The following is a 288,358-nucleotide window of genomic DNA, read 5'->3' on the forward strand; positions in this document are numbered from 1 at the left end:
GGTAATGATCACCACACACATCTGGCATATAATGGTGGAACGAGGAGAAGAAAACTGGAGAAAAGTTGTTTAGTTGAAAAGCAACGTATCTGCCATCTTGATCATATGACAGATGTATGATAACAATACAATAGATAACTACATGACATAACTGTCCTTTCAGGTGTTGTGCATGTGGGTGAGAAGGACTTTGCTGTGCGCTGTCTGTCACTGAATCGCTGTGCGGTGGTGTACGCTGGCGGTCTGCATGTGGTGGTGTGGCGGGTTGTAGGCCACAATCAACTGGCAGCCATGGTGGAGGTTCCTCAGACCTTCTACAACCGCACCGTGGGTCTGATGGGTCTCTGGAGCTCCAACCGCTCCGAAGATTTCCTCATGTCGGATGGCAGGGTCCTCCCCTCAGCAGACCTCAACCCCCCCTCAGAGGAGAGACTGCATTACTTTGGCTTGTCCTGTGAGTGGCCTCTTCTCCAACACCCCTGAGCGTTCTTCTAAGGGCCTGTTCAGTATTTGCTATTTGAATACCGGGCCATCCACAGGCCACCATCTCCCCTGGAACTTCTTTACATGTATTGTTACATTGTGTAATGGTCGACTCCCTGTACTGAACATTTTGTGCCATCGTCTAGCCAATCTAAGTAGGGATAGTCCCTGTCCCAACATCTATCCCTAACTCTGTCCCAATGTGTGTGTGTGTTTGTTTGTGTGTGTGTGTGTGTGTGTGTTTCTAGGGGCAGTTCCAGTCCCAGAAAGCCTGTTGTTCTCTCCACCTCCTCTGGTTCCACTGGCAACTGTCTCCTCTAAAACCCTGCTGGAAAGCGTCAGTCCTGCTCAGGTGGAGGACCTGAGGAGGACCTGCGAAGGCAGCATGCAGTGCGTCCACGACACCCTCGCATCCAACAGCACTGACCTGGGCCTGCAGACACTGGACGCCAAGAAGCAATATCAAAATCTGGCTCGGGTCTATGGTGAGGTGGCCAAACTATTTTGGAACGGTTTTTGTGTTTCATCATTGACCCCGTGCTAATTTGATGAGGTCTGACTGTGTTCTGCCAGGTAACATGCCTCCGATAGTGACAGAGCCCTCTGTGATCCGCTGTAAGGTCAACTCGACTATCAACATTCAGATCGTGGCTGAGGACCCAAATGGAGACTCCATCACCTACTCACTGCTCTTTCCCAGGCCTCCAGGGGCCTCTATAGGCAGCGGTGAGAGACGCAAACACACTCACACATTTCCCCTCAAAACTTCATACCAAAGGGAGCTCACCTCCTCCATCGATGTTACAGATGACATTGCGGTTGACATTTGTCAGAGGGATGGTGAGCTGTAGGCAGTGGTTAAGTCTTTGGGCAGATGGGACATTGTAGAGCTGAGTCAGTAGATGGGTCACACAGAGAGAGACATGCACAGGCACAATGAATGCAAAAAAGACTGGCAGAATAGTATGAAAGGATTTTTACAAATACTATTACACAAAATATTATATAAATGCATATTAGTCATGTGTTCTTTTTATCAAACCACAGCATGGCCTCTCACATTTCCCATGATGTTCCCATGACATTATTATTCATATAAATGTGATTGTGTATGAATAAGTTTGCATTGTGCAGGCTCTTCAATACTGTTATACGATGTTCTGCTCCAGGTGACGGGCTCCTGACATGGACCCTCCTCAGCACACAGCCTGTCACACTGACCATCAAGCTCAGTGACAGGCTCACCAGCTCTCTGTTCACCCCCATCCTGCACGTCTGCAACTGCCTCAACGGAGGAACCTGCCAGTACGACAGCATCTCTGAAAACCACCGACAGGGAAAGTTCCAGGTACTGTTGAAGTTTAGACGCTCTCATCCAATGCACAGTTCCCTCACTCTACTCTGCTGGTAATCGCCTGACACACAGAAGTCAGTGATTGCCTGAAGAGGGATAAGCAGGTGGCGTGCAAACAGAAGCTCTGTTGCGTTGGTGAAGCTTTTTAAGCAGCAGACATGATGAGTACTCTATGAATGCTAACAGAGGGTGCTTCAGAGCCTCTAAAGGTGCAGTATGTAAGAAATGGTCATGCACCGTACGTACAAATTCATACACCAAGCATAGGAGGCAGAGTATTACCATTGTAACTGCTAACTGTAGCTGCTGTTAGCTAGTAAGTACAGTTAACTGCACAGCTGGCAGTCATATTAGCTGACTCTGCCTGGACTTGGTGCTCAGAGCACCGGGCGAGTGTTGGTGTTATTTGTTATCTGACTTTCACCTTTAAGGAACAAGGTGGCAAGAAGCTAGCTAGTTAGCATGCTAACTACAATAGATAACATCAAGACTTTACATTCTGTTGATAATTTCAATTAATTTTTTAATGGTTTAAAATAAAATTCTTACGTATTGCACCTTTATGCATCCTTTGCTTTTCCACAACTCCTTGCTCCACCAATACACAAAACCTCAGTCCAACCCATTTACTTCAAGTTATACAATATAACAGGACAAAAGTAAAGCAAACTTGCCATGCTCAGCACTCATAAAAAAAAGTTTCATTTCATGAATGATTCAACCAAGATAAGTTGGAATCCGAGCCGGAGAGAGGCATTAAAATAACTATAACTATGACTATAATTTTACAGAAATCGTCAATCTGATGGGACCATCAACGGGAAGTGTATTTATCAGTATTAAATTGAGACTGTTTCAGAACCAGTTAAAAGTTTCTTGTAGTATATTTGCATCTCTTCATTAGATCTCTCACTGATCATATATATTTTTGTATGATAAGGTGTTTTTACAAGCTCTTTTACAAGCCTCCACGGACATTTTGGGCTCTGCCTTCCTTTGTGTGTGTGCATATACTATTTTTTTATAACTTGTATATGATTTAATTTAGTCTTACTTACTGTTTTGTTTCACTGGAGTAAAACCTATCTATGCCTGTTCTTTTATTTAACATGTATTTTTAAAGAAGTGTTTCCGACCAAATTCAGTTCATTGAAATCTCACTTAGATGATCTCAGCACTGGACTTGTCCTCACTCAACTCCTTATGGATATCCCTGTCCATATTCCCCTGACTTAATGATGTTTCCTTCTAAAGTTAAGGGAATGTGATCTGGGAAGGACAGGGAAGTGTATTTTTGGATTATTCAGATCCACTCAAAGAGTGTGGGACAGACAACTGGTATCTTTTCTGAGTGTATAACAGTTTTGTAATCTGTCCGTCCCTTTCTGTTCATTATTCTTCCTCCCAGGTGGTGGCCTGCCTGTGTCCAATAGGGTTCAGTGGAAAGTTCTGCGGGAACACTGAAGACGTGTGTCGAGGCAAACCCTGTTTCCGAGGGGTTGAGTGCCAATCACAGTCCGAGCCCGGCCAGTTCACCTGTGGAGAGTGTCCTGATAATACTGTGTCTGCGGGAAAACAGGGATACAAGTGCTTTGAGCATGGTCTGTAGCACATACATGCTTTTTGCATGCAGGATTATCACTGCGCTGTTTGAAGAAAAGAAAAAGACCCCATAAGCTATAATTATCTCATTCCTATTTCTCTGTATACCCTCTCAGACATGTGCAGCCCTCCGTTCCCATTTCCCTGCCACAAAGATGCCGACTGCCACAGCATCAAACAAAACTACACCTGCACATGCAAGCCTGGCTTTACAGGAAACGGACAAAACTGTACAGGTACTGACCACCCAACACCTCAGTGTGAACGATAGCACATTACTTTACAATGTTTTCACCACACAGCTGTCTTTGTCTGTGTTGTAGATATAGATGAGTGTGCAGAGCTCTCAACCTGTCCCAATGCTAAGTTTGAGTGTAAGAACAAGCCCGGCTCCGTCGAATGCTCCTGTAGATACCAGAACACCAAGGACACTGATGGATGTGGTATGTACACAATTTTCATCACTATTTTATCACTTACACTGACAAGTTACAGAAGTCCAAATGACACAGAATCCATTATTACATGTACCTGGTCTGAAAGGGACTCTACAAGATAGAAACATCACCATCTAGAGGCTCTGAGGGGCTAAACTGTACTGCAAAAAAAAGTTAAAAGCTACTTGATGCCTCCCTTGTTTTTCTCATGACTCACATCCAGGGATTCCTTTGTATTTACCAACAACCGACCACAGATAATAAGGCATATTCAAGAGAGTAGTTTGTAATCATGGCTTTAAGTTGACCTTCAGGTACAACTGTGTTATATATTTCCTGCTTCATACAGGTCAAGTGGGATGAAGGGTCGCAATAGGAAAGATTCACGTGTTACCACTTCAAGATTTTACGTCACTGGGAAAATGAAGATGTCTGTGCTTGTAGAATTAGTCATTTGAGGGTTAAAAACACTGTATATGCATTATATTTGCATTTCATTATCTTAGAGGAATTATAGAGTGCAGCTTTTGCACACCTTAAAGTCGACACGCATAAAATGTAACCGTCATGACTCAGAGAGCACCTTCAACTGTAATCTGTTTCCACTTTAAGTGAGCATCTTATTTGAAGAATGGCAGATGATATTGAAATGTCAGCATAAATATTAATAACTTACATTCAATCACAAAATCTGAATTTAGCTCCTGACCTGAAAAGAGGTCTAATCATCCGTCCAATCGTGTGCATTAATCTCTCAAAACGGCCAAACCTGTGGCTCTAGTTTGTCCTCTGCAGCAGAGTGAACATGTCCAGTGAGTATTTAATTGAGCTTTGATTGATGTGTTTCTCTGCAGGTGACTCTGCCAATCCTCCAGGTAAGACTTCCCTTATGCTTCCTTTCTAAGGCTTCTATTAACTTTATCACAGCTTCGCTCTTCCTCCGGTGTTACCATGGTAAACGAGCCCATGTATGGTAATAAGAGGTCATCACACAGATGTTGCTGCTGTTCTGTGTCTGCAGGGTATAACGTATTCAACGTCTCAGCGGGCTGGATGAAGGACAGACCTGATGGACTCAAGCAGGTGTGTGTATGCCAGTGATGGTTAATTACATATTAATTAGTGACATGTAGCAGTAGTAATATCATTGCAACAAATGCTTATACTGCGTAATGCTATTCCTACTTCTTCCTCAGCTGGTGAGCATTCTGTCGATGGGTTTCCAGAACAAATTCTACAACGCCAGTAGGAAGGACCTGGGTCAGAGCTCCAGTCCAGGTGTGGCTGAATATCGCATCAACATGTCCAGTGACACACCTCACTGGTACATCAGAGACTACCTGGCCCGAGTCAGCAGCCACTATGACATCAGATCTGTAGAAGTTGATGGTAATCTACCAGTACCTTAAAACTTCAAGCGATTTTCACTTTTTTCAACATAATAACTATAATTAATATCATACATTGCACTGTTTCACTTACAGATCTGGATGAGTGTAAGTCCAAGGAGGCGTCGTGTGTCCATCCTGCCCTCTGCATTAACACTTACGGAGGCTACAGGTGTGTTTGCAATGGCACGACTGATGTGGACGAAAGCCAGTCCTGTGTATTAGGTGAGCAAACTTTACCTCCATCCTGCTGGTACAGCAATGACTCTCAGCTAATAAACCGTCAAAATCTATTTTATAACTGAGAGTGTGACCCATAAAATGCCTCTCAGAAATGGCTTTCATAGCTTTAACAGCATTGGTGACAATATAGGTGATTTAATAGGAAATCATTGCGCAGTTTTTGTGATTCACTAACCTGCAAATGACATTTTAACATTTATGGTGTCCTTTCTCACTCTGCAGAGAACATTTCGTGACTGTGATAAGAGCCTTTATTAAAAATGTTTGTCATGACTTTGTTTGACTCCACCCTCTGCAGAAAGAGAGCAGGTGAATGAAATGGATCTAGGCCTCATCCTGCGCCTGGTCCTGGGCATCGGCATCCCTCTGCTTCTGTTGCTGCTCATGGCTGCGCTGGCCTGCTTCTGCTGCTGCAAGAATACTGTTACTGGAGAGTGAGTAACACCAAGAGCACATTAAGTTTGACTTTATACACAACATGCATGACTTTTTAACTACTGTTTGTTTTTGAAAGTTTATAACAATACTATTTTGCTTGCTTGGTAATGTGAGGGGTTTACAGATCAAATGTTAAACCTCCTGACCTACTCACAGACTCATCATGGCCACCCAATAATATGAAACATATTTAATATTTACAATTTAAAAATCTGGATGATTACAGCATTGAATTTCACCATATTTGACACTGCACTGAAGTAGATCTGAGAGAGAGATTTCTTGCATTTTAGTGAGATTATACAGGTTGTTTTAATCTAAGCACCTGGTGATGATCTTCATCTGCTGTTTTGTGCAGATAATTAATATATTTAATAGAATATCTTTTTATTTTGAGTGTCAAATCATCGATGTAGGCTTGAAAGGTGTTTCTGAAACGTCTGTAACTCTGGTCAACTAAAAGATACAATGATTCTGGAGGTGACCCTATTTTGACACAAAACAAAGGGGGAAAAAAATCAATACATCCATAGATAATCCTCAGCCAGAAGATGAATCCATTATTCCTCTTTGAAACCATAATCTATGTTCCAACAAATCAAATTTGTGCCAAATTGTAGAAAGCCATAAATACAAATCTTCTGTTTATTGTTGATTAATCGTGGCAGTTCAAATTTGTTGCACAAAGCTACATTTTATTGCGTTGCTTGCCTGTGTCGGTCATTCTTCAATCATCCCCACAAGGTTTCTCAATTACTGGCCACATAAGCATAGATAACCTTAGAAAAAAATTATGGCTAACGAGTCCTTGGAGGCGACCACTTGGAGACTCCAAGAAGGCCATTGACTAGCTTTTGATTAATGTATCAACATGACTTTTTCTTTTGAGACATTTTTTCGCCTCACTAGTGGTAAGGGTTTAAGAATAGCAATGTCGTCTCTTCATTTTTCATCCATACAACAATTAAGCATCTCACATCAGACCTGTTTTCTGGCACGTAATGAGTAATACGGCATAAGATTATGTTTGTAGCTTTGCAGGCCTTCAAAACAATGACGAGACCATTATGGTCCACTAAAACGCTAATGAATAGAAAAATGTGTTTAGGTGGGTCAGCAGCTCATTTGGGCAGGGATCATTGCAGGTCGCCACAAAATGTACTGCTGCAGAGGACTGCCAGGCCACACACACACACACACACACACACACACTGGGAGAGAGAGAGAGAGAGAGAGAGAGAGAGAGAGAGAGAGAGAGGGAGAGTTATACACTCAGTATTTCAAGGTACAGTAGTCAAGTAGGTCTGCCCAGAGACAATCGTTTACAGGAACTTGAAGGCTTTAAATCCTGTCCTCTGTAGTGCTGCTGCAGCACTGTCTTCTTGTATTTAACTTCTCAGTTGGAGGACGGACTGCCCACTCTCTTACTATATTAAACAAAAACACTTCCTACTAACAGCTTTGGTCCGAGTTATGAAACTGCACTTGGGTAACACTGTAGAATATTTACAGATGGACTATACAGTAAACCAGTCTAATGATGAGGGTAACACATTCAGAAATCATACAGTGTAAGTTCATCAGGGAGTAGTTTGACTGTCAGGAAACATGCTATAGGACCAGGACAGGCAGGTTCTGCAGAGGTTGAATAAAACTGGCCAGAACATTATTGATAACAATCTCAGCTACAGTCTGTCCGACCTGCTGCTGTCTGACCAGTGATACAGAAGTATCCGCTGCCGTACCTACAGAGCAGCTCCTTTCCTCAGACTGTGAGACTCCTGAAGTCATCGTCAGCACTCCACCATAAAAAATATTTATATTTTTATGACTTCCTGTTTATTCATCCATTTATGTAAGTTCTGCTTTGTAACTAGCATAAAGGGACTACAGCTGTCATCTGGTTATACAACCATGTCTCGGAACATAATAAATAGATATACTTTGTACCTGGTACTTTGCTTTCTCGCTACAAGTCAGATGACAGGATTGATACCACTCTCTCATTATGATACATATGACGCAACAGCCAGCAGCCAGTTAGCTTAGCTTAGCATAAAGACTGGAGACAGATTGAAACATCAGTCATGATAAAGAGATTGGAATTACTTGACCTCACTAGTCTCAGTGGCACATACAGTAATGCCATCATAAAAAAAATCAGATCACAGTCGGGTTTTAATACAAAGCTGAATACACCATGTTGACTGGAAATCTGCTGTAACTGCTTAAATACATCCCATATTCAGATGTGTATGTGTGTGTAAATGTGCATAGCAGTGTATCTGCGCATCATAATAATAATAATAATGTGTCCTTGGCTCTAGCATGTGTGTGCAGATGTATGGCATCTGGGCCAGGTGTTAGTGGGCAATAGAGACACATAATCCCCCTGATGACTGGCCTGCTTTCTCTGCTATTCGTCAACTAGACCCTATGGATATAATGGCCCGGGTCAGCGCCAGCATTGTGGGATTATGTTGTTAGATTAGAGTGAATGAGAGAAAAGCCTGGGTAGAGATTTTTCTGTTGTCTTTCAACTAGACAGACAGATAAAGACACTTGGATTATATGGTATGATATAATAGTACTGAAAGTCCCGGGCCAGATGTATGGGATATGATGTTTCATTTAATGTTTCCAGCGCTCCTTTATAACTTCACGTTATGTTTTCACATTGTTTTGCAGCCCTCCATCTATAAAATACTATAAAATCTGAATTATATATAAAATCTGAGGACTTTGGTTGCAATTTGGCCTAAACAACAATTCACAACATTAATTGTAATCAGTGACCAAACAAAGGGTCTGAAGAGGTTTGAACAGTCAGTGGGCAAGTGAGATGATACATGGCACACCAGGTTGCACCATCTGTATCTCATTATCAGAGAGGAAATACATATTTGCACAACCATAATGATATACAATCCAAATCATCTGAGCTGCAAATCAGACAACAGTGAGTCTAGAGGAGCGTCGGGGATGTTTGCGTTGTGCTTTTAATCAGCTTTAGCCCCAGATTTCAGCATCTTTCAACACTCAGGATATCTAGGCTAGAGCCACATGAATATTCATGAGTCACTGAGCACTCCACAACAACCGCTGCCCATACAAACATTTCCATAAAGTGCCGAAAATAATTGTTTACTGTATAGAGAATTATAGACAGACAGACAAACTAATCAGAGCCAGGAATTCAGTGCAAAAGGTACAAAATGTGCAGAAACATAACTCCTGACATTGAGAGATGCAGCATATCAGCACTTGGTAACACTGTTACTGCACATAACAATCCACATGGTGCAAGCTACACTTACAAAAAGTTTTTTCAAGTATGTTGTTAGTATACATCTCTTAAACTAAAAATAACAGTTTGCTTTTCAGTTTACTTTTTATGTACTTATCAGAAATAGACTTGACAAAATTATACTTTGGTATACCTGGGTTGTACTGACACGTATACAGAAAAAGTATATTTGTTTTTATTGAGTGCACAAGAAGTATGTACTACTTAACTGACAGTATACCTATAAGTTCACTTGAATCATATTTCAGAGTTGCTTTACAAAATAAAACTTAGATGTAGGGTTGTCCTGGTAACTCACTTCTTAATGAGTGCGCCCCGCATACAAAGCCACCCCAAAAATCATTTTTAAAAAAACGGCGTACTCAAAGTTTACTGCTCTTTCACCTAAACCATACTAAGAGTATACTTTCACAAACTAGAAAGACAACTGGGATTACATAACTAGTAAACTAAACGTATATATACTGTTTGCTCCTTGTGTGCTCCTACATTCTGATTGGCTTATGTGTTTTCTTCCAGCCTCCCCCACTTTTTGCCAGACCACATCCAGGAGCAGCACAACCCTCCACCCTTCAACTACAACGACCCTGCCCTGCACTACATCACCCACTGCAGCCCACGGATCATAGACAACATCACACCCAGGCAACGCCACAGATAGCACATACTAAAACCACACACGCATACTAGCATAGGTGTGAATTACTAACACAGGTGCTAATGAGCGCACACACTTGCACACAGAAATGCACAGGCTTACAAACAAGCAAGCACTTCTGAAGCTGCTGTATTTGTTTTATAACGACAAGATGAATGACTCTTATTTATATCGTAACAACTAACTTTTAAAGTCAATTATTTGCAGTCCTCTCTGCTGAGCGATGGACCTGCCGAGTTTGAGCTTGAAGATTTTTCGCCTGGACAACAGTTTACAGCCAGTCTGAGCCAGCAGAACTCGAGCAGCTCTTGGCTGGAGACGGTGATGAAAAGTAAACCACTGCAGTGGTCTTTGGCTTCCAGCTGATACCAGGCCAACAGCCTCTTTGATAGCAACATTAGCATTTGCCAGAATACCTGGCGTCAGGCTGCTGCCCTCTGTACACTGTCTTATTTGACATCAAGGTTGATATGGGTCTAGTCATATACTGTATATCATCCATCTCCAAAAGATCAGTATCACTCATAATCACCAACACATCACTGATTCAATTTAGGTGTCATTATTTTGCGAACACTTTGAGTAGGCATCACTGTTCCCTAAAAGCATTTGTCTCACTTTAGAGTTACGCTCTAAATTATTGTTGATTGCTGGATTGTGTCCCAGTTCATTTAGCACAGCAGAGTAATTCAGTGTTTCAACCGGCAGCTTTCTTTTGTAAAGCTGGACTATCACTGCAACTCAAAAAAAAAAAAAAAAAGATGTGTAAATATAATGTAAATCATTAAAAGTGCCACTTTGGCAACACTGTGCTGTGGTGATGTTATTTCAAGAACACAGCCACTCTGATGTTGGTGATACGTCACTTTACCAGTGGGCGATTGAGATTGTGGTTTATGGTTTAGCTTTATATTGGTCAACAGTATCAACTGTCCTTGAGCAAAGTCTTTATCAACTCTGGGGATTTTCTCTACGCCTCACCCTGACCTCACAACTCCCATTGGAGGGAAAAAATGAATGTCACATTTACCTCCTGCAAGCTCATACATGTCAAGCTGATGCTGCTGATAGTTCATAGTCCTTTGCAAAGACTCTATCTTTAACAGTGATCGTGCCCAAAGAACCATTTTCAGCTGTTATTCTGCGGGCAGAAGGGAAAGGCCTTGCACACTCTGAAATCAAGGACACCACTACATCTACTACAGTATTGTAATGTTTTTTTTCCATTGACATTGAGTGAGTGAGTTATTAAACAAAGATTATTCTAATCGTGGTGGAGGAAGTACACCACCCTCTTACTCAAGTAAAGGTAACAATCACACAGTGTAAAAATACTCTACATTATGAGTAAAAGTCATACATTCTGAATTTGACCTACACATAAGCAAATGTATATTAGTATTATTAGCTAAAGGTTCTTTAGTTACATTTATATCAACTCAGAACAAGCGACTAAAATATGATTTGACAATTTTATTACTGAATTCTTCAGTGGAAACATTATTTTATCATGTTCCAGACGTTTAAATGGAAAACAATCTGTACTTTTTAATAAAAAGAAAGCACTGTTTAGAAAGGCGTTGCGGATGGATGGAAGCGGTGACACAGACGTGCCATGGGAATTTCAAAATAAAGGCAATCTTAGCGATACAAATCGATGTTTTCACTTTGCATCGATGCCATTGGATCATTGATCACTGAATCGATCCGGATCGATGTATCATTACATCCCTATTAGTTTCTGGGTCTTGGGCATACAATGAAGGAGGTCAAACCACATTGTTTTGTCCTGGGACCACCTAAAATAAGTTCACCCAACAAGCTGTTGGGTATACCATATGTTTTGCTCATCTTTTTTGCACCTGCAATAGATAAATGTGATGGAGTAGAAGTATAAAGTAGCATAAAACAGACATACACAGGTAAAGCACAAGTGTTTTAAAACTGTACTTAAGTACTTGACTAAATGTACTCAGAGTAATTAGCATTCCTTTTACCACGTCATTACAGTTGTAGTGTTTTACTGCTCCCTGCAGTTTCTCCTCCAGCCACCAGGTGTCATAGCTGAGTCTTCCATGCAAGTCGGATCAATCCCATTTGTTTATGAGGAAGGTTTAAGCAGAAACGCAGCACTCTCACAGCCCCAAATGCACACACACACACACACACACACACACACACACACACTATGACAGATGACTAGACACCTGCTCTGCAGCCTTCATCTGGACGTGGCCACAGCATGCGGTGGAGCTTGATGCCCCCTGCAGAATGAGATCATCTGAAGGGGGGCGCAGAGTGAGGCAGCCCTGCAGGTCCCTGCCACTGCAGAGACAGACCTGGCCTACGCTACAGCCAGGGTCAAGGACGGGGCGCTGCTAAAACACTCTGCCCCGTCACTTCCTTATTGTGGTTGCGCACTTAAGTACTCGTGCACACACAACTACCTCTGCATAACCTCTGCAGTGCCTCTCCATTCCACTGGTTTCACTTTCTACAGGATTGATTGAAAGAATAGACTGAGATTGAGCCACAGCACTACATACAGGATTTGTAGAGGAAATTTCTGGAAAGAATAAAAAAAAATCCACAACGAGAAGAGTTCCCTGACACCTGTTATAGACAAAGACACAGCTAACAGTGAACAGCAGCCGCCGAGGATGAAATCACCTTGGCGAGCGAGCTTTGTAGTGCCACACTTCGGGAAGGTTCCAAGTAGCACTGTTTCATGTGCTGCTGAAGTCTGCAGTGTTTGAACTCCAGCTCCACACTGACTGCAGCAGACAACCTGGAGGCAAGCCAGTGAGCGAAAGCGGGAGGCAGGGAGAGTGACAGAGTTAGATAGAGTCAGAGAACGGGAGAGAGAAAGAGAGAGAGAGAGAGGACAGGAGGGAAATGAGAAGTGAGAGAGTGAAGATCAACAGCAGGGATTCTATTTGACAGCCAGTAAGTGGTTTTGTCCCTCAGATCCCCTCAAATAAAACAACTGACATGTGCAGGTTTGGAGACGCTTGATGATCTAGGGCCAGGCCCAACAAACAGAAGCACGTTAGGGGGATAGAGACCTAAGTGCATGCTTAACACTATATCCATTTCATCACAACATGATTGAAATAGGCAGGGAATAGCAGGCCCGACCAAATCCTCTTATCCGATTTGAGGCCATTAATCATTTCTGCCTCATGATGTAATTTTGGGAAACATGTCATTTCTCAGTAACAGGTAGGCCAGAATGTCGATGGGATTGGCTCATGTGCAGCTAGCCTGTTGTTGGACCTTATACGGCTAATGCCCTTATTGCACGGCTGTAAAACCATTCATGCTTACTAGGAGTGGTTTGCCGTAGGCCGTCAACTTTGCCGATTGTCTGGGCCACAACCTTTGGCCAGCGTATGCTGGGAAACATTTCAGCTCATCAGAAATTCTTCTCAGATGTGGCCGAAATTGCCTGGAGGTCATAAAAAATACATGCGCACTACCCTGTGTATTTACTATCAGCGCATGTGTACAGAAGCATCTCCACGGAGGCATATAGGATTATCTCACTCACACACACACACACACACACACACACACACATATGGATGCTCACGCAAAAGCAAACAGATGCAGACGGACATGCATGCTCAAACAATGTAAAGGTCTTTTCACCAATAGTTGCTTGACATCCATGACGCACAAACAACTGCCATTCTCTCCCATGAAAGGTGATCCGCTCCCTTGGCATGGAACCAGCAGGTGCATTACAAAGCCTCATTCATTAATAATGGCGTCCGCGTCTTTCTGTTACACAGGTAAACATCTTCTCTTATTTGTCACCATCCCTCAAAGTCCTCACATGACACAAAGCCACAGATTATTAGCATTTGACATGAAAGCTGCTTTTTTTTCAGAGCGTGATTGTGCAAGAACACCCCGCCGCACCGTGCTTCCACATTCTGTATCTCACGTGCCGAGTGCCAACCCGACCCCATTGCCAAAAATTGAACTGACCCACATGGTAGGTTCTTCTGCAAAGGGAACAATGCTAACTGCTATCAGCAGGAGTGATGTTACAGGCCATAGGGAGGTGACATTAATGAAGACGGAGGGGCGCCTTCAGCCCTGCCTCTGCTGAACTAAAGTGACCTTTGACCCCCTGTGGTATAGAAATGAAAGCTGCCGTTTTATAAAAATGTTCCGGGTTGGGCTGTGTCCGATAAGGAGTCATTATGTGAGGTGGTTACATATTCACAGAGCTGATAAGAGCAGGTGAAACGTAATAGGACTGGCAGTGGTTTGAGCATGGTGCGTATGTGCTTGGGTCAATCTTAGTCTATAATAATACAACAGAGTTAACATAACACCCAACATCCATAATGCAAAATCAACACTGTAACACATACTGTATTGTTCTCCATGAGTTAGGCCCTCTTTGGCTTCCATCATGGAGATTGGTTTCAGGTTTTATAGACCATTAAGTCATGTCTCCTGGGTTCCAATATTCCCCATCCATATTAACTTCCAACCTAAAATCACCTTTGACCTGGAGCAGGTCCTCAGAGACGTGAGGATCATTGAAGGGCATGTCATCAACCACCCAAACAGCTGAATCTGCAGTTCGGATAAAGTGCGGCTATATAAATTGGGCAGGAGGGCAAAGTGGAGAGCTATTCTGATTTTGAAATATTTATGACCCAACCGTAAACCATTGTCTCATTGTCTAAATAGCAGCTTTATTGGAGCTACTCACCATGGATGTTCCATAATACTGCCTGAACGGTATGAAAACCGGTCGGTTAAGTTTGTGGCGCACATATTTGTATTCTCAAAGAGGTAAAAGGCAAATCCATACACCTCCGCATACAGTCATTCACACATGCTCCAGCTTATCTAGTTCTTGTGACAGGCCTTTGTGCCGTCACCTTTGGAATTACATAATCTGCACAGTGACAAAAACCCTGTCGCAGAAAAACAGATTTAAATGAAAAGAATCCAATGTGTTCCAGATTAGGTAGGTTGGGAAAAAGCCTGGCTGACTCTAAAGCTGCTCAGCAGATCACATGGCAGAGGCAGCATCACCTCTGCAAACAGTGCAGATGGAAGTGGGAACCACTTTGGATCCTCATTTCTTACATCTACATGTGAGATATTGGGCTTTGCACAATCCCTGCTCTCTACTTATGGTGTGACATCCGTGTCTAATAATAAGAGAGGCAGCAGAATTGGGAGGAAGGGGGGGCTGTTATGGGACATGGAGATTCTAGTACATTCTCTGACTGATTCTTCAAATCCTGCTCCTTGCACGTCCCCTGTCCACCCTCCTCCACAGCATCTCCCATGGGATCAGGCCAGAGACAGGTGGCCACTGGGAGACAGGAGAGCAGTCAGGCATAAGCAATCAGGCTATCAGATACTCCCATCCACACCAGCAGCACAATTAGACCTGAGAATCCACAGTCATCTGACAGCGACGCCTGCCACGGACCCAGTCACACATCTAAGCGCGCACACAAAACACAGTCACACACATGCACAAACTAATACCTATTACAAAACTATTACACCCAAACACTTCAGCCCCGACACTGCATCTCATTATGCATAAAATTGCTGTTATGAAGACTTGCACGGCAGACAGGAGCAACTTTACTCAAGAGCCACGCTGAACTCTATGGCAGCCTGTGGTAACCTTGTGACAGCAATTTTAGAGAAGCATGAGCATTAATATGCTAATGACAACCCAAGTAATGGAATCAGAAATGAAGGAAAAGCTGCAGCAACAGGAAATACAGAAACACGTGTAAGCAAAAACTGGGTCAGTGATACTCCAGTTACAAGTCAGAAACTGTGCTCCTGGTAGCTAATTACTTATCAAAACTATCTTATTGGGTCTCCCTAAAGATGATGCCCATATGTATATACACTATGCAACAAGCTTGTCTGCTCTGCCTGTGGCACTGACTGGGATGTCTATAGACAAGATGCAGCGGCAGCGCAGACCATGGGAGTGACGCATTGCAGGTACAAACACACCAATCAGAGAGCGCGATTTCTTTCAGCTACGTCTTGTGCCCCGTCACAGAGTAGCAGAAAGTATTCATACGCCGTTATATAGACCGTCAGATATGCGCAATATAATTTATAATATCGATATTAAAATCTCCACGACAGACACACACGGGTAAAACAGACGTTTCTTGATTTTTATGCGTAGTTAATCAGTCACACAAAGGCGTTTTAGTTTAATTCAGTAAGTGAGGAAAAGGGAAGTTGGCGGATTGATATTAAAAAGAGGAGGAGTTTGGGATAGCCGTTAAAGGCGAGTCCAGTTGCCTCTTTCTCAGTGTGTTCATAGAGATTGTCAGTCCGCCGAGGCTTCGTGTTGGCATTGGTTTGTTACGGATTTTCTCTTGAACCAGCCGCTACATCTACATCCAAATGGTAAGGAAAACAGGATTTTAACATCGCTCTCTTTCAGAATCAGTCGGCAGTGGCTCCGCAGTTCACATTTCTTTCAAAATGTGCGAAATTAATATCGATAAAACGTAACGTCACTCGTGTGGCTAAGCTGCAGCCAACGTTGACGGTGTGCTCTTACAGCCGCAGTGCTCGCCGAATAAGTGACAGCTCGCTAGTTGCTAGGTAATGCTAGTTGTTAGACAAAGCTAGCGGTAGCTAAACCTCCCGTTAGTCTGAATAAAATGCAGTATCACTCGTGTGACTAGCAGCGCAACGTTAGTTAACGTTACACCTGAGAAAGTTTACCGTCGCCGGCTTCCTGGATAATGTTGCTCTTATTGCAAGCCCAGCTGCATTCAGCTAGCTAATGTCGGGGTTCGCTAAACTGTGATGATGGCCGAACATGTTGTGAAATTATTTTACCCCGTAGTGCTGGGCGCCGGTTGAGAGGTAACGTTAATGATGAAGGTAAAAGTAACGACTGCTGTATCATACAGATAAGTGTGCCACGCTAGAGTTGGTCTAATGTCAGTAATGTGAAGTGTGAGCCGGCACTTCACGGAAGCTAGCTAACTTCAGAGCCGTCCTAGCTAACATTTACCGCCAAATTGTAAGTCATTCATTGTCTGTAGCAAAGTTGGCGTCATCGAAAATTCAAATGGAGGTAGATCTGACGTTTGATGGGCACGTTCAGTCTGATTATTTCCGCATTGTGCTTTCTCCCAAGTTCAGTAAAAAGATTATCACAGCAGCACGAAAACGTCTGTTTAGTGTAACAGCACAGCGGCTGTCATCGTTATCATAACCTCCACAGTAATTGGCAGCTGTAGGAAAATGTGTTTGCAGCATTTTATATAAATGGGCGGCCCTGGCTTGAGTTCCCCCATTTCAGTATTCAGGTGTCTGTTAACGTTGATCCAATATGAAAACGCTAATTTCAGACAGTTTGGTCTTTGGCGTGCTAGTAATTGCTTCATCTTTCTATTTTTCAGGCTGATCAACTTACAGAAGAGCAGATTGCTGGTAAGACATCGCTGCATTGATCTACTTCTTTCCTCCTATCCTTCAAAGTGACCTGCGTTATGGATCCTGGCATCTCTTGCAGTGGATTTATACTTTTGCCTTTTAAGGCATTCCTCAGGGCAGCCTACAGGTCATAAAACAGGAATGAATGAAACTGCTGTTGCCGGCTGGCCCTGGAGTGCAGAAGGACTCCCTCATGGAAAACTTTGCATTTTCATGGTTGCCATGTAATAAATGATGTAATCTGGAAGGGCTGTGTGTTCTGCTGAGGTGTTGGCAATCACCTTTTACATGACGTGTCCTTTGACCTGGGTGTGTTCTCATCAGATGAAATGCTTAAAGAACAATTGCAGTACTAACTTGGGCTTAGTATACTGGTATTTCAAGATGAGACTTGGATGTTAATCTAAATCATGAAGGAGTGTCTCAAGGCGTTATTGCCAATGTGTTCCCAGGGACACTTGCTGTAACGTATGCAGTCCATGGCTAAAATGTGTACTTCTGTGGTGGTTTCCCTGAGAATAGCTTCAGCTTTTGTTCACTTGATTAGGTCTCAGGTTTTACAGTATACTGATTGGACCCTTGCTGCTTTTAATGTTTTTCAGTTGATGCAAACAGAAAGACGTGACCATGCACTAGTGTGTTCTGCTGCTTGGGGAAATCAACAGTAATTTGAAGTGCTGTAAGCGCCTGCAGTGATGTGTGGTTTCAATAGCCTGTACTGGAGGAGTTGGATATCCACAAACATTTCCTGCAGTGGATGCAGACGGCAGGCCTTTCCTCATAACAAAAAGGGTGTTGCCCTGTGTGTCTGACCCTGCAAATGGTAGGGCAGGTTGTAGTTTTTGTGACTCTAACAAGCTGCTCTATGCCACTACACATTGCCCATTGGCCTCATCACACTTGATGAGTGTGTCATCGTTCCACATCCCTCACAGCTCCACCGAACCACGCAGGCTGTCATTTGCTGTTGATGTAGGCTGACTGCCCTGCTGCTTGGTCTCGTGGTAGTTGTCCTTGTTTAGCCAAAAACGACTGCAGTTGGAACTCAAAACAGAAGGGCTCACCAGTGTGCTGTAGCTAGTTTATAACTGAAACATGAGTGATGTAATGCCCTTTTAAGTCTTGAGCTAATTCAGGGTTTAGGTCAATGTGATTGGCAGACTGAAGGATAGGATGAGTTTGCAATGCAAGGTGGGCTGAAAGCATTTACATGGACTTAGATTTTTCTTATTTAGCCCTCTGGTGTTTTTTTTAAAACCACAGGCATATGGTCTTGCTAGTTTTGTTGTGAATATCTAGTTATAGGCGTGACATCTCTGCCTTACTAAAGAAGCTCGCCCACTTTTTTTCCTGCAACCAGAATTCAAGGAGGCATTTTCGCTCTTTGACAAGGATGGAGATGGCACCATCACCACCAAAGAGCTGGGCACAGTCATGCGCTCTCTGGGCCAGAACCCCACAGAGGCGGAGCTGCAGGACATGATCAATGAAGTGGATGCTGATGGTGAGAACTCAATCTGGCTTTTAAACCTGCTAACCACACACATTTTGTTAATGTGCTGGCTTGAAATCCCTCATCCATGTCTGTTTTGTCTTCAGGAAATGGAACGATAGACTTCCCAGAGTTTCTGACCATGATGGCCAGGAAGATGAAGGACACAGACAGCGAGGAGGAGATCAGAGAAGCATTCCGTGTCTTTGACAAGGTAAATGCTGTCTGCACTCCCACAAGCACACGCATGCATGTCCAGCAATCAGTTTACTGACTGATTGTAATTTTTTCAGGATGGCAATGGATACATCAGTGCTGCTGAGCTGCGCCATGTGATGACAAACCTTGGGGAGAAGCTGACTGATGAGGAAGTGGACGAAATGATCAGAGAAGCAGACATTGATGGAGATGGACAGGTCAACTATGAAGGTTGGTAGACATTATATTTAACTTTTTTTGAAAATTTAAGTTTCAAGTTGCTTGGGTCATTCATCGTACACTGAGTCACAAGATCTTTTTTTTTCCCTCCCCCCTCTCTTCACTGCAGAGTTCGTACAAATGATGACGGCGAAGTGAAGGCCTTGTACAGATTTCGTATATAAATAATTTGCCTTTTTTTCTTTGTGTAATTTATCTGTAAAATCTTAATAGCCCCCCTTCGTCCCTGCCCCTTCTGCTGTCCAAAGGAACTGCATGTAAACTGCATAGGCTCTTGTCCCCATGTCCCTTTCTTTTGCTGTCATGGTGTTTTGGAGTGACGGAATGGTCATACAACCAGATGCCTGTGGAGGCCCCTGGGAGCCGAAGAACTTCGAGTCTTCCCGTCTTGTGTGCTCGGGGCCCCTCCGCGCATGGCGACATTGGAAACCTGTCAGCTGGTTGTCACTTGGCAACACTGTTGGCATGGAAACAATGTAGAGGAGTTTAAACTCTGCATGGACTACGGACAAAGTATATATGGAAATCTCTCAGCATTGCACTACTGCAAAAAAATGACACGGGTGTATCTCCTAGGTACTCGTACAAACTCTTTTTGTATCTGCTGTTCTATATACCAGAAAACGACTAATCTTACCATGCTTTTTAATGTTTTACTCACTACTTTTACTTTTCTTTCTTTTCTTTTTTTTTTAATGACCTCTGGTCATGCCTCAAATAATCCATTCCAAGTTGTATATTTTTGTTTTCCAATAAAATTTACAATCTACCCGGATTTGAAAATTGTCTTGTTTTCTCAGTTATAATGGATTTAATGGATCCTTGAGTTTGTATACCCTGTAATAATTCCCATTTTGTATTGAGGACAGGATGCTCCGTTTTTGATAGGATCTTTTTTTTCTTGTTAGAATACATATGAAATGTTTACCATTTTAAATTTAAAGTGTCCCCTGTTAATTCCCAAAAGCACTGAGGAGCATCAGCCAATGCCTCTTAATGTTCAGATAAGCTCAAATCAAATCTGTATTGTCATTAAAATAAAAGCACTGAGTGGGATCAAAGGCTTCTATTTTGAAGTGCACACAATGGTACTCAACATTGGATTAGCCTTGTACTGTCCAGCTCCCCTACTGACTACATAGGCCATGTGTTGTCTGCTACTGTTGGCACAGCACCATGTAGAAGCTGCCTCATGTCTTATTTGGCATTTGCCCCCAATGACGAGGTGCAGGTGATTGAGCGTACATCAGAAACCATGGTGTAAATAGAGGTGTACCTGTTTGTTTGGTTTTTTGTTAATTTCTGATTATTGAGTTTGTTACAGTAGCTTGCAGAGATACTAAGTTTGTTATTTTGATGAATGACAAAATAAAGCTCTATTGTGGACCTCTGCTCTGCCTCCTGTGTGAATTTTATGCTGGTTGCTTTTAGTTTGCCATTGATCCTATACAGTGGTTTAACCAGCACTTCTTAATGCTAAAGTAGAAAATATTTTGTTTCATAAAGGTATGTGAGGATATTGAAGGTCTTTGGGGAACAGTAAGGGCTGCAGTTGTTTGTAGCTTGGCCAGTCATGCATGTGATCCAGTGGTCCCTGTAGACACACATTGAAACATTTAGAGCATTACAAAATGCACTGAGGTGACAACTCTCACACCAAAACAGACTTATCTAAAGAGGTAATTTACTTACAGTACCCTGATTTGATTTTCCTTAATCTTGTGTGTGTGTGTGTGTGTGTGTGTGTAGCTAAAAATGAACAGACTATCCCTTTCAGAATCCGCATAGGAACAATTTCAGTTCCAAGACATTGAACCGAAAGGAACACCACGACCCACATCGACTTCAGCTGTGAATTGATGACACAAGTGGCTCTCATCTTGTCAAAACCAATTATCACAAGACTTAAAAAAACTCACAGTCGAAGTGTCATCACAGTCTACTTATAAAAAGCTGTTAATTACACAACATGTAACACTAGTCTCAGCCCTCCTCTGCATCCATGCATTGCCCAAAACAAAGTAACATGTATCATCAGGTACCATGATGAAAAGTACAGAACGACCTAAGACAGCATCTCCTGTGTGTTTTCTGTGTCTCTGTGTGTCTCCTCAAGTACTTTCAGGTCACACGAGACTTCCTTGAAGAGCAGTGTAAACATGAATTCTTGGCTCCTTCGAACCATGTGTTTCATGTAGCCTAGCAACGAGGCCGAATGTTGTGCTTTTGCTCCCAGAGCGAGATTTTCACTTCAGGTGATGGGTGTTTAGTTCTGCCCTACTGAGAGAGGGAGTGTGCCTGACATCACACTCCAGCCTAGTTCTGCTACAAGAGGTAAGATACTTCAAACTTCATGCATAAAGAACAGAGTTAGTGAGAACAGGATTTGTCAGGATGAGCTGCCTCTTTTCAAGGATCCCCTTCTTCCTAAACACACACAACTACTGTACACTCATGTCTACATTTTTGAGGTACTTTTACTTTACCTGAGTATTTCCATTTTCTTCTACTCTATACTTTCACTCCACTACATTTAGAGGCAAATATATGTATATTTTAACTCCACTACATTTATTTGATAACTTTAGTTACTAGTTACTTTGCAGATTGCATGCTGCATCAAACCCAAAACCATTAGCCTGGCTGTTAATCAGTCTACTAATAGCTTTACTTTTACTTAGGTACTCTTCATATGGGTGACTTTCACTTTTGCTAAGGTTATATTTTTACACGATATCTTTACTTTTACTCAAGTATGAGTACTTTTTACAACACTGGACAAGAATGTTAAATACAATCAAAATTGTATTTTATGTTCTATTATTTTACTAACATCAGAGGAGAGGATAAGTTACATAATAGAAGTAATCCTCATTTAACTGGACCCCAGGTGGTACTCAGACCCTATTTTGGAAACCAGGGCTTAAAAACAGCCCTGCCCCTTCCAGACGTTCAGAAGAATGAGACATGAAATCTTGTTTTTTCTTGTACTGGAGTGCAATTTGCACTGTAATGGCATTTTTTGATCTGTATATTCTGATCAATCTCACAGTATCCCTCCAAATATCACATGATGGTGGATGATGATGTTGAGGACTAAGCGACTGACTGCAGCACACACAGTATGTACCTTGGTCCTGGCTCGCCATTGTGTCTTAGTCTCAGGCAAACTGGTCGGTGAGTCTAAATTTAGCCCTCCACCAGGCCAGCTTGTTGAAAAATTGATCGATAGTGGAGTCGCTGCTATAGTAACAGTCGCAGTTTTAATGGTGGTCAGGTGTCACTGGATCCCCAGTCAAGCAGACAGTGGACGACAATGAGTACAGCGCAGTATACTGCACCATGGAAAAACAAAGTCGTCTCTACAGTCGGTGACATGTCCAGGGGTGGTAATAGAACAGATAAGGTAAGGCTCTTTACAGCCCTCATAACTCAGTGTGGTTAATGAGGACACACTGATCTGGTAAAGCACGGGATGATACATGTGGAGATGCATCAACACATTGTTGGCATAGCAAAGTCATCACGGCAGAAATAATCTAGTGCGTCTTGGCTTCTATCCTGTTCTTATCTTCAGGGTGATGACAAGGTGGACCTGTGTGGCCGGGGGAGCTGGTGGCTGGGAACACTGAAAGTAGGTGTCATACTGCAGTATGCTTTCAAAGCCTGTCCGAAGAGCAGAGGCTGTAAGATCGGCTTCTGTGCCGGCCCGAACACTTGCCACTGGGTTATCAATTAAACGTGGCTCATGTGTAGATAAAGGAGATTTTCAGTTAATGGCTTTTATTTCAAAGCACTATCCCATTGTCTGTGTCCATAGTGTGCTGTCTGCCAGAAATACATTCATACACTTACACCACAGTGAGTCCAGTCCCTAAGTGCCTTACAGTGCATTCATGGAAATAATGCATCAAACTAATTAATTATCAGTTTATCTTAATGTGATCCCAGCTCTCAGGCTCAATTGTTAATTAGCTGCCTTCATCTTTCTATGAAGGTATCCTATATGAACAATGGAGGCGGCTTTACATTAACCACTGTAAATGAATGTAAATGAGCAGCACATAACTTGAACTGTAATATTTTGAGCTCTGTCCAGTCCAGTAATGGCTACAGCATGCTAACAATACCTATCTTCTTCCAGGACACACCCGTCCCTGGTCTCTATCATGTCCGAGACTTCATCGAAGAGGCTGAACTGAACCCAGTGAGGAAGACCTATGGGTTCAAAGGTGTGGGCAGAAAACCCAACACTCTGGGTGTACGTAAGGGGGATTTGCTTCTACCCGGGGCTTACAACTACACTGACTCCATCCAGGAAGTCCTGATGCACCCGGCGTCCTACTCTTTCAAAAATTGTCCACGGCCCGACATCGTCACCCTGGGTATCAGGGACAAGGTGGGATTCGGACATCACCTTTACAGATCTTGTGTCCTATTTTTTCTTTCTGAGAGTTAGTTAAGATACAGTTCTACCAGTGGTTCCTTTTTCTGTTCCTCTCGCACATGAATGAGGAAGTACATTGACGTGATACATGCCAGTGATTTGGTGCTATTTCACTGAGAGACGGTGGTGGTAACTATGAGCTAACTAAGAAATGTAACTATGAGCCTACAGGTAAAGAAGAAGAGGATGAATAGCTAGCAAGAATGGATAAAAACAATGCTGGTTTTCAAATATTTAAAGAATAAGATTTTTTACATTTTTTAAATCTGTTCTCAAGGATACAAGCGATCTAAGAAACACTGAGTCTAACCTTTTTTTGTTAATGAGAGAAGAATGGAGCTGAAGCTGTGGTAATTAGCTTAGCTTAGGATAACGACCAGAAATAGGCTAAAGCAGGTAGCTTGGCTCTCTCCCAGGAAGAAAATATACCAGGAGACGGGTGGTGGTGGTGGTGGTGGGGGGGGGGTTGACATGCAGCAAAGGGCCCAGGCTGGACTCAAACCTCGGGCCGCTGCAGCGAGGGCAAAGCCTCTGCACATGGGATACCTGCTATACCAATGGGCACCCCATCTTCTTGGATTCTTGTCGGAGTGTGGCATTTTTTTGTCTCAAACCGACCGACTCTGAGGTACCCATGAACTACTTGTCATCACCGTGATGTGCATAGAGACGCTTTGCAAAAGTACTGGGTGTTTCATGCTGAGGCTTTTTCTTGGCGACACAAGTTTGTCCATCTGCCCAGTACTTCTGTGCAGTGTCTCTTTGGCTACAAGCAAGACGGTACCAAAACTGGCAACCCAACTGTGACGACAAGATTTAGGAAAGCTGCCCAGCTGTTATTCGCCAAGAAATAGTTACACCACGGAAGTCCTCCATAAACCACTAATCTCTGTTTTGACATGGGTGAAGCCAGGGGTTGTTGAAGTCTGGCACTGTGCTGTTTCCACCTGCTTTCAGTCTGTATGCTAAGCTAGGCTAATCACCTCCTGGATCTTGCTCCATGCGTCATGTACAGTATATGTATATATATATTTTAACGTATACAGAATGGAGAAATCCTACAATGTAATAAAACTAAAGGTGATAACTTCCATGATGTAATGCTGCAATTTAAAGGGTCAAAAATGGAGTCATAGCTCTCTATACCAACTAGACTCAGGTGTGTATTTCTTAAGAAGTATCTATAAATGTTTCTGATTTGAGTGAATTTGGCACATCATCACAGTACTTTGCTTCAAAATACAGTAGGTGCTCCTCAAAATGTGCCTGCAGCAGACTAACTGAAGCAAGGCAGAGGACGTGTTAGAAACAGAAGCCAGCTGTTGGCGATGTGACACAGTAGACAAAAAAGCAACCTCATGGTGATACTGTCATATATATTTAAACACTTTTTTTTATCTTTATTCCCCTTGCCAGCATATAAACACTTCACCGTGCGACTACAATGTGACAGCAAAACCAGTGGAGAAGATTCCCTGCAAGTAAGCACTCGACAAACAGCCTCTCTTTAGCTCTCAGATCACAGAAGAGCAGACAACCCATGAATCATCCCTTGATCGCTGAATCCTTCCTCCTCACATAACTTCTCCTTCCCTCTCTCATCTCCTAGCGGCATAAAAGATGGAGGAGCAATCACCAGCCTGCTCTCTCATTTTCTTTGCCTGTGATCATGCACGTCCTTATCCCTTTCTTCCCTCACTGTTCTCCTCTCTTTTCTTTTTTTATCTTCGGACAGCCAACCACCCCCCCTCTCTTCTCTCCTCTTCCTCCAGGCATGTGATGTTTCGGTCAACCGTGCAGCGGATCACCTTTCCACCTGTAAGTATCCAGTCACCAAGACGAGTTATTAGGACCATTCAGTCTTTCCATTGCCCACAAAAAGGCTTCATTACAATACACTTTCAATAGGTTTTGGTTACAAGCTATGACCTGATGTGTATCTGGTATGTGCTGTACGGGAGCTAGTTATGACAACCACAAGGGTCAAAGAAAACCGATCCCACAGGGTGTCTGATTGTATCATTTGCCCCATTTTAGGGCCCGTTATGGCACTGCACTAGCTGACCAGTCAGCTTTGGTTCATATTGCAGCCTTAGCCGCGTGTCCATGCTGGTAGCTGATGGATATTTGAGCCGTGCTGGCAGCTGCTGAGTGTTGACAGAGAAGGAAAGGCGCTAAGAAATCCCGAGGGTGTTATTACTGCAGAGTTGGGAGCAGTTTTCTGGCGTTAGTGGTGTCACAGCGACTCTAAGACAAGTTTATTGTCAAAGGTTAAGCACATATACAAATCCCGCAGTGAAGTCAACTGAAAGCGCAGATCATTGAGACGACTGACCTGACAGAAGTGGACAGACATTAGGGGATCAAAATTGGAGCGTCTTAATGGTTTACACTGGGAACTCTTGGTCCATCCTGAGACAGGAAGCAATAACTTCAGTTATCTCTGAGCCTCGCCTCCGAGCCCAGAATATAATGAAAAAGATTTCCACACATCCAAAGAAAAACCTCCAGTGAGCTGAGGATGTTTGGGAACACAACAAAAAAGATACATTCTCTTTTTTCTGATTTGACTTAATTTCCCCATCCTCGGGCCACTGTGTGTCCTAGATTTACATGTTGTGCTTTTTCGCAATATCGACTGCACGTGCTGCTCGGAAGGAACAAATCCTCCCTTGAGATTCAAACCTGTTTGAATTAAAATCATAATCCAAGACATTTTCATTGGAATAAATGTCCTTCTCTCTATTGCTGGAGCACAGATGTGATTCAACCTTCCACTACTGCATGAAAACTTGCCGATATAAACAACTGCTGTCTGGTACTTTCTACTTGCCACAATGTCAGACTTCGTTCCCTGACTTTTCACTTAGTGAACTTGTAAGTCAATGTTTTCACTTCACATGAACTGGCCCAACATTTTGCAGAGATGTTCATGGTACCCAGAGGATGAACCCCAAAGGTTTTGGTGTTCTCATGACTTTTACACTACCAACACCATGAGGTTGTCATTTGTGTTTTTCAGTAAAATATCTGAACAATTATTTGATCAGTTGCCATTAAATATATTAGAGATATTCATAGTCCCCACAGGATGAATCAGCATACCTTGAATGATCCCCCAACTGGGATTAAATGTTTACAGCTCAAAACTAAATATGTCTGATACTGGTTTAGTACTAATTAGCAAATGTTAGCATGCTAAAAAGCTGGTAATAATTAGGAAGAAAAACGAACAAACAAGTTTTCCAATGCATTTAAAGGTCTTGGATTCACCAATCAAAAACAGGTCAAAGTTTTGAAGTTTCACAGACATCCACAGCATGTGCCAGTTACCTTGCCACACAGGAGAACGCACTGTGCCACAGTAGGAAAGTAGGCCAGGTGCTCTGGCTCAAGCACTCTCACACACACACGTGTGAGAGAGTTTCACTACTGTCCATCGGCTCCCGTGAAATACACCTGCATTAGCACCTCTGGGAGCATCAGGCAAGCACGCAGGGCCCAGCAGGCTAGTTGCTGAGGATCAAGTTAACTGGCAACTGAGATCAAATGGCATGTAATGGTAGCAGCCACCCCGCCAAGGAGCAGAGGAGAGGAAAAGACACCTTCCTGTCTCCTTCTGTCAGAATCAGAGAGCAGCTGAAAATGAAAGGCTGGTCCTGTGTTCAGGGACAGGGAGGCAGTTTTATGTCTGAGGAGGAGGGTGGTGGTGGGGGGGTGATGCTATTTCTGCATGGCACGCCGCTGGTGATGACCAGTATGTGTGTTAGTGGGTAAGAGGGAAGGAGAAGTGAAAGGCAAGGAGAGAGAGAGAGAGGGGAGAGAGAGACACTTACTTTTGACAGAGACAAACCCTAAACACAGATCACATAGGTGAAGAAACTACAACACAACCAGAGGCCAGCACAGGTCATAAAGACAAGAGTCAAATGATGTCATAGGTCTTAAAATTATAAGTATGGGACCCTAAAATACATCTGGTGTATATGGTCGGTGCATGCTTCAGATGACTTGAACACAGTATGGTATAACAATAGGTTTCCATTGTGTTATAGGTCCCAAGGGAGAAAATTCATCTCACGCATGGCTGTAAAATGTTAGAGGTCATGATAACCAGTAGATCATGCTTACACCATCAAGCTCGACTGGACACATGTTGTCTGTACTCTGTCAGCTAGTTTTATTTTGATGCTTAAGAACGTTTGAACTCAGGTGACACCACAAAAATGAAGGTCAGTGTTCTCTTCTGAAAGTCTAGTCTTCATCCGTTGATAATAAACCCTATGTGCTCACGTGCTAATGATTACATGCACGCCGTGGTCTACAGCTTGATCACAAACCACCCGATCAATCCACCAAATCTATGATAGCTTTTATCTCTGACCACCTCAGAAGGAGGGACCTGCTCCGTGCCACTATAATCCACAGACCAGACCAGTGAGAGGCATCACTTCCTGCTTCAAATCCACATTGCCGCGGCTCCACTGTGAGCACTCAGTGAGTCCACTTCCTCCCATCGAACTACATTTCCTCTTTAGGCTGCACACAGGCCATCTGGGAACATACCCAGCACTGTATTATTACCACTAGTGGTTTCCTTTTTACAGTTGTATATCCTCTCGGCTGCAATGTGACATTGGGATTCTCGATGATTGAGTTAAAACACAGCGTAGTAATGTTTTGATTTAATTTCAGTAATGATCTTATCGTTGTTTTGATGGAAATTCATGCAAGTCGAAGAGATAAGTCATGATTTGGATAACTGGAACATACCATTCCATGGAACATTACACCATTACATAACAGGATGCGGTAAAGAAAACATACGTCATTTAGATAAAAAACAACATGTTTTTCTGTGTCTGCTCTGTCTGAACCTGCTGTGTGTGTGTGTGTGTTTGTACTGTCTGTCTTCCACAGAAAACCCCAGGACCCGGTGCCTACGAACCTTGCTGGAAGTTGGGTGACCGTCTCGACACAGAGGCCATAGACCCATCATTTAGCCTCTTCTTCCGCAACACTGTCTAGTGTGAAATTTATTCCCCGCAATGGCGCGATGCCACGACCTCATCCATTTCTCCTCATCCTGTCAGTTTAGAGATCTCGCATGACTCGACCTTATTTAAGAAATAAAAGTCAAGTAATGAATCTTCAAGAGAAATAAAAACCCCTGTCTCTTATTACTTGGACCAGTGTTTATCTGCATGTCAGTGAAGCATTTTGCGGTCTGCCAACGACATAATAAGCTACATCGTTGTGCTCAAATCGCTTTAGTGACGCCGGCCATGGAAGCAGAATGATCTTATCTGCAACAAAGGGTACTTCATTCCACTTAACTACATGTTCCCGGTATTGCTCTCTCCCTCCATCTCTCCTCTCTCCTGCCCTCGCTCCTCTTTCCCTCTCTGTCAGCAGTCAGGCTGCTTTGCCTTCCTACTATCTCTGCCCTGCGATGCACTCGGGAGGAGGAATGCTGCTCAGCCATGCGTCACATGCACATAGCTTAGTGTGGCATGCTGCACCCTCAGATAACACATTCAGTATTAGGGGCCAAGGCAGTGGCACACAATAAAACAGCTATTCTTATCGCTACCTACTCTGCATACTCTTTTCTTCCGACGAACCGAACAAACACGGTCAATAATGTTGGGACACAGAAAACAGCAGTGATAAGAATCGTCTCTGTGTTCAACATAATGGCGGTGTACATAACAGCGCAACAGGGGACAGAAATACAAACAAACATATTATTAATGTGATCCTGGAATGTGTTTTTAATCCTTATTTACTCAGAGGAGGGTTTTGCTGAGCATGCATGCACTTAGTCAGAAGTGCTTCATATTCATGGTCAGATACACTCGTGCCGAGCGGCAGAATTTAGTGTAACGGCCAGTCAACAGTTGTTGAGGCAGCGCAGAGTTATATTCATCTGTTCTGCCCACCCAGATTCTGTTATTAGATCCAAGGATGAGAATCTGAACCGTGATAATCAAAGCCCACTTTCTTAAGCTTTATTTTAGTCTTGTATCAGTTTTACAGGATGAATAATCACGCATAGGAACAAATATCAGGAAAGGAGTTGTCATAATGCCATTAACAAACAATAATATAGCTGTGTCACTGACTCATCTGTGACATGTTTACCATTAACAAACATGGCTTCACTTTCCTATTCTTCTTTGGTGGATGTGCATTAAAGATGTACTAATCAACGGATCACATTAGTGTGTGTGAATTGAGAGATGTGAGTTTCTCCAGTACATTTGTTTTTTTTGTATTACTGCCTGCAACTTTAAAGTCTCTGTTAGATCTCACTCCTTTCATCAGCCTTGTTTCAAGCTGGGTTTTGTTTTTTTTTCTCTAGCTCTAATTAAACCCACTTCATGCTACCTGCCCTGCACCAAACAGCAGACAGACAAAGTAAGTGGCTAGCTTGCAACGCAGTGAAAGGGCCAGGCATTTTCTTTCACATATGGAGCTTTACTCTGTCACATGTTAGGTCACTCACACCTTATGAGAGCCACTAACTGTTGCTGTTACTTGTTCCAGTCTAAAATTAGTAAATTAGTTGATTAAGTTTGAAGAAATTGGTTTATGGACTGATTTATTTTCGAATGTCCTCTGACAGAAGTGCTGCCAAGTGTCACGGAAAACCACTTTTCAACAACAACAGGCAGATTGTGCTCCTTTGTAAACGTCAATGCTGAGTTAGTTTATAAATGTAGTAATAGGGTTGATCTGGAAACTGTACAGTCTTTGTTGAGCTAACAGTTACTGCTCCATGCTCTCTGTCACCAGTCTCGGTAGCCTAAGTATCATATTTGTTCTGCTGCAAATGTGTTTTGACACTGCTGTGTTCTGGATAGGCTAATGTGCCATTTTAGGACTACTCAGGGAAATGTGTAGTGTTTCCAGGAATGTGCTCGGTGTTAAGTTTTCCTCGGCCCACTCTGGTCATATATTAGTCTCATCGCCTGCTGTATCAGCTGTATTGTCTCCCAGATCCACCTGTTGTGTTCTGTTAACTACTGTGTGTGTCTCCCTCCCCTCTGTGCATATTACAATACATGGGGTTTGTAGCAGACGGGTGTGTCCAACTACATGAATGAATTGAAAGATAAGATTCTGAAGTATTGTCTGAACTCAGCAGCAGCAGCTGTCCACGTTTTTTGTTCTCAGTGTTTATTTTTTGCATGTTAAAAAAGGAGCCAGTGCCACATCTGATGTTAACCGATAGTAGCTTAATGTGTTGTATTTTTAGCTTCTATCCTATTGTTAATCTATCTATGAACTTTATAGATAACACAAATGTTCCTGTCACACTGTGGTAGTAAAATATCACAGGGTTGTCATGTAGTCCTCATAAAACCAATAATAGTTTTATGTAGTTATAAATCTAGTAAAACTATATATATAGTTTATGGTTTCATTTCATAGTGCTTGGCTCCAGGCAAAGAAAGGAGGGCCCTTAAATAGAAAATCCTCTATTAGGCCTCCCTGTCATCTAGAGACGACCTGGCAACATGCTCATCATGTCAAACTGGCCAGTTCTGCAGCTCTGTATTCCTCTTCTGTCTGAAACGCTTTTTTAGCTCCTGTCTCTTTAAGACATGTTCAAGAACCTATTTGAAACCCTGAAGGAAAGATAAACAACGAAAAAATGTATAACAGGTTTCCTTTAACTTTCTTATATGAAAAAAGTTAAGTGTAAAGCTTTTTCTACACTCTCGCAACAACAGTGGATGTAGCGTTCAACACACAGTGAAGAGGAGACATGTGGAGCCATATTCGTAGTGATGTCACTGAAAAACCCAGCATGTTTTTTGGAAAAGCTTAATTTAGACTGCTTTCACCCTAGAAAACACATCTGAGAGATCACTAAAATAACTGTGACGATGCAACCTGCTGCTTGACAACAGGTACCATTTTTACCATAAAATGTGAGTTGTGGAAGCCATGTGACAGAATCGTTAAGTTACCTATAACTGTTTATGTGGGCTTCGTGTATTCTAGCTTCTGCAAAGAGTTTTTTGTATCCACAAAACATCTCAAACCCCCTCCACTATCGGTTCATGCATCTGGTAGGGACTGTTCTTGTCTCTTGCTTCACTCAAAGCACTTCAGGAAGGAGAACACTGACGTAAAACATGGGCGAGATTAGCAGATAATTTCAAAAATAATTTGAAACTTGTGAGGGACTGTACATAATGAGGCGTCGGACTGGCTCCTTAACACGTATTGACATCAGTCAAGCGTTCTGTTTGGGACAACAGTCAGGCGGGCCGTGCTGAACGTTATCACGGCACATCTACTTTGCCGACTTTAATCTCGACCACTCTGTTTTCCTTCGGTTGCGGACACTTGAGAGCTTGAAGTGGCTCAAGAGCTGGGCCCTTATTCCCCCTGTCATTATTCTGGAGACAAAGGAGCGCACACTTCCACCCGGAGAGGAAGACAATCTTATTAACATGGGGCTTTGCATGCAGCCTCTGGAGGGTCGGGCATGTGTATCCTCTGCTTGTGAGGAGGACACAGTGAATGAGAGAGATGTGAACGTGTGTGATGAGCAGCCATTCTGCCTGTGGTCAAGGCATCGAGCCCCCGGTAATCTCTGTCTCTCTCAACCCCCAGCGCCCTTCCTCCCTTCTCATCTCAGTGATCTCCACAGTCCAGCACTGATCTCTGACATATGCCTCATACTGACGACTTAACACCCTCCATCTCCCACAGCCTGCCTCGACCACAGGCACGGCTCGGCACCCGCTCTTTCGCTGTCAATCAAAACACTCCTCGTAGACACATTGCTTCAAAGAATACGCACGCAGCTCCACAATGCGACGAATGCGACGCGCAGGCATGCTCTTTTGATCCTCTGCTTTTTAAAAACGCACTTGCAAACTGATGCGCAAACCTGCAAACACATGCACACATACACTCAATTCTTAAAGGCTCTATAGGCTGGGAAAGAGATCCAAACTACTACTTCTCTTTTCTGTATTTGGGAAAGTGGAGTTTGAAACAATACTGCAGAGAAACCGGATGGAAAGCACTGCACAAAGTCTACCACACCCATATTTTCTCTTTATCTGTAGTAGTATTTGTCGAGGGGACAGTTTAAGATGCTGGCACAGTGGACTTATATCATTTAAAGGTCATGAGAACATCTGGTGTCAGGACAGGTCGCGCTGGCAGCCCAAACATCAACTTCAGCTTTCGGGAGCAGCTTAATGAGATCCGGTCAACATTCAGGAAGCAGTGTGGCACATGAGCGTGGTCTGGAATAAATCTGTGTTCCTGGCAGCTTTCAACAAGAGGTGACCCTGCAACCCAGTGGTACAGCTGGGCCCGAGTCAAGGACGTCAAATTAACAGCTAACTCAGTGCAACACGCTGAGAAAATGTGACCCTGCTTCAGAATGATGACGAAGGCAGACCACGGGAATTTCCTAAGAATGTTACACAAATATACCCATAATCCAATCCCAGTGTGGGACAGATGTCATTATCAGTCGCCAAGTCCCTGCTAAAGGTCGCCAAACAAACAAACCCTCAAACAGAGAGGCCATTGTTCATTCACTGACATTGTTCCGCACTAAAATGGCCTCCCAGTATCACCGGACCGGCCGGACTCTGTCTCCCTTTGTCTCTCGCTGTATCACATGAGGACCTTGAGAAACTCCAACCTGCAGTAAGAGGGTCAAAACAAAGAGGTGGCAGGTTCAGAGGTGCTGCTCCCTCATGTCCTCTTAAAGTCTAGGTCACATTCACTCTCATCACCACATCCCACACTGAGGGTGATGACTGCCCAGCTGAGGAATTTAGTGAGCCGTGTGACACACCGGGAGGGTGACCAGGTATCCTTTTACCCCCCTCAAGGTGCTGACAGACGCATCGGAGCAACATTACGCTTCTATTAAATGACATTTAAAAGTTTAATCAGCTCCAATGGCCGACTGTTAGCGAACAAGAGGGGGTCATTGTTTAAGTGGGTAATGGTGCTGGCACCATCACGGCGTGTGTGGAAGTGGACCAAGAGCGCCGGAGGCCGATCAGGTGAGCTGGAGTGATTGATGGGAGGGAACGCACTGCCTGCCAAGCTGCCGTTTACTGTGTTATTACGCCCGGTGCTCGACAATGTCAACCCCATAAAAGAGCATCAGAGCACGTCCCAAAAACGGTGGGGTGAGAACAATGTGAGAATAATGTGACGCTCATTTCATATCATTAAGGGCTGCTTGTGGATAGCACAGCAACAGACTGTATTGTGTGTTTGAAAAAGTGGCCTTTTACCCTTGTTTTGTGTTATTCACAGCTGTATAAAAGTTTTAGTAATATTATAAATCTGTCTGTTTGATCTGTAGAAAAGCTAAAGTGCTAAATGTTTTATAACCTATTTGCCACAGTATTTCTTGGCCCGGCCAAGGGACCTCCACGTTTTTACATTTTGTTTTTATGTGCAGATTAAATAAATGATATACACATGTTAATTAGTGAGTTTTAGAGGTGCTTTGAGGCAGATTTTGCTATCTTTGGATAGAGCCAGGCTAGCTATTTCCCTGTGTCCAGGCTTTACGCTAAGATAACACAAGCTAAGCTGACTGGCATCAGGTTGTAGCTTCATATTAAGCAGACGTGAGACTGCTTTTGATCTTCTCACCTAACTCATGTCACAAAAGAAAACAAGTGATTTCTCAAAATGTGGAACTAGTTTTTAAAGCAACAGTATGTGGAAATTGGCATTTTTCACTCCATTCACTCTATTACAAGACACTGAACCATCAGAGTGATTTCAAAGCTACTTGAAAGGTGAAAAAGTCACATAATGTTGCTTCGAACCATTCCCACCTGTAAAAATGACATTTGCTCATTCATTTTCTGGTGACGCATTTGTATTGCAGCATATATTGATTAAGGCAAATGCAATGTCATAACCGTAAACATCGGCTGTAAACCGCAGCTATAAAGCAAGTCTGTGAAATGACAGCAAAAAAACATTTATTGAGGGTTTTTACTGTGAAATCTTTGGACAGTGCTCAAGTGAAGTCAGAATACAAAGCTTGCCTGTTTGCCAGAGTATTTCTGAGAATACACTGTGTGAACTCCTTACCTCGAGGCTATTCTTCCAGCATGGGCAAACATTTGCATTGAACTCAGCTGGAACACATTTGCCCCTTGGGTACGGAAAATGCATACGTCTGCTGCACCAGTCATTTTTATTTATAAATGAGATTATGGAACCACACCTGATCCTTGTAACCTCCATCACAACCCCTCACCCATCCATGACTCGCTGGCCTTGTTTGGACATCACAATGGCGGTTTATGGTTTCCTTCTTGGCGCCCTGCACCAACACCACCCTGCCCATGCCCTCCATATGCCCCTGCAGGATTGGCATCGACATGCACACATTACCGTGACCTGAATACCAGGCCCCAACACACACACACACACACACACACACACACACACACACACACACACACTCAATATGGTCAGCACACTTGATTGTCAGTTATTTGTTATTGATCACCATTCAATCCGATATGGCCGCTACTTATTACATGATGCTGCGTGTGATGGTTGTGTGTGTCTAAAGCAAGCATAAATGGACAGCTGATACCCATTGTTCCTCATGACTCCACCCTCATATCACCCACACAGACTGTTTTGTGATGCTCAGGTGTAGAAGTGAGAGCGTAACCAGAGCGACACGCCCGGGTGCTCTGACATCACGATGACGCAGGCGCTCATACACAATGAGATATTATGCATTCTGCTCATTGATCCCAGGTGTATATACTGTATGTGTGTGTGTGTGTGTGTTGACACTCGGTCAGCTTCATCTGCCCGTTGTCATTCTGAGAGGCTTTGCAGCAGGCCGCTTCCTCCATTAATCCGTCTCCTTTTACCAGAGCTGTCAAGACCATGGCATGTGTGTGTGTGCCCGAGTGTGTATTTAAGCATGCGTACTGTACCGCACAATGTGTTCCTGTGCCCCTCATTGTCAGCGTGTGTGTGTGCGTTGTGCATGTGTGAGCGCACCATGTAATATTTCACTCCCTTACCCACAGGGATTAGACCATTCATCTCCCGAAGCCCCTGTGTAGGTGTCACACACAGTGCTAATGAGGAGAGGATGGAACAAGGGAGAGCCGGCGAGCGAGGAGGGAAAAAGTAAAAATAGATTTTTCGGATGGCAGAAAAGAGGCGACAGTGATCGATAATTCCTGCGCGGAAATCGAAGTATTGATGAATGAGGGATTTTCGTGCCGGGAGCGATGGGAGTGTGGGCGATTGTGGAGCTTTATAAAAAGACAGGAGAAGGCAGGGATTAGAGCTTGTAGCCCTGCAGGGAGGGAGAGGGTTAAGAAATGGGGGTTTTGCTGAGAGCAAAGGCAGGGACTCTTCCCATAACACAAATCAATTTACACCAGCCTGAGACATTGATTATAGCTGGCTCATACCTCACATGGTAACAGCAGACATCAAACAGACACTGTCAAGCCTGTAAAACCACACAACGGGGGCATTATCTGCCTCTCGCTGTGTGTGTGTGTGTGTGTGTGTCTTGCCTGTGTATGTGTGTATTGTTCAGCAGACCAGATATCTCTCCGCTTCCCCAGTTACTCAAACAAGGGGATGGCTGCTAGGCAACCAAGCCACATCACATCACATCAGGCAAGCCGGGAGAGAGCGAGAGACATAGAGAGCGTAGAAGGAGAGAGAGATAGGAGGAGGAGGAGGGAGTTTGGAGGCAGAAAACTGTGCTGGCAGTATTACATAAGCCGGCAGCCCAGTCCCACTGCTCACATTAATGTGGTTAGGCACTCGGAAGTGATGTCCATTAGTCACAAGTGACAAGGCAGGTGAAGACACAGCATCCAGCAGTGATTTTTTAAAAGCCATTGTTGTTTATAATGGAGAGCATTACGAACAGATGAGTCAAAAAAAAAAAACAACAACAACAACAAAAAAACAACACACACACACATTATGAGCGGATGAGTCGCCTACTGTACCGTACAAACAGAACAAACAGGGACTGATAACACCCCAGAGGGAGGGTTTAAAACAAACACACACACACGCATGAGGATACATAATATGAAGACACACACGCACACACATACATGATAATGACATATGGAATGATACACAAACGCCCCTGCCGGGAGACGTGTGAGCTCTCATTTGAAGACGAGAGGATGGGTGTGTGTTCGTGTGTGTGCGTGTGCGCACATAAAAGCTGCGTCAATCAACATGATCATCAAAAAAACATCAAAGGCTAAAGTAAGCAGCAGTGGAGCTGCTGCAGTGACTGACAGCTTATACATAATCAATGTATCTGCATCTCCACATATAACACGACAACACACATTCAGTCTCAAGATGTAACCAGCACATCTCTGCAATTTAGGAACCATTAGAATGAAACCCAGTGATTCTGATTATTAAACATTTCTTTTGTCACTAATTGCAAAAGAGCTATTACTTCTGTACTCATAACTCCATAGGAGATGTACATTGTTACAGTACTTACATTATAACATTGTTTTCGCTACACATCGCTCTGTTCTCTGCAAAAATCTGAATCCCTTTGTTGATTTGCACCAGCTAACCTATTAATAACAGACGCTAGGAATGCTCATATAGTATTTTGGGAACGATTAGACCAAAACTGAACGACTGACAATGAAAGTCACTGAAATTGAAAGGGTAATGTGTGCATGCCTTGTTATTGACAATATACTTGTTAAGGAAATGCTGATTTGCATTCTTACTGAAAGCTAGATAAGAAGAGTGATACCACATTTATATCCGTTTGTTAAATATGAAGATACAGCCAGGAGTGGGTTAGTCAAGCTTAGCATAAGGACTGAAAACAGGGAGAAAAAAGGGATTTGCTTGATTATTTCTTAAGCTAAGCTAACCTAACCATCTAGTAGCTTAAACTCGATATAACAGATATAAGAGTGGTATCAATCTCCACATCACACTCCTGCCAAGAAAGCAAACAGGCCTTTTTCCAAAATGTCAAATTATGCATTTAAGGGACATTTTTCCAGCAAGCACTGCTTTTCAATGTATCTACATCAGTGTATAATTATCCAGCAACAGGCCGCCTCCTTAAACCAAAACCTCCACCCCAGCCCAGACCCCTCAAAGCTCCCTGGGGATGATGGTGAAGGGCCGGACGGGGCAGGAAGCCTCCAGATCCAGGGCTGTCAAGAAGCAGTCTGGGGCCTGGCTGGAGTCCCGAGACTGCAGGGCCTCGCCCAGACCACTCCACGCCTCGTGTGAGGTGCTGTGGACTTGAACAGCATCACGCAGGACCTTTTCCCCGAGGTGGACACGCCCAGTTTTTACCAGTAGATGGCCCTGGATGGACAGATGGATAAAAGACAAGGGAGAAATAAGAAATGTTGTTCTGCAGTGATGTATATAGTGATTGTAACCTAAAGGTTGACCTGTGGCATGCCTTTTAACAATAAAGAGTGGTGACATTACATTTTACTTCAGTACCTTGTACTATATTGTTTCTCTCCCAAATGTCGACCATTAAAACGTTTGTCATGGCAGGATAAGACCAGCAGATGTGAGGTAGAAGTAAGCAGATGGTGGCTTTTTCCAAAAAAATCCAAATCTTGGATTATAATGCCTGCTGTCCTGTGGACTAGTTTAGTACGACAAAAAAAAGAAAAACGGCAACAACAACCAACAGTACTACACTTAAGTAGAGTCATATTCAACTGGGACTGTACAACTGGAGGGAAAAAATCCACAAATCATGGGATTAGAAGCAGCCGTGTGCTGAGAGATGATGTGGTGTGTTGGGAGTCAGGCACACTGATACACACACAGTCAGGACAGTGGATCTGTGCTTAACCTGCTCGCCTCGTCATGGGGACCATTTTTTTGTTCAATCATGTTATGTATACTTTGTCTTTTTCCAACTTTCAGGTAAAAGGAAAGGTCTGTTATTTACTGGTCTCAGTTAATGTAGTTTAATGCAGATACTGCCTAGACAGCTAATCCATTACAATGCTGTCTTTAGTCATGGTTGAACTGTAATCTGAGATTCAGGAATCCAGAAAATCATACCCAGCAGACAAATCAGCAACCTGAATGTGCTGGAACTGCCATGTGAACTGCCTGCAGTTTAGGTTGTAAGTTTACTTGAATTATTATTAATTGTCTATTATGAATTTTTGATCCATAGAGGTTTTATATTTGTACAACTTTCCAAGAGCCGAGTACAGCGATTTAAAAATATGTGACGTCATTACAATGTAAAGTATATGGGTCGAGCTGGAACTTGTGGATGGGGTCTACTGCGCATTTTCAGCGAGCTGCGTAACCAGGACGTAAACCTGGAGGCTAGACTTCACTGGACTGAATGGGCTCCATCTTTGTATTCAGTATCTATTTCTATTTAAATTCTCTGAACCCTGCCCTAGTCGATAATGCTACAAAACTAAACCTATCCTTTTCCTCTGTGGAGATTTAGCCACTTTAATGCCAGGGCTTGTCTTGTCCATCAAATATAATATTACACAGTCCAAGATGATTGTAATTGGTTTAAAGAAATCCAAACAAGTGTTTATTATATATATATAACCAGAATGATGGTGGGTGTGAGCCAGATTTTTCTCCAGCGTTGGCACTGCACCATGGAGATTTAACAGGTGTAGAAAGAGAAAATGACATTGTGGTTGACGAGCAGCCTAACCCAAGATGGCTTAACATTAGCCCCAGCGATTGTACATAGCTCTCTAGAAGTCCCATCCTTAAAGTGAAGGAACTGGCTTCACACACCCTCGATTCCTAAATACAAGGCATACCCCTGGCTCATGTTGGCATGTCAACTATGAACACATGACAACTTTGAAATTACAAGAATTTGTATTTCTCCTGTAGAGTAGGGGCTAGTTACCTCCCCAGCTGCTAACTAATGTGGAACTGCGCGACAGTTTTCGTAAAAAACAAACACATTTAATTTAAGTCACCTCCGCTCTATTGGAAAGCAGAGAAGGCGTTTAACATTTTTTCAAAAAATCAGTACTAATACGTTTACACAGTTTGTGCTGAATTGTTCAAAACACTCAAAGTCGTTGGTACGTTCCTTTACAGAACATGTAATTCCATAGAGTTCACTTGCAGTTGCGTGCTGGGAAACTACAGCCCAGGGCTGTGCCAGGAAGAGTGGTGGATATGCATGCAATCTCCACACTAACTGGTTTGATACTGTATGAATGTATGTACTGTATATGTGCGTGTGTGTGTGTGTGTGAGGCATAAAAAGCTGATAAAGCGCAGAATGAAAAGTATGTAACTGGCATCTCATGTTAACTGTACACGAAATGTCATCATATGGATATATAAGTTGAATACATGGTTGTTAAAGCCGATGTGTAAGAAAAATGCTGTCAGTGTGTGTGTGTGCGTAAAAAGGAAAACATGTGGGAAAGTGAAGGATATCATGGATGATATCTGTTGTCACCATGTTAAAGGTCATGCAGAACTTTGTGTGAGTGTGTAAGTGTGCTCTGTCTCTTCAGAGACTCAGCTCAGTTGGGGCGCTGTGTGTTTGAGAGGTCGGCAGAAAAGGGCGTCACGCAACTGACCAACAGCATGGAGTCAAAAACAGTCTCACACACACACACACACACACACACACATAGACACACACATATACAAGCTACAGTGTCACATGCACACTCAAGGTGACAACAGGCAGCTTGCACAATATCATCCCCTCCCTTACTTTGACTATCTGTTACACACACACACACACACACACACACACACACACACACACACTGAGCTGGCCTGAGGTCAGACAGACGAGTCTTGTTATGTAGTCTCTGCTCACAAGCTCCAGATTAATTGGGCTGAAATTCACATAGCTGTCTAGGGGCTCTGATGCAACTTTCAATAAAAGCACACACATACACACACACACACACACACACACACACACATATGCACGCACACACATGTTCTCTCTTCCTCTGTTCCTCCTTTTCTTCACTGCTGCTGTGAGGAAAACACAGAGGAAGATCCAAACTCTTGGGTACGGAGAAAACCTGTCACAGGATGCACATACAGGGTTACAAGCTTGTTTCTATGCATGTGTGTGTCTATGAGAGTGTGTATGCATGAACAAGTGTGTGTGGGTTGCATGATGTATTCTTGCTGACGGTTTGGCCACTAGCTTTCACATCACACCGTCTGTGCTCTTGTCTCCAGACTCACAGGGGTTACATTGTTCCAGCGTTCCTAGCATAAACACAGTCAGTTATTGGGCTTACACACACACACACACACACACACACACACACACACACCAACACTCACACCCTTCCATCTGTGCCACATGTCAGTTATGCTGGTAACCATGGAAAAGTTGATCCTTCTAGGTCAGCGGCTCAATCAAATAAACACTACTGTATATACAGTGGTCTGATATAAACACAGTTGAGGCCGAACAAGACAAGCTGACAGGAGAGCACACACACCACAACACACACACACACACACACACACACACACACACACACACACACACTGGCCAAATGTTTTCTGTACTTAAAAGAAGAGTTCAGCATTTTGGGATAAAGCATTTGTTGTTATTTTGAGAGTGAGATGAGAATATCAGTCTCAGATCTGCGCTTTAAGTACAGAGCTGGCTACAAAACATGGTTAGACTAGCTTAGCAGCGGGAAACAGCTATCCTGGCTCTGTTCAAAGTGTATGTGTCAGCCTACCAAACCACTACGTTTGAATTAATTACTGTAGTGAGTAATCTTGTTTGTTTAATTGTTTAATTATTTCTTGACAAACAACAGTTTATCCATCTGCCTAAAAGGCTTCTCTTGTACTGTGTGTTGCCAGACAGCATGTACCGTGAGGATGAAGTAATGGTCTCTGTAGGTATGACGGTACCAAACCCGACAACCCTCAGGCCGGTCACACCAGCATTTGAAACGGTTACATTTTGCGGCAACATAATATCCATGAATCACTGCTGTGAATGGATTTATTCATGGCGGTGAAGTAAAATTCTGCTAATGGCACTGTTTGACTGTGTTAACCTGTGAGGGAATGGAGCCCCATAATGTGCAAAATGAAGTATCTATCGTAGCCTATTACAGTTATGATGGTACAAGTATGTATTTAGAATAAACTGTGCTAACCAGTGTTAAACTAGTCTTTCAGGGGAGACCTATGTTTTGGGGGTGGAGGGGTGAGAGGTTACAGTACACATACATGCACATGCATGAATGCCCCGCCTTAGTACAAATATGAACTATCTGTACAATGAATTCATGCGGAGAATATGTAACATGAGAACACAAAAAAGGTTGTATCCTTTGATGACATTTTGCACAAATAAACATGCATGTTGACAAGAGCTTTACTATTAGCCTAGTATTTACTTTAGGAACCTAAATATACAGAGAAATATTCATTCATACCAAAAAACCAAATCAGTGGCGCCAAAAATTATGATATTTTAGAGCCAAGGGAAAGTGAGACATTAGGGTGGACCAGATGAATTAAATGAAATAAAATACACCTGGTTGTGGCTTCAGATCCTATAGGTCCTGTTTGTATCTGCATGCACATATTCACATATTTTCATTTAGGACTGTGGGTCACCAATGAACGTGTGCGTTTTGACCAAGAGCACAATGATAACCTGGTCAGTTCGCTGCAGCACTGTTCAGTGACACATCAAATACTGGCTCAGTTAATTAAGAAAAGTGACAGAGTGAAACTCAGGTCATCTTCCAGACTGTTACACTGACAAACACCTGACCGGACGTGTTAATGAACAACAGCAGAAACACACACACACACACACACACACACACACACACACACATTATGCATGTATCACTGATGCTGCATTTTAAACAGGCTGTGTGGTGCACTTGTGTTCAACTCTGAGTGGTGTGTGAAGGATAAAGAATGACTGAAATCGGCAGTTGTGTTTAGTGTTGCTGGTTCAATGGAAATCTCTGCAAATTTCCATTTTTCATACATCCACAGCAATTAGGTTATGCACTTTTTATTTCCTTTTTGTAGTTCCTCCTTACATTGAACCCTTGTGTTAACTTATTATCCCCTTGGTGGTGAAGTTGATAAGCAAGCAGTTGCTAGGCTCCTTAGCTTGTTTCAATGAAACTAATGAAACATGAAATCATGTTTTATCTTGCGAACAAAAGAGGGAGTAAACTACACGAAACGGAGAAAATCAGTACTTGGAGAGCTACAGTATTGTGACTTACTAGCGCTAGCATTTCTCCGCTGGCCACCATCGCGGTTAGCTTGCTAGCTACAGCACAGGCAGTTACTATGCCACCAAACTTCAATAACCACATATTTCACAAAAATGTTGAGTAATTTTAATGTGCCAGATAAGCTGTTTCCACCGGCCTCCAGTATTTATGCTAACCCAAACATGAGATTGAGATCTACCTCCCTATGTCACTCTGGGAAAGAAAAAAATATGTCCAAAATGTTGAACTCTTTAAGTTTGAGACAAAAAAGGTACCTGAGAAAGATAAACATGACATAGAGGCAATATGGGAAAGATTTTCCATTGGCATGAGAACGGGAAGTGAATAATAAGGAACAAAATGTCTGAGGGAGTAAGCGAGGGGCAAACAGGAGAGGAAGTGAGTGAACAAATGTGTTCAAGAACATTTAGACTGCTACCAAGTGTTTCTGGCATTACACTGATAAAACTGGTAGGCTATCTATTGGTTTCGCTTTAATTACTCCCAGCCATCTGTCTCCAGTTTTACCTCAGCTGATCCCATCGAGCTTGGCAGCGCAGGTTCGTTTCTTGTCGTGCCATTAAAGCACAACTGAACTGAGCTGAGCCAAACTGAGCGAGTGGGCAGTGGTGCTTCCATCCATCTTTCAAGCTAAATTTAAGCAGACTTTTTCGAAACGCTGCAAACAATACATAACATTTAATCAAGTGTATTTCCATCAGCTAGATTGAAGAGAAAGAAAAAAAGCTTCCTGAATGTCACAAACAAACACACCCAACAGAGATTTGATTATGGGATTGATTAGCATTGGGGAAATTAGTTTTTGCTCTTGAGTGTCAGCTGATATTATTCATATTTCATACTCTGCAAAGACCAAAGGAGTACTTTGTAATATTCTAACGTACCAACTACGGCTAAGCAGCCACCACAGAGATTTATGTATGGGAATAATATTTATAAGATAACTTCTTTATTGCCAAAAACTTTTTCTGCCTCGAGCAAGCATTAAAAACGTTTGATTACATCATAGTTTGTATAGAAACTATAGGATGTAACTTCAGCTAATGTATAAACCACACATTGATTAAAAGTCACAGTGTAGGCTTTGTGTGATTAGATCTGGATCCAACTAAACTAACCAGATACTGATCAGACTGCTGGTTAGTCAGAGACACACTAACATTAAAAGAAAAAACAAAATCAATCGGTGACATAATGGTGATATGGACTAGTTCCCAGAAAAATACATCACAGAAATTAACGTCTTAGACAGTGTGGAGACAGCTGAACTCTAATTTTAGACTTGCAGTCTGCTGTTGTCAACCAGGCTGCCTGTAGAGCTGAAGAGCTGAGACTGACTAGACCAACAGGAAAATATGAATATGTTATGTAAGTTATGGTTAAGTTTAGGTACAAAGTTAGAAATTGTTATGTCGTTTTAGTCTAGACAATGTTAAGTGTGAGCAGCCCAGGTCCATAAGGTCCATAATAATGCAATATGGCAGCCAGAGGGCGTGTGATGTCACCCACCTTGTAACCCAAGTCTGTTGAAAGCCTGTAGGCTCACATCTACTACACACATATACAGTGTAACCCAGTGGCCTAATGCCCTGCTATTGAACCAGGAGGACAGCCTTTACCTGAACCTTTAATCCCATCAGTGGTTAAGTCTGGGCAGGCAGGGAGACGTGAGGTGAGCCGAGGCAGCTGTATTTACCTCGGTCATGTTGGCTTGAACTTCCCTTATTTCATAACCACCTAATATACAGTTTCACTTTTTTTTCTTCCCTCAAAGTAATACTAGACAGATTCTTGGAAAGTCAAAGTTAAGTCGCCTGGGTCAGATCATGTAGACAGCGTCTGACTGAGCACTATGACTGTGTAAAGACTGACCAACTTATTGCAAATAGTGAGATTTCAAGGAGGCTTGTTACGCTTTTCCTTATTTTCTGTAATGTTACACTGTTGGGCTGTCACATTAAACTTGGCCAATGAGGTAAATGTAATGCCTGTAGCAGGAACTTAAGATTCAGGCTGCTCTGAAGACTACTTTTTCAATGTTTTTTCCTACTTTGACAAGGAACTGAGCGACATTTCCTTCATTTATTTTGGAGAAACATTTCCTGCTTTTCCGTCTGATGTCCTTTAGCTGCTTTGCCTGAGCATGTCGATAGCTTTACATGTTGGTGCAACTAGCTCCTAACTGCTGCTAACTGTAATGTTAGCTAGTTAGCTCAGTTCGCCATGCAGTTAGCGGTCCTATTAGCTGACTCTCCATGCTGGGTTCTTAACCGGGGTAGTCCAAAACTCCTGTGTTACAGATGTAAACAACCTCCCAGTCCGTGCACAGTTAGCTAGCTAAAATGACAGCTAGCTGTACCTGCTAAATGAGCTCAATAGCTGCATGGCTAACTGAGCTAATAAGCTAAGAGACAAGTAAAGTTGTCCGTCCACCGTCAAAGTATTTTCTTCATAAAATATTATTCAGTTAACAGAATCAGGGAATAAATTAGGGCCTCAACAAGTAGACTGGAAAGAGGATGAGGCAATACTAGCCAATCCGTGGGTACTGCTCCTTTGCAGGCTTTCGGATGTTTGTCCAATCAGACGAAAGTGGGCTTTTAGGGAGGGGGGCCTTAAAGGGACAGGAGCTAAGGATGTGTTACAGTCAGAGGATGAACTAAGGAGATTAATATAGAGCCAAAGGATTTTTCTTCACTGTGAATCATGAAAAGCTCCTCTAGTGGAGTCCCAGACTAAAAATAGGTATTGAGCTGGAAAAGTGCACAATAGGTCCCCTGTCAGCATGATATGATATTGACCAGGCTGAGCATCTCCACCTGTTTGCATGGCAAATAGCATGTGCATGTACGGTATGTGTACCTAATGTGGTGTGTGTAAAATACCATATACTGTGCATCTACAATCGAATCCTGTATTTCAAAGCACATTCTCACCGCTCTACAGATTAGAGCAGATAGATAAATATATAACGGTATAAAAGTCAAGATGGCACACGCATTCTTGCATGTACACAGTCACATGGGAAGATAGCAACAGGAAAGGAAAAGAATAAGGAGAAGGATGAAGGAATGATTTAAAGGGGTGGTACAGGAGCCACAGAGGGGAGGAAGAGGAAGAAAGTAAGGAAGGAAGAAAGTGTGAGCAAGCGAGAAAGAGCTAAACTGGGAACAATGAATAGAGAGAGAGAGATGGAGAGAAAAAAGAGAGAGGTGTCAAAGAAAAAGGAAAAAATAAGTGAGCCCAGATGAGCCATACATAGCAACGGAGGCACCAGCCAACTCCCAATCGGCTCTCTGACGTGAGGCCCCCCCGAATTTTTCTTCCTCTCTCTCTCTCTCTCTCTCTCTCTCTCTCTCTTTCTCCGTGGTTATCAGAGGTCTTGCTCAATAGAATATATTTCCCTGGTTGCTAGGCAATCCCATAAAGCGGCAAGAACGTGCAAAGTGTTATAAATAATGTATTTGCATTATCTAATCAGCTGACAACCACCCCCATCCACAGAGAGAGAGAGAGGGAGAGGGCGAGAGAGAGAGACAGAGAGAGAGAGAGACAGAGAGAGAGAGAGAGAGAGAGAGAGAGAGAGAGATGAGGGCATTTGATAATTGGAACGCGATTAATTCAATGAGCAAGTCCTCGTCCTTGAGAGTATGCATGCATATGTGAAGCAGTGTATGAATATGCTTCTGTTGGAGAGAAGGAAAAGTAAAGTGTGTGTGTGTGTGTGTGTGTGTGTGTGTGTGTGTGTGTGCAGCTGACTCAGAGCAGGCTGGGCTTCAGAACAGGAGGGATGAGATGTGGAGGATGTTGGGAGTGGGTCAGATTCATTTCATACCATCGCCGGAAGCAAGGCTGGGCTGTGTTTCAGTATCAGCTACCCATCAGAACATACACACACACACACACACACACACACACATGTGCCGCATACCACGCATACACACACATCAACCAAACACTTACCATAATGAGGTTAACAGCACAGACGGACTGATGTGTAAAAGCTGACATGGCTAATACCGAAGGGAATAACACAAAATAGATGCTTTGGTTTAGCCTCTGGACTGTGACACCCAACAAGACATTAAACTAGAAATCTGTAGCTAACCATTAGCTCATACACACACACACTTACGCACACACAGCATACCATAGTCCTATACTGGTTTCCCTCACTACCACACCCTCATCCATCCAAAAATACTCTGAAACCAGCAGCTGACCAGAGCTGTGAGTCACTGTCTGATCATTGCATTTCTCCCTCCCTCGCTGTTATACACAAACATGCACACACACACACACACACACACACACTGAAAAACCATGTGGACACGGTTGATGCTGTTATGTAGAGGTGGAGTGAGTAAAGTGGTGTGTGGCGAATAAGGGAAGATGGTCGTGGTGTGTTGCTATGAACCACACCACAGGGGCGGCTGAGCTGCTGTATGGTACCAGTTACGGGTTTCCCTTACTCACATTTCCCTTTCCTCGTCTACTGTGGCTACTGTGGAGAAAATTACAACTTCACTCCACTCCAGTTGGCTTGGGGGAAGCTGTGCAATGTTGACTTAAATGTAAAAAAAACACATCCTTTTGCTTCATTGCTTGTTCTGCTCTAATAAGAGTACATTTAACTGCTGATGTCAGTCAAAATGCTTGAAATTTGGTTTGCAAGGGCCAGAAAAGTGTCTACACTGGTGAAAAAGTGAAGCTAAAGGCCAGCAGGAGAAGAGAGGGCTAGCCCGGCCCTTTCCAAAGTTCAGAAATCCACCTACTGACAGCTCAAAGCTCACCTATTATCATGTCGTATCTAGTTACAAATGTAACAATCAATTTGTGATTTTAGAGTGGGTTTCCTTGTCTGTTTAGAGAATAACACTTTCATCGCCAAGTATTTCTCTGTGGCCGTTATTTGCCAAGATTTTGTTATGGTACGTGACTCCCAGTTAAATCAAATCACGGTTGATCCATTTCTGTTTGTGTTTTAGAGAGCCAGGGGAAAACGCTCCCCCACACTGAGTCGTTAACGTAATGCTAAGCTCAGCTAATTGCCTCCTGGTTCTAGCTTGACACATAGACGTGTGGTACTGATTTGTGAATATTCAATGTTTAATAGAATCCATGTGTACTTGTAGACATAATGCTTTATAGGCTCGGAATCTATGTACGCTTAAATAAATAGGAATAATTAGCTTTTTATGGTGTCTGACAGTGTTGACAAAGCGTTTTTAACCAAAAAAGTACAAACTCAGGAGGTTGCACTGAAATATTGCACAATTGCTGAGACCCAGCTCTATCAACATATAACTTTAGATGTACCCGCTTTATCCAAATTCTGTAGTTAAGCAGTGAAATATAAAAGTTGCACACACTGTATGCTATTGTAGTTTCATGGACAGGCAGCTACCGATACTTTCTGTGTAGCTACATGAAATGCATTTTCAGCAGCCACAGAAAAAAAGTAAAAGTAAACTGAATGTGCAAAAATAAACATTAGATATCCGAGTTATTATGAAACCATGAAAAAATGGGGAAACATGACACTGTTATTGTTGGATACCCTCCTTGCTCTGTCTCCATATACTTCCTGTTTATTTCTTCACTGTATGTTGGCCAAAGGCAAAACACCCAAATAATAAAGTGCATAAAATGTATTTTTTAAAGCTCTAGAGGCTTCACACTGATGATACTGTCTCATAATGATACTCTGTCTATAAATAAATAATCCACAAAGAAAATCAGGGGAAGTTTCATTGTGGAGCCATGTCGTCTTTTATCTGTTGCCCTAATAACACAATGAAAGCTGGAGAAGATCTTAAGGACATTCAAGGAAAGTACAGTATGTACTTTTGCAGAATAATAGCTCAAGTGTAAGAATATCAACCAAGAATGTCATCAGAATTCCCCTTAAGGCAGAGCAGAATAAATGGGCCACCGGCACACAAAGTGTCCACAGCAGATACAGTATAAAAATAAATGCATGAAGCCAGAGCCACAGAGAAGCAGCAACTGTAGGTTGTATTCTGGCAGGCTGAAATATGGGCAGCGCTCCAAATAAAATGTCCCACACACTGTCCCACTTAGGCTCCAACACAATGTAAGGATGCGACTATTTACCACACTGCTCCATTAGCATGTCTAATACATAATCCACAACATCTAGTATTCTGTGTAGTAGCGTTTAAAAAAAAATTATATTAATCTATTAGTGCCCACGACAACATGCGTCTTAATCCAAGTATGTACGTACAGTTGACTTTTTTTAAAAATGCACTCATAGTCCACTTGCACGCCAAATCCATGGAGGAAAGGCAAAATTATGCTTTAACACACACACACACACTTGCAGACACACACACTTGCAGACTGAGGACACATCTGCCCTGTAAGAGACCCAGAGTAGGACACTGCCAGCTGGCTTCGATTCAACTTTTCACCCCTTGGGATTGGTTCTCCCACAGGCCAAATATGGAAGAGACTCGTACCTCCGTCTACCCCAATGGGACTGTGCTGCACTACGCACACATGCAGAGAAACGCACCCACACCAAAGTGCACAGTAGGAGCAAAAGCATTAGCCTTATGTGGTCACAAGGTGGCCAGTGCCTAAGTCATAGAGATATCAACCAGCACATCTATGGTCACTATGGAGACCACAGACATTGTGCATGAGTGCGTGTCAGGCAGTCTGAGTCTTGGATTTGAGGAATATCCCTCTCCGGTCCCTTCACCATGACAACAGAGAGGGTTCAAAGGTCAGAGCAGCTATGGTTAATCCAGTGGATCATCTGGAAGACAGACTAAGCGAGGGAGTGGGAGGAAGTGGGCGAGAGAGGATCTTTATAGTGCGGATGTGTGAGAGAGAGAGAGGATCTGCTCAGATGAAAGAAGTGTGGGGGAGTGATGATCAGCAGAGAGAAAGCAAGTCTTTGAGCAGTGTTTGTCATGTGTTGTTTGTGGACCAAAGTTTGTTTGTTTCTATTTTCTGTCATTTTAAAGTTTGCCCACAAGAAATTAACAGGATATGACTGAGCCATAATGTGATAATTAAGACCGTAATGACCACCATCCTGACACTGACACAGTACAGCACTGCACTGCTAATGATTATGAGCAGCTGACATGGCTGCGCCCAGCTCACGAGCTAATATTAACAGCTAATAGCAAGCTCGAGGAATAAATTCTGTTGAATTAAACACTCAAAATGCAAATGTGATCAGCTAACATTTGTGTTTTTCTCAGAAAGGGACCATACTTACGACTTCATATAGTCAGGTTATGTACACAAGGCTAATCTAGTGCACAGCTTTTGAAAAAAAGGAGGGATCTGTTCAGCTCTACCAGCACACCTGATTCAACCTAATGAGGTATTGACCAGGTATTGATTAAACATGCCAGGATACATGTTTGCTGTGATGAGGAATCACAAATATTCCACCTCATATTGATTGTTGAATCCTTTCAAAGCAAAGAGATTGTTACCTTTATGATTTATTTATAAACTGGTTTACTTTGTACGGTATTATTCAGTTTCAAAGGGGCGAGTTAGTGTGGCATTTTCATTAGTTGTTTGGAGATTCTGATGGAGAATATTTTTCATTGATGTCAGTAAATAAACTCAAAACATTATATGAATGTTAAGTTAGTAATGCACATATATATATATAATTATAATTTCTCTCAATAGGTACCATTATGTAGATGCCATGACTTTACCAGCACATTATACTGTAATGTACGTATATACGCAGCTGAAGGCCTGCATGGTATCAGTATGCAGGTGTGTTTAGGTGTGTGTGCATGCCTTTGTGTTTCTACCTTTTTTTATTACCCTTTTCACACTGGAAAAAAAAACACTAACACCCATTAACATCTGGCTGTTGTCTTCAGTGTGAATGTGTATTATCTGCACATGATTCTGCAGAAGTCTTGGGTATTTATCGGCTCCAGCTCCGATCGGCTGCAGTGAAAGCTCAACACCCAGGTGAACGTGTTAATTTTCATCCCTTGTCAGGCGCAATGCTATGACGCACGTTTAAGTTAAGGCAGCTGGCTTGTTAATACTTTTACCCGTTTCTGTTAAAGCAGCGCTTGGACATTGTTGTTGCTGGATGATGTACATGAGAAACTACATGCTCTCAGCCACCTAGCTGTGTGTGTGTGTGTGTGTGTGTGTGTGTGTCATTTGTGTGCACATTACAGAGAGCTGACAGAAATAAATTTTGCCTAATCTAATTTAGAGGATTTAAGAAAAAACATTTGTGAACATTCCTGTGTGTGTTAGTACAAGACTGCGAGTGTGAGACTTCATTCTCAAGTTCTTGCGTAACAATCAGTGTAATGTAGTGAACTCAAGTAAAGCACTGAAAATGTGTGTATAGATGTGTGTGTTTAGCTGTACATGAGTGTATGCACGTGTTCAGTCTGCTTCTTATGTCAGTGGTAATTTGATGGACGCAAATAAAGCAAATGCGTTAGTGTATCCACGCATGTTGTGTGTGTATGTGTACGTGCATACTGACCACTGAGCGGAACGTTAATTATAATTTAATTTTACAGCCTCCAAAGCTTTCACTGTCTCTCACCATGTGCACAAGGATGCGCTCTCCTGTGGGATGGATGGCCAAGGCCTTGTCATACAGGCCTTTGGCTTCGTCCAGTTGACCCCGGAGCTCGGCCAGGTAGCCCCGCTGCAGCAGCACCGAGTGCGAGTTGGGGAAGAGCGCGCTGGCCTCGGCGATGCAGAACTGGGCCTCCTTCAGCCGACCGTCCGCCATGAACAACTCGCCTGAAGGTGAGATGGAGCGGGAGGAGGAGGTCGAAGGGTGAGAAAAGTGAGAGGGGAGGTAGGGAGGAAAAAAGGGTAAAAGAGAGGAAGAAAAGAAAGGGGAGGGACAGGAGGGAAAGAGAGAGATGCAACAAGAGTAGAGCAAAGGGAACAAGGATGGTGAGGGGTGAAAGAGGTCAAAGAGAAGGAATGAGATACAGGGAGAAAAAGGAAGGAAAAAATGAGAAAGTTGGAGAAAGGATAATCATGGGGAGAGAGAAAGGAGATCCCATCAGTAATATGTGACAGATGACTTAACTGTGAGAGTTCAGCAGCATCATGTTAAAATGTAAACTGTGCAGTGCTCGGATACACATAACACTACACTTGGATGGACCAACAGAAACACACGCACACACAAACACACACAGCGTGAAAGAGAGAGTGGGAGCGATGTAGTGCCTGGGAAGTCATGAAAGTCTTGCCTAAATATGGCCATTGCATACTAAAGCCGCCTGCCTCCTTTCTTTGCTGCAGCTGGGAAGATGAGGACAAACCCCAGACTCACACACACACACACACACACACACACGGACTCACGCCTACAAGCATGTCATTGTCCAATAAGACTTGGACACAGAGCTGACCGGAGGGACCCGCCCCTGAGGCTGGAAACTGACCAATATCTGGAGGGGATACCAGCGCAGGGAGCTGTCAATCATTCTCATGAGTGGATGCTGGGTCACACCCAGAGAAACCCTGAGAAAGAAACTGCAGCTTTCAACGCTGTCGTCGGTGTGTATGTGTGTGTCTGTGTGTCTGTGTGTTACAGAGAGAGATAGTGAACCATGCTGTACAAATATAATGTACACGCCGTCTGCTCCTGAGCGCTGTGTGAGCCCATGTGTGTGTTTGGTAGCGGACGTTGTGTTTGTTTACCTGTGTCTCATGGATGCACAGATGGGAAATACTTAGTGCATGCATGCTACCTCTGTGAGATGTAAAAAAAGCCGTTTCCCAGCCTCGGGGTTCCTTTTCATAGCTTCACTTCGGGGAAAAAAGGATTCAGTGAATGCTCTCTGGTTATGTAAGACCCTTTCCTGCTCCTCACCTGAGCTCTCAGAAAAAAAAAAGATCTAAGAGATCAGATCAGCGCTTGCATGAATGTATGCAGTCCATTTATACGTTTGCAGGTACACGTGCGCGTGCTTGTAAAGTTACATAGCGTAGTGCATCCATTTTAAAGAGCCCTCTGTGTGTGTTTTTTCCTATGTGGCTGATGAGGATGTGAGATTGAGAGAGGAAGTGACCGATGAGAAGAGGAATGCTGGGAAGGAGAGCGGGGGGATCAAGGGTACAACTGGTTCAGCCTTGAGTTCGTGGGGACACACCCCTGCTCTCACACACACACACGCAAATCAGCAGCGAGCATGTTCTATTTTCTCCGCAGAGGAACACCAGAGTTCAAAGGTCGGACATAGAAAATGCCCTTCAAATTACAGTAGGCCACGGGGGATGTGACCCCAAGGCCCCTCCACCCATCCACTCATCCTGTACTGCATCACACTGGTATGTTGGCTGCATCACTGCCTTCACTCGGCTGCTGTGTAGATTCCCGCTCTCAAGCCTCGTCCACTCCAGCTGAGTGGATGGATGGAGTGTTGTTTGTGTGGAGCATCTCTGCACTCCCTTCACATCAACGCTCTGCTCTCCTGTGAACTTCCACAGGCAGACTGAAGCTGAAGGGCTGGAAGTAATAGCGGTATGCATCACTGCCATTCTGCCCTTAGTAGAGCAGTGGCCACATGTATGCAGGTACAGTGTGCACTAAGCTATGTGGTCTTTAATGGGACTGAAATGGTCCTACTCACAAAATTGTTAAAAACTTCCTTGTTTACAGTTGTTCGTGAAGGCAGAGATAACAGAAAATGGCTTCAGTAATCACATTAAATTATGTATTTTTAGACAATATCAAGGTTATAAATATACCATCACAGGCAGAGTTTTGTTGCCACACAGGGCTTTCCGTCCTTTAGGTGACCCGGAGTGAATTTCTGTGACTGCAGTGCTCAAAAACGTGACTAAAATGTTAGCTCACATCGTACCGAGTGAATAAACGATATCTCACTCCCCAGAGAGATTGAAATTCAACTGAGCTTGTAAGCAGGTCAGTAAGTTGTGTAAGACCGTCAGGCTGCACAGCTTTCACAGCAGCATCTGCACAGCACAGCGTGTGTGTGTGTGGAGAAGATTTTCATTCAAAGGTTGCCATCAGATATTCCTGTTTTTATTCTAGTTTGATCCGGATTTGTCCGCTGAGGTCATTTCATCTAACATGAAGGGGCGAGGTCTCCAGCCCTGCTGAGGTTAATGTCGGGAGATATTTATGCTTAGCCATAAGCTTGCATGGTCTAAGTATTGGTCCGTGAGGTACACCGCATGTTCCCTAAAAGTCAGAGCTTTCTCTGTTTGCCAAATAGGAGGAAAAACAATCAAGAGCGGTATGAATGAACTAAAATGTCGAATCCGACAATGACCCAAAAAGTGTATGCAACCAAGTCTTGTTTTTGGCATCTATGGATGCTGATGTCGGCATCTCCGTTGGTCAATCAGTTCACCACTTTAGTCTAGACTGAAATGTCTCAACAGCTGATTGGAGGGTTTCCATGAAACCTTGTACACAATTTAATGGTCCTCAGAGGATGATATTATGTAATCTGCTTGTATCAGATATTTTGCCATTGCAGTCTAAGAGGATTTTTTGAGGGAGTTTTTCCTCACTTTAATGGAGAGTCTCAGGACAGAGGTTGATACTGTACACTGTGTTGATTGCAAAGCCCACTGAGGCAATATGGTTTGTGATTTATAAATATAAATAAAACTGACTTGACTTGAAGACTACTTAATTTGGAGATCCATGACTTCTCTCTAGCACCACCATGAGGTTGGCATTTATGTATTTGATAGTTGCCATGAATTTTATTTTAGGCATAAAGACACCCCCCATGTTAGTGTGCTGATGTTAGCATTAAGCATTATTATACAGCTGCTAGCATGGCTGTAAACTCTTAGTTTGGTTAGATTTGTATTGCAGTAGTCTTTCAAATACAAACTAGAGAACTGGAAAGCTTTAATTGTCTGAAATCAATACCTTGTCCATTTTGCACTAACCAATCGGATTATTATTGATAAAGCGTAATGATACTAGGGAACAGAAACCCATGTAAGCTGATTACTGTCGATGGCCAGCTTTCATAGCCAACTTTCTTTAAATTAGAGTTTATAAATACCATATGGCCTACAAGGTTCCCTGTTCACCCAGGTCAACAGCTAATGAACTCCCAGGTAGTACACACCATGACTGCGTGGTAATTGACTGACCTGCACCCGAAAAAACAGTGAAAAAGAAAGAAAATATGAAATCCAGTTTTGCGAGAGGTTTTTTTTTTTTTTTTTAACCTAAGGTTTAAAAATTGTGTGTTGTTGTCATACCAGCCTGCAGCCAAATGCGTTCCAGGGTGGTCCAGATATAGGTTGGTCCTTGACGACGGATGGAGCTCATGTCCGACACCTCAGAGAGGGCCGCTTCAAGACGAGACGCTGCAACAGAAGGGCTCAGCGAACCTGGGACGAGTGATGAAGGGATAGGAAACACCAACCATCAGAGTTGAATCTTATCATACCTTTTTACGCAACAGTGGGAGACTAAATCCTGGTTGGCAATGTGATTACACTTTAACACAATTAATATTTTGTATTTATAATACAATGACAGGGGAGAGCCATGCTGAATGGAAAACAAACTAGTCATTCTCTTTTAATTTCAGAGCATCAACACATTTCCTGTGACACGATGGCAAGTGGACAGAGCCCTGATCCTGGTGTCGAGGTCAGTAAGATCATTGATATTTAAACAGAACATCTGTTCCCCTGAACTGGGTCGCAGACAGGCAAACATCGTTTTAATCCACAATAGGTCAAATGCTGCGGGATTTGGTCTGACCTACACATTCACCTTTCTCACTGGTATTTACTCAACACCAGAGATAAAGGAGGATGTGTTTACCTAAGATAATCCATTTAGCATGTTACAGTCCAAATATGTACAGTGGCAGTCCCTCATTAAAAAGAGAGGGCAGACCTGTGGAGGCGTCCTGGAAGTCAGGCAGGGTGAGGTGGATGGAGGATTTCCTGGCTCCAGGGCTGACCTCTGCCCTCTCAGCCATTGGTATACTGCTGCTGTCATCTGTCTCACTGCAACACACATACATGAAGACTTGTGCAGTTGAGCAGAAACATAATGACCTCACACACTCACAAATGCAGTGAGTCACAGTTCAAAACGCCCCTCGATATATTCTCTGTCTGAAAAAAGCTGTACCCTCCCTAAAAGCCCACTTTCTTCTGATTGGACAAGCTTCGGTAAACCTGCCAAGGGTCAGCACACACGGATCAGACTGAATAAATACCACCTCATCCTCATAGACATATAATAACAAAAGAGTTTGAGTGTTATTGTATTGTGTTGCTGATCACAGCTCCATTTACACCCAGTCCAGCCCCCCAACCTCTTTGTCTTTGTGTAATGTCTTGTAGCCATAGTTAGTTTATGTGTTGTAGTTGTTGTCACGTCTTGTGGTAAATAAATGTTTGACCATAAAGACGCTGTTTGTGGTTTATGTACATTTTTCGGTTCAGTCCCTGAACACATTCTGATTTTGATAATGCTTTACTTAAATCACAATTAATTATTTTCCCTTGATTAATATGTGTTAATAGACCCACTCTTACCTGATCAGCAAGAGGTTTCACTGTGTTATTGTACTGACTACGGGGTCATCTTGCTGGTCGAGAGACTAACAATAGTCTGCAGTATAACCTTTATTAGCACCATATTAATACTAATATCTTCAGCTATAATTATAATCTTACAAGGAGAAGCATAATAGATCCCCTTCTAGATTTTTTTCAGCTGGTTCCTGAATATTTTAATGATGTGATGCTAACACTACCATGCTGTTAACTGGCTTTGCGTGCAGTACAGTGCAATACAGGCTACAAGAAAATTTGGGAGCAGATAAAATACCAGAAGAGCACCGAAAAGAACACTAGACACAGGAACAGCAGCAATCAAAAATACTGAATATAGAGAGAAAGCTGTAAAAAAAACTGTATGAATGGTTTTCTCAGCGGAAATCTGTTTGACAGCATGTTTTTAAGTCTAAATTCAAACACTATAATTGCATATTTAGAGTACCTTTAAGGTTCCTGTTATGATAATGGACAACAGAGCGCTTTACTGCACATCAGTTTTGCTATTTAAGATGTGACAGGCACAGTATCTCCACTCGCACGTCGAACCTTATAATTCCATGGTCACAATATATGAGAAATGCATGAGTGCATGAACACACACACACACACACACACACACACACACACACACACACACACACACACACACACTAACACAATATAGGTAATCAATACCCCATTGATTATACCAATACCAATTCCCCTCCCAGCTCCATAATGCATAGCAGTAAAATCAGTTGAGCGGTGAGCTGTTGCACATTCATAAAAAGCAAAGAATCACATCTCGCACGTGCACGCTCACCTGGATCGGCTGACATCATAGCGGCTCTGCCAGTGTTGCAGCATCTCTTCACAGGTCTGCAGGGCTGCAGCCGGGCCGAAGAGGGACTCCTCAAGCTTCACCTTTGTGAACAAGAGACTGGGACAGAAAAACATAAACACATTACTCATATTTTTTCAAACCTATGTTGTTTGTTCATGTATTAGCACATCGTCTTCATTTGTACCCTTATGAATACATTGAAGTGCTGTTTTTGTACCTGTATGGACATTAAAGTGTTAAGTGAATTCACCCGAAGGAATGTTTAGTTGGACCCAAAGCCAGTCAAACCTGTTCTTATTGTCACTGATCACACAAACTACAGTATGAACACACATAATATTCGGTGAAAAGAAGAGGAAGTGGAGATTTGCAGATGATCTAACTTTCAGACTGCTCTGTGGGAACTATCCCATGCAGCTGATAGTTGTGTATATGGTAACACAAATAAAGAAACAAACATAATACGAACATGTTGATGGTAATTCTAAGTGCTATATCGTGGGCAACTGGACTTGTTTCAGTTTCCTGAAGACGTTTCACCTCTCATCCGAGAAGCTTCTTCCGTTCTGAACATACAAATAATACAAACATGCATATATGTACACAGTCATATCCATGTAGAAGCGTCTGAGCTCCTATAGTGGCTGAGTAAGCGCTGAGGACCCATCAACATCTCACTCATGCATGTGGACTGAGGCACACAGGGATCAATAGAAACAGAGAGGGGGTAGAGATAGTCATCAACAACAAGCTCTAAGAGTGTGTGTACATGTATATGTGTGTCTGTGTCTGTGTCTGTGTGTGTGTTACGGTGTGATGAGAGGTTGATGAGTAGAGGCCATAGAGTGTTTCCGCTCAGCCCTTTTAGTTGAAGACAACTGGTTAAGTGATGTGGGAGTCTCTGATGAGAACGTGCGAGCGCATGTGTGTGTTTGCACGCGTGTGTGTGTGTGTGTGTGTAGTAATTGCCAGAAGGGGCTCTCAGAGGATGCAGTCTGTCATAGGCATCACTCATCCATGAGTGTGAGGAGAGAGAGAGAGAGAGAGAGAGAGGGTGAGAGAGACAGAGAGACTGTGGTGTTGGCCACATCTGACGCCCGCCTGCCTCCCTGTTGTTGAAGGCTCCTCCACTTATTCTGTACTCTCCTGTCAGAGGGTGGATGGGGTGGGTGTTGGGCGGGGGGGGAAAAAGAGGGAAGGAGGAAGGGAAGGATGAGAAAAATGGATGAAGGGAAGGAGGGAGGGTGAGGATCAATACCAGAGCGAGACGAGCTTGTCTCAGGGGAGAAAACTCTTGGTGAAATGCGCCTCGTTACCGACTCACCGGTCAGTGACTGGGGGAGGGGTGTGTGTGCGTGTGTGCATGTGTGTGTGTGTGATGAGAAGATGGAGGGATGTTGGAAAAGAAAAAAAAATGAAAGTGTATGTGTGTGGGAGGAAGGGGGTTGGGTTTTCTGACGTGCGGATGACAAGTGCTGCCGAGGGACGTTGTGTTAAGGATACGCCTGCCAGTAGGGGTCCACCAGAGTGTGTGTGTGTGTGTGTGTGTGTGTGTGTGTGTGATTGTGTGTGTCTCTAGGCTCCCCATTACTAGTGTGGCAAAGCATTTAGAAGCATTGTGATGGTGTAAAGCCATCCTAGTGTTGAAATGTGTCGAGAAAGTGAAAAGTGTGTGTGTAGGAGTGTCATTCGTACAAAGGACTGACTTCTCCTACTGGGTATCCAACATAAATAACCACCTCATCTGAGTTTATTGCAAATTCTTAAATAATGGTAGAGTCTCCAAAAACACTCAAAATCAACTGCTTGTCAAAGCTGTAAATAATGTCTTTCTTAAGTCAATTGGGGATCACTGGGTTTCCAGAGACTATGAGTACGACCCCATCTACTTCAGTTGTTTAGGAGAATGTTGCCACACTGTTTTGCTGTGAAGCTCCAGAAATGTTATGTGGACTTCACCTGACTTTCCATTCGCATGAGGGCGAGGCGATAATGACAAAATTTTCATGTTTAGGTAAGCGTGTCATCTAACTTCCTATCCATTTTGCAGTTAGCAAACTGAATTTTCATTGTTGGGCTGGAGCTTGAAGCTCTTTCTGCTGATGTTTCACAGTAAAAGTCAACAAGGGAAACGAAGAGGCTGTCAGCAGGCTGACATTTGCAAGCTCACAAAATGTTCATATTAAGGGTGTCATGACTGTTGACATGTTGCATTAATTATAGGTGATAAAAAACTGTTCTTCAGATAATTACCAGCTCTCAATTAAAGGCACTAAAGTGCACTACGTAATTTTTGATGCCCAAACAAACTAAATAAACAAACTCTCTTCGTTTTCATGACAACTGAATACACAAACTAACCTTAAAGGACAACACAATTTCATGCTGTTTTGCTTCATTTATATGTGGCGGACCCTGCCACCGTTCTAGCTTCAACCAGTGTTCTGGGGACCTTGTTTTCCTCTGACAGCTTGTTTATTCAGTTTTGGAAAAAATAAATATTTATTTTTAAATATTAAAATTTTGATTTCGAATTTCTTCTCCGAGACAACATAAGGCCCCTTTAATGTCAATACGTGTCCTGTTTAACACAAACACTGTTCTCATTCACATATCTATAGCAGTTGCTTCTATTTTGCTGTCTTTTTATTTCATTGATGCATCAATGACATTCAGCACTTCAGCACATTAAAGACCTACCAGGAAAGAGAGGAATAATGTCCTTTCAGCAGCTGGAAGACTTCCAGGGGGAAATATCTGCAGAAAGTGTTTCGTTTCATAGAGCTGCAAAGTAGGAGGAGCTATATTTGGCACCCCAGTAAACTGCATTACAGACAAATGTAATGTGATTACATTAACATGTTATCCTCAACACTGCATGACTTACAGTTGGAGCTCATCTAAGGCTTAGATTGTCCTGAATCTCCCACAATTAAATCATCAGAAATCATTGGAAATATCTGGTTCTTCGATTGAATGTATAAGTGACAAGCTTGTCTACATAAAAATAAGTTAACTACAACTCCCAAGGTGCACTTCAGTGGGAGACATCACCAGTCACCAAGCTTAAAATTCTGTTCATGATGGCTGGAAGCTAAAAATCATGCTGCTGAGAAAGCTGATCTTTAATCTGCAGTTAAAATCAGTTCACTTTTACTTAAATATGGTGCTGCATTTTGTCAGTATCTGCGAAGCATTTTGAATTCACTACTGTTGAGATTCACTGGACTATTCTCCATGGCAACGGTGGCTGAGGCTAATGGGTATTCAGAGTCATCTGTCACGCTAAAATGAAAGATAAAACATGATTTCTCAGAAACACAATAGAAATAATTGAAACTGGTGGTCCTAACATAAACCTTTATGATTGTTACATTATCTGGGAGAGTTGTATGTCTCTGTGTTAAACAACACAGAGTGCAGAAAAACTCTTCCAACACAAATGGGCATTTCCACTTTGCAACTCTATTGAGAGAAGCACAACATCATGAACGTCAAATGAAAAGAACAACTATAATAAAAATTAAGAAAGACTGCATTAGTGGCAAACATTATAGACAGGTAGCTAATCAGAAAAAGGGGAAACTGCTAAAATATAATAAAATTGTTATTATATTTTATTATAAAATACATGTGCACAAATATGTACAAGTATACAAACTGGAAAAAATATGAAAAAATCCGTCTCCAATATAAGCCTGTATCAAGTAAAGGCCCTATACTAATATACACTGGCCACTATTTGAGAAGCTACACCAACTTCTTTACAATGATGTCAAATTAACACCACCTTGTGTATTTCACAGAAAGAAATATCCAACTGATCTGAGTCAACCAAGGATAGAGTGTCTTCCACCTATTAATATTCACCGCTCCATCACAGTGTTTCCCTCGCAGCTCCAGAAAAGGTAGATTTCGTCAAGATTACAGCACTCAGAACCACACATCAGATTACAAAGGCTGTCATTAACAGCCTCCCGGGAATGAGGCCGGTGTTGTGTTTAAGGACGAGTGGCAGCGAGCGGTGTAGCTCAGTGTAAACGCGGTGGCCAGTTGAGCGGTGAGTGCCAGCGTAAACTCCATATAAAAATAGCTAATAATGTTCCCTTGAAAAAGTGGTACAGCTACAGTATTACTCATTCTGCACTCCCACAGATCAGAGTGTGTATTCTCTACAGGCACACGGGCGCATGCAGATACACGAGTAGGGCGCACACATCACATTACACTATATATATATTTATTTATATATATATATATATATACACACACACTACATGCATAGAGATTAACACACACAAGCCTGTGCAGACAAGCTTGCTTCGTGTAGTAGAGCATAAGCCAGGCATGCATGTGCACGCGAATACACACACTTGTACAGATGCACACACACAAACACACTTGCTCATGCTGCAACATCCCGTTAGATGAATGCAGAATCAAAGGCTGGGATTAATCATTCTCTTTAGTACAAACTGCGAGACCACGAACACTCTCTCTCTCCCCCCTCTCTCTCTCTCTCTCTCTCACACGCACACACAAACACACACACATGCACACACAACCCTCCCCCTCTCTCCCTCTCTCGCCTCAGCTCTCTCAATCTGTAGCAGAATCCCATTTCACATTGAAATGCATGCCTGTTTACTGGGTGATTAAAATTTCAAAGAAAAGGGAGCAACGGAGACGGAGAGATCAAAAAGATGAGAGGCAAGGGGAGAAAAAGATGGTGAGAAAGAAAGGGGAAAGAGATGGAGAAGGAGAGAGAGGAAGACAGTAGCTGGGGATGGAGGATGTGGGAGAGAAGGAGGAAGGAGGAATTCGGTGTGCTACAGCGAGCTGACAGTTTGCTGTGGTGCAGAGAGGCAGTGGCTAACAAGAATCACACACATGCATGCACACACACACACACACACACACACACAAACATGCCAGATTACTATCTTGTACACACGTACACCCACATCCCCTCACCCCCACAACACACAAGTACACACACACACAACTGTCGCGGCATGCCAAGCACCATGCACGATACGAGCTTTGATCTCTGATGCTCGCTCACACATTCAAAGCAAATGATATTCAATGAGCTTGTTACTGAGAAAACACCTCCTTTCACTCTCTCTCTCCTCTCTGACTCTGAGGTGTGCAACTCGGCCTCAGCCTGGCGGGTTTGGATTCGTTTCCATGTGCACAGCACAGTTTGGGTTTAAGGATAAAATACTGTCGATAACTGTAACTGTTTGCAGTGCATTCTGATCACTGTGTCACTTTACTCACTTTGAACATTCCTCTCCATCTGCATGTTGACAATTATTTGAACTACAGTCATCTTTCAGATTGTCGTGTTTTAGTTTTGGTTCATAAAAGCTGCATTATTGCTAATAGCCTATGTGTAATATGGCAACTATTTACCTAAATACAGCAGAGTCACACTGATTTATAGTTTTGTTTCTGTTAACATTATGAATGTAAGTCAAATATTTCCTCTTCTTTTAGCTCTGTTTTGGTCTCCGCCAACTCCTGTGGCATGTATCTGTCTCTTTAGCTGCTAAATTCTCCACTTTGTTCACCATATACTCGCTGACTTTGTCTGTTTGGCTTTTGGTGCTGGGTAGGTAACTTACTAGTCCTAATTTAATAATGATGCCTCTACGTGACCTCCATAAGAAAACGTGTCTGTGACTCTTAACGGCCGTCACTGGGTCGGATTCCCCATGAAATCATAACATTACTACTGCTGTTAACTTTAGCCTTCTCAACAAAGTGACTATTACAGAGCAATCAAATCTGTTAGCTGTAGGCTACATGTAGGCTAACCTAGGTGTTATTAACCCTACATAGCCTAAAAATGAAAATAAGTGCGCTAACCAGGTCAAGAACGTGTTTTACAGGAGTTCGTAGTATTCATACCACTTTGTCCACCATACTGTTGTGATTGACTTAGCTAGCAATTCATCAGTGGGAAGTATTATTAGATGTGATTAAGTTTCTATATTATACACTGTATAATGTTTCCAGTAATATTCACAGGTAGTTAGTCAATCAGCAGCAGACTAGACTTGTTTGTTACATTGATGCTGATGATACAGTGCTCTAACTCCGAGACAGAGGTTGAAGAACGAAAAAACGTCATTAGCTGCTGCTCCCAGGCCAGTTGGGCCCAAATGAATTGGGCCAGGTCAGGCTGGGACTAACATCTCAGGTCTGTGCAGAACTCTAATGTCTCTCTTCCGCTTCAAAGATGCTTTACCAGCACAACATCAAACCTGTAAATAATCATTAGAAACACAGATCGACAATCACACAGTTGATGGACACTAAGAATTAATTTTAATTCAGCTCTTCCATTCAGTAAACTACCAGTGTATAGATCCCTCTCTCTCTCTCTCTCTCTCTCTCTCTCTCTGATTCAATGTCTCTCTCTCGCTCCATAACAACAGTTTGGGAACAACAACTGATGCTGCCTGCTCTACCCATATGACCTCATGGTTACCGGGGCGATGGGGATTCCTGGCGCAGAGAACGATGTGATTGGCTGGGCCTGGAAAAGAGCTCTTAAATGGGTCAAAACAGTCAAGTATCTACAGTGAGGATGTGTGTGTGTGTGTGTGTGTGTGTGTGCATCTAGAAAGAGCGAGCGCAGATTGCGCCTTCCAATTGTACATACAGTACTGATCAGTAAAGCTTGTGTAATTATAAAACCATCATCTTCCCTGCATCCACCCACTCTGTCTCTGTGTTTTCTTCCTCCTGTCAGGCTCTCTCTCTCACTTACATTCTTCCTTCCCTTGGTTGTTTCATCAATTTTCTTGTTTTTTCTGCATTTCCTCTCTCTTCCTCTCCCTCCTGATGCATGGATGTACCCCATCTGTCTGTGCTGGGACCATGGAGGCCAACACTGACCCCAAATGGCTGTATTATGAAATGCTTTGCTGGGCTTTGAAATAGAGAAAACACATCAGAAAGATGATGCAACATGCTTCCATATTATGGTGAGTGCGAAATAACTGGCCTGGATTGTTACTGTTATCCAACTCGGATACAATGGAGCTTCATCCGCGACTAATGAATGTGTTTTTAATGAGTTTGTTCAGGATGAATGAATCCTCCTGTGAGATCATGGGTGCATCTTTAATCTTTAAAGTTTCAGGGCTATACTGCTGCTAACTTGCCTTAAACCATTTCATTTCAAGCAGTATTCTTATTGCAATTTTAATTAGTAAAATAACAAGTATCTGCATAGTAAGCCTCGGTGAGGTATGACACAAAGATAGAAATGTGAAATAGTGGACGCATGGTTAGAGATGCCAGCCCATAACCAAAAGGTCACAGGTTCAATCCCTGCAGCGTGTCCTTTCAAAGAGTCCCAGAGCAAATCAGTGAATACCTCCCTGTCCCAAAACGATTAGAGCATAAACGTCCAAGTCAGTTTTTTGTTTTAACCTATTTAGTGTAGTAGACAGGTGGGTGTGTGTAACGGACGACTGAGCTCTGATGGTGACGCAGCACCGGGGCTCGGGTCAGAGCTGCAGTGTTAAAAGGGTAAGGGTGTATGAGGGGCATAGGTACCGCAATGCAGGCCTCTACTCTGACACGTCTAAATAAGGCGTCAAGTGTGTGTGTGTGTGTGTGTGTGTGTGTGTGTGTGTGTGTGTGTGTGTGTGTGTGTGCTTGGCCTCCAACAAAGTGGAGCTGAGACACCCTATCCCTACGGAGGGGACTAGTGTAAGGACAGGGCCACACTGCACCACACTGAAGCTACTCTTAGACACACACACGCACTGTGCAAAGTCTAAAAACACAGCTTTCGATTGGTGCCTTATCCTCAATTCACCAACACTTCCAACAACATTTTCTATAGCCTGTGTGAGTGGGATGGTATTGTGGGCTTTACTTGAAGTTGCTGGGGTGCTGGCTGAGGGCCAGGCCCAGGGTGTCCAGAGCATGACGGTGGTGTTTCTGGGCGCTGAGCAGCAGGGTCAGCAGGTGGAGGGAGTGTAAGTCGTCCCCACGGAGAGACAAAGCCGCCTGCAGAGGCTCTATGGCTGCTGATACCTGTCAGACACACAAGCGTTCTCCGGTATAACTTGCAATCTGCAATATTTTCCGATTATTAATGACAAAATATGTAATATTGTTCCCATTTGTTTGCTCATACCTGGCGTACAAGTGCCAGCTGCAGAGCCAGATACATAGCAATCTGTGCGTCCTGGGGGTCTAATGAGTGAGCCCTGTGGGGGAGAGAGAGAGGGCCCTCATGGTTCACGTTGTGTTGGCAAAGGTGTTTATGGCAGGAGAGTAAAGTTTTCATATGTGCCATAAACTCCAAAAACCTGGGTCTCTGTGGGATACTTCTGTGAGGCTGAACTTGGGCACAGATGTCGTGCTTTGAGCTAAATGCTAACATCTGTATACTAACAAGCAACAAAATGCTTATGCCTTGTTAACATGTTAGATAAGATGTTACCATCTTAGTTTAGCTTGTTAGCATGGCAACAATTGGCAATAAACACAAACACATCTTAGCTTCGCAGGCAAACTGGTAAACAGAAAGGACGTGTGAGGGAGAATGGGGGAACCAGAACTCACTTGCTCAAGGCTCGTAGTGCTTTTTTGTTGAATTCGTTACGATCAGCTTTCAAAGTGGCTGCAGAGAAGAAGAAAGAACCAAAGTTTACTTGGTACAGTTTTAGCTTTGCTGTATTTTAGCAGTAAAAGTATACAACTAGTTCTCGGACCTACACGACAAAAAGAGCCTTTGTCATTAACCTCCGAAATGACCCACAACCATGCAAAGGAATATTTTTATTATTTATTATTTTTGGGAATAACATTTTCTCGCCAATAGTTAGATAACTACTGTCATGTGTCACTCTCTGTTTGTTATATATGTAGCTACAGTATAAAGCCAGGAGACAGTTAGCTTAGCACAAAGGAGGTGGAAGCAGGAGGAGACAGCTAGCCTAGCTCTGTCTGGATGTTTCCGGTAGGATCTTTTTCTTTAACCTTCATCTAATTCCCAAAATGTAAAACTATCAGCTTTGGTAACCCTTTTCGTTTTAAGCATCTGAACAAATGAAAGATGCTGCAGTTCTCCAGGAGAGGATATTCTCAGTGTATTTGTCTGCTGGTTAGTTCGTGTGTCCTTACCCTCTGAGGCCTGTAGACTGCAGCAGAGTCCCAGAGCCAGGTAGGCCCTGGGTAGAAATTCTCCGGCTTCTTCCCCCATCGACACCACACTCTGCGACAGAGCCTCTGCCTCCTCGAACTGGACACGCACACAAACACACACTCAGTTATCCTCTGAAGGATGTTAGTTTATACTTCAATGGGCAAGTGAGCTACTAAATTACGCTCACGGTAATCCAGTTCGATCACGAAAACAATAACAACAAATCTTGAAGGAGGATTGTAAGCAGGACCTGTAACATCCTCTTCTACATAAGAGGAAAACCTTCGGAGCGTTGAGACCTAAATGTGGCCGAGGCTCAGCAGGGGATGGACTATTGATGGCTGGGCCTGGCGTGAGTTTAGTGCGAGGACAGTCCGAGTAGATTCAGTTGAAGGACAACGCAGAGTTTGCTGAAGGACACACACACACACATACACACACGCTCGCCCACACGCGCAGCAGTAGACTGCAGGCGGTGTGCGGCTGAGCTGAGCCGAGGTGCTCTGAGCAGAGGAAAAAGTGTGTCACTATGTGTGAGGTATGGCTGCCGGCGGGCGGGCAGGTGGGTAGGTGGGCGTAGGGGGGGTTAATGCCTTTGATAGCACGCCACCGCAACAGCGAGCTCTGACACGCTCCCGCTCGCCCTCCTCCTCCACTCCTTCCTCCCTTCATCCTCCTCCTGTGCTCTCTCTCTCTCTGTGTCTCTGAATCCAGTCCTTGCAAGTTCAAAACCTGCACACAATAGCCAGTCATTTAAACACACAGCTCGTCCCTGCACATCTTAGGAGGATTAGGTTTTTTTCTCTCTCTGCCTTGAATGGTGTGAAAGAAGAACATGTCGCTGCTGCCGGGTGAAAACCTCGCATCTGCAAAACTGCTCTTCAGGAATTTATAAAAGCGGCTTTGCTTTCAGATCGCCAATCGTGCGGTTAGTAGTGACGTCAGGGGGTTCGGAGAGGGTTTCATGCGGCCCAGGATCCATTTATAGGAGCGTAATGCAAACCTGAAAAAATCTGAAGACATTATCGTGAAGTTTTGTGTGGTCTGTGTGCTAGTGGGCCGATGCAATTAGCAAGAAAAAAAAGCTGCCGACTAGATAATAGTCCAGACTGTCCAGTGGGGCTGATGGTGGATAATGGTGGCCCATTTATGTAATGCCCCACTGCACTATGGCCATAGTGTCCCATTGTGATTACGGCTGTAAGCTCCTTAGTGTCTCCGGCCTGCCATGATCTCCAGCCACTGACAGATGTGCTCTCTCCATTCGCCCCTGTTAGCTCCTCTTTTCTAATCTCTGACCCCTTTCTCTCTCTCTCTCTCTCTCTCTATCCAACCCACCCTCGCTCGTTCTCTCTCTCTCTCTCCTTCCCTCCACTCTAAACACCACTGTTGATGTGACTTTCTCCCTCCTGGCCAGATCACGGTGATTCTTATCTCCCAGAGTGACCCCGGTGTCAATCCCAAAACATTAGCGGTGAGTGAGTCGTAGTGATGACTTTCTATGTACACACACTAAATGTTCCATAAAGCTGACACAACTTCACCTTTCAGCTTATCATCCTACGAGTGTTCGCTGAAGCTCAGAGGGCAGGTCTGAGTAAATGTAAATGCACATGCATGGATTACAAAACTGACTGCAGATTTGAGATATCTCATTAGATACAGCTGGAGAACAGATCCTTGCTCCTATGTCTGTAATCCTGTGAAATTTGAACCTAAGTCTGCTCCCTTTTTTGCTTGTGACCTCTTAATACAAGACAAAGGCTGCTTTTGACCCATATCACAGGGTGTGTGTTCCACTGATGAATGATTTTCGTCTCATAGAGTCTCAGTGGAGCATGCCCAAAGAGGTAAACCTATACAGCCTTTAGCTTGTAGCTGTAACGTTGCTGCTTTCATTCACAACACAGCCATACAGGCAGTTGCCTGAAATGTCTTGAGGTGGTAGATTGGTGGTGCAGATTTTTCCCTGAATATAGATCCCTACTCCCATTCACACACGCCCCCATGCAGGAACTTTTCCTGGACACTTCAGTGATTGCCTGCATGTGTGAAAGGAGTTTCAGAATTAGAGATACAGCTGTGCAAGCGGCTTCACATGGTGTGATCTGAATGCTAACGTCAACAAGCTAACATGCTCACAATGACATGATAACATGCTGATGTTTTGCAGGTTTTATGTGTACTATGGTTGCCATCGCTTAAAGTTGAGCATGTTAGCGTGCTGACATTTGTAAATTAGCTCTAAATACAGTTGAATGTGTTAAATTCAGTGGAATTTTTTCCAAAATCTGTCGTGAGATTTCAGTCTGGAACAAGGCTGTGGACTGAGTGACAGATGAACCGACAGATACAGACATTGCCATCCATTACAGAGCTGCCAGCAAGGCTAAAAATGAGCAAATGTTAGGTAACAGTTGGAAAAATGAACTGTCATATAATTTGATTTTGTCTTGTTATGTCTGTTTTGGCTTGTCTATTTTTTGTCCTGTTTTTGTCTTGACTGTATCGCAGTAATCATCCCAGCAACAGAGCCCCGGGTTCTCTTGTGTTTCTAGTGTAATTCTTAAACTGGACAGGATCATTTCTTAAACTGATTTATTCTTTTGCTCTTTTGTCTCCTTTCTTCTGGGATGTCTCCTTGTGGAGAACCTGATTACCGGGTTTGGAACGACTGCTTTAAGGCCAAAGGCACACGACAGAGGGATTTTTACTTGTCTCCTTTAAAGGATTTTACTTTTTAGAGGTGCTGATGTCAGATTCATTTAGGGACCCCCTTTCATCTTGGTGTAAACATCTGCCTCTCCCTATCTACTCTCTAAATAAAGGAGTTAGCAAGAGCAGCAAAAGCCACCACATGGCTGAACAGACATGGAAAACAGCTCCACCTACAGAAACTCATCCATAGAAAATTCAAAGGTATCACAGCAACAAGTATCTCTGGGACATGTGGAGCAAAAACATCACAGCAAGAGCAAAAATAGCATAAAAAATGAGGTCTTAGGTCATAATTTTAATCTCAATGTCTGTCAACTGCATGTGCGTATGTGTATTGTGTAAACAAGTGCATGTGAATGTTTTGTGTGTATTCACCCAGTGCAGTTGGCCGATGCAGACTTTAGCAGCCAATAGGGGCAATGAGGGATCCTGTGGTCTCATCCTGGCACACTCTTTAAATACAGACACAGCACCAACTCCCTGTAACACAGACACACACACATCACTGACAAATTGTGATTCATGTGCACGCAGCAGCCACTTATCATGCAGCCACAGATGACATGGATCGCTTTCAAGCGAGTGTATCAAACACACATCAACTGTCCTTACACAGCCCTAACAGACCCATTTAGACACACAGTCACTTAATACATGTAGGCCAATCATTAATGGACCACACGCACGCGCACATGCACCCACACATGCGCCCACACACACATGCACACACCCGACCGGCCCTAAATAGAAGCGGATCTGACGACACTGAGGCGGCCCCTTCTCCTTCTAGGGAGCAGCCTATTTCGAGAGCTCTCCATTGATCTGCAGTGTCACTTTATCCTGCAACCCAGATCAATTTTTCTGTCACACACATGGGTGCACACACACACTGAGGGACAGAGAGGTAGAAGGAGAGAATGAGAGATTTGTAAGCTATTCCTGCTCCCTTTGAGGATTTCAAAAATGTCCATTTTTTTTACATTACAACGATATGAAACTTTTATTTATCTGCCAGCAAATTCAATGGCTTTTCGATAATTTAAAGTAGCAGTTAGGTGTGAGGGTTGCCACAAAGGACCTATAAACATATTAATAAAGTTCTGTCTCCTCTTTTAGTGTACTTTTTAAATTGTCCATATGGAGTAAAACACCACCAAGCTGCTTCTCACTTGTCTGTGAATGCTATTTGTTGCACGTCTGGACGTGAGGGTGAGTCAGAAGCAACGCAGTGTATAAGACAGAGGTATGGCAGAAGATGGATGTCTCCTTTGGGTGTGGCGTGGTGTGTGACGGGCCGTTGCTGTTATATAAGGAGAAATGAGCTCACCTTCCCGGCCGCCATGAGTGACAGGCCCAGCTGGTGCCAGAGGTGGAACTCGTTGAATGCAAACTTCATGGCTCGTTCCAGACACTGCGAGGAAATGCAAACATTCAAATATGTATTAGTGATACAGTTTATACAAGTTGGATGCGTAGGTACAGGTCGATGGTAGACAGTCTGACCAGGTGACCCTAGATTGAGCCAAAACAAGAGAGAAAAAGATGTGAAATGCATAAAAAAATGAGTGCTCAAACTGTTCCAACGCTGAGCCATCAGAAGACAAAGTCAGGAACATTACAATTAGTCACCACACTGAATGGCCACTCTTCTTGACTACATTTTTCTAGCTTGAAATGACTGTCAGTCACCACTCACCACCCACTCAGTGCTCTTTCACTACATAATAATGTGATTGATGTGTGTGTGGATGAGCAGAGGATGGCGTGCGGCGCCGCTCAGTAAGATGTTGTCAGTCATGCAGAAGTGAGCTAAACCAAGAAAAAGGTCTGCCTAATATTCTGATTAAATAATGTGCACTTATGAGAACGACTGCTGACCGTTTAACATGCGCACAAAGATGTCCTGCTGCAAAGAGCTCAACATATCCACCAGTGTGTGATCTGATTAACTAAGAGTGTGGGCCATGCAGCTAATTGTATCAGTGACTAGACTGTGGGTATTTCTTTAATGATGTAATGACTGAACTAAGCTGATTAACAATTAAAATACAGCTAAACTTGTAAAGTCTACTACTATGGAACTGCAACTGCTGCTGCAACATACGTAATGGTGCTGACCCTTGTTAACCCTGCTAAATCAGGCCCCCACACATACCAAATCCCAGTTTAACCTCTGGTTAGGGGGTTAATGTGCAGAGTTAGGACTGGGGTTCAGACACATCGGGATGTAGGAAACAGAAAACTGCCAACAGCCAGGGGTAACTCAGCACCCTTTCTCACCTTCTGTACTTAGTGGAAAATGCTTCTGCTCCATTACATTTTAGATGGAAAGACCTTTTTGTTCCACATTCACTTGATAGCTCTACTGCTAATATACACTTTGCAGGTTCGGGTTTTGAAATATAATGCACTGAACCCTTTCAGCCAGGAAGGAGGATCCCCTCTGATCCCTCTCCCAGGACGAACGGACATGTGATAGATGCTGCACGTGCAGAACAGACCAACAAGAACAGAACAAACGTTTCACAATGACAACATTTATAAAACATGTAGATTACAAAATATATGTGAAGAACTACTACATAAAGTAGTTGAAAAGTCTACAGCTAGCAGCTCTGTAAGGAAACCAGGGTCTGAGTCCTGTGGGAGGCAATGTTTCTTTATTAACTGTATACTCAGTTGACTTAATATTTTCTGTTTTAGGATGTATAAAGCTGCTGAATGCAAACTGTGTACATAAAGTTTAGCGAAAATCCATGGAAATATATTTCGATGTTGCTAAGACGTCCAGTTGACGGCTAGGTGGCGTCCATACATCGTCACAACCTTTGTTCCTGAACTATTCCTGAACCATAACGGGATGGCTTGATTGTATGTTCAAACAATGGTCACACAACATCTCAGTGTTTGCTTGTTGCAGCTGATGCTGGTGGGAATGTCTTTTTATAAACAAGAATTCAATGAATAGACAGTTTGACTTGATGATGGTACTGGATCACCAATGATTGTCAAGACATTTCACTTAGCAGCAGTAATTGCAATGTCAGGGTGGCGCTAGATTAAAAGTCAAGAGCTCACCAAAGTAATTTGTGAGTCATTGATTAGGGACCTTGAATATCTTTACCAGATTTCATGGAGAATTCATCCAGAAGTCTGGACCAAAATGGTGGACCGACTGACTCACACTGTCATGCTGTGAGCAGAGCTAAAACTGTCTCTACCTCCACCAGCTACTCACACATTAATGACCCAGTAATATTAATCCAATAATCTAACATATAGAATCATACATGCCTCTGAAAGTAGAAGTCCAATGTACTTTTATCGGATACAAGTTTTATTCTTAGGATTTAGGATTTGACAGGCCAGATGTCAGAATAAAATGTTGGGATTTTACATTTCTGCAGACCACTGCTATGGTAAAATGTGTACATCAAATGTACCATATTGACATTTCAGCAATACGTGTCATATCGCATTTACGTTACATTTAAAGGAGCCGACTTTCATGTTGGGAGGGGACCGTGGGTGGCGTTGCTGAGCCAGAGACTACTGTTCAAGATGGTGTTTCAATATTTGTGATGATTCCTAACCCTAACCAAGTAGTTTTTGTGAAATGAATTAGCTAATTTTATTTGTTTTCCATAACAGCCATACATAGTCTAATACATACCTGAGTATCATCCAACTGAAGTTTGATATTGGAATCAGAACTAGCTGCAGACAGGATTGATTAATGTTTCACTACGTCTGTAATCAATCAATGTGAATTGTATTCATCACATCAGGGATGGATGGCACTGACTCACTGACATCTAATTTTTAATAAATGGCCCGTACTGGCCTCATATTTCAGCAAACTGATCCTCTGGTCGAGGTGGAATTACCTCAGTGTGTTTGAGTGTGTGTGTGGTCCTCCTCATAAGATGACTGATGCTATCTATGAATCAGTCAGACAGGTGGACAAACCTAATTTGAGACGACCCTGCTAACCTCCGCCTCCCCAGCTTCCCACATCTGGGTAGAGGTCACATCAGGGGGGTAACAGAGCTTTTAAAAAAAGTGAGAAACTGTAGGAGGATTTGGAGCGAGATGAAGAGTGAATGAGAAAAGGGAGGGAGAAGTATAAAAAGACAGACCGTGAGGGGGATGATGTGAGATGGGGGAAGACTGCGAGACAGTGAGAGAAAAAGACACATAATCCCCTTCCTCAAAGTGATAAGGACATTCATTAAAAAGTTTGGCAAAGGCAAAGCTCTCACTAACACATCTCATCTCTCACTATTCTGCTCCCCCCCTCAAACCTCCAGCATAGAGTGTGTGTCTCTGTTTGTGTGTGTGTGTGACTGTGTGTGTCACCGCACCTCAGACAGCATGGCATACTGCCCCCTCCTGGCCATGCCGATGGTGAGCAGGTCGTAGACAGAGGTTGCATCCTGCAGGCTGGCCTGGCGAGCTTCGGCCTGGTCTGGCAGACGACTGATCACCGCCTCGCCGCTGGCCTGGACGAACAGAGATGCTGAGTGAGGAAGGGAAAGAGGAAGGAGGAAGAAGAGGACAACTAAGGAAGGGAAAGAAGGTGAGACTGATGGTCTCAGCAGGAGGGTCCTCTGTTAAAAGAAGTGTCTAATCCTTGTGTGTGTGTGTGTCTGTGTGTGTGTGTGTGTGTGTGTGTGTGTGTGTGTGTGTGTGTGTGTGTGTGTGTGTGTGTGTGTATGTGTGCGTGTGTCTCACCATGGACTCTGTGATGAGCAGCAGCAACACAGCCTCCTCCACAACGTCCTGGGGACAGAAGCAACTGCCAGGACACAGGAAACAGGAAATAGTACCATATAACAGGAAGTCTATCCCTCTCTCACACACACACATACACACACACGCACACACGCACGCACACACACACACACACACACACACACACACACACACACACACACTCACAGTTTGTCCAGAAGTAGATAGGCAGATTGCTGGGAGTGTCCAGTTTCTGTCTCAATTGTGGTGCTGTAACACAACACGGACCACCGTGGGCGTATCACCACACAGCACTATCTCAGATGTCCCACACACACATACACACACAGAAAATAACACGTTGACTCCTTCATCTCTTCCCTCTCTACCTCTCCCACCCCTCTCATTCATCACTTTCTTTGCCTCTCCTCCCTCTCCGGTCGGCTCCGTGTCCCATTAGAGGACACATTTACCAGACACCATCGTGGCCTTTCCCAAAGAGGTAACTGATGACAAAAGCCAAGAACAATACTGAAGTGCAGCTATTCCTCAGGGTGCAGTCTCCTGTTCTTACTCTCCTTCTAATCTCAGACATGGATTTAGATCTTCACTTATGATAGTGTGGGCAGGATTAGTCATGTGGCGGTGACTAAGTATGGCTCGCAGGGCCTGAGCAACGAGCGCAGGATCCCTGCAAAGAGGGAAACGCAGGAACGAGGCAACGAAATGTTGATACGGTTCAGTGTGTTGATGCAGATAACCGGTTTGTCATGTCAGGACTGTGCACTGCACTTTGAACCCGTGTGAATATGAAGTCACCTTATGTTGTGTTTAGTCACGCAATGTCATGTTATGCTATTATGTGTATCATGTTATGCTCTGTCAAACTGTTGTGCTGTAATGCTATAGCATGTTATGTCACGTTATATCATATCCTACTTGTAATGTCTTGTTCTTTAATGTTATATTATGTTATTTCATGTCACATTACTCGTTCCAGTTTCAACATGTGAGAAGACACAGTGTAAAGGGGGTTCAGCAAGTCCAGAACTAAGAGGGCTTTAAACTGCAGCTGTGTTCAAAGTTGCTCAGGACCACACAGGTGATTAAAGGGTCATTAAGGTAATTGGTTTTAGCTTTGCGATTTGAGTCTTCCCAGTTCGGCTGACCATATCACCACCTGTAGAGGCAGAAAAGTAAAAAGCCGGTGGAATATTCAGAGTTTGTTTAATCATTTATAGCAGACCTTTTCAACCGGCAGACCGTGGGCCAAACGCAGCACTTTAACAACCTCATTCCGGCCCTTTTGATTATTTATATCAAAGGGCTAATAGGCTAATTAGCCCTGTTGCTAAGCACAAATTACTCCTATTTCATTAAGATTTTAACCCAGGCTGTTTCAGCAGAGGGCATTTACAAGAATTAAACTGACAACCTACTTCTAAGGTTAAAAAGGTGCATTGTTTTAGTCCTGCAATGTGTTGTCCATCACAAGCGTAGTAACAAGCATAGCATACTTGCTCCGGCTTGGGCATACATTGGCTGTAATAACCAGGGATGGGTGAGTTCAACATTATCTGTATGTGCATCCCTACTCAGAATGGAAGAAGGGAGGACTAACCAGAAGTTTTTAACTTAAGCCTCATAACTGATACAGGTTTAACATTTGCTATAATATTTATTTTACTCAGATAACACTCATTTCAGTCAAGTACTCACTCAACCTTAGCAATAACCTAAATATGAAATGTTAAGACAGTTAATTAATTAGGAGGCAACATAATCGTGTGTGTCGGACTTTGATTGAAAAATCCTGTTCATCACATTATGACAGGTATTACAGGAGTGCAGTATTAGTTTCTTTTTCTTCATACGAGCAGAGCTCTAGACTGCACTTATAACAGGAGCAGAGGTGTGTGAAACACTTTGGGCGTGCTGTGGGATTCCTCACCCTCAATGACCCAGCAGAAACTGGCTGCCTATGAGCTCTCTCTAGGAAGGCCTGTTACCTGACTTCCCACGTGGGCGGCCTTTTAGTTTGTTACCTCACAATGACTCATGGTCTTCAGTACAAAAGACATGTGGACAAAGGGAGTTGAATAACTGCCAACTGCTACAGTTGTTGGTACGACAGTATCTTGGACAAAACATGGGCTGAAAGTGAGACTCTGACAAAGGAAGTGGAGACCTTCAGATAACTGCTTCGGGCACAATAGTGTTGCAAAAAAGAATCACAAGAGGCAACAACCTTCTTAAATGTTGAACTTGAGGAAATAAACTGCTCGCTGACAGTCGGGTAGAATAGATAGGAGTGTTCAGAGTATCGAGACAGGTCGAGTGACATAGAAATGGAGCAAACAATACAAACCAGTCGGTGCTGTAGCGTTGCGGTGGTTTAACGGTGGGGTAGATGGCGTCTTTGGAGGCGGCGGCTCCCTCTCTGTGGAGCCAGGCGGTGGGTGGGGGGCCCAGTGGGGGCCAGTAGCTGTCCTCACTCACCGAGCTCAGCAGCACCTCTGCTAGTTTCCTCGCTGCAGACTAGGAAGAAAAAAATACTGGGTAGATGAGAGTACGTATTAAGTGATAATAATGTCAGCAGGAACGTGATGAGGAGCAAAACTGTACTTTGAAGAATAGTCTTCAGTGTCAAAAGCAGTGTCTCATTTATTTGTCATATTTCATGTAGATGTTTCTAACATGTAACATGCTTTATTAAAGTGCCTGTTGGGTTGACTCATTTAAAGCGTTAGCATATAGCTTGAGTGCCCTGATACACTGTAGAAACATGAAATGCTTGGAAGCTAGCAGCAATGCAAACGAAAAACTATTTGTGTGTGTGACACCTCACCTTTCTGAAGCTCTGAGACCCTCGTGACTCCACCACCCTGAGCACCCTACGCAGCTGGTGAGCACCCTGCGCAAGATGACTAACACAAACACACACACACACACACACACACACACACACAAACAGTAGGCGTATATCAATGAGATGTATAGGTTGTGAAGGTGTAACACTGAAAAAATAAATAAACAAGCAGAAAAAAAGCTGACAGTGATACGAGAACTTTGTGAACAATCCACTGATATCCTGACTGCAAACAGCTTCACATAACCAGGTTCTCAGCTTGCCATATAAACAAAATGGGAATGTTCAGTAATGAGTAGAGCCGTACACCCAGTTGCTAGTGTTTCTTATATTGAATTAACGCCCCTCTGAAACAGTTCGAACACAAACTGAACATTATAACCTTCATGCAGGCAGCATTTACTGCAGGGCTGTTGTATTGGACTGCATTACTTCTAGGTAGGTGTACCTAATAAACTGGAAACTGAGTGTTTGTGACATTTAGAGCAACACTGACACCTGCTGGTCTAAAATAAAAATGCATCACTGCCGCACTGAGGCCGAGAGGCGCTCAAAAGCTCGTCTGTGATTTCTTCTCCTCCTCACTTTCCACAACAGAACGAGATAAGAGAGCCCAACGTTCCCTCCGTTACAGATGAGGCTGACTGAGCAAAGACTGCAGACATTAAACACACTGAATAACCAGCGATGAACAAAACACAGGTAGATTATTTCCAGTTGGTAATAATGTGTGTGTGTCTGTGATGGTGTGTATGTAGGGTTGGCAGACTCACCCCCTCTGCAGCAAACAAAGGTAAGCACTCTGTAATGCAGCCTGCACAAAGTAGCCCAGCTCGATGTCCACAGGTGGAAGCAGACTGGCTTTGGCTATCTTGGTGTGGGGTGTTGATACTGTCTGAAAATACATGACAAGTTTATTTTTACTCTGCTTAAACCTTTAGGTAGCTTTAAATCTTTGTCAATGCATCATATTTCAGAAACTGACCACATTGTATGTAGAATCTTAATCTGAAAAGTAACCAGCAGCTATAGCTGGTGTAAATGAAGTAGAAATATGAAGCTGCATATAATGTTGAAAATGGAAATATAAGTAAAATACCTTCGAAATAGTTTTTATGTACTTTAACCCACTGACAGATACAGAAAGATTAAAAATGATTAAATACAGAATATTTGTGTCAGAAAATGTTACAGAACTGAAATGAAAAATAAACTGAAACAAACGGGGCTGCAGACCAGCCGACAGCAATCATAACAAAAAATAAAAGGGTAAATTGGAGGAAGGAAAGAAACTGAAAATTTCCTCTGAAGGTAAAATGTCCTTAAGTCATGCAGACACACCGATACAACAATACATTTCTACCTTCAGTGTTAGTGACACAAACACTCACTCATGACAACCTGCACACGTATCATGCATACTCTACACGTATACACAAACACACCTTGTCAAGCTCCTGCAGGTAGGACAGAGCAGCGTCACAGGCCCTGAGGAAACAGGACAGACTCTCCTCCTCTCTCTCTGACAGACGCACACGAGACACTGAAGAAACTGTCTGGTGGTCCAGAGACAGACCTGAAACACAACCAGAGACACCATATGTAGAGACTTGACCGTTATATGCTACCATCCAAACTAGTTGGTGAATTATGGTTTACCAATACAGAGCTGGCAGGTAATGCAATGAACACATTACATACTGAAAATCATATGTACAGTATAATTTACAATATATCAAAAAAGGGGGAAAAGATTCAACTAACTGTAGTCGATTAAAGCATCTAAAATGAATAACATGTATTCATGGCGCTATAAAAACAGAACCTAATTTGTTTTAAATGTCTTTGATCCCCATTTCCTCATATAGTCTTGTTCAGATGGAAGCGCTGAACACAGAGGAAGAAGTGAGCAGATGCCAGGTCTGACGTCCGTTAGCTGACTTATTGGTACAAATAAGCAGTGAGCAGGAACATTTCTAGACTGCAGGAGGCCTGTGACGGACAGCAGCCTCAAAACCAGACGCCAGCCCTAATCAAATAAGCAGACAGCTGCCGATGGACAAGACATCATCATCCAAATATTCACATCTGACTTCATTCTCATAATAATATGCAATGTGTACACAGGAAGCCATGGGAAGGAGCTATTCTACCCCCCCAAGGGACTCTGTCTGTTCTCTCATGAAAAATGTGAGAGTCAATCATAATAATCCACTGTGAATATCGTGTATTGTGCTTCAAAATAATCAAAGGAAATCAAAATCTAATTCTCCTCAGTTTCACGAGCATGAGGTCATGTATGAGCATCAGGAAACAGGGAGGCTAATGATGATGGTTATGAGTGTAACAAGATTACAGTGCAATGTTCTGTGGATGTGACCTTTAATAACGCTGATATTTAATGTGTCAAAACAGACAAAATACTTCAAGGCTGTATCTGACTGGAAAAAACACATATTTTTAAAGTGACCACAAATGAATGTGCTATTAAAAAAATGGCATCTTTGGACTTCTGACAGCTTGTACGTGTGTGTGACTGTGAGTAACAGTAAATGCTTCCTTGACATATGACTCACAATCATCGGGTTTTTAAAACAGCATCTGTGTAGGAATCTGCCAGTGGCAATAAAGCTGTTCCCTGGAGGGGTTTGAGTCGTTGCTTTACTCTGAATCTACTCCTTTCTGTTCAGGTTGGACCTCAGATGATGATGATGTTATGACTGAACAAAAATCATAGCATGAAGAATATGTTTTATAAAAGATTCAAACTAATATGGTGGGACTTCTGTCTGTGGTCAACATTAAAACCATACTCAGCATGCAGCTAAATGAAAAAAAAACCCCACATTTTGTACATTTATAATACATTTTCATAAAGAAACTGTTTGTTCTGAGTGACGGAGTGGATATATTAATCTTGACAGACAAGGTTTTAAACGAAAAACGTACCAAAAAATTGTAAAAAATGAAATTAAAACACTCTTTACACCCTCAGCTAATACATGTCCTCCCAGCGATGTTACCTAACCTAGAATATTTTCATGCAGAAATACATTGGTGTGACAGGGTGGAACATTAAACTTATTAATCCTCATAAATCATGCTATTTTGAACAAAATATGTGTTTTAATTCTTATTTTATTAACTCATTTCCCATGAACAGGGAGATCTATTCAATATTTGAGTGTTACCTGACCTGAAATGCACAAAATGGCCAGAAAGTACAGAAGAAAATGACTTGAATTGTAATTTCATTTTTTAATTTTATTCTACTTAATGCTAATAAGTACACTTTAGGTACACTGCCTAATTTTTCACTCGAGGACCCAAACCGAACGCTTTGGACTGACTCACATGTTATTACTTTGGTGAACTTCAGTAGAGGAAGCTCAAGAGAAAACCTTTCTCATCACCAGTGTCCTCCACAAGCTGAGGTTAAGACTCGAAAAAAAAAAAAAAAACTTCCCAAAAGCTTACTGACATAATTATCTGTCCGATCAAGCTGATGTTCTCCAGCCGTGTCACATTCATCTCCACAGATTGGATTTCGTCAGCCTGCCCACCTCCCTTCCACTTCCACTTCAAAACCCCGTACAAGGTCATTGTGATTTTAGGGGCTGTAATAACTTCTCACAAAGGGATTAGGAATGTGATCATCAAAGGAAATGTGTACAGAGAGCTGCTCACTGGTGTTTTTATGCTTCTCGGGGCTGCCTAAGCTCACTTAAGGCCCAGGCTGATAGGTAGGAGATCTGCTGTACATGTGCAGCAATACAGTGGATGCCCAAAAACTCTGAAAAGTGATTAATTCGATATTTAGCTCTGTTTTTGATTTCCACCAACTCCTGAGGGAAATGTCTGTCTCTTTAGCTGCTAAATGCTCCACTATATTTATTCACCAGGTAGTCTCTACCTGTGTCCTTCTGCTGTTGGCTGCTGAGCAGGTAGTGTGCAGTCCATTTATCAAAGGTCCTAAGTGAAAACAGCTGCCTGAGTCACCTCTGTGACGACACTAATGAGAGCGGTCAAACTGCACAAGTAAGGCTGCAGGCAGTTAAACTAAAAACAATGAGCCGACAGATACTACGAAGCTCCACAGCTGAGGGGAACTGCAAAGCTGGATGGTAAATATCATAGGGTACTCATGTGATCCATCTTTAGCATAAAAATACTGATTATAGCAGCTTTACAGGAAAATTAGAAAATGTAATCATAGTTTTAATAGCTGATCGGTTAATCGATTCATCATGAAAAAAATCAGCAGATTAAAAGATAATGAAAATGTGAATTAGTTGCAGCCCCACTGTGAGTCAGACGGCACCGGGAGGTCGATCTGTAAACAGTTAGTCGGAGTAATCAGTTCCCATTCCTTCCCTCTTCCAAAGAAGTCTGGCTCATCTGGTGGTTTGTTTACAATCTAAGAGATCATCTCAGTGCCCGTGTTTTGTGCCCTGTCTGACTTGTTATGATGGAAAAAGACTATGAAAATACAACCATAGCCCTATTCACGTGGGACTAGTATTACCAAGGGATCTCATGTAATAGAAATCACTACCCCATGTTTATGCGGTGCATTTGCATGGCATAAGCAAAGACTCTATTTTACCCATATTTAGTGAGAGTATCTCCTGGATATGATGTCAAGGCTCCATGTAACGTCAACATTTCAGAGGTGAACTGTCTCTGTATTTCCCTTTTAGTATTTCCAGAGGTGTCAGCTACCTTTAATGACAAAAGCCTCAGCCAGCAGGCGGAGGTGGTAGGTCGGCTGGTCATCCCTGGTCAGCTCCTCGAGTCCCACCCTGGCACACATTCCCTGGGCGTCCCGGTAGCGACCCTGCACATAGTGCACCTTGCCCATCATCAGCAGAGCCTCGTTCAAATACCTGGGCTGTAGGACAAGAGGAAACGACAATAACTGAAGCAGCAAAATGAAGAGATTTGTATCAAAAGCTTCCTGTGATCTGTGCCATACAGGATTCTACAGCTATAGCTTGACCTGAAGGAACCCAGATGATACTGACTGTGAGATAGCCCCGGCTGAGGATGGTGTTGAGGTGGCTTTTGGCCCGGCTCAGTTTAGGCTGAGTCTTGTCGATCAAAGGTGTGGAGCTCCGTAACAGGTCCATGTTTTCCTGCAGGCACTCCTCTAACAGCGCCTCGGCCATCATCAGTGTCCCGTAGTCGTCTAAAAGGGGCGGGAGTGAAAAGTCAAAAACACAAGAGTGAAGTGAGTTTGTTGGAGCAGGTCTGGGCTCAGGGTCGCAGGTCATTTGTTTCTGTAGCCAAAGCAAACCTCAGTCATTCCATTAAAAACAGCATTTCCCACCAGCTCAGGGAGAGGAGTTCAACTATGCAACAGTCCTGAAGTCTATTTAGAAGCTACAGTTTCCATTTCCCTCATACTTCCTTTAAATAGATTTAACAGTGTTCTCATATGATAAGCACTGCACGTCTACCTCCACTGAATCAAGATACTTAAGTTTATTTAAACAGTAAACCATCGCTGGTCTGACCTGGCCCTCGGTGTCCAGTAGTCGAGGTTTTCTGTACACACACACTCGATTAAAGTCTTCCTGTTTAGCTTTGGCATTCGGCGTGTGTGTGTTCTGACGCCAACTGTGTGAGCCGTGTTTATGTCCCAATACACTCGACGTATTTGCCAGTTAGCTTTATCAGCACAGCCAAGGCTAAAGCTATCAGGGAGGGGAAGGTGAGGCATAAACAGCAGGACGTGTCTCAGGCCAGAACTACAGCGAGAGCCATTTAATGATTTCACACAAGTTACTAAGTACTGCAAAAGTAACATATTCTTGTTCCAGTGCAAGAGGATTACTGAACTGATTTTAACTTGAGCTTAATTTTTCTAAAACATTGTTTCATCTGTGATTCTCTCCGTCTCTCATCTGTTTTCCAGGAGTCAAGTTTTGAAGCATCGTTATTTGTCCACATCCTTTTCAGTTAGTAACTTCCCAGTTTACACAAACCACAGCTGAACCACGGTTAAAGTACCCTGGAGGTACTCATACTTCCATTTTCTGCTACTTTATATGCATTCACTACATTTCAAATGCAAATATTTTCCTTTTTTTACTCTAATACATCTACTTGATAACTTTGATAAGTAACTACTAATTCAGATCAATAATGCAAATATATAATGAACATAAAAAGGATGATGTAACATTACTTTTACCAGCTGTAGCAATAAAATATGCACATATGAATACATAATTATTATTATTCAGTAATATAATATACATAAATCTGCAATGGATCATTCAGCTTCATGTGTAATTTCACTTTTTGTACAGTATGTATATTTTGACTCTAATACTTTAGTACCTTTACTTGAAGGTGCAAAATGAAATGTAAGGATTGGCCACCTTTGAATTCATACTCAAAACAAATGGGGGGGCAGCATATTGCAAATGATTTATGAGAAAGAAGATGCACTCAACACATTTGTTGGACCTCCAGGACACACAGAATAGCCTAAGTTTTATTTACTGAGGTTGGAAATAGTGGAAACAGTCGATAAAATAACCACAAAGTATTTTAACTGCAGAATGTAATCCCCCTTCCTGATTGTTAAAACCCTCCAAATTCCCAGAGAAACACAATACTTCAGCGTCTGACCCCAGTACACTAAATTGTATTTTCTGCTGTGATTTGGTGTATTTGCCACCACTGTATTTGGGTTTCCCCCTGTGGGAATAGTGAACAGTGGTGCACAGTATCAGCTTTTGACTGACAAAGAATTAGACTACCCAGTCTTTGTCAAAGTAAAAACACCTTGAACTACAAGAGACCTCCGAATGCAGAGTACACAACCGGTGGCAGCTCTTTGCACTTTAACAGCAGTGTGGATTTTACAGCAAAGTTTAATTCCTCATTACCTGCACTGAAGTTCCTCTGTCTCTAATCTAAAACTCCTGGTGCACCATGCCTCCCATGCGCACCTAATTTCAGATCAGCTAATGTGACCCATGCATGCGCACAGTGATACCACATTGATTTAACACTTCAGTGCATGTGCAGGCGGGGAGAAACTGCTGCTCCGCACTATCAGCTACTTATGCAGCGGACACGCAGACGAGTCACCTGAACCCATATTTACTCTGCTGAGGTGAGAGGTGGAGGCAGGTGCATTAGTGACCTACCAGAGAAATGCTTTATGAGGCACAGAACGATAAGTGTGTTTGCATTTCTTTGGGCACATGGTGTGGAATGATCGGTGGAAAATCTGGCTTTGCATGAGATATGGCAGCTCTATCCTGCGTGAGAGGGCTTAACAATATAGAGGGTCACACAATTCCTTTGATCATGTACACACGCTTTCATTGTGTATACTCTAAACTTCCAGGGAGTGACCTTTTATTGTTGGAGGCATCCGGCAACTCCTCTCTGACCCCTGGTCTGACCCGCTGGGACACATTAAAGCTGCTCATCATTTTTTATTATTTGTGGAATAACTTTGCTGAGGGAACCTTTAAGTGTAGTAACTCACTCTTTCTTGCTGAGAGAGCAAAGTCCAACTTGTGTATGGTTCAACCTATACACTGCAAAAAAGATCCCTCCTTGACAAAAAGCTTCAGATTCAGAGACTTAAAGGTGCACTATGGAGTTTTGGAGAAAAAAAACAAGTTTTTTAATATTTACAATAAAAATGAGGTAATAAAACAAACTCGTAAACAAGCTGTTCTCGGAGGAAAATAAGGTCCCCAGAGCACTGTTTTGAGGTGGCAGGGTCCGCCAAATATAAACAAATTAAAACAGCATGAAACTGTGTTGCCCTTTAAGGTCATGAAAACAAATACAGTTTGTTTATTTGAGTTTATTTGAGAAGAATATTTCTCTTCTGATTAACATTTCTTCCCCAAAACTACATAGTGCACCTTAAAAATAATATCATATATATATTTATTTTACTAATCAGTTGACCATGCAAAGGAATGGATATGAAGGATTTCCCCATAAACTAATCTGGAAACAACTTCCTGAAACGTCCCTTTAAAACAAGTGGAATTGAAACATCCAGATTCAACCTGTTTGCAGAAGCCTGCGACTTTTTTTTCCTCCACCGGTCATTTTTTACAGCGTGCAGCAAAAACAGGCAGGAAACAACAGGAGATACCTCAACTCCCAAACCCTCCAGGTGTTCACCGCCACTCACCGTCCTCGTGGAACCGCGCAGCGTTCATCTGGTCGATGATCGCCGGCATCTTGTCCCACTGACACTCGGCCCGGTAGCGCTCCATCTCCGCTTCCAGCCGGACTTGGGTGAAGGAAACCCGGGATGCCATCGTCACTCTGTCCCGGTGGTGACTGTACTCCCCGGACACGATGGGAGTAACTGCGGACTGGAAGGAGAAATAAATGTGTAATCTTTGAGTGCGGAGGGGTGGGGTGTGTGGCTGATACAGTAACACGGGCACTAAAGGTGATCCAAGACGGAATCCAGAGCGCAGACATAAATACATGGGATTTAATTTATATTTTCCAAGCAGGAACTCACTGTTAGGGTGTTCTTGTCGTTACATCAATTTGTAATGTGATCTATGTGGTAGGCCTGACCCTTCATCTTACAAGAAAAACTACAAAATCAGGCAGCAAACTTTTCCAACCTCTTTTTTTTTCTCTTTCTTTTCATCTTGCAGCCCTTTACAATGCATAGACTATATCACAGTGCCTACTATGCATACATTGTCTTGTCTACCACTTAAAAAAGCATTAGTGACACCTGACAGTAAAAGTGTTTTTCTTGAAATGAGTGTGGCATTGTGAGGGCTTGATCTGTAGCTGCTAGAAGTAAAAGAAAAGCTGTCCTGCTCCAAACAGCCACGTCCTTAATCTTTCTCGTTAACACTCTAACTGGATCAGGTAGGGCTTAACAGACAGCAATGCAAAGGAAGCTGCAGCAAAGAGTGCAGCCCATTAGAGTCAGGGTGCATGCATATAAGGTGCTGTTTTCTTATGTTAATACTGGTCATTTCATTAATGACTTTCCTGGAAAAAAATCAATCCGTAATTGCTTGGCTTGCTCCCTGATCTGTGTTCAGCAGCACTGGCAGCCTGACGCTGGCTCAGTTACAAAATAATACATCTGTCAGCTATTGCACTGTGACATGGGATCGACCTGTATGCAGCACAAGGTTGCACAAACCAATGAAGGCACTTGACAGAGAAAATTAAAAAAAAATGTTCTCGAGGGAAGAGGGAAAAATTCACATGAATCAGATGAACAACAGGGACAACAACAAAGCGTGTAAACACAGGGGGAGACAAGGGTCACTCACTGACTACTGGAGGGTTTTGACTATATCAGCTACTTTATGACATTTAAAAAACCTCAAGCCTCCTGAACAGAGCTTTAGCAGCGTCATTTTCTCTCTGGAAACTTGACATTTGCTTGACACAAATCGACGCTTCTCCTCCGACTCAGTCAACTCCACCACACAGACAGGCAGCGTGTGTCTGTGGATCTGACAGCTGAGCGGCTGCTCCAACCACGCCCCCTGATGACGTCAGGAAAGAGTAGCCTCAGCGGCTTTTTTCTTTCTTTGTCAAGATAGGTAACGCCTTGAGGTACTTTGTCCCTGAAAGTGCCTGTAGTGCTCACAAATTAGTCTACAGCGTGTACATTTAATTTAAAATAACTTGAGCATTAGCTTGCGTCAGTAATAGCTTATTTTGTCACAAGACTTGGCAACTTAATGCTCTTTTGCCCGGCGGACAGCAACGCTACGAACCAGGAAGTATGCGTTTGTGACCTACTGAAAGCTATTTCTATGTTTTTTTTAGCTATCTAATTTTTTCGACATTATTTTAGAACATAAGCGAAATATAATAAAATTGTAAGTCAGTCGTGGACAACTAAAAGTACGAGTCTGGTCTGTCTAGCAAAGTTTTGGTGAATACGTGAGTTAGCGCAGTGAGTTCTCTCGCTTTGGTTGTATACTCTCCGATGGCTTTAACCAATCACAATGAGCTGTCGTGTCCAAGCGGGGCTACGGCGAGTCACTTGGTCCGAAATAGCCGTGACTGAGCATTTGTTTCCGGCGAACTAAGAAAACAAGATAACTGTTCACGGAGTCAAGTGACGATACAAATTATATTCAAGTAAGTATGAAAACATCTCTTTAAGTAATGTATCATTTAACGCCATGAATGGCTCGTGCATTAAACAGTTCATAGCATTTCAACGCTGTAACGTTAGTGAAATGAAGCTTCATGCTAGCCAATCTTATTACACAGCCTGTTAGCTAACGTTAATGTTTCCGTTATAAGTGGTCTTTTACTGTAAGGTTACTGTAGATATGTGACCTCACAGTACCTGCAATATGTTGCTCCGTTGTGACATTTTCAGCTCATTGTTTTTCTATGTTCGTTAATGTATTCACGCCTTAACAACGTTTACACACTTGCATGGCTTTGTGTATCCAACGTTAACATACAGCTATTTGATTTACAAGAGTGACTTTACTGATTTGTGTCTCCTCTGTTGGCAGCTGTAGTAGAAAGCCAGCTCTCTACTACAGCTGCTTTAGCTTTATTAAGACCTTAAAGGGGCGTTATGTCGTTTTGGAGAAGAACTTCAAACTCTGAATTGTAATATTTACAATATCAATGAGGGGATATTACAAACTCAGAAATATCTGTTTATTCCATAAGTGAATAAACAAGCTGTTCTCAGAGGAAAATAAGGTTAACAGAACACTGTTTGAAGCTAGAAAGGTGGCAGGGTATAAATATAAACATATAAACAAAGTGAAACAGTATGACATATGTTGGTTTGTTTATTCAGTCATGAAAACAAAGACAGTTTGTTTATTTATTTTTTAGGCATTGAAAACAGTCAATGAAGATCTTTATCTTCTGATTACAATTTCTTCCCCAAAACTGCATAATGCACTTTTAAAAATGAAAAATGAGAGGGAAAACTGAATTACAGAATATTGAAAAGTAGAAGCAAATATGCCATTTAGATTTATAGAAATTGGGTACCTAATATGTGATATCCGCCATAGATTAAAAGTATAAAGAACACAAGTTTTTAATTTAACTTTAATTTGTCTTCCTTTCTGTCATTTTTCCTGTCTGTGTGTATGTGTCCAGCAGAATGAGGAGAGGCAGGTGTAGTGTACAGTGGGGGGGTCTGCTCCTCCTCCTGTCCTCCTCTCTGCTCTGCGTTGACTCTCAGGTGGATCCACTGGGGCAGCAGCCACCGCCTGTCATAGAAAGTGGAGCTCACGTAACCGGCCACGGTCACGGTCGCCTAGACAAAAACATGGTCCAGGACAAAGAGTGAGTGATATCTCCTTCTCTGCCACAACAGTATGCATGATTCACCGGTTATTTGCACAGAACTGTGGTGAACTTTGGACACAGTCAGCAGCAGCCTTCACACACTCTGTGTAAATGACTGTGTGTGACATGTTTTATTTTTTTGTTCCAGCCACATCATGGAGCATTTAGAGGGAGTGATAGACAAACCAGAGAATGACATGTCACCGCAGGAGCTTCAGCTGCACTATTTCAAGATGCATGATTACGATGGCAACAACCTGCTGGATGGGCTGGAGCTTGCCACAGCTATCACACATGTACACAGAGAGGTAGGTATATACAGTATGTGAGTGTGTATATCTGGTTTTGTCCTCTTCGATGTGAACATATTGCCTGATAACTTGAATGCAAGTAATTATTTGTCACTGACTGCTAAAGGATGTAGTATAGAAGGCATGTGTATTACTAGCCTTTCATACTATTTAGTAAAGGAAAACACTTTCAAATACTTTTCTGTTACAAATTAATTGCTTTAAATACCTGGAATACACGTTTTAGTGAATACATTTATTCTTTAAAACCCCCAGTTACCCTCCTATCAATACTTTTGCTTTTAGAGGCAATCAATCCCCATAACCCTGTTTGCACCATGGTCGGTCATAGTAAAAGTTTAATGTTTTGCTAAAAGCATTTCAAAGTTGATTTCTTTCATTTTCTCTTTTTATTAGACATTGCTTCTCTTATTTACCATGTGTGGTACGGCCCAAGTTAACATCACGAGTCAGTAACTTCATGACAGCAGTGACTCATTACATGAACAGTGGCCCTTTTAAGCTAAAGTCAACTGAAGAGGACTCTAAAGCATTTCATTCGTTCACATACTTGTTCTGAATTCGTACATGTTTGATTCAGGCACACTGTCTGTCTCTGTTTTTGTCAGATCAATACACAAAGCCACAAAGCCTCACTACCTAATAGGGTGTCACAACTCTCCAAATCCCAGATTCGATTTGACTTTGAATTTTAAGGTTCAATTCAACTATTGATTTTAGCATTTTATTTACCAGCACTGACAGTTATGCCATTGTTACACTATGGAGTCTTGCTTTGTGGAGGTCAGCAGATCCTTGGTTTTATCAAGAGTTATACAGTATAACCACCATATCTTTATGGAATGTACCACACTAAGGCCATATGGTCAAATTAAATGATTTATTTAAGTGTAATAACATTATTTCACCACACAACTGGGGAAAAAACTGTTAGACATTAAAGCAAAAAGAAGAGTCACTAGATGGCAGAAGGGTGCTACAACAGGGCTCGTGTTTCCTCACCTGCAAAACTTGCAGTTGTTGCCGTTTGGGTGTGTGGAGAAGCAAATCAATCTCAATGGTTTAGAACTGAAATTGTGACACCCCGACTACCTTGTTGCAAAATAAGTGGGAGGAAAAGAGGAGAGGTGACAGAGGAGATTTCAAAATTTGAAAAAAAAAAACAGAAGAGAGAGGAAAACTGAACAGAAACTAGCTCTACTCTGTATGTCATTGTGGATACCTACTACTTAAAAAAATACACATTAATTCACACATAAATATCAAATGTTTAATCTGACGGTACTGTGTGCTGAGGCAGATGTGTCACTTGGGGACAGCAGGTCATAGACCAGCTGTGTGTTCTGGCTAGCGGGAGTGTGAGAAACTTCAATACTCAGAAGTCAAACATTACATATCATGTTTTTCAGCCCGTGATGTTCAGCACTCTGTGATGTGACACGGTTTTTACATCGTGTGTTAGTTCCTAATGAATGGTATCTGTTGTTGTCTCACATGCATAATACATCTACATGAATGTTTTATGATCTTGTGTATTTCTCAGGAGAGAGGAGAGAACGGCCAGCCAATGAGAGAGGAGGACCTTATTAGTCTCATCGACGATGTTCTGAGGGACGATGACAAAAACAATGACGGTTATATCGATTACGCAGAGTTCGCCAAATCACTGGAGTAAGATGTCACCTGAACACTGACATCATTCATGTCCACAACAACAACAACAAGGAATCTGCAGAGAGGAGAAGTCAAACTGAGACGCTGCCACCACGCTGTCCAACACGCACCGTTTAACCTTTCCTTTCTCTCTCGCAGCTTATGATACTAATTTTCTTTTTTCACGTAATGTAATTTGCTGCAGAAAATCTGGTTTTGACAGTGATTTAATAAGCAACAAAAGAAGAGGAAAATCCCTTTTTTTTTTCATTTGACTCTTGCAGTCATTTCTGCATCTTCTACTTCGATAGGTTCCTTGAAATAATTTCATTCGTAAAGGGTCAGTTCACCCAAAATCTCTATCAAACAAATATTTTTTCACTTAACCCCTCATGGTATCCAAGCATAGATATATTTTTTTTAATTCTGTTTGGAGAAGTTGAGAGATATCTGTGGAGTACATCTACCAACGAAAACTGTCCACATGGAGATCTGTGGACCACCTGAAGCGACCTGGACATAATGTCATGTCATTCTTTTGATGCCTTAAGCATCACAAAAAAAAATCCTTCTATTGGTAGGGCAGCAGAAATCTCAGTGGCATTAATCTCAAAACCTTGGCAATTTAGATTATCTGCCAGTTTTGGGGAATGGACAATATGTGTTTTGCGATTTTGGTAGTTTTGGGTGAGTTGGCCCTTTAAACATGAAGTACAGTCAACAGTGTGGGTTCTTCTTTTAGTGGTGCTGCCTTTAATTCTTTGTGGTAGCCCAAAAGCAGTTCAGCAGAATGTCATCACATAACATGGACTACCATTTCAAAGGTGTTTCACTGTGTGCAGTGTGCGCGCTGCTGTGTGATACTCAGCTTTTTGGACCAAATGATTCCTTCTGTGAATCCATCTCATTTGCTGTTTGTGACGAGACAAATGGGTCGTTCTCATCACATTGGAAGGTTGCTTTGACTTGCTCAAATGTTCTGTGTATAGCCTGATGTCATGTGTGTAGAGAGGTTTATTTTGGAGGGAAACCGGCGGTTACAGACCGGACGACCCAACATTGAATGTCACCAGCAGAGACTCCGTGCAGCATCGTGGCACGTCAGCGCCACGCGTTTCTTCCTGATGTTGTATTTGCTGTTGTTTTCATGAAGATTTATATGAGCCAATCACCATCCTCTTCACTGTAGTGTCGGCCAGCAGATACTCGACATCAATCTGACGTCATGGAGTGAATGTAAAGCAGCACCAGGCTGCTGATTCTTTATCACTGGATAGACTCAAAGCACACTGGTTGATGCTGCTGCAGCTGCAGGTGTTGATAAGCTGACTTCTCTTTGTGTGTCTCCAGTGGAGCTGTTGTTATAAACCATTGAACACAACATGTTCGCTTCAAATCATTAGCTGCCTTTAAAACAGATATGGATCAAACATCTGTGTGTGTGTTTTTTGAATCCATCTGTGATTCTTTCTGAAGTATGATTTCATATTGATGAATTCTATATTTTTGCCATCAGTATTGATTCTTCAATCAATTCAGGTTGTTGAACGAAAATATTTAAAAAATCTGAAAGCATAACAGATGCAACTGTGTTGTCTCTGGAATGTAAAATATTAAAGATGTTAATCTACACATGTTGACTTGTGATGTGTGTGTTTTTTAAACTGAACTGAGGCATGGAGTCCGACCACATTGTAGGACATTGAAACAAAAATCTTTACTTGATTGATGTACTGAAAAGAAGCAAGAAAATATCTAGTTATACATTTAAAAAATGTTTTTCTTTCTTATCTACTCACCCCTATGCTGGTCAAAAGTTGGTTTTGTGGTCCACAGAACATTTCTAGACCTTCTGAGCAAAACAACTTCCTAAACAACTGAAGTAGATGGGGTAGAAACAACTTAAGAAAAAAACAAACATAAAATGGCTCCACACAGCTTGATCTTAGTCTCCGGAAGCCCCGAGATGTCATACACATTTGAAAAAACGTTATTTACACCCTTTTAAGACAAAATCTTGCAGCTGCTCAGCTAAAAGTGATACTGTGCACTCGCCTGAAGTGTGTGCACAAGCTAGACCGTACGTTTAGCATGTAAATAACATCTTTTCAAATCAATTTGATATCTCTCGGCTTCTGGAGACTTGGAATACGCCAGACAAACTGTATGGAGCCATTTTACTCCTTTCTGTTGGAACGGGGGTGAGTAGATAACGACTGAATTTTTGGGTGAACTTTGTCTGAACCATACAAAAAAGAAAAATGTGTGTGTGTTTCAACTAATTAGTAGCTCCACTGACCTCTAAGACCCATCCACAGTGCTCTTAGTATGAATATTAGCAGTGGATGAGAAGGAGAATGATACTAAAGACAATCAAGTATATTTTAATGCATGTATATTATGTGTAATTGATGCAGTAATAATTGAAACGCCTGTGGTTGTAGATCTCCCTTTGTAAACCCACAAAAAACGGTACATGAGAGTGTCGAAAAGTGCTGTTGAAAATGTCAAAATCTGCATAAATCCTATCAGTGGTGAGGTTACACAAAGACTGAGAGAAAAGAGGCGCTTTTATGAACACTGAAGTGCAGATTCAAAACAGAAAACTGTGTGGGACACTCAGCACTCGATGTTCCCACACCGTGTATGACACCGAAGTTACTTTTACAGCCAACATTAAGGGCCAGAACGTGTACTTGTAATGTAAATGTGTGTCTGCATGTTTAGTAACAGCGTGGTAGATACAAAAAGAGCACGATCACCCACTTTTCAAAATCATTTTAATGTAGTATCTGTTCCTTTTAAACAGGCCTGTGTTACTTCTTAGCTCCAGTGAGAGGCCGGGTCCAGAGGCTGCATGGAGGCCAGAGAGAACATGGGGGAGGTGAGGTTGCTCCTCAGGGGGCTGTACCAGTCTTCATGCTGCCGCTGGGTGGCCGGTGGAGGTGGGACGCTGGGGCAGGGGCACTGGCTGACCGGGCCCGGGTGGCGGGAGTACGCCCCGGAGGGCAGCATGGGGGAGAGGCGGGGGATGTGAGCCAGGGGCTGGGTGTAGTATTGTCGAGCCATGCTGGACGGCTGGATGTGCACGCCTCCCAGCAGCGCCCTGTGGCCTGGCATCACACCTACTGGGTGAAATTTCTGTGAGGCGCGCTCCTGCTTCCGCTGTTTGGCTCTTCTGTTCTGAAACCAAACCTGCTGAGACAAGGACGGGTGAGGGACAAGTAGACAAGACACAAGTCATAACAAGAACACCTGATGACATGATGTTATATAGTGTGGCCTCACAGAAAGGGTGACATTTAAGCAGCATTTTCTTTTGAACTGGACAGCAACAATGATGTTTTTTATCCCTTTTTATCTTGCCACAACACACACATTAAACAGTTGTTGTTATTTGTGACATCATCATTGTGCGCATGGTTGAAATCCAACTAGACAGGAAATTGATCTGGCTGAATGAGTTGAACCCTTAATATGTTTTTTTTTTATTTAAGTAATTATAAATTGTCCAAATACTGCAGACATTGTATTTTCAATAAAACCAGTGATGGAATGTAACAAAGTACATTTACTCAAGTACTTTACTCAACTACAGTTTCACAGTAGTTGTGCTTTACTTTAGTATTTCCATTTTCAGCTACTGTATACCTCCAGTTCACTACATTTTGGAGGCAAATATTGTACTTTTTTACTCTATTCAATAACTTAAGTCACTTTTTACTTTGCAGATGCATCTGTATCAGAGCCAAAGCAGCACATTTTTTAGATTAATTTATTTTATTGGCAATCGATTACAAATTACACACTGATTCCGACATTCAGAATCCTGAATATCGGATTAGTGGTTACGGGCATCTATTATAATGCAATCAATGCAAAACACACATCTTTCTAGTCCAAAAATATGACATTAAGTTATCCACAAACTCACTGAGTCTGATCGATCATAAAGTCAAAGCTGCACACCATGACTGTCAGACAGTAGGATTGTACTTCGAAGGCTGTCCCACCTGTATGCGAGCCTCATTGAGCTTGGTGATACGGGCCAGCTCCTCTCTGTAGTAGATATCAGGGTATTGGTTTTGCCCAAAGGCCACTTCCAGCTGTTCCAGCTGCTTGTGGCTGAAGGTGGTGCGGTGGCGTCTCCTGGCTGGGGAGGGGTAACCTCTGCTCCGCCTGCCAAAGCTGACAGGCATGGAGGTCTCACACAATGAACCTTTCCTCGCCGACTCTCCTATATCTGTTTTCAGGAGGAAGAAAACGAGTGTGAGGCTGAAAAGACTTTGACTTTTTCGGAGACAATTCTCCAGCTCCTGTTTCTTGGCTTCCTCGGCATGATACAGAAAAGTGGCCTGAACTTGTAAAGGAGCATTTCACCGATGAGTGTGTGAAAAAGGAGGGATTACACTGACTTTATGGTTCCCAGTGCCGTGAGGCAACCTGAGAGCCACAGAGCTTTAGCTGCCAAAGACAAGCTCGTGAGAAAAAGATACCAGAAACTGGGGGATTTGACCAAGATTATTAGCACAATCACCAACACAGTGACTAATCTGACAAATTGGTGGAGTGAGCTGACCTTGTTTGTTCACATCATGGCGGTTAGAGAGCAGACAGAGGAGGCTGATTTGGTGATGGTAATAAAACTGTAATCTATTTTTTCCTAACCCTGGTTAAATAATTCATACTATTTCATAAAAATCATTACACATATCGTCCACTATTTACTAGCTTAGCGTGCATCTTAGTAGCATATTGCCTCTTTAATATACATTACAAAGCACTCATTGACGCCTCATTCTGCATGACCAGATTCTACAACTGCTAGGCCATTAACTAAAAGTCTTACCTTGATTACCTCCTAATTACTGCTCGCTGATGGTTGTTAAGAAAGTTGTTGTGTTATTAACCCACACAGGTTAGAATGGGGAACATATTCTGTGTTAGAAAGACTTCATTTAGAGTGAATTGTACACTTTAAACACAACTCAGTGGCCCGGCAGTTGTAGAATATTCTCATGCAGAATAAGGCATCAACAAGTGATTTATAATGAATAATAAAGAGCAACTACTTAATGGTTAATATGTACTCTAATCTAAAGTGTTGCCAATCATTTTTGAAATGACTTATATTGATTTATTTTAAACTTAATTGGATTGCAGAGTACAAAACTATACGAAGCTGTGAATACTGTTATCAAAGGAAACATCTTGTACGCAGACCAATATATGATTCCATCAGGAAGCACTTTGTATAGGGCATAAAATGAAGTTCAAAGCAGCTAAGAGACAACATTTTGTGCTTGTCCAGTGTAAAAACTGACATCACTGAATTTAACAATTTTGAGTTTAAAGAAATTCCACATGTTTTTAAGTCTGACATTGTATTCATCTAAAATCGTCGCTAACAACTTTTAGACCATCATGCAACACTGTAACGGGTAACTATACTGGTACAATGATAGGAGACCAACACAGCATTAAGGTGACTGAAATCATCAATTAATGCAAAATATGACGGAAAACGTGCACAAGTCATAAACATTGTATTGCATGTGTCTCTGTTTCTGTGGTTGTAAATGAAACTTCATCACAGGTACATTAAATGTCTGACTGATGGAGAGATAATAACAAGCAGACTAATATGAAGCTCATATGTTCTGGACTCACCTGCAGTGGAGCTCACAGTAGCCATATCAGAGTAAACCTCTGTACAGTCCTGGTGGCTCCTCGCTGCGCCTCCTGCTACCTTCAGCTGGGCCATCACTGCAGCTCTGCTCTCTGACGGGACGATCTGAACCCTCTGATCCCCCCCACACACAACTGACCTTATAGCCTCATGTCGTGCCCATGTCCCACCCACCTGGTCTACCTTTACCTGTGTGAGCGTCCTGGAAGCACAGCGCAGTGGTTACTGGGACAGCACAGTTCTGAAGGTCTTACACACTGTTGTCTTTATGTTATGTTGATATTAGGTTACTGTCTCGTACACGGCAACACCATACTATCATGTCTGTTATGTTAAATATATGCAAGAATAAAAACTGCCTTAATGGCATCATATTTTGGCTTACCCGTCTTTTCTGAATGAGGGATTTTATTTGGATGTTTCAGATATTTGCATTTGCCGAATATCTTTTCGTTTTATCCACTTTCAATATAAAAATGGAAAGTATACCCAGACTTGATCAATAGATAATTTAAAAACCCTATTCACTGTGCTCAGGTCGGCACAGTAGACCAAATGTAATACTAATAAATGTGATACTAAAGTACAAATCTGCTGCACTTTAACTTTATTTTAAGTTTTTCCATTTTCTGCTACTTTATACTTGGATGAGAAATATTATAGTCTTTACTCCACTACATTTATCAATAATTAAAATGCAACACCAATGCTTTAGGCATTATTAAACAATAACGCTCTATATAACAACATAACAATATTTTACTGCGTATGCTTTTTGCTGCTTGAGAATTTGTGTCAAGACTTCAGTTTCTTTGAGACTTTTAGTTGTAATGGAGTATTTCACATAGCTGTATTATCACTCTACCTAACTTAATGACCTTAATAGTCTTCTTCTTGCACTGCTGTTTATATATGTCTGCTTTTGCAGTGACACACAGGCATAGAAGTGCGTATGTTATGTGTGCATACATGTACATGTTCACAACCTGGACAGTCTTTGAGTACCTTTTACAGAAAGTGATAATGACAATGAGTGAAAATTGTTTTTGCATTGAAAGTTGCTGCTTTGCTGTTATAATTTCAGATGCTGTTATAATTTGTGTCTGGTGAGATGCAATTGCCTGTGTGGCCACCAGGTGGCTCTGTTACATCAGGCTGTGTCTCAGAGACAAACACACAACAGAGCAACAAAACCTGACATTTAAAGTAGAATCCTCATCTATTCTGACCAGGGGGTGGCTGTGGAGACCACCCAGCTGAGTATACTCTCCAGTCCTCCCAAACACAACCTCCTCTCAGGTCAAATCCTGCATTCGGTTCCCTGAATCTTGACTGACAGGACACCCCGCCGGCTGCTTTAACTCAGCTGAACTCCTGTGTAACCTCCCAGGACCTCAGCTGCTATCTGCAGTTCCCATGATGCTAAACTCAGTCCAGGCCGAAGCAGAGAGGAATGACCCTCTGCTCGGAAGAGACCCATCAATGTCCCACTCAGTGGCGAGTCATGACAGGGCAATATGGAAAGCAGCTGACATAGCTGGAGAGCATGAGCTGGCTTTTTATCCGAGCTCGATGCATCATGGGCTATATTTGTTGAACAATGCCATTTGCTTGTGTGTGTGTATCCATTCAGTGTCAGTAATGTGTATTTGGAAAACTGCACGTCTCGGGCACATGCAGGTTATGCAAGAAGGCGAGTTATAAGATCAGATGAGGCTTTCTTATTGTGGCATGTGGCGGTTCAGTGGCAGCGCTGAATTCTGAGTACCCCCTCTTGTGTAACACATTTGTCATATCATGAGCCATCTGACCCGAGTGATACCTGTGACTCCCGAGAAGCACTAAATCAGAAGTTCAAACGCAGGCTGGAGATGTGTCACACTGATACAGTAGATCGTGAACCCCACCTCCCCCCTTTCTGTCCAGGATCCCTGCCAGGAAAGTGTAATAGACAAAATGCAGTGATTTAATGGCCCCAGTCCTGCAGGAGCGTCTTTTATGTATCAATTCTCTGGTTGAATTTACAAATGACTCTTAAGATTGAACCAACTTTCCTTGAGAAAAGTCCCTGGCCTTGTTCTGGCCGCTCTACGCAGCAACATCTAATTTGATTCCTTGTGACACGTCGTCTGCGAGGGCCAAGTCCTGTGTGTCCTGGAAGAGCTTCCATCTTTCCTGCATTGTGTGTGTGTGTGTGTGAGTGTGTGTGTGTGTGTGTATTTGCGTGCGACTGCCAAGTCCTCTACAGATCCCATATTCAGCTCACATGTTTCCTGTCCCAGACAACAGCTCAGCCACAAACCCCCCAGCAAAGCAAGCTGAGCCTGTCTGAGTTTCTCGTCTGTCCCACAACCTCCGTTAGCCCCGCTAATAAAAACGATACACAGCGAAAGTCAAATGTTTATGATAATCACGATGTTTCATCTTCTTATTCATTTTAAGTAAAAGGTTTGGAGGAGGCTGGCTTTTATACAATTGAAGTTCTTCAGTCGTTTGCGGAAAAATGAGCAACAAGTACTTAGTTGGCCCAAATCCACACAATTTTTATATCTCAAAATCAAGACCATATATCCCTGAAACTGCAGACTTCCTGCCTTCCTGTCTCAAAGAAGATAATACCATATGTCCCCTTCTTTGCTCCAGATGTCAGCCCATAGGAACAATACGCATAGAATGAATATTTGCCATTAGAGTAGTGAAAGGTAAAATTTGAACTGGTGGCTCAGTTAGTAGGTTTCTGTTTAGTGGGAAAAAGCTGCTCTTCTTTCTGCCGTAAAGCAGTTTTTCCTGCAAACCCCACAGACACGAGAGAATGCAGTGATGAGGCGGTCGTTGTTTTTGAAGCTCGGCTTGAATGTACAGCCACCCCTCTATCTGAAAATGTACCTTGTATTGATATGTTACTTTAAAGCTGCATTGCAGAACTGTTATAATTTCACAAACACTGTTGACATGCTCGTGATGCCATAGGTTCCTATTTGCTGTACCCTACTCTGTCGCTCTGGGTTGCTCATCCCAAACCAGTCTTTGCTGGTTGATGTAAACCGCATCACTACCTTTGCATCAATGCAGGACAGTCACAGACTCCACATTTAAAAACTTCACCTGGTTGCTGTTTAGTTGTTCTGAATCTGCTGGATATGAAAATAAGCAACTGCCTGCTAACAGGTTTGACATATCATCTTAAGAAGTAAAAGTCTTCAGGCATGCTAGCAGCTCTATGAGGCTAGCCTGCTTAGACACAGAAGTGCTTTGAGATAAATGCTATTGTCAGCATGCTAACATGCATCCATGACAATGCTAACATGCTTACGTTTTGAAAGTATGATAATCATCATCATAGCTTGCTAACATTTGCTTATCAGCACTACCCACAAGGTACACTGGGGCCATTTGGTCACAAAGTAATCAGACAAAATCACTTTTTGACCTGATGATGGCACTGGATGAAGAGATACAGGATATTATGATATTACAGTTATGACAAGTCATCCTGAGGGGACAGTGATGTCTAATTTTCACGACGATCCAATCGGGAGTAGTTGAGACATTTCAAGAACACAAAAGTCAACTACATGGTGGTTGTAGAAGAGAAGTCAGGTGATCACTAAAGTCAATATACACAGGGGCATCACTTGGAAAAGGAAACATAGTAATACTAGAGCAAACACGGTAACGCTGAACTGTCCTGCAGGTGCAAACCAGGTGCAGTAACCATGCTCTGCAGGCATGGTTACTCAATTAATTGCCTGTTTCAGTGAGACAGTAGTGCACACTTTGATAGCTTACACACCTTGTTGCAAATGTCCTTTTTTGTCCTATTTGCTCATGGCAATGGTGGTGCAAGCAGATGCAACAGCCGGTATGTCCTCCAACTGTTGCTACATTTTTGCTTTAATAGCTGTTATTTTTTACTGCTTTTGTCGTTAAAACCTGTATAGCCTATGGCAGAAATTCATCAGCACGGGAGAAGAAAGTGCAGGATAACAGCCATGCTAATCCATCTTGGATTTAAGGCTGCTGCTGGCTAATGTCCAGTCGCAGGACAAGAAATGGACAAATGGGACTTAGGCTGGCCAATAACAGGAAATCAACCAGACTGTTGTGTCCACATCTCTACAGAGACCTGTCTGCACCGCAACATCCTGGATCGAGCTGTTGCACTCAACGGGCGAAACTGTGTTCTGGGCCGGCAGAGCGCAGGACTACAGTAGGATGAGGAGAGGTGGACTCTGTGTTTACGTCATTGATGCTTGGTGCTCAAAAGCAGTCAAAGTTGATGTATGGTGTTTACCTGATGTCGAACTCTACCAATGCACACACTGAGCTATCTTCGTTGACCTGTAACAACTGTTATAACTGTTCCTGCGAGTTTCTCTTTCCACATTTCTATCGTCAGGCTGCACTGAGGACCTGGAATCTTCTGGAAGCATCTTTCATCAGTGTGTTGCTGTGCACGGTGTGTTAGTGGTGAACTGGACAGGAGATGCAGTGATGTCTGGAGGGAGGCTAAAGTATTGTGCCTCCCCCAGTGCCTTGATCTGATTTATTCTCAGAGGAAAGGGCAATAAATATATTATAAATAGAAAATAACTGCTAGTTTGTCTTGGCTCGCCTCTTGACATTAGAGATCTTGGGAGGTCACAGGTTCGATCAGTGCAGCCAGAATGTTCCATTGATTTGTCATTGATCTGTCAACTAATACCAGCTTGCTCATTGTGAGTCATTGTAATCCAAGTTCAAGAACTTTGGAGAAAAAAATGTATCATCTCAGTTTCACTTTCTGTCTCATGTACACACACACAAACATACAGTGTATACACTTACACACCACATACAACCACACCTCTCCTACAATGTACCCGTAAGAAAATAACATGGAAGTCATATTACACTGGGCTCTCAGTTTCAAACATCACACACACACACACACACACATGCACGCACACACACACACACACATGTGCCCTGGGTGCACACAGGCCTCTGTGTGGTTGTGGCCGTGTCCAGTATGGACACATAGAGGAAATTCTTCCCTCCCAATTTCCCGGGACTGAACTGGGAGTGACCTGGTTGGCAGACGCACAGCCTCGATGGAAGGAATGTAACTCAACTCCCCCCGCCTCACCCTCAGCACCCTCCTCATCCATCCAGCAGTCTGCTGGCCCAGCTGTGTGAGGACAGAGAGAGAAACATAGAGTACTGTAGGATGAGAAGAGTATCTTTTATCTCTGCCCAATTCATGAAATTCCTCACTATACTTTGGTGAATGTTCATCATTGAGGAGTCTGGTGTTTGTTCATTGTGTAAAAGATTCATCTTTGTTTGACATCGTATCTGGGCGTCACTGAAATACACACAGTTTTTTTTTCTTGTTCACTCAGAAAGTACTTTCAGTCCCAGCAAAATGTGAAAAACCACCAGTAGCGACGACTGAAACAGGAACGAGAGAGCAGAATAAATAAATAAATGACAAAAAGCAGAAAAGAAACTGCACAATAAGAACGGTAAACAAAAGCAGAAACAATTACAGAAACAGCATGTTGAGCACAGAGCTCATATTAATACTGTCACATTCACATCAAACTTCAGTTATCACATAAAACATCTGACTGACTGAACTGACTGAATTCATCATCACATTCCAGCTTCATCACAGCTGCCAGAGATGATCCGCTGCCATCCGACCGTATGTGTCTACTGGTTGTTCCCACAATGATTCCAGTGCAGCTCAGGTCTCTGAACGGATATAAATGACAATATTTCTTGGCAATTGACTTTAAATTAGTGTTTAAAGCTGCATTAATCAATGTTTTTACATATATACAATGCATCAAATGACTATTTATAATGTGAAGATAATGTCAGCACTTCCCTTTAAGCAGCACTTCCACCGTACACTACAGTGCCTGTCCAGCACCACCAGCCGGCAGACAGACAATGTTAGTAACTAGCTAGTAAACCTAGGGGAGCATTTACAGCTGAGGAGAAAGACATGTTGCCACTGGAGTTGGTGTAGACCAAAGCAGAGCTATAACAAGAGTGAATATTGGAGTCGTCAGGTGGCAGCCTCCAGGCCTTAGCAACCATTACAGCAGCAAAGGAGGAGGTCAGATGACTAAGCAAGAGTACTGAGCAACCAAGTCTGCAAAGGAATGATGGGTGGGTAAAACAAAATAATGAAAATCCAGTCAGCGATAAATCAAAATGTTTAGTTTTCCTGCCTAAACCTAACCTAACTGCAAGCTTATGAGAAAGACCCAGCACAACTGTCACAGGTACACTGCAGCAGTCACGTATTTTGGCAATCAACCTATTCAGTTCAGGTATGAGGGTGTTGATTTAGCAACATTTCAATCGGAATCCGATCTGTCATTGCCAGTCAAACTACACCCACACAGTCCTCATGAAGCAGATGAGCTGAGCTTTTAGGTTTCATCTCAAACTGTGTTTCTTCTTTGTTTGTGTTACTTGTAGTCACGATTATTTAACGTTGTAGAGAACTTTTTATGGGCTTCAACATGACTCTGTGTCTGCTGGGTGTGTAAATACAAATAGTCGTGTGTTTGCTAACAGGCTTGTCATATCAACTTTATAAGATGCTATCAACTTGTTGTGCTGCCCCCAAGTGGTCAAAAATTAAATGAGTTGTAACATGAATGTAGCCTTAGTACCATGAGGCTGACAAAATATTATTTTGCAGGTATTGAGGTAGTAACATGACCGTTCTGCTCAGAACAATCCACAGGACAAGTCTGTTTGCCTCCCAAGTGGAATCTAAGTATAGCAATGTTGTATCAGATCATTAAAACCTCATTAGTGTGGGATTTTTAGTACCTTCAGCTCTGGTCTTTGATAGCTTTTTGGCTTAAATTGTCTTTACTTTCCATTTTATTCAGACAGATTTACAATTTGTTACACTTGGACAGTACGCATGGTTACGAAGGCAAATTATGGCTATTCATCTCAATACAGTTACAACCTGAACCATTTTGGGTATACATCTGTCCAGGGTCCAGTCACCAGGGTGAAGGGGGAACCACTGCTCCCATTATGACTCAGCAGATGGTGGGGTATGCAGTACCACCCTCACAGTGCACGTGTGTCTGCAGCAGTACTCCGTGTTCTCTAATGACATTTAACTCGTCTCGGCCGTCATATTACCCTGCGCCGTGGGAATCTCATCTTTCCCAGCAACGGATACAAAGCCAGGAATGCCAGGTTTGGACTGGACAGGTTCTTCTGGGCTCTGCAAAGCTTCATTCAGCGAGTTCAACAGTGCAGCTTTGAGTCCTGCAACCTCAAATATTGTAATAAAAAAATGAAGTACTTCTTGACTGTAGCTTTAAATTTAAGTCTGCGAATATTTTTTTTGCTTTTTTTTTTTTTTTTTTGCTTTTTCTGTTGCACTTCCATGAAAATGTCAGCTTTATTGTAGAGTGATTGAGATAATGGTGGCGTGTGGCAGCTTGCCCTGCCTGAGGTTTTCGAGGTTCAGCTGTTTGGCAGGGAGGGCCAGTGGATTTGCAGAGCTGTTGTCTGGATGCCTCCTCCTGCTCCAGACTCCCTTGGTGGTGTCCTCTTTCCCTCCCGACAGCCTTTTATTGGCTCCACGGGCCTCCTGTGGACCTCAAAGGCACTCCCCGAAATCAAGCATGATACTCTGCGCCCAAGCCTGCCACCCCACCCCTGCCCTTATCCGCTGCCACAGGGGAGGAAATGGCCTGGAGGAGCTGGAGAGCGGCATGGTATAATTATCTTCTGTCTGCATCTCTCTCTTCACCTCGGTTTCCTCACAACACCTCTTGTGATACCTCTGCGGCTCAATCTTACACCTCAAACACGGCTAGTACACTGTATATATTTATATAAACTCTATACAGGTCTACTTAACAGAGCATCAACTCACTCTCAACAACTCTAATTTGCCAACGTAAAAAAAGGTTTCAATCTATCCACAGACAAATTAAAGCAGTGACGGACTGACCACATATCGTAACTTAGTTATAATGTGTTATTATTTGCTATAGCTACAGTTGCTACACCTGTCACGCTTCCCACACCACACAACACTCTTGGTAGTCTCTGAAACAATGGATCCTTGATTTCAGACGTATTTATGGTGCGCTCCATTTACCTTCGAAGTCGGATGTTGGAGTCAGGAACAACGTTGCTCCGTCAAAACAAGACAGAATTCTAGCTAGGCCACTTGGTTAGCCGCTGTTAGTCATTGTTAGCAATGCCAGTTTGCAACGATGCATTACACTGTATTTTGTGCGTATAAACATTGAAGCGAGACGTCCGTAGATAGAAGTTGGACGGTGCTGTGTGTGAGGCTGATTCAGTGAGACACAAATGAGACAGATGTGCTCATAAACAGTAGATTCTACAGCTTTTTACAGCTGTTGATATGTGGAGCAGCCATCTTGGATTTTGAGGTCAGACATTTTCTAGCTTTATGATTTCTGATTCATATCTATGAATATGATGTGAATCTATACAACCCTAGTATATTGCCAACATTAATTCAGTGCCTATGCAAACCGCTGCAACATGCAAAGATATCCACAACCTGACAGGCCTGCCATGCATGGTGGTTGCTGAGCTATTAGACTCTGTTTGTGGGAAGGTTGAGCTAATGGTCAATTAAGACATAGTTCACAGAAGTAGCCAAGCCGCAGCTCAACTAATCCATTAAAAAGTTATTACTTACGAGATCATTTTGGACTCACCGCGTCCTAAATACCGTTCCTTCACAACACTCTGGCTACATCTTTCTTGCTTGTGCAACCTTGTTTATGAGCATCTATTTACACTGATCGTTGAGCGCTTCCTCTTGTGCAGCAACTTGCTTTTCATAGGCGGGGCGTGTCAGCATCTTGTTGGTCGTAACCAGGGTGATGGCAACTGATCTAAAAAAGCTGCTCGCGGCTTCCCCTGCACGTCTGTACTACACGCCTGCCGTTATATCATGGTCATCGGTGCTAAGCTCCACTCTGACCCGCGATACGCTACGCTAACCTCGCAGAGCAGATGCCTATTCCTCACCAGCCAGTCAGATACTGTAAGGTCACACACGCACATACTTATACTCATGTAGACATACATGCTTCCCGACTTAACACACATGCATGCTATACTTTGCAGCGCAAACTCATATGTGTTCTCTCAACTTACTTGCATTCACACTGTATGACCTCCGGAGTGGCGTAGGATTTCTACTGCGATTACAGTGTATATTGTAGTCTAGTCTGCAGGTTATTCTTAGCGCCGTTATAAGTGAAAACACGAGGAGGAAAGCTGGAAGGTTTCTGAAGGCTGCAGATCAGATATACGCTGCATACTTCAACAAATCATCAACATAGATATCTGATGCACCGAGGCAGAAATATCCTTACGCCGTCTTATTCTGTTTCCACTTGTCTTTGTCAAAGACATTGAGGGTGTGCAGCTTTTGACTGTATCCCAAGTCAAAAGAAGAGACAACTTTGTTTCAAACAATGCATACCACTTGTTCCCTTTACTGTCGGACTAGAAGCTGTGGCTCTTAAAACCAGCTACATCACTGCTGCTAAATGTAGTGGCGGTGGACGAGAGGAGTGGAAGTGTGCAGCATGAGGGGGATTGGCCTTTCCCAAGCTGGGACACATAGGGGAAAATCCAAAAATATAAAAAGAACACAGTAAAAGAGGAACACCCATCAATGCCATTTATTTGACCCCGTATCAAAACTGACAGCAAACCGTGCCAGCATTCTTTTTACATTGCAACTTTTACTAGAGAATAACATAAAACTGAATGTGCTGGATTTAATTCACAATTTGACCGCCATTATGCTGTTAATAATAGACTGAAAGCAGCATTATGATTGGTCAACAGCATAAATGCATGTAAAAAGTCCCCCAAAGTTGACCTCGACATGAGAGCACTGCTACAGTTCCAGTCAAACGATTGTGGTGTGAAATATTGCCGTCGTAAATACTGTTACGATGGGTCCTAAATATAATCTGCTCTCCCCACGTTACCCTGCAGCCTGTATATGTATGGCATTCATGTGCATATCCAGTGATTTCCCCTATTCCAATCACTTACGTTCACATAAGTAGGACTGGCTATCTGACTTCAAAACCTTTTGAATGCCAACTGCACTTTGTCCGAAGAAATAATTATCATAACTGTTGAGATAACAAAAGTCTGTAACAGTTGTTTACTTTTTTCAATAATATTTGCTTTGTCTGTGTCTGTTTGGTGGTTGGGTTTCGGCCGAGAATAGACCCCATTAACTTTTGGTGAGGATTTTCCGCAGTTTTGTTAATATCTCAGGGAATAATGCATGGATGTTAACGGAAACAATCAGACGTGTTTAGGTGGCTGGTATGTATTTGATGTGGATCCTAGATCTGTTGGGCTGAAATTATGTTTACGCAGTTATGGGTGGTTCAGAGTGATACAAGACTATCAGTTTGATATTGGATAAGCTTGATTGAATTAAAGGGGGATGTTTGGTCTTGGAGGAGGAATGCGCGCTACTGAGTGCCATTCTAGTTTTAGACTGTATTTTATTCCAGGGTTACGATGATGCATTTTCGGTTTGGCATATTGCTGAACTCAAATGCTCTCAACCTCTACTTTGCAACAGTAAATCACAATCTCAAGTACATATGAGTTCCCTGACCTCGTCGTTGTGTTAGCATGCATACATTAGCACATAAATACAACAACTATCTGCGGCATGCCTCTCCTCTTCGCGGCCTCGTCTCCAGCAGCCAATTAATGAGCACAACTTCCTGGAGTTTGTGAAGGCTCTTCGTGGTGCCAGCAGCAGCCACACCCAAAACAGCTGGAACGGGGACAGAAGCACACAGCTGGGAGGGAGAGAGAGCCGAGCGTCAGTGCTGCGTAACACTGCCATCTCCACCACCACCGGCAGAAAGACAGCGAGAGGTGCAAGAAAACATACAGTCCACGGGCTGCGTAGCCAAAATGCAGTGTTCATGCCCTGTGCGACTGAGTGTGCACTTTTTTTAACAGCAGATTTGAGGGAACATTACGAGTGATTCAGAATAGTAACGGCATAAAAAGCCTCAGTGCATGCGCAAGTGTGTGTATGTGTGTGAACGGGAACAATGCGGCCATTTATGGGGTGAATACCGCAGCCTTTAACAAGGGCCCTTAACATATTAACCATGTGACCCACTTGAGCTCAGAAAATGTCTTGTAACAACCCCCAGCTCCCTTCATACGCCCAAAAACATACAAACGTCCATGTACAGTTAATACATTCGCACATGTTTTCACTCCGGGATGTTCTTCAATAAAATCAATCACCTTAAATGACTGCATTCGAGGACATGTGACTCAGGCGGATTTTATTGTCCCATGCAAACGTGTTTCATAAAATTACATCAGGTCTACACGTAACGAACAGGGATTAAGTATGTGTGAACGAGTGGGAGCAGCCCTGACCCCTGACCTATAGAGTACGAGCCGGGCCGCCTTTTGCCCCATTGAGGCTGTGATGTCACCCCGAGTACAGAACAGGCAGTGCTGGAAAAGAAGGCCTTAAAAAAAGAACTGAGAAACACGGTCCAGCAGAATAATTATATGAGAGAGGGAGTGAATCAGGAAATAGCTTTTGGTTTGGGAAACTCAAGAGTTTGAGGGAGCTCTGCCATGTGCTAAATGAAAACAGGATTTGAAAAAAAAACAAGAAAGTGGAGAAAGAGAGGAGTGAGAGAGAACGCAACAGAAGCCAAAGTGCTTTTTTTTCATGCAGAGGGGTGGCAGGGTATCCAGTGGTCAGCGAGGAGAATATCCCTCAACCTCCCCTCCCTGAGCCTTCTCTTCCTCTAACTTCTCTCTACAAGACTCCCTCCTTTCCATCACACTCTCCCACCCTCCTCCTCCTCTTCTTTGCTTTCTCATTCTTTTGTTGGCTGGCAGGCTCTCGACTCTTTCCTCACACATTTTAATGGGTATCTTCCCAATCACGTTTTTATTGCAGGAAATTTCAGCACACCACATTGCGTGAGCCGAAGGAGTGCTCCATTCTTAGCTCGGCACCGCCGAGTGCCAGGGTGTGTTGAGCTTGCCAGTGTGTATACGTGTGTGTGTGTGTGTATGTGTGTGTGTGTGTGAGTGGGGTTAGGAAAGGGGGAGGCGAACTGGAGTGGCGCTAGTGTCAGTTTGATGCCAACATTACAGCTCTCGGTGCCCCCTCCTTCTCCTTCTCTTAGTAACAATAGTGAAGTCAGGGAGGAGGAGGTGGTGGAAGCCATTGCGAAAAGACTTTTTAAAAAAAAGAAAAGTGCATGTCCTCTCTGAGTCACTGCACTGTGGCATAACTTCACAAGAATTTTACTCAGAAACCCCTCCTCACCCCGCCCATTGCCATTACCAACACCCAACCTTTGACTCCATTTGTGAGAGCCTCAACTCCTCACCTCTCCCTCTCCTCACTTTATTTTTTCCCCTGGCAGCCACCTGGGTTTTTTCTCTGAAAAGACGGCCGTGGTTTTGGGCCTGCGGTTTAATTGAAATAATATTTGCTGTACTCCGCTGCCTCCCCGGCTCTATTCTCCCTTAACAACGGGCATTATTTTTAGCCACTGCGCCGAGTTCTGTCATTTCCTGTTGCAGGGCTCGCTGTGCTTTTGACCACAAGCAGGCTCAAACACTGCGTGCTCTGCCTCCACCATCACACCATTCCTCACACACCCGGGCTGAGCAGGTCCCTCGTGAACTATCCTCACAACGGCATCCACCCCAGATAAAACAAAAGACACTCGGGCTCTGATGCATCACTGCATTTCATTTAGGACTGACACTTTATGTAATCGTAATGCAAATCAGCTCTTCAGCCAACAAAGTAACACTGTTTTGATCACTTTTATAAAGAACTTTAATTTGCTCTATCAAGTCTGTGAACCAACAAACAAATTATCCACAATCCCACATGCTGTCATTTTTTTTACAGCCTCTTTAGCTTAATAAATGTACAGAAATCTATCTTGACCCTGGTACAGAGATATCATTTACTGCACTGCACCATATGGCACAAAGACACGAGACCTCACATGCAGCGCAAGACAAAGTTTGGACAGTAGACTATACAGATCACTCTACAAATATACATTTAACAGCCAGCAGAATGGCTGAGTGCATTCAAGCAGTGTGTCTCACAGCATGGCCGCAGCTGCAGAGGGAAGAGCAGCGACTGACCTGTGCACTGAGCAGGGCATCAGGGACGGAGTACAACACAGTAACATGAATGATAAGTGTGAGTGAGACACATTCATGTAGAGGGCTACATCTGAATTATACAGTATCGATGGTTATAATGTGATACTTGTGATAGGTAGCAGTGTATTGAGAGCTGGAGCGTTGTGAACCTTTGTTCTCGACTGCCCCCTTGCCCCTTAGAAAAGGGCTACACGGGGCAGAAATGGGAGACACCTTCAAGACAATCGTACGTCATTAGTCGTCGATGGCCTTTACGGAAAACAGACGCCAGTATGCTGTCTTCAGCTTAGGTGATTTCTCTTGTGTTACTGATATTATTACAATGTATTTGCCATTCATCTGATGGAGATAGGAAAGCACTGCTTCATTACCAGGCCTCTAGCGGTGCTTTATAGCAATAACAACAATAAAAGAAATTCAGAAAAGCAAACTCATCTCCTGGCAGTGGGAAAGTAGTCTAAAAACTATTATTATACATTTAATGCTCAGGCCGGTGTATGTAGGATTGATATAAAATAAACTACAGTGTGTTTGTGTTCATAGTTAAACAACAATAGAGCTCTATGGCACAGAGGAACAAGCCATTCTGACATGTAACAATTACAGTAACTTGGTGAGTACCAAATTACTGTTAGGACTGACATTAATGTGATAATTCAGTATAACAGCGTTGTTATCATAACAATGGCCAAAACTACAAAAATGAGACCCCAGTTGCAATAACCCAGAATTATCCTTCATTATTATCCCTTACATTCTAAAGCTCGAGGGAAGAAACTCGATGTCTGGAAATACGCTTACAGAGCGGGACAGAGTCATAATACCTTAAAATAATTGGGTAGATAGAAAAGTTCTGACCAGAGATGCCCCGGAGCAAGTTACTCAACAAGAAACAGCTCCAGTGGAGTTGCTCAATGACCTGTGGTTGTTTTGGGCAGTTCCCATGCACGACATGAATCCGAGCCTTGCTGAGAAAAGAGCAGCAAGCTCCAAGAATCTTTTCTTGTGAAATAAATATTTAAAGAAAACAGTAGCTAAAATTACCTTAAAATTCCACCGAAGCAAAGTATTTCAGTGGCTGATTATAAAGGTTTTGTATAAAGCAAAAGTACTGAATGTGGTCGACAGAACATCCTGGTTGAGTCAGAGGGCTGGAGCCAGTTTTCTTGAAAACAAACATCGATTTTCTAACAAAAATAAGAATGACATTGTGTTCAAGATTTAGAGAAGTGGAGTCAAAGGGAAAATATTCAAGAAAAGGTCTCATAAAACTGCTTGACGTAAAAGTAATGTAAACATACTTTACAACATCCCTTCAGTATCTACAGTATGTCAAAGAAGATCATTCATCAGCTCAGAAGCTCATATATTGTGTTTATATCCCTGGAGCAGAGTTACATGTGTCGCAGCAGCCTGACAAAATAAAACATGTTGGCGGCATGTAAACAGCGAACGGAGAAACAAAACAAGTGAACCATCCACAACCTGGGTGGGTTGCGGTCATATAGCTGGTGCCCAGTGGTGTGACAACAGCTGCGTGAGTCACTGGGAAGCAGAGAGGGGCCAGTGTGATAGTTAAGTGGTGGCCCCACCCCTCACTCGTCATAGAAGAGACCCTTGGGCCTGGATGAAAAGCCTCTGGGCTCCTTTGTGGTCACCCTTTGCTGATTACTTTTCTGGGAAAGCCGCCTCAGAAAGGAAACCACAAAACAGGCTTGTTTCTCACTGTCTTGTCTCGATCCCCTCTCATTGTCTTTCTTGTTGTTTCGCTCCATGCCTCGCAGAGACTGTGACAATGAGGGGACAGAAATGCTGATGCTTTTCATTGTTCAGGCTGCACATGATCATTTTGCATTTCTTCAGTGTGGTTACAGTTATTAAAGGGGATTTACGGGATTTTTAAATCAAGGCCTTATGTTAACGTGTTTTGGGTGTAAATGAGTCATACTCAGTCGACATAGTTGGTCCATTAGATCAACTCAGTTGGCAGTCGCGGCACGACTGCAATGGCTGCAACGTGATCCTTTGGGGCAATTGCAACCATCAAATTCACGTCCACTGAAAGTGCTTGTTTTTGCCATTGGCTGAGATTATTATTCAAAATGTCTGACAATATTACAGACACAATTCCTATGGAGATAAACCTTATTGTTAAAGAGTTATATTCGTTTTTTAAGTCTCGCTCAATGAGAGGTCTCGCTCTGAAATCTTAAGGGGGGTGAATGTTGCAGGAAGACGATGGTGGAAAAATGAGTCAGATTCGGAGAGAGGAGTTTGGAGTTTACCTAGACAAACTGCCAGCAAGGATTTATTTCCAAGGTCATGGCTGGCTATTTAAATGATTTTGACAATCTAGATGAGGCAACAACTGTAACAACTCATCCTGCAAGTTTACAAAATCGACAAACAAAAGAGACCACAAAATCAATCACGACAGGTTGAAACTACTGTGGTCTATTTGCTGCAAGCATGGCCTTAAGCTCAAGGTCTCACTGCTTTACAACATGTTGCCACACCACGTCTAAAGGTAAAAGTGTACAGGCACAACATTAAAACCACTGACAGGTGAAGTAAATAATCCTGATCATCTCGTTATAACGTAATGTTCTGCTGGGAAACCTTGGCTCCTGGCATTCACATGGGCGCCACTTTGACAGCACAACTCACTCAAACACTGTTGGAGTGTTGCTCAGGGCACCGACCCAGGTTCTGAATTCCCTGGATCCCAATCCGATCAAGCATCCATGGGATGTCCTGGAACAAGTCCAACCTGTGGAGGCCCCACCGTGGATTGGACTTGGCTATGACCCGGAGACGGGTCCCCTGAGTCATGAGGGTTGCGAGGCGGGGCCTTCATGGATCGGACTTGTTCGGCATGTCCCACGGATGCTGGCATCGGGGAGTGAGTGCTGATGTCAAGAGAGAGTTGTCCTTGGTGGCTAATAGGTGTATATACTAGTTTAATATGACCACACTTAAAGGTGGGCCAAAATGCCTGCTTTCATAGCTTTCTCTTGGCTGCATCACACATGATCTTTTGCATATGTTTGTGTTCTTGATGTGAAGAATCTTACAAGTGAGGAAAGTCCTTGAAAGCATTCAGGATGTTGCATTTAGTTGTACATACAAAAAACGATGACAGTAGTTTCTTGGGGTTTAAACCCTTCGAATGTTCGCAGGTCTCAACACCACCTGGTCATTTGTTCCATAAGTGAGTGAATCTGTCTGACTGTCAATTTTGGAAAGTTTAATCTCCAACGCATCCGATTCAGCATTTGAAAATGGGGTTACTGATCCTGTTGTATGATCCAACCAGCAGTTTGTTCGAAGCAAACTGAGGCCCATAGTCTTGTTTAAAACTGTGGTGCACCAGATAAGTGGGGTGTTGCTGTGCTCCACGGAGCTTTAATTGACATTTATAAGTCAATTTAATTCATTTTGCTGCATTTGAAAAGTCATGTGACGTCTCTGAATCAACCCAATATGGTAAACTCCTGATGTAGCGTTTCTTTGCAACAGTAATTTGACTCCAGGCTGGAGGCAGAACTGTCTACTAATAGGGTTGTTATGGGACTGATTTATACTTGTAGCACCATATGTGGTATACCATTATGTGTGGTAACTTTACTGTGCAGTTTAATGTTTTACTTCAGCCGTAATGTGGCTTGGTACAACTGGGTCTAGTTAACACAAAAGCAGGCACAGCCCCAGTTGGGTTTTTTTTTTTAAAGATCTACTGCAGAACCTAATGCTCAGTGGATTGGAGCGGCTTATTCATAATTCAATCAATTATAGAGTGACCAGTATTCCCAATGCCAATGACCCAGGCAGTACCCTGCCATAAGAAAATACAGCTCCACCACATATCCCATAGCTCTACCACAAGCTCCATCTGAACCCATTGCTCGCCTGTCCTGCTGCCTCCATAATGGTGCACCAGCCACCACAGAGGCCATAGCTCCAACTCCAGGCCCCATAGCTCCTCCACCACACTGCCCCTGCCTGCACGGGGAACGAGGGATTAAATATAATGCTCACATGTCAAGTCTGCAACGCAACAGAGAAAGCGAGGAGGAAGGAATTTGTCAGAACTCCATAAACACATACATGGATTCGGCTCCCCATGCCAGCGCTCCGAGCGAGGAGAACTTTCCGGAGGCTCGCTGAGCAACCGGGAGGCCGAGGGTGAGAGTAAGCAGGGCTGCTGAACGAGCCCAGGGTTTACGCAGAGGCCAGCCAAGCAGCAATGATACACTGCACTGGAGGAGAAGGACACAGGGGAATGGGAGAGAAGAAAAGTGGAAATGAGAGCAGAGAAGCAGAAAGAAACGGAAAGAAGAGGGTAGATAGGACATACTAAACCCCGGCAATCTGAAGTGGATATGTCAAGAATCAAAACATTTCCCTCATATGTATGTATGTACGTATATATAGAACGAGGCTGAGATACGATCAGGGAGGGAGACATTAATGGAGAAAGAGTGAAAAAGGGGGGGAAAGACAGAGGAATTAACAGGACATGCCCACTGAAATTTTCCAGTGTCTCTGCCAGAGAACAACAACAAAAAAAAGAGGTCAGTCCAGATGCCGTTCACTGACTGTTCACATGTGGTCCAACTTCTCTGGAGTGGAGGGGCGGAGTGACTGACTAAGAAAAGGGGTGTCGAAGACGGAGGTTAAGCATGCTTTGGACCGGGAGGGGGAAATGTAAATGGGGGTTTGGATTTAATCAGGTTATATGAAGCAGAACCTGGACTTCATTTGGCCAGCAGATGTTGGACAGGTGGGGGGGACCATCTTTCCAGGAGGTCTGTAGGGGGCAGAGGTCATGAGGTGAAGCTTACCGCGCGCTGTAACCTCTCAAGCTTTCGTGATAAACATCCAGCTGTATCAGATCCAGACAGAGTGATTGATCAATAAATTTGACAAGTAGCAAGCCAAGTCAAAGCTGTAAAATGAACCGATGTATCTTCCTCTTTGAGCCCCCGTAGCTGCCTCCGCTCTTCTGCTCCAAAAGATTGTACAGATGATCGGCCCTGTTGCTTTTGGCTCAGCCGGTGGAAGAGGAGCAGCCTCCAGGCCCGGCCCTCCGCAGCCATCTCAGCCACTGGGAGGTGAGCTCCGCAGTGGGTGTAAAATACTGTCGGGCGGATATATTTCTGCAATGAAATATGGATGTAAGCCTTGTGTGAGCGCGCGCCTGGCTATTTACGTGCGTCCGCGTAAGGTTAACTGGAGGTCAACGCTCACTTTGCCGCCACAGACTTGGCGGCACTCCAACATTGGAAAAGCAGCGGCAGTGTCTCTTACTCACTCCCCGTCCCGTATCCCTCTCTCTGTGCTCTTCTTCCTCGTCCTCGTCTCCTTGCCAGCGTTTCTGTAGTTTGCGTGCAGATAACATGCAGGGAGCCATGTGGTGTGTATCTGTGTTGAGCTCTGGGCTTAGCACTGTGGGAGTGTGGAGAAATGTGGGCTCAGAGCACGAGAAGTGAAGGAAATGAAAAGCCTAACTAGTTCACAAGTGAGACAGGAGTCAGATGAGCCCAAGGAAATGTAACGGGAGGAAACTTCTCCCCCACACACTGCTGATGCTTTCAGACAGTGGGGCTGTGAAACTGGCCTTACTGGTAAAAGTAAACGCTGAGAATACAAAATATCACAGAAAATGTAGTTAAATTGTTCAGCATATGCTTTGTTGCTGAGTGGTAGATTAGAAGATACACACTAATATCATGTTTGCATGCTAAACGAAGCTTTAGCTAGCTGCCTGTTAGCTTATTTTAGCATTAAGACAGGAATTAGCTAGGCTGGCTCCGTCCAAAGGTTACAAAACTCATGGTACAGTACCTTTCTGCGAATTACAGGCGCAACTTCTAGTGGGTCCAGTTACGTTTCTTTCATGAAGATCTAGGTTAGTGACTTTAATGGGTGACCCATAATCGTTTTTCCAGTAACCTTACCTGGAAACTTGTGGATATGTTATTTGTTTAACCGAAATTACAAATTGTCACCTCAGATTTTGTAAAGATTTAACAAACAAGATAAAAGATGTCAATTAGTGAGCTTTATAGGGGTGCTGTTGGGGGATTGTATTAACTTTTCCCCTTGTTTCCAGTCTTTGTGCTAAGCTAAGCTAACCACCTTCACCTTCTTCGTTATTTTTTTTATTTTTAACCCTTACCCTTGGGTTAATCCTTAAACATAATAATTATAACAGACACTATAGTCAGTTATACTACTTCTGTCCTGCTGTTAGACACACGTCTGAGCTTACTGTGGCCCCTCATTGCCTTTCGTTGCCCTGTGACACTTTACCCATGATGGTCTGGGACTTGTGGTAAATTTTGGTCTTTGTTAATGGCAGCTAATAAACAGAAATACGGGTTAAACAACGATATTAGAGTGTGACTGGGAATATAAATTAGGTTTGGTTACTTCTGGCAGAGAATTTTGAAGTTCCCATTTCATTTTGGCTGTCTATAACCTATCAGTGAGTTTTAGAGGTGCTGGATTTTGCTACCGTTGTACACAGCCAAGTTATGTAGAACCAGGCGAGTGTGTTTCTTACCAAAAAAACTCATGTACTTTTGTGTGAACCCTCATTATCAAATGTCTTAAAAACACAAAATAATGTTCTTGGCAGGGAGCAACAGACGGAAAAAAAAAACCGTTTATCTCGATAGCAGCGTGATAGTTCTCACCCTTGACATGTCTTTTGATGCTGCTGCCAACAACAACTGCTTATTGCAGCTCAATGTGCCAACCAGAGATAGAGCAGAGTGTAGAGCGGAGGCCAGCACACTGGGCTGATAAGGAGCCGCCTCAGACAGAGCTGACTGGGCCACACTCAGTAGAAATCTGGAGGGTTTGGCCTCTTGTTAAACTGACAGAACCTTCATCATCTGCACTTTCATCCTCCTCGTCAGTGACCCACATCCAACTCCAGATTCCACTTCTTGCTGAAGAGTTATTGTTCGGTTTCTACTCTGGTTGTGCCAGAGGGTTCAACAGGGGACCTGAGGCCATGCTTTGAGAGCACTGATACAGGTGTGTTGTAGTAAATTTAAATTAGTTTGCTGCTGAGTTTTGTCAGTTTCTTGTCCTCTCTGTGAGCCCACAGAAAGTTTCCTGCCCTGTATGGTAGCTTACCCTTACCCTCACCCTCCTCCTGGGTGAGCGTCAATTATTCATAAGCCTTGGGTAGCTAACTTGAAACCGATAACCCACATGCTATTTATACTTCATTTCAAATGAACAAATACTTAACTGTGAAGTTCCAGGCAGCTTGGTCGTGTCTGTCTGCATTGCTGCTGCTCTGGCCTCAGTGAGGGAGTTAGACTGAGGGTATAGCCGGGCGGGCAGTTGGGAGGAGAGCGGGGGTCATTTGTCTATTGTGGAGGAAGGCTGAACCAGCAGCTGCACAGTATAGGTAAGACTAACAAGGCACAATTCAAGATATTATACCATCTGGGACTTTAATACTCTGCAATTTTTGTACAAATAAATTGCTCTAAATGGAAGCTGGTTATTTTACACCACTCAATTTGCTTTATTCCAATATTCAGTTTTTGTATCCTGTGATACAAAGACTCCAGTTAGAAATCATAATCTTACAAATCAATTAAAATTTTGGACCTAAAATAAACCTCATGTGGATATGGGGAAAAAATATATGAACAACAAAGAATAGATTTGTTTTTTAACTATCAGTTAATTTTAGTGCTTTTACCCATTTCTCTTATCTAATATATATATACTAATTTATGGCATATATATATATATTTAATAAGCAATGTAACTGTTATAGTTAGTGAGTAAAATGTGAAATCTGCCATAAAAATGTTATCAATAGGTTTTGCATTTCCCGCCAAGGGTGCAAAAGTCTTGGCCCATGTGTAGACCATATTCCTACAGCAGCCATTTTCCTTTTACATCTCACTCATGGTGAGAAGCTCAAATCCTGGGATAAAAAGACAATAGATAGTAATAGATAGTTATCTGGAGGGACACTGGTCCATATGTATTTCAAAGTAAAACAACATAACCCAGTAGATACTGTTACAATACAGCTAACGTTAGCTTTAAACCACTCCCTAGTGAAAAGTACCATTTGATAGTGTTGCACATTATTTAAGCCTGGAAGTAAAACTCACTTAATGTAACCAAACTTATTCTGTCCATCCCAGCAGGTTTACCAGTGGGACCTGTAGTCCAGGTGACATTCTTACATAAAAAAAATTCATTTTGATAGTTTGCTTTAGGTAAACAAGTTCATAGCTCCCAAGTCACAGCTCAGGCCTGCAGAAGTTTGTTTTGCATTAAAATATGTTTTTTATTTCAGCTGCAGAGTGAGTGTGCTTGTGTGTACAGACTCATGTTTAACGTTTGGAATTTGCTTGTTAAGGTCACATTTCAGGATTTATGCAACTGGGGTTTTTTCTTTTATATCAAATTATATTTCCTAGATCCTTTTAGTATTCATATTAAAAGGAAACACATGGTGATGCTAGGATTCTTTGTATGTCATTTCAAATTTGGGCTCTGCGGTTAATCAAATTGTAACTTCTATTACGATTTTGCTCAATTATGAAAACAAGATAATCAAGATGAAATTATGTATATTATATTATTATATTTGTTTCAAAATTATGCTCTTATGTTGTCTTGTGTTATAAATCAAGCACAACTATTTTCTTTTCAGCAGTGTGCTTTATGCCACCCTAAAGCCCAAACTCACACTCACATGTTTAGTTTCACTCAGCTCCATTTATTAAATTATACATATAATATAACATTGTTATTAAGACTTTTTTTTAGTATCTTTTGCTGGATTATAGTTAAAAAGCTAAGTTTTTTTTAAAGTTCAATAAATGCACAATGTTGCCAAAGTCAACGAATAATTGTGATCCAAATCATGATCTCATTATTGACCAAAAGATAATCATGACTGATTTTTTAAAAGTGGTAAAAGCAAATGATGACATTTAGGGTTCCTGACATTGAAGGTATGAAAGATATGTTGCTCTTTCATAACAGCCGACAGGATTAAAAGTTTGTTATGCCATCAGTGTTTGGCTGCCAGAGGTTAATAAAATGATGATACAAGTGTAATGTTATAAACCTGACAGGGAGTCAGTGAACATTAACTGATATCAAACACCCACGTGTCATCCTAAACTCTGACTTGGTCACACCTGACTCACTGCTTGAACACTACAGAGTGAGTGTAAGAGTGTGCGACAGCATGATAAATGAAAAAAAAAACATACTCAATATTATATCATGGGCCAGTGTGGATTACACTTAACAGTTTTATTTGGAATATTAAGACAATGAAGCATAAGCCAAGCACCAAGAGTGACAGCTACAAGTGTCGCATCATACGGCTCTTAAAATGAACAGGTTATACTGGAAAACGACTGTTTTTTTTTCTCATTGAATGGTGAAGCAGATACACAGAACAGACAGTGAAATGTGAACATGATTATGCCATTTACACGCTCCAAATCCTACCTGACAGCAAGAAGAAAAAAAAAACAAAAGAAAGAAAAGAAAAAAAAGCGAGGAAAAGCAGAAGAAAATGGAACAGCGATATTCGTCTGACGACAGCTTGGTCAGCCTGTGGCGGTGACTGTGGCCCGGGATTTAAAAAGGGCTCTTCTGATTGGTCAGAACGAATAAGGCAGTCTGGGAACACGGCGGTGCTGCAGAGTGACAACCATTAGTTCCCATCATTGTCAAGTCCTGTTGCCTCGGCACCCACATCCACACAGCAACCAATGTGCACATACAGCATTAAAGTGACAGAGGATTGCAACCATTGTTACACTACACTCCATTGCATATTAGGGAGAAGTAATAATGAAAAATAATAATTATTTCATACATCTTTTTTCTGTTTGCATATAGCACTTAACCCAGCTTTCTAAAATATATATGGGAACATGAAAGAAATGTTTAAAATATCTTTTTTTTCTTTTGTTTGTCCTCTTAGAGCTAAAACCATGAGCCGTACCGAGGTGGGGGGTTGGAGTCTTTCATCCAGGGTAGTAGCTGTAGTTTAACGACACAACCAGCCTGTCTCATCCAGACCGGACCCAGTGGTTTCTTGCCACAAACGAGGCTCTCATAGTGCAGCTAAATAGTGTCATACTAATGACAATATAAGGTCAAAATAGTTCAATTCACGCATTTTTTGTTTTTTCTTAAGAACATAGAATATACACGTAAACACCCATCTTTGCTCTCCCTTTTTTGGGGGAGTAACGCAGAGAGGTGGTGCTGGCTAAATGTGGTCCATGTTTACACATCCCTGGCTTAGGGTGGGGTGGTGGTGGGAAGGTGTGGATGTGTGTCAATACCTGGGGGTAGTGCAGGTGTTTGAAGAAGTGTGATAGCGAGTGCGTGCAAATGTATGTGTTCCAGACAGTTAATGCACCACAGAAGAATAAAACTTCTTTTCATCAGGCTCCTATTATATAACTCCATCATTCATCATACATACAATGTTTTTTTTCCTCCTAAATCTACAGGTTATATGGCAAACATGTGCTACGGTTAATGTCAGATATTTCCCATGGGGAAAACTGGGTTGAGAGGGTCCTGGGACTCTCCTTGCAACGGGCCTGCCTGAGATTAAGGGGGGGTGGAGAGTGGGGTGGGGGGCAAAGAGGCATTGTTCATAGGAGTCACTGTCATCACCCCTCACAGTCGACTCTGCATCCCCTCCACTTGAACCCTCCGTGTGGCTCTGTCCATACACTAATGCACTCCCGCACGACGCACACGCACGCACCGAGTCTGCAGCATGGTGGAGGATTCAACTCCATCGACACAGCTTACAACGCCTGAATATACAAGTGAAATATTTCTGGACCGCCGTCTTTTTTTCTCAACACTCACACAATTCTCGCCATCTTGAGCTAAAACACAAACAGTGCTGTTCTGAAATATTTGGACAGTAGGAAATTGTCAGTTGTTTTGGCTCTGTAGTGCAGCATATTGGTAATTAAACAAAGACCATAAAGGTTTAAAGTGCTAACTCTCAGCTTTTAGTATGTTTGAGAGTGTTCAAATCCATATTGGATGTATAGTGTGGGAAATGTAAGTCTTTCCTAATTTAAGGGCAGAGCAGGTGAACAAAGAGCCTTGACATACAGACGCGGCAGCCAATGAGGGCAAAGTCACCTGACCTCAGTTCTAGGATGTTTCACTTGCTTTAGACCAAACTCAAGGCAAAAAACTACCAAAACAAGCAAGAATAGAATTCAGCAGAGATTGGTTGCAAAATATGTTCAACAAAATAATAAATATGATGACTTCAGTTTGTTGAATTTGTACAACTTCCAAAAGCGGGTACAATTCCTACCATGTTCACCCAGTCTGGATGTAAAGTTGTTACGAAGCTCAACTGTCATTTCAAACCCAATATGCTGGAGTAAAGAGCAAACAAAAAACATGTCACTGTCCCTATACTCGTAGACTGCACTGTAGAACACAAATACACAATTAAAGTGCTATTTACTTCAACAAATCCCCAGCCCTCTCCGTGAGCATGCCGTTGCCACAACAGGAAGCCAACGCTCTCAGTGAGCCAGCTCCATCTCTCCTCTTCCTGCTCCTCAGTGTTAACTTAAGCCTAACAGGGTCGGATACAGAGTAGAGTGTAGGACAAACGGGCCTTAGCTCGCTCTACGCCACAGTCACCTCCACATCAGCACAAGGATGTTAAGGTTGTGGCCAGATGGAGAGAGAGCAGTTGGATATAATAATAACAAAAAAGGCCTCCCTCAGCCACACAGCAGCCTTAAGGCAACACAGAGTGGCCCTTTTAGTACCCAGTAAATTTATATCCCAACATGGTAAAATTAGCCTGTGATTAGTGCCTGAAAGAGGGGTGGGGCACTGCAACAAGTTGTATGCTATTGCTAGGAAGTGGCATGATAGACAGGTGACAGTGAGCAAGTATGAAGGGTGATGTGTGTGGGGGTTTTCAAATAGATATATATTTCTTCTCTTTTGACAGTGTGGATGCTAAAAATCCTCAAACATAAAAGTGCACAAACAAGCATGAGTCAGTCCTATCCCCTCTGCTTAACACTCACTGCTGCCACTTCAACACACATAGGTGATTAACATGCGGCATTCAAGTTTTCTGAGAACAAAGTGCAGGGCAGTGGAAAATGTTTGGGACTTTAGTGTTTGGAAACTATCTCACTGCCTGCCTGTTTAGTAAGTGAAATTAAATTTCAGGGTGTAGGTGAGAGCTTAACAGTGCCACATTCTCCCCTATGATTATATTAACAGTCTAACACACTGTTGTATTATTCTAGCTTTAACTTGTTGGAAATCTGAAATAAAAACTAGCTTTATTTTAATGCCACTGTGCACATTATTAAGCTTCAGCCTCAATACAGATAGCTGTGTTCAAGAGCTTTGGTCACAGACTCAGATACTCATGGGCAAAGAAACTCACTGACATTTGTTCATGATTCATCCTCACTGATGAGAACTACAGTAACCTTTAACACATGTGCAGACTGATAGACACGCACACAAACTACAATATGAACTAGTTTGAGAACCTTTCCAGTAATGATCATCTCATGCGTCTTTCAGCTTCAATATCTCAGTTTTACACATCACCTGCAGGGTTTTCATCTACATACTTTCCAATTAATTATCAGTTAGAAACTGTTTTCTCAAAATGCCTTAAAGGAACCAGTCTGCTTGTCTCTACACATCTCATCCTCGCACAGTCATTTGCACACGTGTTCTATTCAAAGTTCAACTAATTTAATTTTTTTAAAGCCAGGTCATGTGCATTCAATTCTAATAAAGAGTTAGAACAAACAGTGTTTCTGATAACTTGAGCAGAAGATGAATTATTCAGATCAAAATGCTCACAGTGAAGAGTGAACCTTCAGACCCTCCCATTAGGATCTGATGCAGACTAGAACCTGCACATGTGAGGGCTGGGCATTGATGTCTTCCACTGAAATATGCTACAGTAGGGCTGGCATTGGACCCACTAAGAACTTAACACTATCATACAGGTCATAATGTGGCAAGAGACTAAATGCATGCATTAGTCAGTGAAAACAGATGTAACTTATGTACAACTTATCATTTCAATAATCTGTCGTAGCTTAACCAACATAGCACCACTAGAATTGTATCCTTTACAAAAATTTTAGCTTAGAGCATCATTATTATTCTCTTCAGTCTCATTTGATGGAAGAAGCACCGCCTGCTCTAGGTTTGGACTACAGAGCAACTGATTATGGAACAAGATAATTGGTTCTCTAAAAAGGCACATAGGTTACATGTATTTTCTCTTCACAATGAAAACACAACTGAAATGAGCAGCTAGCCAGCAGTCTTTTTCTCCCAAGTCACACAACTAAAATCATTCCGATGCCATAACTGAAGCTTGCAAAGATGTCAACCTCTCGAGATTCAAGTGTTGCCTGCACTCAAGTTATAAATTAGACTATAAATGCAACAGGGCAATGAGGCTAATTGTTGGGGTTGTGACCTTCTAGTCATAGGTTGTAAATGGGGGTCATCAACTCCAAAGCAAGCCCCTTTCCTGCTGGTGACAAAGTCCCCTTCATAAAAACAAAATTAATGCATTTTAACATGGTTTCATAAAAGAAATATAAATTAAGGAGGAAAAGGGTACTGCAATATGGGAGATGTAGATTGCAATTTTAAAAGAGAGACTTTAAAGTATCATCTTAATTAGTTATCCTCCCCATTTATCATCTTTCACTATATGTGCAAAGATGTCTGCACCTATATGAGTGTCTTGAGAAGAAAAATAGCCAACACAGGGGTCGAAGCTTATATGTCATATGCCACCAAAAGATGCTAACTGAAGGAAGCAGGTGTAAACGACACTATGAAACCATAACACAAAGACACCAGACTGCTCAAATGTAGGAGCTAAATTTCATAAAGGGAAAAATGTACTGTGTGTATGCATACACAATAGTGTGCACAGAGCTGAAGTGCCTGTGGCCAGTAAAGAACTGACAGACTGCTTTGACAACAGTAACAATGGCAAGAATGTCAGAATATTTCCTTACAATATGTTCCTCCTGTTATGAAGGCAGTGCTGGGGAGCGGGAATAAAGGTGACAAGTTTAGCTTGCTCACTAAATAGGACACAGTAAACTGATTTATTATTCATCATTCACCATTACTGCTTAAAGAGGAACTAATGTTTTTTAAGGACTAATCTATAGTCCTTTAAAAGCACGTCATTTCCCTGATGTGCTGTCCTTAACTCAATGGACCCTCCCAGAATCTGTCCCTGTCTCTGGCTTAGCTGATACTCATGCGTGCAAAGAGATGGCAAAGAATGTGCCTTATGTAGCTCTATCCATGGGACAAGCTCTGACTGCAATATACCAATAGCACCTCCAGTTGCCCTCTCAACCCACACACACCTTAAAACCTTCTTGGGAAGGAGTTCCACTAGGTGCTTTGACAAGCTAAGAAAGAAAAAAAAGAGAAAGCACAAAGTGAACTGTACAATGTAGCCATGTGGGCCTAAATAGCAATTTGGGATGAAGAAGGGAGGCATGCAGGCAGGTCTACAGGCAGGGTGATGTCGTGGGATCAGGCAGACATTTAGCACAAAGCAGGAGAGAAAAGACACAAAGCACTGATATTTGTGCCTTCCCTCCCTGTCCAAACAACCTGTTCAACACAAAAACATGTGCTTGCCAGACAGCGTTATACTGAATATAATCATATGTATTTTCTGTGATGTAAGTAATAACTAAAACAAAGATTAGAATGAATCTTTTATAGCTTGTTACATTTAAATTCCATCCCCCACCAAAAAGAGAGCTATGTCAGTATAGCCTCTAATTGGCTAATGAGGAATTTCTAAAGTTCTGTAATCCTCCTGCAGTGTGTGTACAGGCAATGGAGAAGGCCACCCTATTTGACCTTGAGTGGCGGTTCCCTCTCCAGCCAACGAACTCGTACTTTCTGTTTATAGTGATACTCCTTGAGGAAGTCCTGCAGGGCAGGGGGCAGAGGCAGAGAGCCTATACCATCGTAAGTGGTCCAGCGGCAGATGGCGGCTCGTGCCAGGTGCTGCAGGCCAAAAGGAAAGGTCCGATGGAGAGGCGCTGTAAGCAGCGGTTCGAAAAACATGCAGGCGCTGGGGTCCTTGTAGTGCTCCAGCAGTCCTGTGACGGTGGAAGAGTGGAAAACACACGGGTCGTGGGCGTCAAAGCTGAAGTTGTGGTTCCACTGCTCAATGCGGGCATGCAGTGAACGGTTGTAACGGCGGAAGCTAACGGAGAAGAGGTAGTCCTCCTGGGCAGAGTCACGTAGCAGGAAGGTACCCTCGGGCCGTCCATCCAGCAGCGCCTCAGCCTCGTAGCGGTCCATCACGCCCCAGTAGCAGGGCAGAGCTGTGATCTGCAATAGGTCCGGTACCAGACAGTGGATGTAGTCTATCTGGGTGTGAACCTTCCAGGGCCCAGGTTGCTGTCGGCTCAGGTGACCATCCCCAGAGGCGTGCCTCTGCTTGGGCCTCCTGGCCTGCAGACAGAGGGTGGTCGAATCCTCCTCAGAGTCACAGTCCTGGGCTGACGCTGCAGCCCCCAACACCTGAGCACAGGCACCTGATGATCCAGCACCTGCAGAGCTGCTGGCCCCTGAGGCCCGGCCTTCCCCAGAGGCCTCTCCCATGCCAGGAGCCATCTTTGGTCCCAGTTTGTAGAGAGAGGAGCCTGGCACTGAGGCCTCCAGGGTGTGGATCTGTGCGTTAGGTGGTGGGTCCACACCTTCCTCGATGCTAAGTCTGCGACGCTCGCGCAGACGTTCCTCCTCATCCTCAGGAGACGGATGGGCTGGGTCAAAGGCATCCAGCAGGGCAGTGGAGGAATGCGGGCTGACCGGTGCTGTGTGTTGCTTGATCAGGTGCCACTTGTGTGCGAGGTCTGAGCCTGGTGGGAAGGGGCAGGTCTCCAGCATGAGCTCAGTCAGGTGAATCTTCCGTTTGGAGGTGACAGGGTTCTTTGATGAGCGGGAACGTCTGCGAGCGGGCAGGGGTAAGCACAACCCTACTGTATCGCTCAGCCGCTGGCGCAAAGACCGGGCATTCAGACTTCGTCCTCCAGATACAGAGTCGCTCATCTCCTGGATGGAGCAGACTCCATAACGTCTGTCCCTACGATTTCCACTCCCCCGTAAGCGTCCAGACCGCCTGTCTGCCTCCAAAGAGCTCTGGGTTTTGGTGGAACATGAATGTTTTTTCTTGCCCCCCCAAGGAGCATGACGGGAATAGGAGTCTCTCCGAGCCAGGGGAACACCCCCTGATCCCCCCCGTACATCCTCAGTGTCCTTGTCAATAGTGATCTCTACTATCTGAGGGATGTCAGACACACAGTTATGATGGCGCCGTCCTGCTGTTACCATTGGCACTGGCAGGAGGCTCCTTGATGGGCTGGAGGCTCCTGATGCCTGAGCCTCACCTGAGCTGCCTCCTTGGCCAAGATCCAACACACAGTGGACGGCATCGGCCTCAACCCTGCTTTCACTGGGTCCTGAACTGTTGTTGTGGAAGAGTGTCTGACATTTGCTCTTCAGGTTGCTCCACATGTTGCCCACTTTCTTCATCAATAGGAGCCCCTGGGACCTGAAGATAACAGGAGACAAAACTGAATCAGTCACAGGTGGAGAAGTCTTGCAACAGCAATGACGCCTACATTTAACACTGAGGTACAAGCTACATAAAGAATGTCCTACATTTAAATTCCCCAGACTACTGTGTATCTAGTAATTAGACATGGTGAGAGTATAAAGGGGCCAAAGTGTCTGAGAGGTGGGTGAGCTTGAGTAGTTGGAACAGCAGAGTTAGGAGTTGCCAGGCAGACGTGCAGGGACACAAGGCCACAGCTATAAATGAACCCAGGATCTGCTCACAGCTGATCTGCTGGTATGTACTGTATTACAGAGCCAGTCTAGACCTGACCAAAAACTTTCCCTGTAACAGCAGCAGTCAGGGCACATGAACATGCGCTCACATATGCCATTGATTTACCACTCTATGAGAACTTGCCAGAGATTTGGAAGTTGTAGCACCAAACGGTGTTTAGATGATGCAGTAAGCAAAGTCACCACAGGTAGGTGGGCCTGCCAAACACGAAACCTCGAAGGATTCCATAACGCAGCGTTTCCTTCCCTGTTTCAGACACTGTTTCTAGACTTCATGGATTTATTAGGGTACATTTTTTGGTGTTGCCGGTAAATCCAAATCACTGCAGCCAATCACAACAATCAGATACTTGAATAACTTACCAATATGTTTAACATCCAAAACCGAACACATTTGCAACTTTCTGTCTTCTTTATGTTTGAATGTTTATCACATGAATCCATTCTTGATCAATTTTGAAGGAAACCTAAATACACTGTGACTAATAATCCTATCAAAACATTGACTTAATCCATTAGTACAAGCTGCAAGCAGCTCATCTTATAGTACGTATAAGAACGCGCACCCAACTATGTAGTACTATGTAGTTCTTGAAAACTTAAATCCCTAATCCGGTCAGCATTAATTGCATGTGCTATTTACGAAGCTACAGGCACACAACAAAGGATGTTAGTCCCTCCTACGCTAATCTCCTTCACTCCCTACCTATTCTGTACCTTTGGGCTAAAAGCAGCTATCCAACTACCAGGCACTTTGACTACCTGCATGCAGAGTGAAGTTTGCTTCTTTACATTGATAAAGACATTATGGATTTGCACAATCAGCTGTGATAGACAACAGTGCTGTGATGCACAGGAAATCCCTGGATTGGTCTTCAGCACATGACTGATTAAGTCAATTTGTTGAAATCAGTTACAAAGCATTCCCTGACTGACTCATGAGATCAGTGAGACATACTTTGTACTCACAAAAGATGACAATGTCTTTCCACTTGACAGTCATTAGATGTCTGCAATACATACGCCTACAAACCAGCCTGCAATAAATTAGTTGCTATGAAAAAATAATATTTTATTCATGCAGCTAAGCTACATGACATAAAAGTGACATGACTCATCTGCTGGGGTTTATCTCAGATTCCGCGCTCCATGTGCATCTGCACAATAAGCCTGAGTTAGTGACTGGCATTGTCTGGTCTGTTGGACGTCTTCCTTTCATTCTCTCCAGGGGTAATGCCGGCGCAAAACTCCACAGCAAATGACTCTATACTCCCAAACTGATTTCCACTGGCTTGACACATGGTCTGCTGATATACTAGACGTGACTTCTCGGAGAGCACCCACATGCTTTTCAACACCAAATGCCAATTCAGCAGACTCATAATTGTTGAGAAACATTTCCATGGTGGATTTCATTGTAGCAACACCTGTATACAGCAATTCAAAGTAAATTACACTTCTGCTAGATACACATTCTTATTATGAAACTTGCTTTGAAATTATTGTTTCAAAGCTGTTTAAAGCTTCATGTCTGTTACAAACAATAAACTGATGTTATCAGTGCAACACACACACACACACACACACACACACACACACACACACACACAGAATAATCCACAGCAAATTGTTCAATGCAGCCAGCTGTGGCGAGGAGTTATCTTGCAATTCGATTTGATTACAGAATTGCCATCATTTGTATTGCATCTGAATTTGATTTTCATATCCCCATCTTACATTTATTACAGCATGATCATTACTATCAAGCATGAAAAGCGTCTGTTGAATTTAAATTTGACATTTTCTGTTGGTATTGCTTGTGGTGTTGCAGTTACAGTACACTGAATCTAATCTGCAAGGTCCGTAACACTGGGCAAAGACCATGTTTTGCAATGATGGCCTGCTGTCACTGATCTTTAGTAATAAAACTTGCAAAATCTATTAATCAGTGGCGTTTATTATTATTATGTTTTTATTATTGTGGCCTTAATTAAAAAAGAACGACGTGGGCTATTTTCTTGCCGCGCACAATTCAATAATTTAATTTAGGGTTAAATTACCAAAATAAAATATACAAACTTGAATTACATAATGCCGTCACACAAGTATACTATTCCTGCTTCTGCACATTCAACATGTGGCCTTCCTAAATTCAAACTATTTTTCTTTTCATCTTGCTTTCTTTAATATTATTATTGATCAACTTATAATTTCTTGAAAATTGGACTATAGTTTTAAAAAAACAGGGAGCCCCGATTCTCCAGAAAACAGGCTTTCTTGTCATTCTTTTAATTGAAGGTGATTATAATTACGCTGTCAAATTTAAATAGTTCACACTGTGATCCCTTGATGGTAAGTCGTGGGATACTGAGCAATAGTTAAAGCAGCAGTCACTGTGAACTGGTTAGTTGATGCGCTACAGGTAAGAGAAGCTGACACCAGTATGGATTAACTCAACCCTACAACATGTCATCAGGGTAAAGCAACACCCTTTATTGTGTCATCGCTATTGTATGGAAAACAACTGGCACTGTGCCCACAGCACAGGCTCGGATCACCATTCCTCACATTATGGCAAGTGTCCACACTGTATGGAGCTTCAGCTGTCCCTGGGAAACACAAATATTGTGCCAACTGAGTACATCTTGATTGAGTTCATTCTTAACTCGAGCAACAGTTAGTCTGTTAATTGCTTCATCAATCAATTCAAAAAATGTATCACAAACTTTTTTGACCATGGAAAAAAATCAAATTGGAGACTTTTTTCAATAAAGTAAACTACATACTTTTGGGTTAGGGGCTGTGGTTACACAAGACAATGATTTAATCATGGTGCTTTAAGATGTTGTGGTGACATTTATCATTATTTTCTGATGTTTTATAAAATGATTAATCAAGAAAATAAAAATAAACTGCAGATTATTCGATAATGAAACGAATCGCTGGTTGCAGCCCTATTCTTAGTAGTTATCATTGATTAATAATCACCATTTCTAGTGAACTCCGTCAAGTTTTAAATTATTAATAGTTCTGTCCAAAAGTTATTTCTACAGCCAGCAGACAGTTAGAGTGATGATTTAAATTTATAAAACATATTCTTAAAAGTATATGGTACCTCAATCCTCTCCACCAGATCCATACAGACACTGATACTGACCTATAAATGGATCTAATTCATGAAAATGTTCTTTTATATACTTGAACTACTGATGGTGTGCTTAGATTAAATTTATAAAAGACGCTGATCATACAAAAACTTGCTTAAGCAGGTTTTAAGAATCACATTCACACCTTAAACACCTATGATCTTAAATCTCAAATCAACTTAAATTGAAGGTGCCTGCCTAGTAATTTTCTCATTATATCATGCCAAATTAGGGTTCAGTCTGGACCAAAAGAGAAAATCTAACTTTCTGGAGGACGAGATCACGGCAATAGTAGAGCAGTGTGTTGCTGCTGCACAACGTTCATAAAGATCGCGCAGGAAAATCACTCGGTCAAGTGAGGACTTTGCTTCAAGCGAGGATAATTTCCACACAAGTTGTATAAATAACTGTGTTTTCTGCTCAAATCATACTTAAGATCAAAACTGCTCGCAAATCCCTTTTTATAAATGAGACCTCCAGTACATGACTGATGCAAAATAAATGTTTCTTAGTCGTTGTCTTTGTAAATGTGTAACAATACAATCATATAAACCATCAAGAACAATTTAACTCTAATCTGCTAAACTACAACTAAAGAAGCACATCTCTATGTACAATACCAAACCATGCATATTGTTTACTGCAGCGTCACTTTAGTTATTAAGCATGATTTTATTATTGTAGCTGACTTGCATGACAATGCCTTATAAAAGATTTTGGGCTCAAACAGGCAATCAAAAGTTTCATCATTTTGAGCAACATGGCTCAAATGAACTATTTGTTCAGCCAATTCGATTATATAAAACAACTGTCTCTCATTCATCAAATGTTTTGTTGGTGCACAAAGCCTTACCAGCCACAACCTCAATTTCCCAGAATTGTGTACGTCCAACATAAAAACAAACTTAATCTACAAACTGAAACGGCCTGTTCACACCCTGCTGTCTTCCCTCCGAGATGAACTGGATTTGTGAGGCTAATGTGATATCAGCTTCATCTTGAGCGGCTGGACTTTCCATCCGGGTTGGTGTGTTTTATCCCTCAGCTTGCTAATCACTTCAAAAATGCAAACAATGAAAAGTTCCAGTGACCAAGACACATGGTTAAAAAGGCCTTTTCACTCTAACTTAGGATCACCGAAACGTTTTAATTGTTTCCAAGAATGAGCAAAACACCATTAACTTCAGTCTGACTATAGCATCGTTTTTTACAATTCACCACATGCTAGATCACATCAGAATTACACACACACTATAAAACATAAACATGGACTTGTTAGTGTCTTTGACACATTTAGATGGCTTCACTGTCAAATGATACTAACTGGTAAGTATTCAGAGCATTGAAAGGACAAGCAGAGAGACAAAATGCTGGGAGCTGTACCCTAAAAATGAGCAATCATGAATTACAACAAATGCAAGGGAACGACCACTGAGATCTGAAAATTCAGCCAGTGTGTGCTACAATGTTAGTTAGCTAATCTGCCCTGTTTCGTCATTTGTTAGCATGGCTCCATTCTTCTTGGTAATAGTGTAGTAGTGATCCGACATGTTGCAGCAAAATTATTAAAAAGAAAATGCAACAACATAGTGACAAATCTAAATTATAATTAGTTGAATTCTTGGTCTGACCATTTCTGCTCCATTATAAACTACAATTATATTTCCACAGCAGGACAATTGTGCAGATTTATGCCTAGAACCAATTGTGCTTGGCTAGTTCAAGATTGATTATCTTAACTATATCCGTCTAATATAATTCTCTATGACTGTTGCGATTGATAACAATGGCCACACCAATAAGCCGATCCAGTCCGCAACCATTCAAAGCCGCCCTGAAACAGAACTAGGCTACTTCTGCTCTCCGGCAGTCCAACACACCCATTCTCCTGGGATCATACTGATCTAAGAGAGGGCTGGAGAGAAGACAAGATTAAGGGAGGACGCCTTCTCTGCTCAGACCAGACCAGAGTTAATGAGATATTTGCAGCGTCTTGCATTCTGAAAGATATGTGGGATGGCAGAAAGCCAAACAAGGTCTGTATATGAATGATAAATTGCACTGATTCTTCCTAGCATTTACATCTCAACACATATTGAAACTTTTAATAGAAATGTTAGTATGGCAAACTATTTGACTATTATTAACTAATATTTTTTCTTCTACAAAAAGGTGCAGAATGTATTTTGACTTACAATAAAGCTTTTCAAATTAGAGGCAGTAAATACAGAGAGGAACATATTACTGCAGCTACAAATTGCATTATTTACATCAAGACAGAGTTTCTGTAATATTTCTTCTGCCCTTGTGGAGCTTTGTTAGTAGCCTGCCCTCAGTAATTGAAAACAAAACATTCAAGTCAGACTGGAAATAAGTAACTAAATCAGTTAAGTCAGATAAACTGGAAAATATGCCTATCCAGAGTTAACTCACTGAAGTTATCCTTACATGACCAAAACTGCCTTCCTTTAAACATGATCTTGTCATCCTGATTAACCTAAACCTATACTAACGATAGCTACTTTTATAGATGACATGTATGTTTTACCACTTATGACAATAGCAGACATGCAATTATCGTGCTATAACGTTCTTATAGCGGGCATATAGCAATGGTTGGAAGGCCTTTAGGTTTCTGGAGGCCCCTCTTTTCTCTGGTCCCAGCCAAGTTAGAGGACTTGCTAACACGTTAACACACACCGCTAAACGTAGCTACAGCCGGGAACATAACGTTAGTCTGGTTTTAAATGGCTTCCTGACTCAAGTCAGATGTATTTTATCCTTCAGAAATCATCTTTAAATCGATGTGTGTGTCTGCTGGCAACAGATATACCTTTACAAGCAGACTGCTCCGCTAACGCTGACTAGCGGTTCGGGCTTACGAGCTGTCAAAAATGCTAACTGTTAGCATTCCCTAGAGTGGGACTTTCTAGCCTTTTAGCTAGCTGTGGCTAACCAGCCAGCTAGCTGGGTTAGCGTGTTAGCTTGAGGGAAAATTTACACAAAAAAAAATTAAGACAAATAAACTGAGCGGCGCTGCGGAGCTTCAAGACGCCGAGTAGACACATGTGACATGCGTGACAAGTAAAAGGTTTGTTTCTCGAAATCATATCTTACCCGTGTGCCTTTTGAAAGCCCTATTCAAAAGCTCTCTTTGTCTGCAAAAAATGGCTATTAAGAGAAGTCAGGCATACATCCCCCTTGCGGACCACGGTGTCGGATGAAAGCACTAAAGGTACTCGGATACTTGACGGTATCATCCCGAATATTTTAAAATTAATTAGTTAAATAGTAATCAAAATTATTTAAAAGGCTAAATCGTTCTTTAACTGCCACGAAAACCCGTTCTTCGTCATGGTGGGGGTCTTCTTCTCTGCCGTGGTCGCTGCTGCTCCTAGCAGCCAATATGACGGCGGTCTCAGCAGACAGGGAGCCGGAGAGGCGGACGGTGTTCAGCGTGAGGGAGACCGACTGACAGCGGCTCGGTCCAATGGAGGAGAGGGAGCGGGCGGCCATTTCCGACAGCGCATGCGGATAGGGAATGACCCGGAGCTGGCTCCGCGTGATGGGCGCCTCTTGTCACCAATGAGCGGAGAGAGGAGGATGATGAGCTCCACTGGCAGCTTACTTGGAAACGTGGAGAGGTGAAGGGATGCTGGTTGGTGTCACGGCCAGGCCGGACCACTGACTCACTGATGTCATCCAGGTAAGGAGACCAGCAGGAGGAGTGAGGAGGGGAAACCCCAGAACAAAGAGGAGCAGCTTAATCCCACAATTACGTCATTATTCACAGGCTCAAATGTTTATAATGTGTAAGAATAATTAATATAATCACATTACTGCCACTAAATACACCCATCATCTATTACCAACTGCTCTGGGGCTTCAAAAGTCTGAGGCCTCTGATAGCTCCAGGCTTGCTGTTGGTCTACCAACGTTAACAGACATTATAAGGGCTTTTAGATGAGGTTAATGAGGCCTTCAGGTTCATATTTGTCACCACATAACAAACCTGGAGTCAGGTATGATTTCCGAATAGAATAATAGTTAGACCATGAGAGAAAAGAGGGGTTAGGTGGGACCCTGTGGCTACTCTTTATCCCAGGCCCCCTGGCATCTGACCATGATTACACCTGTAAACCTTCCTGGCAACGTCAGTCAACTTTTTAGACAACAGAATAAAGTTTTCAATCCATATACAAAGTGAAAAAGTAATCAAATGCATTTATTTGTGATAACAGCACGTAAAAACTAGTGTCCCTCTAAATGAAATAAGGTCAAACACATAATCCATCCACGAGTGGCCGGAGAACGAGATGTACGCAGACCAGACCAGTGAATATGTGTCATAGCTCGTACCAAGGATAAATCTTAAAACAATCCAAACGTCTCAAAGGAGCATTCATAGTCACTCGCACCCACACATGAGGTCATCTCCTGGAGTCGGATCATTCATGAGCACATGACACGAGGCGTAATGGGAAGTGGAAGTGGTGTGAGTAATGTAGTAGTTAAGCCGGAGCCGAGGCTGAGTTCAGGGGAAATCACCAGCAGTCCGAACACATTAGCTTTTACATCTCCGAGATGCTGATCTAATTTGTGCTTATGAAAGGAAATGAAGGAGAATTGCATTAGCACTGATTCTTGTGCCAGGAGTGATTCACACTATTTTAGTCAACATGGACCTCTCCTACCGGGTCTGTGCTGTGTCATCTGCAAGCAATTCACAAAGAGGATATGATAATGTGTGATCCAACTGTGATTCACTTGGATCTGAAAGAGAACGGTCAAAAGCAAAGTGTCACATCAGATCAACTACAACTGAGAAATGTGTCTCAATCCAAAAAGAAGGACTTTTTACACAATGGGACTACCTGCGTTCACTATTTGTTAATGAGTGAAGCGGCAGGTGGTGCAGTTTATTCTACCAGGCTCATTTTGAAAGTTTCAGGTGAGGTGCCAACCACAGACAATGAATATTTTAAAAGGGTACGGTGAACTTAATTCACTGCAGCAAGCTGCTCGCCTGACATCCAAATAAACTAAAACAAATCATCAGTGCTGACAGATAATGTTTGGGCGCGGGCGCTCATTCAGTACAGGAATAGATTTGGATGTAGATCAGTCGTGATATGAAATGGATAGATAGGTGCAGACGCTTGATGTCAGAATTGTATTTCTTTGTAACGAGTGTAAGAAAAGTACAAGAGGGTTGCGGGTAACACTACATACTACAGCCTGTGATTTATAGTGTGTGTTCCCGACATGTACCGCGAAGTTCCCCTGAACTTGTTGCGTAATTTGATCGTATGAATCAGCACCTTACCATTTCCTGCTGGTACACTGGAACAAGGGATTGACAATCGGGAATTTTTGAGGAATGAAGACACAAATTACACTGTCATTACCTTTATAAGTACTGGGTACCTGTGGGATATGTCACAGGAAAGGAGAGACAAACTATTTCCTTAAAACATCCCATAGGAAACCAGATTTATACAACAAAATTAAGTGGAAAACTCAGAGGAATTACACAGTAAATGTCAGGAAAATTATGGCTGTATTATATTATAAAGTGTTACCAGATTGTTTTTGTGCTATGTTCAAGTCATATTTCAAATAATTATTTAAATGAAGCACTCAGAAGTACACTTACAGTACAGTGATTGTTCTGAGGAGAAAAGGCTCGAGGAATCAGTGACCTCTCTGAAATCACTCCTTAAAATCAGCTTTTATGTGAGGTCATCTTTTTTTAACTGAATTTTCATCTTGCCATCTTTCATTCCTTTTGCTGCTCTTAGACGACTTTTAATTCCTACCTTGTCATATCCTTTCTTCCCACTGTCCTGTCTTGCTTTCATTTTCTTCTTATTATCTATTTATTGTCCCTTATTACTTTTACTGCTCATAATCTTTTTATCTGTTCCTAATTCCTTGGATGTGATGTCGTGATCTAATCGTCCTTTATTGTTTAATTATTTTATCTATTTATGTTTTTGCATTCACTTTTCTAAAATTATCTACTTTTATTTTTATCTTTTTTCTTTTCTTTCTGCTTCTTACTTCCTTTTCTGTGATTTTGCCTTTTTTTTTAAATCACTTTTATTCCTTTTACTTGTAAAAGCTAATTTTAATTTTTTGTGTTTTTACATTTTGTGTTCTGCCTTCTTGTTTTAACTCACCTTAGACTGGACCTACCTGTGTTTAGCCTGACTGTTGAGTGCTTATTTGGTAATATTATCTTCATGAGTTTCCTGCTTTTTATTGATTGTCAAAGCACTAAACTAACTAAACTGTTTTTAAAGGTGCTATATAAATAAAGTTTGCCATTATTATTATTATTATTATTATTATTATGATATTACTTATAGAATACAGTGATTGTTTTGGTGACCTGGTTGTTTATGTCAGAAGAAGTGATCAAACATCTTTAGTAAATTATGTTGGACTACAGTTTGATGTTTGGTCCCACATCTCTTTCCAGTCCAGTTAAACTGAGGGTATAAAATAACTGAGTGGTTAAAATGGATTATTTAATCATGTCAGATGTTGAAAGAACTATTTTAATTCTTGTTATTTTATTTCCTTTTGCTTTTAGATCTGACCTCATTTTGAATTAGATGACCGTGGTCCTTTCAATTTGCCCTTTTTTTGTCCTGGCTATGAAAAATAATGTCTACGTCCAACCTTTGTAATCTGGGAGCAGCTTTTGTATTGTAACTGTAGCTAATTTTATTAGTACGATGATGTCTTCAAAAAAAATGAGTTAAATAAATTAAGGACAAAAGTGAGTTTCATGCCTATAATATCGGTAGTTGTACAGAAAGTACTATCTTATAATCAGATTACATGTAAAGAAAGACACTGACTTGAATAAATGCGCACAGACTTGTGAATAATAAATCTTTTAACAAACTTAGTTCTGTTTTGTATGTTTTTTATGACTCGACACTGGACAGTATCAAGGAGTTGTTCATGTAGTGGCAAAGGCGAGGTTGCCATCTTGTGGCCGCAGGGTGGAAATAAAAATGCATCAACATCCAAATGGTGAAGTTACTGATCCGTGGTGAGTGTCTCAAAAGTTTTGTTGATATTTGCGAATCAGGTATAATTTCATCCAGCATCCCAGCTTTAAATGCACACATGCCTGTTTTGCTGCAGCACTTAAGTTCGAACACCATCAATACACTACAAAAGTTACAGGTGGCGTTTAGGACTCCTGCTTTATCCAGTCATCGATTTGAGGTTTAACTGAAATAATCTTCAGTGAAATTAAGACTTTCTTGAAGTAGAAAATTCTGAAGAAAGAGCCCGGTGGTTCAGTCTAAATGCCAACCCAAAGCATCGGTATGTGACGACATTGGATCGGATTCAACAATTAACTGTCTTTCTCCAGATGTGTCTGCTTCACCTTTAATATGAGCCACACACGTGGTTTTATAACTCATCAATAGTGTATTTCCAAGCATCCAAGATATATTATAATTTATTTGTTGCTGATGACACAATAATCACAAAATCAACCTTTGTCTCTACATAGTGTGATGGAAAATAAAAATCAAGATTGTCCTTAAAGGGGCTCGGTGGAGAGAGAGACGAGCAAGGTCTCACTTTTCATGTCATGATACGATCCACTCACATATGGCCAGTCAAAAAGTGATTAATACATTACATATATAATTACATACCCTTTAAATACTTATGTAAGTGGTACTGTTGCAGTGTTTTTGTAACGCAAACCCTGGAGTATTGTCATCAGTGAGGAGACAGTAACATTTTAAAAAAAGAGAAGCATTTTGCAAAAACATCAACACAGATTGTGAGAAACTAGACGTGAAGAAAGTGTTTGTAAAATTGGCAAAAACAGAGCAAGGTGGGAGATCATGGAAGCTGACCAAGGAAGAGAGAATTTACTAAGTGTAAGGACATTATAGTGTTGTGAAATCTAAAATGAACTAAACTGACGAGATAGGAAGCCGAAGAACTGCAGAGCTCCATGGCCGTGACAGGAGATCAACGTCAGGGCGAGGACAGATCATGACTTTAGGTTAAGGGTCAGAGGGAAGTCACTGGAGCAAAGCACATGACAACAGCCTGGAGGAAAAAGCTGAATGAAAGACTCCCAGAGCAGTTTAATTTAATAATCCATTTTTATCCCTGCATCTCTCACGAGTTTACAGTTTGTCTGATCACCATGCAAACAACATACCATAATGACAGCGTCAATACATTCTGGGGATAATTTGTGATCTTTATGTCTTTTCATGATTGTCCCAATTTATTTGCATATATTTTTATAACAAGTGATGAAACCAAAACAATCCCTCACAATAGTAAAGTTTCTCATAACTCAACAACTCTCTCATTATCTCCTAAGTTTTGTCGACTGCAGTTGCTTTGGCTGCTTTGACCTGGTATGTTGGTGTCCATTCAAATTAATCCGTGAAACATGAATGTTGCGCACCATTTACTATGACTTCACTACCCAGGCTGACCTCTTTAGCTCGGCTCATGGGACCCTAAATTATTTACACTGATGTCACAAGATCAGTCCATGATGAGTGTTATCAGCTGTGGGTTCCTTTGAAATTCATCTGCTGCATGTTGATCAGGTGCCTCATTTAGGAGATTGTAGGGTTATTGCTATAATCCTAGATCAATAGTTAGACTATGATAGTCTCCCGTCACATTGAAGAGGTCAGCTACAGTGTTACAGGCTGTTAAACAAATACAACTTTCATGCAGTCTAATGTAGTCTTCATCAGTGATGTCCAGAGGAAAATGACGCACTGTAACATACACCAAACACCTGTCTACCCCCTCTGTCACTCTCCCCTATAGATGCAGGTAGATAAAGAACCGGACAAATCTGAAATGATTACACCATTTTCAGATTTTATCCAGCTGAAACTTCTCCTCCCCCTACAGTCGCCTGCTTCTAGGAACTGGGAAAACGGGAATCATCATTTACTCCTGAAAACTCGTGCTTACGCGGTGAGTTACAGCATCGCCTGAAGCGCTTCTCCTCAGCCTTTAAAACATGGGATTTATCCTCGTCGGGACAACTGATCGAACAGCTCACCACAGTCTGTCCTGCAGCGTCTATCATCGAAAGCAACCGAAGAGCAAGGATGGAGTTTCACTGCGCCTCAGCGATGAACGGAAAAGCGCCCGCGGTGACCAAGTTGAGCAAGTGCACAGAGTCTAAAGATTCATGCAGAGAGGAGAAAGACTCAAAGAAAGGTGCAGATTCGACCGAGCTGGTTTGCATAGAGAAAGCGTACTGCACCATACTGAGCGAGCTCGGAGAGAACACCGAGCGTGAGGGCCTTTTACGCACACCGTTACGCGCAGCCAAAGCCATGCAGTTCCTCACAAAAGGCTACAAGGAGACGGTCCACGGTGAGTACAGATGGAGAATTGACATGTTGCATGACACGTGCAATAGTGGCAAATACTTTATGCCTCATTGCTATGAATCTTTAATTATTATCAGCAATTATTTCTGTAAAAGTGAGTTGAGGATTCTGAAAAAGCACATTTACGCAAGACTCGTTAAATGTAAGAAACACTTCAGTCTTAAGCCTTGTCACATTTGCCACCTTTGATTAAGAAAGTATACATAACTGGCATTTCACCTCCACAGATATCTTGAACGATGCCATCTTTGATGAAAACCATGAAGAGGTGGTGGTTGTCAAGGACATCGATTTGTTCTCTCTTTGCGAGCATCACCTGGTGCCCTTCTTTGGCAAGGTAATTTAAATACAGAGCTACTCAGGGTCCTGAGAGACTCATTATTCTTCTGATTCTCCTCATTCTCATTGTGTCTTTTGTTCCATTGTGTCAGGCTCACATAGCATACCTTCCAAACAAGAAAGTGGTCGGTTTGAGCAAGCTTGCGAGGTAAGTGTTAACAATAGACTGACACATACAGACACCCAGAACAAAGCAAAAAAACACATCACTTTTTTCTACTGTCTCTACAGAATTGTTGAGATATTCAGCAGGAGGCTTCAAGGTAAAATATGTCTGATTCCAGTCTTTCATTTCCTCGATCCTTCCTGTCTTTTTTCCTGTGTTACAGTCAGTGTGTTGTTTTTCCTCCACAGTTCAAGAGCGTCTAACCAAACAGATAGCAACAGCCATCGAGGAGGCGTTGGAGCCTGCTGGAGTGGCAGTGGTGATTGAAGCTGTGTGAGTTTTAACTCTTTGTCTTATGCATCTGCTTTAATCCACAATATGTGAGGTGGTTTTACTGTTTTTGTGATACTATATACATCAAATTATCAAGTTATTACAAGGATGACCCTGGAAAATGTAGACACAAATCTTCTGAACAGGGGAGGATATAGTCTCGTGTAACTCATGTGCTTTTGACCTTTCCTGCTAAGTTAAACTGTCTCTTTGAATTTCAGTCACATGTGCATGGTGATGAGAGGTGTGAACAAGATGAACGCCAAGACTGTAACAAGTACCATGCTTGGACTGTACCAGAAAGATCCCAAGACCCGGGAGGAGTTTTTTTCTCTGACTATGAGGAAATGAGAGCTTTTGATCTCATGCTATTTGATACTGTGTCTTGCCAGGTTTGTTCAGATCAGACTGTATTTCACCCTAGATATTTATTTACAGTACAGTCAGAATGTACAAGTCAATAAAACTACAATTGCTACCTTGAATTGTGCTTTTACTCTGTTTTCTGCTTATCCTTTCCAGTTGTAGGCCAGGTGGTAAATTGGTTTTGCGCTCCCAAATGTATGTTAGTTTGTCCAGTATGGAGTTGTAACTCACCAAGACGTAATGGCTCTTAATTTACATTTTGGAGATGCTTCATTAAAGGTGCAATATGTAGAATGTAAGAATTTTGGTTGAAAACTTTGACAAATTAACTCAAATTAACAACAGATTGTGAAGAACTAGCTTTTTGGATATTATGGCATCGATTTAATGTGTCGCAAAGCAGGTTTAGCATGCTAACCAGCTAGCCCTGGCCCTTTATGGTCCAAAGACAAACACTTCACTCAGTCTGGACTACTAGCTGCATGGCAGCTGAACAACTGAACTAAATAGCCAGCAGCAGCTATAGTTAGCAGCAGTCAGCGGTTACTCTGGTGATCTGCTGTGGTAAATTCTTACATATTGCACCTTTAAACTTTTAAACAAGGGCAGAACAATCCCCCAAAACAACAGTGAGTATCAGGAGGTTGAGGAACCTCTCAGATGGGAAATTACACACATGTGAAGTGGAGTGACAGATACTCTGTGCAAAAAAGTGGTCAGCAAGTGGCGCTCATGCTTCAGAGTTCAACACAACTCATCATTAAACAGACTGAGTCACGGCATGAAGAGTAAAATCATGAAATGTTGCCAACTTAAGAGGTTAGAAAGAAAAAGGAAACTTTCTAAACGAAGCATACATACATGAACACAGAGGATTTGTGTGTATTCATTCAAACATGCCTCACAGTTTGATTCTGTTGACCTGATTATCTAGCCAGCCCGGTGACGTCTGACCCATAATGCACATGAATGCCCTTTGTTCCAGGAATAAACGCGGCAAAAGTTAATTTCACAAATGCGTTTCAAAGCACATCTCCCCAAGTTAAACCCTCCAAGCCGGCTTATTAACACAGTAAACACATTTATTGAGAAGAGAGGAGCATCAATGGGAGAATGCATTGGTGGCTGCGGCACTTAGGTCCTGGATCCTGAGGGTGGACCTTCACACAACGTAAGCAAGCAAAACTGTCTGAGAGAGAAGGCCGCTCACCCTGCTGCTCAAAAACAAACACACTTTATACAACGCAGGCTGGGACAGAGAGGAGGAGCACCATTTACATTAAAGCTTTAATCAATCATCATATCTGACTCTGGACAGAAAATGAACTGTAGTCATTTAGCAAGAGTTGGCACCTTTGATTAATATATTTAAAATAACCAATAACAAATGCATAAAAACAAAAAGATATTGGATGTTTGGCTTGCAAGAAAAGTTTAGTCACAATCTCAAGTTACTACCCACAGTATTACAGACATGTAGGCTTCGAACCTTTGTTGCATACAGTTGTTTTGGTGGCTCATAAGTATTTAAACTATTCTCTAAATACTGGTAAACTTCACATGTTATCTCAATTTCTGTTTGAAGTGTTGCAGAAGGTGACTTTGTTACTTGGATCAGTGAATTCTTATGGGATAACCTGTTTTGACATTGTTGCTAACAGGATCGGTACATTGTTTGAGATCAAACTATAATGCTGTTTCCATACATTATATAACCCTTCACAGCTGTCTGGTGAAGACCTCATCACATCGAATAGGGTAATTATATTTTTATAGCTTTAAACTGTATTCAAGGGTTGACTTGTTCATACTTGGTTGCACCAGCTATTCATAAATCCATCGCTTGGTTTGTGCATAAAGTCTTTTCCAAGTTCTTAGAGACTACTAGTTGCAAAGGAGGGACTAACTAAAGCAGGTTGCACCAACTAGCCAGCAGTCTGAAGACTTTAGAGTAAATCAGATGCTCAGAAACATCCGTACAACGTCAATCTAGCATGACGGGCTGTAAAATTACTGCCAAAAATAAATTTTAGATATATTAAACAGGCTCTTTGTAACAATTTGTAGCATTTAACATGTATTAATCATGTTATTATTGGCCGTATGTGAGCGGATTGTTACGTGACGTGGAAGATGAGACCTTCTCCGTCTCTCAGTTGTTAAAAAACAATGTTATTTAGCTGGCCAGTTCACTATTAGCATTAACATTTTGTAATTCATATCTTGTGTGCTTTTTGTTTGCAAAACTATTAAACATACTTTATTAGCGTAATAGCTTTGCTATCTTAGCTAACATTGTTTTTGTGAGCGGTATAGCTACAACAGCCACGTCTGGCAGATGTGTAGCTGTTTATTAATCTCAACAAGAGAACGAGCGTAATGGTGCTGCAGCCAAGTTTGAACTCATGAACAGCTGGTGCAAATGACAGCCACTCACTATGATTGTGCTCGGGAAAATGGTGTGCTATGCTCATACTTGTGCCTGATGGGACAGTGTGCGTCTTCTGTGCTTTAATCAGCCTTTTCTGGGAGAGGGACAGCGTTTAAAAGCAGAGGAATGTGCTTTGTTGTGCTGGGAAATGAAGTGGCGCTGTGTGTGCTTCATGTTGTGCATTAGACAGTACGTTATACAGTATTGGGTCACCTTAGCCACCTGAATTTGATGAAAGTGTGCATATGATTCTTTGGATGTAGGATATGAATCAGAGATTCATTTCTAAAATGAGATCCCTCTTCTTCTCTCTTCTAAACCTTAAAGGCGATAAAAGGATAACACATTATTGCAGGATAACAAAATCAAAAGGAAAAAGTAAGCTATCAGTTGACAAAATAATATTTTTGCGCAGACTAGATCATCTCTCTTTTAGAGATATAGAATGATAAACTCTGGATAATATATATTTTTTAAATGGATAATAGACCTCTTCAGTTCCTGATGAAGACCTCCACCCCAGTCCTAACTTACAGTATGTTTTGGCATGCCACACTATAAAATAATGGGGTTTTCATAAGGCAAAAACAAGACTCTAAAACTTTAAAATTATACAGTCCCAGGTCCAAAATGTGTTGAATGAACAGCATTTCACTTCTCACAGCAGATCCTCAACTGACAAATAATTGTAGACAGACTTGGTGGGCCAACAGAGTCTCTGTAGCACAGGTTTTTAAATTAAAAAACTGTATCCTGGCCACTGTCACAGTGTAAGTCAGCCTCTCATTATTTATCAGCTGCAGGCTCTCTCTCCTGATTTGGGCATCTGCTCTTACATTGAGAGATTCACAAATCAATAATCAAGCGCTCTAAACCATAGAAGTATTATGAATTCTTTAAAATGTATCATTTCTCTGAAAACTGTAATGTCATTTTTTTTCTGTATGACAGCTTACAACAATTTTGTACAGGAAACATGATTAAAAATGGTTATAAAAGAAGGTACTTTCGAGGCAAAAAGTCTTTTGAAGAAGTGACTGACTTGGGTTTTGTGCTCCTTTGGTAGTAAACTGATCCTCAACTCGTGTTGGACAGCAGGAGAGAGTTATGGCCTTTCAAGAGCCCTGCAGCTTAAAAGTAGCTCTTGTTTTGTCCTTTTCAGTCCTCTCTTCTTGTCTTTTGCCTTCAGTCCAGGTTTGGTTTATGGTTGGTTGCTGAATGATCTGCGGGTTTATGTATCACGTGATCAGACAGCAGTTGATGCAGCGGGGTCCGAGTCTTCTCTTCAGAGCGCCTTTCTTTTTCTTGGGAGCCAAGATTGCGATGATGGCCTCGTCGAACACCGTCTTCAGGCCCTTCTGGGTCAAAGCTGAACATTCCACATAGCAACATGCACCAATCTGACGAGAAGAAAAGAAAGGAGGGACCATCAGATGATGTAGTCTGTTATTTTAATCAACGGTGTCGCTATAACTTTCAGGAAAATGCAGGAAACATCAGATGATACGTCAGAAAGTGAGAAAGTCGGTGGAGAAAACTGTAATACATTACGCCATGTCATTTCATCAGCAATGGTGGTTGTTTAACAATGAAGACAACAACTCCCATGAGCCTACACTACCTCAAGATGTCACCAATTGCTGTCTTACCAACACTACCTGGCTAATTGAAGCGACTGTAGCCATTTTATTTCAGATGACCCACGTGAGCACGGTTTCCATGGGAGCGCTGCCGTCAAGGCTTTCCTCATACGGAGGGGTATTTAAAGTTTGCTGGAAAAACGATACATGCGTCCCTGCCAAGAAATAGTCTGTAACCCCTTGTTAACACTCAAAATGACTTGAAAAGATATGTACAAAGCTTGTTGAGATGACACTGTGACATCAGATTCACAGCATACAGCACTCTTCTTCTCCACCACCGAGGAAATGCAACAAAAGAAGCTCAGGCTCAGGCAGCACAACTGCCAGCTTCTGAGTGTGTCTGTAACCTAATGCCATGACTGTATATGGACAGCAGTGTAATAATATATTATTTGCTTTGGCTGTGGCCGATATTATGGGGTAACTTTAGCTGATAATGGTGAGCAGTGAGCAGAGCTAATACAGGGGCGGTCATTGTTTTTACCGAGCCGTTTCAACCACAGAAAAATGTGCCGTTGTTAACATGTTGTACTCGACTTAACCGCTTGTGAGGCTGCTCAACGATGCCTACAGCCTGTAGCCCCGTCAGACATGCACCTCATTTTACATGATAAGGTCATGTGATGTCAAACGTGTTGACAATTTTACATGGCGATCTCATGTCTAAACTAACTGCCTGTCATAACCATAACTGTCATGTCATAGCTACGAAGCCATAATGAACATCTCCATGACGGACGCTTTCTGTACATCTGAATGACATGGTCTTTAGCTAAAAATATCTTCATGGCTGCTGCTCTGTGTAGGAATTGACTTTCTGTGTGGACCAGCTCCACTGTCTCTGTAGGAATAGGATCTAATTGGTTGTAGTTTTAGTTGATTAGACCGATCACCATCATAGCCTGGACGCCCTCATTGATAACATTTTTTTTCTTTAACAGGGGAATACAAACCATCTTTAATACAACGTCCTCCAACATGAATATCTAGACTCAACAATATTATATCTTTCGCCTCCCTCATGTCTCTAACCCAGTAATGTCACATTCCAGCCCCAGTTGTGTCTGTCATATATTCTCCTTACATTCAAGTCACAGAGCCAAGCATCAAGGTCTGCTAACACTTAATGCCATTCTGAATCCTCAAAGACTTTTCTCATCATCTTGATTAAAAAAACAGAAAGTCATACATTGAATATAGATCAATATAGATACACGCCATCCTCATCATCATAACATCTGATGCAAGATAAATTACATTAACCTGTTTCTGAAATTGTAATTATGTTTCCTAATCCAAACAAAGATGGTGGCTGGACATGTCAAATGTTCTCACTCCATTTGTACTGACATAAACCGAAATGAAAATGTGTCACTGTTCTATTATTTCAGATATTTCCACTGCACGAATAATAAATATATGAGCCCGACTTGAGAGCATTCAAAAAAATAGATTAAAATTTGGGGGAAAATGTGACTTTGAGCTACCGACAGCGGTAGTTTAGCTTAGCTTAGCATAAGACTGGAAACGGGGCCGGGAGCAATGACTTCCTGAGCGAGAATTAGTCTGAAACTATTTTACACTTTGGTTTTGGTATAGATTAAACAAATAAATTATAATGCGTTCAATCATGAGCTTTGCAGGTGCTTCAGCCTTTGTGCTAAGTTGAGCTAACTGCTTGTTCGCAGATATTTTTTATAGATTTTCATCTGACTCTCAGCAACAAAGTACGACACCATTCATTTAAAATTGTTTAATTCGTGCATTCATTCTATGCAAGCCCATGTGGGACTTGACTATTGGGGAATGATAATGTAATCTTGAAAACGAAAATGTGTCCACGATAGCATTATATATTTTTTAAGATGAAATGCAGCAACCAGATGCAGTTTGTCTAATCACGACTTGGAAGACAGGTCATCTGCAACAATAACAGAGTTATACGTAATAATGTCCGAGGTAAAATACTGCTGACAGTGGAGGAAGTAGCTGTAATTTAAATGATTTTCAAAAATCTTGAAATTATCATCATGCTCCCTTGTGGCCTCAGAAAACTTCATGACTCCCACGTGCTATTTAAATTCTACCTTATGTTGCCAAAAATGCATGGACGTCAACTTTCAAATGAGCCAAGATTGGATTTTTTGACCAATTTGACTTTTATTCTCGGTTTCTGCCTGACAGGAGCGATTAATCACAAGACCACATTTGGTATCTACTTCCTACACCCTTGAACTCCTCTGGACATTCACGCTGACCCAGAATGTATTCCTGGATTCATTTCGAGGCAAAGAATGTACAGAGGTCTGAATCCAGGCGTTTCACTGAAGAAATTAAATTCCTACAGAGACATTCCTGGGTCAGATCAACACACAGGAATCTAACTGGACCTGACAGCTAACTTCTACAACAGGGAAAGTGAACTCTCTTTCACCGTATCACTTCACTTGTGCACATAGAACAAACATACAAACCTCCTTTGCTAGTTTCTGTCCCTGCTCAGTGGCGATGGGCTTCTCCTTCATGTCATTCAGTTTGGCAATAGTCTTGGGGTCATCACGAAGGTCAATCTGAAAGAGATAAGGGACACTTCCTCAGCTAAATCAACATTAATAGTACCGTTATAGTAGGGATATTAATATTAATGGTTGTTAAAAGTTTCTTATCGACTTGTCTGATTTGTCAACATCAAGTCAGGCGTTACTACACATACAGTATCTCCGTGCTTCTAAACATAGCTACGAGAGCTCAAGTGCATATAACTGTTTTCTCATTTTGAAACAAGGCCCCGTTGGCCCACACTTCCTGCTCTTGTGCAAAGCGATTTCACAGCCAGCCACAAGGTTCCTCACTCTTCATATATTCATTGCAATGCTCGGCACACACACAACTCATCCCCAGCTCGGTAATAACCAATTACGATAAATGCATCCACCTGCACAATCTCTCTGGGAGCAACCTTCATTAACCCTTCTCCTGATTGGTGTGATTTGTAGCTGCGTGGCTCACTGTTATGAAGCTCGTGCGTACGTATCAGCATCCAGCCGACGAGCAGCCAGTGAGTTATGACAGGAACTGATAAAAGGGCAGCAAACATCAGCTGACACGAGATAAATCAGACACCCACTCCATCCTCCTCATCACCGCTGGGCCCTGGCTGCACTGGCATTTGGTTGCCAGGGAACACAGACCAAAAATCACCCACAAGACAGCGCATGTGGTATTGGCAGAGGGTTTTAAGGCTTAAGAAATAAGCTAATACTCAGGATTAGTGTCATCTCTTAACATCCAGATGAGTTTAGTGATGCCTCTATTGAAGATAACGAGACATTGGCTGAGCTTTTGCAATCCGTTGCGTAAGCTAATTGCTGGGTTAAGATTTTCTGATTCATGGATGAACTTTAGTGCAGGGAGGGGCTGCAAGTCCCAAGATTCGTTTTTCCTGGATGATCCAAATTTTTTGTTTGAATAAATCAACTCTTTTTTGCAAACGCTGAGGTTCAAGGCTCCCAGGCTATTATCACTAGACTCCGTCGTACCAATCGGCTCTGCGAAACATTTTAGCATCTGTCAGCTCTTGGTTTCATGGCTCAGAACTTTACCATTGTGGTTCAGTCTCACCGCTCTTATCAACCTTGTTTCCAACCGCAGCCGGCAGCTGGTTTCACTGAAAGAATCTGCTGAACCATCTATATGTTACTTGGGCAACACGCAACAACAGACAGACACAGTAAGCCTCCAGCTGGTGAACGTAGCTGAAGCCAAAGCAGAACCAAATAGACAGTTGACATGAAACACGACTGCAAATGACTGCCGATGTTTCTCCATTTCTGCTGTATGTGTAAATAGATAACCGTTTGCTTACACACTAGCCAAAATAACTTGTAAGATGCTAACAGGGCTGGGTGATGTGGCCTTAAAGTAGTATTGTGAAATGTTTAGGCGATATTGCGATACAGGATATTTATCTCAATATTTTGAAATATCCTAAAACGCATAAATACTAGGGCAGGCGACAGAATCAAATATGGTATTTTTGACCGAATACCTCGATATCCATATGCAGCAATATTGTAGGGATCCATCCTTAGTAGCCAAAAAATCAGTTAATGTTAATGACCAAAATTACTTTCACCAGGCTGATTTTTAAGACCAGGTCCTAAATTTTTTTCTTAGGCTTTTGTTTCAGTTTTCTTATTTTCTTGTTGGGTTTTTTCGATGACAGTATAAAACCAAACTAAATCCCAGGAATGGGACAGTTGTTTAGCTTTTTCATTGCCGTTTACTGTCCACTGGGCCTATCTATTGCCACCTTGAATCAGTGGTGGTACACAGTGCTTTTAGATGTGACAGTTGTGGCTCCCTCCTAGTTCACAATGTTGCTCTCCGTCTTGAGTTTTGGGATTAAAGAACACAGTTTCTGGTGCAGGAACATACTGTATGCTCCAGAAATCTCATCTCTCTCGCAACACTCATCTTCTCTGTGCTCTCCAATGTATATTGTATTATAAGACAGATGTGGGAATCAATGTCAGTTTTGTCTCGCAGGATCAAAAGCTGGTGCCGTTTCATTGGATTCTTTAAGTGATTCATCATGACCTGTATGATGAACTCAGCGAACCTCAGCATTGGGTGAGTCAGCTTTGCTAAGCTGCCTTATTCTGAAGATTTGTTTTGTGTATGGCTTTTGCAGGATATTGACAATGCTTGAGCGCACGTCTGGGCATCTGAGCCTCAGTATCTGTGATTATGCTGCCTCCATCAAATGACATCAGCACTTCTGTAAGTTTGTGATGTCACAACTGTACAGACGCCGCCTTCAGCTATGCCCCCAACACGGCTGTGGTTTGAAAAACATCAACAGAGGCTTTTCGAAAAGGGGGGCCTTAAAGAGAGCATGGAGCATTCAGACAGATGTTACTTTTTAAAAAAATATACTAAATATTTTTAGTTGAACCTGTTCTTTAACCATCTGGATCCAAATGCAGGCTCAAACTGTGCATTTTCATGTTATATCAACATGTTGCAAATGGCGAACAACAGCAGAGGCACAGATGTAACAGTTACTATTATTAAGTATAAGCAGGAATTTGGAGCTGAGCGAGAAGACCTGTGGTGTGACCAGTGGGTTAGAGCACTTACCTGGGTGCCAATGAGCAGGTATGGGACACTGGGTGCATACTCCTGCAGCTCCGGCACCCATTCTTCACGCACATTCTGGAAACTGGCAGGGTTTACCACCGAGAAGCAGATGAGGAAGACATCGGTCATAGGGTAGGACAACGGCCTGAGGCGGTCGTAGTCCTCCTGGAAGAAGACGGGACAGTATCGGTTAACGTTCGGGGTCAGGGGAGGATAAGAGGTCAGCATGGCGCGGGATAAAGGGACCAAGGAGCAGACATGATTAATTTCCCTTTCTTAACATCTGAGAAATTAAAGTCATGAATTATTAAAGCGTGTAAAAAATGAGCTAATGCAGACAGAGTTGTACTCCTCACTGAATCTGGGAGAGCTAACTTTACATGGTGCTCGGCTCGCTACTTGGCTGTTTTATACAAAAGATGTTGAGTATCAAGAGTTTTAAAGAGGAAGAAATGTGAAGATGACCTTCAGATGAGAGTTGTTCTTTTTTTGCCCTCCCTTTCTGACAGAGACAATTAAGGATCATTTTACATTTGCTGTCCTTCGACGCGAGCTGAGCTCAAGGCATCGCCACAAGACACTGAACACCAGACACACTGCCATCTCACATATTTGTGTGGTGTAAATGGCTAATTCACAGACGCAAGACTGTCCTTTGTGCGCCAGATCAAGCGCTCTCTTGTCCCCTCCCAAGATAAACCCTTTTGACAGAGTGTCCGACTTGCACACATATGAATATTCATGACTAATCTCACTTCTTCTGATGGCACACATCGGCATGGTTTTCTGCTGCGAGCTTAAAGACACAGGCGATCAATGGATCTCCAGTAATTAGATATGACTCAACCAGACCAACTTGGACCCAGTGAATCAATCCCACTCACTTTTTCGGGAAATCTATTGTCCACATCGCTGAAATCAAAGCTTGTTGGATGCAGCGTCCCACTGTGCCAGGGACAGTCGCACTGGGACAACCGAGCGCTGGCACGACAGTTTTTCATTCTGATGCCTTCAGCAAGTCTCATTCTCTGCCAAACACGCACGGCACAGTCCGATACAATCACACTGCTACCCCTCTCCAACAAATGCATCAAGGGAAATGGTTATGCAAATGAGGTGAATGTCAGAGGATTCTCCAAACAGCAGTAGATCAGCGAGGCAAGTGTGTCATCTTTGTTGCCTGTGTAATGAATCTGAGATGTACTGACTTTATATTAGATTGGAGCAGATGATGAAAACAGCATACAAATCGTCACGCCCGTGCTCGTATTGTGGATGACTCAACTGCACTTTCACTGGAGTGGGTCGAATGGATATAAATCAGAAAATTATGACTTGTTCATTCTCTGACTGCCAAATGAGTCGAGTATTTCACAGGTTTTCACAGACCTGCCCCGTGCAGGAAATTCAAATCATTTTTAGTGGCTGTTTTGAGCTTCTCACAGGGCCGGTGACTGTCGCACGGGATGATTGACTGTTTTGACAATCACAGTCTTTTTAAGTAACTTAGCTGTGACTGACAGCTTACCTGACACTTTGCTGATGTGATAAATCAGCTATGAATGCAAACCATCTGGCGCTCCACGCAAGCTGAGACAAAATGATAAGCATGCTTCACTAACACTACGAGACGTGACAGATTCTCAGCTGCATCGTTTGAAAAATATAAAAACTGAAATGGATAATTGTTACATTATGGGTACTGCTGCAAATCGGTGAGCAGAACTTCTTTGTGGAAATGTGGATTTTTACCTCATTTTTACATCGGTGTAAGAGTACCATGACTTGTCAGCATTAATCTCAAAGCAATGGGCAAAAACAGACCTGCTTATGTAGCTATTCTGCACAATTCTACACAAATTCGGTACCTAGACATTCATGTTCCCCTCAGGATGACTTACAACAACTTTAGTCATCCCTTAGCTTTTCCTCTGGCGCCCTCATTGTGTCCAGTACTTTGGTTTATGACCAAAGTCCTGCAAAACTAATGACATTGCCATCAGCCTCAGCTGTACTTTGTATTTAGTGCTACTTAAAGGGGCTCTGTTGAACTTCTGTGTTGGGCTGGAAGCTAGTGGTTTATGTTCATGGAGAGAGTCACTGAGAAACAGAACTGAACGAAACATCCACAGGCTTGTATAGGAAACCGAGAGACGGGGAAGGTCTCATTTTTCCCGTTCCCGCTCACATATGGGCAACAAAAAGGTGATTAATGCGTGTAAATTGCAACAAATTGTTACGTGGCAACCCTTTAACTAATGTTAGCATGCTAACACACTACTGCTAAGTCAGTGAACATGGCAAACATTCTTACCTTTTACTTTTTTCATACACATCAGCATGTTAGCATTGTTCTTGTGAGCATTTTAGCATGCTGACAATAGCATTTAGCTTCAAACACCACCGTGCCTAGGCCTATAGCCTCACAGATACTGAAGATACTGGATGGCTGTAGGCTCTTTTTCTGTCTAGTTGAAAATTTTAAGTAAAAAAAAAAACTATACTCCATAGTTATATATTTTTTGGTCAAACTAGTGTTTCCAGAATGAAGCTTAACATAAGTTTTTTTAGATAAAATAACTGTAAAGTACTGTTTATTTTAGGCTAATTACAGGTTTTTTTCCCCATAATGGTTTGATAAAACCAGAAATACTAAACGGTGGTGAGTATGAACAGTGTAGCAAAATCTGTAACCATCAACAAATGTATATTGTTGGTACTTACTTTAATAACACAGAGCTGACTCCGATCTGATAATAACATTATCTGGCTCATATTACTTTCTTTGGAAGAACATGTTACTGCACATATTGCTTATGTATTCACATTCTGTGCTTTCCTCGGCCCCCATAGATCCACTATATCTGTCACATGGGATCAAGTACACACTGTGTGTTTATGTGTCTCCCTGTGCGCGTGACCTTTACTTGCACAAGTGAATCCTGCGATCCCCCGGTGAGCCACAGACATAAAGGAACACAGTGTAAGCCACTCAGCAGTTTACTGTAAACAGGCCCTGAGCTTCTCTGAGACCCATCGCTGCCTCTCACACTGTTTCCTCAGTACACCCCTGACACATTACCAAAGACAGTATGCCCGCTAGCCTCTCGCAGTGTGTAAAGCCAGACACAGACGGAGTGTACACTCCCACGTAACTCCATCTTAAGTTTGATCAGCACTCGGTGCAGAATTGTTTACACTCATGATGCTGTTAAGGTGCTTCGGATGAAAGTTTCCAGCAGAAGTATGTCATACAGTTTTATTAGTTCGGTTCAACAGTTCATGAGTACATGAGACGTTGCATAACAGTCTTTCCGAGGTAGTCAGGAGTGTACAGTAAATATTATGATCAGTGGAAAGGGAGGGAAGGAAGACAGGCTTCGAGTGTGTGATCTATTAACACCAGCTTCTCTCCATACATGTCCATACATTCCCATCAGGGCAAGACTCGACGTCTTCATTGGCCCGTGAGCTTCGCCGTGTGACTCTGCTCTGTCGACTCAGTGACATATGAGTGCTGTGATATCAGTGAGTCATTCCTCATCCACCCCCCCACCCCCATCTTCTGCTGCTCGCTCTTCTCTTTCTGCTTTTCTACTCCTATCACCTCCTTGGGGGCTCTATAAACTGGCTGTGTCAACAGAGTCAGAGATGCCTGCTCTAACATGGCCGCCGGGTGGGAACACAAGCCCAGACATAGACGCTTCTATTCACAAAGTTCTGTGATCTGCAAATCTGCTCATTTTGCAGAGCGGGATTTAACCCCCGGAATCAAAAAGCTATTTATGCACGTTTCTCTTTTACTGGTCCTTTAATGATGATTAATGATTGTTAATCATAGCTCGAGCGCTGATGCACTCTGTCCATTCATGTCTGTACGGGGAGAACATCCTGCCAGACTCCATTAAAAAATCAGACAGTTTAATGTTGCATTCAATGGCAGTTAATGGCAGGGCCACGTAAACTGTGCAGGGTACAACATGAATTAAAACATTCGTAAGAGGAATCTCTTTTTATACACATCCTCTTTTTCCTAAAATGTCAATAAATTTGTGGTGTTAAAATGATAAATGATTAGTTGTATTTTATGTATTGAGAAATACGAAAGGTGAATTCCACTTTTAGTAATAAATGGTTTGATCACTGTCTATGGTTAGTACTACTCAGCCTGTGAAAACAGCTGTATAATGTCTTCTGTGGCTCTAGAGGAGCTGTCAAGTCCCTTACGATGTCCCTAGAGGTTATTTCAGCTTCAGCTGGCAGCTCAACTGGCAATGAATTGATCTGACAAACAAGTATTACATGTATTCTGTATAGAGCTCCACTGTTGTCTACAAACTATTAAAAGCACATCAATGAGCCACACCTTGGACTGGCCGACATGCCTCTTCATTACCATCATGAACACACACTAGTTTATTTTTACTCAACTGCACATACACCATCCTGGGTCCAGAAATACTCATTAGAGGAGCAAATGTGTATGAAACAGCAACTGGAAGTAGTCCCCAACAGATGCCCTTTTACTCCTGTTTGAGTAATGTTTGTTTTCGGTTCACTAGGAACCAATGCACTCAGGGCTCAGCAGCACAGGGCAATGAAGTTGGACAGTATTTACAGATGGAGAAACTAACTGTTTGTTTACAAGAAGAAAAACGTGAAATTATCTTAAGCTTGTGTTGTGGCGTCGTTGTATTATAGGTAATGTAGGTTTATGACACTGTTGGACTCCATTACGGACAGTTTAAAAGCAAATTATCAAAATCGATACAGCAGTACCAGAGATATCGCCTTTTTTATTCCCCACGTTCTTCTTACTTTTCAAAAACTGCCACGTACAATACCCACAATGCAACTTAGCACCCGAGTGACATCACCGGAGGCAGTTTATCAGATTACATGCAGCTTCCTCTGGAGCCACAAAAGGCTTCATACTACTTTATTCATTATGCGGTAGTACTCACCAAGACATGTAAACACACTTGAATGTGTTAAGCTGGTGGAGTTACCCTTTACCCAACAGTATGGATACTCTAAGTGAATAAGTTGAAAGTGTGAGCGGAGGCGTGTCTATAGTATTCCTGCTGAGTGGTGACAGGCTCCCAGCTGCGTTAAATCGTTTCCAGTCTCCCCCCTCCACCCGTCAGCCCCATCCCCACCTGCCACCCTCCCGCTCCTGCTGGGACGTCTGTGGGTCACTGGGCCACTTTGGGCTTGCTGAGTCAAAAAGGACTCATCAGACTGTACCAAACAGTGAGGACAGCAGGGGTCATAATGGGTGAAGTGAGGTGGTAAAAGTGATTACAGGATGTGCAGTTGACTGTAAGAGCATCTGACGGGCTGGGCAAATGAATAGTCTAACAACAAAATGGGGGTTAATAGGGCAGCAGGACACGGATCCCACAGGGTCCCAGCACCCGAGTTCCTCTCCCTAAAGCGTTTCCATGGGTAACGCAGCACTTAGCGTCCACTTCCTGTTTCCTCCTGCTCCTCCTCAGGCAGGGATGCTAGATTTCCTTGAGTGCAGAAGCAGCAGCAGGAGATTGAATGAATAAGTAAAGACTTTCCCCTCTGTTCTCCTCGTCACATTCAGCAAAACAGACTTCGCGGACCTTCCATATGGAATAATTCAATAGGCCGCAACTGGGGGAGCGGCGTGGCAGCGCGCAGACAATAGCAGGCAGGGAAGCGGTATCAACAGCAGACAGAGCTCAGTGCTGAGCCGTGATTATGAGGCACTGACATGTCACACCGACGTGACAGCATGGAGTCACATCCGATGAGGGCACGACAGCGGCTTGTATCCTCAATGCCTCGGATACCCTCGTAGACAGGGAAGCATTGTGGGAGCCAGCCACGGCGGGAATATAAATATCACAGGGATCTTGAATCTAATCGAACATGTGTAGCACAGGCCAGAGGTGGAGATGACGAAGTTTTAAATTAAAGAGTGAGTCAGAGAAAAGGGCAAAGAAAATGAAACTGAGAGGAGTGACTTTATCCACTTTCTGAGCAATTCCTCCCCCCTTCCTCACTATTTGCCCCCCCTCCCATCTGTCTCTCCTTCTTCCTCTTTCTGTCTTCCTTTCACTCTCTCGTTCCCTCTCTCTTCGGGGCGCCGGGTCTTTGATCAGATGCTGAAGCTATAAACATTACCAGCTGGCCTTGTGCTCCACATAAAGAGGTCAGCGGAGTCGGGGGCGGTGGGCGCGTTCTGAAGAGCAGTAACTCTACTCTCGGTGGCCGGCAGCAACCCACGGCAGACATCTGGGAGAACTTCTCCATTTCAGAGACGCTCTGAATCAGCTAAAAACAAACCCTCCTCTGACACACACACACACATACACATCCTATCAAACACGCCAGAATAGACAATAAGGTTGTGTTCCTCTTTTTACTACCAAGTAGTAACACTTTTACCATCTGCCTTCTCGAGGAGAAAATATAACGCAGCCACAGGTAGCTGCTGGCTGGGAAGTACGAGGGAAGGCGGCTGTGATTTGCTATTCCTGGACTTGTGTGCATTTAGCATTCATGAATGAAGAGAACTGAGACACGGCTGAATATCCCCCAGCTGACCTTTCAGTGTTTTTGTCTTTCCGATGAGCATATCGCATTTCAGACTCTGACTCATTGTGACTTCACAAGGTTAAATTGGGCCCAGAGGAAAGCGTTAACTATTCAACATTTGACATGTGTACAGTTTTAGGTTGCTGGGAAGACAGGAGGTTAAAGGTCCGGAGGCAGAGAATGGGTGCACCGCTGTTGGCTCAGCTCAGAGTCCAAACACTTAAAGGTGCTCTGGGGAGTTTCTTGTAAACAAACAAACCTGTGTTTATATTCAGTGCTTTTCACCTAAGCGCAGTGTGTATGTATGGCTGCCAGTACTGTGCACCGCTGCCAACCGTCGATCAGCAGAACAGCCCAGAAGCCGAGCTGATGCACAATACAAACAAATCACGGTCCACTCGTCAAAACATTGCTTCGAGCGGTCAAAAATGTGTACTGTGTAATGTGCGCTCAACATTAAAATACCAAAAGTACTACCCCTCCAATCTACAGTTACAATAACGATTATTTGTATTGTCAATTAAAGAAACAATTCACCCAAAAAGGAAAATCCACTCATTATCTATACACCCCTATGCCGATGGAAAGGCAGGTGAAGTTTTGTAATCCACAAAACACGTCTGGAGCTTCGAAGCAAAATAGCATTCTACTAAACAGCTGAAGTGGATGGGCACTTGTTTTAAAACTGTCCAAAAACAACCGAAAAACAGCATAAAAAGGCTCTTTACAGCTTGTCCGGCCTCTGGAAGCCCCAAGATATCAAAGTCATTGAAAAAACTTTATCTACACGCTTGATGCGTGGTCGAGCTCGTTAGCTAACACTTGTAGCTTTGCGGCTACAGTGAAGATTTCAGCTTTAAAAAGGGTGTTGATGACATTTTTCAAATCAGTGTGGGAGACGCCGTAGAAGGTTTAGGAAGCCATTTTATGTTTTTCATCACTTGTTTTGTCCCATATATGTCAGTTGTTCAGAGGATGCTGCTACGCTGTTTTGCCGTTAAGCTCCAGAAATATTTTGTGGACTACGAAAGTTCACTCGACTGTCCATCGGCATGGAGGTGAGTAGATAATGACTGAAGTTTCTTTTTTGGATGAACTGTCCCTTTAATCTCTAATCAACATTTTTCAAAAGCTTATCGATTCCAAAAATTGATTGGCGGGTTGACTAATCGATTACTTGACTAAACATTTCTGCTCTAGCCCTAAAACTTTAGTCTGGAGGTCCTGGTGGCAAAGAAACTCAGGGCTTCTGCCATATTGTCTGCTGACACCCGAAATGACTCTGTCTGTGTCTGCCGTGTGTGTTCACATGGCTTCCTCTGTCTTTGTGTGTTGACACTGTCTATTCTGCTGAGTGGAAACATTATTGTGTGTGTGTGTGTGTAGGCCAGTGCGTTTAGTATTTTCTGTACAGTTTTAACTCTTCCCCACTGAATGGCACATTGTAAAGAAAAAGCCCAGGCATTAGGCAGCCCTATTAACAAACCTGTGACATCACTACTGGACATAGGAGCCCTGTTCTCCACATAATAGAACTATTGAAACCCCTTCACTACCATCACTGTCCATGGCACACCACACTCTGGCAGTAAAACCATGTGCGAAAGCCATCACCTGTTGCAGCTTAGTGTCTGGCCTGAATATGAAGCCTGTGGGCGTGTTGGAGGCATCGTCGGATAGTTATTGGTCCCAGGAGTACAAGGGGGAGACCGAGATAGAGATCAAGTGAGAGGGAGTATGCGAGTGTGTGTCCTTGACATGCTTGGCACCAAGCCAGAGGTAAAAAATAAACCATACCTGGCCAGCTGTGTCGTACAGTCCCAACAAGTACTGCTTTCCACCGACGTTGACACTCACTGCAAGAAAATGACAAAGAGCAGTTGAGAGGAGGAAGGGGAGAGGGTGAGGGTAGGGGAGGGGGAGCAGCAAGGGAGGGAGGGAGGGGATCAGAGTCCCCAACCCCTCTCTGCTATGGAGAAGGCAAACAAGTGGTTTTGATTATAGCAACAGATGCAAGCCAATGCAGTTGGAGAAAGAGTGTCAGAGGAAACAGGGAATTCACTCAGGCAGCATTTTATTCACTCTCATTAGATCTTAATCTGAGAAATCATGATCAGACACAGGAAAGCAGCAGTTCAGCGTGTCGTGATGTTATTATTAGACGCTCATGATAGACAGAACAGAAGAACTGTATGCCTACCTGCATAATGATCAAAGACTGTGGGCACATACTCCTCTGGAAAGGCGTCATTGGCATAGCTCATCAGAAGACACGTTTTCCCCACTGCACCGTCTCCAACCACGACGCATTTTAACATAATAGTACCGGTTCCGTTTGCCATGATCCCGACCTTACCATCATCACCACCGGCCCCCCGACGCCCTGTTGTCCTGACCCCCTCCTCCTCCTGCTGCTGCTGCTGCTGCTGCTGTTGGGCGGTGATCCCCGCACGCCGGGCATCACCAGCCTCGGAGGCGGACTGTGCGGCGCACCGAGTCGGACTGGAACTGCATCTTTCCCCCCTCCTCCCCAACGCCGGGTACTCCTAAATTTGGCCGTGAAAGAGTTTCCTTTCCACGGCTGACAAAATGAACAGGACCCCTCGAGCCCTCTCAGGTCTCAAACGGGTTCTCCCTCACCGAGAACCGACCGTCTTTTCTGGGAGAAGTACCGCCGCTGCTGCCGGTGTGTCGTGCCCTCTCCCCGGTGAGCCCCCACGCCTGTGCTCTCGCTGCCTGGCGCACTGTGCTGCTGGTGGACAAGGTGGGTGCGCTTGCTGGAGAGGCGGGGCTTGGGTTTGAAAGCAAGGGGCTCTGGATAAAGTACACTCCGCCTGGTGGAGATGTGTGGACCAAGGACTCTAAGAAATTACATCATAGTATAGTAGCTATATACTGTATTGGGATGACGGTTTGCAAACATTGAATCTCTTTTGATCCCTATATAGACTCATGGGAAGGCTCTATAGGTAACCACAAGAGCAATATCCTGGAGTATGAGATCAGGAAGTTGCCAATGAGAAAGCCGGCCTGTACTGATACACTGTGGACTAGATACACTGGGAATATATAGGAACATTGTGATGTTATGAACATGGAAGTAACATCATCCTAAGCACATTGCTGTATAAGTAGACTATCGCTCAGTCCCTAAATAAGGACAATAGCGATATAATATTGACTTCACTTTGGCTAGACATGCATCTGTCCTCTCATACAGTCTACTATAACATGTAACTATACACCCCACCTGTTTGTTTGGACACTGAGATGTTGTAACTGAAGTCTAACTCTTAACTCATGAACATTAAGGCTCTAAATAGGGAAGTCGGTCGGCTTTTCACGTGACTTTGCGGTTCCAGGAGATGAATAGATGATCCACTCATAATGTGCTGCCGTGTGTGTGTGTGTGTGTGTGTGTGTGTGTGCAGGATGGATGGGATATGTGAGATGGGGCTGTGGAGCTGCAGATGGAGACGCCACAGGAGGAGGTATGTGTTTATGAAAGAGGGAGGGGAGATACAGAGATTTGACCTCTGTGGTGCAGTTGGCCAGGTGTGGGCTGTCTCCTTGAATTAGTGCACTCATAACCATCTTAATAAAGCACGTCCAGCTACAAACAGAAAGGAATGAGCACACGCACACACATGCATGTATTATTTTCCCTCTCAGCTCCACAGGCCAAATGTTTGTAAAGGGAGCGCCCGGACCTCCAGGGGGTTGTAAGAAAGGCCCAGGGGGTACCAAAGTCTATTAACAAATTACTGCATTTTACAGGGATTTTCTAAGTATACTTGGCTTCTTGGTACACATCTGTACTTTATACAAAACAACTTTATGTTGATCTCCAAATAAATGTTCCCCTTTTTGAATATCCACTTCTCCACAGACTCGTCGTTACTGAAATACTTTGAAAAGAATAAGTTATCTGTCATCTGATGTCTTATAGTTTTATCCTGAACCAAGAAAAATGCATCATAGCCAGTGAGGAGAAAATGCATGATCGTTGAAATCTTCTTGTCTTAAATTGCAAAAAGTCTGAATTCGTAATGGTCCAACATACATTTATAAGCCTGTTAAGGAGAGTTTGGCTTGTTTAGACTGAACATTTAGTTTGGGCTCTCAGTCATAGTGAATGTTTCATATCATCTTCATTTTTGCTTTGTCTTGTTGATATTACAAATGTGTGATGTAATTTCTATTATGTTTTCAATTTTGTGACCTTGTCAGTTTTTAAATTGCACAAGTTGGAGAAGCAGAAAAATATCAGCAACACAACTTGTATTATATTGCACATTTCACTGAAACACAACTGAGTCACAGCTGACAGGAAGCTGGACTTAACTGAAAGCTGATTCTGTGAAAAAAAACAAGAAACTACTAACAGCAAAAAGGGGAAATCAGACACTTAAAAACCATTGAATTTACATGGAGCAAGAACTGCCAAGATTTAAAAAGTTAAAGAAATACTATAAATACTATAAACAGACAGTACATGTTTACACTGACAAGCTGAATATTACTGGAACTATTGAATACTAACTGAATGTATAATTTATTTTATTTTTATCAGCACTTAGATGTAAAATTTCACCATAGTCACTGAACTACATTGTTCTCCTGTTCACCTTTTCTCTCCTTTTCCTGTTGAAACTAAACTCTGTGTGTGTCTATAGGCTGATCTCTTGGTTGATGGTCCCTAGACGGCTGTGAGCTGGCCAATCCGCTGCAGGGGGCGGGGCAGAGGATTCTCCTGCTATCATCACATTTGACAGCTGCTGCAGCAGCTCACATGACCAAACAACAATTACCTCATACATGTAGTACTCCTGCTGAAGGTGTTGCGTTAGAGACACTGCTCTCTGCACTGGGCTGGGCAGGCGGGCAACAAGGGGGCTCTCAGCTGAAATGACAGAGCTGGGATGATCCGTGATGGATGCACCTCACACTGATAGCCTGATACAAGGCTCCTAACATCAATCTCTATGATATTAATCTCACAGGGATGTGTCGTTAAATATAAAGGTGGGGTAGCTATAACTTACAATCAGTGCAGATCATAAGGCGAAGTAGTGCATGTCTGCTGTACATCCTCAGTAAAACAGACTTCATCTATTATTCTACTGGCCATCATAACATATACATAAGTTTATACGACTTACTCTTGTACGTATCAGTGTTAAACATCATATTTCATGTTGACATTTTGCATATACAAACTGTGTAAAAATCCTTTGTGCAAACCTAAAAAGCTTTATTTTAAATACTAATCTAGATCAATGACTCCATAGGGACGTTTAATTCCCTGCAGAATTTTTAGTTTGTAGTTTTTTTTATAGTTTTTATACAGTAAGACGTCCAGACTTTGTCGTCTGACGTGAGGATGCATCCATAAAAAATGAATCCAGGGTGTGAATATTTCACTCACTGTCATATAATGTTTCTGAAGTAACGCGTGCATGTTGTCAGAAAAATATCCCTCGGGCTTCTGAAGGTTATCTTTGAAGGGAATATTAGGATTTAAAAGCAGCATATTAAAGCTACAACAAGCGATTCTGTAGAAGGGACGGTTGAGTCACATGGTGCGTTTCATTTGAACTGGGTGGTCAGAATTTCCAAGTTCCCAATCACCGTACACACAGCACCGTCCAGCTGCTATCAGCTGATGTGTTGCTTTGGTGTCTGTATGAGCAAAATACTGCACAATGTGTTGTTATCAACTGGTGTGGCTAACAATACCTAACGATGGCTTACCTGGTTAGTACTGGTTTTCTGACTTGCAGTCAGTAGATCTTTTTCACGGCAGACATTTTGACTTGTCTTAGCAGGAGGAGCACAGGTGTAACTATAACATTAATGACGGCTGCACTGTATATCAAGGCGAGCTATTTCCAGGACTCTGGTATTATGAGTAACACAGTCTTAAATCACACCTAAATCATAGAACAATCAATGTTGTTCATGGGATGACATGACTATACTACTTGTGTAACCTCAGTTACTGTACAATTAGATTTTCTCTGGGTAGTTTTTATAACTTTGTTATATTGATTGTGTTGCTTATTAAGCTGAACAGTATACTGTGGTAAAGCATATATATTTCAGTAGGAATGATTTCACAGCATTGGTTTGGACATTATCATTTATAGCACTTACCTACTTACCACTTACCGTTCCTACCTGCCAGTGTTAAGTGTATGCATGTATGTATGCATGTATTTTAAATCCCTCTGTGTTAATACTGTAACTTTAATTCTGATACTCATATACTGTATTGGTGGTCCTTAATAATGATTTTCTGATGTCACCTTACCCATCCTCATGTGATTTATCTCCTTGCCTTCTCATGAACATTACCATTATACTCCTGTAGGGAGGAAAGTAAAACTTCCATTATTTTTAAGGGCACTTTCTGAAGGGCACATATTGTGTTCATGCAGTGTATCAGCTTTATTAGGTCGCTGTATTGTATGTGAGCGCCGGCGTATACTGGAAGACCTTGCTTCCTAGGAGTTCATTAGCGAGCTGCTGACCTTATTTCCCCCATGGATGACATTTAATATCAACAGTCTATTTCTGTATGGAGCTAAGTTTAAAGGATGGAGGCTTCAATAAAGATTATTGGTCTGCAACATTCTGCGTCTCAGCATATTCACCTGTAAACAAAACATGGAAACCAAAATACATGCATGTCCACTCTTCTCAGCAGAGGCGATGATGTTTGAATAGAAATGAACTTGTGTTTACGTGTATTTTGAATGAACATGAATGAAAATAAACATATCCAATAGTATAGTATTACATCAGTGTATTTGCAGTGGACTGCAGTCTGGCTAGCAAGTGGTCCGCTGTTCTATTTTAAGAAAGGCAAACAAATGCAAGAGCTCTTCACTCCCATGTCTCCTATCCAGTTTCCAGATACTATCTTCCAGATCGTATAGTACGCATGTATGAGCATGCATGCCGGCAGACACACACATACACACACACACACACACACACACTTCCTCCCTGTCACTGACCAACATCAATCATGGCCTGGACGTGCAAGCCGAGGATGAGGCGGTGGACGGGAGAGAGAGTGGCGCAGTGCAATCACAAAGCTCTCAGATGAGCTCCTAAATTAGAGCGTGTGGCCAGCATGGACTCCCTGGGAGGGTTTGGTTAAATTACAGGCCATATTTTTAGTGAAGGTTAGGCTTCATCCCTGGAACTGCCGGCAGCTGAGGACCATCACTCACACGCCTGTCTGCCCCCAGTTTGTTCAACACTAGAGCTGTTAACACTTGTCTACGTCTGTGTGTGTGTGTGTATTTGGTGAGCAGGAGTTAAGTGAGACCATTTCTTAGAAACAGTTTACTGTTTTATTGCTCAGTGTGTGTGGAAAATAGTAATTCACTTCCAGTGTTCGAGCTAAGGAGTTTGATAATCATTCTTTGGGTTGTGTGTGCGGCAAGCTGATGTAGGCGAGTATGTAGACGTCGTCTGCAGGAGAATCTGGGCTATGTCAGACATGCTGATCATATCAAAACAGCACTAGACACCTCCAACCACACACACAACCCTCATCACATGAAACACTCAGCTGATTACAAGTGGACGACAACATGTCTGGAAGTGGGCTAATGGTTGAAGGGGTTGGACTTTTGTATTATTTAGTAACCCTGAAACACATGATAAACCACATGATGTTACACACTACATACTGAAAGCTGGTTTCGCCGTAACTGAGTGTAGTTTCAGAGGAAACGTCTGTTGCGCAACCACTGCTGATCGTAACAAGGTCAAGATGAGGAGACGCGGGCCAAGCCACTTACAGTAAACAGAGACAGATGATTAGCACCATGAGTGTTTCTTTCAAGATTGTGAAATGGAGACGGTCCCGTTCACACCAATATCTAAAGGTCTGATGGATAACGATGTTTTTTATGGTTGACTCATAGAAATATTCAGCGTGGGAGCTGTCGAAAGATCACATCATTCTTGGCTTGGTTTTCTCCTGAAGGTAAACAAGCATCATCAACACCTCCCCCTTGTATTTTAAAAAGAACATGACGGCACCCATTATGTATTTCCAATTTCACAGGCAACATTATTCCAAGGGTTGTTGACAGTTTGAAGAGGAATTATGAAACAGATCACCGTCATCTGCCCCATTTTTAATCATTTCTGTCTGGGTGTAGCTTTGGGATCAATTACAATGCATCTAAATACAGAGGGTGCCAAATGCTGTACAGATTGTAAAGCCCCTTTAAGGAAAATTTGAATTTTTGCAGCTATGGGCTATATAAATAAAAATTTAGCTGACTTGACTTTATTAAACCATGTACCTGAATGCCTAAATGTGAAAACATATCAATACTAGAAATGATCACCTGCAATGTGACATGGCAATGACCTTTCAGATACAAATTATTGAATCGACTTTGCATGAAATGTGGTACAGATATTCCTGCCCTTAATGACTTTATTGATCTGCTGACTTTATATTTAGTGCCACTTTTCCAATGAGTTGGTTTATGAACAAATTAGTGACACTCACTGGCCTCAGATGAACTTTGTGTTCAGTGCTTAGTGAACAATGCTAACATACCACTAATGTTTGGACTAGAGCATTGTTATAAGCATGTTTACATTTAGCTCAAATCACCATTGTGCAGTTAACATCTTTGAACTAATTGAACTTTTGTCGACTAATTGTTTGGCCAACACATCCAGCAGACACAGAGCGACACTGACATTCATCATGTTTGTGTCCTAAATACTAAATGTATTGTTATATAACGTAACATTTTGGAAGGACCTGTGAGTAGTCTACTAATTTGTTGACGTGACAATGGTCACATGTTCTTTTATTTTTGGCGACCAACTTTTTACTTTCATTCTCACATTTAGTTCAGCCTCAAACCTACACCCAGAATAGACAGAAAGGTTGATTGATCATTTAGTTTTATAGTAGACAAGTTACAGAACTATTTAATATGTCAGACTTGAGCCAAAAAGGAGTACAACACTTTCAAAAACGAGTTACATGTGAGCTATTGATGACTTTCACCCATACAGATATTAATGTCAAGGCCGGTTTATACTTCTGTGTTGAATCTACGTTGCAGATAGGTATCTGCAGCCTACTCTAGGCAACGCAGACCACAACAACTGTGATGAGTCTGATTTTTAGCTTGAGTCTGATTGGCTGGAGAGCACATAAAATTTCCCCTCCTTCTGCCTCATAAGGTTCAACAAGTCACAGCTCTTCTCAGCACAGGAAGAAACTCACAATGGCGTAGGCCACTTGCGTAGACTATGGCATAGGCTCTGCGTCAATTCTACTTTGGTTTACTGCCAGTGTTTTTACTCTCAGCTGTCTGCGACTTGTTTTCTGAACGTCATGTGCTGGTGAACACCTGTCCGACACACGTCAGACGGCGACAGTCTGCGACATTTCCTGGTCTATCTTTAGTGAGTACAGGAGGCTGAAGCCACAGTTCCCTCCTGTATCCCGGCCTGTTGTGTGTTTTTTCTAGGGACAGGAACCGACTCCAGACACTAACAAAAGGACAACACCCATCCTCTCGTCTTGAGGATGAAGGCAGGAGGCCAAAACAGTGTAAACAACGTAAGCACATTTCATTGTTGCGGGAAAAACAGCGTCAAGCCTCAAGCCGAACGTCCTGTGCCCGTACTGTCCTGGGCTTTATCCATTTCACGTTTGATATAGAAATATGTGAGTTGGTCACCAGGTCAGGGCAAAACACAAAGCTGATACACATTGGGGGCTGTTGGCAGATGGTGATAAGATGAGATTTCTGTCATCTTGACCTGACAATTTAACCCTTGGTACCTGATGTGGAACTAGCTGAGGGTCAGCAAGGGAAAGTAGGAAGAGAGTGCAGTGTTTGTGGAGCCCCGATGCAAGAGAAATGTCAAAGATGTGACTGTTTACATCATAACACTGTTAAAAAAGAAACTGGAGTGTAAAAAAGAGATGTAAAGATTTATAGTTGTCTTTGAATCTCTTATCAGCTAGTAAAGAAGTTTTGTATTTATTCCAGTTGATGAAATAAAATAAAACTCAGCTACTTTCATCTCAACCTATTTCACCCAGACGGTTTTGGTTTTTAAGGGTGTACCAGTGCACGCTTCAGCAAGCTCCATGACCGTCTCAGCCTGTGCTATGAGTTCATAATGTTTTTTTTTAATAATTTGTGTATTTGACCTCACATCTATGTTCATGGAGAAGTGATAGTCTGCCTTGCAAGACTTTTTGGGTGGTTTTATACATTTTCTAGTTTTCTGCCGGGAAACCTTTAGGAATATGGACGAAGACTATTTTAAGTTGTGTTGGCTCAATGGATCTTGCACTTGACTTGCATGTGGGTGACAGATGAGAGTTTGTGCCCTTTCATTTGTACTTTCATACAGAATTTACTGTTTTCAGATACTATTTATACGAATATTTTAAGTTGTCATTCAAAGGTTGGTTAGGTTTAGGCAACAAAGCTACCTGGTTAGGTTAAGGTGAAGATCATGGTTTGAATTCAAATAATAGGTCAATGTTTATTTTTGGTTTTCAAGGCACATTTGCCTACATTTGATTTACATTGTGTCATTTCAAATTCGTCCACCTTGATTTTTGGAAAAAGTGTCAGCCCTATCTTTGCTGAAAACAGACAAAAGGCTCATGGCTAAACACACTTAGCATCAATATAGCTGAGGCTAACTTTTATCATAAAACTACATCAGGGACCTTTGTTTTTTAATCACCCATACACTGAACTACATAGGCCTACTGCTGTAGCAACACTATAAACTCTTGTGACAGCAGGCTAGCTACAGCGTTCCAACCAGCAAGCTAAGGTGAACGAGGTTAGCAAGCCGATGCTACTTAGAAGTTAACAGACACTCTTCACCTTCTCGTGTCTTTTGTCTTCAACAAGTATCATAAAATATTGGGTTATGTATTTGCCTTTACTCACCTTTACTCCTGCCCTGTGATGAACCGGTGAATTGTCCAGGATGTACCCTACCACTCGCCTAATGTCAGTTGGGATCAGCGCCAGCCCCCCGCTGCAACCCTGTAAAGGACCTGTTACAGATAATGTTCGGATGGATAGATGAAAAGATGGACTTACCTTTATTGTTGGCTCGTCTAATGTCATTGTAGTGCTTTTTTGTTAGGTCTGGACACTACAAAGGTTAAATCTCAGCCTTTAAGAGATTCTGCTCAAACAAAAAATTCCATTCAGGTCATTGTTTAATATTTAAAGCAACATTACATAGAAATTGGCATTTTGTGCGATTTAGCGCCCCCCACAGTCTCTAAATGCAGCACCACTGTTGTAAATACATCTCCCAGTTCTGTAACAATTTGTCAGACGTAGGTGCTAACTACAAACAAAACTCAATACGTCATAACATTGTTATGTGTTGAAAACTTATTATCTTATTATTCGTTTCTTGACATAAACATGTATGTAAAGCTGTGATCCTCCCCTCTCACTCAAGTTACATAGTACAGAAACAAATGATAGGGGGACAGAGAGACACCATTCCCCTTATTACAAGACACTGTCCCATCAAAATGATTTGAAGCTGTTATTTTAAAAACTTTGAAAGTTTCAGTTGATATGAAAAGAATTAGAAGTTATTACCTAAATTTCTTTGCCATGGCTTTTAAGTTGAGATATGGCATGCTCATGGAGGAGAAAAAAAAATCCTTTTATCTAAAATGTATTAATTTGGAACAAAAACCTTCATTTTGGGCTTTGTATTCCCACAGAGGACGTTCAGCTCAGACAGACCTTCTTATCCCTCTCACAGGCACCATCTGCTGGCTGCACTGCGTGGCCTACTTTGTCTCCCAGCTATTTTACACAGCAGATGTGTCACATCTGGATACCAGAGGAATTCCTGGCTCTCGTGACATTAACAGAACCGAATCTTATTTGTTGTTAATTATCCCGAAGTAAATTATTGGATAAAGAAGACAAAGGGAAGTATTTCATGGTTTATTACTACTGATTTATTTGTATAAAAGTGCAGAAATAATCATAAATAAAGGTTATAAATAATGAATAAATACATGCAGTCAAAGTCGTCAATGTGGAATAAGTAACATCATGTAGGATTGTGGGTTTCTGATATGGATCCCATTTCCAGTAGTTCGGCAGAGTTTTTGGACTTTTCATGTCCACATCTTAGAAAATGACTAAAATCAAAATAATACATATGATTTCTAATTGTCCTTTGCAAATCGTTATCACAGAGTCATTAGCAGAAAGCCATTTTATCCCCAGTAGCTTGGCAGCTCAGTCCATCTCCTCCCATCCATTCCTCATCCAACTCCCCCAGAATCTCCTGCAGGGACAGCTCAGGCAGGGGAGCAGCTTGCTGCACCAGCGCTGGACGTCCGGACTCCTCGCAGCCTTCCACAGTCGCTCCACTCCAAGAATCCTCCAGCTGTGTGTAGTGACCCTCCAATGGTGGGCTGTTCTCCACACTGGCATCCCAGTATCCAGAATCAGGCGTGTCTGGAGTTGAGGAGTGGGATTGGGAGTGGGGCATGTACATCTGCTGCTCTGCTGATCCTGGGTACATGAAGCTTGAACTGTAGCTTCTCATCTCCAGAGGAGACTGGCACCACAGAGGCTGGGCAGGGGAGGTCTGGTTGCCTGGTTGGGACCAGAAGCCTCTCAAGGGTGGGCTGGAGCTGCTTCCCATTGGTCTCCCCTGCTGGAGCCCATACATGGAGCCATAGTGCTCCTCAGTGGTGGAGTAGGGTGGGGGGCACTGTCCATAGTAGCAGGCTTCTTCCATCTCCTCCTTCACCTTCGTTGGGTAGGCTGGTGGAGGAACCTGATGAGGCAGATGGACTGAACCGACCTGCGATCCCCTGCTGGCTACAGCGTGAGGTGGAGGTAGTGCATCACAGTCCGGACTATCAGACTGCCACAGCGCTTTCTTGGCTCCTTTGCACTTCAGGGTGCGAGCTCTTCTGTTCTGAAACCACACCTGGACAGGAAAGAAAGAAAAATAGGAGCTTAGATTCAGATCAGGACAGATAACAACACATTCTGTTTCTGTTAATCATTTTCTGGGCAAACAGGCACCAGTAGATCCGTAGGGGCAACATATCTAGTATTTGTCCGCTGTCAGAGCCTGTTGTACGGTCTATCTGTCACCTCAAACAAGATGCTGATAAAAGCGGCTTGCGTCATCTTTACAGATAAAGAAATAAAGTGACAGAGTGGTAGTGGTATCTACAATTCTATGCAGGATGCATTTGAAAACAGAGCCTTTGCATGATAAGAAACCACTGTGCAAACCTCCTTACAAAACTATACATCTGTGTGTTATGTGCTTATGCAAAAAGCATGCATGTATTGAATCTTGAAACGACACCTAAATAAAGAGATTTCCTAAATGTATCTAAACTGACTCTAAATGATTCAAGGATTCTGCTATGTAAGGTTTTCTGGGCGACTGTACCTGGATGCGTGACTCGGGCAGGCCTGTGGTCTGGGACAGGCTCTCTCTGAGGCTGATGCCAGGGTACGGGTCGGTCTCGAAGGTGGCGCGCAGGAGCTCCACATGCTCTTTGGAGAAACTGGTCCTCTTCCTGCGACTGGCGCTGCGAGAGGAGCCGCCGCTGGAGGCCACAGATCTGACATCATCTGAGGGAAGAGGAGCAGGCAGGTTCCACATCAGACAAAGATCCATAATACTACTTTTCTTTTTTTCTCCACGAGTTCTGCATTTTTTGGTGCTCTGAACCAGGGGCTTTTTGGTTAATCAATAATCTTAAACAGAAGACATCATTAATTCAAAGAAATATAGCACTTTGAATATGGACAGTGATATGTATAATTAACTGCTTTGCCCTCCTCCTTCTTGCGTGGCTCTGATGCTGTACTTTCTAAACTAATACATGCAGCCAAATTCAAGTTTATTAATAATCAGGAAAAATCAAGAATGTTGTTTTCCAGCCAACTTTCTGTCAAATTAAAGGGTAATTCGCGGAGAATGTTTTTTTTTCTACACTAATGATGTATTCCATGTAACCCAAATGTTTTTTTCTCTAATTTCACTGTTTATACCAAACCGCAAATTCTTGAAGAAGTTTGAGTTTTTCCATCCCGATGTGGTGTTAGGTTGCTGAGCTGCCTTATAGTGCATGCAATGTGTGCCAAAGTGTTTGCACAACTTCATAGAACAATCTGAAATTAATGTGAGGAGGCTTGGCACAGTGCCTGACAGTACCTGTCTTAGTCACCCCAGTGCAGTAACACTCCACCCGGCACTGCAAGCACTGAACTATTTCATCCAGGGCTGCTACATCATGCAAACAGTTTACATAACCTAAGACGTGGCTGCAGATTATGGATAAATGAAGCAAAGCAGACTGCAAAAAGATTGTTCTTGCAAAAGGCAGACACACTTGTTTTTCTTAAAATGTAAAGAGCATAAAGCATTTCTTACCGTTGCTTGAGTCCTTCCACATGGCAGCAGAGAAATGAATGAACCTCTGGCAACAAATGGATTTCTAATGGAGTTCTGATGTGACAGAGGTCAGTGTGAGTGTGTTCCTTCACTGAGGATCTCTGGCTGTGTCTCCTGCTTGTGTCAGGGTACCTTTTATATTGATCACCTGAGAGCCCAGAAGGCCATGGTAAAGGCAGAACAGAGTGTTGGGGTGGGGTGTCGTTTTCCTTTGAGGATGGGTGGCTAACAGAAGTATTCTGACCAGAGTGCCCCCCCCCCCCAACCCCTTATCACCTAATCCCTATCTGAGTGATGGCAAGGTCATTGGCGAATATGGCACACTGCAGAATGATTTTAGGGGGAGACAAAAGAAAGTCTCTCTGTGATCGTCAGGCTCATCGATACCACTTAATTACAAGATGACATGCATGTGACTATTTGTGTTTTTGTGCTGCTGAATATGTGAAATATCAAATGGCATGAACACAGAAGAAGGACAAAATACAGAAAATCTTTGTTGTATCTGTCTCATCCATGATTTGTCTGTTTTGCTCCTATTTAATGATGTCATAAAACACATTTTAAATGCATGTTGGGATTTGTGGTTGTTAACAAGGCTTTGTTATTGATATATACAATTACAATACATATAAATATATATAATTCATTCATCATTATTTGTATTGAGCACAGATGTTCTAAAATGTGAAACGAGAGACCACCAAACACAAATGTAAAACTTTATTTCATTGAAAATAAAAGATTATAATTATCTTTCTTACTGTTTCAGGGCTGCCCTTTTATTCAAATGTGGCTACTGGAAGTCATCTGATTAGTGTTAAGCACAAACACAGGCATCTTGGCAAATTGTCAAACATTGATCAACCAACAATAGTCTTAATATTTAACTCACAGACCCTGGCAAAACACAAAACAGCATTCTGAGCTGAAGCCTATCAGCGGCTCCTGTTTTCTTTTCAGATGCAGAGCAGCTCCCTGCTATCACAAGAGGAAAAACAAAGCAGGGTAATTATTCAGTGATGAATTGGACTGTTACACAGCAGCCTCATTACACTGAATAGGTGCGTCAAAGTAAAAGGCAAGCTTGTCAAATTGTTTAACATGTCCGGGCTCCAACCGAGCTGTATGCAGATGCTGTGACCTTTAACCTCATTATGTCACATCTGACATGCTGCAGCAAAAAAAAGCCATGTAATTACTTAAAGGAGATGTCATTTTATACATATACATACATATATACACATATGTACACTTGCTATATGTGTAGATGTATGGTGCCTGTTCACATATAGTTTTGACCCCTTGGTTGTAATGATTTCTGAGCATCAGCTACATGTCAAATGCACTGAAAATGAAAATGCTAACATACTAAATCTAAAGTCAAACAGTACAAAAGGGCAAAGTGCAGAGACAGATTTACAGTATTTGTATGTGTGAGAAAACAATGCAGCTTGAAGTCTACTAGAGTTATCTAATGCAACCAAAACAAGCTAAGAGTGTTTCTTTTTATCTTTATCTGGACAACTCGCAGAATCAATGTCTCCATGTGTGGAGACGGCTCCTCAAAGTCCCACCAACTCTCTCTATGCTTTATCCAAATCCTATCAGACGTTATACACAACACTCTGCCCACTGTGGAGGCTGCCAAACTCACTAGTGTGAAATAAATCAGGTGAATTCTGGATATTTATGTTAAGAAAAATGTGGGCCATGTATTTCATTATCTGAAATTAGTCTGATAAAATAATAAAATAGGAAAGGCTCAATTATCAATAAACCATTTCAGCAGATTAAACACGAGTTTACATACAATGAGGGATTGATTAAAGATAACCAAACACTGGTTCAGCATATACTGGAGGCTATTCAGCTAATGCAAAATCACTACATAAAGAGCTTTGTTTAGTTTGATCCTGCCACTACAGAGATCAGCATATTTGAAAGCAAAAAGTCATCTGATCATCTTATCTCTTCATGTTAATTACAAAAAGCATAATCCTCCAAACAGAAAACTGCAGCGCTGCCAGGACATGGCTGTGAATGAAAGGCATGCATTAAGAAGGCAAGTTATACAATTTAGTTCGGATGAAGTCCTGTAATTTGATTAAACTGCACATGGATGTTTAATCGCCTTTTATTAGGGATGAAGTTGGACATGCATTTCTAAAACAAAAGCTATAATAATGCTTTTCTTACAATTTAATTTGAAATGAAATGCAATATGACGAGGTCAGAGGAAGGCATGTCGTTTTTACTTTCCTTTTTTTAACACAAACATACACATTACATATTGAAAAAAAATGGTGACAGGAAACAGTAAAATATACACAGATTATTATGGATTTAATTTAGTATATATTTTTCAAATCCAATATCTTGATCTTTGGTTCGTGCAGCGGCATAGCTCCTTATCCAAAATTAGATTATTGTCATTATTTGTTTGGAAGTATAACACTGAAATATATTCTAAAACAATAGAGGGCTTATAAATCCTATACTGGCCTATCCTGAACATTTGCAACATTGTTTAAACTAAATTAAGCACCTCTTGTTTTATATATTCCTTTATGAGTGTCCATTGCAGGGCTAATGGCTTATTAGTTTCTTTACCCAGTGACTCAAACAAAAACAGTTTCATTTCTTTACTTTCCAGTTCATAAAGGTGATCCTTTTCAAAGAAAAGAAAGGTAATGTTAACATGTAATTCACATGTTGCATTACACTGCCCCATTGTTTAAGTGGTAGGTGTTTTCCCTGATCTCGTTCCCATTGTAGTTTAACTTTATCCACATTACTACAGGAGGAGAGAGGTGTGCGTCTGTAAAATGTAGATACTGTGCCTCTATTTGTCACAATCTGCATTTTTTACCAAATAAATGAATCATTTGACACTGGTCCAATACAATTTCTGCACTAAATCACATGCTATCTGCTATTCAGTCTGCACATTGCAAAAGGTTTCTAACATCAACGTCTGCACACTTGGATTATTTCCTCCAGTGGGGAAAAGTTAATTTGATGTACAGCCTACTATGTACCTCAACATTATTGCAGGCCAAACTAAAAATATTACAGTAGGTCTATTCTAACAGCAGACTGATGTGACACAATAATACAGTAATAAAACTCTCTGAATATCTTAGCATCTCATAAGACTAGGCCTACATGGTCAAAGCCTTCGCAAACTTGTGTGTGGTGCAGTTTATTGTACATTTTAAATGTAAAATGCAATAAGAAAATAGAATAAATAAGAAATCAATAACAAAGGGTGGTTTATTGTGTATTTTTTCATCATACTTTTCAATGTATGTAATACGCCTCAATGAAACAACAAGACACCCTGCCCTGCGGTCCCGTCAGTTCCCCTCGCGCTGCTGTTCTCACACGGTCACATTTGACAGCGGGACCAACGCAGAGCAGCAGCATCAACAGCAGCAGCAGCTATGGCTAAAAGTGATGGACGCGCTTTCTTTAAAAGAACCAGCCTGTTTTGGATTGTCAGCGTGACACTCTCAGTGGGATATTTCACTGTAAGTTCATTAAAATTAGCTATAATCGAAGTCAGATAGAGTAAATACAAGTTTTTAACATTATTTCTCGCTGGGAATGTAAATACCACCGTGTTGTGTTGCGTGAAATGTCCTCCGGGTCGACTTATTATTCTCAAATTCATTAATCCGCTGTCGTGAATTTCTGTTCGTTATTGGGGTTTTTTTCTGTATTGTCACTTAACACTTGATATTTGGTGGAAATGTTCATATGTCGGTAAAGTAGCATCAGAGGTCATTGCCGATCAATGATATGCTGATAGCTAATCTTATCGGGAGACATTCAGTCTTGTGAAAGAAGAGCACAGGTCAGAAACTTTTGTACGAAGTCCACTGGACAAGCTAGCTGTCAACTGCTCGGCTAACTCTAGCTAGTGTTTGCCTCGATATCTTCTCTTGTCATATGGAAGTAAACAGTTACGTGTCATTCAAAATATCATGAGGTTAGAGATGCTAATGTTTCCTGTTTGTGTAAAAAGGTTTACACTCGCTCACACTGTCGCACTAAAGCTAATGGGTAATAGTTAGATATTGGGGTTTCTTGGTAGCTAGCTAACAGCTCATGTATACGTGCTCGGTCAAAGAAATATACGCCAGTGCAACTTTTAAAATTGAATTTATTCTCCCTAAAATGGACACATTTTAGGGGGGTGGGGTGTACAACTTGCCACGTACACACTAATGTAGACGGGGACTGAGTGTAGTGGTGTGTATTGTAGTAATAAAATGACAAATACACAACAGGGTTGGTTGTTTACAAGGTATTGCATAATCAGTGATAGTTTAAGAAACATAGTTCAGCCTTTAGGTGTGTGTGACATGCAAACCATAAATGGACTGCAGCCTCTGGGCAGAGGGGCCCTTCCAACAATATCCCTTTGTGTTTTCCATGAACCAGTCATGGTCCATACGGACACATACCTGACATGTCACAGGTGACAGCAGAGGACAATAGTGGAATAGCACAATGCTACATGTTGAGGGGTTTAGACGTAAAGCCAAAAGAAGTGTGGCCTTTGAATTCTGGTATTGACCGTCACAACAGGAATTTATGGGAAATTTATTATGGAAATTTGCTCAGGATGTAATTACCATGCAAATAAAAGCAAACATTTGACTATATTAAGGGTTGCAACGCAAACTTTCACAGTATGAAGAAAAAAATTTAAACCCCACAATCACTGCAACCCTGTTAAAAGCACACATAGTTGAAACCCCCCAACAAGGTAGTTGTGTTGAACTTCAGTTAAATGAGTTGGCTCATTTAGCAAGAATGAATGGAAATGGATCAACAAAAAAATCCTCAGCTAAGATACATCCCACATGGTACCAGCTAGCTAGCAAAAACTAGCAGATGGTGTACATTTATAAACTGTGTCCTTTGCTTTAGGCTACTAACTGGTTAACTAGCTGGTTAACTGAAATATCATAAAACATATCAAATATATTCACTAATGTGTAATATGAAGTTAGGTTTGAAAGCCTGTAGTCATTTGGCTCAGACAGTGCAGTAGTGTTGGATGCAGAGAGTTGTAATTTTACTGAACTTCTTTCTATGCAATGCTGAAAAATCATCTGTACATGTAATGGAAGACGATGTTGCTGAAGGCAGCATGACAACACTTGAATGCTAACCCACCAAAAATCCCAACACAGTGCAGAACTGATTCTCCTCCAGAACTGCATCAAATTTAATTTCAGTGATACATCTCACAACAAGGCTGCCATTTTTTGGTCTATACAACTGTTACAGTCACAATTGTAAATTGCTGCAAGGAGCCATTCATGAAAGCAGACAGACGTTCATGTCAACCGGCACTGGAGTTTCCAAGATTAAAATCGGAACAAATCAGAACGTTGGGAAACACAGAATTAGCCTTCAAATGAGAAACCCATCGCACTTTTTTTATGTCAGCTGTGTGCCATGTAATGCGTGGCAGATTATTGGACCATCATCAACACAAACAGTCCTTTGAGTTAAGTGAGTTTGAGTTAAAGAAGTTATGAAAAGGTCATGCCTCAGAGTATAGTATGCTTACGGGCTGTACTAAACATTATTTTCATTACAGATTCATTTGTTGAACAGTTTCTCAATTTATCGGTTAATCATGTGGTCCATAAAACGTCGAGCTGTGTTTCCTAAAGCCCAAGATAACGTCCTTAAATGTCTTGTTTTGTCCAGAAACCCTAAGATATTCAGTTTATTGTCATAGAGGATTAAAGGAACCAGAAGGTATTCACATTTAAGATGCTGAAATCTGAGTATTTTTGCTAATAATTAAGAAGGAATTTTGATTAATCAACTAATGGTGTGAACATTTTCAGCATGGACTGTGTGTCTGGTTTATGTGGGTTAATGTTGAACTACTCTGTCTGGTTCTGCAGTTGATCGTGTTTGCGCCAGAAACAATCCCATATCAGCTCCTTGGGCCATTTGGTACCTTCTGCAGACACCTTGTGGATAACTATGCTGACATTATGTACAAAGGGTAAGTGATTACAAGTGATTTGAAACACTGCCTCCTACTGGCATGGGACATATTGTCACTTTCCTACACTGGAATGTGGTAGTTACCTATAAAAACACTGTTACTGTGGCTAAAGTTTGACTGTTTCATACAAAAGAGCTCGATCCAGAAGACACCAAGTCTCTTGTTCTCACATACTCTAATATTACAAAGTGTTGAGATTTTTTCCTCAATAGAAGAAAGGGCAAACACATCCTCAGGTTTTTCTGAGAGATGAGCAGCGTCAGTGAGAATCACTGATGTGCAAAGCACCCTCACAAGGCTCAAATACACTCTTTAATCAACTAATGCTTTTCCTCATTTACAGATCGTTACCACCACCTCCACCGGTGGTAGTACAAGTCGTTTAAATCACATGACTGCTGCAGCACCAGTAGAATATTAACACAGAGATCAATAGATGAGGTTTTGTTGTTGTTAAGTCATGTGACAAATGAGACAGCCATTAAGTGTTTTCTAATAAGATGACTAAGCTGGACAACATCACTCAGTGTTTAATCTAATGAAGTGGTTGTCATGTGACAGTGGCAGCTGGGTGTTACACATCTTTGGATGAGGGAAAACCATGGTGTGAAGTTTCAACAGGTTCTTACACTGCATGTGAATTCAGAACCAAAGTGATCACCTCTTAAGAATACTGTGTAGATTGTCGTCGTTGAATTCAACAGTAAGTCTGTGGTTCAACCAGGCTGCACAATTAATTGCAATATAATTGAAATTGCAATATGTCTATCTGTCAGAAATAATCACAATAACATCTTTGGTGTCGTGCAGCCATAATGTCAATATATTTCTCTTTGTCACAGGTGGTGGGCCGCATTCGCTATCCATGTTTTTGAGTCCATTATTGCATTGAAGATGTGCAGGTAAGAATGACACGACAATGATAATGATTTTCCACTAGATGGAGCTGTGGTCTAGTGTTTACAAGTCTGTTCCCTTCATTTATATTATGAAATGAGGCCTCCTCTAAAGTTTACGTGTGTGTGTGTGTGTGTGTGTGTGTGTGTGTGTGTGTGTGTGTGTGTGTGTGTCTGTGTGTGTGTGTGTGTGTATATATATCGATATGTATATGTACACACACATCTTGAAGTGGAAGTATTAATGGAAAGAGAGATGTAAACATATGTGCCTTGTAATACATTGTAACTACAGTGTAGATATTATGTACAGTGTTAGATCCCGAGTATACCTCTGTTCAGGAGGTACTGGTCCAGCTCTCCGTTATAAGGGATAGGTCCCTAAACCTACAAGGTGTTACTTTAAAATGGAATTAAATGGGGACTGCTTAAGCTTCTCACTGCCTACGTCTGAACGTATACCCTGCTACCTCTGGCTTGGCACCTGACTTGAACAGCCTTTGAATCAGAAACGGCCACCAGCTTCGCCCGTTAACGACAGCTCTCCTCTAAATGACCTGAGCACTTGGTGTGGTGCTTGGATGGATTTTAGGGGCTTTTTGTAAACCCAAAGGGACTGTTTCAATTTGGTAGGCTAGAATAACCTTCAAGAGCCTTTAAGATATTTTGCACACTTATCACCTAGTTTTTACTTCCATCAAAGAGACATAAAATCAGTGTCCACAACTTCTACTTTAATTACAGTTGAAGGTTTATTACAAAGTTTTAGCAAGGGCAAGGCATACAGCTCAATCTTATCTCAATTACTATCAATCATTGTCAAGAACACCTATTAATAAAGATCACAATTCAGTATATAATTAAGATGAACCTAATAGAGCTGAGGCTGATTAAAATACCTAGATGTAGTAGAGATTGAGAGGGTCGGGCCGTGGAGCCGTCTGCCCGTCCCTTCCTGCTGAAAGTCCAAGTCCTTGCGGTAACTCATGAGGTTTTTCCCAAAGTCCAAACTTCATGCCAGCAGAGTGAATAAAAAAGCTCCACAGTTGGTTGGTAGAAATAGTTAATCCGTTGCGCTCTTAATTCCTTGTTGATTTCTGCTGTGAAGTCCTTTCTGCGATGTTTAGGCTGCTCACATACTCCGTCTCATGTGTTGATCGAAGGAAGAAGCGAGAGGAAGAACCTCGTCTCCTATGTTGCTGTGTTTTTATACTCGCTCACCCGGCCATCTATTGCTTAAGAGGGAGATTTTCCTTATAAGGCCGTGCAGCCGCTTCCGGTGGCACGATGCCACACTGGTCGACACTTGTTCCTCTTTTTTTTCGCAAACTAATAATATATATATATATAATGTAATATATAATTGTGAAATCTGAACCTTTACCCAACCTCAGCTTGTATATTACTTTTGTCTGTTTAACCTCTGACCAGTGTCCTTCACTTTTTATTCAATTTTGTCATTCATCAGTTACATTTGATGATTGATGAATGGTCTCATGGTTATGAAATTAAGGGCCATGGGAATGAGCAGCCACCGTTGGACACATGAAACGGCTGCTAACTTGACTTTTGTTCACTGTTTCTCCTCTGTCTCTCTGCAGTGACAAAGGCATCAACGACATGACCACTCGCTGCCTGTGGTTCGCTCAGACCTTTCTGTTTGGCTTCGCCTCCCTCGGCCTGCTCCTCAAGTACGACCCCGAGCGTCCCAAACAACACTGATGCCAGCAGGAGAAGCCTACAGAACAACAATAGATGAATCCAGAAAAATCAGTCTCTTCCTTGTGCCTCTGCTTCTTCTTCCACTGCTTTTCTCGTCGATATGAGGAAGTGGGCAAGTGGAGGAAGACATCTGAGCCTTTTCTCTTATGCTGTTTCTTTTAACATAAAAGTATTGAAGTGAAGCCTACACTAGGGTTGCAACAGTGCGATAACCGTCTCAGAAAATATCACAGTATTACACAATTATTATAATTATTATTGTCCTGACTGACATGAAACTTGATATAAACTTGACATATTTTATAAATAACACTCATACAGTAGAGTGCAATACTGTAGATAAGCAAATGTCCATAGTATGATACATTTTCATACCACTGTATACTGTGAAACCTCTATACTGCTGCAACCCCGGTCTAGACTACAAGTCTTCTTACTTAGTTTACACTACTGGCTGTGTTCCTGTTTTGATAACGCAGCACAGTTTCATTCCATTCATTTTTTGATTAATAAATCTTAGGCAACAAAGATGCACCTTTTATAAAAAAAATAAATAATAATATAACATTTTTATTGATAATGACAATAACAGGAGTTATTTTAGGAGCAGAGTGTTCTTGATGAATCTGCCCTCAGCTGGATATTTGGTGAAACACAGGGAGACTGTGTGTTTTACTCTCATGATGTATACAGTCGGTGATGGCAGTAAGAATATTTTCTCAGCTGCTGTGATGAACATCAGACAGGTTAGCTGCAGATGGTGCGCGCTGCCACCACCCTCACAACTTCTCTGGGGAAAGAGAGCTGCTGAGTGCATTTTAAATTTACATTTGCCTTTTCTTACACTGATGTGCTTGAAGTTCAACTTTTTTAAACTACAAAATGGGAGTTCTTAATATTAACGCTGCAAAATAAAGAGTGACTTACAAACTGCATGAAATGTGTCTTGTTGAATAATTTTGATTCCTCTGACAACACAGCTGACGATACATGATCTCATCCTGTGTTTTACTGAATTTTACCAAAGGGTTTGTTTAAAACCAGTTCTGACTAAATGGCAGTGCTTTGAGCTAAATGCTAACATCAGCATGCAAGCTATTTCAATGCCAACATTTAGCACATATAATGTCTGCAATGTTCAGCCTTTCATTTGAGCATATGAGCTTGCTAACATTTGTTAATTAGCATGAAACGTCCAGATTATTGTTCAGTAGTTAAAAAAATAACTACTGTAAAATCCTGAATTGTTACCCCCTTATTTCATATCTTGTTCCCCAGTACCTACATATACGTATTAGTACAGAATATTACACTGTAACTGCGTAGTACTTACTCTGTAAGGCTGTAATCTAAAGCGGTAATCTACAGAGTTTTTCCTAATTTGGATTTATAGGATCTACTTTAAGCAGAGCAAAGATTTAGTTCTTTTGAAGCTAAACCATATTATCCTGATTCTGCAGTTGATCTCTAACCTAGTTCTCAGACACGTCCAAGAATGAAATCCACTTTAGAGCTTCACTCCACAGCACTGACTGCTGACTCAGCCTTTTTAATGTTGAATTTTAACTTTTCTACTTGCAAACTGTTCTCATGTTGTTCTCTGTAGTTACAGAGTAAGAGCAAGTGAGTCCCCCCTTGTTACATAGTAACTACAGGTTATGCAGACTGTAATATAAAGCACTGTAACCAAAGTTATTTATTGTTTTTGTCAGAATTTGCCCGTATTCACCCTGACCATTGTATCTCCTCTCTGCCTTTCTCTTCACAAGCAGCTACTCTGACAGATTCAGGAGAGCCAGATACAAACAGTCTCATATGGGTGAGGGACTGCTGGCCTTGAGATTGGCTGGTTACAGCGTGTGTGATTCTGAATGTGTGTGGCCGGAATAAACAGAGTAGAGATTAGAGAGTTAATTATTAATTTAAGACCCCGAGGAACAGGCTTGATCCTGCTGTTGCTGAGCAGTCGCTCATTACCTACTTCATGATTTAAAGCATGACCTATAATCTGAGTTGAAAAACATTAAAAAAGAGCAACAGAATGTTCAGAAATAACAGTTTTGATGTTATGACGCTGACGTCTTACATTGAAGAGATATAAACTGAAGTTCTAACCAGCTAGTCGCAGCCTGTCTTGATCCAAAGCTAGCCCGTGCTAGCGCTGTAAGCACCAACACTCACACTTGAGACGGGAGCGTACCTATGTTCCCCGGGTCCTATGTTCCCCGTTTTTCCCAAAAAAGGTCCTATGTTCCCCGGTTTGTTCATCAACCGGCAACAGCGGGGAACATAGGACCCTTTTTTAAAACAAAAGTCCTATGTTCCCCACTGTTGCCGGGGAACATAGGACCATTTTTCTAAGAAAGGGTCCTAACTAACTAACCCTAACCCTTTTGGGGGAAAGGGGGGAACATAGGACCCTTTTTCTACAAAAGGGTCTTATGTTCAGCGAGTACAAAAATGCTAAAAATAATCTCCATAGAGCTGCAGAGTTGGGTGTTGATCCTCTGCAGCATCATCACTGCTTGCAACCATTTGATCCATCGTTAATATTTAACTATTGGTTACTCCAACATACAGATCTCACATCTGAACGTTGTATAAACTCTTGGGGAAAAAGGTGCTAGCGTCACACAGGTACACGGTGTGACGTCGTCTGAACGAGGCTGAACAGCTAGCACAGGCCAGGGTCACAGTGTCCTCTGCTTATGAACCTAAGAGCATTAGCCCGTCTTAAACGGCCCAGTCTCTACTAGAGCTGTCTCCAGCCATTAATCAGGGACAGGTAGTATACTTTCACATCCTGCCTCACTTTTACTCTTCAGAAATGACCTCAACATCAAGTAGAGGGAAATATTGGAAAATGCAGATACGGTTTTTTAACTCCCAAACATGGCAACAAATCAGAACAGGTCGTAGAATGAATCCGTTTTTATTTGGAGAACACTTAGTTGGATTGACGCTACATCTCAGACAGTATAAACACAGATTTATATACAACAGTTTAAAAACAGTATGGATTGAAAAATATATATTTTATGCGGGTGTATAATGTGTAGTTAGCCTGCATCTAGAGCTATAGTCATCTTCTGAATGAAGCCTAACCACTCTACTGTAATTACAGGGTGCCATGATTAAAGAACAATAGCAGCAAAAGGAATAAAGTAATATGAATAGTACTTGCTCTATAATCTCAAGGCTTTTCTGCACACACTTAGGTTTGTTCAACATGTCGTAAGAGTCCTATATCATAGTAGTGTATGTTACAGGATGTGTTTGCATTTCATGAATATGTCACTTCCCCTCCTTTTCTTCGTCTGCTGTGACAGTTTGTGTTCATGTTGTCGTGATCACCGGTCCAGCCAGCATATAGAGGGGTAGCGCTCACTCAGCGTCTTGCGCAGCTGAGCGCTCTGTGTCTTATCTCTGGTTTCCACCACACACTCCACCTGTCAACACACAGGCATACAGTAAGCCCTCTGACATCACACACACACACACTAGACTTAAGGCAGCGAGCGTGTTGCCAGTTAATTATGCAACACCTTTCACCTTTTGACACCGCTGCCAATTCATCAGGGCGGACTGCAGAGGCAATAATGCAGAGCCAGGAGAGAAATGAGACGGTTCTACTCGTTTCCAAAGCAATCTCACGGTTTCATTAAGTTTTTTTTTTCTTTTTTCAAAACAAGATAGAGCAAGGCAATTTTAGAAAACAAGAAAACACTTTAATCAATAAGCTTCATGAATCAAGTTTATTTGCAGTGGAATTAAACTGCTCAGCGGCTCAGCCTCTTTCATTTGTTTCAAGGAAAATTAAGATTTTAAAGCGAGACCATGTAAGTCGCTGAACAGCAGCCACACTAAAGGTGAATGTATATCATATTATATAAGGAGAAAAGTCTTGCAAGTCGAAGTGACTCAGTTTCTGCTGCTGTCTCTTAACACAACAGCATGGGTAGCTGGATTGACAACGCTAGACAGTGGTCCAGTTACAGATGACGGTTCCTCACACGGATGGCAATCTTAATGTTATTCAAATCTACATATTAGACATTGGTTACAACATGAGCTCAAATACTTGACTACGCGCCACATTTAAAGCAATGATGTACAGTGTGGTATACAACCTTAGTGTCTTCGCTAGCTTACGGTGGCCTTGAGGGTCAAAACACTACAAGGTTTTAAAAGCTTTTTCTGAAATGTGGTGTTTTGACCTCGAGGATGGAGTAATGCAGTTCATATATATATATATTAATATTCTATTATCTGTGTATCATGATTATAAATGTTAAAAAGCCATTACTCTAGGCACTTGTGCCATCAAATATGCAGTTATAAGTAAGTTGTTGGGTCCATATTGTCTGCAGCCTTTTGAGAGAAATTTCATGACTGATCTATCAAGCAGTAGTAAATGTTTTTTAATTGAAAGCAATTAATTTCAACTTTACAAAGGGTGCCTTTGTGGTATCAATATTTCTTGCAGTGTAGGTTTGGCTCTTCCGAGATTTACAGTCTCAAAATACAGCGTAAACATCTCTGTATGTCATTTGTTTTGTATTTTTGACTTTCTTAATCACACAATTTTGTCCTGCCAAATCAAAGCAATGAGGTCCTTGGCAATGACAAAATAGTAGAGGAGCAGATTGAAGAGGCGAAGGAAGAAGAATGAGGCGAAGAGGAGAGATTAGCCACCTACCTTTGCGGTGAAGAGGTTTGACTTGTCGCTTTGTCTCCGATGGCAGACGTCCAACAGCCTGGGAGGAAAAAGACAGAGAGGAGCTGAATCGAGGGACATCGAACACAAAACAGACTGGATCTCAGCATGAACCAGCAGAGTAAAAGATCTATAAGTGGACGGCTGTTGACCCTACCTGACGTCTTCTCTTGACAGGACGTCCAGCAGCTTAGCCATGTCTCCTGGCCATTCTCCCAGCTGCACCGAGAACTTACTGACCCGGTCGTCCAGCACCAGGGCTCGCTCCACACACTGCCTCACCAGCTCCAGCTCCATGTTAGCGCTGCTCACCACGACAGCAACCCTACAGCAGACACACACACACACACACACACACACACACAGAGGGGGCTGTTTTATCTTTAGCCAGACAGATTAGCTCTGCTGGCATCACTATAGTGCCAAAATGTTAGCTTTTAGGCATGTAGAACAATGTCTCAGCCCTCACAGCTAGGATTACATTTAAAATGTTACTTTTTTTTTTAGGCCACACAAGGAGACTCTGGTCCTTCTAGAAACACAGAGAGCAGTGCTTTAACTATAATTTGTCCTGTCTGCTCCTGACTTTTGACCTTTTAGAAAGACAGACATGAGAATTTCCCCACAGGGCAAAGTCAGGAACAGTCACATCCACGTGTCTGACCCACTTTTTGCCTCTCAGCTCCGGTAGTTGTCCTGCCAATATGGCAGCCAGTCCCATGGCTCCCTCTGTGTCCACAGTGGAGCGTTCAAACTCCTGAAACCGCAGCATCGCCACCAAAGAGTCCTCCTCACTGTGAGGCAGAGGCAAAGAGACATGTCAAGTAAATTCCCCTCTTGGAAAACATGGTTAAAATACCCCAAATAACCCAGGAATTTAGCAGTCAATGTTTCAAAATGTAAAAAGGGCTTATAATCTGAATTTTAACACATAATGGATATCTCGTTTCTGAGTAAAACCATTCAAATGAAGCTTGAAAGCGTAAGTGCGCCGTGGAGATGCAGTACCTGACGGAGATGACTCTATCTACTAGTTTCTTTGCCAGCTGGAAGGTGTTCACGCCCAGCGAACGCTCCATGAGATCTGAGAACAGACAGCATATTGACAGATGTTCAGCTGCTGCAGAAGAGAAACTTACAAAAGCAATGTGAGCTCCTGACTGGATAACGATGACATTTATTCAACGCTCACATGACAGTTCTGTCTCACGTGTCTACTGACTAATAACTTTACCTCCATAAAGTTTCTTATTGGGGTTGCTGTGGATGTCTTTGATCGGACTGTCAGTTTTCAGAGATTGTAGCAGCAGAGGGAAACCTTCTGGTTCAATTCCCTGTGAAGAAAGTCCATTTAGTTCCTGATATTCTTACAGTAGCTCATGGTGATCTAAATAAGTCTATGTAGACTGGTAGCATTAATCAGCCTCTAGGTTGCATTTTATAACGATCACTACTGGGTCAAACGTGGCAGTAAATCTGATTGATTGCTTCAACGTACACAGGGATATTTATTCATGATTGAAAATAGTAGCACAGGGTTGTTCTGCTCCTCCGGTAAACAGAGCTAAAGCTGTCAAGGTTTCAGCTGTGGGCAGATATTAGAACAAGGGAAAACACTTCAAATACATTTATCTTGTTAAGGGAATCCAAGCAGAATGAAAAACACACTCTGATAAACACCGGGGAGATGTAGGAGGCAAGTAGCAATAAGATGGAAGGGTTCATGGGAAATATGACTTTATTTGAGGAAACGGCACTAACAGCACTGAGAGACGAGGTGAGACAGAGGCTAGAAATCAGCTCATCGTCTACACTGTCGGTACTGAAGTTCAGTTTATAGTGAAAAACCCCATGAATTGCTACAATCTAACTTACTATGACGAGAATTCGTGAGTTGAGGTGTTTGACGGCCGCAGCTGTACCAGCCAGCAGACCGTACTGTCCAGCTGCAGGGACCACCACTGCGTCCAGTTTGGGTACTTGCTCGTAGATCTCCATGCCCACAGTGCCCAGTCCTGCCAGGTACGCTGCACTCTCCTCTCTGGACATCAGACGACACAGACGAAAAGAAGGAATGCATGAGGCGAAAGGCTCCAGAGTAACCTGATGACCTCATTCAGGTGCATCTCTGCACTGTGCACAAAGGCAGCAGAGTTTACCTCAACAATTGAAAGAAGTAAAGTTATGCACTCTAATTTGTTGTAAAAAAAAATGTGTGTGCTGGCTGTAGTTGCATGAAATAGCTCCTTAGTGTGAACATATACAATTCATGGATTGAATCATGTACTTGATTGTGTAGGTGTACTTGATGTACGTAGTAGAAAAGTTAGAGATTTTAAGTAAAAAACATATTAAATGTATTAAATCTTCTTGTTACAAATAAAAAAATGCACCGGCCATTTTGCTCTGACTTCAAAGTCAGGGTGGGAATCTCAAATGTCTCACTGCTGTGTTTCAGGTTGCACGTTGTATAAATGTGGGAAATCTGACTAAACATTATCATGTCACCGATTCCTGATTGATCAGAAACTGAAAACCCAGGTCATACTTCAAGTTAAGACAACACATCTTTAAGAAGATACCAAGTGGCTGACTGCTAACACCAGTGACCTAATATGGTGTTTTACCTTGAAATATGGCCTCACTACCCATTGTCTTTTCAGTTGCTGATTAATCGGGAGGTGGTAATATTATTCAAACATGTCAGATTCCCTATGTTTATATGAACTGCAACCTGAAACGCAGCAGGAGGCCTATAACATCTGAGCTCCTCACCCTGAGTGTGACATCAGAGGAAAACTGCCGCTGTGTGAGGTGAATACTCACAGTTTGATCTGAGTGCCGGTAACGGCTAATGTAGCCTCAAGCAGAGATGAGGTCACAGAGTTCACACCTGCAACACCTTTTTTTTTTTTTTTCGGCAATTTTGCAGTCTTCAGCCACTACTGGCACTGTCGCAAGTGAGCGGTGAAGTAAGGGCAGAACCCTGACTCTACTTTTTGACATGCCATACCAGAAATGTGGCAGGGAACTGTTTAACAATATTACTAACACATAAGAGTTGACTTCCATCACTATATCAGTGTTGGTGGCAGTGCAGTAAGTCTACAGACAGATGTATTGTGAGCTGTGTATGAAATATTAAAGGCAGCATTAGTGGGACTGACTCTTCCAGGAAGAGGTATCCGTTCTCTCTGGCCAGATGGCGGGCGTGGTTCTGGGAGTCGTGACCGGTGCTTCCGTAGGAGATGACCATGGCGCCGTAGTCTCTGTAGATCCTGAGGCGAGGCGAGGAGCAGCACGACGGCATGATGACAAACACCGGGATCTTCAGCTCTACTGCATGGTGAGCTACGGCCATGGAGAAGTTACAGTCGGTGGCCACGATCACACCCTTCCTCTGCTGCTCCTGGAGGGAGAGAAACACAGGCTTGACATACGTACACTCATACATCATAAATATTCAACACAGCATCAAGATTTACAGTGAAGGTCAATGAGAAATGTTATGTGCAGGAATGTTTCTTGGTAAATTGTAAGTCTCCATTTAGATTTTTGGAGATAATATATATAATAACAAGCAAATTATCGAGCTTACTAGATACTGATACTGAGTTTTTAGGAGACAGAGGCTCCTAAAAACTAAGATGGTGACAGCCGTAATGCCAAACTCAAGGCTTCAAAACCAAAAGCCAGTGGGTGGCACCTTGGTACGTTTACACTTGTATTTAATAACCAGATATGAGCCAGTGTTTAAAAAACTACACCACAATTCCCTTTATACTCGTCAGAAAGATGATCTTTGCATGGCCTTACTGAAGAGGATCATATTTCCGTCACTGTACTCACTGTTATTTCCGAGCCACTGTCCATCTAAGCTGCACTCAGACTATTTCTGACTCTACAGGTCAGTAGGCCCTAATGGTCAGTTAACACGTGTGTGTCTGCACGCTCAGACCAGCTATGACCTGACAGACAGGAGGGATCATCCCCCCCCCCCCTCTCGCTCTGCCTTGTGTTACCTGTGTGAGGGAGGTGAGCATGTACAGCACTCCTCTCTCCTTCACAGAGCCTGTGTAGTGCAGGTGTTCCTTCTTCAGGTAGATCTCCATCCCGTACTGTTTGGACAGTCTGGAGTACTGCACACAGAAACGAAGAAAAGAAGCAGCGTTTTAAAAGCAGCTCTGTGTTTAAAATGATAAATTAATTGAACTGTACGGTAGATACAAAAAAATCTCTCTAATTTAGTTAACTGAGTGTATACGCCAATCATCATTTTCTGTAGAAATCAAAAATGAATTCATGCTTCTCGGCGCACACAGCTTTTGTTTACCCTGATGTAATTTGAGGAAACTTGACTTGTCACAGCATGAACACTGTGTGCTTATGGCAACAAATGCTGTGAAGAAGGATGTCTAAGAATAAAGCAGACATGAAATCTGACAATATCTTGAATGGAAATACACAAAATATGATAACATATTCATTTCAGCATGCGTGCATTTCATCTTGTGTGCAAAATAGCAGCTAAAGACTGAAGAATGAGCCAAAATGGGTTTGATACAAATAATAATATATACAGAGAAATTACATTGAATAGAAAATATAAAAAACAGCTGGTAAATGTATATTGCTTTTACATAATGTGTAGGTGTGTGTCTTTATTTTCCTTCAGGCAGCAATCTTTATAATCTGATACTCAGAGAGAAATCACGATAGTATGTCCTGATTTATCTGTTCAAAATTCTTGCTTATATTCATAGTTTTACCATGATTCGTATTTAAATAGACTTATCGACGTATTGTACGCTTACTCATTCTTTTCTATGGACTGGGTCACTGAGACATTCAAACATTTTCGGCGGCACAATTAACTTTTTGTCTCCGTTTTTTGGGGAAATGTCTTATGGAAATGAGTTTTTGTGTAATGCTCAGTAATTATTTGTGATGAGACCAGGTGTGCCTGAGCTCTTGAATTAATAAATGTCACTGAATGTAGTTTTCCACCAGGTGCTGCACACACAGTATATAGAAGACGTGACACTTGTGTTAAACCAAGACCAACTTTGGTTGAAACGTCTGTGATGATATTAAATTGTTGGCGGTCCTCTTTGCCATGAACAGCACCTAATTTTGGGTGTGCATTCACCGGACAACTAATGATGATACCTTATTTTCATTCCAAAAAATAAACATGACCAAGATATATACTGTAATATTCCTAATTAACAGATGTATCCCCACTACATCAAACCCTTGTCAGAGTCCAACCAGATCCCCTATATGTCCATCCACTGGTGTTTGCTTTCCTAACAGAGGTCAGAGGTCACCCACCTCTTCCTTTCTCACCACATCCCTCCACACACTGGAAGCTCATGCTATGCTAGTGTACCGTGCAGGGTGTCTTCTGTATCCCTGTCTGGATCCTGAAGGCTGCGGCGCTGATGTCCTCAAAGCGGAGGTACTGGGGTTTGGGGACGGCCCTGAACTCGCTGACTCGTCTGGTTTTGGGGGGGTCCATAAGTGTGATCTCAGGATACCCCACCACCTTGGTGTCATAGACCTTCACATCCCCGTTGACCAGCTCCTCCTCACCAAAGTCCTTCAGCCGTTCTGGTTCAATGAGGGTTGGTCTGCGGCCTGCAGTGCCGTTACTGACTGGGCAGCATTTGTAAGAGCTGCCAGGCTGACCGGGGCCCAGACGCAACTCCTCTCTGGGAGAGAAGACAACAGACAGGAGTCGTTTAATTTCCCAATCAGATTTCCTGCATTTGAGAAAACTGACATGCTCTTTTGTAAAACGTTTGACTACACTGATTAGAGTAGGTAGGGAGTATGTGTCCTAACTCCTGTAAAGCTATCATTCTCACCGTAAGAAGTGGGAACCCTAAGGGATTGCTAAAGGATCGCCATTTTTTTGTATGCTTCAATGAAAACAGAGATGTAGTTTGACGTTGTCGTGAGGTAGCGTGGGATCATGGGATATGTTGTCTTCATTGTTTAACAACCATTACTGATTAAAAAGAATAATAAAAATCTATCTGATATTACTCAGGCATAAATGTTCATGGACGAGTTAATGTATTAAGTTTTATTCATGTTATATTTAGTCGCCAACTTCCTCCCTCACTCTCAACTGGTGTTTCCATGCAAGCTATAGCATCAGGTCACAAATGCAGCGCACTGTTAACTATTGCATCTTAAATTTCACTGTAGTATTAAAATCTACTCACAGATGCTTGAAACTGAGCCCTGAGCCCTCCACTCTGATGAACAACATGTACAGTTTCATTCTGTCAGACAGATTCTTGATTCATTTTGCATTACAGAAATTAATCCTAGACGATGAAGGCTGTTTGTGAACAATCCACAATGGATACTGAAAAAGAGCATAGCTTCTTAGATTTGGTCGATGTTCAGCTGCCGGCTGTTGGGTCATGAAGTTGGAACTAACCCAAAAAATGCATCACTCTGACAGACTTTTTTTTTTTAAAGTTCTGTGTTCATAACTGCATACTGGAAAGAAAACTAGTGGCTGCTGAAATTCAGTTAGAAAAGGCAAAAATATAGACGTTTACTTAGGCTGGAAGCACTGTAAAGTACATTTGCTTCGTAGGAAATAACCACCATAACTCGATTCAGTAGAAACTAGAATGGCACTCGGTAGAGCACGTACCTCCACCAAGGCTCAACAGTCCTCTTTAATTAAATCGAGCCTGATCTGCTAGATTTTTATTTTGATCCTCATCAAACTGTACTCACTCACAGATTGAAGCCTCCTAAATACGCCAGGTTGACAAACGCAATGTTAAAAAAGTGAGAAAAACATCCTGGATCCGTCCCTTTATCTGGATCGGCATCAAAAGTTAATGGGGTCTATTCTGAGCCGGGATTTCATCCATCCATGGCGGAGGTAATTAAAGTTTGAGAATGTATAAGTATAGCTTCTCTTATCCCATTAGAACAAAGAACATACACAGTCAGTATATTTCTGGATGGCTTTCTTGATTTGACTAAATCAGCGACCTTAAAAACATCAAGTTGAGGCTCCCTTGGAACAAATTCTAGGTTAAACCCGTAACTAGAACAGCCGATCGAGAGATATCACAGTCCCAGTAATTTCATTCTCACTCAGAGAAATCCAGTGAGTAAAAGTGTGCTGCTGATAAGCAAAAAGTAGACCTAAGGCAGGGCAGAGTGGAAGAGAAACTGCAAAATCAAGTCTATAAATGAGTGTCTCAATCAGATAAGAGCCAGAATATGAAGTATTGATATCTACGTCTGGCCTCCAGCAGACGAAACTTTCTTGATAACATCTTGTGTTATCAGTATGTGTAAAAGTTGCAGGAAACCAGGACCTGTTGGGTTGCACCCCACACGTGACGATGATTCACCAAATTCAAATTATGCCCTAACTCTATGCCCACCAGTCTTAACATTTGAGATTGGGTGAGTGACTTTTGTACACACACACACAACTACACACACACACACACCCCATCCTTCAGACTGAGATGAATTGATTCACCTTTCATGTCAACCCAACTTCCCCTCACTGTGACAGATTACATCTATAAGTCAATTTATGATTCATTGGGTCATTCTGCTCCTCTTTTTGGGAGACACACAAACGATTAAGGTGGCAATTTAGGCCTAAAGGCAGGACAGTTTGATTTATAACAGCTCAGTAAATGGGCATTGAATGTAATGAAACAGTACAATTCATTAGAATAGCTCCATTCTTTCCAAATCTACTGAATCTACTTTCATTTCTCAAATGACATCGCACAAAACTGGATTAAATGTTAGACTCCGTTGTGGACGTTTTTTTTTAAGCACGTAGTTAATCAGGAGGCTCTTTACACAATATAAACACAATAATAGGATTACACCCTTCAGAGATTAACCCTGTCAGCTAGCCACTGAAGCAGATCACAAACGGTTAATAGCTAAATTTGAAACTTTGAGCAAAGGTGGTGCAGTGGAGCCGAGCCAGTCATGTTCAGATCAGCAAAAAGTTCTGCGTGTTTGGGTTTTCTTTCTTTTTAACCTGCCATGAGTGGAGTTTGCTGCATCATGTGAGTCCAGTAAGAGTTTAGTGACTCAAGAAGAGTAAAATTAAAACAGAGATCAGTGATTTAAGTGCTTTAGTGAGCTTTTAGTGTGATAAAATTATCAAGACGCCACCAGGTGGAGCAGCTCTCCCAAATAACCGCCTGAATCTGCCAGCACTCTGCAGAGAACATCCCAGTCTATTTTTATCACAATGATCTGCCATAAACAATACCATGACCTTTCACCTCGTCCCCAGGGTCCATTACTGCCCTCTGCCCCACTTGTCAGACATTTTCTCTATGTTATTCAGGCACACGGAGCGCTCTTAACATGGCCGGGAATAGAAAAAGCCCAAGGCTGCACCTGTGCTTAGGGTGCTTTGGTTCAAAAGCAGAGTTCAAAAACAAACATCAAAGGAGGGAAAGAGCACGACGGCGGCCGGTATCACGCCTCAAAAAGCCTCTTCAAACGACGACATGAAGAGCTGAGATGGTAGAAATAGGCTCTTCTAATTCAAAACGGTGCAAAAAAAAGAAAAGTGAGGACAAAGCAAAAAGTGAAGGAGACATTTCAGCCCACCAGGCTTTCATCATTGCACTATCTCAGCTCCTTAATATCCTTTTAAGAGACTAAATGCCGGTACTGGCTGCTGTATCACTTCCTTTTCCTCCTGGAACAATGTTCAGCTGGGAAAAGAAAATGTCTCTTAGCTCTTTATCAACCCAGTTGTTGATGTTGCATCACTGTGAGTGTAAATCTGCAGCTATCTGTAATTCAGACTCAATTAGGAACTTTCTTGCAGTCTGGTCGGTTTTAGCCTACTTAGGTACCACAAGTAGCACGAGAAGGTTTGGATACTCTCACTTAAAGTACTTTAAAGTTGCGTTCTTAAGCTGTTTTTCTCGTGATTGAAGACATGTCTGTCTAAAACTGTTCCCATGTATTAAATTCAGGCAGTCATGCTTGTCCTTGTTGACAAACCAGAGGAACTACTGTACTTGTAAACCCTTTTGGACCCTAGACGTGATCTCATTTATATATTGCCACAAACAATGACATTTTTTCACTTTCATCCTGTAGCACTCTTTTCTTTCTCTCTGTCTTTCACTTAATCTGTGAGAATTACCTGGGGACGAAGAGAAGAATAAAGTAGAGGACAAAGCGAAGGAGCAAGTCTACCAGGGCTTGAAAGGTTGGGTATTGCTCTTCTCTACAAGGAGCAAGAGCTGAGGACGGGGAAGAATAATACTGGGAGATGGAAGAGGAGAAGGAGGCCTTTTCTGCTGGGGACCTGGAAGGAGCAGGAGAAGGTTTGGAGAGAACCATGTGAGGAGAACGATCATTGGAAGGGAGTTCAGAGGACCTCGATTTGGGGATCGCAGCAGCCAAACTTGGATTAGGAAGACAAGTGGGTGGTTGTGTTGAATTCCTTTTCTCATTAGGCTGCGGAGGAGGAGGCACAGGAAGAGATTGGAGATTTGAGGGTTTGTTTGTCAGGGTAGGCTGCAAAGAAGGTGAACGAGGAGAAGGAATGGGAGTAACTGAAGGAATCTCCGAACTCTGGACTGAAGGTATATCTGTCACTATGGGCTGGGCTATGAGCTGGTGAGGGGAGAGGTCTGGAGGATCCAGGGAGCTACATGTTGTAAGTTCCCACCTCTGCCAGAAGGGGTCATTCTCCTCGGTGTCTTTAATTGCAGGCCTGGGAGAGTACAAACGCTCAAGTCGCTCGCTCAGGTAGCTCGAGTAGAATAGCTGGGCAGCAAAGTTCATCCTGGTCGAAGCACTGTCCTCCTAAGGTCCAACAGGTATCCGAATCCCTCTCCTCTTCTGGCTGCTGTGGTGTGTCCGAGGGATAAGAGGACACTGACCGGGGCTGCTCCCACAGTATAACGTCCCCTGCACCAGCTCCCTCCCTCTTTCCCTGCCCTGGGGCTATTTAAGAAGGGATTACCCAGGGGCACATGCATGGTGGCTCTACAGCGTCGCCTGCAGTAGCCAGGCCCCTCCCAGGGCTCTATTCCTGGGCCCAGACTGGGATTACTTCCCCTTTCTGTGACGTAGTGCTAATCAGATGGTCTAAGGCGATAGATTCAGACTTAGGGTTAATCTGGGGAGCAGTGATCTGGAGGCTCAATCACACAGAGGAGATGACTATGGATGGAGGATCAGAAATGAAAGAAAGTGGGGTGGTGGGTGCCCACAAGGGTGGAGGTGCAGGTTTGTGTGTGGAGAATTGCAGGATCTGATCATTGTACCTGCAAAATCAGGGAAAAAAAGCCACAAGTAACTCTCAGTTCTCCATTTTCCCTATCCACATTCCAGGTGCACTGCACTTCACCTCAGAATTGCTCTCTATGAGATACAGAGATGGCAAGAGGAGACGATTTTCTGTTCAGATGTCTGTGCTTGCATCAGTAAGAAACTGAGACAGGTTGTTGCTGCAGAGGCTTCCCTGGATAAATTTGAACAACGCAATCGAAAAGTACATGTAGTACAGCTGTAGAGAGAGACAGGCTGCCAGCCAGACAGATAACAGAGACTTTAGGGAAAGTGGAGAAGAGGTAAATTGGCTGCTGCCAGCACTCAGCAGTCAGACCGGCTCTGATCAGATATCCAACATGTCCCTCAAATCTGAACTGATGAGCGACAGTGATTCCTTCCGGATAATGAGTGTGTCTCGACACAGATCACTACAGGAACGTGTATAATTAGAGACGCTTCCTTTAGCAGACGTGGCTCAAGCAGTATTTGCAGGTAAATCTGAGCGTAGTAAATGGAGGGTAGGACGGGTGGAGTTTACTGCCTCAGCATAGTGCAGATAGTGTCGAGGTCAGTGTTAGTAACAGAATGAAGTGATAGTCTAAAATCTGTATTACAATATCTGATAGTGTTATATCAGTATCATTATTTGCTGGTAGTTTGGTAAGCGGTCTGTGCTGACTCAGCCCTGGGTTGCCAGGAGCCAAACCTGGCAAGAAAACCACTGTATCTCCCTCGTCAAACCAGCCACTGTCATCAGAGACTTGGTGGTTAGGGGGTGGCACGTAACATACAGTACATTCTGCGCTATTTGCTGCTTTTATGGGAGACACGCAACTACGCCAAATAGCACACTATTAGCCATTTCATGGGGACTTTAAATGCTAATTTGTCTCAAAATATTCAATTAAAATAGCCCATACATAACGACATACATTTTTGTTCATTGTTTGGTTTTCTGGATGATAACAAATTCCTATCCTAGTTGACATGGCCTGAATTCCCAGAGTCTTTGCATAGCTCTGACAAGCTCACTGACACTTGCAGAAATGCAAATACTCTGTAAGGGGCAGGGACAAAAAGAAAACAACAGGACGCCACGGTCAGGACCTCTGTATGCTTCAGCTGAAGTGCCTCTTGGAGAGTCATGTTAAAATGCCCCTTCGTCTCTCTGACCTCAGAATTGGTGGGGTGATGTTTGCAGAGACTGCACAAAAGTGTGGGGTCGTTATTTACATTTTTTATGATTCACCCATCATGACAGCAAGTTTTTTTGCCCACCTGTGAGTGCAGCCATTTACTGTAGAACAGATACAAACACATCATACAGCCTTTCCTTTCAAGCATACAGAACTCTTTAGGGTTAAAGGTTACTTCAGGGGGGCCGTGCCTGACCTTTTCTGTAACTTTTCAAAGGCGATAATCTGAAACACACATATAATTTTCTTTCTTCACACAGCTTTTTCTGTCACTTTTCATGTGAACACCCGACTGCCGCACTGTGAACGACTTCTGGCAGAGACTGTCTGCTCCACTGGTCTGTATCGATCATTAAGACGAGCGTATCACAAACCTTCAGAAACTTGTAGTCGAGTTTACAGTGAACGGTGCTGATAGTCAGCAAGTGTGCATAAGATTAGGGCACAGTCAAAGGTCGACGTGTCTTAAAAGCAGAGGGTGGAGCTTTGTTTTGTCTGATTGTGTCACAGACTTCACCCAATAACTAATTAGCTTCTTAAAAAGTGTCAGGGAGGCAGTGTGAGCCAGGGGCCAGAGAGCAACTGTACCGGCCACTGAGCTCGCCTCTTGGCAACAACAAGGTTCAGTGAGTGCCATGTTCAGGTGAGGACGACTCTTCGACCGGATAAAATGATGAAGGCCAGCGTCGAGGGTCTCCATCTTTCCGTGCTTGTGAACACATGTGGTCATCATAACCACTGGCAGGCGTTAACAGACATATAGACGGCACTGGACAGAAATAGACGGTGAGAAGGTGACCCCGCCTCCAGCAGTCTGTCACACCACAGATCAGCATGACGTGGACCAACTGGACGCCATGATCCTCTGGCTCTGTGTCCGTGTAGACGCTCAGTGCCTCACCATGTGTCTGCTGGCAGGACTTAAAGTAACATTCACACCTCAGAGACGGTCACAAGATTAACTTTGACATACATTTGCATTTCATTTCATGCTGTTATAGAACACTTTGATGGGAGCCTCCAGCCATGTCGGATCGCTTTCATAAGATGGTGATATTAATATATTTTATGGAATACATTTTAGGACAAATGTGTGTTATTATATGTAAATCGAAATAATTATGTAACATTGTTACCCCCCATTGTTTTGGTGGTCAAAGGTCAAAGGTCAAGGTCAATGTGACTTCATGGGTCCCCGGTCTTCTTTATGCCTCAACTCAGGAACACTTTGAGAGAATTTTGTCAAATTTGGCACAAAAATCTACTTGATGGATTCATTCGAATTTGGTGGTCAAAGGTCAAAGGTCACTGTGAAGTCACATAACACGTTTGTGGCTATTAATCAACAATTAATTTGACAGTTCTGACAACATTTTACACAAATGGATAAAATGATGAAGTTGTGACATGAGGTCAAAGTTATATCCAAAAGGTCAAATAATGCTCAACAACAATGTTCTCGCCATTATTCCCACGCCATAGCTTAGGAACAGCAACTTGACTGGTGCACAGAGGGATACAGCCACGAGGCGGTAATTCAAGTATTACTTTGCATGTGTATTGTGTTCTCCTCTATGGCTCCTATGTTTAAATATTATATACTGTTTGAGGGCGACACATGTAATCTGTAGTCTGTTCTGGGATTTTAGATGAAATTCTTTGCCACATTCACAGCAACGTTTATTACCAGTGACCAGTGAAACATCAAATTCATTCTGACAGTCTGAAATTATTATTCACCTACATGTGTCCCTGCACGTGGGATTTTTAATCTTTATTTTTTTCACTTTGCCTCAGAGGCTTTATGAGTTTCCACTGACCTTTGTAAAATATTATCAATCAATGACCGAGACTGCCATTAATGTGTGAGATGAACACCAGAATTCTTTGCACATAACCTTTCCTTTCCTTCCGTCCTGTTTCTCTGCTTTTCACTGTCAGACACAAACGTCTCCTGACTCTCTCCCCTCCTCTGATCCCTTCGCTCACTTTTCCTCCAGTTTTGTTTTTCTGCTGCTTAACCTGTAGATCTGCTTAACAGGGCCAGACGAGAGAGCGGAGCACGAGGCCGAAGACGGTCTGGCTTAATGAAGATAACCGCGTTTGCTACGTAACAGTCTTGGCTGTGTGTTTGTGTGTGTGGGAAGGCGTGTGAGTCACACAGACGGAGGAGACAAGTCAATTCAGCGAGAATAACAGGAACCAATCAATGCGATTATAAAGGGCATTCTCTGCGGCGGAATTGATTTTGATTTCTCTGACTTCCTGCTGAACGGAAACACCGACTGGTTTTCCCAGAAAGAGGTCGGCAGCCATGAGTCCTTTTGGTTTTTGATCAATTTTATTGAAAAAAATTGCTTAAATGATGAAACAAAAACAAATAAGAGGTTGTCAACTTCAATATTATTTGAGTGTACTGTCGCTATAAATCCTGTGACGATTCTCTGATGGATCACAGCGTTAATACAAGGATGGTGTGTGTATGTCAGTGTAACACATGCCTGGAATAGAGTATGACTATAACATTAAAATCTTTTTCTGGAGCGGGTTAAGTCCCCTTGTGTCATGTTTTCTTTGCTGATCATCTCCTTTCATTCACTTCAATGTGAGCATGAACACACAGTGACCACAAACGCAACACAAAACCTGCACCACATTAAAGCAAAGCCAGAGTTCTCGTCTTTAAGAGCCAGCCAGTCTGGGATCTGAGTCCCCTCCCCACTACAACCCTCCCGCCCCCTCCCAGATACTGAGCTTTTTGTTCGCCATCTAATGTTTTCATTAGGAAACTGGGCGCAACCAAGTCATCGAGGGAAGGATTAGAGAGCGAGGGAGCGAACGCAGGGCAGGGAGGCAGAGTTGTGGAGGAGAAGAAGTCAGTTTGTTTCCTAGTCTGGTTCTGACTTAGAGGAGATTTGGAGGCTCTCTCTCTCCTCCTCTCACCCTTTGTTTCTGTCGTCTGCGTCACCAGCTGCTCGCCAGGTTTCACCATGAACCGCCCCTTCACCTCCTCGGTTGGACTCATCTTGCTTCTGATTGGCTACACTGCGGCAGGTAAGGGGTGAGGCTGGGTGTGATCAGAGGGGTCACGGGTCAGGACAGGATGGGCCAGAGGCCACACAGCTGGTGTCTTGATTTACTGGAACAGATGATTTATGGATCTGTGCGGTGGAAATACAGGTTCTCCTGTCGATCATGTCTATTTCATACTTTATATCTGTGTTGCATTGTGTGATAGATCTTAAATCTTTAGATTTTGTCGATGATGGCTGGATGAACACACATGAATCCGAACTGACATCATGGGTGTACACACACACATGTGAGTGTGTGTGTTGAGGGACTGCCAGCACATCTGTTACTAATTTCACCGCTGCTCTGGCTACACTTAATCTAATATTCTGACAGCAAAGTTTCAAACAATCACTCTTTCCTTCATTCATTACGTTCATCTGGCCGCTCTTTACCAGTGTGTCCAGCGTTGTTTACCAGTGTTACTAAAAATCCAACGGAAATTCATAAAACTGTGCGCCAGCCCTCCGAATCCGCCAGATCTGTGAGTGATGGCCTCAAGTGTGAATTACACTGACTTCATACTGCAAGAATGGCCAACTGCAGGAAGAGCACAGCAAAAAGAGCATTCAGCTCAAGCAACAAGCACACACACACAGTCACTTAAAACACAAAGCATTCGATCTCGTATTTTATCTATGTAAGTATTTTTCATGGTTCAAAGTAGACACTGTGTTAATGCATGTGGGGACGGGCAATGGACCAAACCACTGTGAGGCAGATGAAGGGGGGACCCAATCGTTATAAACTTAAAAACAGATTGTTTTGTACGAGTGTTTTCAATGCTAGTTATTATTATTTTTATTTAAATGAAATGATATAGGGTATTGATGGGGTCCAGACACCATCAGTTGCTGCATCACTTTCCGAGCGTGCACGCTGGAAGCAGTTGGAATATCAGTTAACATGACAAGTGTCAGTGCAGATTAGCGATTACACATCACATGCAGTGTTTTTACCTCATATATTCAAGCAGGCTGGTGTGTAGTACACACATCTTTGTACTTTCTTCACTCATGGTGCTTGTAAACCATCTTAATGTTGTCCACGGCCGTCTGCCTGTCAGGCCGGAGCTCGGTTTGAACTAACGCTCTGACCTGCACTGACTCCTCAATTTTTGCACTCGACTGAACTCCCTCTCTCCCGCAGAGAGCCATGTCAGTGCACAAACCCACGGAGCTGGAAAGAAAGAAGTGCACACACACACACGCACAAACACACACGGTCATTCACCTCTGTCCTCGGGTGGAGTCAGCGAGTTAGATCATCATATCTGTGCTTGCTTTTCCTGTCGTGTGGGGAGTTGCTATGTGATTTCTCAACCTCCTGGAACACTTCTGACAGAGGAACAAACTCTTGATTTGAGCTGCACAAAAGGAAAAGCCAACACAAATGGGAACAAATGCCTCTCTGGCTGTTTTGGAAACACAGACCGGTGATGATGTTACACCTCAGCCAGCCAGCTTTGCATCAGCCACAATAATCGCATCTTCGCTTTATTACCTACAACACAGACGCTTCTTCCTATTTCCCTAACAGCATTCATCATGAGCCTCAGCATGGAGCTCTCTGTTGAAAGTTTTCCCCTCCTAAAGAGCCGGCTGTGCTGTGTACGCATTGATCACACAAACACACACACTGACACTTACATGGAGGCACAGCTGCGGTTTGTACCGATTTTCTTTTTTGCTGATCGTGAAACCGGCAGCACATTCTGGTACAGCCGAAGACTGAGGTTGTTTTGAAATGCAACAACATAAACTGCCACTTTAATGGCTTCTACCTCCTGTGTGGGAAATCTTCATGTCTTTAGCAGACGGCTGATGGTTCATCTGTCGCTGTCGAACCAAAGCAGGTGAGATGGACTCAAACTCCATCATGGGAGACACACCAGGGCAGACATCTGCTTCGAGCGCTCAGAGAGAAACACTAACGAACTAATTGTACCTTCCATCCATCCGTCGCTCTTTCTTGGCCTGTTTCCTGCATGTACTGAACTTGGCGCCCCTCCGGTCGGCGTAATGGAGCTTGTAAAATGTTTCCATGGCATATCTCAGAAAAATCAAGGCAGCCTGATGCTAAGGCACGGCTGTGCATGGGAGGACGATGTGCAGAATAAGATATGGCAATCATTTCTGGCTGACTCTGCTGGCACAGACTGTATTGCTTTAGGAAGAAAGGATTTTAAGGGTCAGCGGTGGACTAAATGGACTTGTTAGGCAGATACCGGTTGTGACGTGAGATCAGCAGGAAACAAATCCCGTATCTACTCATTTAAATGAGGACTTTATTTGTGCACTCGTGCCACAGACAAATAAATTGTCTTCATCTCTTCTAGTTCACGCTGGAGGTGGTGAAATTGGTGCTGAAAAGCTAAGCAGAAGGAAACCCAAACAAAGCTGCAGTCTGTGTTTATTTGACAGTCGACCGAATGTCTGGTTCTTAAGTTATTATTTCCATAAATGTGCACATGTGAAGCTCTGCTTTCCAATAAGGAAAGTGAACCCTAGAGACGCTCTAGAGCAGTGGTACTCAAAGATTTTATGAAGCTGTCCCCTCCAAAGTTGATATTAGATGTTCGACCCAGTGTGCTAGATCTTCATTGCACACTCGTGGTTTGGTTAGGTTTAGCCAAACGTCTTGGCTTGCATAAACATAACTTTAGTTACATAGTGTACATGACTCACTGTTGACCTTTGGTTTCACAACGGACACAAAAAGCCGTCTCCTGAATGAAAGTCCTGTGCTTGTTTGACCCAACCATCCATCCCGGGCCTCCTGCATGGGTTTTTCTGATGAGGACGGGCTGGTTTTATCCAGAAAGAGTATGAAACCCACAACCAAAGTAGTCGTACATTTACCATGTCATTGTGAAACTTATGGTTGGAATTATCGTGAAAATAAATGATCCCCCTTTATGCTGGAGAACCCATTGAACCCCCTCAAGGACCCCATAGTGTAAACCACATCCCTAGAGAAGACAAAATGAGTAACACATTATTAAATTGTGGGAAAACGTAGGAAAATACCCTGAATTGATCGTGATAGTGATGGTGTCCAGTGTGGTTAGCTGTTAAACAAAAACGTTGGGACTTTTAACCTTAAGAAAACCAAAAACAGTTTGGGGCGCTAGTGTTTTTTACAGTTGGCTCGCTGCAAGCTACGAGTTCATTAAGTTCAAGATTGAACCTTAAGTACATTTTCAAGGATTGAGCTCCTAACTGTATTTTGTCCAGGAGAAAATGTGAAAGCACATCCTTGTTTGGTCACGGGCTAGCAGCCAAAGTATGAGAGGAATGATATTGACAAAACTCACTCTGCAGAGGCAACCTACCCCAGCCTCAGTATGATAAATGTTCGATTACAACAAACACTCTCAGACATTAGCTGATCCACATACACTCCCAGCGTTTTATCTAAATAACAGCAACAGCACTGCTGCCAGCCTCCAGTAAATGAATGAGCGGTTCACTCATTTATAACGTATAAATGCTATCAATGGGAGCTTGGCCTGCAGCCACTAAGAAGGTGTTAGGAAATGGAAGCAGAGTCCTGGGAGAGAATGCAGGCCTCCCCTCAAATATGTCGGCTTCAAAGAGAAACAGATAATTGGAAACATGAGTGTGAGGGGGGAAACATACTGAAGTGTATTCACACCAAGAGCATAATGGGTTTTCTCAGTGTGCTGAGTGTTGCAGTTTTTATACTCATTGTATGGTCCAACAGTGAGGCAAAATGACTCACCTGCTAATGTGGCTAACATGTGACTTGATTGAAGAAAGTCCAACACATGTAATGGAAATGTCTTGTGAACTGGAAACAAGCAAAGTGATCTAGAAAGGACATTTTCCTCATGTTAGCACGTCTTAAGACAATACTTTGTGTTTGACAACACAGCTTATCTTAATGATGTAGTTTTGGAGAAGAAATACAAATGAGACAATAATACAAACTCAGAAATATTTATTTTGTACATAACTGAATAAACAAGCTGTTCTCAGAGGAAAAAGAAGGTCCCACAACAGTGTTTAAAGCTAGAAAGGTGGCAGGGTCCGCCACATATAAACAAAGTAAAACAGTATGAAATTGTGTTGTCCTCTAAGGTCAGTTTGTTTATTCTGTTTATTCAGTCATAAAAACAAAGACAGTTTTGTTATTTAGATTGTTTAGGCATAAAATGAATAATTATTTTCCTAAAACTACATAGTGAACCTTTAGTTAACCTCTAGCTAGCAGCGGACGCTTTGACCATGTGTATGTGAGTGTGTCTGTGTGTGTGAGTGTTTGACGTCTCATCTAACACTTAACAATTTCTGCAAAATGTTGAACTATTCCTTTCGTATGTGGAATTTGTGTTTTTGGTTTAAACGTTTGCTCTTTTCCTTCAGTATCTTACAGTCATACAGTAACTCTTGTTCCTAATCCCTGTTGAAATGTAAAGATAAAGTCCTGAAATCATTATTAAAGCACATGATCAATATCTTTTATGCTTTTTAAAATTGTTTTCAAGCAGCTTGTTTGCTTTTATAAGCTTCCATCATACATTGTAAATCCACTGAGATATGCCTCTTTTCTTCCCTCAGGACCTGAACCTGACCTGCGGCCTCGGGCGGTGCGTTCAAGTGTCTGTCAAGAGCACACAAACCTCCACGGCCGCCTGGATGCAGTGGAGAAGGTACCATTTTCAAACCAACCTCACATTAAAAGCCCTGAATGGTTTGAAACCAGCAGGGTTTTTTTTTTTGGGATGTTTTCCCCCCCCTGGTGTTGTCAACTTCATTATTAGACGTCAGCTTTCTCTCCATCTCAGGCTGCCAGAAACAGTCTTCAGCATTCCCTTTTAGGGAGAAGATGTCGACAAAGCGGTGGCTCACTGCCACACGCACAGTCACACACTGTGCAAAAAACCACAGGATTGCTCAACTTTCTCCAAAACGCTGATGAGTTGGTCCAAGTCTCCACACTCACCTCATCTGACAAACCCCACACTTACTCTGACCTTACTTTACTAGCTGTTTTGGGCGACTGTATAATTCATATGAATAAGTGATTGTATTATTCATGAGTGATGACTCTATTATTCATACTACAACTTATTAATGCATTATTCACACGACCGCACAACTATGTTTCCTGTCTCCGGCAGAAAGTGGAGGACACGGTTGAGAATCTGGAGACTGAGCTGACTGCTCTTCTGGATGCTGTCGAAGCCCCAAAGTGGCGCCCCCTGTTGGACAATAGAGGAAGGACAGCTGTGGATATCCTGGAGGACCCGGGGCAGAGGGGCCAGTCTTAAACTAACCAGACATTCAAGGAGGAGGGATTCAGGGAGGATCTTAAACTTGGACACTGATGGATCTGTTTCAATGACTTCAATGCTATTTTTTAAAAAACTGTGTGTATGCATATTCTGTACCTGTATATCAAAATGATGTTTTCATTTTAAAGGCGAGGAATGAGGACAAAGCTTGTCTGCATTATCTGCTCTTACTAACTCTGACAGCCCCATCTCTCTTCCAGTCATAGATTCTTCCTCCTGCACTCAACAGAGGCACAGCTCATGTTTACAACGCTATTTAAAGAGATTAATTCACTTCGGACATGCCTGCTGTGTTAGTTCATACCCCTGCTCTTCGTTGCCCTCTACTGTCTGCCTTTAATGCTTTATCTGAATGGAGAAGACAAAAAAAACACAGAAGACACCAAGTTACTGGAAGGAGATTTATTTCTTTATCAAAGCAAGTTAAAGCAGCATTTTTTTTTAAACACACGGAGCAGTTTCAGGTGGTACAGTAACAAGGCTTTTCACTGACTCCCCGTTAAAAATCCTGCAGCACAAAAACATTATGCAAAAGAGGATCACAAGGAGGAAAGAGAGTGGCGTAAATCACATTTTCTTCTTCTTCTTCTTCTTGATTTGTTTTCTCAACAGGGCACTGAGTTTCAAACTGTATCCACAGGAGTTAAGACATCTACAGTATGGTACACCTCGATAGAATCCATCGGAAAACAGTTGAATAGGAGACATGCTGTTGCCGGTCAAACACTAGCACAATGCCTTTTTTTTTTTTTTTTAAACACCTAACGGCATCCAGAACATTAACACATAAAGGGACATGTCAGGAGGGTTTGCAAGCACAGTCCAATTAGGAATGATCACTGATATATCGAGGAACAACTTCCAGAACGTGGCTTAGTATTGTAACTTTGAGAAAAGCTTCACTTAAATGAACTGTCTTTATCCATTTACAAATGATTAACATAAATTACACATCCACTTCAGGCCTGTGTTGACTCGGGATGGTGTGTTGACTGCTTTAATGAGTCTTAGAAATAACTTGAGCTTCCTTTGCCACAAACGGAGACATTCAGTGTTTTAATAATGCAGCAAATTCTGTGCTGGGGTGAAGTGAAAACCTGCCCCAGATCCAAATATTCTTTCCTTTGCTGCACAGACGATAATGCAACATTTAAACCCACAGAAGGAGCATCACACACGACTGCTGACCTCATTCCACTCATCCAGCAAGGGTACGAGCCTGTATACTTTACCATTAAGCATTAAGACAATCTATGGGATGCCAAAAGGTACTGCATATCATCTAAAAATATCATGCCGTCCATATAACACTGGAATTATACGATTTTGTACAGTTTAAAGTTCACGAAACTCACTGTCCAGAAACATTTACGCAGGCCAGTTATACTCTGATTTGGACTGTGTCTATAATCAGGTGAGCACTGAGGTATGCTATTACCAAAAGCTTGTACATGCACGAATCAGCCAGTAAGGCTCAAGCTCCAGGCTTTGGCAAAAACAAGCTTATACTGTAAAGGTACATGCAAAAAAAGCACAGGGCTTGAGACTAGTAAATTCATCATATATTTTGGCGGACTTGGAGGATGCCACTTCATATCCCTTTAAAGAAGCTTCTTAATCTAATCATAATGTATAGTGTTTAAAGACACGGTTAAACATCATGGGAAATACACTCATTAGCTTTATTTCTGAGTGTGAGGTGAGAAGATTGACGCCGCACTCATGTCTGTGTGTTAAGTATGAAGCCGCAGCTGAGAGGCGGTTAGCCTAGCTTAGCATGAAGGCTGAGACAAGAGGGAACCAGCTGTGAGACTCTGGAGGAACTGCTAGAAGCTACAAGACGAGGATCACATGGAGCACAGGGGCAGCCAAGCCAGCACTATGTTTACTGCCCGCTAACCACCATTTGCAGTAGTAACGGTTAGTATCAGTGTTGGGGCATCCATTAAAGATGCCTTCCAACTCCACACCAACAGATATTCTGTATTTAATGTGTGTAATAGTAGAAATGAGACATTCTAGCTGAACAAGCAGTCAGTCTAGGTTAAAGAGTTATTGGTTTACGACATGTAGCTTTATCAGTGGCTAACGTTAGCAAGCTGGCTAAGAACACACAACATGTTTAGGGTGACCACTGACCCCATACCGTGACTCTCAGGTGTTCATGCACACACAAACTGGCATTTTCATCGGGATGGGGAACACTGATTTAGCACTTACACCTACCAAGCAAACCTTTCAGCAGCATGGATGTCATGAACGCAGCTATTTGGCGTTCTTAATTGGGGTTTTCAAAACAATAGCTTCGTACTCAACTCACAGACATGCGGGTGCTATAAATCTTCTCCTTTAATTCCTTTAAAGAAAGCTAATAGGTGTATTTCCCAAACTGCCGGACTATAAATTTAAGTTTCCCCCCCTTACCTGAAATAGATACTTTATACATTATCACAATATGATTGTATAAATGATAGTATTTTCACTTGCAGAAGGAACATTGACTTTATGTTATACTGGGAAAAAGAGACATACATTCACACACTCAAAGTTCCTTAGAAATGGTTATGCAAATGGTAGAAAAGCTTTGGCATATTTTGCCTACAAGTTGTGCCTGCACACTTGGAAAGAAGAGCAGAGCGAAGCAGTGTGAAGCTTCACGCAGCTCTTCCTTTAGTTAATACGTCGAGTTCGCAGTCCCACATAAAACTGTGGTGAGTTTAATTACCTACACTGTATGCTATTTACATGGGTTTCATTTTATTAGGCCTTAGGGTTTTAAGGTGGACCTCTGCTACATGTTCCCAGGTGTTCAGACTGAGATTAACGGTACCACCTTAAATGTAACACTATCACTATGACAGTAATAGACTAGCTCATCTCTACGAGTTGAAGTACCAGCAGGGCACAGCTACACATTTAAGTACAGCCCAGAAACAAGCTCTACAGGGAGATGATCTTTATACTAACCAAGCACTTAAAGAGATGATGATGTCTAGTGAAGCAAACAGAGCTTTCTAATAGATTCTTAAAGGATGGGATCGTTGGTGATTGGTATTTAATCCCCAGAGCAGAGTTTCTGTATGCTCTTTGAGCACGGTGCAGGGCTAAAATGCTAAATCTTGGCAACCATTACAGACACAGTGACAAGTAAAACCTTTCATTCTGATTGCTGTACTGATTCCCCATATATGACAGTACCTTATCGTCCTAAAAAAAAAAGCTTGCAAAAGGAATATCTTGCTTCAAACTAGCATTTTAAACTATAACGCATCCATGGCTACAATGTGATTTAACGAATACTGATTATCATCAACAGGCACCACTTTAAAAACAGGTTCACAACATGAAACCAGCCACACTTTCTTGGCCGACTGCAAATTAACACTTACTGTAAATGTGTCTCGGGAAGGTGTTGCAACAGGAGGAAGGTGCTCCGGGGGAAATGAAACCGGTTGCTCCGAATTAGGGCAAACGTAACGTGAAAGAGGCCGAGGGGAAGAGTGAGCTGAAGACACAGGCAATAATATAAAGTGAGTGCCTGCGTGTGCTGAATAATTCAGTCGTCCCCATCAGATTTTGAGCAGGAAGGCGGAGAGGGCGTCTCCACCGAAACCACCGACCCTCCAAAAACTGCCGACTGCTATTGCTCGGGATGTCGTCATGCTCGCGGAGCTTTCTGCTTGTGAACAACACCTCCTAGTAAGTGATACCTTATTTGTCATGCTATACTGTAACATTGCATAGAAGTTAGAGCTTACTCTAGGGGTACAGTAGGCGGGGACTCTCTGGAAATCTGCTTCATTCATGCCTTACCGGAAGGATGCTACAGAACAAAAAAAGGGGGAATGGTGGGAGCCGTGTTGGGTCCTGCTGTGCGTCAAGTCGAACCTGCTGTGCGTTTCCTCCGCTCCTGGCTACAACAGAGGAGGGAGGTGAGAACGTATCTATTGGCATGGCAGCAGCAGCCAGAGAGACCTGCGACCGTCACTGTGAGGCGATGTGGCGCTAGCAGCTGCCGGGGGAGGAGCACACCGAACCGCACATGCTCAGTTTGGAGGAGGACTCAGGCTCCGGCTCGGGTTCTGGTTCCGGCTCGGGCGCGTCATCGTCGGTGCCCCCGGCTTCGGCCTCTCCGTCACCGTCTCCACCATCATCGTCGCCCCCGGCCTCTGACTGACCCTCCTCCTGACGCCTTTTCAACCTGAGACAGATGGAGAAACACAAATATAATCATGTTTATGCAAACGCGCACCATGTAGACCTCTCAATCTAATTCTAATTTGAACCTTTTAAGGAAAAACAGGCAGTAAGTTTATAATTTTTGTATCCCTGTAAACACATTGGTCCTCAGAAAAGTAGTAAAATGAAACACACGCACTGAAAGTCGTCAAAGGGAATGAGAGGCCTTGAGTCTATTAAATAGCACTCGTCTCTGCTGTGCATAATTCCAGACATTATGTCCTCCATTATAAATAGAAGAAGTTTGCCATTAATTAGAGCAATGGGATATAATAAGACATTTGCCAAACAGAAGGATTTCAGTAACGCTGCAGTGGCAGGACCTGGTCAATAATGAATGAGGCGATAATTTAGAGCAGCACAGAACCAATATTCCTCCCTCTACATCTCAAAGAGGACACATTTTCAAAGATATATGAACCTCATAGGCTTCATTAATGGTGTACAGTGTATATTTTACCGAAATATAAGATATATGCACAATATGTAGCCGCAGTCTTTGATCATCTGCGGTCTACATATCCAAGTCATTTCATTAAAGAGGCTTCAGGTTTGGATTAATATGCAGTCCTCTCCTGTCAGCTGAATGCCTTCACACATCAGTAACTCTATCAAGATACACTGCATGCGCCACGGCTGTGTTTTATAGTGGACCTACAGTAAATGAGTAGCTGCAGCTGATACGAGTTCTGAATGTTCCTTGATCTCCTGATGGTGTTTCCCTCAGTGATTTTGCGCAGCAGTGATGCTTCAGGGTATGTTCGGTGTTCACCCATTCTTTAGTCCCAGTCATGTTTTAAATGCAGGTGACAGTGAGGGGAGATGATTTCCTTCAAACTTTTTATGACAGTAAAAGTATTAACTGTGAATCTTTTTCCCTCTTGTCTTCTATCCAGCAGGATAACTTTCTCTCCGTGCTGGTGCAAAACTGTTGCATGACGACACAGAGAACTCTGCTTTTAGCCCGGATTATAAACGGTCTGCTGCTCTTGTGTTCACTTACTTCTCACGGTTGAAGATCATGAACTCTTGCTGCACCACTTCAAGGCACTCGTGTAGGTAGTCATTCTCCTGCAGGCAGTCAACAGAAAACATCATCGCCATCATCTTCCACGTCAACATCAACCTCGTTATTGTCAATAAGGACCACAGTTAAAACTTTACGTCAATTTGGATCAGTCAGCTGCGTGACCTCCGAGGTGAAGATGTCTTTTTCCTCATTTCCTTTTTATCCCTCGTTGCTCTTTTTAGACAAGTCATGAATTGTTTGTGAGCCCTCCTCAAATTGGATGTTTGGCCCGAGACAGAAATAGAAGCTCATATTTCCGAAAGCACTTGAGGCCATGACAACAGCAGCGAAGGCTTCATAATTTAATAATCTTGGTAATAACGCAGTATGAGCGCACACAAGCAGGGACACACACACGCAGAGACACCAAGTCTCATAACCCTGTTATTGTTCGAGGTACACACTCCTTGCACGTGCTGATCAGCGCTGATAACGTGACGCACGCACACACACACACTGAGGAGTGACGTTAGTAACAATGATGTCATGACGACTGTCTGATGGGAGCAGACCGTTTCTCATAAATACAGAGAGGATATCTCCTGTCTGCACGAATAATGTCTCAATCAAACAGAACGAGGAAGAAGAGACAGAGTGACTCCAGGAGCGTATTTACAACATGATCCTGGTTTCAGCACAAACAGAGGACATCAGGACTGAGCCGTTACTCTACTCATTCATTTCCACATTTAGTTCACCAAAAAAGCAAAGTTCTGTCGTTATCTACTGAACCCCATGACGATGGAAAGATGGATGAAGGTTCGTAGTCCACAAAACATTTCTGAAGCTTCACAGCAAAACAGCTGAAGTACTTGTTATCCGGCATTTTATGTCTTTGGAAGCGCCAAGATCCAAAATTGATTTGAAAATACGTTATTTACACCCTTGACATGTAGTCAAGCTTGTGCAGCCACTTCTAATATGGTGGCACTAATGCTTTAGCTTAACAGCTACAGTGAAGATTCAATGTTTAAAAGGGTGTAAATAACGTCTTCTCAAATCAAATTTGGGATCTCTGGGCTTCCTGAGACTTTGTTTATGACGAGCTGTATGGAGCCATTTAATGTTTTTTTAGTTGTTTCTTTACATTTTAAAAACGAGTCCCAGAATACTTCAGTTGTTTTGGAGAACGCTGCAATGCTACTTTGCTGTGAAGCTCCAGAAATGTTTTGAGGACTATGAAACTTCACCTGACTTTCCATTGACATGGGGGTGAGTAGATGATGATATTTTTAGGTGAACTTATTCTTCAATGTGAAGATTTGTCCTTTATGTCTGTATGTCTCCGAACTTTAAGAAGCAGTACAGCTTTGGGTAATATTATTTTCCCAGGATTAAGTCAACTTTAAAAAAGGAATAAATACTGCTAGGGCTGAAACTTATTATTTACTATTTTAAAATTAAAATTGCTCCGTTAAAATGTCAGAAGCCAAAAACAGCAGATGTTTTGTGCTTCAGTCTCTAAAAGAAATAGCTCGACGAAGTCAGAGTTAGTCAAGTTAGGAGAGAAGATGGAATCCACTTTCATGCCTCTACGGTAAATATGTACCCGACCCACCTACCTGTTTTACCAAAAATTTGTACACTGAGGTGTTGCTAGGCAACCTGCAGGGACTCCTTTTAAGGTTGATATTTACATGCTTTAATTCTCAAAAAACACATTTTCTCATCTCCGCTGCTGCACCTCTATTCATCATCTGTCTGGATGCTTTCTATCTAAGCCCCCCCTCCTGAAAAGCCTAGTCTGCTCTCATTGGTCAACTCTCAAAAGCCTGAACAGACATCGCCCACCGTGTTTCCACGTAAGCTCCGCAGGTGTTTTTGCAACCACGGCCTGCTTGGGGGCGTGGCTGAGGGCGGTGACTGTATAGTTGTGACATCACAACCTTACAGAAGACCTGAGGCACAGCTTCTGAATAAGGGCCGAGTGCCTTTAGTCCGAGGATTGAGCGTTTTGGTGCATTCACAGTATTTATAAAGCACCTGGACCTGCCTCATAATGAAAAAAGACATGGAAATCACACTTTCTACAATGTGTGACCTTAAAAAACAGCTTTAACAAACATCTTTATGCTACAATAAGATCAGCTCAGCTAAGCTAACAGACTGTTGACTCAAGCTACAATAAATGGACACATATGAAAGTGGTATCAATGTCGTCATCAACTCCAGTTGGGAAAGCGAGACATTTCCCAAAAATGACTAATAAAATATCCTGCTGTAGTAATCTTATATCACGCAGTTCAGTATCGAGTCTGAAAAAGAGATTATTGCCTTTTGGGAATATATATGTTTTCAAAAGATTTGACTAATCGGTGCACTTACAGGACGCCTGCAGCGTGCGAGCTTGTACAGTAAGTCTTTCTTTATGTTCACTGGCACTATGTTATTCATTTTGTCAGCTCAGCTGAGAACAGAGATAATTCACAGCAGAAAATAAAAGATGCCGGGATTTGGCTCGCCTCCAATCTAAAAATACACAGTTTTGATGGGAACTGACAGAGCGGAGACCAAGGTAAACCTGAGCTGCATTGTTATCCAAGACTGGCCCTGCCTCTTCATGTGTGCAGCATCTCTGAGAAGTACCCCGCTAGTGCTGTGCGGCAGGTTATAATTTGCTCTGCCGCTTACGTGTGTGTGTTGCTGGTGTCCTCGTTGTAATCATTTGCTTTTAGCACCTTCATACTGAAAACAACTCTAATCTGATCTGCACAAGGACGCAAAAATCAAATTAACAACAAAACAGCAAATCACAGCGCTGTACAATGGAAAAACAACCTTTTACATGTGGAATAAGCTAAAAATAGCTGTTTTTACCATGAAAGGGAATTTTAACAGATGCAGTGACATCTTGAATTCCACCTTCATCCACACAGCTCCTAAATCCTCCTCCTCAACAGGACATAATGCTTTTAATGCTTCTCAGTTTTTATCTCTTGTGTTTTTAGGATAAAATATGAAAGATTGAGCAGATTATTATCTAATCTGAGGAATGTGACCCTCTCGCTTTAAATATTCCCTCAAGAGAGAGAGTGCATCACTCCTGTGGTGTTGTTTTTTAAATGTCATTTTTCATTTTGCAGAATTCTCCGCTCCTTGCTTGCACCTCGTTTTCTTTAATCGACTGTGTGAATACAATCTTCTCTTCAATCTAGAATACCTGTTGATAAAAGTTGCTGGATTGTAAAAAAATAAAAAAATGATGGAAATAATCTTTGTCTCTACTAAATAAAGTCTGATACGAAGTATGTGGAAAGCTTAAATCTATTCAAGTGTCGTCAGTAGACCAAACCAAAACAAAAAAAAAAGGTGTAGAGCTCAGACACAGGCTCCAGTATAACCAGCAGCTCTCTGTGCAGACGACAACGTCACTCACAGACTGTGAATCCTTGCTGTTGTCTCGAGATCGGTTCTTGGCCAGCCTCTTCTTCTTCTTGTGAAGAGGGCGCGACTCCAAGATCATCTCCTCCAGCTCAAAGGTGGGGTCGCAGTGGAGGCGACCTTTCTGTACGAGGGAGACGCACACGAGATAATTAGAAACACAAACACCCGCACGCAGGATCATAAATCAGCTGCGGAGCCACAGAGTGCACAAAGGCGTAGTGCACACTGACGTGAACGTATTGAATAGCACACATTAATGCACTCACACGCACAGGGTAATTTATTGTAAGTCCATGTACAAACACGGGGAAGAAGCTGCATTCAGTTTCTTCTGCATTATTTAGTTGCTACACGTGCTCATTACCATCGGCAAACATGACGGAGTGCCCGTGTGTGCTTTTAAGTGTTTATGACGTGTGTGCCTATGCATGTGCGTGTGTTTGTATCCGATTGCTCCATACTAACATTAGGAACGAATCCGGCCTCCATCTTCTTCTCGTACACGGCGTCCCAGTTGACGTCAGCGAGGTAGGGAGATGTCTGCATGTCAGACAGGCCAGAGAAGCGGTGCTCCGGGTTCACTGTCAGTAGCTGGAAGGAAGGGATTCACACACACACACACACACACACACACACACACACACACAGACACACACAGCAATGTCACCTACTTCATGTCACCTTCTGAGTCACAATATCACCTTCACAACTTCTCTCCTCACTCACAGCCAGGCTCTTCACTGTATGAGGCGAAATAAACTCGACAAATCGAGGGTGGAAAATAGAAATCAATCTGATGGTTTCTTTCTTTTCTCTTGTGCAGTTTGAAAGAGCAGTTAACAAAAACCATGTGCAGCCGCTGAGCGAGGAGCCAATAATATACTGTTAAATTTGTAATCTCTCCTGGCTTCCCTAAAAAATGTTCAACTATAATGCAACATCGTTTCTTTTTATTTGGAAGTGGGAGATATTTTTTCTAGACTATCCTTTTTTATTGTTAAGTATAAGTGTTCATTGTTTTAAGTTTTTAATATTAAACAAATAAAAAAGACATTTAGATAACATAAATATATTATATAAATTATATATTAATATATCACTGCCCCCTGCCACCGGAAAGCCAGCAGGCTCAACAATCGCCACCACATTTAGCCAATTAGCTTCTGTTAGCCGGAGCACCAGTTACGTTAAAGCTGCTGTAAACACTGTCCTCGTTTTAGCTGACATCCCTTTTCCATTTAGCAGTTAGAAATCCTCTTCCTCCTCTCTATGTCACCACACGAACATGCAGCGGTAAATATATAAATGGATACAGTGGGCAGGGATACCAGAAAATGTATTTTCTCTTTTACTGCATGAGCAGGGGGAGGAGAGACGTGGGCTACTGACCAAACACTCTATAACAGTGATAACTGTTGGCATATACAGCTATTTAACATTTACTCTAATAAAAAATATCACTTAGAGCAACTTTAAGGATGCTGTTGCGGGCTAATGAAACAAAGTAAACACAATAAAGGCCTGTCCCGTTGCAAAATTGCAAAATTTGTAGCCTTACAAAACTTTGCATGCTCCTCACCTAGCTAGCTAACTACCTAGCCAGTGTTAGCAGTGTTAGCTTGCTCCCGCTGACTAGCTTTTCTGTCTTTTTGACGTTCACAGAGTTGTGTGCCTCTCTCCGAGAAACATCTTCAGGATAGAAACTCTAACAAGCTCACAACCTTGGTTATGTCACTAGTTAGCTGGCTAGTTAGGTAGCATGTGCAGCCTTGTTATGCTAAGGCTTTAAAGCTACTGAGGTTTAGTTATTGCTTCTGTCTACTGTGTTTCCAGCAGAAGCTAGCTGGTTGTTCAAAAACCCTGTTAATGTGAAATTTGAATGATGTAAAGCATGATAATGATCTGAGTTTTAATGTATTTAATTAGGCCTTTTCTTTTACAAATTATGGATTAATGTATTTTTTATCTCACTTATTTATTCATGAGTATTAATTCCACAAATGTTTATTTAATATCTGTGTATGTCACCACCACACTTCAGCAGAAACCCAGATTAATTGGAGCCTTTACTGATGAAGTAACCAACAGGGGGCACTGTTAATCAAATCAGCCGCTCATCAGGTTTGAATCAAATTTGTTGCACTGATCAAGACAGATGAACGCCACGCATGAGTGGAGTCACTTCATCCAGGGAGGAAAATAAAACCTGGTACCATACAGTTGTGTTTTTAATGGAATACCATCTGTTTCAGCTCTCTCCTCAGAGAAAACACTGGAAACAATAATGGGATGTGGCTTTTGGTGTCATGTTAACTCTCCTCTTGTGCTTTATTTTCTTCCTTTGGTCACAGGTTGATTCAGTTTTCTCCTGCAGGGCCGGTTAGGTCTGTCTCGGTGGAGTCCAGACATGGTAATCGATCATCAACGGAGCGGAAGAGACCAACGCTCCGTCCAGAGCACTCACTCAGACACACAACACATGCACGCACTCATGCTCACACTTTCACTCTGCCAAAAAATATCCTGCTTAACAATTTGTGGTTTTTCATACTGACTCTAAAATAAAATGACAACAAAAATACCGCCTGAGGGGATGAGATCATTCGTTTCCGGCACAGTTTCCCTTGTTCGGATGAAAACATATTGACACGAAGCAAAATAAAGTAGACTATCATTGTCATATAGAACATGCGTCTGATTCAAGAAAAGTGTTCAGCAGATTTATTTCCATTTGATGCAAATGATCTCATCCAAGAGGACATTTCGAGCCTCAATATGAGGTTAAATTACTGTTAAGATGAATATTATCAGCAACAATACACTGGTAGACACACACACCCACACACACTGTCTCTTCTCTCACCCACTTGCTGTGTTTCTGTGCGTCCATCCCTCAGATTCCCATCTGTCGTTTTTCTTCTCCTTTGCCCTAAGGGTCTCGGCTCATCCTCCCCCCCTCCAGCTCCAATCCCCCTTCAGAACCTGTATCTTCTGTTCCTGTGGCTTCAGTGCTTTTTACCTCAGGATGTACCCCAATATCACCTCTATATCTCTGCTCTCCCTCCCTTGAGTAGACAGTCCAAGCGGAAGGGTCCATTTACTTCAATAAAAATATGATGTAGTGCAATTTGCATCCACATTCATTTGTTCCTATATTATTTCATTTTTTCATTACAGTATGTTCAGGCTTTACCATACGGAGGACTAAAACTGCCAAAAAATAAAAACAAACAAATAAATAAATGTCTCAATGAATAAATGAATATGCCATTTAATGCACCAAAATAATAATCAAAATAAAAGTAGGCATTGATTGGTTTATACAATGTCAAATAAATGGATTTCTGTTAATGTGCCTTATTTTAAATGTCTTTATTTGCATATTTAGTATTATTATTCCATGTTTATGATTCTGCAAAACATTATTATTTTAATGATCTATTTCTTCTTTCCAGATTGATTTGCATATAAATTGTCACAAAATGTATCCAAAGTCCAATGTGATGTCCTTAGATTGATATTTCTTTTTTTCCAACTAACAGTCAAAAATTAGAAGTTATAAAATTTACTATTAAATAAAATTAAGCATATTAAAAAAACTTTCAAAATGACAAGCTGGAACTTGGGGAAGTTAAACTTAAACGATTAATTGTATTAATTGTTTTTCTGAGGTAAATCCAACTATTTCAGTGAACAAGCTCCTAGTACATGATGTCCAATTGTGTCCAGCTCACCTTCCTCAGGAGGGAAACCAGGTCCTTGGGCCAGGCCGAGTTGTACTGGACACTGACCGTACTGAAGAGCTGAATCAGAGACTCCACTGAGTTACTGGCATGGATGTCATAGGGCCTCTGGTGTGAAAACAAGAGGACAAAAAGAGGAAAAATGGAAAGATGAGGAAGAGAAAGAGGTGTGGAGACAGGTTCAGTTTTGCAATCTCATTTCATAAAAACTCCCAACTTCCCATCAGGCCTTACCCATCCACGCAGCACTTCGAATGCTGTCACCCCTAGTGACCACCAGTCTACTTCAAAGGCGTAACCCGTCCCTCCACTTACAAAAGACTGGAAGATCTCTGGGGCTGAAAGCACAAACAGCATCATTTTTGAAGCAGAAAAAGCTTTTCAAACCACCGTCTGTACACGACGCAAAAGAGCAAGTGTTCCTTTGTAAAATGTCAACTGCAATTGTTCATTTTCCCTCAACAAGGCAACAAAATCATAAGAAAAGATGTTTTTTTTTGTGCCTCAGTTTTTCCACAAATAAACGCAGGATAATTTAATTCACACAATGGGCAATCAAACAATCTTATTTAAACACACTAGCTTGTCACATGCTTATAATTAACAAGTCACACCCACATCCAGTTGTTATCTCTATAAAAATGTCAGAAAAAGCTAATTAATTAAGCTGTCTTTTTTAGAGGTACATTTAGGGACAACTCTTTCTTATTAGACCATTCATTTTAAATGCAACACAACTCCATTCTCCCATGCCAAGAATACAACAAGCCTTTTCTTATAATCCTCTTTTTAAGCAATAAGGAGATTTATTTGCACAAAGCAATCAGACATAATGAAACCAGACATGGTTGACAGGATGGATGTGATGCGGCTGCAATGCAAAGTTACCCATGTAGGGCTTGGTTCCAGCTAAGGCTGTAGCTCTCTCCCCATCCTTTATGATTGTTGCTATGTTGAAGTCTGTCAGGTGAGCGTGACCTGAGAAGAAGCAACCACAAAATCCATTAAGCCATCCAAACTTTGGTATTTTTTAATAAGTGCCTCTAAGCACATACAAAGAAAACATTTCAAAGTGAACAAAGAAAACAGAAGCTGACTTTTAAGTGAACTGGATTTTTGTCCTTGTGGTTTTGTGTGAGGCACACATTCCTGACTCCTCTGACCCTGTTACCAGATTGACTCATTAGTAGCTTGCAGGGTCATTTTTGTGTCCTAGTTGTCAAGATTGACTGAGTCTCAATGCTGTCTGTATACTTACTTAAAAAGTTTGGGCTATTATGTGATTCTCATTTTTTATTGACACATTGACAGTTACAAACATAGCTGTACTTACAGGTAGCTGTCAGACCTTAAACTAAAAGGATGTTTTATCTACATGTATATGCAATCTTTCTTTTTCAGGCAATCTCACTGACATAAGAAATTGTTTTCAAAGAAAACCTGATTACAGAGATAAGACAGCACCGGAAGCATCACACATATATCAACAAACATTCCACAATTAAAGGTGTATATATGTTAAGGTATAATTATGGGTTCCTGGTAAAACACTATCTCCATTCAGTTAAAGTTTGAGGTTCCCGCAGATATCTGACAAACATAGAAAAAAGCTGACTGTAATGGCTTGAACTGGAGAATATCTGTGTGCATACAAGAGTGTATCATCTGCATAAAAACAGATGTGAAACCATCACAGATCGCCCGCGTGCCATCAGACAAATACGCAAGAAATCAGGTCTGAGAAAGATATTAGAACGTTAATTTTTTATTCCTAACCCGGCTAAAGTATTATTTAACCCACATCTGCTGCACACAAACAGTTAAAGCAAACAGTTAACACCCTTACCTTGTTCATCCAGCAGGATATTGTCTGGCTTGACATCTCTGAAGGACACAATGACAGACACACATATCAAAAAAGATTAGTCACTCAAATAACAATTATACAGAAAAGCAACCTAATTTAAGTCCTAGACATTGCTAACATTGGCCAGGTTTTATATCCAAATGTAGTGCAAATTCGAAACAAAGCTAAAATCCCTTTTACTCAGAGTGCCAAAACGAAGGCTCACCTCTACACCTTTGGTTTTTTTTCACAGACGTGAGGGTCGTGACATGTAAAACACAACAGCAACAACACAACAGCACACACACGTCGATTTGCCCCTGTTACGGCTCTGATACTACCACCACCAATTTCCATTACGTTTTTATGCCTCAGTTCTGATACTTTTGTTGAAAAAAGGTGGATGGAAACACACTATTCAAATTGTTGTTGTTAGTAGAAGAGTTTCAGATTCAGGGTATTTGCTAAATGCCTAATTTGCTCCATTAATTCCAAGTTAAATCACAAACACATAATTTAACAGTGCCTCGAGTTGTGTAGTTTGTCGTCAGGTGGGAATGACTTAGATTAGATGTGTACAGTATGTGTAGATGTGAAAGTCTGTAGGAGGTAGCGATGCAGTTTGATGATGAAAGTGTGAATTACATGTTAGTGCAACATATTGAGTGTGTGTATGTGTGTGCGTGCAATGAGAGGAGAAGAGGCTGCCAGAGCACATGAGAATACAACCGTCAGCGATCCCCCTGGAGGCTCTCGCAGGTTTGTCTGCACATGCTTATTACACTGGGCACCTTACAGTCAGTTACACACTCGTACCCGTGCACACACACATCTCGACATTTCCTCCAAGTCCTCCACAGGCAATTAACAGAGCGCACACAGCTTATTTAATTATGCCGCACGTCACGCTGGTGTGGAGAATACACTCGGTCCACAGAGAGCGTCTACGCTTCCCATAGGATGCATTTGTTCATCGCGGCTATGCAACGAGAAGCTGATGCTAAAATCATCTGCCAAAACTCTTGGAGGGGAGTGGTGGAGGCGGTGGTGGGGGGTTACGGATCCAGCAGTACAAGGCTGCAGGGAAATACATACATGTTCACAGGAGGAATCGTAACATGACTGCCAGCTGCAGCACCGTGCCTTTTTGATTGATGTAAAAAAATCACTTAATGTTGAATTCATTCTGCAACAAGCACAGAAACACCATTCCAACATGAAGCGGCATGTAAAGTGACTTCTTATTTTGCACAGGAACAAATCAGCTGTGTGAGGTGATCTAACAGCTTGCCATTTTAACGCGTTGAGTGAATGATGAAGACAAATGAAGCAACCTGAGGGTCTCTGCAGAGAGGAAACCGAAGAGAAGAGAAAAAAGGACTTTTACTTCCCTTCTTCTCATAGGACCAAATTTACCTCCTTGGGCATGGTGGCAGCTGACTGTTGCTAGGAGACCGGAGACCCTGCTTTCTTCAGTTGGTGCAACAAAATAATTGTATAGTATTCTCCTGTCAAAAACTTACAGGGTGGAACAAAATTGTAGAGCTGGGGACGGCCATGGATACCCAGGGATTGGATTACGGCTCTGAATGCAGACACAATTGTGTCAAAGGCAGAACGGATGATGTCAAGGAGAGGATGAAAAAACAGCATCGATAAGCAGCGTCTGTCACCTACTTCTAATGACAGTCCTGAATGTACATCATTGACGTCTGTGCCAAGTAGACAAGCAAAAAAAAAAAAAAAAGACACTGGCTTCCTGTCGTGTAGTGAAACGTGTTGAGAGCTACTGACTCGCTGATGTCGCGTAGCATCACACATGCTCATGATGTTATATAATACACATTTATGAAAATTATGATATGATACGTAATTTGTTTAGTAATACATGTAACTAACTGTCTTCTGGCTTCAGCTTTTACATTTACACACAGCTTTGAAGGTGACATCGATCTTCTCCAGTACATACTCCGGATATTACTGTAGTGCACATCATCATCATCATCATCATCACCACACCAATCTACAAACTGAAGTGTTGGGCTTTAGTGGCATCTAGTGGTGAGGTTGCAGAATGCAACCAACAGGACACCCCTCGCTTCACCCTCACCTACAGTTGCAGCTAAAAATGCAGAAAAAAGTGTAAGGTCTTCTCGAGAGCCAGCATTTGGTTTGTCTTCTCTGAGCTACTGTAGAAACATGGGGTGCAACATGGCCGACTCCATGGAGCGCTGCCTTTACCTACCCCCAGTCACTATATCCACATTACTGATGATTTATTTATCAAAAATCTTATTACGTTAATATTTTGTGAACATTGTGATATTTGATTTTTGTCACCTACAACTAGCAATTATGAAGTGCTTTTGAGGAGATTTAAAATATCGAGATATATACTGTGTAAAGCCATTAAGCCTCCATTTAGCCTAAAAATATCAAAAATATGAGTAAGTAAGTATCATTCTAGTTGAATATTTGTTTTTGTTCTGTAAAACGCTTGGATTTAGCCTACACATTTGCAGGTAAGGGGCTACATGAGTTAGTTTTGTTACTGTCACTGTCCTAAATGTGGAAATAAATAACAAGACACAGGTATGCTTCATTTACCACAGACGTGCACGATTGCACAACTAGAAATACACAAACACACACTCATACACACACAGACATCATCCTGTTGTTTGAAGGAAGAAATGTAGCCCCAATGAGGTTTGAACAAGGTTCAAACAGTTTTTCAGCCATCTGTGGTACTAAATCTGCAGTCTGCAGGGATCCAGTTCTTCCACTTACTGGGCTGCACACAGACATACTGCTGTGCTCAGCACATTTGGACAAAAAGCTGCGGACAGCGAGTACACCCTAGTTGAAGATGATGGATAGTAACAATTATGGGAACACACATAAGGGCTATCTTTATATATGTAAATTAACGTACAGTAAATAGAAACAGGGATGTCCAAATGCAGAGATAAACTGATACCTTCAGCCTACACCACGACTCAATGAGAAAACTGAAGATATGAAAAAAGGCTGAAGACAGTGTGCCTACATAAGGCTCCATTTGCTTGTGTGATGTGTTTTATAATATTTAGTTATCTCTACTTTTATGTTTCATTATGTTACATCTTAATCACTCTCACAACAGAATTTGAATCTCTAAATAGAGGATAACGACCACATTTTTCCTTGTGCGCTGATCTTGAGCGTATGGATACAACAGCAGGATTAAAAGAAGAAAAACAGAGGCCATACTTCCCAAAATAAAACATGACTAACCCTTTATACTACCCTTTCTAGGGAGCTGTAGGGCACCATGCACTCTTCTGGAAGGGTAATTTAGTGTCATGTGACAGGATGTGCTCCCAGCCAGTAAGGTCAAAATGAGAGCAGGCAAGATTAGTCAACAGCACATGATGAAGGTGGCTGTAAATAAACATATAAATATACATATATATATATCTATACTGATACGCTTAAGTCATGTTTACAGCCTAAAGAACTGCATATAAAGCTGGTTAGAAAGGCACTGTGACTTTGTGGTTCTGATAAACTAAAAGTGCTTACACGAAGGAAAAGATTACCGCAGTATTCCCTCTGGAACAGAGAGGAGATAACGCACTTGAACAAGTCATGCTGTTAAAACCCCCCCAAAACATTTGATTTTTACTCAAATTCATGTTTGTGTTTGAATTTCAGTCTGAAGAGTAAAACAGATCACATCAAATTACTTACGTGCATTGCCAATAATATTGCTGCAAGCTGGAGAACACAATGAGCGAAGCCTCACGAATACTAAAAGTCATCGACACAACCTTGAGTTGATCTAGTTCTCTCAATGCAGGAGAAATTCTCGGCTTTGTAATGAAATAAAGTATAATGATGTTCATGATTGAATCAAAACCCAGAAAATAAGACATCTGGTACCACAGTGTCATTGTATTTAATGTTCAAGTCATTTTTTTTCAGTGTAAAAGTTGAACGCCGGGGACCTAAAGGAATCAATACTACTATGACTTCTGTCTACAAAACAGACCAATGAGCCATAATCTAAAAAAAGACTTGATGGCTTTCATTCAAGATAAAAACTCAAAGCTGAATTAATCAATATTTTTTGTTTAACATTGAAGCAAATAACTGTACGTGATGTAAGAAGTTGCTCAAAGTAATTTATTGACAGAGGAATATCAGCTGACTATGGCTGTCTGCTTGACCTTTTAGCGTTTGTTTTCTAGACGCAGCCTTTTTGGACCAAAACCGAAACCACCAAAATGGTTCCTTCACAGTGCCGAAGAGCAGACTTTTTTTAAATTAGCTACTAGCTGATTAAGACATGTCTGCATTAAAATGTCTAAAAATGACTAGGCCTTTGTAATATATACTTATACTTTCTTCTACATATTTGACAAATACAAAATAATGGCCTTCAGGTCAAGCTGAAGACTAAAACAGTTTTAAAGCAAATAAATCCTTTCACATGTCTGTGTTAAGTTTCAGAAAAAAGATTTTTTTCTCTCAAGGTTCTTTTTGGTGTCAACAAGAGAGTCTGTGAAAGCTGTTGCAGACCTTGAAGTGAAGAAATAACAAAGATCACTGTGTACCTATGGATGATGTGCTGGCTCTGCAGGTAGTCAAGTGCCAGGGTCATCTCACAGAGGTAGAGTTTGACAGCGTCCTCGCTGAACTGGACACTCTGCTGCAGGTGGTAGCGCAGATCTCCCCCCAGCAGGAGGTCCACCACCATGAACATGTCTTCCTCATCCTGGAACGAGTACCTGTCACCAGGGAGAGGACACAGCGCTCACTCACTGTCCAGCATGGAGAGAAAACACATGCTGTGCAAACAGAGCACACAAACAACAAACACACAAAATATAGGGGCTTGTATTCTCTAGCATGCATCACACAATACATGTGCAAAGCCAACACGGTAAACATCCACAGACAGACATGCATGTTTATGTAAACCCACACATGGACTGTCACCGTGGGAGGCCATATCTGTGTGCAACCACAAGAAAACATGCTCCATTAAGGCATCTGTCCCTGTCTTGTACCTATTCAAATACCTTTAAATAAGCAACTTGTATTCCCATTGCACATTTCTGTAAGTCAATGTATGCTTGAGGCAGGCTGTGAAATTGAACTTTGGACAGTAATAGATTAACACCCATCATTATCCTAATAACATACCACTTATTTGAAGGAATTCAAAAGGAGACAAAGTCGTTGTCAAATTAGAGCTTGAAGACAGCCCATCTCTGCTTGATGTGACTTAATTGAAGGCTGCTCCGTGGTCCACTAAACATTTTTGCCAATCAGGCTTACTAATCATGCACATCAAATTAAAACACAGCCTCTCAGTGATCTGGGTGGGGATTTGTAGCACTCCACTCCACAATTTCTGCCCCAGACACAGAACAAAACATTAAGCCACACGGGTGAGCAAACTGTTTTTGTGCAACAGAATCTAATTTCTCATCTAAAAAAAAACGTGCAGAATAATATCTAAATAGGCCCCCAATGTAAATTTGCAGTGAGGGAGGGAAAACAAACTGAGCCTTAGTGATTTCTTCGTTCAAACTCGGTTTAATGTGGTTGCAACTGAGCCAATTCTTTATTTTCCCATTAAAGTTCTGATACTGTGGCAGTATTACTTCTTTTTATAGCTGCAGGGTCCCTCCGTATCTTCAACCTGAACACTCGGGGGAACATTCTGATTGGTCCTATTCAGGTGCAATTTCCTGCCTCTATATGTGAGAAATGGGGCCTGTGTTGGCTGCAGAGCGAAAAATCATTCCATCTCATCCACAGATCGGTGGTTCTGCCACAGAAGAAAAAAGAGCCCATTTGCAGGACTGTTGGGTCTTTTTCTTCTCCTAAAACACAGCGCTGATTAATTGACATGGCCTAAACTTTCATGTGATAGATAGATAGTGGTCAGAAAGCACATCCCACTGACTCACTGAACGCAAAAATAACTGGAATTGGAAAGATTTATGGACCTATTAAATAATTGCCAACTTTTCTGACAATGGATGACTCGCTTTGACTAAGTATTTAAGACAAAAATGGTCAAAACTCTTCCAGCTTCTTAAATGGGAATATTTTTTGGTGTCTTTACTCTTCTATGACTGCACGTTGAATATCTTTGGGCTGTGGACAAAACAAGACATTTGAGGACATCATCTTGGGCTTTTGGAAACAGAGATTGACATTTTATAGACCAAATAACTAAATGATTAATCGAGATGATAAAAATACGGCAGATTATGAGCCTTACTAAACAACTTTTTTGCTTAACTTATCATTCTGAAGTAAATAATAATTGCACAGTCTAATGACCGTAGACAAATGACACCATCTGCCTAGAGATTGTTTCCCCATAAACCTCGCTTTCACTATGCTATTCCATCTGCCACTGGACTAGATTTTTTCCAGAAAAATCAAGGTTGAATTACAGCAAAAAGGAGGCGAGTTTGTCATTGTGTCACCAAAACATGGCCGTGGCTACCTTGAGGTAACCGTGGAATAACTGTGAAAACTCTCCTCGCCGATGGAAGAGGCAACGAAGGCGAAGAAGGAGAGTGATTGAAACCAAGGTAAAACAAGACTGAATGGACAGGTGTTCACTCAATGGAGAGGTATTGTATTCACTTTGGATGGAAGTCAGGCTGTTAGCAGTAGCAATGTAGCCAACGCTGTCTTTGATACAGCTGTGCCAACAATAATACCACAGGGAAACGCTCGGAGGAAGGAAAGATGAAAAGTTGCCTATATCAGTTTAATTGTCAGAAACAGAACAAACTTCATTTTAAACAATGACAAGTTTGCACAAAGACTCAGCTTTGTATTACATCAAAAGGTTTTTTGAACAAGACTCCCACATTTCCTCTGTAGACACCGTGCCACCGCTGCAGCACGACAGCCCTGTACTGTAGAATGCACTCAATATGAAATGACAGTCGAGCCACCTACATCAGACACACTAAACCAACCTGCCCTGACCCTTCAAAGATCAGCCTCACTATTAAAACACAGCGCAGCCTCACAGCAGATGGCCTGCCCCAGGATGTTGTTTGCCGTTGGCAGGGATTCCTCACTGTCACCTTTTTATCACCTCATTGTCACAGTCTGATTCCCAGTATCCAGTTGACAGATGAGCTTCCTCTGAGGCGGCACTCGCTATCTCACTGTTCCACAAAACAGTCTTCCCAGTCCACCGCTAAAATATCTGGGCTCCTGAGAGAGAGACTGCAGTGGCTCGGTCTGGTTGTCACTTCCTTCCCCGCTTTCACTGAGGTGACAAGGAGATGTCAGATATAGGCCGACAAATGGAGCATATGAAAGTGCTAGTGCTGACAGGCCTTGTCACCTTTAAGACTCTCGCCAAGGATGGGACAGAGAAGGAACACTAAAATTTCATTCCCCGTTTTTTGGGAACACTTTGCTCCAAATAAACACAATGTAATGTCCATTTCTGACAATCTTTAACAAGTAAAGGACTCCTCCACTGTCTGAGAATGGAGAGGAATACTGGTTAAACAATAAGGCAAAGGGAAGTGGCGAGTACAGTATTGGAAAATTCACTTGTTTTCAGAGATACCCATCGATCCCTTTATCTGATTTCTGGCATTTATTCAGGTCTTGGTCATGATGGCAGCAGGTTAGACGGGTCAGAATACAGATTGTCATAAGAACAAATGTACAAAAGTCCTGCAAACATTGGTGTCCACGTCAATCATGGAAAAAGGTAGCACTTGACTAGATATGTGGATTTGAAAAGGTATAAAAGGTCTGAGCACCTCTTTCAAGCTCCCTTTTTCCCATCTTCACACAACTACTTCCATCACTTTTCATGTCAACACCATGAATACCTTTGATTGGAGAGAGTATGTGCCCTTATCACCATTTGTAGAGGTCATTGCATCTTGTAACTCTCTGACAGCAAGCTTTTCATTTAATCAATAAGAACAGGTATCAACCCTTTCACCTTTTGACATAGTCCAAAGACAGTTCGAGCACACTCTGGCCTCAAGCAAAGTGGTCCAGATTGCCTTGGCCCTGAGCTACTTCCAGCATGTTCAATGAGTTTATAGGCCAGATTAGATTTACAATCTGTCCAGCATGCTCAGGGTCTACCTCTGGGTCTTCTCCCAGGTGAACATGCCCACGGAGGTGTCAAGAAAGAATCCAAACCAGACAGCAGAACCACCTCAACTGGCTCCTTTTAATACGAGGAAACATTTCCACTCCAAGGTCTACCCAGAGGACCTTAATCTTGCCCTTTAGGGTAGGAACGAATCATTTCAGATGCTGGTATTCAAGGGCTTGTCTACTTTAAGGGGAAAGTATATGTTGAGGGTAGATGAAGAGAGATGAAATATAACAGGTTGTGATTCAAGGTGGTGGTTTTGTCAGCATATGGCAGAGACAATGAAGACAAATGTATAAACATTTGCATTTCCATCAGTCATTTGAGTCCGCATCAGTCATGCAAAAATAAATCATCACATTGCTATTTCTGTAGCTTGTCGGATCTAAAATCTAGCTCAATATCCCCTGAAGACTTACAGTATTGAATGTAGAGCGTGTGAGGAGAACTCGAGCTTGCTAAACTTAGCGAGTGCTCAGTGTCAAACATCATTCTAACTGCTTGTTGGTTTCAAGGCTGCAACTCGAGATGCTGCCATGACCTGAGTTGACTTAAATAATAAATAAACTGGTGTAGGACGCTGTAGTTATGATACTGACTGGTGTCCATGGATAAAAAACAGAATTACCTATTATCTTGCCTTAAACCTGCATTGACTGATTGATTGATATTCGGTATCATTGCTTCATAAAGTTGATATGGATAATGTTTTAGCAATCAGTTGGCTATTTACACTTTCGGCAGATATAAAGCTTTTCCATCCACCTGAATGTAAGTCCAATATTCATGCACCTTTCGCTTTAATGTTCATTTCCACCTACTCTGAAGGAAAATATCTGGCTATCAACCTTCGAAATGCTCGATGTTCACCAGCTAATGGCTAACTTTTGTCTGTTTTATGGTGCTGGGTAGGTAGCTTACAGTGGGTTTATCAGAACTATTTTTTTGAAACACTGCTGATAAGAGCAATTGAGACTGAGCCAAAAAGTAAAGTGGTGTGCCATAAAAGCAAAACAGTGAGCTGAAAGAATCTTTTATGCTTTTACAGCTCTGTAGAGCTGAGAACTGCTGGGTTGAGTGATTTTTTTCTGTGGGTTTGTCATTATGAGCTATACTTTTCACATCACACAGTCATTTCATCTATAGTCAATTTTGAAATATTGATCAGTGCAGCCTCAACTACTTTATATCTATGGTATATAGCTTCACATACTGGGGCACAGTAATGGGTCAAAATATTTTTTTAACACTAATCTCATTTTATCAGCTCTCTGCTGCTCATCATACTTAAAAACGAGCACACTTTATTGGGTGGTGCTTTACAATGAGCACAGAGGAGTGGCGGGTCAAATCCTTCAGTGTGAGTGAATGCCTGGCAGTAATCTGGGGTCTGGGGAGAACTGTTACTGTCCAAAATCAGGAGGAGGCCATGTGGAAAGGCCAGGACAGGACTGGGCTGCAACAGTCACAGCGACTAAGAGAGGAAGGTTAGCCGGCTGGAAGGAGTACAAGGAACAGGCTGAAATAATCAGGCCACAATGACAAATGAGCCCTGGGAGGCAGGGAAGAGGGAGGGAAATAGAGGGACAGCGGAAGAGGAGAGTAGTTTTGAGGAAAAAAGCGAGAGAGGAACAAGAGTTTGTGATTGTGTTGGCTCGAGTTGCTCTGCAAAGTTTCAATGGCCTACATAAAAGTTGATGATAGAGATGTGCAGGCTGAACTGGTTGCAGGACTCAATCACAAGACACCCACATGCCCCTCTGAGGATTCCCGCAAGAATGGTGCAAATGAACGCTGCCTCTCCTCTCAGGTGCCTTCAACCAGTTGCCCTAAGACACAACACCTCCACTGGCCTGCTTTCACAAGGTGCACTTTGCATGTCCTACAAAAAGTTCTTCTTTAAAAGTAGTGTGTGGCGCAGTTTCAGTAAAAGTATTTTCTCTTTCAACGCTGCAATTCCAGGGCACCATAATCTGTGGCTTCATAATGGTATATTGGAGAAACTGTCTCCTGTGCTTTTTGGAAATGATCCCATATTTTGCTTCTTATGAGGATGATTTAAGGCTAAGCCCCCTCACAGGGCTTGTTATAACTGCTGACTGGGGGTGTAGAGTCTAATTTGTTCCACAGTCTCCAAAGGCCTTGTTCCATCCAGACCTTAAATCAATATTCTTAATGGATGCTGGACAAGGCACATCTATCCTCACCACTCTTCTTGCGCACTCTCTGACTCTGATGAAGGCATGGACAGTAAGAGGGAAGCACCACATGCCGCTCTTCCAGATGACTCACCCCTCCTTTGATTTTGAAACATTTAAAATCCTTAAGATGATCCCAAGGGACTGTGTTTAAAGCTGTAACTTTTTGACAACAGTTGCTGCGACAACCCTTGCTCCCCTCGCTGCTCTGCGACTCTGTTTTCAACAGCTCTGAGGCAGCATCCATTTGGTCATGATTCACTGCTGCGTCTCTGGTCATTGAGGGACAACGGGTGATGCTGTTTGAGAGTTATCTGTTGTGATGTAACGCTTATGGCGAAACCTTGCTTTTATAATGAAGCACAATACTCCATACACCAAGGGATCAAATTCATTGCTACACCCTAAAGCTGGTTCTTTGAGGCAGGGTTAGGTGACCCTTGCACATTTCATACACATCCAAGTGTCTGAAGTCAGCGTCTTCTCATGTGTCACAAATCCTTACAAGGATTTGTGTGGATTTGGTGTGTGCAGCAGATGATAGTTAATTTTTCCTCCTCCAAGGTAATCCATTCAGTGTACCCTCGACTCCTACACATCATATCTATGCAGCGAGGGAATGGTCGCAGCAATTATTGTGGGCTGCAAAACTTGACATCCGCCCAGCTTAAGGCAGCCTTTGCCGAGCTGATGGGATTCAGTGTGGGCTTTCACAAGGTTGCGTCCTAATGAATTTCCTCTGAAGCTACGGACGGAGCTGCTCAAAAGCATAGCAGAAATCAGGATGTCTCAATGAAAGCAAAACCCGGCTTTGAGACGGAGAGTGTGTCTGTAGGTGTAGGTAAGAGCTGAGGAAAACCTTACAAATCCTCTTAGTGTGCGCATCTTTTTTTGACAAAACAAATCAATGCCAAATACTTTCTTTGCGCTGTCTTGAGCACCCCTCCTCGCTTCTTGATGCCCCCCCTCCCTCTCTGTGATTGTAGGAATCATCGCTTCCTCTGACAGCTGTCTGGTGTGTTTCCCGCATTCTCTGTAACTCTGGCTGTCTCTCTTTGGCTCCCTCCTGGCACCGTATCAATAAAAACACTCCTATGAAGCTTTATCAAAGCTGGCGTTTCTCGTGACTTGCATCTTTTTTTTGTTTGCTTTTGAAAATAGGCAGTTTCCAAAAACCCCAGCTGGTCCATTGCACATCCATTAATAATGCAACGTAGCGCCGAAACGCCTAGCACCAGAAATCATACCGCTCTGTTTGACAAGTCTATGGATACTGGCGATGGTCTGATCTACAGGGAATTGGTTAAACAGCATACCCACGCAGTGAACCAATTAGGTTCCTAGTTGTTATACAGTAAGGGAGACGATGGGGAGATGAAGCAGTGTTCTCATCAGTCCTATCTCATTACTTGCTTGGCTGAGACGTTGTCTCAAGCAGCAGCTAAATGAAGCAGACAGTTTATGAGATGCATACAGGTGCAACACATAGCAGCGCTGTCATGCACTCACAAAGTGTCTGCGTAAACTGGGGCAGAAATAACAAACTTACCATAGACACAAGCTATAAATTGATTTCCTTTATTTCTCACTGTGTTCTCCTCTCTCCAGCTCAGGGAGGAAAAGCAAAACGTTCCTTGTATTATCCATTTATGTGCACAGAGAAAGTTCAACATAGGCAGCCTTTAGTCTCCGAAGGTGATCTTATTGGCTGTCCTGTAAGACACCATGTAGTTGATGAGGTTGGTATTTTTCAAAAGTTTGCATGATGAGGGTACTAAAAATGGCATTCTGGGGCAAGTTATACTAGATACATATTTTGTCACTCTCTCGGGTGGATTTACATAAGACCAGTCTCTAGAAAACATCAACACAGCTGCCCAAGTTCAGGGTGTGTGTGTGTGTGTGTGCAACATCAACAGACCTGTATAGAAACAGCTGCATCCAGACACTATCACACAGCTGTTTTTATGTGGCACATCCCTCTTGTCACACAATCTGATGGTGACAGTAATAGCCTGATGAGGATGTGGCTTTGCTTTCTGCAACCTGTCACCATGATGCTTTATTTGTTATGCTGATTTGACAGCTTCCCTATGCTTTTCAAGAGGGCCAGCCAAATACAAGCAGGCAAGCTCTGAGCAAGATGAGGGAAGGGGACACTTCAGTTTAGAGAAGCCATTTTAATGCCCTCAACTTCTACAGCAATCATTTTAGAAAAAACACATACCATTTGGGTACCATTGGGGTACACTCAGTATTCATATTATAAAATGCTTAATCGACCATTAATGATATTTCCTAGCGGGGTCCATATACCCTGTGTCATTCAGCACCAAAGACTCATTGACTCTGAGCAATCAGAAAGCCAAGAATGCTGAATAAGGCAACAAAGCTCTGCAGTTTTAGGGCTGTGATACACCAGGCCAACAGCCGGCCATCAGCCAATGTCAGGGCCATCGTGAGCATTTGTGGCCCTAATGTTACAGTGTGCCCAGCACCACTGGTACTTGTTGGCCCTCGTCGGCAGCTTTTTGGCCGATTGAGTATGTAGAATTGCCGGCGTAGCCGGTCAGTGAGAGTAATCCCTAATAACTAAGAGTAGTTGCTGTTGAATTCCTTCAGTGCAGTCACAAAATTCAATTCCTCTCCAGTGTATTGGAGTGGAGGCTAAAATCAACAAAAACTCTCTACTCTCACTTGCTAGTGTAAAATGATCTACCCTCATTGTTATTCTTGCAGAGCTACAGATTCCAGAGATAATGGTCCCAGAAAAGACTATGTGGATTACCCAGGCTAAGACTATTTGCTGAGCATTACATCTTTGTTACAAAGAAAGCTGGCCGAGATCATTTTTTTCTATATGCTCCCAGTGAGATGGACAGGCCCTTTCTGGAGTATCTCTGCGAAGCCGACAAGGAAAGCGGAGAGAGGAGGTGTGAAGTGTGAAACTTCTCATTCCCACATAGCCGCAATGACACAGTTGAGCATTTTTGTCACTAATGGGCAGTTGAAATAGTGCATGATGCAGAGTATGAGAGAGAGAGCAGAGCAGCACATGGGAAACTAGAACACAGAAGGCTCTGGCAGTCATATACTCCTGCAGGGAATTATACTATAAAAAATACACAGGCCTACTACTGTACACTCATTAAAATGCCCTCAGTTTGTTCTAGTGGAGTGGCTCCTCTAGCCGGCAAAAAATACCCTGTAGATTAAACTTAAATCATTCACAACTTGGTGAGGGAATGAGGAGGACATGATTTTGTCTTGGTTCATCTCCTCACTATCTATACAGTAATCAATCCTTCATGGAATGCGTGAATAACAAAATATTCTTGCGGCGATTCCTCTGAAGATAAGCACGTGTGAGATCATTCTGCCAATTACAGAGGAGTAAAGTGCTTTGTGTAATATGCCGTGAATGCCGTGCCAGGTCCCCAATTACATTTAGAAATGTGTCCCGCTCGGAGATGAGCGTTGAATAATGAAAGCAGCCTCCATTCACCCACATATCAGACTCGAGGGAAGAGTAAGGTCATTTCAAACCACAGTAATTATCAAATGTGTGCTTCATGGGCTCAGAGTCAAAATTAATATCCTAAAATATCTCCACAGTGTTAACTGTTTCTTCAGTTAACAGTGTTGAGGAAATTTTGTTTCAAGCCTTAATGAACCCAACAAAACTTTTTTCGGACTAAGTGCCAAATGCAGAAAGTGAAGCGCATGCAACACTAGGAACATAATATTCACAAAAAGTACATCTATTTTAAGGCTGCGACAGATTTTGGAGCGAGCATGCAACTCTCTATTGAGAATCTCTTAAGTAAATACACAAAATGCACAGACAGACAAAGCAGGCGACTGACACAGGCAGTGCAGGACAACATTGAAAGTGTAAAAACAGGATAGTCACCAGAGATTTACTAAAAAAACATGTTCAATTTCCTGTAGGATCTCAAGCTCTCTAAAGACGTTTCGGACCTCATCTCTCTCTATGCACTGCTGTTTGTTCATGTACTTCATGGCATACATCTTCTCGGTGTCCCTCTTTTGCACAATGCATACCTGCAGCACACAAAGGGAGAACAGAGACAAAGAGGAGAGAGGAAGGGAAAGAAATAAAGAAAGACAAAATTAAGCATATTAGTACAATATAAAAATATATTTGCACAGTTTGCATACAAAATCTGCATGTGAATTTCTAGATAACCAACATGCATAAATGACCACACTGATCTAATGACTAAATTGTACTGGCAAAGAGAAAACAATTGCACCACTGTCAAGGTTTTGAAGCCAAGTTTCAGCTCCACAAATGCAGCCACGCTGCTTTGTAAATCAAATATGTTTTCAAAATAGCCAACAGCATCTTTCATCTGTTGATTAAAGTGATGGTGGCGACGGATGCCCTATACCGATGCATAAAGTGCTGACGCGCCAAGCAACTCTAATGAACGTCATTTCCAAACGCAGAAGTTTGTGGCGGAAACCACTTCCAAACAAATCACCTCATTATTTATTCATCGCAAGTTTTGTGGTTTTGTCAGGAAGTGTCTGCGAAAGGTCAGGGGCAGGATGGGACTCCAGGGAGGTCAGAGTTATTACAGTAACATCACTGTGAAACCACGGTCATTAAACAGATCATGTGTCTGCTGCAAATCCTGCCTCGCAGACAAACAAGGAACTGAAGTCTTAAAGTTGCTTGTCTATCGTGACTCATTCTGGGGTTTTCATTGTAACACCTTAAGACAAGACCTAAAAGCCAGATGTCTCAGCAAAGGCATTGTGTTAGGGCCAGTATGAAGAGGAAGAATCACAGCCACAAATATCTCTTGCAGCATTCAATATATATGGCATGGGTGTATTGTATTGTATCCTTTATTAATATGGCTTCACAGCAGTCTCCACAGGGTGGTAAGATCTAATTTGCATGACTGTTTAGAAGGGATGCCACCAACGCTCAACACTGTCAGTGAAAGGCTTAAGTGGGCCAGAGGGAAAACACGCATTTGCAGTAGCTCCAAATGCAACAAGAAGCACAAAAATATTGTTTATCCTTTATTTCTTTAACCTTATTTCCTCAATATTATGTAAGAAAGAACCCTGGTGCTCTTAATTGTGGAAAAGGATTAAGAGAAATCTGGTTAACTCAGCTAGATTTCTAACAGAGACCGCTGATATCTTTTGTCTTGTTGTTATTTAGTACAAGACTGCATGACAAAGACTTGAGACAGAAACAGCATCACTGTGGCAGCAGTGCAGCAGGAAACATCATTACTCATCCTTGTAATACACTTAAAATATGCCAGCCTTGGTCCAAAGCGGTGGTAGGGGTTCGGAGTGGAATCTGATTACCAACCACCTGCATGTAAAAGCACTCTCTGTTTTTCCTTCTTAACTCAATTTCTCCAAGTGTACCTGGTTTTGTGCAACGGGGGCATAGTGAATGTGAAACCTTCATTAAAGACAGGAAATTCACATCATCATTCAATGTCATAGGACTTCAGGAACAAAAACTAAGCAGCTGTTTTAGCCCCTAAAAAGTGTCCCCCAAAGCCCTGAGTGCAGCACTTGACCATCCTGTGAAGCACTAAAAGTTAAACAGCCCCCTGCTATTTCTGTTATAGACAGAAGGTCTAAGCTGGCCTGAGTTGTCCACCAGGCCACAGGTCTCCTCATTACAGTCAGAGCCAGACAGATGGCTGTTTTACACAGCACTCTGGCCCTGATGCACCGCAAAAAAAACACCCATCTCAGCTACTCATTCTCTCATTTGTTTAGTCTTGAAGTGTGACACAAGAGAGACAAAATGCATGGATAAACAGGAATATGGAGATACAGTCTTGAAATGAGTTACTTCCAAGCTGTTGGACATATTCAAATGACCTCTGCATAACAAACAAGTAATAGAGATTAAGAGATCTGAAAGTGCTTTAGAAACAGAGATTCCCCATTACACTGGTGGATTTTTTTCACTTCATTGGGGAAAAAAAGAGTTTTAAGACTGAACAGCAGAGTAAATGAGGTGTTAAAATAGACATTTTGTCTGGTGACAGGAGGAAATCTATTACTGTGTAAAACACCATCTATTTAACTGTGCTCATGGTTTCCCCCTAAAGCACAGAGCTCATCGCAGTGCCAGGTCTGACTCGACTCTCTCCTGTTTCCTCCGTCTGGATCTTCACCAAGCACAGATTCCCCCTGCTTCTGTCACTTTCATTAGCTCATCATCACAGAGATGAAATTCATCAAACCTCTTCCTCTTCCTTCACAACATGTCAGATTATACTGAAGTAGAGAGTTCGTATGAGCTATGCAATGATAACTGTAGATTTTATACTCTAAGGGTGTGTTTGTAAATAGGCAGTCCGAGCGCCAGAGCACATTGGCACAAACTTAGCAAATTGGGAGTGCTGTTGGAAAATACTGTTCTGTTATTCGGAGCACCACACTCTCAGGGCAGCAAAGCGCACTCTTGGCGCCATAAGCAGTCAGTATTTCATGAACAGATGAAATGGCAGCCCGAGCTCAATGTAGCAACTGTGGACTGATGGCTGAATTAATGGAACTGATTCAACACATGAGCAGAAAAGAGTGAGCTGTTTGTCTGTGTAACATTATCTAACTACTGGCTGGTAGCGTGCATTTCTAAAAGTTATTTTCATAGGAATATTGTTACAGTGAATAGCATGATGTTATATACTCCGACACAGTGGATGGCGGTGTGGTTTTTAGCCCGCCGGGAAAACCAACAAAGAAGAGAAGTATTTAACACAGTTGGCTTGACCAGAACTTCCTCTGCAAAGAAATCAAAATCAAGCCCCGAGAAGAGCGGCAGGCCTTGAAGACTGTTTTTCATTGTGGCCAAACTGTGTAATTACACCGTCACGTAATGCACTGCGGCCCAAACGACTTTTTCTGATAAGCTAACATTGTGAAAGACGCATCTGTAAAACGGTGGATAATTGTTTTTGAGCCTCACAACTCCTGCGAAATGACTCGTTTTACTGTCAGAATTTGAGCCATATGGTCCGATGCAATTTGGAAAGTTAAGAAGAGCTGCATGATTAAATTATTTTATCCCCATTCAAGTTAGCCGGGCGCTAAACCAGAAGTTAGCCGACTCGGTCAACCATCACCCACTGACAAAAGCTGCAGCTCATTTCTTGCCAGCAGCAGTGGCATTAACAAGCTAAAATGGCAACCTTTGTGAACAAATTGATCAACTTTAGCTACAGTACAAGCTAATGTAGTCAATCAATAATATGCTGCTAACTAAGCTAGTTATCAGGACATGCTTTTGATTGCATCTTACATTAGCAGATAAACACACTGTTTAATTCATTTCTTATACGTTTGGTCTTGCAGTTGCAAAGCAGTCAAATGATTAACTCATTTCACTTTTATTGGTTTAACTACTGATACAGAGGACTTCCTTTATCCCTATAAAGAAAAGATACAAATCTGGGAGAAAAGCCAAACTTGTATGTTCGACAGTTTTCATTTAAAAATGTCAAATATCAGCAGAAAATATTGCTTATTGCCAGTTTAAATTTTAAAATCCTCCTATTGAATTTCAAGCCTCCCTATCAGTTCAACCATACCGCTTTATAGACTTTTTTTTAGCCCTCAGCATGATAACACACAGCTCCAGGCCCTCCCCTTCTCCATCTCCCTTGCTGAGCTTAACACAGACCCAGTTTCTTTTTGCTCTTAGCCAGGCCAGTCTGTACCATCTGCACTGTGCTAGAAGGTAGTCTAAATAAACTCCTTCAAATCCTGCAAACAGTCATCCGAGTGGTCATCCACACATTTTCACCATTCAGTTCAAGCAATTTACAATGTCTGCATCATCTGGGAAGAAAAAAACAGTCCATTTTTAGAGACACTCAGTGTCTCAGGCCTTAATATTTTCTTTTATTTTTATGGCTCTGTTGGGAGCAAGAGTAGAAACATTTTCTAATAGCGCATGGCAAAAGAAAGTCTCTTAAATACAACCAGCACACCAATCACAAGAGACCGTGTACAGTCATGATGTGTGGGAACTACCTTAAGTGGAAATCTTTTATATGAGGCCTGCGAGTGACAGATGAAAACTAGACCCTTATCTGGAAATGATAGCTGCGCTCGTATTACAGCACTCAGTGGACATCACATTTATTTTCTATTATTGCCACAGAACACAATTTTCTAAGAGATGCGATCCGTTAACTGGAAAGCACTACTGAGGAGAGTGTTTTAAAAAATGGTCCCAGCTCATAACTCCACCACTACGTGAGCGTAATGCAACTTAAAAAAGTGTGGGAAGTGAAATTCACTGCGGTGGATTATCTATTTGAAGCAAGCATCTGGTCTTATCATACTGAGATGATTGGTAGAAAAGAAATCTGAAATTTTATGGTCGGATTTAGCAAATGTTAACGATAATGTAAAGTATATACATGTATGCATGCCCTCATTTAGCTTCCTTGAAGATGTGAGCTTCCTTCTGTCTTATCCTTTGAATTTTTCATGTGGTTTCATTCAAATGCAGGATCTGTAGTGTATTGGCTCTTGAGGCTCAAGCTGCTGGCCCCTTTGTTCGTTTTTGGCTGATGCCCCTCTTGACAAAATACAGCAGGCAGGTAATGTTTTCAGTTTGTGAGTCTCTGTGTGTGTGTCATGGCAAAATGTGTTCCTTGAGACACCTTTGGCAGCCACAGAAGCCATTTTGAGTATTTTGCCCGGTGTTAATATGTCAGCATGAGCATTACAGCTTTGCAGGATGCAGTCACAAAACTTTACAGGTATGTAGCTGAGATCAAAACGAAGGCTGTGTTAAAAAACTAGTGTCGTAAGAACAAGGATGCCAGAACTACGGAGGCAGGAAGTACCAAAGAGGCCATTGGCCCACATTTGTTTCAAGTTGCAGATCACTGTAACCAAGATCCAATGATTCCCGTCCACTCTAGGGCAGATGGTATTGGTTTCACCTTATCAGACTGTCTGTCTGTCTGTCTGTCTGTCTGGGGACAGATTGTCTGAGCACTATATGCACACAACTGTGAAAGAAGCAGTCGGGAAAGTTTCCAGGTGTAGCTAAGATAAATATGAAGCCCTGGTTCGAAGTGGCTGTGTGTGATGCCATCGCAAGATGTTTTCTCGTTATTCCAACTCTTATTGCTGATGTTTGTATAATTACTGTGCAAAAACCTGCCAAGATCCCATTCAACAAGTCATAATCTTTACTGTCAACATTAATTTCTTTTGAAGATTAAGTTGAGACAATAATCACCTTTCTTTTTCGCGGAATAAATGTTATTAATGTAGGTTATTTGTCTGAAAGAGTTTTTAGCTGCAACCAGCAACTCTATAACTCTCTTTGTCAGTCTGTACACAAAAATGTCCCCTCCCTTTCCCTTTACTTTTCATTGCTCCATCTTCTTCTGCTAGTCCACCAGCTCATTGGTCCACAAAAATATATCCCTTCATCAGCTCACAAAGCTGTCCACCCTATAGCAACTGCAACTTTCTATGTGGCAGAAAGTTTTGTGATGTTGTGTGCATGTGAATGCTTAAAAACGTTTGCCTGCGTGTACCAGCTACTGCAAATTCACTATTCCCAGACTTTAATCATTGTAAAGCAGGTTCAAATCTGAGGACAGCAGATCAACAGGTGAATGTTTCAACCCAACCGGATGTTGTCAGACTTGAATCAAGAAACTCATGTTTATTTCGAAAACATTCATGTTTCCTTGATCATGTAATTTTCTGCGTTGACCATATTCTGGGCGATATGAGGCTATTCTTTACAAGTACAAAACACTGCATTGTACACAGCTATTTTTAGATTTTCTTTATTAAACAGTCTAATGCTTGTGGCCGCTGTGAAGACTGTAAAACCCAGAGTTTCTTAACCAGTCAGACATCACACTGTCAGTCATCTCCCAGCAGCCCCGTCTTATGGAATCCTCAGGAGGCGGTCGGCCGAGCGAACTGATGACTTATGAAAAGGATTTATTCATATATTCATTGAGCATATTAGCAATTCAATGCATTAGTTCAGTTTAGTATAGAGCAGAAAAAAGTACCAATTTTCAGGCGAGAGGTGTGAGGCAGAATGTTTTGCAAGATATTTGCATATGAATGGAGACATTTTCACCTAGATTGAAATCAGATGAGATGGAAGATTCCGGCTACCGCTGTGGCGTAGCGGCTCAGGACTGAGGCGCCGACAGAGTGACGGCTTCTGAGACCAATTCCCTCCGAGCAGTAATGGACAATAAAGTGTCCCTAATTAATTCTGTAACATTATCTCCAAAATGCTAATGGTCAGCATGAGCCAATCCACCATTACACTTCTGGCGAGGTTTTCATTGTTAAATTCTAATTTAGGAACACCTGCTATTCAGATTGCCTTTGAATATTTGTCGGAGATAAAGGTCATTTTGTTTTCGAACAGGCGGGGTGGAAGCTAGGGCGGGTTAGCGGATGGTGCCAAGTGTCTCCACTGGATGGATGGCTGAGCATCTGGGTGCAGCGGCTGGCTAATAAATTGGCACATTCACCAGATCAGGCTCTAGGTTTTCTAGCCTCAAGCCAACAAAAGGAACTGGTGGTGCTCAAACTTGGCATCAAATCAAATTCAATGTTTCTTTTGAACATGATATACAGCATTTATGACTAAATAAACAGGAATCAAAAAACCTTTAGCTATCATTTATCAAGAGTTTAACACTCAAGAACTCAATCAAATCTGCTTCATCCAGACTGTGTGGGTCCCTGCCCACTTAAAACTAATAAAAAAAAACTCGTATTGGATATCTCTCATGACATTGAGCGAGGAAGGAAGTCTTCAGATGAAACTGAGGTCTAAGTTTTCATCAGAAATTTTTGTCATTCAATGGTTCACAACCAGCAAAGCAAGTTTGAGCGCAGGATCGTCCTCAAACAGCCAGGTAACTTCACTGTACATATGCCGAAAGCTAGCGAGCAACGGCACACACTGAGGGTGTGGGTGTCTGGAGTCTCTGGTGATCTCTGAGGTTGACCTGAATTCATACTCACAGTTTTCTCTCTACTTTTGCCCCCTCTCACTCTCTGTAACGTTAAGTTAATGAAGGAAAGTACATTTCCCCTCCAGCTTCAGTCACACAATACTCAGCAAATGTCTTTTGTTTTGTTTTGTTGGAGAGAACCCCGGCAGAAGAAATTACATACTGTGCATTTCAGTCACGTACTTCATACATCGTGATCTCTTCACCAATTCTGTCTCCATTGCACTTCACATCGATTTACCTGTACAAGAACTCTTGTAAAAGTTTGTGGTCTGAATCCAGTTGTTCCCAAAGTTATTTCCTGGCACTTTCTGCATTAGTCAGTCTCTCAGTTGTTTCCAACTTGCCTACCCTGCCTGTGGCTCTCAGCAACAAGCCCATTGTTGGACATTGTTGGACAGCTGGACATTGTAGTTTTAAAGCTTATTTACATAGGAGTGAAATAATTTTGTTGGGAACTATTTTTCAGCAACAAGTTTGTTGTGCTAATGAGTATTTACTGTAAAGCAGCAAAACAGTGTATGTGGAATGTTTTACTCAAAACACACAGCTGTGCCTGTGTTCACGGTTTATGTAGGAACATTTCACCTTGTGCAACAGTATGGCTCAGTGATGTTTTTTTAATAGTTAATGACAGTCTATGGCACAGAGGAATACGATATATCAGGCTTTGGATACACAAACACAGGAACTGTTAGTGGGACCAATTCGCTGCTAGTTTTCAATGGGATTTATTGACTAAAACAAAAACATACATTATTACCTGACTTATCCTTTACTGTGCTGTGTTCACATGTATTTACTTGTTTACCACAATCATTTGAATTCAAATGGAGCATCGTTTGACAAGGAGCACTGATAGGACACCAGTGTTTTCATCAGCTGTATTTACATGTAGTGCATAAGTAAAACTCACTGTTATGGTCCAGGTGACAATGAATTCAGCCCTGCAGCGGTCAAACCCTTTTAGTCCCATGCAGAAGGGAACTTGAATGGTGTTGCGGTTAATGAGCAAATACAATTGAAGGGAAAAAAAGGCCATTCACATGGGCTGTGCCCAGAGTTTAGACTTGGCTCCGGATTTTATGTCTCCAAGCAGCAGGAAGGACGACAGCGCTGGCCCTGGGTGAGATGCTGTCACAACGTTGGCTGTAATCTCTGACCACCAGCTGCACAAAGCACCTGTTTATCTCTGCTAAAGGAAGCGTTTTGGAGGTGGTCAGACAGGCATACAGACACGCACACACACACACACATACGAACACACAGAGTAAACGTAAAGGCTGGACCTATCGATTTCTCTGAGGACAGCGTTAGAAGTGCAGAGTCATTTGATGTAGAAGAATCCAAAGGAAAGGAAGCACACGTGAAGGAACGCTACAGATGAGAGCACCTGTCTTATCCTCAAAGGCAGGCCCCCAAAGATACCCTCCTCAGCATCACATCCTCTGCATCCGATGCTTGCCTTTAATAGTTTTGAGCTCTGAAGCATGAAACTAACTTTGTTTTTCTGCAGCACAATCATTATTTAATCAGTGCTAAGAAAGGAGAACGGGGCTAATAACGAGGAGCTGTTTCCTGGAGTTAATCTCCACAGGGTCAGCCAGGGGCGCCTGGCAGGAAGAGAAACACGTTCCTGTGATTGAACAGCACATTAAAACATCCACCATTCTAAATAAAGCCACCAGTTATTCGCCCATATGTTCTAAAAACTTCTGAGGATCACTAATGAGGCAATACGAGCAGCAATTACCGAATAACAATGGTGGGTCTTCCGTGGCTGGATGGGAGAAGCTACTTGTAAACTCTGGTTTGAAAGCTACAGTCATCCATTAATAATTCAGTATTACATATTCAACAGACCATCAGAGGCTTCAGGGTAAACCATGCAGATTGCATACAGCCTACGGGAAGGGTTAGGATTATTCAAAGATGCTGTAATTGATATTGCTGCAAAAAAGTAGCAATACAGGAGCTATAGTAGTGACAAATAAATCCATGATATTATACCTCACGACAAAATAGGAAATGTTCCTGCAAATGATGCATACGTTGAGACTTTCCATTTCTTTATGTCGCAACTTGAAGTTTTTTTAGGTTAAATTTCATGGTCCTCTGTCTGGCTAGGTTAAAGCTCAATAATCACTTGTTTAAGGATAGAAAAATATTGCGTTTTTATGCTTAAAATGCCTGTTTTGGTCGGCACAAACATGGCTACAGATGTCCTCAAAAATATCCAGTGGTTGCAAATGTTGAAACTCAATCTTGAACCGGGTCACTGGCTTGCCGGCCTTTTCACCTGCAAATACATTACCATCCCCTTCACCTCCTGATATAACAGTCAAGCATGTGAATGTTATATGGCACGTTTTGAGGAAATGCCAATACAGTACGTAGGCCTATGATATGCACAAATATTCTTTATACTGGCAACTGGGCTGGTTTTTAGATTCATTGTTTTAAAGCATGAGTCTTCTTAAATTTGTGGGAATAATCATTCCATTGTGACTCTATCTGCTAGTAAGAGCCATCTACTGCAGATCATGAGATTAATTATATATTCCACTGAGATGCTCTGTCCAGCTCTAAGTTCAGCCTTTTCACCGGTTTCTGGTTGGGTGGAGGATGTTAATTCTGAGGCTATTGGATAATGATTCCACAGGGCATTGGAGAAAACAATTATTCATCCTCTTGACTAAATTGAATCATATTTAGTTGGGGTAACAGAAATTGTTTCTGAGAGTGACCAGTACACCAGAGGCACACTAATTGTAAAAGCATCAGACTATTAGGTCATGTAGGTAATTTTTTATCTTTCGTTTAATTAAACCCAAGAGGTCCTTTCCTCCAATTTCATTAAAACTTTAGCTGGACTTGAGGCACCAACAGCCCGAATGCAAAATGAGTTTTGTGCTATTAAAAAGCTGAATTCAAGATATACTCCTCCTTGAATACCCCTTTATTAACTGAGAGATACCTAACATTTGAGAATTATGGTGCCAGACTTATGAAAGAAGAGGTGTTTAAAATATTGGAGCTGAGTAAGACTGACAGGCCTGCTGGCAAGCCCCTCAAACTATGCTCAAAATAGGAAACCAGGAAGATGATTACTATCCTTTAATAATGTGTTTCATCCATCACAGAGAAGATATTAAATCCTACCGACCACTACAATTTCACCTATGGCCTTAAGGATAAATTTAATATATTTATCATTAATATCACAGTTAGACAGAAGACTATTTAAGTTAACAGGTCAGAGTGTAGTGTCCTTTGGAAGGATGCCGACACGACACAAAATAGCAATTCAACATAAGATATGACAGTGGTTGTAAACCATGTCGGCAGCACCCCCTGGGGCTCATGGTGATTATAGAGGCATTACAACATGATTTATGGTGTCTATAAACAGAGCTGGTGACATAAAAAGCATTATCTGTCGTAATATCATGAAACAGTTTATATTTTTGTTTTTCAAATCTTAAAAGCTGCATTAAAGATTAGAGCATAACTGCTCCAGTTTATCTGACCCTCTATAACCCTGTTTGTTTTTCATATTCCCATGACTCAGGATTTTTTTTATCTCAAAGTTTATTTGCATTTGAATATCTTCCGAAACTCTTGTGAGTCATGCCCTAAAATACATCTGCATTATACCAACACCAACCCATGGATTATCTCAATATTGGGTACACTGGTTTTTTGAAATGTGTTGTTTCACCATTTTTCAGATGGCAGTGCAAATGAGAGGCTGTCTGAACAGATTAATTACCTTGTTCAGTCAGAGGATCCTTATCAGCATAAAAGTAAATCAAGATAAAGAGCAAATGCTGTTGAAGTTTCTCAGAGAACATATTTTGACATGCTACAGTAGGACAAGCACGGCTGTAAATAATAAAATGAACGATGACTGAATTCCTTTTGGCTGTTTACTTTACACAAAGTGAGCTGATATACACATAGAGCCAGCATGAGTGCAAACAAAGGCAAAGAGATGCAGTGGTGCACTGGGTACAATGGGAGGCAAGGTGAAGGCGTGTCGGCTTTGGGTGTGGGACGGGTTGACATTAATTAAACCTGTGTTTACCTTCTATTTCATGTCATATGGCTGCAGTGAAAAAGGTCTCTTCCACAAAGTTGGGTGCCTTGCAAGAGACAGATGGTCAAAATCTGTGCAGCCCTTTAAAGTACCTAATATGCATCAAGCTCCAAAGACATTAGAGCCTACACATCCCATAATGCAAATTAATAGTGTCTTTGATAAGACCTCTGTACCCGGTAAACGCCCACATCTTTCAAACTACAGAAGGGTTCCCACACCTTCATAAACATCAAATTCAAGGACTCTTCAAAGACTCTCAAGGCTCAATTCTCTCACAGTCATGGACCCAACACAGCATAGTTTGAGATATGGATCAAGGGGCTTTACAGGCTTTACAGAAGCTCAGAGACAACAATTTCTATTCTTGAACAAAATATATTAAGCCATTATTTTCAATGACCCATGTGAAGTGAGGCTTGTAACACAGGGTTTCTGCCACATAAAACCAGTGCAATGAAAATGTTGTACAACTGTTTTAACAGGCTCAGTTCTCCAAATGACGAGTAATTTGAACCTGACATTTAATAAAGCGATGGTGATAGTTTGTCTTGAGAAGATCACTGTCCTAAACTCAAAGACCAGCCACCTCTGTGCAGTATTTACAGCACCATAACATCATTAGTCACAACAAGACAATGTTGGTAGGATAAAAAGGTTGACACAAGGTCTCCGGACAGACTCAGCCACCTTCATGGAGTATCAGGTTGTATGTTGTTATCATATCTCTGAGAATCGTCTTAGAGCAAGCTGCACTGTAGTCACTCGCCCTGTCCTTGCACGCCCGGCCTCTGGGCAGGTGAATCTCTACAAAATAAAAATAAAAGCCCAGATTCTCTTTCTGCCGCTCTAAATCTTTCATATGCAGAGAAATAGTCCTGCACCACAGACCTCTGCCTCAGTTTCCGGCACTTCTCCCTCCACCCAGGCCTCCCTCTGGTTAATCTCAATGTTCTGCGCACCTTGAACACATGCACTTATTAAATGCTTATTAGCTGAACACATCACTCAGTCACAAAAAAGCTCTTTCATGTTGTGCTTCAAAGCACAACTGTGTCGCTGTTAAATCCCAAGGATGGCTGCGCGTTGTTTACCTTTACAATCCGCCTTCTTTCTTACCCCTCATCCCCGATCCACTCTTCTGCTATAGTTAGCAGTCCTATCAATTGTTGTCAGAAAGTTGAAAGCCCCTGGGACAACAGGGCTTGCAGAGAAAAGAAAAAGGTTGAGTGTTAAATTTAGTGGACTCATACAGGAAGCTGCGGATTTTCTGTTTTCTAGGTCAGGTAAGTGCCAAGTCGGCCAGAAGCCTCTGACAGAGACACATGGGGAAACACAAACAGATAGAAGACCACTGCCTGAGGGGAGGGAGGAGGTGGAAAAGAGTTAGAGCAGCTTGTGTCTCTGCTCTTAAGTTCAGTGGAAATATCCTGCACATAAAGTGCTGACATCCATCATTCGCCCGGATTAAGTTTCAGCCTGTGTTTGTTGTTGGTTCGATGGTAAGACGCTCATCGTCGGTGAGCAGTGATTGAAAAAGAGTTGTGCGAGTAAAGGATAACCTGAAAACATGCACACACACACACACGTACACACTGTTGCCAATGCTGAATTTGGGCAAGAGTGCTTTGAGGGAGGCAAGCGAGGCAAACACACTTTCAGGGTCTGATGAACATGTCATCCAGGGAGAAGAAGGAATAATTTGCTCTTTCATTTGGTTCATTCCACTGGATGTCTTCTGCTCCGCAGCGGCTGCTGTCAGCCTGCAGGAAATGAAAGTGTTTACTGAGCTTGGCCATCCATTTGCACAGCTCCAGAGCTCCACAGCTCCGCACTATTACAGCAGGCATGACCAATAATAAGCACAGTCATGGATCAGACTTCTCCGAGTCTGAGCTAAGTGAAGCTTTGTAGTGCATGAGCAAAAGAGGAGGTGTTTTCTGTACAAGTATGAGAATCATCTCAAGTACAGATAAATACAAATAACATTATGTTGCATTATATGCCGACACACAATGGAAGCACATCAGGACCTCACACAGCAAACACACATTCCTCCGACAGCCGGAGAGTGCTTGAGTCTTTGAAGCAGCCTCCACTGAAAATCACTGAACATTATACAGGGATTTGGTGTCACTAAGGGAAAAGCCAAAGCAGTCTGAGCAATGGCTCCATGTTTACACTCTTCAAAACATACAAAACTAATAGTAGGGACGCAGCAATCTGACTTTCTCTCTTTTCTGATTCTTTATCTGCAAATATTGAGTACCAATCTCAATGTATACAATCCAGCTTTTTGTGCAAGAAAACATGGGGCTGGGTATTGATGTAACAATACGTTAGTAAATTAATTTATTGCCAATACTTTCCGTGACAAATAATGTATTGCTTTGTCTACTAAATGAAATAAAAAAATAAAACGGGTACAAAGTCTTGTCCTCTAATGTCCTGTTATGTCTGACACAGTGTCCTTACTGACTGTGACACGAGCAAATGTCAATGAATCTGTTTGATTGCATTGCTCTCTGCTGGAATGTCCAAACTGGCTGCAAGCGATGCAGCACTGCACAGCAGGCAACAGTGAGCTGAAATTTTGTCACACGCCGTGCTTCTATTTATGCCTGTCACTCGCGTCGAAAGCCCTTCATTGACAAGGAATGGCTGACTCATGACGTTGAAATGAGGAGTTATCTATACAATACTTCAAAACCTAATAAGGTGGCAAGTGGCTGGAGGTTGATTGCCAGGGAGCTTCTGAGTATTTCTATAAAGAAATATTCAAATATAAAAATATAAAATGTGTTTTCGTTTATAAAGTACAAAGGAGGAATGTAGGCTACCTTCTCAAACTCGAGAGCATCCAATGCAACGCGATATTCAGATTCATTGCTTGCCATTAGACACGGTGCGAGTCCAAAACCAAAGAATGGTCAGTTAACTGTCATAATTGACAAAAAAAGCAACAGATTCTCATATTTGAGGAGCTAAAGCCAGTAAATTTACTGCATTTTTGTTTAAAAAATAATACGGAAGGATCACTCAGTTATCCAAATTGTTGATTTCAATTTCAGACGGCTTTGACAGTCATGTTATGGCTGATACCTAATCTGTTCAGTAAGGTCAGTATTGGCCCTGCTACTGATCCAGTGTATCCAACTGGAGCAGTCTTTACTAATATTTGTACTATATATATGTAATAATACTGTTAGTTCTTCTGGTTGCATAAAATTCAAACATGTGAGGGAAAAAGAGATCTAAATGTTCCAAATGCCCCAAGTAAGATTGCCTTGGATATGTGCTTATCTCCAATTTATATAAAACACACTAAAGACTTTGAAGTTGCTCATGCATGAAGGTGGTAAAGTATAAGGGCAGCATAATGAGGATTACATGCATCACAGAATGTAAAGGAGAATAAAGATGCCCCAAAAGTGCCTGAGGGCTTATCTCCAGTAGATTCTCTTTAGGCTCACTGACGGTGTTAGAGGTGTAACGGCATGTTTTATAAAAGGTCTAATCTCTCATACATATTCAGCAACATGATGGAATTTGGAGGCTGTTATTTGATATCTTGTTCCATATCATCACATATGCGGTTTGATAACCTAAGGTGCCATGACCTATACTGTGTAATAAAGCATCTCCTCTTTTAAATCAAAGGATAAAACTGACCATTACAATGACTGACACGCTGCCTGCTACCTTGATCTCTGTCTTGTTAACCACAGGGATTTGATATTTTAGTTCACGGGTCTGACAGCTAGCTTCTTTTTCTGTTTGAAGTTTTCATTCCCTGAACTCTCTGTTAAGGCGAACGTCACTCAGTTCACCCTTCATATCCCTGCGGGACCAACACTGACGTGCATATATTTACTCTGTCAAATATATGAGCACTTTGGCTTTCAAAATTGATTGATTATTTTGCTGAGCCCTGCCTCCCTTATTTCCTGTCAAGCTTTCTGTTCTCGCACAGCATACATGCATTTAACGATGATAATTGTGGATGATTTACGTGTCAGAACTCTCTAATTCTTGAAATCTGGGACCTTGATTTAAAACCCTGAAAGAAAACACATCTACCTTACATCTGTAACTAACTAATCAAGACAACATTAGCTCCATGAGCTGGCAAAAAAACCCAAACCAACTGACAGAAAAATCTTAAACATGCACTTAATGGCTCCACACATGATATTGTGCTAAAAGACTGAGGCTAATGGTACAGGTCCCAAGCAAAGTCCCAACTTGTAAAATACTGACACTTTGGGATTGTAGGTTGGGTCAGGTCATCATCCCAAAGGAGAGCCATGGCATAGCCGGTGGAAAGAGCCTGGGCTAGAATGGCCACAATTTGCTCCGGCGACCATATCGCAGCAGAAACGCAGCCGAGACTGGACCGGTGGAATTTGGGGGTAACGTTTACATGCGATTACATGTTATGTAAGAAACACAATTTAATCAATTCCTTACCATTTTGTTTTTGTTAATATGGTTTTAGAAAAGGCTAAAAAACAAGCTGACCACAACCCCATGCACACTGCTTCGGGCTAATTAGGTTAAGCTACGGTTGGATAATCACTGTTCAGGGAAAGTTGCTAACAGACAATTACACTCCTTTCTGTTGGACTTGTTGATTAATGTAGGCAAAATGCAGCCACTCATGCCTTAAAAATGTCAGTTTGTAGAATCTTCAAAGGCTATAGATCACATATCTTACAGTCTCTGATCTTTTCTGATGTCCAGCCTAGAGCGACTGCACTGATGATAAAAAGGCACATGCAGTTTGCAGGTTGATGGTATTCTTACATGGTATTTGTCATTTTATCATAGTTCTGTATCAGATTTAATCAGAAAATGTAACCTTATCGTAAGGAAAATGCTGGAAACTCACATTTTTCAATCCATTCTCCATGGAGCTACACAGATGATGTAGGTGGAACAAAACACTCTGTTCTCTTTCTGGCTAATACAAGCAGGGAAGTTAAATAATGATTTCAAACATGTGAATACTGAAAGTCTGTGGTATTCTCTGGGGAAGTATGGTTGGAATGATAATGAAGACAAGTAAGAATTTAACATTAACATTAATGGCAAAGTTAAAATACTCAGGAAGTACAAAGACACGCTTTGGCATACTTGGACATTGATTAAATAAGATGCAGACAGCGGTGAACATTTTAAAGGTCATCTTTTCTGGCTCACACAATTGCTGCCATTCTAATTTTCATGTACATTGTACATTTTATTTTCTTGGCAGGAATGTTGGTATTAACGCCCCCAAATGTCCTATTTTTCCTAGATTTCTGAATTTGAACTGCCATTTTAATCGAAAAGAGAAGGGTAAAATGAGATATGTAAAGCAACACAAATGAAAATGGGGCATTTCAGGATTTCTGAGCTCTCTGGAGGTTGTGTTAGAGCAGCTTTTTCAGTCCTGAAGCTATTTTAACCATATGGCCCTTGCTTTTTTCTACTGGCTATGCAGTGGAGCTTTGTGCTGTGAAACCTAAAGATGTGAAGTGTAATGGAAGAGCATACATTTCTAGGCTAATAGGTTGCCGAGGGCTATACTGCGGCTGGGCTGTGCTGCAAAGCTTCACTCTGTAAAACCAACTCTCATCTGAGCTCTTCGCACCTTGAGCTTGAAGCTATAGAGGAGGGAGAAGTCCTTAAGAGCAAGATGAGGCTCAACTGTCAGTCTTTAGAGGCAGGAGGACTCTCAGTGTGCTGCCTGGAAGCTCTGCACAACTAAAGGAGAGAGAAAACACGAGCAAAGGGCTCATCATCTCTTGACCTTTCCACAGATGCCAGTACCTTCCCTCGATATGATGAGGGTGTCACAGCCTCCCTCGCTGTCCTTTCCCCCTCGCTGTATCATCTTCCTCTCTCTTCCACTCCCACTTATTTCCAGCGCCTGTCTCCATTCGTCTGTCTTTTTACTTCCATCACACTCTGGCCTAATGAGGACATTTATTCCCGCTGAAGTGTGTATGTGGCCGAGAGTATGAGGACATAGAAACCACCAGCTGAGCTCCAGCAGGACCTCTGACCTTCCTTGTCTCTCTCCATCCGCCTCCCTTCGCGCTCTCCTCTCGCTGTTTAGCTGTTTACCTGTCCATCTGACTGTTGGCATTAAGGAGCTGTCACTAAACTGCTGTCGGTGCCAATGACTGTCATGTCTCCCTCGAGAGGCCTTAATGAGCCCTGTGGCGGAAAGGCGATCTCCTATACAGCTCGAGTTGAGAAGATGGAGTGACAATGGGGGGCAAAAGTGTGATGCTCATGGGGAACAGGTAGAGGAGAAGAGAGAGCGCAACAGGGGAGCAGGCAATTATCCTGACTCTGGTGCTGTATATGGCCATCCACCCCTCTAGCAGACATTACAAATGAGCTACATCCTCCACTGCTGTGGAAATAATCACACCTTGCTACCATCACTCTTCAACCCCACCTGGTAGAGGACAGATGCTCCAAAACATCAGAGGAAAAAAGAGGCTGCACCTGGAGTGGGAATTCAAATATTATCAATGCTATATTTTAGTCTTCATAATACTATATTGCTTTGCCAACACAGGCTTCTTTACTGTCGAGCCTAGAAAACGCCCTTGGATTGAATCGCGAGAGAAACAGACCGGGATAGAGAGTGAAACTAGGCCTGATATATTAAAAGGAGAGGAAGGGAGGGAGAGAGGTACCTGTGCTGATATAACAGAAAGGCACAGGGGATTTACCCCAAAAAAGGGGAAACATTGTGTAACTCAACAACTTTCGCCATAATTTGCCTTTTCCGGACAGGGTTTTGAAGACATAAACCCTTTAATTGGAATGAAATCTGTGCTTGTGCCTGTCAGGACAGGCCATCTAGTTCGAGTGGTTCCAAGATATATCTGTCATGTTTGAGTCTGAGACTGGGGATGAGCCACATGCATTGGCAACGGAAACTAGGGTCAGTTCTCCCACTGGAATAACATTGAAATCAGTGCAACTTGTCTGAATGTGCATATTGACTGTGTGAATAATCTCATTCAGTTCAGTCTATGTTACACTAGGCAGTGTTTCCCACACATAGACATTACTTAGGCGTCCGCCCAAGTATATTTGGCCACCTGTTTTAGCTTTTTCTATTTCTATTTTTATTATCTGGCTGACAGAACAATGCTGTCAGCGATCGATTAACTAGTGGACAATCTGCCCTCGCTCTACCCCTTCCATCTACTGACAATCACACATGCTTTGCAGAAAAACACAGCGAGAGGGAGGCGTTTTCGAGTGTGGTGTCCCCCCTGTAAATGCACTGATTGTGATGCGACCTCTCATCTTCAATGTAGGCCTATTTACGCCGTTGTTTCACAAAAGCTTGTAAGCACACCTGGCTGGTGCGATGTCATTCGGTACCAAGTCGGTCCCGACAGGCTAAATCATTAACGGCAAGCCTCCTCCACATGCAGCTTTCTTGCCGTTGTGAAACACATTTTGTGGGTGGAAAAAACAAAAAAAAAACATGAGGTGTGATTTTGGGCTACTTGGGTGAGAAAGAAACAGAAAGAGACGAGGCGAGGCAGTGACTGTGTTTTTACATTCATAACTTAAAACTTTTGTAATATGGGACCCTGTTGAAAGACCCTCATATTAATGTAGAAACAGTATTTGAGAGTAGATTCAGTCAGTGATAAAGTGTGGAAAATTGTCATATTAGAAGACACAGAGAAGCTCCTGTGTTAAAAGAGTTGGAGCCAAAAGACTGGTGGTAGAGGGAAGATACCGACGCTTATTCAAAATGTATATCAAAGAGGAGGGATACAGAAGGCGATGAAGAGCAAAGCAAAACCAGTGTCAGCCCTGTTTACAGATGGATTTTGGAGGAGGAGTTTTCTTCTGCCTCCCCTCTGGCAGGTGGCCGCCCCTTTCTCAGCTTCAATCAAGCTCTCGGCTTCATGCTGTGCAGGAACGAGCACCGCAACACACATCCTCTCACTTTCACAAATGCCCACCAACACTTCCACACACATCTACAGTACTGCACAGCAAAGAACCCATTTTCTTGGAGCACCTACACAAGCTGGAATATACAGATCATGCTTCACAACACGAGGTAAATGCCTCTCCTTTGTTTGTGGCTGATTCTGTCCTTCGTTCTTTGTATTTCTCTCAAACACAAACACACACAAACACACACACGTCTTCGTTTTGTGATTGAGTTTTACACAAAATTGTAAATCATTTTCATGCAAAATTTGAATATTATGTTTTTTTTTAAATTGTTTGTTTCAGAGGTCGTGGTTTACCCATCTTTTTTTATATCCAACTACATTTCTGCTCACACAAACCAACACAGTGTGTTCAGTGGGACGCTTTAGACTCATGCTGTTAAGTATTCCGAAACAGCAGGAACACAGAGTGAGGCCACAGTGGGCCAAAATACACAGACAAGATGACCTCCGACAAGGACAAACTTTATCTGGATGTCTCCGTGAGCATCTGTCTGACTGTGTGAGCACAGTTTGTCTGTGTGTGCACGCACGTGTCTTATTAAAGTGTCTGCGAACATGACTGTGTTACAGATATTGCGTAACTGGGAGCCAGCTCTCAGACAGGAACTGTGTCTCTTTCCCCAGCCTATTGGGTGGAGCAGTTGGCTTCTCTTGTCTTATGCAGCAGTGCCCAGAAAGAAACAGCAACTCACTTCTTTTCATTTTAAAACCAAAAAAAACATGAATGAGCATTTATTTACATGTGGCATTTAGGAAGTGGGGAGTGAGTGTAACTCATTATTCAAAACATTTGGGTTGCCCTGCTTCAGTCTCTAAAGCTAGACCTGCATGCAGTGTATTTCCCAGCTTACTGCGGATTCCCTTCAGTATTATAAGAAAAGTGACAGCAGCTTGAGGGAACAAAGCAATAAGTAAAAAATTAACATAAATTCACATGGTAATGTATTCAGCATTGGGCAATGACTTTCCATATAACAGGGGGACATGTTTTTGAAAAAAGATTGTGTTTTCAGAAGAGCAAAGCAGAAAGAATTTACAAAGTCGTGCACAGACACGAGTATAATGAACAAATATTAGGCGTGATATTTGGGATTCAAAATGAAGATAAACTATTCTAATCTCTGGAGCCCAATTGTGTGCCGACAGACACACACACACACACACACACACATACACACCCACTCTGCCCTGAATTCATTATTGAAGACTCATACAGGCATTCAATACGAGCACAAAGGAATTCTTCAACTAACAAATGGCCCACAAGTTAATCCAAAATGTCTGTTTTATCAACAATGGCCACCAGTGATGATATTGGCACCTGAGACTGGGTTGAAAAGAACTGCGGTAATTTCGTTTCACAATATGCAGCAGACACACACTCTCTCTTTCTCTCTCTCACACACAAACACCCACCAAGTTTCTCTCCCTGCTGTACTCAGCCCAACCATTGAGCGTTGTGACAAATGCAGCCACAGTATTGTGCTGCTCTGTAATTAAATGGAGACGTGGGGTCAAAACTCCCAACAGGTTGGCTGACATGACATGAAAAGTAAATTGGCTCTTCTCAAAGTGACTTTATAAAAAGAATTACATAAGCTGTATTTAGAACTATTATTGAAAAATTATTTATCTTTTAAGCACCATGAGAACTACAGTGTAATCTCTCACAGGCAGTTCTGGCCTGGCCTTGTCTGATTCTTCAGCGGAGATAATGACTGTGCAGGGTAATTGAAGGTACAGAACATACACACCCACTGCATGAAAAAAATGAAGGTTACATTACCTTTCCAAAGCTGCCTTTCCCAATCGCCCGCAGTATCTGGAAGTGGTCAAAGTTCACTGTGAAGAAAGAGACAGGAAGAGAGAGAGAAATAATCTGTCAGCATGAGTTCAGCTACATTTCAGAACAGGGAACATGTAGTGCAATCATAAAGTATCACCTCTGCTGTTGTTTTGGCTCTGCAGACTGGAACATTGCATTTAAAAAGACACAATAACTATCAGGTGCTGACTGAGTAATATGAAGGTGAACAGTGGAGAAATTGCAGTCAAGTACCCCACTCTTAAGAGTCAAAAAGTAATAGGACAAGTTAACATAAAGTTGTAACATTTAATAGTTGAAAATCCTTTATAATCAGTAATAGGCTGAAGTCTATGACCTATACACATCAGCAGACAACTCCCGAGTGATGTTCACTTCTTGCATGCTTCAAGGGCTTTTGTTTTTTTGTCTTTGGGAACATAGGCTCAGGTGAATTGAGGTCAGTTGAGGAAGAACATTCTGTTTGGCCTCAAAGAAGTCCCTGGTTGTCTTGCCTGCAGGCTTAAGATCCCTTTCCTTCTGCATAGTCCTAAATAACAAGACGAAGAGTCTGTAGTTATGCTCAGTGGGGCTGTACTGTACAAAGATGCTCTCAATAGCAATGCTTACATGGAAGTAATTACCATTTTTTATACTGGGAAAATCTGTTGAAGTTCGACATATTTAAATCTGTCCAGAATTACTTGTCCAGTGAAAATAATTTCCTATAAGCACAATTTAAATTGTATTAAAAGGTTGAGTAAGCACTTCTGGAGAAAGACAGTTGATAGCCGTGGTCTGCGTGAATTGTTTTTATGAATCGCGGAAACCCTGCATACTAGTTTAGTGTGTTAGCTTTCTAACATACGCCAAGTAGCACAAAAAGTTGATGGTTATGTCATTAATTTGCAGGTTTTTGGTCATAAACGAAAGGGTCACCAAAGTGATTACAATTCATCCTGAGGAACTAACCTCACAGTGGTGCAGGAAGAGAGAACAGTCGGATAACCAAAGTCAACGGGATTCATCCACTCAGAACCTTGAATGCCTGCACTAAATATGAGAACAATCCGTCCAATATTTCAGCTGGTGGTGGATCCACTGACTGACTGATTGCCATCCCTAGAGCAACACCGCTAATGTGACTAGTCATACGATGAGTCCTACACTGCTCACCCAATATGGATTTCAACACCCTCAAAAACTGCTGAAAGTCAGCACTTCAACCCAATAGTCACTGTTTCATTTGAAATCCAATGGGCCTGAGTACAGAGCCAAAACAATACAAACCATATTATTGTCCCAACACTTTGTGGCTGTGCTGTATATTGGATTGGTACTGTCAAGTCGTAGCTTTTGGAATCTATAGAAATTAAAGTGTATTTTCCATTTGAATGAAAAACGGCTTGAGAGCTAAACTGTATTTTGAACAATGAGAGGCAAGGACACTCTGAACCAGAGCGGAGGAGTCACAACTTGAAGCATATGTATTCTTGTAGGATTTGAACAATGTATACCCTACATAATACAATGCTTGTAGCATGATTCTGTATTCTCATAAATTCACTAAGGCTCTGTTGGACAGACAATGATATCTCTTTTCAAATGGCTTCTTTCTTTGTTTTTTAAAGAAATGTCTACATTCTTTCATCATAACTCAACTAATAAACAGAAAACTGGACACTTTAAACAATGGCACTAATCAACTAATCAATCAACTATTTCATGCTTGAATTTGTGCAAATTAACAAGTGTGAAGAAAAAAAGCCCATGATCTCTAAATGAAAATGTTTCAAGTGGAATTATAACTTATCTAACCGGAACATCAGAGCAAAGGCAAACATCAGAGGAGTCTCACAGCACTGCAATCATTCATCTTACTTTATTTTGTAACATCAATATGTTTAATGGCAGAGTTAGGTGTTTTGGCTCATTGCCTTCTTCAGTGGATATGTGTTCTGCTGGTTGATGGAAACATCCTGTATGTAGTACCGAGTTTAAACTAATTCCTGAGAGGGAGGTTGGTTGGATGAGTTTTAAAGCTTGTGAAGAGGAAATAGTCTCAGTGAGCAAAGAACAGCCCTGAGAGACGTACTAGATGATTATGTGTTGTTTAATTTTGTTGAGACATTGTCAGAGAGGTGTTGATTAAAATATATGGAAGGGCTGATCAAATTGAGGAAAACAGCCTATCAAATCACAATTTTCTGACCAATACTGCAATTGGAAAAGACATTGAATGATTTCGTATAAAATAAACTACAGGCCTGTATTTTGTGCTGTACATAATATAAACAACATACGATTGCATTATCGAAAAAGAATCCTTTTCCTACATTAATATAATCACATAAAATAATGCTATTCCTTGGGGCTTATTCTGAAACTGACCTGAGGTAATAACCGGGGCTATGTGTGACATCACTTCTTATTCACTGTATAGTGCACTATATTTGTCCATCATTGCATTTGAGTGTCCAAATTGTATATTGTCCAAGTGTGTAAATGTATCCACTATATGGAGCTCTCGAAAACTCCTCAATGGGACAAAAAAGTAGCGTTCATGCACCACTTTTAGCTAACAACAATGCAATGCAATGCTCTGCATTTAACAGATGTGAAATTAACTAATGAGTGACACACCTGTCAGGGATGACACAAATTGATGATGATTAGCAAGTGTCCAAAATATTTACCATCACTACTGCATAAATTATTGAGTGTCCAGTGTATAGGGAGAAGTGAATGTGTTAAGAAAGAACTGACTTTGGACACAGGCCTGGACATAGCCCACTCTTTATGTTTTTTCAAACATTAATATTACACAGAATGGTGTTATTTCTTCAAAAAACGTTGGCCAAGTGTGACTAGCACAGATACTGCAGAGAGCATCCAAAGAGAAGCCAAGATTTCTTTTTTGTTGCTTCACCAATTTGAAGAATTACCAGTAATTAGCTACAGCTGAGTCAATTTACCATCCAGTTGACATAATAGTAAAATCAACAGTTGCTGGCCTAAACCGTCCCTTGCTACAGCTTGTTAAGACACACTTTAATTAAAGGCCTAATTTAGGCATAAATAAAAAAATGCACTGGTGCTTAGGTGTATGTAAAAGGGTTTAGACTTATATACCTAAATAGTTTTTTAAGTACTTTGGTAATGATTTAAGAAAGAGACATCAGTCACCATGTTAGCATGTACTGCACGTACTATAATGTGGGCTGTGGGCTGATGAGTTGATTGGCTACCACTGGCCACCCTCCTCTAAATCATCTGTGTTACTGATGGAGAACTCTGCCTGTGTGTGTGTGTGTGTGTGTGTGTGTGTGTGTGTGTGTGTGTGTGTGTGTGTGTGTGTGTGTGTGCAGCAGTGCCCGCAGGCAGATGTGAGCACAGCAGGCATGACGCTATCTCACGCAGCTCCTCCTTAAAAGTCAGTCAGCTTCTGAAGCTCACATCCTGATCTGCTCAGCCTCCTGTCCATGTCGACAAGGAGTGATCATGAGTGTAGAAAGCACATGCTGGGCTCCTCCAGGCAGACCCACTGCTAGCTAACCTATGCACCCCAGGCTGAATGAGGAGGGGAAACCGCACAATGCTTTTTGCCATCAGACAATAGACACAAGGTGTGGTTTGCATGTTGTGTCTGGAAGATAGACTAATCCAGAGTGGATTCTCTCTGCTCAGTCTTTTGTACATGGCTAATCCTCTCATATGGCATGGCTCTGACGGCATCCTGGTGCTGGCAAACAGAGACACTGTACCATCAACATTGCTATCCGTTTGGTATTAAAAGGGATAAAGAGAAATGTGGCGAAAATTGTATATACAGCATGGTGGGTTCACATATTCAGCAGTTCCTCTTTCACATGAGAATGACGATGCATTTCCTTCTAGCTCCCATCCAATGCCTACATTAACCTAACATTAACACAGGTTATGTTGAGCAGCATATGTTGAGGGGCAGTACTCTACAACAGGAGTGCTTGACGGACGGTTGCACAGCTTCAAAAACCCGCTCTCTCCACACCTTTGTGAGCTTGTGATTGAAGGGGAGGGGCAGGGACAATCCAATATTCACACCCACTTTGTGCTGCGATTGGTGAAGTGTGCGGAGGTGAGAAAGTAAGATGGGTTTTTCCATTTTTCTCTCAACCTCTCTTTTTCCATTTTTCACACAATATATGCCACTCTCATGTGACAACCAAGTGCAACGTTATGAATGCCTTGCAGGACAGACAGTCTGACGATTATCCCCAATTTTAAATGATTATCATGTATCAGCCCCTTCTATGATGACTGTCCTTCCAGCATGGCCGTTTTAAATACTTTCGCCTTTTGATATGGTTGGAGGACAAGTGGTTGAAGAGCACGTCAAACCAACCAGTTCTCCCAGTCCAGTCAGATCATTCTCTAACAATCAGCCTCAATCAGTTTCAGTGGTACCTGGTTTCAATAGATGGGTAGAATTTTTGCCGAATTTTATTCCAACTTCAAGGCCTCTTTTGTTGCGGCATTACAGCTGTATGTGCAAAGTCATATAAGTCAGCAGTAAGAAGACTGAAAAGTTGGGGCTTAACTTAAAGCAACATTATGTAGACATTGGCATTTTGTGCAATTTGGCACGCCCCTCAGTTTCTGTGTGCAACACAACTTTTATCAATACAAATCCCAGGTCGGGAACAATTTGTCACACATTTGTTTGTGTTAACTACAAATAAAACTCATTACATCATAACAATGTTATGTGTTGAAAACTTGTATGTTGAAGTAAACATGTATGTAACACTGTGATCCTACCCTCTCACTGAAGTTAACTAATGCAGAAGCAAGTGATAGGGGGCGGAGTGGCTGAGACAGAGACACCATTCACTCTATTACAAGACACAAGACTGTTGTGTAAGGAAAAAAGTTATATAATGTTTCTTTAAAATAATGAGCTGGGTAAGTTGTTACTTTCCAGCCAAGGAAGCTACTGATGTCATGAGTCTGATTCCACTTGAACAGACTTTACCTGTAAAACTTCAGTTTACCCCTGAGCTCCACCAGCCTCCAGACAAACTAATATTATCTGCTCCTGACAGAAATCCCAGGAGAAACACTCAATCCATCATCTGTGCTGTCTCACTTCATCAAGTGTCTCATGCTGTGTTCAAAAATGTCTGACCTCATACTAGAAAAAGTAAAATGGAATCAGCTCGGATCGAATCCATCTTCCCTGACTAATTGAGGTGAGCATGTCTTATATCATACAACATGGCAGCACTCATGGGGTTTGGGGTAGGATGGGTTTGTAGACACCACAGTATTTTTATTAGGCTTGTGAATGAAATATTCAGAAATGTTTCAAAGTATAAAAGTGCGTTAAAAATAAAATGTATAATGGTGTCTGTTTCCTCATGCGTCACTTTTCCTCCCCTGTTTCATTTACGTATGTAAGGAGGCTGCACTGCAGGTGGAGGGTGTTAACAATTGCCAAAGGAACATCAGTTTGCCACGGTCAGGCATGTTTTTTGTTAATGTTTGTTGGCCTCGTTTCCCAGTCTGACCTCTAACATTGACTGCGGCATTATTTTAATTATCATAATCACAAGAGAAAAATCTTCATTCTCCATTTTATGCCTAAAAGAATGAAATAAACAAACTCTCTTTGTTTTCATAATTAAACAAACTGAATAAACAGATTGACTTTAGGACAACTCAATTGCATATTGTTTCACTTGTTTCTATTTGGCGGACCCTGCCACCTTCCTAGCTTCAAACAGTGTTCTGGGGACCTTATTTTCCTCTGAGAACAGCTTGTTTATTCAGTTATGGAAAATAATTCATATTTATGATTTTGTATTACTACTTCATTAATATCGAGTTTGAATTTCTTCTCTAAAACTACCTTGAATTGATTATATAACAGCATAAATTCTGTTGTTGATACTCAAAAGCAAGTTCTGGATTTTTTCTCTGGTATCAGTCAAAGAATCAGTATATTATATCAGACTCATCCTCCTGCAGAATTTCTCCAGAGGTGAGTCAATACTTTTCACAAATAAACCCTGAAACCTCGTGTTGATATATATATATATATAAAATAATAACCTAAGAAATGTAAAATCATTATCAAAGCTTCGGAAAATGATTCTAAACGACAGACACAAGTAACCATCCACCTCAACCTTTTTTTCCCCAACCCATCGATCGATGTCACCAGTATCAGAGCGCTTCCTCAAAGCATGAGTCATCGGGTAATGGGAAGCAAAACAAAAGTACCCCCCTCCCTCTAACTGGCCTGGTGAAAGGAGTTGCTCTTCAGATTTAGGGGGAAAAGAGATTTGGGGCTTGTTCCATTCTGAAGGGATAATTAGAGCGGACAAGGCGTTTCCTGTAACCATCGCTTCAGCATCAGAGACTCTCTTTTAACCCCCACGTGCCAGGCTGGCGCCCACATGCTGGGAGGGAGAATTACGTGGGAGGCAGTATAGGTCTTTCATGTTAAACAAGCTTTATGCTGACTTAAATCACAACACAGAGCGTCCCTGGACTGGCTGACTACTGAAATCCAACGGCAGAAGAGTGTTTGCAGCGCAGTCAATAAAAGGGTTCACGGCGGTACAGATCGTTCAATGTCAGCCTTGACAGTCAACATCTGAGAACTCAAGTTTTTCTCTTCACCTGTGTATTCACAAGCCCTAACTAACCATTCACCTGCATTTTAATAACTTCTTTTTTAGTCCTGTCAATGAGCGTCCTTAGAAATGCAGCGATTTGCTTTCCCAGCTTCGAGTGGTTGGTTTCTGAACAGTTGCTGCAGCAGGTGTGAAGCCAAATGATTAAAGGAGAGAGGGCATCCATTCGATAAACCAAGTCAACAAGGGCTGCTGATGGTATTTTTTAATTCGTGATGCTCGAGAGAAACCAGCAAGTTGATGGTGAGTGCAGATGGATAGTGTCTGCAGTCACTATGTAGGCTCTCAGCTTTCAGTGGATGCTGCACTAAAGACCATGGCTGAACCCTGCAGACAACTGCAGCGTGCCGTGTGAGAGAATTTGATCTACCATGGGGACAGTGGGAGACGACAACATCTTTTCCTCTGTGGGGGCTGGAAGCTGCTGACACACCAGGATGATATGCTGAGTGGGCTCGACAGGGGTCCTCAATGGGTGATTGGCTCCTGTGGAGGAGCTGATATTGGCACAAAGCCCATGTCAAGGGGCAGGGAAAGTGTGAGTCTGAGAAGGTCTGACAGTGTATGTGTCCATGTGAGGGATATTTCAGCCCTCACTGAAAGAACTCTTGTATTTATCTAATCAGAAAGAGTTGCTGAGTAGGAACAGCAGCAGAGGGTAAAGCAGTCTGCCCTGTGTTGTTTTCACTTTGATGTATTAATTTCATTTTGCAGTTTAAACACTGGCAAATTCCACCAGGAATTTACCCAAAGCTCCCAATGGCCGGTCCAGGTCTGGCTGCAGTTGAGGACACGACACGGTGCCATAATTATGTCCTAAATTGAACCAGAATCCAGAGTTAAAAGATTAAAGCTGCAGACTGTAATATTAAAACTTAACTTCCACCCATGTGTAATATTAAATTTAAGCTCTGTTAATAGAGGTTTTGGGCCAAACTACACCATGGGAGTCCTTGGTAACTTCACATCTTGCCTTTTAATGGAAACCTTATTTTTCAACAATCTTACTTTGTGTTGTACTTTGTAGCCTTGCTCTGAGAATGTTGCTATATTAAATAAATGAACTTACTCACCAACAAAGGCTTGTACCTACAACTTTTTGACAAAGATATGTGAAACGCAGTCTCTCTTTTCACATCCGTCCAAGCCGTGAAAGTGCTCCAGCTGTCAGTCACCTCTCATCGTCTATGGAGAAAGCAAATTGGATTTTTGCTTCTAGCACTAGGGGCAACCAAATTAGCACCTCCATCTTCGCAATTCTATATTATTCAATACAGATGTGTCTTCTAATCAATTGTCGACTTGTCCTCGACTCCCCCTTACTACTGGCAGGATTTACAGGAACACGTTTGACAGACAGAATATATATAATTCATCATTAGGAAGGGAGAAAGCTCTGCAGCACAATGCTCTGAAGCAATAGGGCTGCAATTGACAATTATTTTAATAATTAAAACATGATCAACAGCACAGTCTACATAATGCTACAGAACTCTGAAAAATGCTCAATACAATAGCAACATAGCCTAGGGTGACATCTCCAAGCTTCTTTTGTTTGACTGACAGAAAAGAGCCTGAAGATATTCAATCTGCAATATACAGAGAAAAGCAGCAAATCTTCACATCAAAAGGAAGCTGGAACCGGACACTATTTGGCATTTTGCCTGATAAATTATTCAATTTATTGATTATCAAACTGTTGATTAACGTACATTAATCTATTAATCGACTAATTGTTTCTGCGCTACTTGGAGCTATGAGAGCTGTGATCATACAAAGGGAGATGGACCCTCCCTTAAATCTTTACAACTCAGGAGAGCAACTAAACTAACAACCAGCCAGTAACATTGGTAATGGTACAGTGGGGCTTCATTCAACCTGATCCAAAGCTCGGCTCATTTCGTTAATGATTCCAGTTAATACAATCAGCTGTAATACACTGGGTAATAAAAGAGAGAAGAGGGGAGGATAGACAAGGTGAAGCATGTGGAGGACACCTTCAAGACCACGAGAAATGCATTATGCAACGAGATCATTAACCGGGCTAATTATACCCAGGGAAATACTGAATTGCAGAGGGTCTGGAGAGACAAAGAAAGTTTCTTCAACATGCTAATTTTTACAAAGTAAGACAAAACAAATCTGCAGCTCACGTAACAACAGTCAGATGACAGGGGTTGGCATCAATCCCTCAAAGATGAAAAGAAACTGCAGTATGACAAGAAAGAGTCATTACTGTAACATGGGGGGAAAAAAGGACTGCAAATGGGACGACATGATGAGAGAGGACATGCTGACACCCACAAAAACTTTTTTTTATGAATTTAGTGTGTGGCACAAAACTTGCTATAGTCATATTTTGGCATTAATTATGAATCCTGAGATAATGTAATTTTCATGAGACGTTCTTTATTAATCACCATCACAGTCGCCGCTCCCGGCACAAAGAGGGTTGTGTGAGGGGAGGAGGAGTGGCAATTCATCAAGAGCGCAGATGCTGATGAATTATGAGTTCAACTCATACACAAGTACCTGCAGTTCAGATAGCTGTGGCATGATTCACTATAAACAGATGCTCGCCGCTACAAGGTTGTGAGTTTGAGTTATTTATGCAATGTCACTTGCTTGAGAGAAGTTGGATGGAGTTTACGGTATTTCAAGGTGTGATAAAACAGAGTAGCTGCAGTGTGGTCAAGAGCACAAATATATATATTCATGTGTCACCTTGTGTTTTGAGTTTAACTGTAGATATCCAGTATGGTTTTAAAACAGAGCATGTAGAGTTTGAAATTAAACAAATTCTACAAGTTTAGTCAACACTGGAGACAAATAGATAAATGAACATCTAATGTAGTGTTTTCCGTTTTTTTTTAGTGTTTTCCGTTTTTTTTCCCATCCAACATTCCTCGATTTTCCCCCAAACCCAACAAGCTTCCCCTTCAAAAACACATTAGTTATCCAGTAGAGAAAATAACCGAAATTCAATTGGGTTGAACGTAAAACCACTCAGACAGCAGGAGATTAAGTATTGATGCATTCCCTAGAAAATCAAAACACCACCCACAACATCTCATTCTCCACTATTTGGCCTCCAATTTCACTCTAGGTTCCCCAAAGAGGCTATATCTAACTGGCAGAGAAACGACACATGATCAATAAAGTGGACCAATGATACGGTTCCACTGTCACCTGAAATGGATGCATCAAGCTGAGCTGCAGGATGCTACCAGGGCCTGAGAAGGAGGCAAAGCACTATCCTAATGGGGGGCAACTTAATACCTTTGATGTCAGAGCTTGAGCACATTGATCTACGCGATACCACTTAATACGATGGAGCCATGGTTCACCATGCTCATTCAGTTCACAGTCGAAGTGTTTTGCTGAGAGGGCTGAATTGAAAAAGACAGAGATTGAAGTTCTTCATCTATGTACAACCAGTATAGTCAGTGAAAATAAACTGATTTTGAGTACTGGTAAACACTGAAAATGCAAATTTTAAGCATTTAAAATTGTTCTTTATGGATGTTTATTTTCAGTGCCAAAATAGGTATAGCAATAACAGCTTACTTCATACCATACAGACTCCATTAAATGTACTAACATGTATGTAAATATTTGAACACTGTTATAAATTAGTTCTTCATTGTTTTTGCCTGATTATTTGTACATTTTTAAGCACCATATTTGAGACTAAGAAGATCTGGTCATGATATATTTTATCTCCCTACATTTCACATAAAGGCATAACATGCAAACATTTTTTATGCTGGCCCATTTAATATGAGACCAGGATACAGTGTGTATCAAGAGGGACATTTTACGGTTTGAGAAGAAACCTGTTTGCGCTTTATGGTGGACATCTGGCGGCCCAAACAATCAATCATAATCACTCAGAAGAGGCCATGCTTCAAAGCAAATTTGATTCACACAACTATATATAATCACCAAAATTGATAGTTCAAGTTGCTGATTGTATATTTTTGACTTAGCAGATTTGGTCACATTTTCAGAAGACCTATAATAAATTCATTATTGAACCAAACTTCATGAATGTTTTTTGTGACAAAGCAGTATGTGTTCCTCTCATTCCATCGCAGAAAAAAATTAGTTGTAGAAATCATTGGACTACCATGATATACATGTTCTTTACTCAGTAAGTGTATGTAAACTTTTGACCACGACTGTATATGCGTCAGAAGTATCGGTCCAATGATTTATTCGTCAAGCTGTGGTCCAGATGCATGAGTCCCAACGATTCTCACCATCCCTCCTCATTAACAGGTTCCTGGTGCAATTGTTCACACAAGCTTCCTGTCCAATGGGAAATGGTGGACAGCCAAAATTCAACAAATGCCTGGTGAACAATCTCAGTGCACAAAGCAGGGACAGCCAGATTTTTTTAAGAGGTTTTGGTCCAAGTCAACATGAATCCTAGATGCACTGTGTCTCCATAATGCGCATGTAACATAATTTTGCCAACACTGACAAACTACCTAAAATGCTAGATTCGGTTTCGGTTAGTTCACGAGCCTATGTACCATTCCGATACCACGTCATTTATTTATTAGAAAAAGGGGCCATGCTACTTCCTAGAAGTATCCAATACACCGTTTACAGATTTGTTACTGCATAAGTAGCCTGTATCCACAAATGGCAAGCAAATTTTGTAAGCTCAAGCACATCCATAACTTAACATCTAACACTGGTATCTGATCATCATTCGTATTGGCCCGATACAAGAAGTTCAGGTATTGGAATTGGTACATCTGTAGTTGAGGTTGATTTAGTTCGGTACCGGTACAGGAGTCAATGTCGACCATAGCTACGATCAAATGACCACGACTGACACCAAATAAATTCTTTGTTTAAATAAAATGAATGTTGATGTATTGGTTGAGCGTAAAATGAAAATAAAGCTCTATTGTTTCAAAGCGTAAAGTAGTTCGACACAGAATGCAGACAGTGAACTCTGAAATGTTAATGCAGGGTACATTAAGAGTAGGACCATGCCATGAAATCACACTCAGCGAATGCACCCTGTGTGGATAAGCCCATTGGACTGGGATCAAAAAACCTCCTAGCATCGATCCCTTCCTGTTCTGTCTATAGAGAATACGCCTCTGCATCTAATCCAATACTATACTGTCTGCCTCTGTACTATGTTATCAGCCTGTGTACAAGCCATTTCTCAGATTCTGCTGACAGGTTTCCATTTGCATACACGGTGCACATAACCACTACGCTGTATGCTTGGCAGCTTTATAGCATCAGCAGCAGGCAACCCCGGATATGATGATGGCTACATACTTTGCTCAAGTTCTTGTGTCAGTAGTTCAGTATCTCTACACAGATACTGGCTGGAGGATCAGAGTCTGAGTGCATGTGACACTTCACTGTGCATGTGACACCACACAGTGTCACTAGGATCAAAGTTAGAACGGCTCTATAAAAAAATGTTTGCTTTACAGCAGCTTTTTCTCCCACTTGATTGCTGAATATTTTATCGCAGTAGTAAGCCATATTTCACGGTCTGTAGTAGTAGGGCTGCTACTAGGACACACTTGAGGCTTTGATATTGAGCATCCAATGGAATGCATTGAAGAGGCAGATGCAGGAAGACTTGCTGTGCAATTCAACTCATTGTAAATCCAAGACATTTTCCTTCAGGCATTCTCCATTTCTCAAGCTATCACAGAGACTCACTATAGGCCATCTTGATCTTGACCTTGTATTGATCGTCTTTGATCTTTATTGATGGGACTCTCATTACGAGTGGGGTGGGGGGGACTCACATGTTCTTTTGATCAGCACAGGGAAGGCTGCATGTGCCTTGGATGGCAATAAAGAGAATACGGTGGCTTGAATCATCATTGTTGGCAGCGTGCTCTATTTCAAGTGTCTCAAGTGTTAAGATCACGCTCTTGGAGGTGTTTTCTTGCACAGCTAAAAGTGTATTTGGTGAAGACTGAAAGACGCATCAGAGGAAGAAGACGCATTGAATTTTGAATTTGAATTAAAATTGGCTATAACAGGCATTTACGTGTGACTCAAACACCACTACACTATATGTGCACTGTACAACCTAGTTAAGTGGCTAATTAAAGCATGGTGTTCCCCTGTTTTCCTAAGAGATTTGCATGTTGCAAAAGTTTACTCTATAACTGGTGAAAGCAAATGCTTACTGTCTTGAATGCCAAAGCCACACAACAGGAGAGTGCCTCTGAAGCCTGCTGAAGGCCACATTTGATGAATCTGTTTACTTAAATCACTATCATCACCGAGCAGCCATCATCATCATTTTCTCCTTGTACACTAGAGCACTAATACAGCCTAATTGCAGGCTCTCTAAACAGAGCACCTCATGAATATTCATGAGCCCTACAGAGCTTATTGTCTTTACAGGCGTGACACTTTCAGCTATGGATCTTAACTGATAACTGGACAAGGATAGGGAGATACGTACAGAGGGTGTGCCGGTGCAACTCTGTATTCAATTCTAGTAGTGTGACGACAATCCCTGCGGGCAGACTGTCATGTGGTTATGCCGTCTTTGATTCTCCTTGCATGTGCATTAATTACCCTGAGAGTGTTTTTTGATCTTCATCTGCTGGACGGCTTTTATGAGGACACAAAAGAATCACACTGCTGGAAAATTAAAGCAGCCATTAAGGCTTGATCTGGCTGTTTTTTTTTCCCTGGCCGTGTTTGTGTACCTCGCTAATGTGATCAACCTCTATTCAAAAACAACTAGTGGGGCGTGTGATTCATACACTGTACCTTGTTGCTACGGTTACTCACCAAATTAGAGTGGACTTGAACTACTGGTGCCTGGAGAGGATCAATAGGGGACACAGATCAGGGGGGTGCACATCAACTGCCAAAGTTTTATTGGGTGTTTTATTGCCAACCGATAGAAAGTACAGATTTTCTCCCCGAGCAGTCACGCCTGTTTACTTCTACATCTATCTTTCACCTACAGTAGCCCTGTCTCCCCAGACTTATGTGGACGGAGACACTGGCCAGTAATCTTGTTTGCCATGTCTAACTCTTTAAGTTATCCATCTCTCCCTTCCTTTGTTATTTCCTGTTTGAATGCTGCTTCCTTACTTTACTTTTTCAGCCTTTTGTGAATATGGTGGTTCTAGTAAGGTCCATTAACCTTTTTCTTTAAGCCCCTGTTTTCGATAGTACTTATGGTCTGCATTTTTTAAAGAGAAGCCATTCAAGAGAAAACAACTTCAAGGACTCAGACTAACTCATTGGTTTGCCAAACAAATGTCTGCTGAACCTCCCCACCTCCATTAGAGAACAGCATGCAACCATTTCCCTGAGCTTTTGTGAGGGACCTTCACATTACAGACATTACATTTCAATATATTTACATTCATTAATTAGCTCTCTATAGAGTACTTTCCATTGTTGGAGTCAGCCAGGTGGATTGAAATTACCTTCATATGCATGAGGGATTCAGAGGAAATGCTGCAGCACGTAATCCAGCATTTTTGTTTTTTTATTTGAGCTATCATTTAATAACTCTCTTTACAGGATATGCAATGTATTGGTCACTGCGGTTGTGACAAGGACTGTTCATCATAAATACGTCCAGGAGACATGGTCATTGTCTGCATGTTTTGAGAGTGGATCATTTTTCATTTCTGAGAGGGAGAACTGGAACAAGCGGGAGCAGCCACAGTGAGCTGATAGATGGAGAGCTGCAGGCGACAAGCTGGACACCCTCAACTCCTCAGCGAGGTAACCAACTTTACTGTGTCCTGATGTGTTGAAAGTCCTCGCGCTGTGCCAGAATGGAATCAGATTGCAGTTGCAATCATTATTGACCTTTTTTTTTTTTTTCATTAAAACAACATTTTCATCCAATCCACCAGTTTCAGGAGTGCTGCCTCCTAAATTTTTAGGGTATTAAACAACAGCTCCATATACCACAGTAACCACGGGTGCTGCCAAATCAAACAGAATCGAAATCTATTGGATTATGACTTTAACCTTGTATGTTTCTGGCTCTGCACTGTACTGTCACAGCAGGCTGATAAACCTGTCTGACGGAAGAGTTACAGCCACTGTTTGACCTACAGTTTCAGACAAGATGCCCACCTGCAAATACTCTCCCCATGCATTCAGACAAACACAAAAATGTACAAATGCCGTTGCAATGGGAGTCAGTAAAATAACTTTGTCTAAAGTATTAAAGTGAGTATGCATTTCATTTTCAGTTGTAGAGTTGAATAAGGTTTGAAAAAGCTGCACAGATGTGAAATAAATCTTCACAACCAGGGAGCCGTGTTGCTGTGAATGAAAGAGGAGATGTGAAACTGGACCTCTACACACAGAGAAATCACTACGGGAGGCTCTATCGTACATCTAAAGGCTGTCAAGACGAGGCGGGAGCAAGACGAGAACACTTCAGAGGATAATTCTGCACTGCAGCACGGGGATTCTCGCATGCACAGCACTGTCACAAAGAAACATCATCTGGACTGTGTGAAAACTTCTGAGGTTACCATAGCAATGTGTCCCTTTGTGTGTGTGTGTGTGTGTGTGTGTGTGTGTGTTTCTCTCCGTCTATGTTATGTTACACTGCTGCCACATCATCTCCTGGTGCCTGCATTGGTATAATTAATTCACTGTGATTCACAACTCCTGGGCCAGCATCAGCAGTATTGTGCATTCATCCTGTTTTGGCCCATTAATAAATCACAAGGGGAGGCACGGCGCTGGACTTATGGTGAACTACATATGGCTTGTTGTTGCATCTGGGATTAGACAGACATATACAGATCATCCACGCTTCAAGTCAATGTTCGTGGTAGGAGTTACTCTTGCAGCAAGGTGTTTCAAGTTTCTCCAGTGAAAAAGCAATGGATTTATTGACAGCCCAGCCTGACTCCTCAGATGTAATCATCCCAAGCCTGCACCCTGAACCCAGGTCAGCCACTGCATATCATTAAAGCTGAAGGTACAGCCAAGGCTTCGTACCATTAGCGACCAGGCTAGGGTTAGGGTCACTTGACATTTTTAGTGTGTAGGTAGCTTGTTTAGGTAACCTATATCAACTGTCTTCTTCTGGGGAGTCAGACTTGATCATTGATTTATTGTTTGCAAGGAAAAATGTGACTGTTTCTTCCTGAAAACTGTCAGTACAATTGCTAGTACCATCTTCTTCTGCTCTAAACCAAAATATCTGAGGGTTTTGGAAGTCAACATGGCCAATATCAGCCAAAACTGATGTTCAGCCATTATACCAGTGTCTCCCTAGTTGACTACATGCTTATCCACCTATTTAGGCAAAATCCCTGCCTCCGATATTAAACCTGTCCAACCAATTAAAAACTGTATCTCAACCTTCACTGCTTCTACCTCTTGTCTGCATCTTCAGTAGGGGCTGGTTACACATACCACTGGGCTGTGACACATTGCGGTGAAGAAATTGACCAAAATGCCATACTAACCTTTCGACTGTTCGCAGAGGGATACATTAGGGATCTATTTAGAGCCTGGTGGGAGGTGGTGGGAGGGAATGTGGTAGACGGATAGGAAGAGCACTAACAAAGAGTCTCCAAGAGACAAGAACAATTGTGATGGTATACTGCGAATAGGCATCTATACCGTCCAGTTCTATACTGCTCAGGTATTGAGTTTTGGAGATAAAAAAAACAGCACTTTATATAATTTCAGCCCCTCAAAAGGTGAAAAGTACACTGACGGCTGAATAATGTATCTTCACTTCCAGCACCAGCTGTCTTTATGAGCACATGCACAAAACACAAAAGTACATTTCGTGCCTCAGCGGGCCAGTGTTGATGTACCACAAATTATTCACGATAACATCTCTGATCCCAATTTAAGATAATTTTCAGGAAATGTTTAATATGTAAAGGTTTATGTTTTATGCATGTATTAACCAGAGGGAATTTTTATTATCAGTACATCACTATGCACAAAAAGTAAATATAGTAAAAGGAAGGGAATTCACAAGAAAAAAAGAAGACAGCTTTATTTAGGCAACACTGTAGCTTTGTTCTCAAACAAATCGGAGGAGATAGAATACTCCAGCACTTCCTAAGCTTAAGCTGAAGCGTGGCATGTATGACACTGCCTTTAAGTATCGTTTAAGGTGAGAGGAAATGGACACTGTGGCCTAGTTCTCTCCCCTTAGCAGCTCCGAACTGAGGCACATGCAGGACACATGGTGTTCTGGCCCAGATACACCTGACTTCTATTAGTCCTCACAGGTATTTAGGACAAGCACCGGAGCTGTATATCCAGTTCACCAGTCAGGTGCATGCTCATATGATGCCTCAGCCCAAACCCAGTTTTCAAAAAACCCCTGCATTGTTAGAGAGCACCTTTTCACTGCGTTCTTTGAAATCGAATGAAACGCGTCTCTTTCGACACCTGTAAGTGGCAGTGTGACTGTTTTTATAGATCTCTGATCTGCCAAGTGAAGGAGGTTTGTTTGCATACACACTCCCTCTGGGGTAAAATGTGCAGCTGGAAGGGAGGAGCCTCTGTCAGATGTGATAGTGTCACATTTCAGTGGCCATTCACTGCATCTCAAGAATGAAAATATGAATTTGTGTGTTTCGTGCCACCAGTGAGTCAGTGTGATAGCGCATGCATAAGTAACCTGGTTACTGTTGGCTGCCTGCAATAATGTGAGTTTTTAAGTATCATTTAATGAGAAACTCAGTGTACCTGATTGGGGTAATGGATTAAGAGAAATCTGTTTAACATGGCCAGATTTCTGCTGGAAAACCTCACAGGCTTCTCACTGCGTTATACAAAAGCATTCGTGCATGACTGAGACTTCAAACAGGGAAGTATAGCTTTGTGCAGCTGGATGAAAGGGAAGATTATGACTTGTAGTGGTGCATCCTGGTGTCCAAAATAATTAAATCCAAAGCCTTTGGTTAAAAAAATATGTTTGGGGGTAGGGGAGAAATCGGATTACTGACCAACTGCATGTAAACACAGGTTTTAGAGAAACACGGATCTAAACACGTTCTCTGATTTCCTGCCTTAACCCGATTTCTCTCAGTAACCTTGTTTCTTGTGTGCATGTGAACATAACGAGTGTGACAAACCCTCTGGCAGCACAGTGAGCTCGGAGCTCTACATAAAGAGATACAGTGGTGGTGGTGGGTGGTGTGGTATTCTGACATCAAAGAGGCTGGCCAACAGGCTCCCGGTCCTGTCCTGTCCTCTCGTAGTCATGTGACGGACAGAATCACCTTCCTCTGACCTCATTCTCTCAGTTACTAATAGCCTCCTGAAAAAATTCAATCTCAGATGGACAGTCAAAGGAAAAAGCTACCATTTCATTGGCAGTGTCAAAGTTTGCCCAATTTTGCAATCACAGAGACAGAAATATTGCAATTTAAGAGTTAATAGTAGATTAATCCATAATGCTTGTCTGGCTATCTCTTCTATTATGTATTTTATCACTACAAAGAAGTTATTATTATATCGTACCTTCATGTCGATCAGTATATCATTGGAATTGACCATTTCCCAATAGCCTCCTCCAAACAGTGATCATAGCTTAGCAAGTGTAACTAGGCCGAGCAGGTCTGTAAAGATTTCTCCATGTTTACACAGTGTGCATGGGGCTTTAGTAAGGCAAAAACTGTATTCACTGTGTGTTAAGAGTTTGGACGTTAGTGGGGTTATTTCGCTTTTCACCCAACCCAAAATAAAAAATTACAGGAATGCAGTAATCTGTGTTTATCTCTTCTAACATTAGCAGCAATCATTAGCATGTCTGTCATTACCAACAATAGTAAGTAAAGCTACTTGCGCGGTCAATCATCACATCATCAACAGACATTTACAGGTTAGTAAAAAAGACAATGTTCATGACTTACACATTTACTGTATAGTATTTGCAGCTGCATGGAAGCTGCTCCAGCAGGCTATCAGAGTTTAAGCTAACGTTAGCAGTTGTGTCCCACTCCTCTTGGGGATTTTGTTCAAATTAAGCTCGAGCAACCCCAGACAAAATTACCAAGGATGGTGCCGGCAGACTAATTTGTTAGCCCTCATCTTAAAGCCTCATTGTAACCACTTGTAACAGTTATTAAAAGTGAATACTATTTTAAAACACAAACAAAAAGGATCAACTAACTCTTTACTTACAGCAATGCTATTTTGCTCACAATTTGTATTTTGGTATTAGGTTGTCACCATTGCTGTTCACACAGATATTGGAATTAGCTATCCACAGCTATCTGAGCACTAAAATATAACATAACTTCTTTATAATGTCAATGTTGTTTTCACATTAAGACCTAAAAGCTCATGAACCCGCTGAAGTTGTAAGTAAGACTCCCCATCTTGGGAAATGTGACCATGTGAACGCACAATTAGCCTCAGTCTTTTAAAATGACAACATGCATCTATGGTCATCAAGTTCATCCAGTCCTTTTCAAATGGCAGCCAATTACACATTAACAAGTCAACCAGAGATGGCATTTTCGCCATATTCATAAAGCTAACGTTAGCTTAATTATCTAGCAAGCAACAGCTAATGAAATCTGCAAGCGACAGATTGTTGTTTACCTAAATGCAAAATATTAAAAAAGGCAAACTGCAAAATATATTTTGTCAACACATTGTTTTTTGTATTTATTCAATTTGTTTATTTAATAAAAATAATAATATAAACAACAAATCTGTAGAATAACAGAATCCTTAAACATACAGTACAGTATGGCTTATAGGCTTTGTTCCAACATTGTATAGCCAGAGCTGTGTAGTAGAGCAAATTGTGAGGACTGGACTAATCACCAGGCAGCAGAGCCAAAGCTTAGACATTATTTCTACTGAGGGAACATGCCCCCAGACCCTACTACAGGGTCCAAGGTCCAAGCACCATAGTCAAAAACTTGACATGGAAACAATGCAGGGATGCTGAGTTTATCTGGAAACTGGTTATAATTGGTTTCGATGGGCAATAATGTCTGGGCTGGCTGCTAAATTAGACGAAGGAGCCAAGGGTTTGTCTCACTACACTGCACCGAGGCCTCCCCACGCAGTCAGACACTACACACACACACTGAGGATTGAATGGGATTACAAACTATGTCAGTCTGTCAAGCAACTTGTGTTGACTTTGTGATTTGCGATCCGAGTCTTTATCCTCTCCGATCCTCCTCATTTGCTGCGAGGTAGCCTGAGCACTGAGCATGGGCACAGTGAAAATGTACTTACAGTTTCATTCAGGTTTCCCAAGGGAGTTGGCTAAGCGAGAGTGCTGCGTCTATTCCCTTTGTCATGAATCTAGTTCAGTAATTGAAGCAGCGGGAATGAAATGAATGTGTGCTGAAAGCAATCGTATATTTCTCCATAAAAGAACTGTACCGCCAAAAAGTCAAATATTGAACTAACCTTATGACACTGCAAGGGTGCCTTCAGGTAACAGTTTAGTTTGCTTTATTAGATGCTACTCTTATCAGTTCCAGGCTTTCATTTCCCAACACAAAGTCAAATGGATTTATGGTCAACAATAAAGCTCTCTGACCTTTTCAAGGGGTCTGAAAAGTGCAAATGCAGTGACACAAACAGCAGAAAGGAAAAACAAAACAATCAGCAGGTGTGGGAGAATCCACGCAGACAATCCTCCACCAAACCGAGCACACTTCAATTGTATTTTCCTTGTCTTAATCCGTTCCTCCCTGCAAAGGAAGACAAAGACACCTCAACAAGCAAGAGAGCCCTTTCTTCCCTCTGATGTCACCTCCGCATCAAGCTGTTTTCATCTCTTTGAAGGCTCCTTTGCTCTGGCACTAGAGCTGCTATGCCTGTCATCACCTGAAGCAAACAAGACTGGAGAGATGGACAGAAAGTACATAAGAGGGACTGTGAACTGCATTTATAAGGTGGTGTATCGTATGTGGAGGAAAAGATTTCAAAATGAAAAAGAAATCAACCCTTAAAATATGACTGTTGTAAGCATTAGTGACAACTCTGCGTTTCCTCCTATCACGAGCCAAAATGAAAACTGTGAAAAGGCTAAAGCTGTCAAAAGTAGCAGAAAGTGCAGTCAGTCAGATGTAATAAATCATTTTAAGACATGACTTACCAGCAGTTTGTCAATATGACCATAAGTGGCAAACTATGCAGCTGGTAAATAAAAACATACACCTCTTTTAAATGTAATGATCAGGTGAATACGTGAAGTATACCTCTCATGTGATTTCCTGAATGAGGCAAGAAACATGTCTATTGACGGCAGACTGCTTTCTCCTTTCACCTCTTACTCTCAAATGACAGTTTTAGTTATTTCCTTTATCATTCATTAACTGAGACTTCATCTGCTTTCAGTAGCTTTCAACTCCTTTTAACGCTTTTCAATTTTCAGATCTTCATCTTTGAGAAAAAAAAAAAACCTACAGGTAATACACCATTTCAATTGCTTTCAGCGCTCATAATCAAGCCGACACTGGCTGACATCGTCTTCCAAATTATACGCTTAAAGAGCCATTCAATTCTTACAGTTTTCCACTTCACCTGTCTCTTCCAGATCATTTTATCAACCAAACTTTTACTGACATTTCAGCTCCTTTCAGTGCGTGAAATTCAACTGAATGAGAAGCTGCGAGTGCTCTTCAGTACCTTTTGGTAGTAAGGCCTGAAAGAAGAGCACTCACAGCTTGAACTGATACTTTGACTTTACTAAGAGTATACATTTAAATTGACACTTAAACTTACATACACATAAACTGAAACTTGAAGCCCTTCCATTGTAACTGTCACTTCAACTTACATTACATGTTTTCCTCAAACCACTGAGGCCTTCATTACATGTTGAAAGAGAGAGAGAGAGGTGGGTATTTTGAATAGGAACAGTTTCTACACATTTGTTTACTACAAGTTTTAAGTTGCTATAAGGGAAATACCAACCAATGTGGACTGTGGCCACAGTCTGATGATACTGCAATATGACCAGGACAGTATTCCCCACCTATTGTGTTACTGCGAAGGCCAATTATGGTGGCCCTCTGTTGTGGCAAGAGGCCAGTAGCTGCAGGCAGCCATGAAGTGGAGTTGAATAAAGAGAGTGAGAGAAATTGAGAGTATGTAACAGAGATGAAAGAAAGTGAGAGCCTCAGTATTCAGTGCAAGTAATCAGCCATCTCTCTCTGCATCTATCTTTATCCTCTACCAAATCTGCTTTCATTGCCTCATACATTTATCCTTGACGGGAAGTGCAGTTACGCACACACTCAGACATTCAGGCACACACATATACGCCTACACAAAGAATAGATGTTTATTGTCCACAGAAGTGGAAATTTGCCTTTGGCTTAACAAGGATGATCAAATGCACACAAGAGTGTAACAACACAATACACAGAAAACACAATTAAGAGCATCTTCTACATGCACAATCACGCACACACTTTGAATACTTGGTAAATCCTTTGGAGAAAAAATAACAAGTACACAACGTCCGTGCCCAAGCTCAATTAAAGCAGGCATTTGTCAAATCTGCACTTTCTCCTGAATACTGTAGCACATTTACAACAAGTGCCCTTTTTCAAACACGACAAGCAAGTGCTGTTCCAAGTTGGGATGAGGAATTGGAGAGAGTGAAGTGCTCCTTTGTCTGGAGCCTGGCTAATGGTTAAACTGAACAGCCTATACACTCAGTCAGTCGGCTCCTACTGTGATAACAACTCATTTACTAGGTCTGGACCCAGTGTTTTGTTTTGTTTTTTACAATCAAAGCTTCTATTGAGGTTTTCAAATGAAGCTTTGAATGTCTGTCGACATGTTTTGATGTCATCGCCCTAAAAAAATAAAACATCCATCCATCGCACAAAATCCTCAAGCGAATGCAGACGCAGAATATGATTTTTTTTTTATTTGTAGTAACAAGGAAGTAATTTCCTACAACGTTAGAGCCGAAAATCAATGTTTTGTTATTGTGGTTATATAAATGCAGTTTATGGTGCTGTTAGACTGTCCTTTTAATACAGGTGCGTGCCTCCCTTTGTGAGCAAAAAGTGCGAGCAGCTTCTTTTGACAGGAGTGAAAAGGTTATTTTTGATGGGCAAAATAGGAGTTATTGGAAATTTTTAGATCACACAGAAACAATCCTACGCAGTCCCCAATGGAATGTAATTCTACAAATCGTATAATACTGATAATATGAGATGATAAAAATAGACTAAACTTCATCTGCAGCTGTGCAAAAATACCAGGTTTAAACAGAATAGATAGACATACAAAACAAACAATTATATTATGAAATTATTAATGAAGCTTCAAAGCTTTAAACTATTCGATTCTACGGTGTTGTTGACATTATGGTTGCAATTAACCATTTATTTCCTCCACCACGGAGGTTACATTTGAACCTTTGTCCATTTGTTGGTTGGTTTGTCAGCAGGATTACCCATAGACTACTGAACAGAAACTTGAATGAATGGGGTCTGTTCTGGTCTTGGCCCAGAATAGACCGCATTAAGTTCTGGTGCAGATCCGAATGAAGGGAAAGATCCAGGAATTTTTTTTTTACCATCTTTACCATTGCAAGATAGGGCGTTTTTCTAAATTTCTGTTAATTTGTCAGGGGTTATGTTCTGAACTACCTCTTGGCTAGGCACAGTTAAGTTAAGTCTTAGCTGGTTGCCTTGCGAACTTTACAGTGATGAAAAGGCTCCAGAAAGTTACTCAAGCGAGCCTAGAAATAGTCCAGCACATCTGAAATTGAACAAGCTATGATCAGTGATTTAGCATTCAAAGAGAACAAGAAAAGACTTCACAGATGAATGATGATAAAAGACATGCAGAAGAGTCTAATAGACCAGCACAGACGGCTTAACCTCCATTTATCTAGCACTGACTTTTATTCATTTCTCACCCTGGATGATGCTGTCAAATAGTTTCAGTGAGAAAAGCAATGCAGAAACAGACAGGATGTGCACCTCAATCAATTCCACAGCCTTCCTCTGCTAATCAAACTATGTGCCAAAAAAGCCCTTTTGGCAGCTACGCTTGGACATCAACCTGACCGCTTGATTATGTTTGCAGCCTTTTGAGCCAAACGCTGCTCTTATATTACTGCCTAATGTAGGCCATATGCTGTTTTCCAAGAAGCCAAGAGATACTGTTTCTAAGAGACCTGACAGACAGCGAGAGAGTTGAAGTCAGCATCCACAATGCAGTGCACCATGGTGGTTTGCTCAGACTGTTATCAGCGCTCGGCAGCTCTTTGAAAGATGAACAGGGGAAAAGAGAAGCAGCTGCTTTACAAAGACGTTAAACTGTGCAGAATCAGCGCTTCACAAGTGCTCAAGGTGATCAGACTGATGTTAACAACTAACCACCCACTTTACTCCGTACCTACTGCTCACTGTGTGTGCAGCGGAAGACTATTTCACTGCTGCATTAAGCGACAAACTCTAGAGTACATCGTTGAAAGAGCAACATTGTGTAATCACATCAAACGCATCTTTGCATCAAAGAACAGAGTGGACCTCAATCTATGGATCATGGTAGTGGATATGACAAAGGCAAGTATGAAGAGCATGAAGGCGCTCATGATGCAACTGCACTGACTCTTGACACAGTTAGGCTTGGGTAAATTCTCATTTAAACTGATACCGACACCAGTACCACTACCTGGAATTTGGCACCCAACGGCACCTTTTTTGGGTACTTTACCCTGTCTGTCTCTCTCTCTGACAAGAAATGTAATTTCAGTTGTAAAAAAACGTTGAAGCATCGCTTCAAAGGAGGAATCTGAAAGACCTGGAAGCAGCTGGAGAAACTGTTATTACTGTTTACACTTTCCTCAACCTGGACACCTGGACAAAAATATAGAAACTGATAAAGCACATTATTGGACTATATAAAAAATATAAATAACTGTCAAAAGGAAAATTAATAACAAACATTAGAGGGCAGCAATACACCGTTGCAGTGTCTAGTCGGCCTGGTCCAAAGAAGGAACACTGGCATTGTCTGTTGTATTGTTGTTGCCTGTAATATTTCCCAGAAATAGTATGAAATTCATTCCCTACTGGTTTCAGACTAATAACCTCACATACTGTTTTAGCATACCATCCAGCATGTTGGTAAGAAATTTCTGACTCAGCCAGTGCCTGACTTTTAATTAACGCTAGTAAAAATGCTACGTCAACCAAGACAGTGAAAAAAGCTACGTCTTTTCTTGTAACTCTTTATGTAGCCGACTCTGATTTTGCATCAGACATAGATCAGTGGTTAAAACAGTTTTCTAATGGAAAAAATATCCAACAGATTTCATTTATTATTGATTAGCGGCTAATCAATTGTTAACTGTGTCAGTGGCAGAGTTGCCAGTGGTGGAGAAGCTCCAGCTGTCAGAGCTGATGGGGTCCAGCATAGAGGAAAGATATTGCTTCAAATTTGCATCCATAGGCTGTACCCTTAAAAGTACCGAGTTCGTTACACAACCAGACAAAGCGGATGGAAACTGAAACTGAAGAGAGAGAAAATTAGCTGCCAGCTATTGTAATAATCAATTAATCTTTTCAGTCACATTTCAAGCAGAAATGTCAAACATTTCAAGCAGAAATGTCAAACATTTGCTGGTTTCAGCTTCTTAAATGTACAGTTTTGTTGCTTTTCTTTGTCATTTATGATTGTAAATGAAGAGTCTTTGGGTTTCTGACAGTTGGTTGGACAAAAGGAGCAAACAACACTTTGAGCTCCCGGCATTTTTTTCCCATCGTTTTACTTTATATAAACAAAAGGAATAATTTATTATTTGTGAAAATAATAATTTAGTTGCAACACTAGGTCGTACATAAAAGGCACGTGCATAAGGTGGTATGGAACCTGACTTGTGATAATAAAGATGACAGAGGCTCTCTCTCTTTCTTCACATTCAGTGTGTGGAGAAACGCACCACCTCAGCCTTGAGAGTCTCAAGGTTTCTCCCTTAATTGCGCTACAGAACAGCTACAGAAACAAAACTGTATCGAGTCTGACCAAGAATCTCTCTCTCGACCTTTACATATCAACCGATGTGGGTCTTGGCTTTGATCAACTGCTGCAGGACAAAAACAGACCACTTAAGGCTGTAGGGCCACTCCTATTCTTTTCAATAACCACTCCCCTGGATACTAATCTGAATTAGAGCTGCACACTTTTCTTGAAGGCCATTGACAAAAAGCTGTAAGCTTAATTGGGTTATCCTTTTAAGTAGGAACTAAACACACACATGCACACACACACACAGGCCATATGACCATATCCCTGCAGTGAAATGACCTCATTTACTCAAGTTTTGCCTGTAACTTGGCCGGCACATTGATGATAGCTCTGTAGCAACACTGGCTCTCTCTGTAGTCTATCACACAGATTCAGTGATTCAGTGCTGAGCTTGCTGGGTGCACTTCCAAGAGGCTTATTTCCCCATACAGTGACAAGAGATCGTGAATTAACATTACTTCCATGCATGACACTAATCTTGTCTTAATTATGCAATTAACTAACTGTCTTCAAATAGTCCATACTTCAAAGACCCCATTCAGTCATTGACGTATTTTCTCAGAGTATGAGCAGATATGTCACAGTGACTGAGTGCTAATGCTACACTTACTTTACTGCCTCGTGAGAGACTCGTTTTATCTGGACAGAGGCTAATTTGAAGTGGAAACGTCCAATGCTGTCAGTGTGCGCTATGTGGGCGCCATTGAGCGTGATGAAAACACAAATCTAAGGTGCTTGGCATCTTGTGTTAACGCCTCTGGATAATGTAAGTGACAGACAGATTAGTTGGAAGTTGGACTGGACGCCTCCAACATCTCCGAAAACACAAAAACAGCTTTTGTTGAATGTGGGCAACACACGCCATTTTTTTTTTTTTTTTTTTTTGCAAGTCCAACGAGCTAAACAGCGCTCTGCTGCCGACATTTCAATTCGTAGTAGAAACTTTGACAACTTCTGTACCACCAGCACAACTTGTGTCAAAATACAGGCTAGTGCTAACTTGATATTTTGAGATATTACAGATTAAATACCGACAAACACAACTGTAAGTCGAAGCTACAACTTCCAAAGTAGTGTTATTTTAGCTAGGGTTTTCCCCTTTTTGGGGGGGAAACCCGCGCTTCACTTTTCCATCACTTACCATCCTCCTTCTCATCGAAAACTGGTCTCTTTGAAGAACTATTGGCTCCCATCCTCTTCTTCCACTTGCCCCAGTGAAACATTGATGCTCAGAGTGCATTCCTCGCCTCTTGAAGAGAAACTACAGCTCTGTGTTGGACACCCTCCTCACAAGACTGTATTCATAACCATACATTTCACCCAAACCGTGTCCGTTATTTTCGGTTTATTTATCCGTTATTCAGTCTGCCGACAGTCTGAGCACCGCGACTTAAAGTCTGTCTAAACCTCGGGAGAACAAAATGTGGCAGGCGCCGACGGACTGCAGGTTATTTCGGAGGAAAGACTGCTCGGTTCGGTTCAGTTGGAGGTAAATACAATCACTCGGTACTGGTTGTGTTCAGTTGTCTTCCGTAGCCTGCCAGCCAAACCGAGAGACTTATGTTTGTCGGGGCTGAGAGTAGGAGCTGCGTCGAGTTACACACGGTTAGCTAGAAACGAAACCGGAAGTCGAGCGATTTTGCCTTAAAAATAAAAGCTTGAGATATTGTACGAGCACTGCAGTCGCCTCAAGTTGGCAGGACTGGTAGGTGTGACATACATACACGGCACAAGGTACGTGAACTAATGTGGCCATAATCTATGTGGCTATAGATTAATTAACTTAATAAATTATATTGAACAATTTAGCCTACAGCAGCGGTGGAGTCCGGTTCAGTCAATAGACCAGGACTTTACGTCTAATTGCTTTTAAAATACAAAATTAATTTATCCATGATTAAATGTATCCTTGGCAAAAAAACCAAAAAGAAAATGCAAGAGAATCTATTTTCCACTGCGGACTCAAGCCTATATAGCTCTTACATTAAAGTCCGCCGTGGAGCAAACAAAATAAACAAATCTTTTTTTTAATATAGCATTTATATCTCACATAAATCCTGGCGGTGTGTTTCAATCTTAGTTCTTTTTACTTTTAACACAAATCCTTTGTCAAGCAGATCATTACATTGAAAGTGAAAACCGGAAGCTACCCCCTGGTATTCCGACTAACTTGACACTTGTGAGAGTAGTGTGACAGTTTCTGGCCAGTGACTGTAGTCGACGTAGCTCTGTATCACAGACTGTCATGCATTTTAACACATAGGGACCATCCTCTGTAGGTGAAGCCCGGGTAGCTCAGTACAAACTGGAGGGCTTGCGTCGCCTCTTTCCAGCAGCAGAGCACTGGTGCCATCCTTCAGCTGAAATGAACCTCAGTGAATTATTCCACAATCTCATTAGAAGATGGATGGGTGGTGCCGGCGGGATCACTGAGGGGGGAAAAGGGATTTAACACAATGTGCACACTCGATTTATTTTGCTCCCGCTGTTTGTTGCCGTTACACAAAAATGCATTACAAAGACTTGACATCTAGATTGTTGTTCAGTGGTTTGCATGTGACACCTACAAAATGTCTATAGCTTTTTACATACATTTAAATAAGTCAATGGTTTATGCGTTGTGCGGGCAGTTCGCCTTGTTTGCACGTGGACGGTTGCCGTAGTTTGTGTTGACGTCGTTGCCATGGTTACGACGTCAAACTCGTGAGGCGGTAGCTGAAAGTTAGCTTAGAGTTGAAGAAATTCGTATCCTTTTCATTGTTTTCCTCTTATTTTGAGAAAGTCTTGTGTCTTGTTGACAGCTTACGAGTATGTTCACTGAAAGTAAAGGTAAGCTAACACGCAGTGGTTGAACCTTTTTGCTAAAGTTAGCCAATTTAGCTACTGTTGAGCAGCAGCAGCAGTGAATGAATAGCTAACATTTGCTTGTAGGCAAGTTTAACCTCATGTAGAAGATTTTTGTTGTTCAGACAAAAAAAAAACCTGTCCGTTGAATGTGATACTGACATGAACTTTCTTATTTTCAGACACCCCAGAAACATGCCTGTGCAAAAAGACCCTTGAACGCCCCAAACAATAGTCTGTGTAGACTAAACATCTCAGCATCACTTCCACAATGTCTTCCCCAGAGAAGGAGGATGTCCCTGACCTGCAGCTGAGCTTTGTCTTTGGGAACAGTGTCGTCAAACCACAGACCCCCTGCATGCCGCCTGGGGAAGCTGAGCCACAGGAGCTCCCTGAATATTATTCAACAGAGACTTTGTGTCTGAGTAGAACTGAGCTGAAGCATGTTACAGATAGTATTGTGAACAATAGCTCACTAAAGGTCAGTTGGGATGCCTTTGTACATTTGTCAACCTCTACCCACCTAGCTGCTTCTGCTGCAGTGGTTTTCAAGCAAGAAATCAGTATTGGATCCAGTAGAATATTTTTTATGTCAGTGTAATTTTTTCGTTTTCGTCTGTATTGTCTGTTTATTCTAACTGTACACTGTATTGTCTTCAGTATTTATACCTTGAAGGCAACCAGATATCTAGTATCCCAGGATCATTGTTCATCAGCTTGCCCAACCTGTTGTGGCTGGACCTCAGAAATAACCAAATTGCATCACTGCCTGCTGAAATTGGCTTTCACAGGTACGTTTCTTACACTTTTAAATATATGCTGATTGATTCCAAACCTCTCGGGCCAAGTTTCTTTGTCCCATTTCACAACTTTTTAAGATGTTTTTTTCTTTTTCTATTTTAGAGCTCAGTTTAGTAGCATTTGCTTTGAAATTGAACACACAAAATCATGATTCCCAAATGTGGCAAAATGAGATTCTTTATAGACGTCTATACCTCTATATTGACCTATCAGAGATTATTTGGTATCAGCATATATGTTGCCCGATATGCACTGATTTGAAAAATGATTAACTGTCGAGAGAAGTTTCAGTTTCAGTGCACTGATGTCATTTTGGACAATAAAGTGTATTGTAAACTGTAAAATATCCTGCCTCCATTACATGCTTATATTCGTCAAGTGCAAAAAATGTGTAGTTATATATAAACACACCATTTTACATACGTAAAAACATAAAATATAGTATGGGTCGTGTTCTAATTATATATGTTTCAGGCATATTTTGTACAATTTCCTCATGTTCAGTTTAGGACAAAACATATGTCTTGGTCAATATATATGTGATTTTGTTCACTTAGGTCTCTGAAAACATTACTGCTGGAAGGAAATCCCATCTCAGAACTTCCAGCAGAGTTTGGTAAGTTAAGTTGAGTCTCCTTTACCAGCAAGCAACATCTCATCTCATAGCAAGTTGTTTTTATGTTTCGTCAGTTTCAAAAGGCCTCACTGGCGGCACATTTAGATTTAGATTACATGCAAAGAAAAACTAGTAGCTATTATTAACAGAAAGAATACAAAATACGGTTACAAATGTTTTGCTTTCCTCTAGTGCTGCAATGATTACTCCGTTTGGTTGTCAATTATTCAATTAATCACCAACTATTTTGAGTTTGAGAAAAAGTCAAAATTCTCTGATTCCAGCCTTTAAAATTTGAATATTGCCTGTTTTTTTTACTCTTGCATGACAGCAAACTTAACATCTTTGGGTTTGTAGACAAAACAGACTTTATTTCCCATTTTCTGAGATTTTATAGAGCAAAAAAAGAAATAATCATTAGTTGCAGCTGTACTTTCCTCTTAGCTATTGTCACTAAAATTGTTAGTAATACACTGTATACAATATGTAAGATTTCTCTACTGATGCCCTCCCTGCAAATCAATCTGGAGTATCAGCTAAATGGAAAAGTGTAACCTGTAAACCTGTGCAGAGAGATTCTTTACTTTCCCATTTTCCCCAGGAAATGTGATTACCCTCAAAGGCCTGAACCTGAGGAACTGCCCCATCACTTTCCCCCCACAAGACATTGTGAACCAGGGTCTCCAGAGCATCCTGCAGTACCTCAGGCGTGCTATGGCTCGGCGGCCAGTTAGCACGAGGAATACACCTCCAGGTGAATCAAAGGCACCTTCACTATGAACAATGCAGCAGTGCGTTGTTCAGTATGCACGTGCATTGCAGCCATCTGCTCTTTTAGTCAGAGATAGGACGGCTGGCCACAAAAATAGCTCCTTGCCCTGGTACCACTTCACTGGTGTGACTTCTGTTGCCTTGGAGACGGCGCGTGCCACTCGGCTGACTCTTCCCCTCTGTAATATTTTTAGCCGGATGAAAATGATCGATAACCTGTGGGCTCTAAACAGGAGCTCTCTGTCACCAAGCACTGTCTGGAGGTAATCACTGTGAGAAGCCCAAGACAGCCCTCCACAGGAGAGGCTGCTGCTGCACAATGAGCAGAGCCAAACCCCTCAATCAAATCATTTATCTCCCTGTCTACAAGGTTATTAACAGAGGCAGGACTCTGCTGTCCTGAGGGAAATCTCCCCTCCTTTAATTGGCTCAGAGTATAAGTTTAGCAGATTTGAATATATAGCATTCATTTACATAATGCACTGTCATCGCCCTTTTATAGGTGCTGTAACATGTAACAAGAGTGTTTAGCCAGTTTCAGTCTAATTTAATGTGGGTAAAAGTTACATTCAGCCCCTTGTTTTCTTAATTGAGTAAAAACATGTTAATCACATATTCTGCTTTTTTAATATTCTAATTTTGTTGGTAAATGCTGGCACTTCTTTGCTGCATTTGGAAAAGAATTCTGTTTTCATAGTCAACCAGTTGTCATCATGTGCTTCTACCTGCCAGTATTTGCTGCCCCCGCATTAAACTTGTTGCTGCCATGGCTGTGTCATTGGTAGAGTTGCCAGTGGTGGAGAAGCTCCAGCTGTCAGAGCTGATGGGGTCCAGCGTAGAGGAGCAGGAAGAGTCGGTGGATGAGGACGAGCTGCAGAGATTCAGGGACCTCAAACACAAGATGAACCTGCTGGACAAAGCTGAGCTGGGTTCAATAGCGCAGGGCGTCAGAAACCCAAATTCACGTTTTCCTTCTCTTAACAGAAGGTAAGAAATAAGAGACTTTTTAAGCGATAAAGTGAGAGGAAATTGTCTTGACATTTGGGGAAATGGTCTTATTTCTTAGAGAGGATTGATGCCACTTGCGTATGTCAGCATTGAATATAGAGAACCAGAGGCAGAATCTTCACGACACCTTCACCTGACTACACAATTGCCTCCTACAAATTTCTGTTTTTAATATTTGAGTTCCCTATACTTGTTTGCTTTATTTTGTGTCCTCCTGTGTTTTCTGTCTGTAACTATGTGTATTTATGCTGCTGGCTGTCTTGTCTGGGCCTCCCTTGAGAGAGATTCTTAATCTCAGTGGGATTATCCCAGTGAAATAAGGTTAAATAAAAAAAAATAAATAAATAAAGCTACAGCTGGGAGATACTTAGCTTAGCGTAAAGACTGGAAGGAAAGGAAACAGCTTGCCTGGTTCTGTCCAAAGTTGTCAAAATCTGCCTCCGCAGACCTCTTAAACTCACAAATAACTTAATTAAATAAACTATATTTTAAAATGTGTTAAAATGGCAATGTTACACAGTTTTACGTGATAGAGTTGCCTGACATGTTTCCCTGGCAAGGAAATAGTCACACATAACATCCTGTGAAACAACAAATTGTTTTGCACTTCAGTTTTTTAAATAGAGTTTTTAAAGCGGGAGAACATGTTAATTAGTGACTTTAAAAGGTGCCCGTAGGTGGATTAAAATAATAAGTCAACTTTCACTTTGGATTTCACACTGGGGAACGAGCAGAGATGATCACCAAAAGTATAAAAAAAAAACATTTCTGTTTTACAGAAATTACAAGTGATGACGAGCCCAATGCCAGCAGACGAGACATGCATCAGGCACACAACACTGACACGAGGCATAAGGCACCGGCCTCAGGCGAAATACCACATTTTTATGGAGTCCCGCTGGCTTTAGCTTCATGTTTAACAAAAAGACATGAGAGTGGTATTGATTTTCTCATCTCTCTGCCAGAGAGCAAATAAGCACATTTCCCAAAATATCAATCCATTCCTTTAAATGAAACATTTAGGCCAGTTACAACTGTGATTTTCACATGTAAAATATCGGCAACTTTATGATAACCATCATTAATAAATACTAAATTTATGAGGCAATTGTAAAGGTCTGTAAACATAAGTTGCAACTTTATGCTGGCCATCCTAATAATGATTATTAAAGAAGTACACAGTATTTATTAACCATTTACAAAGTATTATAAACATCAGTTGCAACTTCACAATAAACAGCTGCTTAATAAATGGTTTATGAAGCATTTCATAGTTTGTTAACGGTAAAATAACTATTAACTAAGTTTGATTAACTATAAATTTACCATTATTAATGATGGTTATTATAAAGTGTTACCAAAATATTTTTCCTGTCAAAACGAGTTGTTTACTTGCCCCTGCCATTGTTTTTTGTGCTGTGTATTTAGGCAGCATACACATCTATTGGACATATATCGTTTTTCAGCTGCTCAGATAAACTGTGCAATAAAGTTGAAAGTGTTATAGGTTATGTAATAGCAGAACAGAGGAGGTGAATTTAGTTTTGTTTCACTAGATAACTTTTGTGCTGATGTTTGGAGTTGTGGTGGAGAGCCAAGTATGTGGCACGGTGCCGTGGAAAGGGATAGCAAAACACTTTTTAATGACATTCTCCACAGAGGAGAGAAGTGATAAAAAAATCTCCAAGGCTGTCTCCGCTGGGACTCGGGGCTCGGGAGAGCAATAAAAGTAAAGCATTTTGTTTCAATTTATTTGTCAGAAAAAAGGCAGCCACCAAGGCTGGCATAATTCCCGAGCTCCCCCTGTTTGACACTCAGCACTGGAAGAGGCCAGAAGAAAGGAGACAAGCTGCCATGAAAGAGCTGAAAGAGAAACAAGCTCTTCTCGAGCAGAGAACAAAGTAAGTTGAGCTCAACATAATAAAATATCCTACTGTACTACATTTTGAACATTAATTGCATTGGATGAATTGCACAGAATATTCTGGCCAGGTAATACCAAACTATGCCCACTATGTAAGAATAATCATTTTTTACCATTTTTTAGATCTGTTACATTGCATTGTTATCTGTCCCTCTCATAGAAGCCAGGAGGCTCTAAGGAAGTGGCATACACAAGCCAGGATCACACAGGAGAAGAAAGTCCCTGAACACAAACGGAAGGAGCAGGAGAGACAAAGAAAACTGAAGGTATGTGTGGAATAAATCACCTGAATGTCCACCTGTCAACCTGCCAGCCACCAGGGGGCAGGAGAGCACCACCTCTGTCATATATAGAGGGCTATAATGGTACATTTAAAATTACCACTAGATGAAACATTCTGATGCTGGTGGGTGACTTTTCAGGTAGTATCTGTTGAAGGCAGCAACACATGCGGGTGCTTCAGACCAAATGTGTTACATCAGAGATCTCACAGCAGCAATATACTGTACATGCATGCACAAACAATGCAGATGGATGATTTTGTGTTTTTAGACTCTCCGCTGTATTTCCATGCATTTAGCTGAAGAACTCACTCAACTTCAGTGTAAATATTCACTGAAAAATAGAATAAAAACAACCTATTTCGGTAATTATACACGACAAGGCTTTTATGTTGCAGCTTTAACTGTTTGTAGGATGTGTCGCAGCAGCTGCGCCATCGTATATGTACACAAGTGCTGCACTCTAGACAAAAAATCTAGTGATCCATGTGGTAATAAACATCTCCCCTCTCTGTTACAGGAAGCAGAAACAGATTCAAAACCAGGTGTGGAGGACAGCAGTGCTACTTATCAGATTCAGACGTATGAAGAGAACAGGTAAATGGGAACTAACAATGACCAAGACGTTTGTTGTGTCAGTGTGACCAGAGGGAACTATTTTTGATAAGTGATTGATTGGTTTGAGGAAAAAAGTCAAAATTCCCCTTATTCCAGCTGCTTAAATGTGAATATTTTCTGGTTTCTTTACTCCTCTATGACGGTAAACTAAATATCTCTCTGCTGTTGACAAAACAAGACATTTGAGGACTTCATCTTGTGCTTTGGGAAACAGTGACTTATAAGTGAATTGAGAAAATGATCAGTGGATTAATCAAGAATAAATATAATCTTTAGTTGCAGCCCTAGCTTGAACACTGAATGTACAAAATGCCAGTGACATTTTCACCTAAAATGTCAGTTGTAGCCTTGTTTGCACAGTCAACATATCATTCGTCTTAAAGTTTAAAAATCCCTCCGTAAAACTTGAATGGTTCTGTTTATCTCCATTACCTCTTTTGTGATGGGTACAGATTAAATGAAGGAAATGGATAAGTCATAATGTCCATCTCATCAGTGTACCTGATGAAATACATTTCGAACATTTGGTGTTTACACTTTAAATACTGACGGAGAACATTATGATCCATAGGGGTGCACACAGAACAGTCTTTGTCCATATAAGTATCCACCAAATGGCATTTTGCATGGTCTTCGAACTGCCATGTTGGAAAGCTGGAGACACCTAGTGGACAAAGGGAGACTGTACACCCACCACAGAACATTCTGTTTCTTTTGTTCTTCTTGGGCAACATTATGCCTAAACACAGATCAACCAAGTAAGGTAGTACACCAAGACTTCTCTGTCTTCATTGATAGAATAAATCTATACTAAGGAGAAAACAGCCAATCACAGGTTTGC

General features: G+C 42.0%; 14 protein-coding genes across 23 annotated transcripts in view; 8 read left to right on the forward strand and 6 right to left on the reverse strand.

The window, feature by feature from the left end:
* The first annotated feature begins 863 nt into the window (after nt 1-863).
* LOC311270724 (uncharacterized protein) lies at nt 864-10,638 on the forward strand. The gene is made up of 12 exons (XM_084375834.1): nt 864-968; nt 1,057-1,209; nt 1,653-1,831; nt 3,246-3,438; nt 3,556-3,675; nt 3,763-3,882; nt 4,731-4,751; nt 4,898-4,959; nt 5,073-5,265; nt 5,361-5,489; nt 5,806-5,941; nt 9,772-10,638. Exons 1-12 carry the CDS (start codon nt 869-871, stop codon nt 9,911-9,913), a joined length of 1,548 nt encoding a protein of 515 aa, XP_084231960.1. The 5' UTR covers nt 864-868; the 3' UTR covers nt 9,914-10,638.
* A 5,583-nt stretch (nt 10,639-16,221) lies between these two features.
* calm2a (calmodulin 2a (phosphorylase kinase, delta)) lies at nt 16,222-20,698 on the forward strand. Its single transcript, XM_084375518.1, has 6 exons — nt 16,222-16,333; nt 17,344-17,374; nt 18,738-18,881; nt 18,977-19,083; nt 19,163-19,298; nt 19,417-20,698. The coding sequence occupies exons 1-6, from the start codon at nt 16,331-16,333 to the stop codon at nt 19,443-19,445; spliced, it is 450 nt and encodes a 149-aa protein (XP_084231644.1). The 5' UTR covers nt 16,222-16,330; the 3' UTR covers nt 19,446-20,698.
* Nucleotides 20,699-21,537: 839 nt separating this feature from the next.
* Nucleotides 21,538-28,902, forward strand: stpg4 (sperm-tail PG-rich repeat containing 4). 8 transcript variants are annotated; one of them, XM_084375430.1, is made up of 9 exons: nt 21,538-21,641; nt 22,360-22,484; nt 22,585-22,713; nt 22,885-22,941; nt 23,452-23,706; nt 25,171-25,235; nt 25,527-25,572; nt 28,147-28,251; nt 28,675-28,902. In XM_084375430.1, exons 3-9 carry the CDS (start codon nt 22,624-22,626, stop codon nt 28,780-28,782), a joined length of 726 nt encoding a protein of 241 aa, XP_084231556.1. In that variant the 5' UTR covers nt 21,538-21,641; nt 22,360-22,484; nt 22,585-22,623; the 3' UTR covers nt 28,783-28,902. The 8 variants fall into 8 exon arrangements, with proteins under 8 accessions (XP_084231556.1, XP_084231554.1, XP_084231555.1 ...); XM_084375428.1 differs by having other exon boundaries at nt 22,360-22,429; XM_084375429.1 differs by having other exon boundaries at nt 22,360-22,713.
* Nucleotides 28,903-36,735: 7,833 nt separating this feature from the next.
* On the reverse strand, nt 36,736-85,344 carry ttc7a (tetratricopeptide repeat domain 7A). The gene is made up of 20 exons (XM_084374743.1): nt 85,141-85,344; nt 81,989-82,152; nt 81,687-81,855; nt 78,410-78,540; nt 77,738-77,859; nt 76,944-77,022; nt 76,464-76,633; nt 74,096-74,159; nt 73,726-73,863; nt 70,689-70,772; nt 69,737-69,841; nt 66,622-66,739; nt 66,061-66,118; nt 65,630-65,702; nt 65,366-65,526; nt 57,445-57,561; nt 55,969-56,081; nt 55,320-55,451; nt 51,646-51,848; nt 36,736-38,133 (listed from the first exon to the last, which is right to left on the reverse strand). Exons 1-20 carry the CDS (start codon nt 85,268-85,270, stop codon nt 37,915-37,917), a joined length of 2,550 nt encoding a protein of 849 aa, XP_084230869.1. The 5' UTR covers nt 85,271-85,344; the 3' UTR covers nt 36,736-37,914.
* A 1,639-nt stretch (nt 85,345-86,983) lies between these two features.
* On the forward strand, nt 86,984-91,870 carry mcfd2 (multiple coagulation factor deficiency 2, ER cargo receptor complex subunit). 2 transcript variants are annotated; one of them, XM_084375284.1, is made up of 4 exons: nt 86,984-87,086; nt 88,083-88,271; nt 88,423-88,582; nt 90,129-91,870. In XM_084375284.1, the coding sequence occupies exons 2-4, from the start codon at nt 88,087-88,089 to the stop codon at nt 90,258-90,260; spliced, it is 477 nt and encodes a 158-aa protein (XP_084231410.1). In that variant the 5' UTR covers nt 86,984-87,086; nt 88,083-88,086; the 3' UTR covers nt 90,261-91,870. The 2 variants fall into 2 exon arrangements, with proteins under 2 accessions (XP_084231410.1, XP_084231411.1); XM_084375285.1 differs by having other exon boundaries at nt 88,086-88,271.
* A 1,131-nt stretch (nt 91,871-93,001) lies between these two features.
* Nucleotides 93,002-96,018, reverse strand: prop1 (PROP paired-like homeobox 1). The gene is made up of 3 exons (XM_084375832.1): nt 95,909-96,018; nt 94,252-94,481; nt 93,002-93,433 (listed from the first exon to the last, which is right to left on the reverse strand). The coding sequence occupies exons 1-3, from the start codon at nt 96,000-96,002 to the stop codon at nt 93,062-93,064; spliced, it is 696 nt and encodes a 231-aa protein (XP_084231958.1). The 5' UTR covers nt 96,003-96,018; the 3' UTR covers nt 93,002-93,061.
* A 22,442-nt stretch (nt 96,019-118,460) lies between these two features.
* socs5b (suppressor of cytokine signaling 5b) lies at nt 118,461-132,827 on the reverse strand. Its single transcript, XM_084376414.1, has 2 exons — nt 132,395-132,827; nt 118,461-125,832 (listed from the first exon to the last, which is right to left on the reverse strand). Exon 2 carries the CDS (start codon nt 125,811-125,813, stop codon nt 124,122-124,124), a length of 1,692 nt encoding a protein of 563 aa, XP_084232540.1. The 5' UTR covers nt 125,814-125,832; nt 132,395-132,827; the 3' UTR covers nt 118,461-124,121.
* A 4,676-nt stretch (nt 132,828-137,503) lies between these two features.
* Nucleotides 137,504-141,511, forward strand: LOC311270383 (GTP cyclohydrolase 1-like). The gene is made up of 6 exons (XM_084375220.1): nt 137,504-138,679; nt 138,924-139,033; nt 139,128-139,183; nt 139,267-139,298; nt 139,390-139,474; nt 139,696-141,511. The coding sequence occupies exons 1-6, from the start codon at nt 138,409-138,411 to the stop codon at nt 139,823-139,825; spliced, it is 684 nt and encodes a 227-aa protein (XP_084231346.1). The 5' UTR covers nt 137,504-138,408; the 3' UTR covers nt 139,826-141,511.
* On the reverse strand, nt 140,902-158,368 carry LOC311270384 (rho-related GTP-binding protein RhoQ). Its single transcript, XM_084375221.1, has 5 exons — nt 157,827-158,368; nt 157,424-157,482; nt 149,057-149,221; nt 146,389-146,484; nt 140,902-143,671 (listed from the first exon to the last, which is right to left on the reverse strand). The coding sequence occupies exons 1-5, from the start codon at nt 157,966-157,968 to the stop codon at nt 143,510-143,512; spliced, it is 624 nt and encodes a 207-aa protein (XP_084231347.1). The 5' UTR covers nt 157,969-158,368; the 3' UTR covers nt 140,902-143,509.
* A 15,145-nt stretch (nt 158,369-173,513) lies between these two features.
* Nucleotides 173,514-179,721, forward strand: tmem254 (transmembrane protein 254). Its single transcript, XM_084374763.1, has 4 exons — nt 173,514-173,658; nt 176,062-176,165; nt 177,011-177,070; nt 178,666-179,721. The coding sequence occupies exons 1-4, from the start codon at nt 173,572-173,574 to the stop codon at nt 178,784-178,786; spliced, it is 372 nt and encodes a 123-aa protein (XP_084230889.1). The 5' UTR covers nt 173,514-173,571; the 3' UTR covers nt 178,787-179,721.
* A 2,037-nt stretch (nt 179,722-181,758) lies between these two features.
* On the reverse strand, nt 181,759-193,331 carry LOC311270527 (L-threonine ammonia-lyase; the record flags this gene model as incomplete). Its single annotated transcript, XM_084375447.1, has 11 exons — nt 181,759-182,235; nt 183,486-183,543; nt 183,661-183,828; nt 184,172-184,297; nt 184,512-184,587; nt 184,738-184,837; nt 185,379-185,544; nt 186,671-186,912; nt 187,526-187,642; nt 188,896-189,217; nt 193,216-193,331. The coding sequence occupies 11 exons, from the start codon at nt 193,329-193,331 to the stop codon at nt 182,137-182,139; spliced, it is 1,590 nt and encodes a 529-aa protein (XP_084231573.1). The 3' UTR covers nt 181,759-182,136.
* Nucleotides 193,332-197,800: 4,469 nt separating this feature from the next.
* Nucleotides 197,801-203,557, forward strand: LOC311270744 (placenta-specific protein 9-like). Its single transcript, XM_084375876.1, has 3 exons — nt 197,801-198,073; nt 202,675-202,766; nt 203,238-203,557. The coding sequence occupies exons 1-3, from the start codon at nt 198,010-198,012 to the stop codon at nt 203,385-203,387; spliced, it is 306 nt and encodes a 101-aa protein (XP_084232002.1). The 5' UTR covers nt 197,801-198,009; the 3' UTR covers nt 203,388-203,557.
* A 241-nt stretch (nt 203,558-203,798) lies between these two features.
* Nucleotides 203,799-279,886, reverse strand: stk32c (serine/threonine kinase 32C). Its single transcript, XM_084375873.1, has 12 exons — nt 279,796-279,886; nt 252,955-253,010; nt 231,956-232,107; nt 222,291-222,464; nt 217,693-217,730; nt 216,735-216,824; nt 216,081-216,184; nt 215,838-215,954; nt 212,569-212,694; nt 212,096-212,224; nt 208,654-208,721; nt 203,799-207,612 (listed from the first exon to the last, which is right to left on the reverse strand). The coding sequence occupies exons 1-12, from the start codon at nt 279,875-279,877 to the stop codon at nt 207,417-207,419; spliced, it is 1,332 nt and encodes a 443-aa protein (XP_084231999.1). The 5' UTR covers nt 279,878-279,886; the 3' UTR covers nt 203,799-207,416.
* Nucleotides 279,887-279,944: 58 nt separating this feature from the next.
* LOC311270743 (leucine-rich repeat-containing protein 27-like) overlaps nt 279,945-288,358 on the forward strand; it is an 8,992-nt gene continuing 578 nt past the window's right edge. Inside the window, exons 1-9 of one of the 2 annotated variants that reach the window (XM_084375875.1) lie at nt 279,945-280,143; nt 281,681-281,979; nt 282,159-282,289; nt 282,857-282,915; nt 283,517-283,669; nt 284,472-284,673; nt 286,455-286,595; nt 286,779-286,884; nt 287,420-287,496. In XM_084375875.1, the coding sequence (XP_084232001.1) occupies nt 281,770-281,979; nt 282,159-282,289; nt 282,857-282,915; nt 283,517-283,669; nt 284,472-284,673; nt 286,455-286,595; nt 286,779-286,884; nt 287,420-287,496 (1,079 nt within the window). In that variant the 5' untranslated portion in view covers nt 279,945-280,143; nt 281,681-281,769. Of the gene's footprint in view, nt 280,144-281,343; nt 281,484-281,680; nt 281,980-282,158; nt 282,290-282,856; nt 282,916-283,516; nt 283,670-284,471; nt 284,674-286,454; nt 286,596-286,778; nt 286,885-287,419; nt 287,497-288,358 lie in introns of those variants that run through there. The other variant, XM_084375874.1, reaches the window with a different exon arrangement.

Source organism: Pagrus pagrus, assembly GCF_965226575.1.
Source record: "Pagrus pagrus genome assembly, chromosome: 15".
NCBI lineage: Eukaryota > Metazoa > Chordata > Actinopteri > Spariformes > Sparidae > Pagrus > Pagrus pagrus.

Coding starts and splice junctions, on each gene's coding strand:
- LOC311270724 (XM_084375834.1), top strand. CDS start 869: ATGCAGTGCGTCCACGACACCCTCGCATCCAACAGCACTGACCTGGGC. Junction 3,439..3,555: donor ATACAAGTGCTTTGAGCATG/GTCTGTAGCACA, acceptor ATACCCTCTCAG/ACATGTGCAGCCCTCCGTTC. Junction 5,942..9,771: donor AAGAATACTGTTACTGGAGA/GTGAGTAACACC, acceptor GTTTTCTTCCAG/CCTCCCCCACTTTTTGCCAG.
- calm2a (XM_084375518.1), top strand. Junction 18,882..18,976: donor CAATGAAGTGGATGCTGATG/GTGAGAACTCAA, acceptor TTTTGTCTTCAG/GAAATGGAACGATAGACTTC. Junction 19,299..19,416: donor TGGACAGGTCAACTATGAAG/GTTGGTAGACAT, acceptor TCTTCACTGCAG/AGTTCGTACAAATGATGACG.
- stpg4 (XM_084375428.1), top strand. CDS start 22,388: ATGATGATGTTGAGGACTAAGCGACTGACTGCAGCACACACA. Junction 25,236..25,526: donor GTGGAGAAGATTCCCTGCAA/GTAAGCACTCGA, acceptor CTCTTCCTCCAG/GCATGTGATGTTTCGGTCAA. Junction 25,573..28,146: donor AGCGGATCACCTTTCCACCT/GTAAGTATCCAG, acceptor TGACCACCTCAG/AAGGAGGGACCTGCTCCGTG.
- ttc7a (XM_084374743.1), bottom strand. CDS start 85,270: ATGGCATCCCGGGTTTCCTTCACCCAAGTCCGGCTGGAAGCGGAGATG. Junction 73,864..74,095: donor TGCTCATCACAGAGTCCATG/GTGAGACACACG, acceptor CTGTTCGTCCAG/GCCAGCGGCGAGGCGGTGAT. Junction 66,740..69,736: donor GCATCGGCCAACTGCACTGG/GTGAATACACAC, acceptor GTGCGTGTCCAG/TTCGAGGAGGCAGAGGCTCT.
- mcfd2 (XM_084375284.1), top strand. CDS start 88,087: ATGAGGAGAGGCAGGTGTAGTGTACAGTGGGGGGGTCTGCTCCTCCTC. Junction 88,272..88,422: donor AACATGGTCCAGGACAAAGA/GTGAGTGATATC, acceptor TTTTTGTTCCAG/CCACATCATGGAGCATTTAG. Junction 88,583..90,128: donor TCACACATGTACACAGAGAG/GTAGGTATATAC, acceptor TGTATTTCTCAG/GAGAGAGGAGAGAACGGCCA.
- prop1 (XM_084375832.1), bottom strand. CDS start 96,002: ATGGCCCAGCTGAAGGTAGCAGGAGGCGCAGCGAGGAGCCACCAGGAC. Junction 94,482..95,908: donor TACTGTGAGCTCCACTGCAG/GTGAGTCCAGAA, acceptor TCCTGAAAACAG/ATATAGGAGAGTCGGCGAGG. Junction 93,434..94,251: donor TCAATGAGGCTCGCATACAG/GTGGGACAGCCT, acceptor TTGTCTCAGCAG/GTTTGGTTTCAGAACAGAAG.
- socs5b (XM_084376414.1), bottom strand. CDS start 125,813: ATGAAGAAAGTGGGCAACATGTGGAGCAACCTGAAGAGCAAATGTCAG.
- LOC311270383 (XM_084375220.1), top strand. CDS start 138,409: ATGGAGTTTCACTGCGCCTCAGCGATGAACGGAAAAGCGCCCGCGGTG. Junction 139,299..139,389: donor ATTCAGCAGGAGGCTTCAAG/GTAAAATATGTC, acceptor TTTCCTCCACAG/TTCAAGAGCGTCTAACCAAA. Junction 139,475..139,695: donor GCAGTGGTGATTGAAGCTGT/GTGAGTTTTAAC, acceptor TTTGAATTTCAG/TCACATGTGCATGGTGATGA.
- LOC311270384 (XM_084375221.1), bottom strand. CDS start 157,968: ATGGCAAACGGAACCGGTACTATTATGTTAAAATGCGTCGTGGTTGGA. Junction 157,483..157,826: donor AGTCTTTGATCATTATGCAG/GTAGGCATACAG, acceptor ATTTTCTTGCAG/TGAGTGTCAACGTCGGTGGA. Junction 149,222..157,423: donor TGTACGACACAGCTGGCCAG/GTATGGTTTATT, acceptor GTCTTCTTCCAG/GAGGACTACGACCGCCTCAG.
- tmem254 (XM_084374763.1), top strand. CDS start 173,572: ATGGCTAAAAGTGATGGACGCGCTTTCTTTAAAAGAACCAGCCTGTTT. Junction 173,659..176,061: donor TCTCAGTGGGATATTTCACT/GTAAGTTCATTA, acceptor CTGGTTCTGCAG/TTGATCGTGTTTGCGCCAGA. Junction 176,166..177,010: donor GCTGACATTATGTACAAAGG/GTAAGTGATTAC, acceptor TCTTTGTCACAG/GTGGTGGGCCGCATTCGCTA.
- LOC311270744 (XM_084375876.1), top strand. CDS start 198,010: ATGAACCGCCCCTTCACCTCCTCGGTTGGACTCATCTTGCTTCTGATT. Junction 198,074..202,674: donor GATTGGCTACACTGCGGCAG/GTAAGGGGTGAG, acceptor TTCTTCCCTCAG/GACCTGAACCTGACCTGCGG. Junction 202,767..203,237: donor GCCTGGATGCAGTGGAGAAG/GTACCATTTTCA, acceptor TGTCTCCGGCAG/AAAGTGGAGGACACGGTTGA.
- stk32c (XM_084375873.1), bottom strand. CDS start 279,877: ATGTTTCACTGGGGCAAGTGGAAGAAGAGGATGGGAGCCAATAGTTCT. Junction 216,825..217,692: donor TATCCTGCTGGATGAACAAG/GTAAGGGTGTTA, acceptor GCTTCTTCTCAG/GTCACGCTCACCTGACAGAC. Junction 215,955..216,080: donor TCGAAGTGCTGCGTGGATGG/GTAAGGCCTGAT, acceptor TTTTCACACCAG/AGGCCCTATGACATCCATGC.